Raw genomic sequence first — 288358 nt, forward strand, 5'->3', positions numbered from 1 at the left:
GTGGCTTGAGATGCCTTCCAGAGTGTTGAAGAAATAGCTAAGAGGATGAAGAAACTCCGGCTCTAAGCACATCTCTTTGATTCCAGTGTTCTTCCTGCATTAACACACGCCTCAGAGACCTGGGCACCTCTCAATGTCACAATGATCACAATACATCAGAAAGCAAAAAGACACTTAAAGTTTTTTGCTTGACCCACACCCAGATTTTATACGATAAATTATTCCAATTTTTTTAAGATAATATTTCTATACCTGTGTCGGAGCAACCACTTTCTCTTGGTTCTTTCTATCATCATTAGTTTTTGGTTCCCCTTCACCTTGACTTGTTTTCCCAGAGGGTGATTCTTGACATGTCTGATTTTTACACACTTTATATCTCATCCAATAAAAAATTGAAATCCCTAGGTTGATGGCTTTGAATCACATATATGCAATCTCCACTTCTTTCCTGTAGGTAAGCTCAAGATATTTATATCTGATCACCACTTGGTGAGTCCCCAAAACCAAACCAACCAAACAAACAAACAACAAAAAAACAAAGCCTAGTCTTGCATTCTTCATCTCAGTGGTTATTTTTCTTATCGTTGCATATGTCAAAAGTTGATGAAACTCAACCAGCTCCAGTATGATGTAAGCTCAGCTCCAAGTCTCTGACCTTCCTCCAGAGCCTCATAAATAATTCTCTCTCAAAAGAGATTTACTTGCTGCAAAAAATTTTCTCTGAAACCCACTCAGGCTACGACTGAGGGGGTGGGTTTGCCCATTGAGGGCCCAAACAGAGCCCCAGCAGAAGCTTGCTCGCACACTGCAAAATGCTGCCATGCTACCAGCAGACTCCACTGTCCGAAGAATGAGTCTCACCCAGAAATTAACCTGCTGAGAATTTGGGTATGCAGACCTTTGTGACTTAAATATCTTAATTTTTGGGGGGTTGGGATGAGCTATGTTCTGCCACCTCCCTCACTTTCAGAAGCCCAGATAGTTCTATCCATACCACAAAGCCACCACCCAGTTAAAAATTTTACTCCAGCTGTATCACTAGTTACAAATTATGAACCATTTAGAGAAAGTGTTTGAGTGATATCTCCAAACTCTGCACCACCGATAATCCAGTAGTTCCACACCAGATAGGATGGGATGTCATGTAAAAAGCAACCAATCTCAACTAACACAACATAAACATAGAAGGCTTAACCTGTAACAACATTTTAGCTATCCTTCATTTAAGGACTTAATTCCTCCAGTGGTGAGGTACAACAATTTACACTAATTTTCTTCTAAGAAAATATTTTTTGATCATTCCACTAGCAATTTATTGATAATAAGCAATATAAAATAAATTATTGTGGGCTTGTTATGGTGGCAGGCTTCATGGTGGTTGGAAATATCAGAGACAATGGTAGAAGGAAGGTGACAATGGTGGTGGCACTGGTGTTGGAATATTGAATGCCTGTAACAAATTATTATGGATTAGTTTGCAAATCACTTTATAAAAATGTAGCACTGCAGCACTGTCCTCCTGTTGTTCATCAGTTTGCTTGAGCGGCACTAGTAACATCTCCATTGTGAGAAATGTAGGGGGGAAATTTATGTAAGTAGATCTTACCTATTTCATTTAAACTACAAAATACACTAGCACAGAATTTCTTTAAAGGTTTTATTAATCACAGGTGAGCCATTATTACCATAATTAGATCCAAATGTAAAATAAAATTTAATGCAGTTGTCTTTGACTACAGAGTTTAAAACTTACTTATGTAAATAAGAAGCATTTTATTATATTGTATTAAAGGGTTTTATTTTTATTTTGTTTACATAGGTTAAAGTAAAATATCACAAATTGGCTCTTGCTGATTTATTTTCTGATCATTATATTTGTCATTTCTTAGACTTTTGTTAGAACAAGTAATGTAAGGTAAATTCGGTATGTGCCTGAGGGGGCAAGTGGGGATGGGTGAGAAAATGGGGACTTGGGGAGAAAAGGTCACACTGGTGGTAGGATTAATATTGGACATTGGAAATGCCTAAAACAACTTTGTTTATAATGAACAACTTTGTAAATCATGGTGTTTTTAATAAAAATAAAAAATTTTAAAATGTCTATTTGTAAATAGAGGAATACTCTTTTTTCCTCATTAAATTTTTCCTCTCATTAAATACCCACTCCATTACTCCACTAACAGACTCTATCAACTTTACCTTTAACTGGTTTCAGAACTAGACCCCTAACCACCACTTCCTTCACTACAACTCTACTACACCCAACTCTACTGTAAACTATCATCTTGAAACTGCCTCATACTGGTCTCTAGTTCATTTATATCAAATTATACCTTACTTTTCAAACCGTTAATAGAGGGATACTAAAATTCAAATTTAATCATTTCACTGCCCTGCTCAGTTTCTCTAATATGTGTCCATCTGCACTGAGTAGAAGATGCTTCTTTGATATTATTTACCTCTCCACCACATCATCCCTTTGATTTCCAAGACATACTTACCTCCAAGTTGGCTCTTGAATGCTATAGAAATGCTGCTCCTAGGGTGTTTGACTTACTAAACCATCCATGTATAAGTCTCTTTCTCAGACATTCACATTGTACTCTCCCCTATTTACCTTATCTTCATTCAAGTGTTACTTTATCAGAGGATTTTTATTAGACTTTTCCCATTAGCACATCCCAATTCATTTTTATATCATTTTGCTATATTGAATTTTCTCCAAAACACTTTTCATCACCTGAAATTACATATTTCCTTGTTGATTGTCTGTGCCAATTACATGGAAAGCTTCAGAAAAGTAGGAACTTGGTCAATTTTGTTGACAATATGTCTCCAACCTCCAGGTAACTGCCTGGTACATAGCAGGCATATTGTCAACTTTTAAAAATGAGTTGATGCAGAAATGTTAACCTTTAATCATGTAATTGTTCTTGATCATTCAGTTAACTACCTGATTGAATGTGGCATATATGAACATTTTAAGGAAATATTTTTTAAAAATGTTTTAAAGAAAAATCATGGAATTTTTAAAGGCTCTGGTAATGGTTTATTTTCATTGATCAAGAGAATGTCATTTCTATAAAGAAGTGGCACAGTAGAAGCTATGCTGTGACTATAATATTTTTTCATGAATTTCACAGTAGATGAAGAGAGACTAAATGAGACAAATCCATACTTTGTTTTAACATGTTTTCCATTTTATTCAAGGTGTTAATTAAGAAACTGACAAGCTTCTAGTCTACTGTCTCAATTATTTAGTTAAAATGCTAACCAAGCCCTGTTCAAGTTTAAAAATGTATTGGTACAATTCAATAAAGAGGAGATGACAAGAGAAGGAAAATCAACTATACTAAATGAGTGCTAAAATTGCCTTTTATATCATGAAACTCAAATAATTGCAAACATCAATGTCGAGCACATTCTATGTAGAAATTAAAAGAAAAAGGCAATAAAAATGTAATACACCAATACATAAACACACAAATAAGTAGCTATCACCAGAGACTGAAGTAATTCAGTAAAAAATTACAATATATTCTTTGACCAATCAAGATAATAAGACACCACATACCTGAAAGCAAAAATAAGGAATAAAGGCAAATAGGATATGTTTGTTTCATAGTCTTCAAATTTTAAGTAGATAACAAATTCAGGTAGTATGAAAAGTTCACTGACTATGCTAAATCTAATACTTGGATAGTCTAATTATTTGCCTTCCAAAGGAGAGATCTAATTTGACTCATAATTTTACCCAGTTGAACTCTACAACTAGAACTTGGAATTCTGCTTACTTTTGAGCCAAAAATACTCTCCTTGAAATCTAAAACCAGGATCAAAGACAGAACTGCAATCATCCATACACAGGAGAAATTTACAGTGCATTGGAAGGCCCCTAATTCCCAGATTCTCTGCCAAACATAAAGGACTTAACCAGCCATTGCACTTACATTTCAATGCTTGAGAAAGGTAATATTTTATAATCTAGCATTTCTTTCTGGTTATTGTCTATAAGTAGAGAGCAAGGCAAGAAACAGGCCATTAAAGCCAAGACAGGTACTATAGTTAAAAATATTTAAATATACATAGAGACACTTGCTTCTAATGAATGACACACTAGTATAGTGAATTAAATCGACTGCATTTATTGGTGTCTGACTTTTATCCATATCTCTAATTTAAATAAGTAGAATAGAAAATAGTTCATTTTGACTTTTGAGACTACTTTTCCAGCATAAATAATCTATCAAACATAAAAATCTCATATAGTCTCTTTAAAAAAATAGCTTTACCATGTTGGTGTTATTAAAATGTGTGCCACAGATGCCACAGAATTATATTCTTATCTCTAATTTAAATAATTAGGATAAAAATAGTTCATTTTGATTTTTTAGAATATTTAGCCAGCAAAATCTATCAACATAAAGATATCATATAGTCTCTTTAAAAAATAGTGTTAGCATGTGATAACCTTATAATGTGTGTCAGATGCCACAGCATTTTCCAAGACTGGCTCAATGGCCCCCTGAAAGAGTAGACAGATTTCGCTGGCAAAATATCAGTGATGATTCCATCTAAATAAATTTTCAACCATAGGTTGATATATTTTACCTACACACCTGGAGGGTTCACACAGGACACTGGTCCCCCACCCAACACCCCACCCCACTGCTGATTCAGTTGGCCTGTGGGGGAACTGAGAGTCACCCCTGGTGGGCTTGGGGAACCATGTGGGGTACCAGGGACTGAACGTGGACCAGCAGTTTGCAAGGCAAACACCCTACCACTGGACTATCACTCTGGTCCCAAAATAATCCAAATTTTTAACAAATCCTCAGTGATGCTGAAGCTACCAGTCTAGGAATGACACTTTTAGGACTGCTCTTTATAATAATTAATTTATATGTTACTTAACATGTAATGAGAGCTTAGACTCCAGGTCAGACATGATACTTACTAAAATTCTTTTCAAGGCTCTCTCACAGAAACAATTCTTGAAATCAATTTTCTATTTTTTCCTTATAGAGTCAACAGTACTCTGGTAACTACAAATCATTAACACTATTTGCATTGCATTTTGGTTTCACTGGGCCTGAAATAGCATGTTTCCTATTTCTTACGAGAAGGACTATAAATTCCTATGTATCCCCAATGCCCATGATCCTATGATAACACTCCCTAGATCAGGATCCATGACTCTGGGTGACAAAAGCCATAGCTACATGTCTCTACCAAGCAGGTCAATCTCATCCAAGAGGAAATCCATGTCCTCTCTGCTAACTTGAGGGCTGATCACCACCTGGCGGAAGAAGTTGACTTTCCCCCGGTGGGGTTGGTAGCCAAGCATCAAACTTCCCTTCTTCATCATCCTCTCCTTTATAACTGGTGCAACCTGCAATGGTGAAGTGAGGAGAGAAGATGAAAGACCAGAACATGAAGGATTACAATATCACTGTACCCAGTCATTTGATATTCATTGACATCCACTGGCGTTGGTACCACTCTCATGTGCACAGTAGGCCAATGTGAATAATAATACTCTATTGGGAAATTACAGCAAGTGAAGATGGATTCCAGTGAGTTAAGTGTTTTTAATTCTCTTAATTGTCACAACAAATCCCCCACCCCAAGGGAGATACTACTAATGTCTGTGAGTAATACATAAAAATGAGGGAATTGAGGTGCAGGGCTTTGAAGATTAAATAGATTAAATAACCAAAAACATATAAATATTTAAACTCCTACAACAAATATTAACTCAAGAAAAATGAATGAAAGAAAAATACACCTACACATTTCTTTACATGAGTATTTTTCAGACATTGATGTAAGTACAGATGTAAATATAGGTACAGAGCTAGGGAGAAATCTTATTAACTGTTAAATCCAAATAATGGGTATATGACTTTTTCTTTTACCAAGTAACCTGGCTCACCCTTAAGTGTGCTTGAATGTTTTAAAATGGAATAGTTAGGAAAAAAGTTTTTAAAATTAATGTGCCTTTCCTTTTGGAAAACCATATGGATGATTCTCAAAAAATTAGAAATTCAGCTCCCATTTGACCCAGCAATGCCACTCCTGGGGTATCCCAGAGAGGCAAAAAAGTATAGTTGAAGTGACATCTGCACTTGTTTTTTCATTGCAGCCCTGTTTACAGTAGCCAGAATCTGGAAAAAAACCTTAGTGCCCGAGAACAGATGACTGGTTAAAGAAACTTTGGTACATCTACACAATGAAGTACTATGTAGGTGTTAGAAAAGATGAAGTCATGAAATTTACATACAAGTGGTACTCCATGTAAAGTATCATGCTAAGTGAAGTTAGAGAGGGACAGACCTACAAAGATTGCATTCATCTGGGGAACATAAAGTAACAAATTAGGAGACTAACACCCAAGAATAGCAGAGATAAGTACCAGGAGGTTTACTCCATGGCTTGGAGGCCAACGACACATGTTAGGGGAAATGGCAGCTCAGATAGAGAAGGGAACACCAAATAAAAGTGTTGGGAGGATCCTCCCAGGATGGGAGATGCATGCTGAAAATAGGCTATAGACCGAACATGATTGTTTCTCAGTGCCTCTTTTGCAAACCACAGAACCCAAAAGTGGAGAGAGAACAAAAGGGAATGCCCTGCCACAGAGGTGGGGTGAGATGGAGAGGAGGAGGGGGAGGAGGGATACTGGGATCATTGGTGGTGGAGAATGGGCACTGGTGGAGGGATGGGTACTCGATCGTTGTATAATGAAACCCAAGTACAAAAATTTGTAAGTCTGCAACTGTACCTCATGGTGTTTCACTAATACAAATTTTAAAAAAATAATTAATGTGCCTTTGGGAATCACAGTCTCAAAATTGTCAAATGATGTATTCCCAAATTTACCTAAACTAAAGAGTTTTCCAGTTCATGCACATTGAGTAAAGCTGTCATAAATGGAAAGAAACCACAAATAAGTATTCATGAATTTATGATACCAAAGAAAATATTAATCCAGGTATTAGGTGTAATTTTAATCTGATTATTAACACTTATTAGTTTAGTAATGGAACATATGTGAAATATAAATATATTGTCTTTTATTCAGGGGTGTAAATTTAGAAATAACATAAAGAAGCCTATGGTTTTAGAGATAATGAGAACAATGAGCCCTGATAATCCAAATGTGTTAATATTTCTAAAGGTTTAATGTTCGCAGAAATGCAGAAAGTAGTACAATTTAAGAATCACAAGGGAAAACAGCTCATTTTCAAATCAGTGTGACCACCAAGAAGGTTAAAAACTTTTAAAAATAGTAAAGTTAATTTTTGAAAACTAATGTATTCTTCCTCTTTTGGAAACACAAGCAAAAGTGTCCCACTGTATTTTAACTCTTTAAAACTGTCCTAGTGTGTCCTAGGTGAATGTGTGAAAAGAGAATATAATGAGTTTCTATCCCCAGGAAGATGAAATTTTGTTCCTCCTGAGGAAGGCATGCATACATAAATGACACTCAACTTGGTGTGCTTTAAAAGGTATTATGTAGACAAGTGTCATAAATCTCAGTTCCCTTGTGCCTCTCTCATATTGTATCATTCCCACCCCACTCTAATTTTTAAGTTTCCTATATTTTGTTAGACACTTCCCTCAAGACAAGCCAAACTGCTTCACCTGACACTCAACATAATCTTGATCTGTTTCAAAGCTTATGAAAAGAATTGGGTGTTTCAAACCTCTGATGATAAACTATGCTGGAGTCAACCACAATGTCTCCCCAAGGCATGAGCAAGAGTAATTTTACCTAAATCCTGTTTTTCCCTCTCCTCATTAATTTTATAACTGAAACCCTTATAAAACATGAATTATGCTGTGCCAACAACAGCAAATGAAATGCCAGGTAACAGCAATCACTTTGTCATTTTAGCAAAAGATTGGTAGTATAAGGAAATATTAAAAGAAAATGTCAGTATTTTTTTAAATTTTTTCCCTTTATTTATTTATTTTTTTTACAGTTGTAGATTTACAATTTTTTGTGCTTGGGTTTCGATTATACAATGATCAGATACCCATCCCTCCACCAGTGCCCATTTTCCACCACCATGGATAATATCCCCCCACCCCCATCCCCCCATCCCCCCATCCCCCCTGTCTCTGTGGCAGGGCAATCCCCTGTGTTCTCTCTCTCCTTTTGGGTGTTGTGGTCTGCAAAAGAGGCATTGAGTGGCAAACATGTTCAGTCCATAGAAAATGTCAGTATTTTAAAGAGAAAAGGATGCAGATAAAGTAGATAAGGGGCTCCAGCGCTAGTATAGTGGGTGGAGAGTTTGCCTTGCATGTGGCCAATCCAGGTTTGATCCCCAGCATCCCTGAGCTCCACCAGGCTAAATCCTTGGTGCAAAGCCAGGAGTGATCCTGGAGCATTGCCAGGTGTGGCCCCCAAAACAAAAAACAAAACGAAAAAGTAGATAAATAGGAAATGAGTTAGTGTAGTGAAAAATTGTGAATTCTCAGTTTCAATACATTTCTGAAAACATGTCAGATACTTTATTCTGATCTTTTTAGGGACACAAATCAGGATTAAACAAACATCATCTCTAATTCCTCTGCAAATCTTAATAACAAATGTCCAGTGGATGCTGAAAGCCAAAAGTTAGTAGACACCTCTCCACTGTACCTATGCTGCACTCTACTTGTATATGCACTGGTGCAATACAGTATACCTGTTCATATCTCACTGGAACCCTTGAATTTGTATGTGCCAAACATCAGTTTATTTTTTTTAATGTAGGAGTACTGCTATTTATTCAGCCACTGATTAGCTGATTGAATTGGGCATAAACTCCACCTTGCTTTTTTTTCATAATTTTTTTCTTATATTTATTTATTGAATCACTGCAGGAAAAGTTACTAAGCTTTCAGGTTTAAATCTCAACCATACAATGATCAAACACCTTTCCCTTCACCAGTAATCATTTTTCACCACCAAGAACCCCAATATACCCGCCTCCCACTCCTCCCAATGCCTGTGAGACAGATGATTTCTACTTACATTCATTATTTCGACAAAAGATGCACCATTATTGTTTAGAATTTCTCCCCCCAACAATCAGAATTGCTGAAAAGGCATTGTGAAATACTTTGTTTTCTATAGCAGGTTATGAGAATCATATAATGCCATGCAGCCATGATGGATTTCTGCAAAGAGCCAGATAATTACGAGATTGGTTTCTGTGTGTCTGGTGTTATGGCTGTGCCAGAAAGCCACTCGGGGCAGGGGGCGGGGGGCAACTTATGACCTCAATAGGGTGTGAAGGACAAGCCGGTACCGTCCCCATTCACATGAGACTGCAGTTGCCCCTTCACCCCTGGCTCATACCTGGCTTTCCAATAAGCTCTGAGGTGGCGGCCACCTTGCTTCCAGGGGAGAAAAAGGCGAAGGGAGCAAAACCCTTTCCCTCCCGGGGAGGCATGGCGCCGTAGTTTAACGCATGGTCAATTCACTTTTCTGCCACAAGATGCCAGGCTCTGGATTAGGTTCTTTTGCCTCTGGAGCCATGGCCATGCTGGAGAGCTGCTTGTGGGGGGCAACTCATGACCTCAGTAGGGCATGAAGGATGAGCCAGTACCGCCCACCTTCCCATGAGACTGCAGTTTCCCCGTCAACACTGGCTCATACCTGGTTTTCCAATAAGCTCTGAGGTGGCGGCCACCTTGCTGCCGGGGGGGGGGGGGGGAGGTGGAAGGGAGCAACACCCTTTCCCTCCCAGGGAGGCATGGCACTGTAGTTTAATGCATGATCCATTCACTTTTATGCCACAAACTGCCAGGCTCTGAGTTAAGTCCTTTTGCCTCTGGAGTCATAGCTGTGCTAGAGAGCCACTTATGGGGGGACAACTCATGACCTCGGTAGGGCGTGAATGATGAGCCAGTACTACACCCCTTCCCATGAGACTGCAGTTGCCCCATCACCGCTGACTCATACCTGGCTTTCCAATAAGCTCTGAGGCAGTGGCCACCTTTTATGTGGTCCAGATGTATTTCTGCCAAAAGATGCTGGGTTTTGAGATTTGTTTCTGAGTCTCTGGGATCATGGTCAGTAATCAGCTTGATCAGGAGCCAGAGAGACCATTTGTAGGTGGCGACTCGGGGTATCATTGGGATGGGGAGGAAAGGGCCAGTTTCACCCCCATCTGGTGAGGCCCCGTGTATCTTGTCACTGCAGGCCCAAACCTGCCTGTCCAGTGCACTCTGGAGGACGGCAGTCACTGGGCCGCCAGGGGGAACAGTCAAGTCATGAAACCTATTCCCACCTGGAATGGTCCAGTGCCAGTAACCTACTGCAGGAACAGGACGTATTTCTGCCAAAAGCCTTTGGGTTCCGAGATTCATCTCTAAGTCTCTGAAATCATGGCCATTACGCAGTTTGATCAGGAATCAGAGAGGCCATGCCTCCAATTATATAGCTGAGCCAGAGGTGGTTTGTGGGTGTGTCTCCCACATACCTCACTTTTGGCTGTTTACTTTCTTGGTAAACTTTGCCCCAAGTATTTGGGGTCTGGCCAAAGGCACAGCAGCAATTTTGGGGTATCTGAAAGTCTGACGGTGCCATCAGGCTGCTGATGCACTCGCCTCACAGATACAGCTTGATCTGCTGGTGGCACCATACTCCCAAAACATTAGTTTTCTTTCATAGCTGTTTAGGTTAGTGTTATTTGTTATTAGAATAACAAAATCTGGTGAAATAATACATAAACAAGTAGAAGGTGAGTATTGAAAGATTGCTTTATAGATAGCACTGTAGTACTGTAGCACTGCCCTCCCGTTGTTCATCTATTTTGCTCAAGCGGGCACCAGTAACGTCTCCATTGTGAGATTTGTTGTTACTGTTTTTGGGATACAAATACTCCATGGGGAGCTTGCCAGGCTCTGCCGTGTGGACGGGATACTCTTGGTAGCTTTCCAGGCTCTCCCAGAGGGATGAAGGAATCAGACCCGGATTGACCATGTGTAAGGCAAACTCCCTACCCGTTATGCTGTTGCCCCAAGCTTTATAGATAAACTAAATTAAAGTTTTTTGAAATATTAGTTAAAGGGAGATTGCTATACGGTTTTCTTATCAAACTAGAACATGCTAAGAGAAATGGGTAGGCTTTTAATGAAATCTTGGACATTCAGGTTGAGTCTGCACAAACATTCTCTCAAGAGCCCAAGCTCACTATGAAACTTAAGAAACCTGCACTGGGGGCTGGAGAGATAGCACAGCGGGTAGGGCATTTGCCTTGCACGTGACCGACCCAGTTTCCATTCCCAGCATCCCACATGGTCCCCTGAGCACCGCCAGGAGTAACTTCTGAGTGCAGAGCCAGGAGTAACCCCTGTGCATCGCTGGGTGTGATCCAAAAAGCAAAAAAGAAAAAAAGAAAGATAGAAAGAAAGAAAGAAAAGAAAACTGCACTGAATGTGACAGAATCTAATTTCCAAGAAGTCCTTCGTGCAATAACCCCCAATTCAAAAACCCTTACTTGATTAGGAGAAGCAGGAGCTTCACATGAAAAGATGGAGACACAAAGATGTGTTTAAGTGGAGCTATCTTAATTATGTGTACATGGCATTCTTTCCATGAGATGATGTGTACCATTGCTACATGTATGTGTGTGCACGTGTGTTCACAATCATGTGTAATTTAAACTTCTATCCACCAGATTTCATTTCCAACTCCAAAATTCTATCTTTTTTGGTCACTGAGATGCAGAACTATGGTCCAATGTAAGTGGTATTTTTTTTTCAGAATAATTTTTTTTATTAGTGAAACACCATGAGGTATAGTTGTACACTTACAAAGTTTGGTGCTTAGATTTCAGTTATACAATGATCGAGTACCCAATTCTCTACCAGTGCCCATTCTCCACCACCAATGATCCCAGTAGCCCTTCCCCCCACACCCACCCTATCCCGCCGTTTTGCAGGGCACTCCCTTTTTCTCTCTCTTTTTTCGGGTGTTGTGGTTTGTAATAGAGGTATTGAGTGGCCTTGTGTTTGGTCTATGGTTTACTTTCAGCACGCATCTCGTATCTTGAGTGAGTCCTCCAAACACCCTTTACTTGGTTTTCCCTTCTCTATCTGAGCTGCCTTTTCCCCCAGCATGTTCTGTCAGCTTCCAAGTCATGGAGCAGACCTCCTGGTACTTATCTCAACTATTCTTGGGTGTCCATCTCCCATTCTGTTACTTTATATTCCCCAGATGAGTGCAGTCTTTCTTTGTCTGTCCTCTTTCTGGCTCTTTTCACTTAGCATGATACTTTCCATGTAGAACCACTTGTTTGTAAATTTCATGACTTCATCTTTTCTAACAGCTGCATAGTATTCTATTGTGTAGATGTACCAAAGTTTCTTTAACCAGTCATATGTTCTTGGGCACTTGGGTTTTTTCCAAATTTTGGCTATTGTGAACAGTGCAGCAATGAAGGCAACTTTTTTTTTTTTTTTAGCTTTTTGGGTCACACCCAGTGATTATCAGGAGTTGCTCCTGGCTCTGCACTCAGGAACCAGCCCTGGTGGTGCCCAGGGGACCATATGGGATGCTGGGAATTGAACCCGGGTCAGCCGTATGCAAGGCAAATGCCCTATCTGCTATGCTATAGCTCCAGCTGCTATTTGTTTTCAATTCAAAAATACATTGGGGTGCAGGCTGAAGTGATATCACAGTGTCCCTCCATATTCATTTTCATTCTTCATATTCATTTCCATTCTCTTCTAGATACCCAGGGTTTATCTGCCTCTTTTATCATTAATTTAAATTTTAAAACAGGCATATTCTTGGCTCAAGTGTAATTTACACTGTCTATTCCTGTTTACTTTTCAAAACATCTATTTTCCTTCCCACAATATTTTGTGTCTTATAATTGGAGATAACTGGAATTTTGATTCTAACTCATCACGTGCCAGAGCCTCACTAAGGGTAATTATCAAAACAAATGTCACATTTACACTTAACTTAAGCAAACCAAAAACAATTTATAATGTGAGAAAGGTAAGAGTAAGAGGTTCATTGGGATATTCTGATGTTTCTGATCTCTAAGTTTTGTTTGTAAAACATTAAGAATGTACCTCCCATGAGCAAAGCACATGGCATAAGAATCAAACTCCTAAGTCAAACTCCTAATCAAAAATTACCTCCGAATTTTTAAAAATTATAAATGATCATTTATATGGCACATAGATAAATAAGGTCTTGACAGTGACACATGTTTTTATTTATGTATTGATGAATATAAGCTTAACTTCCAGAAGTAATTACAAAGAGGTAAGAGGGGCTGACCACCTTTTTCTATAAATAAATGGAGAAAGCAAGCTATAAGAGAACTACCATTCAGAGTCAGCAAACCTGTTACAAATTATTGTAGCTGCTGCTATACCTTACAGTGTGTCAAATTAAATTTTTATTTTTACAATTTGGGGACAAAGAATGTTCTCATTCCCAACAAGTTTATCACCTTTCCACTTAAAAAATTAATCATTAAAAAAATTCCATAACTCAAAACTGAGTAACTTGAATATTCTCTTTTGCTGATCACAGCAGAGAAACAGTCCTAATCTGACAGGATGGAATATTCACAGGGGAAAGAAAATATGCACAAACTAAATGTAAGTATTCGAATATCACCCCTAAATGGAGCATGCATGGGAGAAAGCAATTTGGCAGGAGTGAGATTGCTTTCCAGCTCTCAATTATTTTACTGCTGGTTTTTCTTCAAATTGTAAATCAAATTCTTTTCTCGTGCCTCAGTGCACTGGCCCCTGCATCTTAAGTGGAGGAAGATCCTGACATTTCTATTTGGTTGCACAGAAACTTAATCGACACATTTCTATAGGACTGCTGTTTTTCCCCTTAAATTATGTTGCAGCAATGATTTAGTCATTTAAACAGAAAGTTGTCGTCACACCCCTACAGCATATAATAGTACTTGATACTTAAAAGTTGCTTAAACTCAAGGAAAAAGAGAGAAAACCTCTCTCTTTCTCTGCCAAGGAGTCAGGTACATTTACAGACTTCTATTAAAATAAATTATAATGACTGTAAAATAAATTGTAAAAATCTATCACCTATTTGATGATACCATTTTTTTCTCTATGAAAGTATACTTCTCAAACAGTCTATGAGGAAGGATTTTATTTTCCAATTCATTACAGACATACTTTGGTGGAAAAAAATTAAGCTCCTTTCTAATTACTAAGGGAAATTCACACTAAATCAAAAAACTATGAGCCCAATTTTGTTTTTATTTAAAAATTCAACAGCATAGTTACTGTTAGGTTGCCGTAAATTTTCTGAACATTAGCTAGCAATTTCCATACGGAGCCTAGGCAGGCTGCTAATCCCCAGTTCATGAATCTGTATAGAGGTTAGGACCACATTTGAAAGAATAGTGCTGTTTTAACTTCTTTAGTTCCATGGAGGTGTTCATTATTTTAATCATTAACCTTGAGCTTATTTTTATACTGATTTCTTCATATGGACATGGTCTTCAGAACATTTTAAGTGGAGTTTTGTATTCTGCTAAACTACTGTGCTACCATCTACCTAAATGTTCCTGATAGTCAAATCTTAGAAATGCTGATATTATAATGGCTTTTTAGTGAAAGCATAAACCCAAGCAGGAAGTCCCTTTCTCAGTTTTCAAAATTTAGTCCAGAAATTACAAAAGTCAATGGCTCAAAATAGTATAGGCTTTAGGATCTTCTTACATAACCCATCATTGGGTATATGGGGGAAAGAGTCCATTTTGACCTGTGAACTATTTAGGCAGCTGCCTAAAGAGAGTCAGAAGAAAAATCCAGTGAAGAGGAGGAGCCAAGACTTGTAACCATTAACTTGTACTATTACTGCAGAAGGCCAGTTTCTGACAAATTCAGAGAAATTTGCATTGGGCTAAATTCTTCCCTAAACCATGAACAAACTGATATGCATCCAATTCCAGATTTTATAGCTGTCTTCTTAATTTTAGTTTAATTAAACTGCATTGCATTTTCTTTAAAGTTGCCAAAATGTTTATTGAAACTAGGAGACTAAATTTATAATAATTTGAAATCTACAAAGAGCATGGGTAGGCAAGAAGACTAATAACTTAAAGAAATAAATGACAGGGGCTTTATTATAAGCAGATTTTTAAATATATTGCCTAAAGGGGGGAATATATCAAATACAGGAAATTATACATATATTTTCTCTATACAAAGTTACCCATATAATTTTTAAATCTATACTAAACTTAATGTATCTATAATTCTTCTGTATCCCCCAAAACATAGCTTATAGTCATGCCAGAGTTAGTCATTGCTATCTGTAGTTAAGCAAATAAATATCAAGGAAGCAATATAGAAGAGGATAATTCAGTAGTTATACTTTGATGTTAGTTATTCTAGATCTGGGGTGGCAAATTTGTTTTTCTATAAAGTTCCAACAGTAAATATCTTAGGCTTCATAAAGCATATAATCTCTAATGGAAATATTCCTCTTGGCCATTATTGCTTGAAAGTAACCCTAGAAAACAATATAAACAAATGAGCCTCACTGTTATAAAAAATTTAGTAATGTATAATTTTCCTCGGTAATGAAATACTTTACTGCTTTACATTGTATTTCCACTACTTAAACATTTTAAGGCCAACTGCCACTTCTAGTCTGTAAATAAAAGGTGCTAAACTATATTTTGCCTTGGATATTATTTCTAAATTCCATGATCAAAATGGAAAAATATTTTATAATATGTTAAATCTACCCCTTCAAGAATAAAGTGCATAAAACATTGTGATTATCTGGCTCCTTTTAAAACATCCTGCTCTGAGCCAAGAAATGATAAAGAACTTGATTTTTGCAATGGTGAGTGAAATCAAAACTTCAAAGAGATGGGCAGGGCTGCTTCTATGACTTTCTTCCACCACATATATTTGTGAACAATCCCCAAACATGATTTGTTTTAGATTCTCTATTCAAACACTCTGGTTCCAAATAAAATGCATCCTATAAGTCAGCTTGACATGGGTTCTCCTAAGTTGGATTAAAAACTAATTCATGAAAAGAGCTGGTGTGAAATACACTTTAGACCTGGTATCTACCTCAAAACTTTTTCTGGAAACTATAACAAGCTACATTGTCTTTACCATTAAGTCAAATTTCTTGGTATAGTCTAGGGACATCTTGAATCATCTGAAGCAGGGTTGCAATGAGGATCAAAGTTGAAAGTAGAATTCAAGGCAAGAATAATATGAACATCCAGAATTTAAATGGATACATTCCAGTCTAAGAGATGGACTAGCCTCCCTGCACCATGAAAAAATTTCAATGAGTGTTTAATGTCCCTTCCTTCTAAGTAGGGCATAAGTCAGTGCAGCAACAGTCCAGGAAATAAGAGTTCCCCTTTTTGCCCTCAGGAGACAGTCCACAAAGCTGAAGGTGAAAATACCATAAAAAGCTACAAGGAAGAGAATACCCATTTTTGCAAGTCAATTCATTAATGTCTTGAACATATGTCACTGTGAGACAAGTTCTATCATGGCCCTTCCATGGGACAGTGAGTATAAGAGTACTGAAGTTTCAAATACAGATTAACAGCTTTGTTTTTCGTTCTTTTTCTTCCTCCTCCGCTTTCTCTTCCTCCTCTTCCCTCTTATTTTTTTTGTTTATAGATCATACCTGGAAGTGCTCAGGGTTCTGATTTTGTGCTCAGGGATCACTGAAAACCACAAGGTATTCAGGGGGACCATATGTTATATATGAGAGTGAACCAGGTCAGCCAAGTACAAAGCAAAGGAATGGGAGTGAAGATAGAGGTTTGGCAACTACATCACCTCCGCTTCGCTGATGACATCGTTCTAATAGCACCACACATTAACCATTTGCTCAAGTGGGCCCAGTAACACTGTGGGACTTGTTACTATGTTTGGCATATTGAATACATCACGGGTAGCTTGCCAGGCTTTTGCCATGTGGGCGAAACACTCTCAGTAGCTTGCCGGGCTCTCTGAGAGGGGCAGAGGAATCGAACTCAGGTCGGCCACGTTGGCTGCGTGCAAGGCAAATGCCCTACCCACTGTGCTATCGCTCCAGCCCAACACATTAGCCAAGGTACGAAAACAGGATGAGAACGCTATTTGGGTCTCCCAAAGAGGAATCGAAAGAGCTATGCTTGGAGTATCACGTCTCACTCAAATGAGAAAAAGAATCTGGAGTTCTGACCTCCGTTGACTATCAAGAATCAGAGACGCTGTCTCCTTTGCCAAGGTGTCAAAAATCAGATGGGCTGGACACGTAATGAGATTTGGAGACAACCACTGGACTACAGCCATTACCGACTGGATTCCATGGGATGTCAAAAGACCGCGTGGCTGCCCACCTACAAGATGGTCAGACTTCTTCGTCAAGACCCTGAATGATCTGTTTGAGGCCCTTCATGTTCCTAGAATGAACAGATGCCATTGGGCTACACTAGCACGCAGCAGCAGTGACGAATGGAGACTTTACTGGTGCCTGCTCGAGCCAATCAATGAGTAATGGGAAGTCAAGTGATCATGTGAAATATAGAGAAAGCAAACAAATTAGCTAAAATACAAAAACAAACTTTTATACTATAAAACCAATTGATAATTTCCAGAAAGGAAAAAAGAACAGGTAAAGGGAAACAATTGCTGAGCTTATAATAGAACTACACTTCTAGTTTTTAATGCAATTTACAGATGTAGAGTTACAGATATAGATTTTTAATCATGAACATCTGAAGCATATATTACTTCAATGAAATAGTTTCATAATAAAAAGTATAATAGTAAAATAGAAAATATATCATTCTGTTCAAGAAAGAACTCAACAATATATGTGACATATAAGATCTTCCTGAAGTCTAAATGAATGTTTTTGTCTTTAAATCGAATGTCTGAGTTTCTTTTGACTATAAATAAGGACTGGATTTTCCCTTTTACATGCAACTTAGAACCTGTAATTCATCTAAATATATGTCCTTCAGTTTGCAATCTCTATGTTACCAGGAATTCTGTTGCTAAATGAACAACTATAAAAGAAAACATTTCCTTATGCTCTAAACATATATGGTTCAAAGAAGAAAGTGTACATTTGTAGTCAGATTTTAAAAAGTTTCTTTTTTTAAAGGTTAGCTTTCATCTTGCAAAACAAAATTTCTCCCCAAATACAAGGAATCAGTCACTACTTCATATATAGAAACCTTCCCTTTTTATTTCTGAGTATGTCTGTGTGATTTGTCTCTGGTCACAAATGTGACAATCTATATAAAATAGGAATTTGCCCTTCTGATACAATTTGCTTTCATCTAAAATTGTTCTGAGACCGCATCCATGAACTACAGAATTTTGTTTATCCCTCATCATAAAAGCAGTTTTTATCCCTTCTCAAGGAAGATACCAGTTCCGGACAAAACATGAAAGCACTTTGACAGCTCTCAGAGTCAAAGAGGAAAACTATATAGCCTTCTTAGTTTGTGTCTAGTTAAATTGGTCGGTTTTCTCCAACCCAACTCTGATTTATTCTTAAGTTCAATGACAGCATTGACCTGTCAGGTCAAGTTACATGTCTTCCTTTTGGGACAGTAAAGAGTTAAATAATGCTACTTTTTTTTTTTTTGGCTAATTACTTGATAACTTTAGGAGAAACTGACTGTTTCCTGGAAGCTGAGATTCTGCACAGAAGGGTAACACAATACTCTCTAATGCAACTAAACTGCTGCAACCTTCTAGGACAATGACTCATTGATGCAGAGTTTAGAGTGCTTTCTGAAAAACAGATAAAATGAAATAATTGAATATATTGCTTGTCATGTTTTTTAAAGTATGTAATTTGGCCAAAAAGACTTAATAAGAAAAAGAGGTGTGAATGTTGGCAGTTATTCAAAACAACATAAATAGTCTTTAACTAATGGATGGGTAAACAATGAGTGGTTCTCCCTATAATGCCGTACTACTGGTACTACTGGATGCAATGTAATGCCAAGTGAAAGCAGCCAGACTCAGAGTCTACTTTCCCTGTGATTCTACTTTGGTGGCATTCTGGAAAATACAGTACCATGAGAATGGAAAGCAGATGAGTAATGGTCAATGACTTAAAATGATGAGCGATTACTCTAAATCGACAGTTTGGGGGAGCTTAGGGGAGGGTGAAATTCTGCATGGTGCCATAGTGGTTAATATATTACCATTGGATTATAAATTCTATTCAAAGATAGACCTTATTTTTCCTTATAGCCCTCAGAACCTAATATGAAGCTCTGCCAGTAGGGAATGCTAGATAGTTGTCATTGCTCATAGATGATACGTCTTAACAGATGAGTTTTTCTGGTATGTACATTTTTAAGTGAATAAAAGAATACATTCTTAAAACAAAAAAGGCTCTGTGAAAATATGCAGTCACATTAGATGAGGCAAGTAAACGTAAAGCCTATTTCCTAATCTCTACGTAGACAACAATAATGTACAGCAACTTCTTATGCAACTGAGAAGATATAAAATATGATATCATAGGTGATATGTGTAAAGATGTGAACAATAAACATTGCGGAGATTAGTAGTAATATTCAAAACTGCTCTGGTACACAAACTCTGGAAAGAAAATAGACTGCCAGGTATTTTATCCTGATTATACCAAAATTATACATCCTTATGTAAATCACTGAATCCGTATGGTCTATAAAAGAGAAGAATCATATCGAAGACTCTTAAATGCAAACCATTTTGGACATGGTGATCCTTGGAGCTTTCTTTATGATGGGCAGTAGGGAAGGATGGTTTCTAAATGATTCAAAGAATTTTTATATCCTATAGTACATCAGGCCCTACATCTAAATGGACCCACGACACTTAGTAAGTATGCAATTTTCATAGTTATAGAAAACCAGTTGAAATGTGATGATGTAGTTAACATAATTTTTCATTGTTTTTGCAGTGGGTTTTTTAGTATATTGAAGTTATCTTTAAAGTTAACATATTTTATGTGTCCCTTCATAATTTCTTTGCTCTTTATGCTTATTTCTGATTCTAACTAAACTGGCTCTGCTCACAGTAGAATGTACATGTGTGTATGTATGTATCTCAGGATAGACTAAATTTATACTTATAATTATAATACCCCTTTATACTGAGTTTAAATATTCTACTTTAATGCTAATTTACCTGGTTTAGACTTAACTATACAGGAGGCAATTCCTAAAATTCCAAGTGACTTTGGCAAATATTGAACTCCTCTGACACATTTTCTTCTTCTATTAATTGACAATTGTTATGTGGACTAAATAAAATTATATACATACGTGGTATAGAAGTATGAAGTACAAGAGTTTGACATTTGTTAGATACTCAAACCCAGAAACTAGTATTATTAAATATTTTAAATGAGTTTATTTTAAATCAGTTTTTTCTACACCTGGTCTTTTATTACACTAGTTAATTATTTTCTCTTGAGACAGGAAGATTTGAAAATGCTGTGAAAACATGTCTTTTAATTTACTTCTTTTCCCATAAGCATCCAAACTGTATTTAAATGATTCTGGGGTTAGCACCAAAAATGAGTTAGCAATTTCAAAATTTTTTAAACTCACTTATTTAAAAATGAGTTAGCACTTTTAAAAATTAAGTAGGCACCATATGTGCAAGATTTAACTTTTGTTCTTACATCACCACTTTTATTTAAGTTTACCACTTCTATTTAAGTTCCAAGTTTCCTTTCCAAGATTGACAAGGTAAATTTATTTTTCTCTTTAATGAGTAAGACTGTTGTGGATTATCTTGGTAGTTTTTTGGAAAGGGGCAGAAAAAGTTGTTTTCTGAAAGCTCTTTCAGTGTCTGGGGATATGATCAGTCATAAAACAAATGCCTTCCATATGCAAGACTCCTGGGTTCAATCCTAGACAGTATGGTCCTCTGAGTACTATAGATCCTGTGTAACACAGAGAATACCCCTTCCCAATTTTTCACATCAAAAAAGGTGTACTGAAATCAGGCACTTTCTATTGCATTCTAGACATTTCTATCTATTGTCTAAGTATTTCAGAGAACACAGAAATATTTCACTAAGCAAAAATATATTTCTCTTCGTACATATGAAGGAGTCATATGCTGAAAAAATCATCTGTATCTGTTATCCACCTTGTGTTGCAAATTGTGTATTTCCTGGTACTGTTCTCATACTCAGTTTTATTGAGGGAAAATTGAAGAACAGTACTATGTTTTCCAAAGATGCCTGAAGACACAAATCATCTATGCATAGTCCCCAATACAGATAAAATGAATCTGAGCCTACATGGGATAGGCCTGAAATTCTACTTCTTTACTAGCACCCTGATCTCTCCCACTAAGGAAATAAGTTTGGTAGCATGAAGAATGCCACCCCCCAAACACCACCAAGGGAAAGGCAATGGTGATGTGAGAAGTAAAGGGTGTTCTGGATGGGAAAAATGATTCTGAGAGAGGAGGGGAGATCAGACTGGTAAACTCTGGACTCCTTAGGTCAGTGTTATAATAAAATAAATCAGAAATTGCTATTCAACTTTTATAAATCACAAAACCTTAGAGTGTTCAAAACAACTTTCAACAATAGCTCAGGAAACAATAAACTCTTGGTCTTGATAACCTGAAGAATCAATTAACTTCTTTCAATGTGTTTTCTGACCCTCCCCCTATTTAATTCTTTTTCCTTTTATACCATTCTCTTCATTTTCTTCTCATATCTCTGCTCCCCACCCCCATATTTCAGAGTGAACTGCACTGCTTTAAATCTCTCAAGCTTAAATTGTGTAAAATTGATGGTCTATAGCCCATGAAATCATATGCATCTAAGAGATCATTTCAGCTTGGCTAAACATGGAGAAATGAACCACACTTTGACCGGGCATGCCTTTTTTCTAATATGGATTTTTACCTTTATTTTCCTCTCAAACCTATCTAAAAATCAGAAACACACAAAATAAAAAATTGCTTCAACTTAAAAGAACTGCCCTGGTTATGCCCTTTCCAATATAGATAAGCAAAGCCACAAAAATGAAGCATTTAGAATCCCAGAAAACCCTCAGACCACAGCTTCACATTTGGTGTTTACCACGTAGAAACGACGATGACAGCAATTCCTATAAACCTAATGTTAGTCATATATTCAAGGCAGCTGAAATGAACAGTCATAAAAATAAACTAAACTGAACCAAAAGCTTTAGTTGAAAAATGGACATAATAAATGCTTTACATACCCTATAAAGCAAAACTTTAATAGCCAATTGTGTCACAACAGTCATCTGAGCTAACTCTTCCGCAGAAACTGTGGTGGCCAATCCCCCAATTTGAGCCACTTTTGGAAGATCCCTATATCGTTTGTTTAAATGAAAAGTTAGTAGGTAATTCTCAGCAGAAGGTGGTACCAACTCTCAGGGAACATTGTAAAAGCGTTTTGGATGTTTGCCTTGTCTGCAAGGTGCAACTTCCCGTGTTATACCAAGGTCAATGCTATGCAACACTTAACAGTGCTTAGAAGAAACTTGCCCAAGGCAGAACCATGTTGCCCTAACTGTCACCAATGAAGATGCCCCTGTTGAGATATGAGAGACCCAAACTGGCTCTCCAGAAAGACCTACACTTTTCTTTGATATTCCTAAATTCTTTCCATTTCTATCAGGATGCATTCATCTTGATCTTCATTTTGTTCTGGAGTGATGCATGGTGATATTCAGGTTGATCTTACTCCTGGATATGCACTTAGAGTGAGACTGAATGTGCCTCCCTGACAAAAAAAATCAGTGAAATTAAAACAAAATAAAGTCAATGTATTTTATCGATAGGTGTTCTAAACTCTGTAATCTTACATACTAAACATTTTACTCTCCAATAGTTTAATATGGTATCTGCACAGTTCTTTATTATCTAATATCTAAAATATCTGCATTTTAGATATTAGATAATAAATAAATCTCATTCTACATAGTAAATCTACTGTGAAAGAAAAAAAATCCGTGTAGTTTCATGTACTACATGAGAGTGTTTAGTGTTTTGATATATACTGATATCTTGAAACAGTCACTCAAGGATTCCTTTTATCTTTTCTTTCTCCTTTTTGTGGTTAGGGGAGGTGAGACCAAACCTAGCACAGCTCAGATACTACTCCCAACTCTGTGCTATGGGTCATTTCCAGTGGTATTCGGAGGACCATGCTATGTCAGGAGCAGAACTTCACTTTTTGGAATGCAATGCACACCTTCAAGTCTCTAGAGCTGAAGGATAGCTTTGTTCAGGGATTCCTAACATGGTCAAAGTGGATTGCTCTATCTGGGAGAAGATGTGTATAGTCTCAGATTTCTCAATGGGTCTCTGAGCAGTGCTCCCATACTGTCTAACTACTATGTGAGAACTAACTGTAGAAGGGACTGTCAGGAAGCCCTTCTATTAGTTCAGCATAATTTCCATGACAAGTGGGCTCTATTTCACTCATTCTTAGCCACAAAGAAACTGCATTCACCTCTCACCCAACACTCAGGGAGATAAGAATCTCCTAAAAAGGGAGATACATATCAAAACAACAATGAGATATCATTTCACATCACAGAAACTGGCCCACATCCAAAATAACAAAAGCAACCATTGTTGGCACAGATGTGATGAGAAAGGGACCCTCCTTCACTGCTGGTGGGAATGCCGACTGGTTCCGTTCTTTTGGAAAACAGTTGGACGATTCTCACAAAATTAGAAATTCAGCTCCCATTTGACCCAACAATACCACTCCTGGGAATATACCCTGGAGAGGCAAAAAAGTATGGTCGAGGTGACATCTGCACTTGTTTGTTCATTGTGGCAATGTTTACAATAGCTAGAATCTGGAAAAAACCTGAGTGCCCAAGAACAGATGACTGGTTAAAGAAACTTTGGTACATCTACACAATGGAGTACTATGTAGCTGTTAGAAAGGATGAAGTCATGAAATTTACATACAAGTGGTACTACATGGAAAGTACCATGCTAAGTGAAATGAATCAGAAAGAGAGGGACAGGTATAGAAAGATTGCATTCATCAGGGGAACATAAAGTAATAAAATAGGAGACTAACACCCAAAAATAGCCAAGATAAGTACCAGGAGGTTTACTCCATGGCTTGGAGGCCAGTCGCACACTCTAGGGGTAAAGGCAGCTCCGATAGAAAAAGGAACACCAAATAAAGGGTACTGGGAAGATTTGCCCAGGATAGGAGATGCATGCTGAAAGGAGACTATAGACCGAACATGTTTGCCACTCAATGCCTCTTTTGCAAACCACAGCACCCAAAAGGAGAGAGAACAAAAGGGAATGACCTGCCACAGAGGTGGGATGGGGGGTGGAGGGTTGGAGGCATATTGGGATTAGTGTTGGGGGAGAATGGGCACTAGTGGAGGGATAGGTAGTTGATCATTGTATAACTGAAACCCAAGCACAAAAATTTGTAAGTCTACAACTGTACCTCATGGTGTTTCACTAATAAAAATTTTTTTGAAAAAGTGTTCTGAAAGAGGATGAAAGTGGATAAAAATCCTAGTTCTTTTCCTCTTGGATTTTTCTCAGGATGACTTTCCCTGATAATTCTATTCCTTTCCTCTGATCAGAAAAGCAGTAAGCAGATAAAATGATGTTTCTTTTGCATCACGCCCTACTGACAAGTTTCTAGAAATTGTTCTGGAGCACCTGGGCAAACCCACACTAAACAACACAAGCGCAGATATGGAAAGTGGTGCCTGTGTTAGCACAACGACAGTTGTGAATGCAGAACCTGCAGAGGCTTAAGAAAGAGTTTCTTGAGAAGTAGAAATTCTGCTTTTCACAGTAGATTTTGGGGACCTAGCAAAAAGAGAAAAATAACTGATCTAAGGTTGTAGATGTGCTTCAGTGATAGACACATGTTCTTTATATATAAGGCCCAGGGTCTGATTCCCAGCAGAACATGCCCCCCAACCCCACCCCACAATAATTCTGTGTATTGCCCTCACAACAGTAGGAAAAATATGAAAGCAATCCCTGGCATTATACTGCTCTGTCCTGAGAGACACTTTGCTCTCTGCAACCTGCTGGGCATTCAATTTATGCCTCAGTGGGGTGAGCACCAGTCCATACACACACTCCTGCATTCTTATCTTACTTAAATTTGGAGGGCTCTGATGTTAGCTCATAGAGTAAACAAAAGTCTAATTTGTCTTTTTTATGGGATTAAATACAGATGTTCACTGTCAAGTCAAAGTTGGTTGCACACACAGCATGCACTCCCAGTAGCACTTCACTGCATCTCTGTTTATAAGCAGCTTTCACATCATTTCACAGCATTTCTTTATTCAACTCTGGCTCATCCTAAAATGTCTGGTGCTTCAACCCTAGAGACAAAACCTGAACTTTAAAGTCATGTATTTTTTGTATCTTACTTTTCTTCACATTACTGAATCAAAGAGAACTAGCTGAGACAATTATAAATTAATGATTATTTCTGTATTACTCATAAAACTATGAAGTAAATCATAATAGTTTGGAATTCTTCATTGAAATCTATATAACTTTTTACAATTAATATTCATGTATTCAACAATAGCTTTTAATAGCAGCCCAGTTTACTGAAGTGACAAAATACTTTTGGTCTGCATTCAGTCACAGTCACGGTCCTCCCGTTGTTCATCGATTTGCTCGAGCAGGCCCAGTAACATCGTGAGACTTGTTACTGTATTTGGCATATCGAATACGTCAAAAGTCGTGTGGGCAAGATACTCTTGGTAGCTTGCCAGGCTGTCTGAGAGGGGCAGAGGAATTGAACTTGGGTCGGCCATGTTGGCTACGTGTAAGGCAAACACCCTACCCGCTGTGCTATCGCTCCAGCCCTTTGGTCTGCATGTTCTTAGTAAATTAACCAAAGTGAATTATACATTCTTTCATATGTAGCTGGCTCACTCTTTAAGCTAGTGGCTTAAATTTGGAAGCTCCCCACTGTTCACAATAGCCAAAATCTGGAAACAACCCAAGTGCCCTAGAACAGATGACTGGTTAAAGAAAACTTTGGTACATCTACACAATGGAATGTTATGCAGTCATGAAGTCATGATATTTGCTTATAAATGGATAGCCATGGAGAGTATCATGCTATGTGAAATCACTCAGAAAGAGAGGGACAGACATAGAAGGATTGCACTCATTTGGGGAGTATAAAACAACAAAACATGAAGCTGACACCTAAGGATAGTAGATACATGGGACAGGACGATTGCTCCATAGGTGGAAGCCTGCCTCATGAGCAAAGGGGAGAAGGAAGCTGGAATAGAGAAGGGATCACTAAGAAAATGTTTGCTGGAGGAATTGATTGGGATGGGAAATGTGTGCAGAAAGCAGATAAAGGACCAAATATGATAACCTCTCAGAGTCTGTATTGCAAACCATAATGCCCCAAAGTAGAGCATATGAGGAATATTGTCTGCCATTGAGGCAGGGGGAGGGTGGGAAAGAGATGGGGGTATACTTGGGATATTGTTGGTGGGGAATGTGCATTGGTGGAGGGATGGGTGTTTGATCATTGTGTGATGGTAACCCAAACATGAAAGCTTGTAACTATTTCATGGTGATTCAATAAAATTTTAAAAAATAAATTAAAAAAATTTAAAAATGCAAAAAAAAATTGGAAGCTTCTGTTTCCTCAAATTTACATGTTTCAACAGTGTACAAGGGACTGAAGACTACAAAGTACTGCAGAATGGACGAGGGGATCCTGACTCAGGAGAAAAAAGAACAATGAGCTCTCTCAGTTCAAACCAAGCTCTGCCTCATCCATACATCTTATTGGAATTCTGGGCTCTCCCAATTAAAAGTACTAAATTTGAAATATACTGTCAAAGTTATTCTTCTTCTTTGTCACTATCTCTCTTTATAATATTTGAAAAACAACTTCAAGATCTTATATAAGTTTCCCTATATAAGTTCCTTCATGCTTAGTCTGACATTCTCAACCTTGTATGAGAAATAGAGAAATCATACAGAAAATTCTTGCTTTATTAAAACCAAGCTACTTTTGTTTAAGAGTTAGGGATAAGTTATACATTGCCAAAAATATTCATGAATAAAAATAACACTAGGTAAACAAATCTTTTACACAGTTCTACTCAATTTTGTCCAAAGTACAGCTCCATAAGAAAGTTGGATAACCTTCAAATCAGAGGAATCTCTTGCTTATATGGGTAATCGTTATTACATTTCCTTTTTCTCCTAGTACTGTATATTTCTTCCAGAGTTTCAATGCATCTACGGGTATTGAAATGGTTTTCATTTGTGAACCAATTTGCTTATTCATACTTTTCACCCTTTTGGGTAACTATCTTTTTTCTAATGAATATAGAAGAGCCCATTATTATAATATAGCACACAAATATGTTGACTTGTAATGATTCAGACTTAAAATGTATAGTATATTTCAATGTTACTTCAATTTTTTTAAGTATTAACTATCTGAAGTTTGTACATATCCCAAGTTATCTGCTTCCACTTTCGCATTTCAGTTGTTTTGTGGATATTTTTAATATTTTATCTTTAGAACTATCACTATACATATTTACCATCAATGATAGTGATCTTATTCTTAGTAAAACATAGCTTCCTGATAAAAATTTTAATTATCTTCTAGTGTCTTATTCTTTATGTGAGGAAATGTTGTTTTTAGCTATTCAGCTTTCTACTTTCATAGGATATTTCTAAAAGCTTTTCATTTGATGCCCTTGGGTTTTACTGGTCATAACTCACAATAGAAAATGAGTGCATGTGGGCACCTTTCGTTGAAATATTTCAAAGTTCCTATACTTTTCTGGTTATTAGAGTGGCTACCTATGCGAAGAAAGAAAGACATTCACACAGTCTGGAAGAAAGACATTCCTAATTTGTTCATAACTTAATAAGAATTTTTATACTTAAACACATATTACTCTAAAATATCACATAAACCAGAGAATTAAAACCAGGACATAACCTATAAGCCTTTATATTAATTTTGAAGGTCATTCAACCTGTGTGTTTTAGTACATTTCGAAGGTTTTTTTCTTTCCTGCTTCATTTTTAAGCGGGAGAAGTAATTTTGCATTCCTTTCTTGATTTACTTATTCTTAGATAGTTAGAAAATGATGAAATTGCTTTTAAAGTCTGCTTTTGCTTAGCTTTGGAAATAATGAAGTTCTGCTGAATGGAGCACTGAGACCAAACTTAGGCAGCATGACTGGCTGACTAATCCATCTCCTCAGACAGTTTATTGAAGTCCAAAAAATGCTACATAAATTAAGCTTTTCAACCTGTAAGAGTAGATGATGGTATGAGTCCCCGAAATATCCTCATTTTAAACACAATTCTGACCCAGTTTTGGGGTATAGAACTTTTCCAACTTGTTCTACTTTGCTGATCTTCAAGCAGACTAGCTTGAAAGATCTGCATGTAACAGATAATTCCATTTTTAAGCTCAACAAAGGGTCAGATTCCTTTAACAAAAAAATTGAGGGACTATAGAGTATAACCGTCTCAACGACAGAGCCTGGTGTAAGCCCTGAGCATAGTGTAATATGCCCCCTCCCAACCAAAATAATAAAGTAAAATAAAATGGAAATTAAAAATTATGCCATAAACAGCTCTTTAGGTGAGTTTATTTTCCATTTTATAACCTCAACAAGTAGAAGGCAGAGGTCTGGCAAAACTGGGGCATCTTAAAACCACATGTTCAGACAAATGCAAGGAAATCAACAGCTGCTTACTGAATTTGCTTCTACCATCACAGATATTTTTTGTCAAGCAACAGACTCTCATGTCAGGAAGAAAATCAGAAACATATGTGTGCAGGATGAAGTAAGACTGGCTGCTAGAACAAAACACAGGACAGTAACTCTGCCAGAAGAGGAATGGAATAGGGCTGGAGCGATACTACAGCAGGTAGGTAGTTTGCCTTGCACGCAGCCAACCAGGGTTCAATTCCCAGCATCCCATATGGCCCCCTGAGCACAGTCAAGAGTGATTCCTGAGGGCAGAGCCAGGAGGAACCCCTGTGCATCGCCAGGTGTGACCCAAAAAGCAAAAAAAAAAAAAAGAGGAATGGAATAGAGAAGTAAGTGTTAAAGAAAACAGTAACTCCAAGATCTACCTAAGATGATAGTTGGGAGGGCAGTTTACTAGCTGGCAGATGGAGAGGTGCCTAAGATTGTTGCCAATGATTCAATCATCCTTCTGGCTGAGAGAATTCATCTTTGTCTTTGACTAGTAACCTGTCACACCTGCCTATAGCAGGAGCGTGTATCTCCATTCCACTGTCATATAAGCAATTCTGAAGCTTTCAAAGCCATTGTGTTATTTCTACCTCTTTCCTTTTTTCTCTTTGCTCGACACTACTTCCACTGCCCAGCCATCGCCACACTCCAGGACGCTTTCCGGACCCGCGTGGCAGTTCCGGCCGAGACCCACGCACGACTGAAGACCCACAGAACAAGATAAGCGGAACTCTCTGAAACCTTGGACTCCAGGCTCGGTGGACCCAGGGACAGAGCTTCTCTGCTTGCTCCCACCAACCACAGGTGACAAAGGGATTCTAATCAGGAGCCCCACCCTACCCTGCCCTGTCTGCTTCCATCAACCACGCAGGGATCGAATTGCGCACAGGAGACCCACCCTACCCAGATAAATACCCCACTGGCAGACTTCCACTATGACACTACTTCCACTACCCAGCCATCGCCACACTCCAGGACGCTTTCCGGACCCGCACAGCCACTAAGCGGTCGCGCAACACATCATAAGACACTAAATACCCATCTTCCGGAATTTTCATACCGTATTTGATAGGGTTCAAATATGGTAACACCTACAAGGGTGATTAGAGGTCGCCCCAAAAGCCTCTATCCCTCTCGGAAAGACTGGCAAGCTACCAAGAGTGTTCCACCTGCACAGAAGAGCCTGGCAAGCTCTCCGTTGTGTATTCGATATGCCAAAACCAGTAACTACAACTGGTCTCATTCACCTGACCCTGAAGGCTTCACTGACATGGCAGCACTGAGAAGGATGAGAAAGGAGAGGCCGACAAAATCTCAAGGCCGACGTAGGCTGCCACAATGAAGGAAGACAAAAATGATCGTCTGTACTTTCAATGCACGTACGCTAGCATCAGATGCATCCATCGAGGACCTGATGGTTACAAGCAAGAATGATCAAGTACGACATCATTAGTCTGACCGAGACAAGAAGGCATGAATCTCACCATGCCGTTTTCGACACTGGAGAAGAATTGTTCCTTGGAACATGTGATAAAAGAGGTGTTGGAGGCGTCGGTGTTCTTGTCAACACAAACTTGATTCATTCGAATACCTAACAACCCGAATCGGACGTTTACATTTGAATAGATGTGGCTCACTGCCTGCAGTTTCTATCTTCGTTGTCTACGCACCAACATCTCATTATGATGAAAGAGAAATCGAGAAGTTCTACATGGAGCTAGAGAAGTTCTATAAAGAAGACCACACCTTCTACAAGATCATTGTGGGTGATTTTAATGCCAAGATAGGACTGAGAAGATCAGCTGAAGAACTTCACATCGGGACCCATGGCCTAGAATGGAACGAACAGGGTGAGAGACTGTCTGAGTTCATCATGTCGACCAAGACCATTCATGGTAACTCACAGTTCCAGAAGGCAGAATCTAAACGATGGACATGGGAGTCTCCCGGTGGACGATTCCACAACGAAATAGACCACATCATATTCAATCGACGGTTTTGCCTGACCGATGTCGCTGTTGTCACAAAATTTCGAATGGGATCGGACCACTGACTCCTTCGTGCAAAATTCTACTTCACAGAGCGGGGAGAAAGGGCTGCAAAGTTCAAAAAGAGAACTCCCAGAATTACCACCAACTGGGAACTCCTTGGTACTATTGCAGCAACATGGGAAGATGCCATTGTTGACAACATTGACGAGGAATACAATCGACTGGTTCAGCACCTCCATGAATGTGCGAGGAATGCCAAGAGAGAGATAGCCACAAAAAATCACCTATCTTCGAAAACTCTTGAGCTAATTCACCAGCGTGGTTTGGTGCATGCCTCAGGCAACTGCAAGCTAACATCCGAGCTCGCAAAGGAGTGCAGAGATGCGATCAAGGAAGACCTCAAAGAGAGAAGAGCAGAAGTACTGGTAGATGCGGCAGAATCCGGGAAAAGTATTCGTTACGCACGCCTGTCCTTCGCCAACTACAAGACCAAGATGACTGCCATCCGACATCCTGATGACGTCGGATCCTCCAGAACGTCACATCCTCCAGAACGGCAATGGAGAAGATTATCCAGGACTTCTACTCAAATCTCTTCGATAGCCATGTTCACTTGCCGACATACCAAATTCCACAGGATGGATATGTCGTTCCCAAAGTTCTCCCTTCCGAAATCCGACACGCCATTTCGTCGGTAAAGAAACAAACAGCACCCGGCCCAGACAAGGTCAGACCTGAACACCTGAAGAACCTGCCGTCAGTACTCATCAATACACTGGCTCGGCTCTTCACTCGCTACCTGTGTGAATGCAAGGTTCCGTCCCATTGGCAAACCAGCAGGACCGTACTACGGTTCAAGAAGGGAGACATCCATGACATTGGCAACTATCGCCCGATCTGCCTATTGTCTGTCATCTACAAGTTGTTCACTAGAGTCATCCTAAATAGGATTGGCAGAACACTAGATGAAGGACAACCATGCGAGCAAGCCGGGTTCCCCAAAGGATTCAGCACCATCGACCATATCCACATGATAACCAAACTCATTGAGGTTTCTCGGGAGTTCAAGATGCTGCTCTGTTTAACGTTCATTGATTTAAAGAAGGCCTTTGATTCTGTTGAGACGGAAGCAGTCATTGAAGCCCTAGCCAATCAGGGCATTCAAGCCCAATACATCAGGATCCTCCGTGAGCTGTATTGCGGATTCACTACCAGAATCTCACCATTCTACAAAGAAGTGATCGTTGATGTCAAGAGAGGGGTTCAGCAGGGTGATACCATTTCACCGAAACTCTTCAGTGCCACCCTCAAGAACATCATGCGATGATTGGAATGGGAAGGAATGGGAGTGAAGATAGATGGTCCACAACTACACCACCTCCGCTTTGCTGATGACATTGTTTTAATAACACCAAACATCAGCCAAGCGGCACAAATGCTGGCCGACTTTGACCATGAGTGTGGAAAGGTAGGACTACAGCTGAATCTTACGAAGACAATGTTTATGAGAAACAGCCTCGTTCCTGATGCCCCATTTGCTCTCAATGGAACGACCATCTCCGAATGCAACAGCTATGTGTACCTAGGTCGAGAGGTCAACATGACAAATGACCTGGCACCCGAGGTGCGCAGGAGGAAGAGAGCGGTTTGGAACGCCTTCAAGAACGTCGAAGAAATAGCTAAGAGGACGAAGAACCTCTGGCTCCAGGCACATCTCTTTGATTCCACTGTTCTTCCTGCATTAACATATGCCTCAGAGACCTGGGCCCTGCGCAAACAAGATGAGAACGCTATTCAGGTCTCCCAAAGAAGAATAGAAAGAGCCATGCTTGGAATATCACGTTTCATTCAAATGAGAAAAAGAATCCGGAGTTCTAACATCCGTTAACGATCAAGAATCAGGGATGCTGTCTCATTTGCCAAGGTGTCGAAAATCAGATGGGCTGGTCACGTAATGAGATTTAAAGATGACCGCTGGACTAGAGCTGTTACTGACTGGATTCCACGGGATGTCAAAAGACCGCGTGGCCGCCCACCTACCAGATGGTCAGACTTCTTCGTCAAGATCATGAACGATTGGTTTGAGACTCTTCATGTTCCCAGAGTGAACAGATGCCATTGGGCTACACTAGCACGCGACAGGGACAAATGGAGACGTTACTGTCGCCCGCTCGAGCAAATCGACGACTAACGGGAAGTTAAGTGATTAAGTGATTCCTTTTTCCTCTTTGCTACTTAGACTAGCATGCTAATAATAGCCAGTCAGGAGGGTCAGACTCCTCCTTAAGCTGGACATTGGGATGAGCACACTTGGGGCATAACTCTCATTGATACATAACAGACATGAAATGTGATAAAAAAAAAATTTAAAAAGTCCTTTTATTAGAAACCAAGAAGGGAGGGACAGGATGGCCATTTTATTGTTTTCCATATAGAAATAAAGCATCAATCAAGAATTGACACACTTTTTTTCATTGGTCATGTAGTTTCTGTTACAGATACACATCCTGTAAGTGAAAGCAGCCTTAAATAATACTAAACAATGACTACGATGAATGTGATGAATATGATGAATTCAAAGAGCTGGTTGACTCCTATTATAACCCAAGAATGCTTAAAACATACATACACACAAAGAGATAAACAAAAGCTTGAAATAATTTTTTTAAGAACTTTTACATTTTTTAGCATTAGAAAGTTACTCAGTGACCATTTAAGGATATGGTAAATTTATCAGGTTTTTTTTTCCATCTGTGAAAAAAAGATGTAATAAAAGCAACTTGATGACATTTTTTGTGAGAGCTGATTAAAATGAAATCTAGAGTGTTAGCAAATAAGTATGCGATTTCTTTCATCTTTCTTTGTCCTACAATACAAGGCTCAGTCTGGATTCTCAATGAAAGCCTATTTAATTCAAGACAAGTTAATGATTGAGGTCAGACTGTAATGATGTGAAGCAGAGAATCCTTTAAGTCAACATTTGCTGAGCAATTGGTTTGATAAGACAAACTTATGATAACTAAGAATAAATATTAATATGACATGATTTACATGTCCATTAATTAGATTCCTAATTATATTGACCTGACAAGGAAATTCTTTGTTTTCCATTCAGGAGAATATTTTGTGTGATAGAAAATGACTCTTCATTCTACACCAAAGTTATGAAATTCACATTGTTGCACTAAAGCTCTATCTTAGACTTGAGAAATAGCTTGAGTGGTAGAGCGGAAATCTTTTGTGTGTGAGGCCTCCAAGTCCAGTTCATACCACCACACAAATTCCCAAGCATTGCTGGGTATAGTGCTGGTGGCCCTCAAGCCTCACTGAAAATATATACTATAGCCCCAGGCAGGGAATTTTGGGAAGTAGGAAGAAAAGAAAAAAGAAAGGAAGGAGGAAGGAAGGAAGGAAGGAAGGAAGGAAGGAGGGAGGGAGGGAGGGAGGGAGGGAGGGAGGGAGGGAGGGGGAAGGAAGGACGAAGAGAGAGAAAAAAAGGAAGAAAGAACAGAAGGAAGGAAGGAAGGAAGGTAGGAAGAAAGAAAGAAAGAAAGAAAGAAAGAAAGAAAGAAAGAAAGAAAGAGAGAGAAGTAGGAGGAAGAGGAGGAGGAAGAGGAGGGAGGAAGGAAGGAAGGAGGGAAGGAAGGAAGGAGGAAGGAAGGAAGGAAGGAAGGAAGGAAGGAAGGAAGGAAGGGAGAAAGAGAGAAAAAGGAAGAGAGAAAGAGATAAAAGAAAAGAAAAGGTGATCTGTTTAGTCCTACAAGGAACTAGAGAGATACAGAAAATGTAGTGAAATAGAAAATAAAGTCTTAGTATGACCAACTCTAACGAAAGTCAATTTGTGATTTTCTGAATTTAGAGTGGGAAGTCAAATTTTCTTTAAGAAAGCAATGAATCTCAAGATGTCACTCTATTTTGTTAAGTCTCATCTACCATAAATAATTATAGTCAAATGGTCTCAGAAGTCCATGACCAATATCCATTATATTTGGTAAATGGGCCACAGTGACAATTGGCTGAAACTGAAACACCTTTACTCCCTGTAATTGTAAGTGCTACCAGAGAAAAGTAGATTTATTTTCTCAATACATTTTCTGCCTGGTTTAACTTTTTTTTCTTTTGTATCACTCCCAGTGATGTTCAGGGGTTACTCCTGGCTCTGCACTCAGAAATTACTCCTGGCAGAACTTGGGGGACCGTATGGGATGCCAGGGATTGAACCTGGGTCAGCCCCGTGGAAGGCTAAGGCCCTATGCACTGTACTATCGCTCTGACCCTGCTTTAACATTTTAAACATATTTTCTAGTTATCCTCTTAGAGTTCACTCTGTTCTCAAATACTAAAATTTATTCTTCCGATTTTTTTCATACTGACAAAATATTGACTAATATAATTACCAACAATAGACACTATTCTGCCCAAATGATGGATATTCTTTCTAGTAAGATATACTCTTTCCTGTATTGGTGTAATACTCGTTACTACTTTGTAAAACAAAAAAGTTTAGGTAATTTTTTGGAGGGGGTTGATTTCGGGACACACATGGTAGTTCTCAGGACTTACTCTTAGCTCTGCATTTAGGGATCTCTCCTGGTAGACTCAAGGGACCATACAAGGTGCCAGATATCCAAGTTGGGTCAGCAGTTTGCAAAGAAAATCTCCTGCCTGCTGTACTCACTCTCCAGCCCCGAAACTTGGGTATGCTCTCAAAGAAACTTCTGTCTCTTTAATACTACAAGGGAGACTTTCGATTAAATTGCTCCATGGTGATAGTACAGTTGTGTAATTAACAAAAAACATGAAAGAAAATAGGGTACAGGCAACATTTTTTAATCCTGTTGTCTAACATAATTTGGTGACTGGAGACAGCAGCATTTGCTCCAAGCAATCAATCTGTCTAGTGTTTTTAGTTACGTGGCAAAATTGCCTTGATATCATCTGGAGATGATATCTAAATGATATTTTAGAGTGTCTAAATGATATTTTAGAGACTACACATAGCCATACAGATTTTAGAGTAACACTAACTGAAGTCATACAGAATTTCCATTTGGGAATGACTACGTAGTCATCGTAATCATTTTTCTTCCTACTTCCCAAATGGAAATTCTGTATTTCCATTCTGTGAGACATTTGACATGAAAATAAAATGTTTGGCAAACTTTCTCTGTGTTTCTGAGATGAATCCATTACTTAAACCTGCTTATTAGAGAAAAATAAAGACCATAAGAGATGCAGAAAGATATCAGCACCATCAGTATTTTTATGGAAACATTAACTAGAGTTTTGGGGCATGTTTTATTTGAGCAGCAAGGTGATAGCTAGTCTTGGTTCTTGGGAAAGGTTTCTTTGGCAGTACTTTTCCTTAATCTAAGAATACTACATAACCCCAAGTCATCAGACATCTCACCACAGGAACACCACAAATAAAAACAGATGAAATAAACAAACTTGCAATTAAAGTAATAGTCAATAAAAATTGCCAGTGAAATAATTGGGAAGAAACAAATTCCATCTGTCACAGGTAAAAAACAATTTTCTACAAATCTAGTATGCTTTGTTGTTGTTCTTGAGGGCTAGTAACATAGAGTAAAAAATGAGACAATGTGAGTTTGAGAACTAAGAGTCAGAAGAAGAAGGATAATTGAAACTCCCTCACAGAAAAAAATGCAATTTATATCAGGAATTTTCAATTATTTACCTTCACAGATCTTTTCTGTTTTTGGTGCCCTGTCCTACAATTTGAGCAGCAATTTAGGGGTAAGGAATCTCTATAACATGGTACTTTCTAGGTTCTAACGTTTTCCTCTTGCCCCTTAGACTATTTTCATTTTCATTATCACAGACCAGAAATCTTACACATAAAGTATATTAAGAGATCAATATACTTGATCTTTCATACTTAGAATCAGAGTCTGCACTGTATATGTGGACAGTGAAATAATCTTAAGAGGAATCAGGTCATATTCTCTACCAGGAATTTTAGCAACTAATCCATTAGGTTGTCTAAAAGTTATTTATGCCATAGATCTGTCTCCAAACCCCAAACACATCATAAAATATAATTCAGTCTCCTTGGCTACCAACAATAACGAATCAACCACAGATATAAGCTGTCAAAATGATGGTGTGTTTAGTAACCTGAATAATTCAGCTATCTGAATAAGGGAAAGGAAGAGAGAAAAAATAATTGTGAACTGAAGAAATTCTGGGATAAATAAGATAAATTCACATCCCTTCAGGTATTCCTTTGGATAGGTTTTCATAACAGCCTATATTTAGTGATTTCTGGAAATACAGACAAAAATGTATTTTCTGAATCAATGTTTTCAGAATTTTAAAAGATTAATTTATCCTTTCCTTTAAAATGAAGACTACACATAGCCATACAGAAGAGAACATGGATTGAAGACTCAGATCCTCCACTGATCTATCATATTTTCATCTTCCACTGGTCTACCGTATTCTGCAAGTATTCACTATGCCTTTCCAGTCTGTCTATCCCTCCCCAATGAATCAGGATTCCATGTCTGGTGAGGACAGTGGTCCTAAGTTTCAATTTTATCTTCACAAGGAGATAAAAATAATTTGTTCTTGATTCACAACACCAATTAGCTCATTACTCTAGTAAAGCTTCCTGCTCAAACCAAGTTCTTCATGACTAAACCTTACCTCTCATCCCCAGATATTTACAAGAATGGTCTGTGAAAAAGTTAGGATCATGCAGTCGTAATAACTCACTGGATGGTGGTGAGAATTCAAGTTTTTCTTGAACTCAATGGAAAGGAGTTATTTCTGTCACAGAGAAATAAGAGAGATTATTCTATGTTTTACAGACTTTTTCCTGGACCAAAACAATGGTATAGAACTTATGGGTTGATTTGGAACACCATCTAGTGAAGAAATGGAGGAAGTGCATGAAGGTAGAAAGAAAACGTATCCAAGCCAAATCCTGCTTCAATTGAATAAATGTTTTCATTCAGAAAGTAGACCCCACAGGAAGGATAGTATGAATTATTTTAAAGGAAATATAGTATGAATTATTTTTCATGTTAAGGCAAAAGCAAAACAAAACAATCAGTGTGTACTCCAGATTGACTAGGTTTAATCAATCACACTACCCCACCTGCCTTCATTTGGGATAGAACAGTCCTTTGACTTTCTTAGCATTGTTCCATGGACTATAGTAAGTATATAAGCAATGTCCCATGGACCCAAGCAATCAATAGTTCATCCTGGCCACGAACCCAATGTATGGAAATAACACCAAAAGTTTCAGATGAATGATACTGAAGCATCAGAATTTCAGATAAGCATCCATTGGTCAGTGTATTTTGGTCAGTGTTTTCTAAACATCTTATGTTCCAGGGCAATAAAAAACTTAAACAAAAATTTATAAAAATCACTAGCTTTTATTGCTGGAAAATCAGTACCAATGGCACCTATTTCACAGTTTGCTGCACACAAAAAACACTCAATAAATATAACATTGTTTGGTAACGAGAGGTTGCAGCTAGAATTTTTAACTGGGGTAGAAAGTTAAATATAATCAAACTACTTTACTTTAACATCTTCTATAAAAAACTGTGACCCCTATATGTAGATACTTAGCTTCTTGACTCCACATTTGAAAGCTACACTCCTCTGGACACTACTCTTTGTGCTCTTGGAACTGAATAAAGGTTACTTGGCTGCCTCTGAACTATCCAAAGGGAAAAACATAAATAAACATGAGAACAACAACCTCCAGTTCAACTATAGTATTTTAATTAATAATTATTAAAAGCATCTAACAAATTATTCATGTTATTCTCATTTTCAGAAGACCTCACATCACCATCCTTGATTAAAATTACTTGGTCATTTTGGGAAACTACCTGTGATACTAAAGTTATACGGCCACTTTATCATTTGGAGGAAACACAGGATTTGTTTTGTTGTTGCTGTCTTGTTTTTGTTTTTGTTTTTTTTGAGGAGGGGTACACCAGGTGTTACTCAGGAATTACTCCTGGTGGTGCTCATGGCACCATATGGGATGTCAAGAATCAAACATATGTTGGCTGAATATAAGAGAAATGTCCTACCCACTGTACTATCTCTTCAGATCCAGAATCACATGGTTTTTTTTTTTTTTTTTTTTGCTTTTTGGGTCACACCTGGTGATGCACAGGGGTTACTCCTGGCTCTGCACTCAGGAGTTACTCCTGGCAGTGCTCAGGGGACCATATGGGATGCTGGGAATCGAACCCAGGTCAGCCGCGTGCAAGGCAAATGCCCTACCAGCCTACCAGCTGTGCTATCTCTCCAGCCCCGAGAATAACATATTTTATAAGTAACAGAGTCTATTATCTTTTAAGGGAAACAAATCCTCTTTTGTGTGTTTCACTGGTGTTGTTTCTCTCTTACTTTTAAAGAAAAGAAAGAAAGGCTCCATCAGTTCTCAAAGTTTTTGAATAGATCACTGGGAAAAGAGTGATGTCTCATATATTCTTGATGTCCTCTGTCAGATCAGAAGGAAATAAGATGAACAGAAAGGAGGGTGACTCTTAGTTTCTCCTTCTAACTACCCCGCTGCTTAAGTAATTAGCATTCTCAATCTTAATCTTGCCAAGCACTACAAGCAACATGTGTGTGTTTCAGCAAAATGCATAATTTGGACACAGCTTCAAGAAGCTAGCACTTTGAAACCAATGGACATTAACTGTGGAACTTGGAGAATAGAGGAGTTTTCAAGCATTTCAATTATATGTTCCCTTATATTTTTACTTGAAGTTCTTTAACAGAGAGAGAAGGTTTTACTTTCACAATAAATACTCAGTCTGCTTGGAATTACCTGAAAAGCACCTGAGGATGGGCAGAATGGTGAGATGTCTCTACTCAGAGGCTCAGAAGATCACACAGTCAGTGGCACTTGCTCTCAGCACCACAGCTGACAAGTTCTCTACAAGAGGTGGTTAAAAATACCAACCTGGGGGTATGGTGCTGCCAACAGTTCAACCTTGCCTGTTGATAAGCCTGATTGCCTTCAGGCTTCCTGACACCCCAAATTGCCGCTGTGCCTTTGGCCAGACCCCAACTTCTTGGGACCACGTTTGCCAAGAAATTAAACTTGGTTAGTTATGTGGGAGCCATGCCCACAAATCACCTCCGGTTCAGCTATATTAGTTCATTTATTGGCCTTATTTCAGAGACCCACATATAAATCTCAAAAGAGATTAAAGGCCACAGTTAATCTTGAACCAGCACATGGCTGAACAGACTGGGGTAAATTGGGTGGGGAGGGGGGCGGGGGAGAGGGTTGGCCTGTTCCTGCCCACGCAGAACCCCAGCAGCCATTTGCTTCGACAATTCAAAATCGCTACCATATCCCTAGCCTGACTCCACCATCTCAGGACAGACCTCACCGAAATATAATCTGCTGAAAATCTGGGTATGTGGGTATGTGACTGAAATCTCCAGGCTTTCATGGACTTGGGGTGGGTTACTTCCCCCCACTTCCCAAAACACATGGAAGAACTAGCAGTCACCCCCACAAACCAACTCTAGCACCACCCTGTAAACTAAATTACTGGCACTGCTTCAGAGATCCATAAATAAATCTCGAAAGAGATCAAAAGCCAAAGACACAGCAGAGAGCACTGGAAGACACCACAGAGCCAGAGATCTTTATGGGCCCCATACTGAGCCACTTTCACCAGGGCATCCCAAATGGAGCAAGTGCACTCTCCCTGTCTACTCCAGATGGAATCCCAGTGACCAAGAGCTTCCACAAGCTAGGCCCAGGTATGCAGGTTCCAGGACTAAATCTCCATGCCGCATGGTGGCAGAAGCGCCAGGCTGTCCCTCCCCAGCTCCCTACCCATTCAGTGGCCTAGCTATCACACCCACAATGTGTCTCTGGGCGCCATCTAGTGCACCAACAGCTCTGGTCCAGAGATGCCCAATTGAATTCCAAAATGTATTAGTGCTCCACAGAAGTGTCTCTGGAATCCTTCTCTGGATTCAAGAAGCATGCAATTGCAGCACGCATGATATTCAAAATAATCAGTCGACAATATATAATCTATCATCTGTCCCTGACAGGCAGACTTGAATGGTGATGGGAAAATTTGAGCAAAACATAATTCCCAAAAGTAGAGAGAGTATTGGGGAAATTGCCTGCCAAGGAGGCAGGATGGGGACTGGGCTGGTTGGGGGATGATATACTGGGGTCACTGGTAATGGAAAATGTACACTGGTAGAGGGATTGGTATTTGGTTATTGTATGGCTGACTTTCTTAATAACTGTATCTCATGGTGATTCAATAAAAAAGTAAAAAATAAAGGTGCCAAACATCTCTCATAAAGGACTGACAAAACATAAATATGACTCTCATAAGAAACAAACAGGCTATTAAAACCAAAAAACAAGTGATGGAAATTTAATACATGGAATTCTACAACCAGTGAACAAGGATGAAGAAAAACAAAGATTTAGTAAGGAGATTTTGTAATTTTTAAAAGGGTTGGGAGATATTTCTGGCACTCAGTTGTGTGGCAGATTGGAAAGTCATTTTTAATCAAGTTAAAGAAATTTGTAATGACTCTCTTCTTTCTCCTCTTTTCTCTTTCTTCCAAATAGACATAAACATTTCAGATTATCCACAAATTAACATCCTTCTCATTTCTGTACAACAGGTTTTCATTAATGGGAAACTTGTTTAAGTTACATTCCCAAAAACACATTGCCGGGAATACTGGTTGGCTAAGAGGAACACTGATTTACATCTGTTTTTCTGGTACCATGGTTAGTAGCATCCATTTTACTTTCTATAGTGTCCTGAGCTGGATAATAAATTCTGATTACTGGACAGAGCCACAGTAAATCTTATAATTATTGCATATGTAGAAACCCAAGCACAGTTGATTGGACATTTATCACCAACAATTGGTACCTCCAGCAATATTAGCTCACTTTGCTAAAGTTTCCTAAATGTCATATCTATCAGGATCATCAAACATTGCAAAGAGGATGCTCTTTAAGATGCCATAGTGGCCATTGAGAGAGTACCTACACATTTATGTCTCCAAAAGATGGAGGGAAAGTCTACTGGGAAATTCATATTTAGATTGATAGTATAGCCGGTAAAACACTTGCTCTGCTTGTGCCTGATGAGGGTTTGATTCCCAGTACCATATATCGTGCCCTCAGCACCACCAGGAGTGATTTCTCAGCACAAAGCTAGGAGTAAGCACTAGACATAGCCAGATGTGGCTGCCAAACAAACCATACCATCCATTATACGTATCTGCCTCAGTTGATACAAACAACTCCCAATTAGAAACACTCGCAAACTGGGGGAGAAGGCAGGTGGAATAGAGAAGGAATTACTAAGTCAATGATGATTGGAGGGATCGTTCGGGATGGGAGGTATGTGCTGAAAGTAGATAAAGGACCAAAAGTGATAGCCTCTTGGTGTCTATATTGCAAACCAAAATACCTAAAAGGAGAGAGAGAGAGTATGGCGGAATTGTCTGCCATAGAGGCAGGGGGAGGATTTGGATGGGGGGGAGGGTATACTGGGGACATTGGTAGTGAAAAATGTACACTGGTAGAGGGGTGGGTATTCGATCATTGTATGACTAAAATTCAAACATGAAAGCTTCCTAACTCATTTCATGATAACTCAATTAAAAAAAAGAAACGCTCACAAAATATACACATTCATATACTTGATTTTATATTAGTTGATTTACAAAGATAACTGAAACAGGTAACTTGTATTTTCAGCTTGAATAAAAATAAGTGCTAACTTATTTGCTTCACTTAGTTTATTATTATTATTATTATTATTATTATTATTATTATTATTTACAGAGGAGAGAGCCAATAAGCAAACAGTCATTACATATTTTACATATTTTTGAAAGACAGAGCATTATCTCCAACCACAAAGTATACTTTTGCAGAAAACGTAAAAGGAAATGTGTTTGAGCAGACAAAGCAGCAGCTATTTTAGGCAAAAAGAATGCACCAAGCGGACAGAAATAAAGCACTCTAGATTTTGAATGGAGCTATCTGTGGAAAATAGGCTACTATGAAAATTTAAAGAGAAATGATTTGAGGGATTATCTTCTTCCCCTCCCCAGTCTATTTTTACTACAGTTGTGTCCCACAGACATTAAGGGATGTGTGCAGAGAAACTTAATTAGATTTCTATTGCACGGGCGCCTCCCTATGGTCTTACCATTCATTGCCCTTGGAAAATTTTTCCCTGGGCTTTGTCACCAAGTAGAGCAGCATTCAAAAAATGACAAGGCTAAATCCAGCTTCTCTCTTCACCCCCAACCGATTCCTTTCCTTCGAAAAATGAATGGCAAAGGGTAATGAGGCCAAGGATGAAAAGAACAACACAAAAGTCTTGCCCATGGCTGTTGCAATAAAAGAGGCTGAGATTCTGAAATTAAACCCAGCAGGCAGCAAGCATCCTAGGGTCGCCCAGTCAGCGCCAACACACCTAGCTCCTGAAGGCACATTTGTGCTTTTTGCCTCTACGTACACAAAGGGAATGGCTGAGAACTTCAGCTAGAAACTTGAGCAAAAACTGCCATGCTGCTGTGCGCTCCTCGGGCTTTCTCAGATCCTTTCAGGGTCGTTGCCAATATCTTTCTCTCCTTTTAAATTGAAGGAAACCAGATTTACAATGCTTAACTTTTAGGCCAGACACTGCTGGACTACCTCTGCCAATTTGACAGTTACAAAGGGAAGCTTAAACATGAAATCTGTTTGAGTGGTGTGCCTTCCTTGGAGATGTGGAAATCTATGGTAAAAGATGATGGGAATAGTGGAGTGCATCTGTACCACAGCCAACCTCTCAGTCTAGATCATGCCTTGTCTCTGTGGTTGCTAAAGTAACTAATAAATTAACAACGGGCTAGAAGATAGGTGACACGGGACATGATGATCATCTTTAAATCACTAGGACTATTAAGAAATCCAAGCAGCTCTGTGAGACACCTTCCCTGACTTTTTTCTTTTAGCCTCTTTTCTTTAAACATCTGGTAGTCACAAGAAAATAATTGTTGGAGCACGAGTCACAGCAGCAGGACTGGCTCAAAAAAAAAATTCTCCCTACCCCTTGGTTTCAGAGTATATGGAGAAGGATAGAGAAGAAAAGAAATTAGGGGTGAGTTTAGGGGTAGAAGAAGACATAGATGGGAAGTAATAAGGGACAGGGGACATAGATATTTGGGTACATCAGTGCTATAAAGGAATGATATAGCTAAATATCCAGACTACTAAATCAATAGTACTGAAAAATGAGATCCAAACAATAACAACCAAACTTAAAAAGATGTGGCTTGGATGAGCCCCTCACCCACGAGAATGAATCTGCTAAAACAACTCAGATATGCAGGTGACTGAAATCTCTAGTCTCACCCAGAGTCAGGAATGGGCAACCTTCCACCATCTCCTCTCTTCCAGGACCCTAGCAGTTACTCTCATGGACTGCCTCTGTTATCATATAAGTTCATTAACAGCTATGATTCAGAGACTCACAAATAAATCTCAGGAGCAAGAAACATGCTTCAGAGATGCCTCCTGGCTCCAAAGTCACTGTAGGATAACAATTGATTTGTCCTTTCTCCCTTGCCACCAGGAGCTTAGGTTCATTGAGTCACACCCATCACAGTGCCCCCGAGTCACTCCCATTCATTTATCTGTGACCACTTCTTTGTGCTCTCTTCCCCAACCATATAAATAAATAAATAAAAGGTACCTGTTCAAGATGGTGGATTGGGGTGGAGGTTACCTGGGAACACTTGTGGAAGGAATTTGACACTGGTGATGGGACCAGAGCTGGAACACTGTATGTCTAAAATTCAACTATGAATAACTTTAAATCATAGTGCTTTAATGAAATTTTAAAAAAAACTCTCCCTATCTCTAGTTAACTTATAGATTTCCACAAAGCTTTGGAATTTGAACCTTTGTTAATGCAAGAGACACATTTCCAACAATTCAGCTGTTGGGAGTTTAATGTTTGTTCTGTTTAATACCACGAGATAACAAATTTCTACAGTTTGAAATATAGCTGGAAGTCAAGCCAGTGCACAAAAGTCAAACCAATATAAATGAATAATGAATAATAATGAGCAACAGGTAAGACTGTGAACTCAGCTTGGAATTTGGAATCTTCATTCTTACTATATTCAATTGGTTTAGAACATTCTATCATCAATACATTCTAAACTATTACACTTGAAGTATCTACAGATTCCTAAAGGAGAGTCATAATAGACATCTTAAACCAACTTCTCTTTAGAAACAGCTGTCATAGTCAATAGGCAAATACAATGTTTTCTCTTATTGGTGAGACAGTGATGTACTGTTTCTATGATATCAATCTACTGAGCTACCTTGTAAAATATTAGCTTCACTCCAAAGACCCCACCCATTATTGCACACAAGAAGGAAATTGCCTTCAGATTGTGAACAGAGACAGTTCCAATTTATACAACAAGTTTTATATATCACAGTAATTTTCCCTGTGACATTTATCCTTTCAATTGAAAATTCTTTAAAAGCAATTTTTTATTTCCCAATATGTATTCCAAAACATGCCTAAGCATCTTTAAAAGCAGATATGCATACCATATGCGCTTTGCTTATTTATCTTGACAAACTGGGTGTTTTGTTTTATTTTTTGTTTACTTTTAATTTAAATTGGGGAGAGGGCAAAATTTAATACTCTCTTCGGTAGTTAGAAGAAACAAAATCCTAATCTAATTCTGTGAAAGATAGGTGGCTCTTGTGGAAGGCTGGTGTGTGGAAAACACTTTCCTAAAACACTCCTGTGGAGTTAAACAATATAAATGCAAAAGACCAACCAACCATAAAGGAACACTCAGTATCTCTCCTTCTGAACAATACCTAAGCCCACCCCTTTAACCCATATACTTGCACTGTGGCTTAGAAAAATTTTCAATGTGTCATCCACTAGTCATAATATGAGAACAATAGGAATCTAGTAGCACAGTTGTTAACTATCATTCTTTTGCTTCTTAATTGAACAAATAAGGGCGTGTGCTCCTTTCTAATATTTAGCTAGTAAAGTGCAAAAATAAAAAAAAAAGATTAGATTCCTCTTGCACTGTAATTGATTTAAAAGATTACCCACTCAGCACTTGAGTCTTCTTGGGGCCCATAAAAAAGGCAACAAGAAACTTCCCTAATCAAAGAAGAATGATTTGTTTTAGAACAGCTCACTCTTCAGTTAGTACCACATTAAAAGTCATAGCCACCCATAGAAGTTCTCCAATAGACTGCAGAACATTTGCTCACCAATATTATTCATCAAATTCTTATAAAAACATGATTGATAAGTGCTGTTCAACGAGTAAAGTCTGTTGCTAATGAAAAGAGAAAAGGGTATAGTTTGGTTTGTCTTGGTATGACTTCATCATTTTTGCTGTCTCTATAGCAGGGTTAGGGAATGTCTGACTTGTGGAACATATAAAGCCCAGGAAATCATGGTCTTGGCACATGATACAGCAGGCAGATATATTTCTCATTGGCATATATGTAGATATAGATGTAGATATAGATAGATAGATAGATAGATAGATAGATAGATAGATAGATAGGTCCTGAGCAGAAAAGAGGTTCCCCATACATTCCCCCTAGACTTTTAGTCCAGTTTACTATAAAGAACCGAAAAGAAGGAAGTCTCACCATTTATGTTTTTCAGAATATGTAAAAAGGGAACTAGGAACGTAGCTCAGCAGGAGAGCACTTCCTTTGCATGTATGACTTCCTGGGTTTAATCCTTGACACTACAAAATAATCATTATATATTCATTACATATAAATAGGGACCTATATGCGACCATTTCAGGGAATAAACTGTAACTGTATCCAACTTATAAAATAAAATATACTAAGTAATATCTTAGAGATTCACTTAGATAGAAAAAATTGAGTCTCATATGGCCTCTTTTTGAAAATGCATGTAATCACGGTGCTATGTATTGTGTGTTCAGCTCCTAAAGAGATCTGGGAAAGAACAGCTCCACAGAGATACTGATGACAAACATTTGAATTTACAGGGTTCTCAACATATCAGGAACATGGAGTCTAGATTCTACAGAAAAGCTGACATGATAAAGAGGGTTTCACCTCAGTGGCTAAATATTTAAACTTCATGGAGTGGAAGATATTTGACTACAAATGACTCAAGAATTCAAGATTACAAGAAAAAACTGCCTATAAAATGATACTATAGACATAAAATTTCAACTGCCTGAGAGCTCCAGGTTTTTTTTCTTTTTAATGTGTAGTTGGCAGGGCAAATTAAGTGGTGAGATGTTTACAATGTTTAACAGAGATAAATTGCAAAAGTAGAAGGTATAATTTCCCATTAGGCTTTTCTAAAAAAATGAGCCTTAACCCTAGAAAGGACAACGATTGCATGACACTATTTATTCCTTTCTAAAAAAAATAGTCTCTTGGGACCAGTGTAGTGGGTAGGGCACTTGCATTGTATGTGGCTGACCTAAGTTTGATTTCTGGCACTACCTATGGTCTCCAGAGCACTGCCAAGAATGAGCAGCCAGGAGTAAGCCCTGAGAAACTTTGGATGTAGTCCTCCAAACCAAACAAAAGTCTCTCATATGTTTGGAATAAAACTTTAAAAAATAGTAACTAATAAGACTATCAAATACAAAAATTAATTAAGTAAAAGAGTATTTTTATTGAGAAAGCAAAAAGCTAATCATTTCCGTATTACAGAATTTCTGAAGAGGATTTTTAGAATGAATAATATGGTTTGATTTAGCTAGATATCTAGCTCAAATATGTTACTTTAACTCAAGGACTGACTACAGTCTCACTGTGAATTACATTCTAACCAGATTTGCTTTGTACGTCATAGAAAACAATAATTATTGGCTCAATGGTGAATACTGAGTTTATGTGATGATTACATGATTTATTAAAGAACCTTGTGAAATAGCAACAATAAAAGAGGGTGTTTCTAATTGAGCTCTTGAAAGCAAATGCCAATGAAAATAATTTCTACATAGCAAATTTTTAATGTAGAAGTCAAATATTTCTCTAACCCAGCACTAAAATAAATATATGCAAAATTATAATATGATTACTTGCATAAAATATATTAAGCTAAAGGATAGGTAAAGATCTTTAACTTAAGGCATTTCTTGAGTCCATCCTAAGAGCACCATCTCCTTTGTAGGATTATTAAGAATGAAAGTACTGAGGATATTCTGCGGCTGTTATCAATGTACAGCTATTGCAGAGACTATATACATTCACTGGGTAGTTTCAGTGTTATAGTTATTAATATGCCTATAGGCTTGTGGATAGTCTCCAGATATAAATTTATCAGGGATAGAGTTCTCCCAGAGCAGCACACATTCTACTGGAAATGTTTCACAGCATTTGTTAAATGAAAGAGTGAATAACATCCCTGATAGAAAGTGATTATAGCAGGTACCAAATGCTTATCTTTTCCTACTAAGAATAAAAGGTAATCATCTGTGTACCCAGTTTTATATATGTACATAAATATATCTGTATGTGTGCATATGCATTCCGTAATGTGAGCCACTGCTACATCACTGGTAGACTCCCATAAACCTTTTCATATATATAATATGTATATATACACACATTATATGTATACATACACACACACAAACACATACACAAACATATTTATACCACACACACACGTGAAGATCTCAGTTTCTTGGTCATCCATAGTCACTTTAAGTAGGTCTGATCACAGAGACCAAGAACTATGAAGGAGACACTCCTTTTGATTCAGAAAGGATTAGAAGAGAACAATACACATGTATTGGCATCATACATCATTAGATTTGGGTGTGATTTGTTATGAAGCAACAGCTAACTGATGCAGCATTCTAACCTTCTACCAAAATTGGGCTGGAGCGATAGCACAGCGGTAGGACGTTTGCCTTGCCAACATGGCCGACCCGAGTTCGATTCCTCCGCCCTTCTCGGAGAGCCCGGCAAGCTACCGAGAGTATCTCGCCCGCACAGCAGAGCCTGGCAAGCTCCCCGTGATGCATTCAATATGCCAGACACAGTAACAACAAAAGTCTCCAATGGAGACGTTACTGGGCCTGCTCCAGCAAATCGATGATCAACGGGAGGGCCGTTACCTTTACCTTACCTGGCTGACCTTAGGACTAACACTAAGAGCTTCTGATCTAAGCAAGCTGACTGCTCCTGAGTCACTCAGCACCTTGTGAATGGGTTCACTTCTGCTTCCAAGATCTAAAAGAGAAAAATAAAAGAGGCTTCCTGGATTCCCTCAAATTCCTTTACCTATGCTGTTTTAATAGAGTTGGAAACATCCGCACATTTCCTTTTAAATAGAGTCTGAAATTAACCCAGCCCCTTCTGACATTTAAAAATAAGCTGATGTAGGGAAGTAGGGAAGCAAGTATAGCAATTATAAGCAAATGTAGCATTGATAGCAAATGTAGGAAAGAGAAAAGATCTGAGACTAGTTCTAAGAATCCTATAAGAGCCATAAATGTTTTGGTGCTCAATGGTGTTCAGTGGTTACTCCTGGTTCTATGTTCAGGGATCATTCCTGGTAGACTGTAGTGACCATATGCAGTGCTGTGGGTCAAATATGTTCCTGTACTATCTCTCATATTCTTCCTTATGATGATGTATATTCTTGCTCGCAGACTTCTAGCCATGCACAGCCAAGGCTAATGCAATTCCATTAGTCAATTTTTGGAGAATGAATATTGGGCCATGAAAGAATGCTTTCCTTCATTTTTTTCTTTTTATCTGTATTTTGCTTATTTCCCAGGGTTTAACCTTCCCCATAGAGAAATATATAAGCACAGGAAATCCTATGTATAAGCACAGGACAAGGACCTAAAACTCCAAAGAACTCAAGTTTGTCTCACGATTAGTAAACAAGATTCACAAAAAGAATTGTGAAATGGAAGAGAATTCTACAAGTCCTACAACTATAACCTAGTTTTTTAAATAAATTATCTTTTTTGATACCGTATTTTTGGATACCTAAGCCTCACTCTTTGTTCATTAACAGAATACACTATCAACAGAGCTGTTTAAACTATCCATAGATGAATAAAAACATAGAATTTAATATCAAACATCAGTGACCACTATCTACTATCAATGACCATGGATAGCATTTAGGTATTTTATTATATCTTGAGTTCTTGGAAAATATTTACTAACTCAAAGTTATCTTCTCAACAATGTCATTAATCAAGTATAATTAAACCCATTTTATAAACAAGTTTGGCAAGATAAAATGTTATAATCAAAACTTTAATAACCTTGAAAGCAAAACCAAGAGCAAGACTAAGTATGGCAGTAAAAATCCTTTATCGCCACATCTATTTAGTTTCTTTTGTTTGTTTGCTTCAAGCCACAGTCAGTGCTTAGGGATAACTCTGTACTAAGGGATAATCCTGGAAGCGATCAGTGAACCATATAAGGTCCGTGCAAAACAAGAACCTTAACACCCATCACTTCAGCCCCTCCCTACAATTCTGGTTGGGGGCCACACCTAGCACTGCTCAGAGATTACTCCTAGCTCTGTGCTCAAGTATCATTATTGATGGTACTAAGGTGACCTTGCAGGGCTGGCAATTGAATCTGGGTTAGCAAAGAAAAAACAAAACAAAACCCTATGTACTGTCCTGTCTCTCTAGCCTTCCACAACTTCCACAACTATTTGAGCTTCAAGTTTTGGGTTCCCCCTCCAACATACTTTACAATTGAAAATGGTACCTGTGTGGAAAGTAAGACCAATTTTATAAAGCAATGTTTATCTTTCTGAGTGAACCTCTGTTCTTGGCAGTTCCTGTCAAGCTCCATACTTGAATTCCCTCTTAGACTGATTATATTTTTTCTTTATGACTCTGGGCAGCATCTGTGCTTTGTCTTCTGTCATATCTCCATTGCTTATACCTTGCCTTTTGTAATTTTTTCTCCTTTCTCTTCACCAATAACAAGAGTGACCAGGCTTAAGAACTTTAGGAGAATACTGACTATACCAGTACCTATTAAACTTTGAGATGTTTGACATTAAGTTCTTAACTATTTTCAAAGAGGGTAACAATAAATCTACTTCACAGAGAGATCTTAGTAAGAATAAATGATAGTAGGTGTGCAATATTCTTGTCTGAGTGTAATAGAATGTGAATGTTCAGAGAGAGTTGCAGAAAAATAAATTCAGCACTTATGAACATATTATTTCAGTGAAAAAAGTGAAAAGCATTTCTGTATACTCATTACTGAAAAAAGTCTCTACTGGAGAGCCCACTGAAGATGACTTGTGCTTCCTTTTTGTTTATTCTGGGGTTACACCCAGTGATGTTCTGGAGTTATTCCTGGATCTGCACTCAGGAATTAGTCTTATAAATGTTCAGGGGACTATAACAGATGCCAAGGATTCAACCTGGACTGGTAATGTGCAAGGCAAGTACCCTACCCATGTTACTATTGTTCTGGCTCCGAAATTTGTGTTTTCATAAATCAAGTGTTTTTATACATTTGTTGCCTTAAAAATTACAAAGTGCTTTCATAGAGTTCTATGCCATGCTCATAATAAGGCAGCATTTCCTAAAATCTAGTGGAAATAAAATCCTGCTAACAGCTTTCCTTTTGATGAATTCTCTGAGGGTCCTGTATTAAACATTAGGGATGAGGCTGCATCAGCCCAACCATCTTCTTAGTGGGATATATACTCAGAGGGCAACTTTAAAAGTAATAAAATTCTACTATTGCACAATATGAACAGACATAAAAATATTAGTGAAGTCAGAAAGAAAAGAAATATCATATGATTTCAATCATACATTGTAGACAAAGAACACATAAAAACAAGAAAACATAAAAAACAAAAGAACATAAAAACATAAAAACAAAACACCCCACATTTATATTTTAAGACCAATTAGTTGTTACCAGAAAATAAGGGGCTAAGGCCTTAGATAATACAGGACATAGTTATGCAATGAACATTAGAATACGATTTTTCTTTGGGCAGGGGAGGCATTCCTGGCAGTGCTCAGAGGAATATGTGATTCCAGGGAATGAACCCACTGCTCCAGTCTTTTTAATCATCTTCCTTGCCCTCTAGAATCAAATTTAAAAAAAATTAATATAGAATATATAATAAGTTTAATGATATACACCTGAAATTTTGTGTCATAATGCAATGAGACTTTACTAAAATATTTGAACTTTAAGGTTTTTGGGTCATACCTAGTGTTGCTTGGGCTGGAGTGATAGCACAGCAGGTAGGGTGTTTGCCTTGCATGCCACTGACCCGGATTCTATTCCTCCATTCCTCTTGGGGAGCCTAGCAAGCTACTGAGAGTATCCCGCCCACACGGCCGAGCCTGGCAAGCTACCTGTGACATATTAAATATGCCAAAAACAGTAACAACAAGTCTCACTTCATGTTCCTGGAGCGAGCAGATGCCATGGGACTATACTAGCACACAACAGGGATGAACGGAGAAGTTACTGGTGCCCACTTAAGTAAATCCATGAACAATGGGAGGACAATGATACAGTGCTACCTAGTGTTGCTCAGAGGTTACTTCTGGGTCTGCACTCAGGAATCACTCCAGATGATGCTTACATTTAACCTCCTTATCAATAGATTTCCTTTCTATACATCAGAGTTTTGTAGATTTCCAAAGTTTCCATGAATTTAAATTTAGATTTCCAAAACAAAATATCTCTGCTAGACTGAGCGTTAGCAAATAAGATGCACTAAAAGAAGTAATTTCAGAACTACATTTAATGGGAAAAGGAACACATCAGCACACAGAATTCCTTGGTTCTCAGCAGGTCATAAATGTAGCTGATTCTAGTGATCCTATCCCTTGTGGCAGAGTCTCACTTTAACAGATCACTTTCAACTGGGTCAAGGTCCGTAGTTCCCTGGACAGCCCTGTTCTGGGGAGGGATTTGATTTATATTATTTTAGCCCTCTCTGTGATATCTTTAATTCTTCTATAAATCATTTTTTTTCTCAAATTCTGGCTAGAATAAATCCTACCATCTGCCTCCAATTCCCTTTAATAACTACTTCTCCCCATCTCCCTCTGTATCTAAAATATTTTATTTCTACCGATAATTCATGTTACACTTAACTTTTCATTATAGCAATATTTAGATATGCGTGTATCTTCTTCAAGTTGAAAACTGCTTGATGGAAAATGTTATGTCATTTTCATCTTTGATTTTCCCTATGGTGCTTGGCACTGCTTTTGTCACAAAGCATTTCCTGAATCCAACTGAGTTTCCCATGGGTTTCCAGTGGCAGACAAAGAGCTTAGTTTGAATTGTCACTAGGTTTTACCATTTTATATAATATATCTTATTAAATTATTCCTGAATTACTAGCTTCCAAAATGACCATTCTTGTGTGTAGTGTATTATATTAATTACCTCTTGAAATTATTTTTAACTCTTCATTTCCAAGGAAGTATGCTCCACTGATATTGATTTTTATCATATGGCTTGTTCTGATTTAATACTGGGTGGGGTCAAGTATCAGCCACCTTTTATTGTTGGGTGTGGCTATGTGACTTGTTTTAGCCAAGCATATGCTAGCAGATATGTGATATCTGCTAGATATGTGCCTTTGTATCACTGCTATGAGAACATGACCTAGCCTATTGGTTCAAGGAAAAGATTAAGAGGCTTGCAAAGCAGAGCCATCCCTGAGTGAATTTAGTCAGAATTAGCTACCCAATTCCCTCTTATCCCACTATCTACAGATGCACAGGCAATAGATGCTTGCTGTTTCATTTCACTAAGGTTTTATGATTTTTATATTTATTATGGGTTGGCGTGATAGCATAGAGGGTAGGGTGTTTGCCTTGCACGCGACCAACCTGTGTGACCCAGGATTTCTCCGCCCCTCTCAGAGAGCCCAGCAAGCTTTCGAGAGTATCTTGCCTGCATGGCAAAGCCTGGCAAGCTCCCCATGGTGTATTTGATATGCCAAACATAGTAACAAGTGTCACAATGGAGATGTTACTGGACCCGCTTGAGCAAATCTATGAATAATGGGAGGACAGTGACAGTGACAGTGATTATGGGATGGAGCAATAGCACAGCAGGTAGGGTGTTTGTCTTGCACATGGTCAATCAGGGTTCAATTCCTCTGTCCCTCTCGGAGAGCCCGGCAAGCTACTGAGAGTATCCTGCCCGTACAGCAGAGCCTGGAAGCTCCCCATGACATATTTAATATGCCAAAAGCAGTAACAACAAGTTTCACAATGGAGACCTTACTGGTGCCCATTCAAGCAAATCAATGAACAACGGGAGGACAGTGCTACAGTGCTACTATATTTATTACTGGATCAATAAACTGTGTTCCTAAACAGACAAAATCTATACTAAATTCTATTTTAAAAAACCAAGCTACCGAGAGTATTGGATATGCCAGACACAGTAACAACAAAGTCTCCAATGGAGACGTTACTGGGCCCGCTCGAGCAAATCGACGATCAACGGGAGGGCCTTTACCTTACCTTTACCTTTATCATTAGAGAGAGGAAGCATCTCCTCTAAAAAATGTGTTGCTTCCTTTATCTTTTTCCTTTCCCTCACATGTTATCTTTGTCCTGGATATGACTCTCTTCTTTATTTCCAGAACAATACGAATAGCTAGTTAAGTACCTGCCTCTTGACTATTCCCCTCCCATTACCTTCCTTGTGCTTTACTGAGATCTTACTAAGAAAAAAAGAATTTTGCTCTCCTTTGTTGAATCTTCTTTTTAAAGGTTTTTTTTCAGGGTCCAGTATCACTCTTTGTGGATAACTACTCGGATGTAGCCCCCTTTAGTTATTTGTCCTGGAATCATAGTGACTGGGATTCAGCTGTCAGCAGACAGTGTTTAGATGCCATTTTTTTCTTTGTATCTGTTATGGCTAAAATCTATGTCAGCCAACTTTTCAAAATTACACATATCTCCCCCCGCCCATCTCTTCTATGCCACTCTCAACAGGCTCTCTCTTTTTTTTTCTTGGCCAGGTCATCCAAACACAAAATCTCAGCATTAAAGAATAATCTTCCTCTCATCAAATCATACTGCAAATGTAATAATTTCCAAATGGAACACACCAGAGGAAACATAGGTAGCTTTGATGAGTATTCAAAGGCACTTACTTGGGTTAGTGGAGCTTGAAAGTTAAAGGAATACTATTTGGAATAATTTTGTGAAGCAAAGGATGACTTTAATGATGTGACTTTGCCCTGAATATATTATCTAAATTCAGCATATTCATTATACACATTTTTTGCTGAATTGGGCAGAGTAGGCATGGACAGAAAGTAGAGATTCACATATTCTGTCTTTTTTTAAAAAAAAAATAAAGCTGCAGAAATCCTTGAGTGTTTTTCTAAGGGGCTACAGGAAAGAGGAACACAATAGTCAGATACATTTTATCAAAATTAAGGGTTGCTCTTCTAAGCTGTCCTACCCAAACGTCAATAGCTAATAAAAAAATAAGGATTGCTAACCCAGACTGGCACAATGGGAATTAAAATTTACCATGCAAAACAGAGCCCATAAAAAATGCTGTAACCAGATTTCTTTCCCCATTCAGAAAGGATATCGTACTCCATGTTTATATAGGTTTTTAACTAAGGACCTCTGAAGGGATCTCATATCACATGCTTTATTTACTCATTTTATAAAAGCCCAGCATTCTGCCTAATCTGACCAAATTGCCATCACAGTGCATGATACTGAGATGTTCTGGCATGAATACAGTGCAAATTCTGAGCACGGCCCTGGGAAGAAGCTGCTAGAGCTTACTATAGCCCTTTCCCAAGGTGCTAGGTCAACCTGGACTCAAACGATCATTTGAGAAGTCCTGGAATAAGTGATGACTTTGTTTACTAAGTAGATGTGGCACTTATTGACAAAGCAAGTGACTAAGGCTCATCTGAACACTTTGTATCAGCATCACATACATTTTTACAGTTTGCTAACTGCAGATCCTGGGGTTTTCAATGTTTACTTTTACTGTGTGTTTTATTTTATTTCTTGCACTAGCCCCATATTTTGTGCAAATAGAAACTAGGTCAGTTCAGATCTTTTCCTGATTCTGTATCTGGTCCTTTTATTTATGTTGAAATGTCTGTATCTATTCCAAACTTTTATTCCACTTGAAAATATCAATACAGAACAGATCAGAGTGATCAAGAATGGGACTTGTTTCAGAAAAGCATGTGAGTCTATATGAGGGAGAGGGTTTCGGAAAGTGAAAATTACTGTATCAGACTTGCACTAACTTTTTAAAAGAAATCACATTGCAATTCTTACTCTGCACTATGCATAACAGAGCACCCCAACATCAAGGTTAAACCAAAGGCTAGTACTTTAATTTTTCATTTTGAGATCACACTCTGTGGTGCCACAGCTTACTACTAGCTCTATATTTAGGTATCACTCCTGTCCGGGTTTAGGGGACCATATGGGATACCAGAGACTAAATCCCAATTCCACAATGAAACTGAACACATCATATTCAATTGCCGGTTTTGACTGACTGATGTCGCTGTTGTCCCAAAATTCCAAATGGGATTGGGCCACCGTCTCCTTCATGCAAAATTCTATTTCACAGAGTGGGAGAATAGTATGCAAAGTTTAAGAAGAGAACTCCCAGAACGACCACCAACTGGGAGCTCTTTGGCACTATTGTGGCAACATGGGAAGATGCCATTGTTGATAACATTGACGAGGAATACAGTCGACTGGTTCAGCACCTCCAGGATTGTGCAAAGAACGCTGAGAGAGATAGCCACAAAAAGACGCCTGTCTTGAAAACTCTTGAGCTCATTCAACAATGTGGCTTGGTGCAAGCCTCAGGCAACTGCAAACAAATGTCTGAGCTCGCAAAGAAATGCAGAGAAGTGATAAAGGAAGACCTCAAAGAGAGAAGAGCAGTAGTGCTGGCAGATGTGGCAGAAGCTGGGAAAAGCATTTGCAATGCCTGCCTGTCCTTCGCCAAATACAAGACCAAGATGACTGCCCTCCAACGTCCTGATGGATCTGTCACATCTTCCAGAAGGGCAATGGAGAAGATTATCCATAACTTCTACTTGGATCTCTTCAATAGCCACATCCACCTGCCCACATACCAAATTCCACAGGATAGATATGTCGTTCCCAAAGTTCTCCCTTCCAAAATCCAACACACCATTCTGTTTGTAAAGAAGTGAACAGCACCTGGCCCAGACAAGGTCAGACTGGAACACCTGAAGAACCTGTCATCAGTACTCATCAATACACTGGTTTGGCTCTTTACACACCAACTGTCTGAATGCAAGGTTCCATCCCAGTGAAAAACCAGCAGGACTGTACTACTGTACAAGAAGGGAGATATCCATGATATTGGCAACTATAGCCCAATCTGCCTGTTGTCTGTCATCTACAAGCTGTTCATTCAAGTCATCCTGAATAGGATTGGCAGAACACTATGTAAAGGACAACCATGCGAGCAAGCCAGGTTCCAAAAAGGATTTAGCACAATCGACCATATCCACATGAAAACCAAGCTCATTGAGGTTTCTCGAGAGTTCAAGATGCTGCTCTGTCTAACGTTCATTGATTTAAAGAAGGCCTTTGATTCTGTTGAGACGGAAGCGGTCACTGAAGCCCTAGCATTCAATCCCAATACATCAGGATCCAATACTTCATGCGCTATATTGAGGATTCACTACCAGGATCTTACCATTCTACAAAGAAGTAATCATTGATGTCAAGAGAGGGGTTCGGCAGGGTGATACTATTTCACCAAAACTCTTCAGTGCCACCCTCAAGAACATCATGCGACAACTACACTACCCCCACTTTGCTGATGACATTGTTCTTATAACACCAAACACCAGCCAAGCAGCACAAATGCTGGCCGACTTCGATCATGAGTGTGGAAAGGTTGGACTACAGCTGAATCTCACAAAGACAATGTTTATGAGAAATGGTATCATTCCTGACGTTCCATTCACTCTCAGCGGTACAAACATTTTCAAATGCAATAGTTATGTGTACCTGGGTCAAGAAGTCAACATGACGAATGACCTGGCACCTGAGTTGCACAGAAAGAAGAGAGCAGCTTGGAATGCCTTCAAGAACGTCCAAGAAATAGCTAAGAGGACAAAGAACCTCCGGCTTTGAGCACATCTTTTCGATTCCACTGTTCTTCCTGCATTAACATATGCCTCAGAGATCTGGCCCTACAAAAACAGGATGAGAACACTAATCGGGTCTCCCAAAGAGAAATCAAAAGAGGTATGCTTGGAGTATCATGCTTCACTCAAATGACAGAAAAAAATCCAGAGTTCTGACCTCCATCGATGGTCAAGAATCAGGGACACTGTCTTGTTTGCCAAGGTGTCCAGATGGGCTGGACACGTAATGAGATTTGGAGATGAATGCTGAACTAGAGCCATTACTGACTGGATTCCACAGGACGTCAAAAGATTGAGTGGCCACCCCCTTATGAAATGGTCAGACTTCTTCATCAAGACCCTGAATGGTCGGTTTGAGGCTCTTCATGTTCCTAGAACGAGCAAATGCCATTGGGCTACATTAGCACCCAACAGGGACAAATGGAGATGTTACTGGTGCCTGCTCGTGCAAATTGATGAGTAATGAGATGTCAAGTGACCAAGTGATCAAGTGCACATTTATATATGTGTGTCTATATATATATATGCTTTCAAATAAATCTTGTCAGATTTTAACAAGCATTTATAAAAATTAAATACCCAATTAATATAGTGTTGAAATAAAGACATATACTTGTATGATTAAATCCTTGATTTGGAATTTTATATAATGTGAATATCTGTATTTGGAAAAGATAGTTTTATAAGTATAACAATATTAAAAGCATCTACCTTTTCATTGATTTTATTTGTTTTTTCAAGATAAGGGACCAAAATTCCCTGTCCTACTAGACAACTCTAAATGAGGTCATCAAGCAACATATATTTTCACTCATTGTTAATTTTTGTAATAGTAAATTTGAAATATAATATTTTACAAAGATGTGAATTTATATTTAATAGATACATTTACTAAAAGATTACTGGAACTATTTTCTTTTTATATTTCACACAAAATGAAAAATAAGCTCTTATCAGGAATGTTTTAAATTGAGCCCTCTTATATAATAACTGTGAATATGAAGGAAATAGTTTTTCATAATAGAATTATGGCATGAGATTTTTAAATCCAAGACATTTTTCTCCTCACACTGTAAGAAGATATAGAGAAGAAAATAATTTTCAAAGCATGGTCTGATAGATTTCAGTACTTAGAGTATAACAGAAATCATAAATCAGCTTTATAATATTTCTATTGTATGACACAGTGAATGACATTATGAAAAAATGGAACTGTAAAACCTCTGTGGGGCTTTAGATCTATAGTTCAGAGATCTATACCTAAACATAAAACTGAACTTTTTTGTAATAACTGGGAGGCAATTCAGTTTTAATTCTATTTTCTTAAGAATTTATTTTATTTTTGGGGTAGGGGGTTTCCCATATAGTACTTGGGAGGCTTCAGGGACCCACCAGAGATTCTTGGCCAATAAGTGACTGATACAAGTTTGATGCACCAATAGTTCAGTGCACTTAGTGGTTCAGTCAAGGGCCTGGGGGTGTGATGCTCTTCAGGCCCAACAATGTCAGGGATGCTGGGGCCGCCCAGGCACCTGCAGGGTCACACCTGAAGATGATTAAAGAACCATGTAGTGCTGGGAAGCAAACTTGGATAAGGTGCATGCTATACACATGGCCCCAACTGCTTATCTTTCATAAAATTCTAGCCATTTATTATAATGTTTCTCTTGACCTTGGAAAACATTTTATTAGGGAAATGAATCAACAAAAGGAATGTATTTCAAGGCCCTAGGAGAGAAGTTGGCACAGCATAGGTATTATAGAAAGCTTTTAATTTTAATAGTATATATGATCGTTTGGAGAGAGACAGACAAAAACACTTGAAGAAAACATTCGCCTTTTCTTTTGATTTTTGTATTTTTTGGGCCAACCCGGTGGTACTTTGGGTTTTTTTCTAGCCCTGTGCTCAGAGATCATGCCTGGCCAGGTCAGGGAACCATATGAGGTGCACATCAAATCCAGGTTGGTCACATGCAAAGTGGATTCCCTATCCACAGTATTATCACTTAAGCCCCCAAAGAAGACATTTGAAACTCATACCATTCAAACATGAACTAACAGAATTAGGAGCAATAGAAGAAAAACTTACTGTGTGCCAGATACTAACATATATTATGGCCTTTCAATCTCTCTCAAATACATAAGATATAGGAAGTTTTCATTATTTCCACATTATTGATGAAAGTGAGGGTCAAGAAAGTTTAAATTTTCCATGCTCACATATTTAATGACTGGCAGAATGTTAATTATTTAGATATTCAATCAATACTTTAGACTCCAACAAATATTCTAACAAGTTTCATATTATCAACTAACAAAAAATTCTGAAATACAACTGCATACATTTTGAATGTAATATAAAATAAGGCTTCATAAAAGAAAAAAGCATGATAATAGAGTCTTAGTTGTTTGAGAACCCATTTTAAAGTAACACCATTTAAATCTTTTTGTTCCTGGCACAAAAACAGAAACATAGATCAATGGAACAGATTGGAAAAATACAGAAGTAGAATAAATTATTTATAAAAATGTAACACATGATAGAAAAGCTTTCTATAATAAAGGGTATTATAAAGAATTATTTAATTAAAGAAAATTGGAATAACAGGATAATAGTTTTGGGAAACCATCAGGTTCGACACAAATGTTATACTGTATACAAAAATAACCTTCATACAGATTAAGGAGCTAAATACAAAAAAAAAAAAAGAATGAACGACAGAAAGACCAGCAGGAGATGGAATAGAATATTTATCAGATTTGTGAAAGAACAGTAACTTCAGCTTTGAAGCAGTGGAATAAATCATGAAGGAAAAGAGTGACAGATTTGAATACATAAAAAATTTAAAACTTCTGTACAACGGGAAAAACAGTAAGTCTAAAATAAAAAGGATATTATATCAAGGGAGATATCTATATTCCATGTGACAACGAATGCTTTAAAGCTCAAATATATACCCTCATTTAAATTTATAAGAAAACATCAGAACTCAAAATATAAATATGCAATGTAGAACAAAATCAACAAAGGCACCACAAAACAGTAAAGAAAATTGTTTAGACTACAATTAATGCAATAAAAATAAAGTAAACTAAAATAGGAGTTTTCACCTCTCAAAGTAATAACTCTCTCCAGTTCCTAAAGTTGCCACAGTTAGACTAAAATCTATGTACTCCGATGGTATTGTAAACAGCCTCAGTTCTCTTAAAAATTCAGTTTAACAATATCCATCACCAAAGTCAGACTCAAATGACATGGATTTTCATAATCAGCAATTACACACTGAGCACTTATCCTCTGAAGCTAAGCCCACAAAAGTGAAAGTGAGCATGAAGACATCCACTGCTGTTGACCATGGTGGATTACTAGAAACAACCTGAGCAGCCACAAATTATAAAAATGATTTTATAAATGATGACACAGATTCTTCAGAAATTTTATCTGAGGGATAGAAGATAAAGAGAGTTAAACAACATGTGAAGAAAAATCATGCAACTATTTCATTGAAGGTCCTCAAGGACTGGGTACATTTATCAACTGCGGAGAGTGGTGAATGACAGGGGAAAAAGAATAAAAATGTGAGAGGAGAAGACAGGAGAGAGAAGGGAGTGGAAGGTAGGCACTGGAAAGAGAGGAGAGAGAGCACAGGGGCTGCAAGGAGAGTGGGGTCCAAGTGGGGCAGTTTGTATTCCAAAAGGGCAAGAAAAAACTGGAGGCAAGTCTGAAGAAAAGAAAAGGCATAGTCTGAGTCTTTGCAAAGTGGCTCCTCCTGTGAAGTGTTCTTGATTGCTTCATAGAATTCAATAGCTGGGACACCAGAACTGCTGCAATTTGAAATGTTTTACCACAGAGTAATTCATCAGCATTTGGTGTCAATTTTCTGACTAGGAAAGGGAAAATAAGCAAAAGTGCCACCAGGGGGCAGATTTGGCACTAGCAAAGGGACTTCAAAGATTAAAAAAAAAAAAAAATCCGTTCTTTCTACACAGGGTCCATTCTGTTTTGCAGTAATGCTACATCGAGTTCTAAACAATTTCCTTAATGGCCCTGTTGTGAGTGTTAATTTTGGTTGATTAACGGGTGTTCAGGTAAAGTCCTAGCCCTTTATTTTCCTTAATGAAATTAAACCCAACCTGAAGCCACTGACCTTCTAAGTCAAGTTAAAACTCATGAATCTCAGGCATTATTATGGAACATTCCCTGAGGGGAACATTCCTTGTGACTCTCATAGCCCCAGGGGCCCCACAGAGACTCTGGGGTAATGGCTAATGTTAATGCTTAGGTCACTGGTCCAAGACACAGTGTGAGCCAACCTGATCCCTTGATATGCATTGCCTGTAAGAAAGACAGAAACACACACACACACACACACACACACACACACACACACACACACACGCCCCTTGGGGAACTCAGTTCTAGAAGGGGAGACATGAGTCATTCCTATCTGTGAAACTCTTGTCTCCATCACGTTCTTTGGCTGCCCTTTCCTCAGTGCTTGCATTTGTCTCCAGTGTCCTCACTTTTCACTGTGGGGACCATCAACAGGCAGCCAAGATGATCGGGGGGGGGGAAAAAAAAAGAAAAAGAAAGACAGATATCTTTAAGGCTATCCAAGACTCACAAGAGGGAAGAAGCCAGAGGCCCTATCTGGTTCTTGGGATGGGATTGGAGGAAACCCAAGAACAGAATATAGATGCACGCATTAGCTGTACTGCTGCATTGGCAGTGAAAATGGTGCTTTACTTGTAATCTAGTTATTAAAGTTCTCTCATACAAATCTGGCAGCCTGGAATGGAGACTTTATCCAGTAGATGACACAGAACTCAAGCATCCCTCAGAACAGGTGGCCAGGGGTGTGGAGGAACAAAGAGAAAGGGAATGACAGGGACTCATATCAGAAATGCACGTACAAAACTGTCCATCAAGGACAGATGACTGTAGGCCTGACTGCACACTGAGAATGTGAAGACCCATTGCTTGGACAAGAGTACTTCACATACCTTGAAAGCAGTGACCCACACTAGAAGAAGGTTGGGAGGTAACTGAAAGGGTTGGAGCTCAGGCTTGCATGCTCACGACCTGAAATCTGATGCCTGATACCATATGGCCCTTTAGCACTGTGGATGGGGTTTTCTTGAAAGCCACTACTATTCCCGGGCCCTTAGCATTGCTTGGGGGTTTGACCCTAAAATACCAAACAAACAAACACTAAAGCACATAACGATAATTTAAGTGCCTGTATATGCAGTATCTTTAAAACAGGAAGATCTGGCAACCACACAAGGCACTCCATCATTCAATCCTTGCTTATTATTGTCTCCAATATATCTATAAAACCAGAATTATTTCATTTTGACCTTAACATTTGAACAGAGGGGCTAGAGAGATAGTACTAAGGTTACAGTGCTTGCCTTGCAAGTAATTGACCTCAGATCAAACCCTAGCTCCACATATGACTCCTATAGTACCACTAGGAGGGATCCCAAAGCACACAACCTGGAGTCAACTGAGACAGGTGGGTGTGACTCAAAACAAACAAAAACTAGAGTCTGGAGAAACAGACATATTTAAATGTGCAACTACATTCACATGCAAATGTTGCAGATGAGATCATCCCTGCTTCCAAGATAGAGCAGAAAACTGGAGAGTGCTTGTATGCGGAATTACTAAAGCCAGGGCAAAAAGATGTTAGTGAAATGCAACTTCCAGCTCTGTTTTTTGGCTTCATTTTCTGTACTGATTATTTAGCATACTCAGTGGAAATACCAGAACAAGCAAATAGATGCTTGGTAGCAGGAGGCCATAGGCACAAAAAGTCTTTAAAACAAGTACAGTCCTGATGTTGTACCAGGTTTAGCCTTAGCCTGCTAGGAGACATTTAGCTTCACTCTACTAAACTGTAATTTTATTTTATTTTTTAAATTTTAATATTGCTTGTTTTGGGGCCACACCTGGGTTTACTCCTGACTCTGTACTTAGGAATTACTCCAGGTGGTGCTTGGGGACCATATGGAATGCTGGGGATTGAACCTGGGTCAGCCCTGTGCAAGGCAAGTGCCTACCAGCTGTAACATTTTTCGAGCCCCTCATAATTTTAACAGCTAGGGCTCTGCTCATTTTTTTCTCCAGAGTAACTCAGAAACATTCCATAGAAACAAGAGAGCCTGTTAGAAGAAAACAAATAAAGGAAAGAAAAAGAAATTAAAAAGAGAGCATCTGTACTTGCCCAACTTTGCTGGCTAGTTCCAATTCCTTTCCCTGACAAGTCTTCTCTATGTCCATGAAAATAACATTTAAAGGCCACAAAGAATAAAGGTAAATAAGTAAATAAATAAACTACTGTCAATCTTAAGCATTGATTCAGAGATAGTACAACAGAGAAGGCGCTTGTCTTGCCCATAACCATTTCGGCCTCAAAGATTTTTTTAGGATGTCATCCCGGGAATATCCCGGGAAGACAGATGAACATATAAGTCAGAAAAATGCTCACAGTATCCCATGTCCTCCAGCAGAACAGACACCCCTAGCTTCCTAGATGATTTTTGATGAAGGTCATCCACCCAGGAAATAGAAAGAACACACAAAGTGACCCTTGGCCCTCATGTGCAGAAAAACTGAAGAGAAAAGCTGATTACAAGTTAAATGCCTGTCAAACTACACAGGGAAGCCTCTCTACCGGAGAGAGTACTTAAAGAATAGCATTTTACTTCAAGCCCTAATGATTTGAGGAAAGAGAGCATAGTATTTACCAAACACTGGAAATTCTCATTTAAAAGCATTTCCCAAATCTACACTGCTGCCACTGTCAATACGAGTGAAGGTTCTGAAGTTACATTTAGAAACATTTTATTTCAAAGGGTCTCCCATATTAGATTTCCCTGAAATATAAATTTTAAAGAGGAACTTTAAAATGAGGGATGATGAAGAAATGGGATTTTTGAAGAAACTACTCTACGTCTGACACATATCACCAGGTTTATGAAGAACCTCACCTTTAAAAATATAAATGGTCTTATAATCATTGCACCTTTTAAAAATGGACATTTTTAGTTCATGAAAAATGAGTGATTGGGCATAGGAATGTCACAGAAATAGATGGAAAGAAACTTCCAGAGACCTGAAGATAGAATAAAAATACTATAGAAATAGAAATCCTAGGGTACATGACAAGCATGCACCCAATTTGGGTTTAATTCCAGCACCACATGGTCCCCTGAGCATTCCTGGTGATAGCCCTGGAGGCCCTTCGTACTAGTGGGGTGCCCTGGATACCTGCATCACTCAAAGATCTGAGCAGCATCACATTCTTAGGCCCTTGCACTAAACTGTTGGTGCAGTGGGCTGAGAGTCACTTAATCGTGTTCCCAAGCACACTTGAGCACTGATGTTCCCAATCCCCTTTGTCCCCAAGAAAGAAAATTTGAATCAGAATTCTCAGAAATATACAGAAGTTATCAAAATATGTGTGGGCCCTTTATTTATACATTATGCATATAAACACACACACACACACACACACACACACACACACACACGTTCTCACAGAGGAAATAATGGAGCACAGCAAAGGGTACACAGCCACAATTCCAGGAAGTGCCTCTTGAATGTCTTTGCTGTGAGCCTTGCCCAGAAGCACAGGCCCCCAACTGCAACAGGCTTTATGCACTTTCATCTTCAAGTGGGCTGTGAATCAGAAAGCTGCCATGGAGAATACTAAATTCTCTGGAAAGGTATCTGGAATATCAGATCAAGTTATATTTCCAAATAAGCAATAAAACAGCAAGCCCATCAAGTGGGTCAAGAAGATTTATTCCTAATCTGCTATTGAGGAGAAAGGAACCTATTATAAATGACCAACATTAGTCACAAATATGCAGGTCAGCAAATAAAAAATAAAGTTGAAATGCCCACACAAGGGGACAAAAAGACAACTGGTTAATTACTTTTAAGAATGTAAATTTTGCTGGTGTCGTGTAGACTTATTTATGAAATGACAGCAAAGGAGGAAATCTCTGGCACTAGTACAGAGTTATGACGAGACAAAAGAAACCAATGGAATTTTCCTTTATATTCTCCATGTTTAATGCTTCCCTCTTTTCAGCCTCACCCCCATGTTTTTCTTTCAATATGTGAACACTAGAATGAGACTCTGGAAGAAACAAACACATGTAAACTTATTTTAGTCATTGATTTTAGAGAACAAATTATAACTCTACCACAGTGCTGGAAGATTTTAGGGAGCCCTAGGAGATTGAGATCTAGAGTGAATATCTTACTATTGAAAGAATCCATATTAGGGCATCAAATTTTTGTGTACTTCAGCTAACTTGCAACATTGCTTTCTGTAAAACTGCTTGGCTGCTTTGCACCTGGGGAAGAGGGGACTTGGAAAGTGAACAGGGCATAACTTCTTTCTAAACCAAGTGTGACAGGATTCAGGTGTATTTACTGTTCCTGAAACGTATTGTCTCAGTAAAGCACCCTGCAGACTTGGGTAACTCAAAACGAGGATGGTCAAGGGAGATTACCTAAGGCTTAATGATTCCGGCTATAACCTTGCTTGTGCTGACAATCGATGTACGTAAATGCTGATCTTTGAATCTATAGGCTAAGGAGTAAGGTACTTTTAAATGGATGGTTAAGAAAGTATATGTTGTTACAAATCTATTGGCTCTGAAATGCGCGGGCTTTGCTGTAATGGCCAGTGAAGGCCTATATAAGATCCCCTTTGAAGAAGTTCGGGGCTCTCAGCCACTGCCCATTTTGGGGTACGCTGCAGAGCCCCAGCATGCTGGTCTAAATAAACCCCGTTTTTACTCCTGCAGGAATTGTGTCTATCTGGTCTCTCCGCGCCTCCCAGGGCTAGGGAACTACCGATCCCAACACTATAAACCACCAGGGCAATCCCACTGACATTGGACTCAGTGGGATTTCAGTGTAAAAATGTCTGTATTTTTGTAAAAAGAGTAGGAGTGGGGAAAGAGATGACAAACTATAGATGTCATTTGTGAGAGGAAATAATTTGCAAAGTATAACCTTAGTCTCTGAACAAGACAATTCTCTACGTATAGTGCAGGAAAAAAATTAGAATGATCTTTTACTGATTAAAAGGTAAAGGTAAATGCCCTCCCGTTGATCATCGATTTGCTCAAGCGGGCCCAGTAATGTCTCCATTGGAGACTTTGTTGTTACTGTGTTTGGCATATCGAATACTCTCGGTAGCTTGCCGGGCTCTCCGAGAGGGGCGGAGGAATTGAACTCGGGTCGGCCATGTTGGCCGCTTGTAAGGCAAACGCCCTACCGCTGTGCTATCACTCCAGCCCCTTTTACTGACTAATTTTTAAAAATGCATCCATAAAAAAATTCACCTTGTGTGAAGTTTCAAATGTATGTGCTATATTTATAAAAGTAATACATGTAAAACATTTAAAAAGAAATAAACACCTAGTAAATGGAATGCTCTATTACTTTTTTCACATTTTTAAGGTGATAATAGATGCCAAAAAACTGGGGAGTCTTTAGGTAAGAAGCAAGGAATTCTATTGCTTCATTAAGTCAATTATTCTATATTTGGCTTATTAATTGTTGCTTTTGTCATTTTTTTTTCGCAAAAGAAATAGCTGTTAATTATAGAAAATTTAAAACTTGCAGAGGAATACAAAAGCAAAAAACCTCTTATAGCTCTACTTCTAAAATACTCTCATGGACCAGAGAGATAGTACAGCAAATAAGGCACTTGGCTTGTGTGAGGCTGACCCATGATCTATCCCCAGTACTATATATGGTCCCTCAAGTACCACCAGGAGTCAGCCCTGAGTGCTACTGGGTGTGACTCCAGAACCAAAAATAATAATAAAATAGAATAATAAATTTATTATTTATTTTATTTAAATAATAAAATACTTTGGTGTATATCATTTGTCCATTAACATACGTTCTTTTACATGTACATAAATATATGTATTTATATATAAAACTTCAAATTAAGATCAATGTAGTAATTGTATAACTTTTTCAACTATAATAAATCATGAGCATCTTAATTTGGAAAATATTTTTAGTTGCCTACATATCAGAAATTAGTTTATAAATTGTGTACCATATTTTAAACAGCTTCCTATAGTTGACTATTCAAGCTCCTTCCAATTTCTTATTGTATTAAATCATGGCTATGAATCATGGTTTGTTTTTTGGGTAACATTCAGTGATACTCAGGGATTACTCTTGGCTCTGCATTCAGGAATCACACCTGGCGGTGCTTGGGGAAACATATGGGATGCCAAGGATGCCAGGGATTCTGAGTAGGCCATATGCAAGGCAAGTGGGACTATTTCTGTGGGACTATTTCTCTAGTCCCTAGAGCAATTTTTGCAAGTGTCCACAATTTCAAAAGTACACTATCAGTAGTTTTGCAGGGAAATAAAAAAACCTGTCAAGTATTTGCTATGTTTTAAAAGGTGAATTTTCAGAAAACGTGGGCAAACTTTTGAATCCATTAGCACTCTCTATGAATACCCTGAATTTATGGAAACACTAAAGCCATAATAAAAGCCATAATAATTTGCAATGTGAATCACAAATGTATCTATTATCTTGTTTCTGACCTATTTCTTAATTAGTAGAAAAACTGATAAAACTGGAGTGATAGCACAGCGGTAGGGCATTTGCCCTGCACGCAGCCAACATGGCCGACCCGAGTTCGATTCCTCTGCCCCTCTCGGAGAGCACGGCAAGCTACCGAGAGTATCTCACCCGCACGGCAGAGCCTGGCAAGCTCCTTGTGACGTATTAGATATGCCAAACACAGTAACAACAAAGTCTCCAATGGAGATGTTACTTGGCCCGCTCAAGCAAATCGATGATCTGATTCCTGAATGCAGAGCCAAGAGTAATCCCTGAGTATCACTGAATGTTACCCAAAAAACAAACCATGATTCATAGCCATGATTTAATACAATAAGAAATTGGAAGGAGCTTGAATAGTCAACTATAGGAAGCTGTTTAAAATATGGTAGGTAAAGGTCCTCCCGTTGATCGTCGATTTGCTTGAGCGGGCCCAGTAACGTCTCCATTGGAGACTTTGTTGTTACTGTGTCTGGCATATCGAATACTCTCGGTAGCTTGCCGGGCTCTCCGAGAGGGGCGGAGGAATCGAACTCGGGTCGGCCATGTTGGCCGCTTGTAAGGCGAACGCCCTACCCGCTGTGCTATCGCTCCAGCCCACAATTTATAAACTAATTTCTGATATGTAGGCAACTTAAAATATTTTCCAAATTAAGATGCTCATGATTTATTATAGTTGAAAAAGTTATACAATTACTACATTGATCTTAATTCGAAGTTTTACTTTACTTTTTACTTTACTTTTTACTTTACTTTACTTTTACTATTTTATTCAGGCAATAAACTTTATAAACAATAATATATATTATATTATACAATATATAATGGGCTGGAGCAATAGCACAGCGGGTAGGGCATTTACCTTGCATGTGGCCGACCCAGGTTCAATTCTTCCATCCCTCTTGGAGAGCCTGGCAAGCTACCAAAGAATCTCACCTGCATGGCATAGCCTGGCAAGCTACCTGTGACATATTCAATTGTCATAAACAGTAACAACAAGTCTCACAATTTGTTGTGAGATGTTATGTTACTGTTGCCTGCTTGAGCAAATGGATGAACAACAGAGGACAGTGCTACAGTGCTACAATATATAATAAAATATATTCATAAAATATAAATATATAATAAATAAATAAAACAAAGTTTATTTCATCAATCCTAAAAGCCAAAGTAGACTGAATCAGATAATTATTATAGGATCAAACATGGGGGCCTTAGTATGCTAAGCACACAAAGCTAGATTTTTACCCAGTGGACCAATTGTTTTCAAGGGAAGCATACAATGAATCTTAAAAATAGTGTGGAAATTTGGACAGGTGTATTTGATTTTCCTTATATGTGAGTGTATTTAATGGGTAGAGACCAGGCACTCTTGCTACAATGTGTAGGGCAGGGCTGAGCAAAGAAAAGCTACTCCATACTGCACAATATTTCCAGCTGTCTGGCTGGAAATGCATGCAATGCCAGGCTCTGCTGCAATGATCCAAAACCAGAGCCCAGTGCTACTTTACATACAAATGCAAAACATTCTGTATCTGCTTTTAATCCACACTACATTTTCTTCTACCATGTAAATTAGAGGAAAGTGTTTTCTTCAATGCTTTACCAAGAGTTGTGCACCCTTTCAAAAAATTGTATCCCTGATATTACACTCTTCCTGTATCTGTACCAGCCATATCCTGTCCAAAGCTGCACTTGTATGTGGCTTACATTCACTGTGATTTTAATAGTATATAAGAATCTTACCATCTCCTGGGGATTGCTAATGGTGTCCTGTAGATAATGTAGGAAGTAGGAGATATGCTTTACTATATACTAACACTTCTTTCCTGATATGCTTCTGTTTTGATTTATTTGTGCGGGGGCACACACAGTGGTGTTCAGGGCTGGTTCTGTACTCAGGGATCACTCCTGACAGGGTTTGGGAGGCCATATGGGGTTCTGAGAATCGAACCTAGGTGGGCCATGGGCAGGGCAAGTGCTCTACCCACTGTGATATCTCTCCAGCCTCTCTTCTATTGTCTTTTACAAAGTAGGTCGTGTTTTTTTCTCAGTTTCATATTAGGAGAGTAAAGGGAACATTAACAATTTTTATTCTAAATAGCAGTCTGCAGGGTTGTGAACTGCTACTGTAGAGAACAGAAAGTCATTCGCAGACTTCCTGCAGAAGAGGGATATTGATAAAGCAGAGTTGAAGCACGAACATGCAGAGAGTAATGAAAATAAATGAAGGGAAAGAAATGGCAGGAGAAAAAGATCAGGAAACAGGCAAATATGTTCTGGGTAGAGAGGTAATAAGGGGTTAGAATATCACAAATATTAGAAAGAATCAGCGAGAAAAGCATTTTATGGGGGACATCTTAAAAAGAGAAGCTGTTGGAACCTAATGATTGAACATAATGTAACACAGCAACTCTCAGAGTTTTATTAGATTGCACAATAATTGTGTTCTCAAAAAATTATCTTACATGAGCATGCATGCTTTACAAGTACAGATTCACAGAAGTCACATTCTGGAACTCCAGATTCATGACCAACGTATCCCTCTCCTTTTGCTGTCAAAAGGAAAGCTTATTAAATGGCTGACAGTTCAACCTGACACTTCTCAGAATCAGGGGAAACAAAGTCTTATTTGTTTTTTTTTTATTTGAATCTCCAAACAAGATAAATCTCAGGCTAAATCTCAAATGTACTTGAAGAACACCGCAGGCTATAATCCAGACCCTTGCATCTCACACAACAGCAAGCAGAAAGCCACATAGATCAACAATAGAACTATTTTCCTCTGTTCCTTCCGAACTCACAAACATATATCCACATAGAAAATAAAAGGAAGCCCAGAATATGTCTGAAACATACATGTTTAATTATCAGAAGCAAACACAACAATTAAATATAACAACATTCAAAAACATTAGGTGGGACAAGGAAGCACCATGGTTCTAAATGACTCATGAAGAGTATTTCTTTATGAGTATAGGGATGGAGAATCATGAATAACAGAATCAATTCTGACAAATACTAGGAAAACAGGAGACCATCTTGATTAAATTCAATTTCTGGTTGAACATTGAAAGTACATTATCTGTCAAAGTATCTGACTCCTAAGAATTGTGTGTGTGTGTATATATATATATATATATATATATATGACTTTATAAAAAGAAAGAGTGAGCCAAATATATCTCCAAACATAATGTGACTATTTGGTTATTCTTATCTGTGTCTGTGCAACAATCCTGAGTCAGTAGAATACAAATATCACAGTCTTTTCTTAACAATCAAAAAGTGAGAAAAATATTAAACATATCTTCCTCAGCTCTAAACAATTACTCCCCCATGCCATCAAAAAAGTGTCAGTTGCATTCCATCAAAATAGAAAAAATATTATTCCCAGAAACCTCACCTTAAAACCTCACATTGTTCAATTCTCCCCCCCCCCCCCGCCCTTTTTGGATTACTTAACATATGAAATGTATTCCTAAGCACTTTCCCATTTGCATTGTGTGATTAAAATGCAGACACATCCCAAGGACTATGCTAACTGCCTGAAATGGGTATTGAAGGGTTTGTTGAGGCAAAGGCACAGAAAACGTCATCCATCTTTCCCCCTCTTTGCTGCCTGATCTCAGGTTTGACAAGAGATTGAACTACTACAAATTGAGAATCTATTATCCTACTTTGCAAGCACTTTAATAATCCAGGAATAAACAGAAAATAATCTGATGCCTAAAGAAGATGCTGTGGCTCAGATTTCAGATGACCTGATGGTAATGCTCCCTATCTTTCCTCTTCCTCCTATTTAGGCAATGAAACAAATGTTGGGCTCCCTGTTATGGAAGATGAGAATCCTATGACCCAATTTGCTGCCCTCATCTGACTTCCCTCCTCTTCCCTTTGTTCCCCTGTGGACTTCTAACCACATCCCACACCCTCCTCTCACAAATTCGTTGGTCCGCCTTCTCCAGATGGAATCCCGGCAACCATGAGCTTCTACAAGCATGGCTCAGGTATGTGGGCACCAGGACCATTCCTCCAAACCACATGAGGTGCTGGAACTGGGAAGTTCCATCCCGGCTCCCAGTCTGTCCCTGATCCTTGAAATCACACCCTCAACCAACCCCCGGTGCCATCTTGCCACACTCAGCAGTGAAGAAACCCAGCGGGCAACACAACACCTGAGAATTCTCCGAGCCAACCGAGCCAATATTACCGGGGTGCCCTAGATGAAATAGCTGCAGTCTCCCTGCCTTCTTCAGATGGAATCCCGGTGACCATGAGCTTCTACAAGCTTGGCTCTATTTTGTGGGCACCAGGACTATTCCTCTGAATCACGCAGCCACTTGTGCAGCTGCACGACCTTTCCTGATATACAAAGTGAGCAATGGAAAATAGATGATCTGGCTTCTGTCCCTAGATGACAGGCTTGAATGGTGGTGGGAATATGCAAGCAAAATATAATGCACAAAACTATAGAGACAGTATCTGAGCAATTGTCTGCTGTAGAGACAGAGTATTAACTGAGGTGGAAATGGAGGGGATAATGGGGATATTGGTGGTGGAAATGTTGCACTGGTGGAAGGACGGGTGATCAATCATTGTATAGCTGATATCAAACATGAAAGCTTTGTAACTGTATCTCACGGTGGCTCATGCTTCTGGACTGTGAATCAAGCTATGGCCCCATTCCACCCCAGGGGGGAAAAGGACATTGCCCTTCTGCCTTCTTCCCCTCGACGGCATGGTGACCACCATCTGTCAGAGCCTATTGGACTGAGAGGTATTCGCCTGCAGTGACAAGACTCATGGGGCCTCACAGGATGGGGGCTGAAATTGACACTTATCCCCACCCTGACGAGACCCTGAGTTGCTGCCCACAAATGGCTCCTCCCACTTCTGAATGGCCATGATCCCAGATACACACAAACCAATCCTGGAACCCAGCGGCTTCTGGCAGAAATCCCTCCAAACTTGATTACTACAATATCAGAAATCCAAAATTGCATGGCTGTTATTGTAGCCACATGACATCATATGCTCTTCATTATCAGCAATAGAAAACAAATTATCTAATGATGTCTTCTCAGCAGGTCTGATAGTTGGGGGGAAATTCCAAATAATAATTTTTCTTTTGTTGAAAAATTGAATGTAATCAAAGTAGAGTAGAGTAATGTGGAAATCATGTGCCACATTGGCAGGGGTAGGGGTGGTGGGGGGTATACTGGGGTTCTTGGTGTTGGAATATGTGCACTGGTGAAGGGATGGGTGTTTGGTCATTGTATGACCGAGACTTAAACCTGAAAGCTTCGTAACTGTTCTCACAGTGATTCGATTAAAAAAAAAAAGTTCCTGGGTCACTGTGGTGTGATTTGTCCTAGAATCTACTTCTTTACAATTGTCTCCAGACTGGCATTTACCTACTGCTCACCTCTCAGCAATGTGTCACACACTGGGAGAGAAGGCCTTTCTGTTTCCATAGCAAACAGGTCTCACCTGGAAATATCTTGTCATCATCTATCTTACTTTTGTGTTTATTTGGCTTTGTTTGTAGGGGTGGAGGGGGAGAGCGTACGCTGTGGAGCTCAGAGTTTACTTCTGGCTCTGTGCCTAGAAGTCACTCCTGGTACTGCTTTGGGGGACCAAATATAGTGCCAGGGATAAAATCAGACTTGGTCCCATGGAAGACAAGTACCTATCCCCTATCTCTCTGACTCAGTAGCTCTTTATTCTTATATTTATGTCTTTTTACTCATTTGCCCCCTGCCATTAGGTTTCTCCCTAATTGTAGGTCTAATGCAGAGCCAGGGTGAATACAGAAATTTCTGTTGCTTGCCTGACTCTGTTATTTTCCTTTTTCCACTGTAGGGCAAGTAGAAGGGCTATCGCTTATAAAATCTGTGAAAATTCTCATTGATTTTCCCATTGAGGGTAGGGAGTAGTTTACAGGTCAAAGCTTTTTCTAACTGGGATCATAGAGAAAGTGTGCTTGAGTGGAAAGGTGCAGGGCCCAGCAAAGTGCCCAAATTTGATAATACCAGCACACTGTGAAGTCTCATTGCTCAGAGATCCCCAGGAGAGGCCCCTCTGGTCTCTTCAGTGCACTATGTCTATATGGCACAGGTGTGGACCAAGTCATGTAAATTCATGAGACTGCTTATTTCTTCAAAATATTTAGTTTGAGGCCAGATTTTTAGAGGCATCTCCTGAAAATGTTCATGGATCCAAGAACAACAGTGACAGTCAACTGGGCTGAAGGTTCAGAGATCAGGCCCAAAGAGATAGTCCTACTTGGGCCATGTGGTGACAAGGATGGTCACATTGCTCAAGGGCTTCCAGAGCTACACCCAGTGATGCACAAGGGTCTCTAAGGCTATCACTGGAGAGGCTTTATGAACATATAAATTTGATAGAGGCCTCTGGTATGCAACATAAAAGCCCCATTCCTTGTATTCTCTCTCTGGCCTCTGAGGCAGGATTTTAAGATTCATGGTCTAGTGAGGAGATATATGGAGAGAGACACAAATGCCTAGATCCCAGGGCTTCTCCTCACTCTGGAGAGTTGGCTCATGCTAAATGTCTGTGGAGAAAGGTTCAAAGATATTTTGTCTGACGATAAGTTAAATTCCATGCTGTACACTGTTTCTGTCTCATTTCTATCTTTCTCTGTCTCTCACACACACAAATATACACATTCTTGTCTCTCTGTCTCTCTCTCACTTGGAGATAAGATACAAGATCGGTGGAGAGCGAACAGTCTCGTACAAAGGAGACCAGATTTAGACTACTGACATGATCTCTGAGGTGTGTGACATGGAGACATGGGGGCAGAGTTGAAAGAAGCCATTGTCCACCATACAACTTTTACTTTGTGTCCCATCACCAGGTTATACTTCCTGATGTGCACTGTGCATTAGAACTTCTAATATACTCCATGATTACCTTGCACACTTACTTAATCACTTAATTTCCCGTTAGTCGGTGATTTGCTCGAGCGGGCACCAGTAACGTCTCCATTTGTCCCTGTCGCGTGCTAGTGTAGCCCAATGGCATCTGTTCGCTCTGGGAACATGAAGAGCCTCAAACCAATCGTTCATGATCTTCACGAAGAAGTCTGACCATCTGGTAGGTGGGCGGCCACGCGGTCTTTTGACATTCTGTGGAATCCAGTCAGTAACAGCTCTAGTCCAGCGGTCATCTTTAAATCTCATTACATGAACAGCCCATCTGATTTTTGACACCTTGGCAAATGAGACAGCGTCCCTGATTCTTGATCGTCAACAGATGTCAGAACTCCCGATTTTTTCTCTCATTTGAGTGAAACGTGATATTCCAAGCATAGCTCTTTCAATTCCTCTTTGGGAGACCTGAATAGCGTTCTCATCCTGTTTGTGTAGGGCCCAGGTCTCTGAGGCATATGTTAATGCAGGAAGAACAGTGGAATCAAAGAGATGTGCCCGGAGCCGGAGGTTCTTCATCCTCTTAGCTATTTCTTCGACATTCTTGAAGGCGTTCCAAGCCGCTCTCTTCTTCCTGCGCAGCTCGGGTGCCAGGTCATTTGTCATGTTGACCTCTCGACCTAAGTACACATAGCTTTTGCATTCGGAGATGGTGGTTCCGTTGAGAGCGAATGGGGCATCAGGAACGAGGCTGTTTCTCATAAACATTGTCTTCGTAAGATTCAGCTGTAGTCCTACCTTTCCACACTCACGGTCAAAGTCGGCCAGCATTTGTGCTGCTTGGCTGATGTTTGGTGTTATTAAAACAATGTCATCAGCAAAGCGGAGGTGGTGTAGTTGTCGACCATCTATCTTCACTCCCATTCCTTCCCATTCCAGTCTTCGCATGATGTTCTCGAGGGTGGCACTGAAGAGTTTCGGTAAAATGATATCACCCTGCCGAACCCCTCTCTTGACATCAACGATCACTTTGCACACAGCACATTATTTTGAATGTGTGTGAAAGTCAAGAATACGAATTTGTTAAATGTGAACACTGTTTGTAACATTCTGGAATTTCATTACATTGCAATAAGTTAGGAACCAGGATTTTAAGAGGCTTTTACTAGCAGAGTATCAATTATAGGATCAATAGACAGTGAGCATTCAATCTGTCCCATCACAAAGAGAAATACAATTCATGGATGACTCACCAAATGAAGTTTTTCCCAGAACTCAGGGCCCTCTTCCATCTTTCTAAGGCTTGGTGGAATGTACCAAAAGCAAATATTGGCATATTCAGGCTGTGGATTAAGAAAAGTTACAAGGTTTTAAAATTTATTTATTTTTATTAACCTCCTAATTAACCTATTATAAACCTAATAGTAATTTCAGAACGCGATTATACTCCTTAGCTAGTTTCTTTAGAAACTATCATGCCTGTATTACTGTGATAAGAAATCAAAATCTAATAAAAATAGACATCTATTCTACTTTATTTCTGATAATAGCATACTGGAAATTTTTTTACTTAGTACACCCATGGGGGAGTTCTTTCCTCTGTGCAAAGGATAAGCACAGGTTCATGATAAAAAAAATCTCATAAAATACGAAGGTGATTCAACCTAGCTCTGTTTTTATTTTTGTTTTGGGGCTATACATGGTGATACTCAGACCTTACTCCCAGTTCTGCAGTCAAGGATCACTCCTGGTGGGGCTTGGGTGGGTGGGGGGGGGGGGGAGCTGATATATACATGAGGGAGATACCATGGTTCTTCCCTTCAGTGCTCTAAGTCATTTCTTATACCATGATATCCTTCCAAGAATTCTTTCTCTAAATTCTTTCTCTAGCCAATGTTGTCATCTATTCCTGCTTTCCTTGACAAGTTCCTTATTGCCTGCTCTGATAAAACTGCTCATGTTGGGGGAAGGAGTGCCTGTGCAGCAAGTAGGGTGCTTGTCTTACTGACAGGGTTTGGTCCTTGGCATTACATACAGTTCCCTGAGCAGAAAGCCAGGTGTGCCCCCCCCCCCAAACAAGCAATATTGTTAATGCTGCTTTGAAATAAAAAAAAAAAAGAAAATAAGATCACCTTGACTCCTTGCTCTCAAACATCAATAGGGGGGGGGGGGGTGAATCAGAAGAAATTATCCAAAATGTAATTCTCAGTTCTGTGCTCAGAATGCCTAGAAACTGATTAAGTCTGTGAAAGAAACAGCTAAAAAACTGACATTTTGAGAGGCAACTCGGGTAATTCTGAAATAGGTAGTGCGTAACCTTTGGTCAACAAACAGATAGCCCAGTATCTGTCCCAGTAATCTTATTTTCTATAAGACATTATTTGGTTAATGATATGGGATATCATTCTTGAACAGGTTTTGTTCAGACATTATCATATAAAGAAGATCTCTACCATACCATTCATATTCTCTGAACAAAAACATATGAAGTCCCATGCTAATGACAATCACAAATAATCCTGTTTTGGAATTACAAACTAGATACAAGTACTTAGATCCAGAAAAAGACAATGAATCACATCCACCCCTTCAGAGCCTCCCTCATTTGAGTCTTAGCACTGACAGTATTTAAAATGACTTCCATTTCCCCACCACAAACACAGAGCAGAGGCAATAACCAATATTTTAACAGCTCTCAATAACCATCAGAGTTATGCTTCAGTGCCATTATAAAGTTTCAAGGTACTTCAGAAGGAGGAAACGGCTATCACTTTATATCTTAAAATCAAGATTGGTACCATGTAGAGTTCTTATTTTAGTGGATTTTAAATCATATTTTAATGCCCAGAAACACTGCTAGCTCAACAGAAAAGGTTTTGATCTTATCTTTCCTCTTCCTAAATTTGTAACATGCTGTATTTGACAAAAAAGAAAAAATTTACTAATACTCAAAATGTACAGTGGGTTCAAAGTGTACTTCTATACAATTCAGCTCATTTTCAGCAAACTTACATCATCAGACTTTGTCAGTCTGTTTTGCTGTTTTGTTTTTATTTCTGGGCCACACCCAGTGGTGCTCAGGGCTTATTCCAGACTCTGCACTCAGGAAGCACACCTAGGAGGGTTTTGAGCACCAAATGAGGTGTAGGGGATCAAATCTGAGTCAACTGTATGCAAGGCAAGCACCCTATTATTATCTCTTTAGTCCAAGATTCTGATCATCTCTGAAAGTTATGCAATTTAGAGGCAGATCTAGAATAGAATGTAGGAAGCATGCTTTCCAAGTGGCCTAGCTCAGTTCAAATTTCTAGTACCACATATAGTCCCCCAAACACAGCCAAAGGTCACCTCTGAGTACAGAGGCAGGAATCATCTATGATGCTTTCCAGGTTTGATTTCATACCAAATTTTACACAATTAGTATGTGAATTTCTGATTAAAATTTAGGATACAAGGTACTGATCTTCCAAATTATTTAGTCATGTTGTGTGAATACATCTTTCCAAGTTAAGTGATTATGATTGATTGGAAAGTAGAAAAAGTATTGTCTCAACAGATCCTAGGAACCCATATATTTTTTATCAAAGATTTTTCCCCCACACAATATGTAAGTCATTTATCAATTTACTACCTCTCAGTTCTAAATCCACCCATTTTTGGTGAATTTGGGAGGTTAACCCTAACAATTTCTCTTTACCACCTGGTCTGATTTTAGACTTGTCAGTAGAGGGAGCTGGAGGGACACTGATAAAGCAGAGGTACCTCTCCTGGCATCTCCTGTGTTCATGTCATGGGTCTCCTGAGCCAAGTGACCAGAAATCAAGTGACTCCATGAGCTTTTTCCCAAGACCAACTCTGGCACACTAAATCAGGTAGGTGAGTACTTTCAGTGAGACCTTCTGATCATTTTTCTGGCAGCGCTGTGTGTGTAGACTGAATGAGTACCAAGACATGATTCCTCTCTATGGATGGGATCCCACGGCACCCCAGAAAGTAAATTCTGGGGCTGGAGTCAAAGTACAGCCTTGAACGTGGCAGATCAGGGTTCGATCCTCAGCATCCCATATGGTCCCCCTAGCACCACAAGGGCAATTCCTGAATACAGAGCCAGAGAAAATCCTGAGCATCGCTGGGTGAGGCCCCAAACAAAACAGAAAGTGAATTCCTACAGAATCTTTTCTGACCCTGTGGTAGTTTGTTGAACTCTACCTCCAGTGAGCCACACAGTACCTTTTCCCCTACTCAGCTCTTGGAGGGAGCAAACTTTTGCCTGGAAAGTCAATTACTCTTAGGAGTGGTGGTTTTTCTCCATATCTGCTAGTCCTAAACTTTTGGGGTCCTCTTTCTCCCTGAAAGGCAATCCCCATAACTCCAAATCTTCTGTTAATGTCTTTGCATTGCACATTGCCACTTTAAATTACAGTACAGGTTTTTTTCTTGTTGTTGAATCCTGACTAATACATCATTAAATTAGTAATTCCGTTTTAGTTCCAGGACCCATGATAAAGTTATAAATCACTTTATAGTAGGTTTTATCTTCTGCCAGATCTGCATTATATTTTAAGTTAATATCAAGACCTTTTGAATCACTTCTTAAATTTACTTGTTTTAGTGACATTCCTTTAGTGTTGTATACTTTAGGAGCGATGTATCTATGATTCTTTTTGCCCAGTCTCTTTTAGAAAGTATGGCTTCAGGGCAATGGCAAGTGAAAACTTGTGAAACTTTTATGATATTTTATCTCATTGAACAAAATTTGGTGCTCCATTGGGTAGAAAGCTTTAGGCGTAATCTGTCATTGTCCTCCCATTGTTCATCGATTTGCTCAAGCGGGCCCAGTAACGTCTCCATTGGAGACTTTGTTGTTACTGTGTTTGGCATATCGAATACGTCAAGGGTAGCTTGCCAGGCTCTGCCATGCAGGCAAGATACTCTCGGTAGCTTGCCGGGCTCTCCGAGTGGGGCGGAGGAATTGAACTTGGGTCAGCCATGTTGGCTGCAACCAAGGTAAACGCCCTACCACTGTGCTATCATTTTCAAAATTGTTGTAATTGATTAAACATGATAAAATTTTCCTTTGAATATTCACACGGAACATATTTGAGGTTTTCATTTCTTTATTTTGTAGTTTTTAATATATACAATGATTTTGTTCAAGAGTTTTCAAAGATTAATGAGTATTTTCATAGTAAAAGTATTCACATGTACTCAGTTCCCTACATAGATGATGACTGCAGGTGTTTTAGACTCATATCCCATCAATCTTATCAACCATCATAAAATTGAAACAGCATTAAAAGGAACCTATCCATACATGAATAGGATAGTGAAGAATACAAAAGACTTGTACAATAAAAATTTTGTCATAATCTTTAAAAATTCATGGAGAAGTACAAAAGTATTTCTAAAGAGAAATAGGTACATATTATTCTGATCTTTGAACAAAACAGTAAAGATGCATTTTAAGAAATAAAGCATATATTCTAATGTCAGGAAAGATTATTAAGAGATGATAATGACAATATTAAGAGATGATAATCTCATTTCTATATGAGACCAATTGGAAACAGACTTGTGGGTGGGATGCAAATGGGGTTGAAGATGTAACTGGTGGAGTGAAGAGGACACTGGTGAAGGAACTGGTGTTGAAACATTGTATGCCTAAAACACAATCATGAATAACTGTAACTTCACAGTAAAGGTAAAGGCCCTCCCGTTGATCGTCGATTTGCTTGAGTGGGCCCAGTAACGTCTCCATTGGAGATTTTGTTGTTACTGTGTTTGGCATATCGAATACTCTCGGTAGCTTGCCGGGCTCTCCGAGAGGGGCGGAGGAATCGAACCTGGGTCGGCCATGTTGGCCGCTTGTAAGGCGAACGCCCTACCGCTGTGCTATCACTCCTAAAAGTTTTTTTCAATAACATTTTGTTTTATTTAATTTTGTTGCTGTTGTTTGGGGACTATACCCAGCAATGCTCAGGGGTTATTCCTGGCTTTGCACTCAGGAATCACTCCTGGCAATGCTCAGGGGACTATCTAGGGTGCTGGGAATTGAATTGCATGCAAGGCAACCACTTACCAATGTACTATCACTCTGCCTACCCTCAAATTTTGATTAAAAATAAATTTTTAGTATGACAAATCACAATATTAATATCTACGTAACATGTTTGAAGAAAAAATTTAGTTATAAAGGACAATATTATAAGCAGAATCTTCTATATCCTAGATATTAGGTTAGGCATTGAAATGAGGAAAAAGTTATAAACTATGCTTCTCTCTAGTAACTGAAAGACTAATAATGGAGCTAGATCAAGGGACTTAAGGTACAATGGAAAGAGCTTTACAAAAAGAAATTTCTCATAATGCAAGAAATGTTCCTGGCAAAAGACATGTTGAAATAGAAGTGCAGAAAGGGAAACCAAGCTCTTGGAAGGATTAGAGAACAGAATATACTGATGAGAGGTGAATCTGGAAATGGAAACTGGAGTCACTTCACGAAGAGTTTCCTCATATTTGATGCTTTGGAGTTTGTGTTTGATCCCAGAGGCAATGTGAAAACGGAAGAATATTAATATGGGGAACATATTGTGTTCATAAAGGCCATAGTGTGCCTGTCATTTGGAATATAGGTTAGTGAAGTCTAAGACTGAATATAGGATATGAGTTAGGAGAACAAGGTAACATGAGGAGTAATGAGAGTCTGAAGTAAGAACATGGATTTGGAAGTAGAAAAGATTAAATACCCAATATACATTTGAAAAAAAAAAGAGAAAGAGAGACAATAAAGACATCAATATTTTTGTTAGAGGTTTAATTTTTTTTAAAAGTTAAATTACAATAAAGAAAATAGCTGCACTTCAGCTTTGAAAATGTTGCATTTGAAGTGTCTGTGCGAGTCTGCTGAAAACTGCAGTACTCTTATTTTTTTTAACTTTATTAGTGAAACACCATGGGGTACAGTTGTAGACTTACAAATTTTTGTGCTTAGGTTTCAGTTATACGATGACCGAATACCCATCCCTCCACCAGTGCCCATTCTCCAACACCAATCATCCCAGTATCCCTCCCACCCCCCCCAACCCCCAATCCCATTCGCCTCTGTGGCAGGGCGTTCCCTTTTGTTCTTTCTCTCCTTTTGGGTGTTGTGGTTTGTAAAAGAGGCATAGAGTGTCAATCATGTTTGGTCCATAGTCTACTTTCAGCATGCATTTCCCATCCTGGGAGGTTTCTCCGAACACCCTTTATTTGGTGCTTCCTTCTCCATCTGAGCTGCCTTTTTCCCTAGCATGTGTGGCTGGCCTCCAAGCCATGGAGTAAACCTCCTGGTACTTATCTCGGGTATTCTTGGGTTTCAGTCTCCTATTTTGTTACTTTATGTTCACCAGATGAATGCAATCTTTCTATGTCTGTCCCGCTCTTTCTGACTCATTTCGCTTAGCATGGTACTTTCCATGTAGTACCACTTGTATGTAAATTTCATGACTTCATCTTTTCTAACAGCTACATAGTATTCCATTGTGTAGATGTACCAAAATTTCTTTAACCAGTCATCTGTTCTCGAGCACTTGCTTTTTTTCGATATTCTGGCTATTGTAAACAGTGCTGCAATGAACAAACAAGTGCATATGTCACTTCGACTACTTTTTTGCCTCTCTGGGATATATTCCCAGGAGTGGTATTGCTGGATCAAATGGGAGCTCAATTTCTAATTTTTTGAGAAGCGTCCATACTGTTTTCCAAAAGTTGGCATTCCCACCAGCAGTGAAGGAGGGCGCCTTTCTCACCACATCCACGCCAACACCAGTTGCTTTTGTTCTTTGGGATGTGGGCATGTCTCTGTGATGTGAGATGATATCTCATTGTTGTTTTGATCTGCATCTTCTTGCTGATTAGTGATTTAGAGCAATTTCTCAATTGCCTTTTTGCCATTCGGATTTCTTCTTTGAGAAAGTTTCTGTTCATTTTGTTGCCCCATTTTTGATGAGGTTGGATGTTTTCTTCTTGTGGAGTTCAACCAGTACTTTTTATATTCTTGATATCAACCCCTTGTCGAATGGGTATTGGGTGAATATCCTTTCCCATTCTGTGGACTGTCTATTTTGGTCACTGTTCCTTTTTCTTTTTTAATATTTTTATTAGTGAGACACCATGAGGTGCAGTTGTAAACTTACAAATTTTGTGCTTGCGTTTCAATAACACAAGGATCAAATACCCATCCTTCCACCAGTGCCCATTTCCCACCACCATGGTTCCCAGTATACCTCCCACTCCCCATCCCCCCATCCCACCCTCACTCTGTGACAAGGCATTCCCTTTTGTTCTCTCACTCCTTTTGGGTGCTATGGTTTGCAAAAGAGGCATTGAGTGGCAGTCATGTTTGGTCTATAGTCTACTTTCAGCATGCTTCTCCCATCCTGGGAGGATCCTCCCAACACCCTTCATTTGGTGCTCCCTTCTCTATCTGAGCTGCCTTTTGAGGTGCAGAAGATTCTTCGTTTAGGAAGTCCCATTTGTCTATCTCTGTTTTCACTTGCTTGGCCAGTGATGTGACACCTTTGAAGACACCATTAGCTTCAATGTCATGGAGGGTTTTGCCAACCTTTTGTTCAATGTACCTTATGGATTCCAGTCTGATATTGAGGTATTTAATCCATTATGATCTTACTTTTGTACATAGTGTTAGGTAGAGACCTGAGCACATTTTTTTTTGTAGCTGTCCAGTTTGGCCAGCACAATTTGTAAAAGAGGCTTTTCTTCCTCCACTTCACATTTCTTGCTCCCTTATCAAAGATTAGATGATCATATGTTTGAGGGGAGAAGTCAGTATCTTCAACCCTGTTCCATTGGTCTGAAACTCTGCCTTTGTTCTAGTACCATGCTGATTTAATTATTACTGCTTTGTAGTAGAGTTTGAGGTTAGGAAGATTGATTCCTCCCATTTTCTTTTTCCCAAGAATTGCTTTAGCTATTCATGGGTGCTTATTGTTCCATATGAATTTTAGGAGTCTTTGCTCGATTTCTTTGAAGAATGTCATGGTTATTGTCATAGGGATCACATTGAATTTCTACAATGCTTTGGGGAGTATTGCCATTTTGACAATGTTAATACTTCAGATTCATGAACAGAGGATATCTTTCCATTTCCTCATGTCCTCTTTTATTTCCTAAAGTAGTGTTTTATAGTTTCCTTTGTACAGATCTTTTACATCCTTAGTTAAGCTGATTCCTAGGTACTTGATTTTCTGGGACAATTGTAAACGGGATTGTTTTTATCAGGTCACTTTCTTCTCTCTCACTATTTGCACATAGGAAAGCCATGGTTTTTTGTGTTTTGATTTTATAGCCTGCAACATTACTGTACAAGTCTATTGTTTCTAGGACTTTCTTGGTAGAGGTTTTAGAGTTCTCTAAGTATAATATCATATCATCTACGAACAGTGAGAGCTTGATTTCTTCCTTTCCTACCTGAATGCCCTGATATGATATGATGGATTATGTTGATTGATTTCCGAATGTTAAACCATCCTTGTATCCCCTGGGTGAATCCCACTTGGTTATGGTTTATGATCTTTTTGATAAGTTGTTGAATTCTATTTGCTAGCATTTTGTTGAGAATCTTTGCGTAGGTGTTCATCAGGGATATCAGCCTGTAATTTTCTTTTTTTGTGGTGTCTTTGTTTCTTTTTGGTAATAGATATGGACTTCATAGTAACTGTTTGGGAGAGTTTTTGTTTCTTCAATTCTTTCTTTCTGTAGTGTAAATCCTTCATGTGTTTATAAGCCTTCTCTCTTCTATTTCTTCCTTTAAAGTCAAGCTGAGTTTTGTTCTTGTTGATCTAATCAGAGGTGATAAGGTGATGTTGAAGTCTCCAGCTACTATTGTTGCTAGCACTGTCCTCCTTAAAATCTGTTAGCAGTTGTTTTAAATATTTAGCTATTCCCTCATTAGGTGCATATACATTAAGAGTGTGATTTCTTCCTATTGTACGTATCCCTTGATGAATAGAAAATGGCCTTCACTGTCCCTTCTAATCTTTTTCAACCCGAAATTGATGTTGTCAGATACTAGTATGGCCACCCCATTTTTTTGAGGGAGCTGTTTGCTTGCAGGATTGTTTTCCATCCTTTAGCTTGGAGTCTGTGTTTGCTCTGACTCTTCTTGATTAGTTTCTTGTAGGCAGCAGAATGTTGGGTTCTGTCTCTGAATCCATTTTGCCACTCTGTGTCTCTTAATTAGTGAATTTAGACCGTTGACATTGAGAGAGATTATTGTTATGGGGTTTTGTGTCATCTTTCTGTAAGGGTCTATTATGCTTGTAGGGTTTGTCCGGTCTTATAGTAGCTTCTTTAGTCCTTCTTTTAGGTTTGGTTTTGCGTCTATGAAGTTCCTGAGCTGCTATTTATCTATAAAATGGCGTACTATTCCTTCAAGTTTGAGTGAGAATGTAGCTGGTTATAGTATTCTTAGTGAAGTGTTCATTTCAGTGAGTTTTTTCACTATATCCCACCATTGTCTTCGAGCTTGGGGGTTTTCCTCTGATAGGTCTGCTGTGAATCTAAGGGGTGCTCCTTTGTATATGATTTCCTTCTTGGACCATGCTGCTTGCAGTACTGTGTCTCTATCCGCGGCATCCATGATTGTAATTATGATATGTCTTGGAGGATTTTTATTAGGGTCTCTTTTAGCTGGGACCCTTTGAGCTCCTTTAATATGAATGGCTGCATTGTCCAGCTCTGGGAATTTTTCAATGATGATTTGTTTAACCGTGGCTTTTTCACTGGAATTGTTTCCCTGACCTTCTGGTACTCCAGTGATTGAAATGTTGTTCCTCTTGGAATCATCTCCTAGGACTCTGATTCTCTCTAGAGCTCTTCTGAGTTCTCTTGCCATTGTTTGTTGTTGCCTGTTGGCTTGGTGCAGCTGATCTTCCAGCTCACTGATTCTGTCTTTAGCTGTGGCGTTCTACTGTTGAGGGCACAGAGTGAGTTTCTTATTTCATCTACAGAATCTTTGATTCGTGACATTTCTGTGTGTAGCTTTCCAATTTTTGCTCTCATTTCTTCCTGGATTTTCTCGATTGTCTGACTCACTGTTTCTTTCATGTCCTCCTTCAATTTACTGGATATCTGTCTCACTATTTCACTGAGTTCATTGAACATCTTCATTACTTGATATCTGAATTCTCTCTAAGAAAGGTCCAAAATTAGGCCACTTCTACAGAAGCCATGCCCACTTCTGAAGAGGCCATGCCCCCTACAGATACCTGGTGTGTGGATGGGGTACAACCTGGGGGAGGAAGAAGACTGGCACAGTGTTGGGGATGAACAGGAAGAGGCTCAGGGATGTTGAACCTCCCAAGGTCCTAGAGGACGCCTGGGGCATGTACGCAGAGAAAGCCAAGTCTCATGTTCAAATGCTGATGGACTAACTGACCTGGGGGTTAAAGAAGTCCGGCACAACCTTGGGGACAAACAGGAAGAGGCTCCGAAAACTGCAGTACTCTTGCCAGAGAGATAGCGCAATGCAAACGTTGCAGGAGTTGTCCCTGGGTATTGCCAGGTGTGGCCACAAAAAATAAATAAGAGAAAGAAGAAGGGAAGAGAAAGGAAAATAGAAGAAAAGAAGAAAAAATAGAGAAGAAAAGAGAAAAGAAAAATGGGAAGAGAAGGAAAGAAATGGGAAATAAGAAAAAAGAAGAGGTGAGGGGAGGAGCGGGGGAGGGAAACATACCACCAGACCCCATGCCAGGATATTTTATTGGAGACAACCCAGAGCAGGGCATTTAAGGCCCCGCCCTACCCCAAGACACCCAGCCCCAGCAGCCTAAAACATCCAGAACTCAACCTCCTTGGTGTTCACGGATGCTCTCCTCACCCTTGGATGAGCCTCACCCAGCATTGAACCTACTCCTGGACCATGTGGCCACAACATCTCATATCTCACACCACTCATATTCCAAGAGTAGCACACCACATTCGATGGGGTTTAAAGTAGAAAGCAACCAATCTTAGGGAAATATATTTTTATGTATACATGTATATGTGTGTGTATGTGTGTGTGTGTGTGTGTGTGTGTATATATATATATATATATATAAGCACACAAGATTCAACCCTTAATAGCATGTTACATGCTAGTGATCTCTTATCGAAGGGCTTAATGGCCCCTGGGTGAAATACAAAAATCTTCACACACTTTCCTCTAAGAAAACTTATTTGGAGCATTTTCAGTTATTTATTCATAAGAAACAATACAAAATAAATTATTTCAGTTCTGCTTTGGGTCATGGGTTGGTGTTCAGGATGGAAACATCCAAAATATGACGGTGAGAAGGTGTAATGGTGGTAGGACTGGTGTTCAAATATTAAATGTAATCATATATTGTGAAGTACTTTATAAAAATAAAATAAAATTTAAAAACGCTACATACAAAGAATTCAAGTTTAGGAGGCAAGTCATACAAAGGTTTATGATGGTAAAGCTCTAGATATGAATAAGAATTTTCAATAATATGTGAACCCAATAACGGCCCAAATAGTGAATATGAGGAGTATACTCAAAAGAAAAGATCTTCATAGACAGAATGGAAAGAAATAAAATTGGCAAAGGCAAAGACACCAAGACAGGAAAAAATTTCAAGACTGATGAATAGTTAAAGTGGTGCAAAGGTCAAACTGGAAAAATTAAAGATATGCTTGTATTTTAAAAAAAATGATTCTTGTGATCTAATTCAATTATTATCAAAAGATCACTCTACATTGCTGCTTTCTTGAAGAGAAATAAACCATGAATTCTCTAACACAGAAGGTGTTCAGGCAAAGGTCAATCTGTTATAGAAACTATCAAGAGATATCCTGCTATGAGAAGGAGTTCACTAGACAGGCTTGAAATTCTTTATAAATTGAAAAATTTATGAATCCAAAATAATTCTTCCTAATATAGAAATGAAGAAAAGAAAATTTTAAAAGTTAAATACTTAAATTTCCCATGATATCAAAATAAAATATGTAAGTGATAGTATAAGAATGAATGTATTTAGTGAAACACTATGCAAAGATCTCCATGCCATTGAAGCTAAAGGCATCTTCAAGAATAAACCACCATTGATCAAGCAAGTGGAAGCAAAAATAAACAATGATTTACACAAAATTCAGTTTCTGCACCTAGAAGGAAATGGTAACGAGGATACAAAGCTCATGGAATGGGAGATATTATTTATCCATCTGATTATTTAATCATCTGTAAAATGGTGAATATCAAAGACATATGAGGCACTGATAGAACTTTACAAAAAAAAATCCAACCCCAAAGGGAAAAAAATGGGGAGAAGAGATGAACAAAAATGTCCTCAAAAAAGAAACACAAAAGTCCAAAAGGAATATGAGGTAATATTAGTGATGCTTTGCATCAGGTAGATGCAAATCAAAACAACAATGAGATATCATCTCACACCACAGAGACTGGCTGGCACACATCAATCAGAAGAACAACCAGTGTTCATTTGGATATGGGGAGAAAGGGACTCTCATTCACTGCTGGTAGAATATCACTGGTCCAGGCTTTCTAGAAAACAATATGGACATTTCTAAAAAATCTAGGAATTGAGTTTCCATTTGACTCAGCATCTCTACTTCTTGGAATATACTGCAAGGGTCAAAAAACAAAATGGAGAAAAGACACTGGCTCCCCTGTTAGTTGAAGCGCTATCCATAATTGTCCAAATCTGGAAAAAACCTTAATGTTCAAGAATGACTGGATAAAGAAAGTATGGTATAGAAACACAGTGGAATATTAATCTGTCATAAGAAAAGATAAAGTGACAGAATTTGCTGCTACATGGAGGGACCTGGAGAAGTACATGCTGAGTGAAGTTAGTCAAAGGGAGAGAGATTAACACAGAATAACTGTCTCATATGTGGGATGTAAGGAAACACAATGGTGGAATAACTACTACCCAAAGACAATGGAAGCAAACAAAATGAGAACTAGTGAGAACTGGTATTCAGTAGGAAACTGGAGTTATCTTTTTGAGGAGACTGGAGAATAGTACAGGGAAGGGGTAATATCTATGGTAGAGTAAAGTATTCAACCAGGAGGAAGAGGTGGTAATTAAAGGTGGCAAATTATTATTCATGAAGCCATATCAGCAACAGTACTGTAAGTCACAGTGCAAAAAATATATTTAAAAAATGACTTCTCTCATAGAAGCCGACTGGTTGGTGCTAGGCATATGGAGTTTGGGATGTAACTTGTGGACTGAAATAGATACTGGCGAGGGGACTGATGTTTAAACATTGTACGCTTGAAACCCAATCACAAATAACTTTATGATTTCACAGTAACTAAATAAAACAAGTGAAAAAAAAAGAATGATTTTACTCTGGGAAAGTATTTATTAGATTTTAGATACAACACAGAAGAATCTTAGATTAATGTAGACTTCATTTGCATTAATGATGATGATAACCTTTCATCATCTTTAAGAATATAGATAGATAGATGTATATAATTTTTCTCTTTTCAGGACAGGATATTAAAAAATGTATACATTGGTTTGTTATGCTGATTTCATGTTCTTAATATAGCATTCTCATTGCCATCTGCTAAACAATGGGGAAAATAATTATGTATGTATATGTGTATAGATATATATGTGTGGGTGTATATATACAAACCAATTTTTTTTCTAAACTCAGAAACCTAGAGCTGGCAGTTTAACAGACTTAATGTCCAATTAAATCTATGTATGTCTTTAGTATGCATTAGGGTTATTATTAAGTCAATTAAAGGCAGTATTTAACAAAAAAGAGGGTAGTCTACTTGACACTGATCTGTGAAGTTCAAGATCAACATCTACTAGACTTTTTACAAATAAAATACAAATAGATAAGCAAATACAAAGCACATACAAAAATTCTTTAAGTAGGATTTCTGAAACACCATTTAGGAAGTCACAATCACTAATTGTTTTGTTTTGTTTCGTTTTGGGGTTATAGTGACAGTGTTCAGGTATTACTCCTGGCTTTGTGCTAAGAGATCACTCGTGGCGGTGCTAAAGGGTCCATAGGTGGCTAAAGAATGCTAATGAATGAACCAAGATCGGCCACATACAAGGAAAGTCCCCTAACAGCTATACTATGTCTGGTCTGCTTTCACTAAATTGAGTGAGTGGATCCCAATGATAAAGCATTTTGGGAAGAAAGCTAAAAACTTATTAAAAATTACTTTTTTATAATAAGGTGAGTATTTGCAATTCCTTAGAGATAAAGATTAATAAATCTCTTCACTCACTTTTTTAAAGACTTTAGGAGGGATATATAAATGATTATTAATAATTTCAACTATTTACTTTGTTTTTTGGAGGGCACACCCAGAGATGCTCAGGGATTACTCCTGGCTCTGTGCTGAATGATCACTCATGGAGGGCCTGGGAAATCATATATGGTGCCTGGAACTGAACCCAGTTCAGCTCATCACAAAGCAAACACCCTATCCACTGTACTATTGATCTGTCATGTCATCTTTTTAAGAAATCACTTTTTCTTCTAACGTTTTAAGTGAAAATATAGTTTTGAGATATATATATATATGTAACTTTTCAAAGGAACTAGCACTCCATCACTAGAAAAGTAAAGCAAGCAAAGCTTGATAAAATAAAGACATCAACCTTAGTAAAATAAAGATGGTGACTTAAATTCAAACTTAAGGCAATTATATTGCTTTTGTTCACCCCTACACACCTAAGTGTACATCTACAGAAAGAACAGACATTTTTAGGTAATCTTCATGTCATTACCATGCCTAAAATTTATCCATAATTTACTGTTTTTCCATTACCCGTTCATATTACAAGTTGTATAACTGTTTTGAAATTTACTTTTTTGACAATTAACTTTTTTACCATTACAATAGCTCCATGTGTTACATTTAGTTGATGTTTCTCTTAGTTCTCTTTGACCCTAAAGTAATCATCTTTATGCCTTCCTTTACTTTCCTTTATACTGATTACCTGTCGAATAAACTAGGTCAGCTGTCCTGCAGAATATTTGACATTCTAAATCTGTCTTCTTAATTCTTTGTCGTACTCTTAGAAAGGTGTTTAAATATTAATTCTTCTGCTATCTTTGCAAGTTCTTTTTGATCCGTAGTTTTCTAGAACTTTTGATTCTGAGAACTTTCTAATCAAATGATTTCTTTTTAGAAAGCAGTGGAAGCCCTGGGGTAAAGAGTCTGGAGAAATATTTCCCAAACACACTTGAGGAACAATGTCCTATCTCACCTGAACTGATATGACTTGTCTTCCTGAGAATCCTTTGTCTCATTTATTCAATTCTTGTCTTTCTTTCAGACTATTCCTTCTTTCTCATAACATCCAAGATGATCTTTTAAAATAGAACCCATAGTATTCTCTACTTAAAACTTCCCTGATAACTCTACTTATAAATCCAAAGGTCTAATCATGACCTACCTGATGCCACCTGATCTGATCTCTGAACACATCTCCAACTCAAACATCTTCAATTTTTTGGGTATTTTTTTTGGCCATAACTAGAGTTACTCAGGGGTTACCTCAAGCTCTGTATTCAGGGATCACTCCTGATGAGCTGTGGGGAGCATATTGAGTGTCAGGGATCAAACTCAGACCAACATGTATAAGAAAAATTCTCACCCACTGTACTATTTCTCCAGCCCCTCCATCATCTTAATCTTTGCTTTTTATACCTATTTTGACTCCATAAGTACATGAAATATTTCAATTTTTTTCAGATACATATTGATTGTATTCAGAGTGCCTTTTTCTCAGACACATGAATGAGCATTTATCATAATTCAGATATCAGGTTAAAGACAACCTTGAGGAAAAGGAGAGAGGAGGGAATTGGAGAGGAGAGGAAAAGAGGGGAAAGAAAGAAAAAGAAAGAAAGAAAGAAAGAAAGAAAGAAAGAAAGAAAGAAAGAAAGAAAGAAAAAGAGGGAGGGAAGGAGGGAGGGAGGGAGGAAGGAAGGAAGGAAGGAAGGAAGGAAGGAAGGAAGGAAGGAAGGAAGGAAGGAAGGAAGGAAGGAGAGAAAGAAAGGAAGGAAGAAGAGAAAGAAAGGAAGGAGAGAAAGAAAGAAAGAAAGAAGAAAGAAAGAAAGAAAGAAAGAAAGAAAGAAAGAAAGAAAGAAAGAAAGAAAGTAGGGAAGGGAGGGAGGAAGGGAAAGCTAATCCTTGGCACTACATCTAAACTATCAAAAACAAACCAGTAGTCCTCTATCCACATGTGAATATTTTAACCTATTAATTTCCATAATACTTGCCAATTTGTAGCTCTCCGCTTTTTTTTGAAAAAGCCATATCTCACAAATCTGTTTTTTTTAAATATAGATGTCATTATTTGATACTTTCTATATATATTTTTTGCTTATTCCTTACACACTCTATTTGAATGTAAACATTATTCTATAAAGAAATTTCTCTGTATAAACTACTCTGTATAGAACTGTACTTGATAAATAGAAGTTGATCAATGAATCTTGCTAAGTATATAAGTTCTATAAATCAGGTTGCATTTGTACTGTATAGGTTGCTGACCTACAATTGCCAGGTAATTTTTACATTTCGTTTAAAATCTCTATGAACTATATGAGATGCAAGATAACCTCAAATTACATATTTCTCAAAAATTAGAATTCAACATTTTCCATATTTTATGGCACATTGTATTTTTGAAAAGTATGTATTTATGAAAAATATATTTTCAACTTTTAACTACTCATTTCTCATACATGCATATAATGCAACAACACATGTCTTATTTTGCCATTGCTCCAAAGCTACTATGCTCTCATTATTTTATAAAAAGAGAAAGCTGTATGCATTGCTCTATATTCACTTAATTGATTTTTACATGCAGGCACCACTAAAGCACAGTTCAAAATTTGCAGCACAATCATTAAGCAATTTATATATCAAGATAGAGGTCATAATTTATTCAAAATTATCCTTGGTAATTATTATTGAACACTTTAATTTTCAATACTTAAGGCAATCGTGCTCTCTGTGAATCCAACAAAGGAAAAATACACACTAATAGACTAAATTAACATAATGGACTTTATGAATTAAGCTAATGACTTGTTTCTAGGTCTACAACATAAAAGCCAACGAAATAGATTAAAAATTATCACCTTCATCATTGTTGACTGGTAAAATCATCAGCACTACTCCAAAATCCCTTACCTCCATAAGTAACTTGAATCCTTCTCTTTTCTTGATTTCTTCTACTAGGTACCTAAAAATAAATGTCACAAAAATGTTCGTAATTTGCAATAAGAATTTTCATAAATATGAAGAATGTATAATAAAGCAGTTATTTCTGACATATAAACAAAACAAAAATGCGAATCTCTTGAGACCAAATATATACAGGCAAAGAAACAACACATAGACAAATGTAGGGATTTAGACAAAGACTACTGAACTTACTGAAACTTCCTAAAATCTGAGTAAAAAACATATATTTTTATATTTCTTTTTAATGAGAGATTTATATCACTTATCAGCATCAAACTTTAAGTCCAGTAGGAAAGCCGCATGGTAGATTAGATATCCATTCAATCTTTAACAAAGTAGGTTTCACATTTACTTATAAACTGGATGGGAATTTAGCATAAGTACTTCAATGATCAAACAGACTTAGAGGAGAGTTTTAGTATGTAGTTCTGATTGTAAGTTTATTTAAATACAAAACCTTCAAATTATGACCTAGGTAAATTGAAGGAGGATTAAAAATTGGCATTGTTCAGGAAAAAGAGAATTATCACAACATAAGCAAAGACATCTTATTATCTCATTTCTACTTTGGACAAACTGGCAGGCTACCGAATGTAACCTGCCCACATGGCAGAATCTGGCAAACTCCCCGTGGCGTACCCGATATGCCAAATACCAGTAACAATGATGGGTCTCATTCTCCTACACCTGAAAGAGCCTTGAATATGGCACTTTTCTAAAAATCTCAGGGCTAGGACGAAGGAGACGTTATTGGGGCTTGCTCGAAGCAATTGACGAATAAGCAAAGGTAGAAATAGATGGGGTATGGAATATTACTTATAAGAGACAAATAGCATTGAAAATATAGAATAAATTAATATTGATGCCTCCTTTTGGGGCTTTGTCTTGTCTATATGAGAAAGAAGCTTTTTGAACCAACACAAAGAATACATGTTATTCCTAGAATGTTTGAGGTCCTTGATTCTATTTTTACCATGCACACAAAAAGAATCTTTCTGAAATCCTGTTACTGAAAATTATAATTTGATTATGATCCTTAAAGTTTCATAGCAATTTATGTAGGATTTCAAATTTGAAGTTAAAATATCTAAGAGGTGCTAACTAAAACAAAATTTACTTGCCAGGATACTGACTGTGAAATTATATGATCAAGTGAAATACCAAGGATGAAAGAATGGTTCAATAGAAACAAATTAAAGGAAATAATAGATTACATTAATAAAAGACAAAACTCATATGATGTAATCAACAGATGTAGAAAAATTTTTGATAGGATTCAACACCCTTTTATGGTAAAAACTATAAATAAATTACAGAAAGAAACTTCAATATAATAAAGGTTATATTCAACAAAACTACAACTAATATACCTGGTAAAAAATAGAAAAATTTTTTCTATGGTCATGCACAAGACAAGTATATTCACTCTTACCACCACCATTATTCAACATAGTACTGCAAGTTCTAGCCCTAAGCAATTAGATGAGAAAACGAAATTAAAGGGATTCAAATTGGAGAAGTCAAATTACGACTACATGTGGTTGATAATATTCTAAAAAGAAAACCCTAACAACCTCAGAGGGAAAAAATGGAATGCATAAACCTATACAGTAAAAATGGCAGACTAAAAAATACACAAAAATCTGATTGAACTCTATATGAAAAATATGATGTAGAAGGGAAATGATTTTTTTAAAATCTCATTTGCAATTGTGTCTAAAGTCACCTATCAACAAAGGAGGTAAAGATACAGATTGGAAACTCTAAGTGAGAATTAGAATAATAGAAGACATAAGGAAATGAAGAAGTATTTATGTTCATAGACTAGAATAATTTACACTGTTAAAATGACGATCCTACCCAAAGCATTATGCAGATTCCAATGGCATTCTCAAATAAATACTAATAAATTTGTATAAAGTCACAAATCTCCTCAAACAGTCAAAGTAATTCTGGGAAGAAAAATAAAAAGGTAGGAATTTTGCATTCCTTTACTTTGAACTATACTACACAGCTATAGTAATCACAGTTTGGCACCGGAATAAAATACCAATGTAATATAATTGACAGAGAGGTAAGCCCTCAGATCTATGGAGCTAATTTATGACAAAGGAACCAAGAGCATAAAGTTGAAGATGAAGAGCCTCTTCACCAAGTGGTGTTGAGAAAACTGATTTTCTCTAGAAAACTAGAAAACCAGCACATGCAAATAATAAAACTGGATCATATCTAATACCATATACAACAGTTAACTGAAAATTGACTAAAGAACCTCAAGTGAGGCTGGAATCTGTGAAATGTGTCAAGATAAATATAGGCTGAACTCTCCATGATAGTGGTTTCAAAGGTGAATTCAATGATTCAACTCCAACAACAAAGGAAGCAAAAGCAAAACTAAACAAAGAGGCTTACTTCAATCTAAATCTAAACAAAGAGTCTTACTTCTGCACTGTGCAAGAAACTATGGTTAAAACACACATTGTAACTAAATGGGAGAAAATATTTGTACATTATCCATCTGAGAAATGGCAAATATTGAACAAATAAAAATCATTCACAAAACTCAACAACATCAAAAAACAACCCCCATTAAAAATAGAGAGAAGAGGGGTCAGAGAGAGTACCACAGGAAGGGTGCTTGCCTTGTCACCAAGGTTTGATCCTCAGTACTCCACAGAGTCCCCTAGCACTGCCAGGAGTGCAATGTAAATCCAGGGACAGGTCCTTAGCACAGCTGGGTATAGGCCAAAAACAAAGAGATACAAAGACAGAGAGTGTAGGGGAAAGGGGAGAAAGGGAGAGAGGAGAGGAGGGAGGGGGAAGGGGAGGAAGTGAGAGAGGGGGAAGGGGAGGAAGAGAGAGAGAAAGAGAGAGAGAGAGAGATCCAGGAGGGAGAGAAGGGGAAGAGAGAACTGAACAAAAAGTTCTCCAAAGAGTACATAGGCATGAGTGACAAGCATATGAAAAAGTAAATGCAACTCAAAACAATAAAATATCACCACAATACTGAGAACAGTTCATATAAAAAAGACTAGAAGCAATCAGCTTCTGGTTGTGAAGATGTGGTTAAAAAAGAAAAAGGGAGAAATTCTCATTGTTTACTGTTAGTATTGTAAATTGGTTCAACCTCTGTAGAAAACAGTCTGATGACTTTAAATACTTGAAAACAGAACTACCATATCATCCAGTAATTCTAGTGCTTTGCATCTACTCGATGAATTTGTCAACACAAATTTTAGAAGATATGTATACTGATACTCACTGCAGTGTTATTCACAACAGCTAAGTTCTGTAAACAACCAAGGTTCCCAACAACAGAAAAGTGGATAAAGAAGACGTAGTATAAAAACACAATGGAATTCTATTCTGCTATAAGAAAAGATGAAAGATTGCATTTTGCTACCTCATGGTCAGAGTGTTTTTTAAGAGCAGTAAGTCAAAAGGAGGAAGACAAAACACTGGATGATTTTACTCTTAAGTGGATAATAAAGAAACAAAGCAGCGGAATGGACAATGTCAACTAAAAACAAACCTTAGCCTCTTATAACAGAGCTGAGTTTACCAAGCAGAAAAGGAGAATGAAGAAGTAGGGAGGAAAGGGCATAGTAAACATGACCTTGGAATTGGGTTGAGGGATGCCAGCACTTTGATTGGTGGTGGATGGGGTGTTGCAGCATCACATGCCACACATAAATATTAGCACTAAGAATTACAAAACATGTTACCCGAATTAAAATAAATATATATGTATATATATATGGGCATTAAAGTGTCACCTATGGGATATGATCATGATCTGAAATTACACATATACTTAATATTTAAGAAAATCAACAAAAATTACTACTCTTGAATTTTATCTCCTTTGTTTATAAAAGTGGAATAATACCATTTTCTTTTTCAATATTAAAATATTGTTATAGAACATTAAATAAAATCATGCCCTTGATATGTTTACATTGTTTGTGTGTTTGTATTTGAGGAGTGAGAGTGAGAGAGAGTAAGAGAGAGAGAGAGAGAGAGACACCACTGAAATATTTAATGCTTACACTATCCTTTCACTGAATGTTTTTGCATTTTGTTTTGTTTTTCCAGGATGTGTTATGTAGCTGTTAATTTGGGGCCCTTTATCACACTGCCCACTTTCAGACAAAAGCAGTTCTAATGGTCAACAGAAATGATGCTTAAGATTACTGGTACACAAATAAGAATAAATTAAAGCAATGCTATTAAACCATGCTGCTCACGTGGTATTAACATAATTTAAAAAATGTTAAGGCAATATTTAGCTAGTGAGAATGTGAAAGAAAGCTACTACCAACCATTTGAAGTGAAAATACACAGAGGCGACTCAAATGGTTAGTGTTGTATGCTTTGAATCCTGGGGTCTCAAGTTAGATCCCTTGCACCACCTCGTCCTCTGAGACAGTGCCAAGAGCAGTGCCTTAAAATGGCTGGGTGTACATCCCTCAGAGTAATAACATTCATATCTAATGATGCAGCAAATTACATTTAAGATGCTAGTCTACCAGGAAAAAGGTATCAATGCTATCATAAGATGGATGGAAGGAACTATCATTGTAGGTAGGGCAATAGATAGGTATATGGATACAGATATATAATCTGTGTTATTCTATACACACAAGTTATTGTTTCTAATCTATGTGTGCATATCTGTATATTCCATACAAAATAACTGGAAGCAAAATTAATACCCAGAAATTGAAAAAACGAACTGCAGTGAAATGTGTTTTAACGACACAGTGCAATGTGGTACATCTATTACAAAGACTAAATTATATGTACTCTTATTAAACCCATAGGGAAGCTTGTGAAGAACGCTGCAGGACACTCTGGCAAGAAAGAGGCATTGAGGCTTTCTGAGGAAGCAACTTTATTAAACACGTCAACAAGGGCTGGAAGGAGTCATATCTAAAGTCTGAGCCAGAGAACAAAAGGAGACCAGCTTAAATAATCACCCTCAGCAAGCAAGCATGGTTACAAAGGCAGCAACCAAGATCAGGATATTCCTTCCCCACTAGCTGAGGGACTGTTAGTTGTCACAGAAGAATAACTTACCACTCCCGTCTGACCACAGTGCCTCAAGCTCCCACATTTTAAGGTTTCCTATCATAAGAGATAAAAGCAAACTACCAAGAAATATAAATAATACCATTCTACATTTTGAAAAGCATATTAAAAATCCTTATATATATGCATGTATGTATGTGAGCAAGAAGCAAAGCAAGAAAAGATATATAGTGAATTGTTAATGTTTATCTGAGAAAGGGATACGTAGAAATCATTAATTCTCTTTTCACATCTCAGCAAATCTTCATAGATGTGGTTACTTGAATATATGTTTTACATGTAACTTAATAAAAGCAAAAAACATTAATAAAAGCATAGGGGAAAAAGTAAGTAGAGGCGTAGTCTCTACTTATACAATGAAAGCCTTTTTGTACCTTCTCAGGTATATTGTTAACTCGAAAGCTTTGCCAGGATTTTATCTGGAAGAGACATATACTCATCCTGACACTCCAAGGCTATGAAAGAGTTTTGCATCTCTAGAAATCCTCGGAATTATTCTGGAAGATTCTTGTGAATCAGCTCCTGAGTCACCTGAGTCTGTCTTGGTTTTCTCATGTAAGGAACAGAGAAATAAAACCTGACTGGTATGATTCTTCCACAACAAGTAATAACCATATTCTATGGAGATGCACTAGCTATTGTCTCAAGTAAATTTATTGTAATCAAATTAGCTAAAATTTGCTTCTGGTTGGGGGATGGGGAGATAGCTCAAAGGACTGAGCTCATATTTTGTATATAGGAGGCCAGAATACAATCCCTTGCACCACAAGGTCCCCAAAGCACAACTAAGAGTGACCCCACACTTTGTACTGGAAGCAGCTCTGAGCACCACCAGGTTTGGCCCCAAAATAAAACCAGGAGGACCTTCTCCTGAGAGAAAGGCATACCCAAAGAAAGCAGAATCATTTCTGTGAAAATTCTGATTTCTTGCTAATTATGTGACCTGAATCAATGTTTCAACTTCAGTCTCTTCCAAAGCCTGTAAAATCCAACATAACACTCCAAATGTGAGTGTAGAGATGATGTGGAAGAAAATTTGCAACAACAATAATAAAAAGGCTCACACCATTAGTTACCAAATTATGCCCTATTTTATACCATACTAACAACTTTCTTGCATTAAGGGCTCCGTTTCCACATAAATTTCCGCAAGTTTGGGCATGTCTATTAGATTGTCTTTGTCTACAATCTAAAAGTACACTTTGCTTATTTCACAAGGACATTTATTGATCTGATTGTACAGTTCAGTAATGTCATCAAGAACCAGGCACTTCCTATCATTTCAACCAGGTATACTTAGTGTTAGTGGGTTTTCTCACATCCACAAGAAAGCTGCCACAACTCAATCCATCAGACCCCTATTCAAACAGCATTCCAAGAAAAAAGAAGAGGTTAGTGAAAATCATTGTCTCTTCATTTGTGTCTACTTAAGTTCAGTATATTTTCCCCCAAAGTCTTCATATAATTCTTCTTATATCTTTGATGAATAAAGCTGATTAAATATCTATCCCTAAACTAACTGTTGTCAAAGGAGATTGGCTTAGACCAGTGCTCCCAGCTGGAATATCGCAACAAAAAATAAAACCAAAGTTCTATTGGCAAGGGAAAAAAAGAGAATAAGTTGTTGGATGAACAGTCAGCATTGTCTGCATACTAGTTAATTTCAAGTTAAAATGTTACAGTCCCCTTAGAGCTTTTAATGTGATAGAGAATATGCTGAATATCCCAGAGAGGAATAATATAGTAGTTAATATAGCAGTTACTAATTCCTAAACATAGTTGACAATGGAAATAGTTTGGGAAAGAGCATCTATTAAGATCTTCTGGAAATCTGTTATCTCACAAAGTGAACTTTCAGAAATGCTAGCTTAGCAGAGACTCTTGTATAAGGTACTTCTATTCCTTTTAGTAAATGCTTAAAGAAATTGAATTTGGAGAAGGAAATCCAAATAAGCTGTGAATCACTACTGCCTACATTCATAGGAATGATTTATCTTCCCCTTTTTTTTCCTTTTCAATAAATGGAAAGAGCCTAAAGATAAAATACATTTTAAAAAAAATCTATTCTTATCTGATGTAAACTAGAGCAGCAAAAAAAGAAACGCATTGAGTTTTTGTACACAATGCAGGAATAAGTCACTCTTACCAAAAGACATCCAGGTAAATGGGTTCGAGAGGTAACAATAGCTTTAAAATCTCATCATTGTCCTTCCACTGCACTTAGCCAAAAAAAAAAGAAAAAAAGAAAAAAAGAAAAGGCAAAAAGAAAATACATTAGCATGAATTTTTCCTACTGTGTAAAATTCTGGCTTGATTTTGAAGCATACATCAAAGATAATCTTGGATTTCTTTTCAAGCCCATGTTCTCTCTTGAACATATATTCTTCTCTTTCTCTATCCTCATATCTAAGTAAATTTATCTCAATAAAAACCTATTGCGTAAAAATAAAAATTAATCTTGCTCCAAAACATTCCTCTCTCCTTTGCTAATGAATGTACTTCCAATATTAGAGACCCTCAATCATTCTGTGAATCTATCTGATATTTTGGCACTTTGCTTATCATTTTGAAGAGTCTACTTTGTGTGTGTGTGTGTGTGTGTGTGTGTGTGTGTGTGTGTGTGTTTAGAGATAGTCTTTCCAGGCTCTCTCTCTCAATTCATCAGCCACTGACAATATCCCTAAAGTAGTCCAAGAATTTCGTCCAGACTCATGTCCTCACTTGAAATTTCTCTTGAAGCAGGTGCCCTATCATACCTCCTGAGATTTTTTTCCCCATCTGCTTTCTGTAGTAGGCTGAGCATACATTAAAACATAATGCATGGCTTGTGTGATTCATCACGAATACCTAGATACTACATCCTCCAGCAACTGTGATTTTTTATAAAATGACCAATATAAAGAATAAATGAAGACGCTGGCTTTTTCATAGTCTTTTGACTCTTTTGCTTCCATCTTCTAGAGAAATATACTAGTCCGAAAGTGCCATGGTGTAACTGCTCACCTTTTCATATTGAAAACAATAAATCCTTTAGTATTTATGCAAGCCAGTGAAACACATACCTTTAGAGAGATTACAGAGATTGTGTGTCAAGGGGATAGATAAATGGTACACTGGAGACCTAACAAAGTAGCAGAATGGGAGTTCCTGAGCTGGTTGTTGTTGTTGAAAAAGACTTGTGCCCAGGATTTTTCCAGACTAGCTTTAAAAATTACCCCATTGTGAATATCCATTTAACCTGCTGTTATGTGTTGTGACTTAGCAAAGGCCTAGAAGGTATCCTCAGCAACAGGCAGCCAGAGTACTATAAAACATTTTCAATTCTCCCAGGCAGATAGCAGACAAGCTCAGTCATCTAATTGGTGCAGAAGATGTTGGCTTTAAACCTTCAATTCTGCTTTAGAACCCCTTGCTTTAGAATCCCAGTGCTACTGATTTTCGAACAATCAAAGGAAAAAGCAAGTTTTTTGCATCAATTTTCCTTGAGAGAAGTGTTCTCTTATTCCCTTATCACTTGGAATGACAGCTTTCAAACAAAAACTAGAAAAAGTCTTAGCTATCTTCTAGGCTCTCTTTTCTTCCTTCTGAATGGGTTGCAGACAACTCATATATGGGAATTATCCTTTTCAAAATGTCAATTCTTGCTTTCCATGGGGAAAAACAAAAAAGCTAATTGACAGAGGTGATGATAATCTGTTGGATCATCAAAATCTGGTCATTAAATTTTAAAGTCAATATACAAATTTTCAGAACTAATTAATTGTTAATTGTTGAGCATAGAAAATTGTTTCCATGGAATTCTTACTGTAATATGTCAGAGAAGAGAAAAAAATGCCCAGATTTTCTAGTAAAGATCTAACTCAGGGTCTAGGAAAATAATGCTCTTGGCCACAGCGGGTGACTGATAATGGATGTGTGCTCCAAATACTAACAAATTTTTACTTTTCTATAGTTATCTACTGAAGAAAATTACTATACCTCCTGAAGACAACACAACAGTGTTACTGTGACTAAGAAATAATGCCAGAATCTTCTGGCCATAGATAGGAATGTTTTTTATTACATGTTAAAGAAACAACTCTGGGACAGTAGCTTGATGAGAAATATTTTCTTAATCCTCACCAGTCAGTGCTTTGAACTGATGATACCAACTCACACTATCAGGCATGTTCTAGAGCTAATTGCACTGGCCTGTGGGAGTCGATTGTTAAATATTCAGGACTTTTGTAAGTCTACAACTGTTGTCAGCTTGTAATTATTTGCATCGCAACAACATGGACCAAGAAGTCTGGCAGGCATTACAAACTGGAGTTCTTCCCACCCAGTCAGTTTCCCCGAATACCTCTTCATCAAGGATCCAGGAAACAGGATCTACCACTGAATTAAGCAAGTATTGTATCTTCTCTGAGGAGCAGAACCAGAAACCTATCAGCCAATTTGTAAAGCCAAATAATCAAGCCCTATGCACATATCAAAAAGCCTAGAAATAGCCAGTGTTGATTGGGGGGAGGGGGAAAGTGTGGTCGAATCATCCACTTAGGTGGGAATTTCATCAGGTTAAACCCCTATGGAAAGCAATATAATGTTCCATCCAAAATATAAGAACTGAACTACCATATGACCCAATGACACCACTTCTTGGCATCTATCCCAAAAATACAAAAAAATTAATTCAAAAGGATATATGCACACATGTTCATCACCACACTTACCTCAATAGCTAAGATATGGATATAACCCAAATGCTCAAATACAGATGAATGGATCAAGAAGTTGTGAATGGAATCTAAACAGCTCTAAAAAAGTACAAAATCATGCAATTTACATGAATGGAACTAGAGGATACTGAGTGAAATCAACAAACAATGATGCTGTATAATCTCCCTCTTATGTGGGACTTAAAGATGCATAGCAATGTATTTAGTCACAAAGAAGCACAGGCAGTATAACAGGAGAACTAATCCATATATTTGAGTTGGTGAGGGCTGAAAGGGAGGAGCATTTAGATCCTTGGGGCAGGGAGAGGAGTACACTGGTGATGGGTGTGATGTTAGAATTAAATGCATGAAAAAAACATTATTATCAGTACTATAAACAAGGACTCTCAATCAGTCAAAAATGTTAATAAAAAGGAAAATAAAAAATAGATTAAAAAGGTTTCATAGTAAAATACATATATATATATATATTTATGAAATTTGGGCCAATGTTTCCAAAATCTTCTCATAAGACTGGTTTTACAACTGGATTTTTTTAAAAGGTGTAACATTTTGTAATTCAGTATTAAAGGGAACACTAATAGAAAAAATAAAGCCCTATGTTTCTAATTTATTATCATTTTTTCCGCCTTTCCCTCCCATTGTTGTTGCTGGTATTTTGATGACTGGAGAGTAGATGCTGGGTTGCTGGACTCATCAATTTGGCTGAGTTGCTCTCACTCTAGATGGTGGTGCTCAGCTGGGCAGGACATTCCATTTCTATGCTTACTGAGGGTCTTATACATAGTTGTGGTGCTCACTAGCACCTGGTCAATGGGTACTAGAAAATGCACCTAGGTGGGTGTGGAGAATTACACTCATCATAGGACATTACCCGGGATCTAACTCACAACCTCAGGAATGCAAGGCAGGTGTTATCTCAGAGTCACCGTTGAACCCTTGTGATTGTCAATCCTAGAGAAACTTTCTCCAAATTTATAATTCCTTTTTTTTGTTGGTTATTTTTGGGGGGGGGGGTGGCACACCCAGTGAAGTTCATGGCTTACTCCTGGCTCTGAGCTCAATGATCACTTTTAGAAGAACACTGGGGACTACATAGGGTGCCCAGGATTAAACCTGAATCATTTACCTGCAAAGCAAATACCTTATCTCCTCTACTATCTCTCAAGTCCCAAATTTATAATTTTACATGTTTCCGATTGACATGGCTAAAAATACTCTGCCCTTTTATTTGGCTTAGGGAGTGAAAGAACAGGGAGACTTTTACTCACCCAGGACTAGAGTGTAGGATATCAAGAACGTGAAAAACTATTATGAGTAATGGCATGAAAGAGGAGGGATTGTTTCTCTCATATATAAATATAGGTCAGAGTCTTCAGTAATGATCACTGAAATGTTAATTCAATTCAATTCAACTTGACAAACATTTACAAACAATAAGTGTTTTGTTGAATTGAATTGAAATGTTAACATTTATCCTCCTGTGATATTTCTCTGCAAAAATTAGAACATATCGTTAGACTATAAATTAAATTCTACCCTGAGAGGAATGTTAATTTTATAATAAATACAATCATTAAACATTCACATCTAACCTTATTTCAAGACACCTGTCACTAAGTTACTTAGCATCTTAGATAAAATAATGCAGAAATTCTCTCATGCTTGAAGAGTATGAAAAAAATGTAAAAATGGGAATAGAACTTTTTGAACTTGTAATTTAATTAAGCAGGCAGCTATAAATATTTGTGGAAGATAGTTGTATTTCTTCACCTGGGTAGTCATTTTCCTACTTTGGATGTAGGCACTTTACCCAGATTTCTAATCAAGGCACATTCCTTGCCGAGTTTTACTAGATTAGAGAAGGAATCAGTCTCCTGGTCTGCGTACTTTGGCCAGTACATGACTCAGCATGCCAATGAGTGTCATATTTCCCTGGCAACAGTGACTGAGAGATGAACATTTGCCTCACTCAGAAATCATTAAAACTTCCTGGGATTGTTGAGAGAAGAGCATGTTCTCTTTTTGATCCTAAAATTGAATCTGAAATGATAGAAATTAGCCACTTTTAGAAGCTGCCTTCGTACATGAGAATAAGCCCCATATTAAGGAGACTATATCTAAAGATGGAGAGAAATTAAACCGGTAATATTCAGTCCCTAGATTTGGTTATTCCATAAGTCATCAGGATACTAGCTTATAACTAACCTGAGTATCACCTTTCCTTGTTTAATTAAGGTTTCAATCACCATCAAAACAACCCTAATAGATTCTAATATTTACATGATTTTCAAACTATTTTCACCCAAAGCTGAATTTTTAACCATCTTTCAAGAGCAATCTACATATAACTATTATTATAGTCAAGTCCTCTGTCATTTAATTGTGCCAAACACACTTTCTTGCTTTCAAGCAGGGGACTTTACCAAGTGGTTTGCTTTGTCCATCAGGATGCTAGTCAAAATGATATAATCAGGGGAGTGATATGGGATTGTCTCTAAGGGACTCTATTATTGATTCACAAGAAAACGGTATGGGTACGTCTCAAAAAATTAGAAATTGAGCTTCCATTTTATCTAGCAATACCACTTCAGGGAATATATCCCATAGAGGCAAAAAAGTGTAGTCGAAGTGACATCTGCACTTGTTTGTTCATTGCAGCACTGTTTACAATAGTAGAATCTGGAAAAAACCTGAGTGCCTGAGAACAGATGACTGGTTAAAGAAACTTTGGTACATCTACACAATGGAGTACTATGTAGCTGTTAGGAAAGATGAAGTCATGAAATTTACATACAAGTGGTATTACATGAAAAATATCATGCTAAGCGAAATGAGTCAGAAAGAGTGGGACAGACATAGAAAGATTGCATTCATCTGGGGAACATAAAGTAACAAAATAGGAGACTGAAACCCAAGAATACCCGAGATAAGTACCAGGAGGTTTACACCATGGCTTGTAGGCGAGCCTCACATGCTAGGGAAAAAGGCAGCTCAGATAGAGAATGGAGCACCTAATAAAGGGTATTGGGAGGATCCTCCAAGTATGGGAGATGCATGCTGAAAGTAGACTATAGACCGAACATGATTGCCACTCAATGTCTCTTTTGCAAACCACAGTACCTGAAAGGAGAGAAAGAACAAAAGGTAATGCCCTGCTACAGAGGCAAAGTGGGATGAGTTAAATTGGGGGTGGTAGGGATATTGGTATCAGTGGTGGGCACCAGTGAATGGGCACTGGTGGAGGGATTGGTACACGATCATCATATGAAACCCAAGCACAAATATTTGTAAGTCTACAACTGTACCTCATGTGATTCACTAATAAATTTTTTTTTAAAAAAGGAAAAAGTTTAATAGCAAGAAAATTAACCCTATAATTTAAGTTCAACATGTCATATTTGGAATTAAATGGCTGTGGCTTGCTCATTGGCATCCGTGGATCCTGACATTGGGTCAGGATCTAGTAGTAAGTGTTTTGCACTAGAGCTCAACTGAAATCAGTTTCCAAAACTTTTTCTCTCATGATATGACAAGGAGAAGAATAATGACCTCTTCAAGATACTTTGATCTTCATTCCCTTATGCTAGTTTCACAGTCTCTCTGGCAAGTTTTGTCATGTTCTTGAGTTCTCCAAGATTTACTGTTTAGTTATTTGGGCTTGGTGTTCCTTCCAAATGGTTCATCTTTCCCCACCTCTCATCAATCAGTCTTAGTTAAATTATACTTCCTCCAGGAAGACTTTGTCAAGACCACCTGAATAACATCCTAAGGAAACCTCCTTTGTGATCCTGGAGCATCATGTACCTACAATTATCAAAAGGTAAGTTTCGCTATGTTTTTTTTTGTTTTGTTTTCATCCTCAAGTATACCTCCAGGATCCTAGAAGGTAGGTGTTAGGACTGCTTGGTTCACAATTTCCAACCCATCATTGGTGCTGAAAGAGTAACTACTACATGATGGGGGCTGGAGTGATAGTACAGAGGGTAGGGGTTTTGTCTTGCATGCAGACAACTGGAGTTCAATCCCTGGTATCCCGTATGGTTCTTTGAGCACCAACAGTAGTAAATCCTGAGTGCAGCCAGGAGTAACCCCTGAACATCACCAGATGTGACTCAAAGTAAAAAACACACACACACACACACACACACAAAAAGAATAACTACTAAATGAAGAAGAAAGACATAAGTGGAAGAACATGCATGCATAGGCATGAAAATTTTACTTTCATTGAGTACTTTGGATACAAGGGGATGGACACAGACACTCACACACACATTTACCTAGCTAAAGCAAGTGCACGATTCATTCTTTCTTCAAGGCCTAATGTTCCCAGGGCCTTCCAAGTCATCCAGAACTTGAATGCATCTGGTCTTCGGCTACACTGGATAGACTTGTCTCCTGTGTCATAGCTGACGTCATAGAATTTATCCTGCTGGAACAGGTAGGATGCATTGGCAGAGTAGCACTTCTTAAGAAGATCCTTAAAAAGAAATAAAGAAGTTTCCATTTTCAGGTTACTCTAGACTTCAAAAACACATACCCACAAACAGAAGTTAAGATATTCTAATTTGTGACATGGTTATTTGCTCTCAATTTGTGACTTTCCTAAATAAGAAGGAATGGGTATATATAAAGACACATATTACCAGCTAAGAGACAGATTACCTAATGGTTCTTTACTAAAACCCTTATAGCTAAGAATAATAAATCCATCATCACGGTTTCAACGATGAGAATTGAAGAACTGTGAGGCTACCATGCTACCATTAGTATGACACCATGGCAGACCACATACTCAAGAGAGAAAAGCATCTTAATAAACTCAAGACTCCATATTGGGAAGGGAGGGGTAATATTGTAATACTTTAAATAATTTCATAGACAGAAAACTAGGCTTTAAATCCTCTTCTAATTTTTATTATACTTTAATTTGAGGGGGCTGGGGAGTCACATCCAGGAGTGCATACGGCTCACTCCTGGTTTTATAGTTAGGGATCACTCGTGGTGGAACTCAGGGGCCATATGAGGTACTGGGCATGCAACACAGATTGACTGTGTTCAAGGTAAATGTCCTATCTGCTGTACAATTGCTCTGGCCCCCTAATCTCTTTTCCTTTCAACTCGAATCCATATTAAAATTAAAAAAGTCATCAAATTTTCTTAAATAACTTTCTTTATTGCTGTAACATTGGTTTTTAAAGTTGTACATGTTTTAGAAAGACTGTTTTATGCCACCTTTCTCAATAAAGAGACAATATCCTCCACCACCTAATTATTTCACCAAAACTCTTCAGTGCCACCCTCAAAAATGTCATGCAATGGGAAGGAATGGGAGTGAAGATAGATGGTCAGCAACTACACCACCTCTGCTTTGCTGATGACATCGTTCTAATAACACCAAATATCAGCCAAGCAGCACAAATGCTGACTGATTTCGACCATGAGTGTGGAAAGGTCAGATTATAGCTGAATCTCACAAAGACAATGTTCATGAGAAACAGTCTTGTTCCTGACGTTCCATTCACTCTCAATAGAATGAACATCTTTGAATGCAACAGGTATATGTACCTAGGTCGAGAAGTCAATATGATGAATGACCTGGCACCTGAGTTGTGTAGGAGGAAGAGAGCAGCTTGAAACACCTTCAAGAGCATTGAAGAAATAGCTAAGAGAATGAAGAACCTCCAGCTCCAAGCACATCTCTTTGATTCCACTGTTCTTCCTGCATTAGCATACGCCTCAGAGACTTAGGCCCTACAAAAACAGGATGAGAACGCTATTTGGGTCTCTCAAAGAGGAATTGAAAGAGCTTTGCTTGGAGTATCACGCTTCACTCAAATGAGAGAAAGAATCCGGAGTTCTGATCTCTGTCAACTTTCAAGAATCAGGGATGCTGTCTTGTTTGCGAAGGCATCGAAAATCAGATGGGTTGGACACATAATGAGATTTAGAGATGACCGCTGGACTAGAGCCATTACTGACTGGATTTCACAGGACGTCAAAAGATCATGTGGACGCCCATCTATGAGATGGTCAGACTTCTTCATCAAGACCCTGAACGATCGGTTTGAGGCTCTTCATGTTTCTAGAATGAGCAGATGCCATTGGGCTACACTAGCACGCAACAGGGATGAATGGAGACGGTACTGGCTCCGGCTTGAGCAAATCTATGAGTAACATGATATCAAGTGATCAAGTGATCCTCCACCACAGTCAACTAGTTCCTTTCATCCCACTCCCCACTGGTAATGTCCATTTTGTTGTCATTCTAAGGATTTTAAAAATCCTTTTTTTCTGGGAGAGTATGGGGAGAGATTCACATCCCGCAGTGATCAGAGGATACTCTAGGCATATTATTCAAGGATATAGCACACGGATGCTTCATGTGGTACTGGGAATCAAACTCAGGCCACCACTATGCAAAGAATATGCTCTAGTCCTTTAAATGTCTCTCCTGCCCTGTACTGTTTCTCTATATATTGCATACAAATGAGATCACCTAGTACTTATCCTATTCCTGACTTATTTTTCTGAACACAATCCCCTCCAGTCCCACTCAAGCTATAGTAAAAGCTATCCTTTTGCTGTTATCCTTTTTGCTCATGGCTGAATTTTCTATTGTGTGTAGATACATTTTCTTGTCCGCTCATATGTTGTTTGGCACTTATTTTGTTTCCAGAACTTGGTTACTTTAAATAGTGCTACTTGCATGTGGGCTGGAGCAATAGCACAGCAGGTAAGGCGTTTGCCTTGCACGCAGCAGACCTGGGTTCGATTCCTCCACCCCTCTCGGAGAGCCCAGCAAGCTACCAATTATCTCGCCTGCAAGGCAGCTTCCTCTGATGTAATCGGTATGCCAAAAACAGTAACAACAAGTCTCACAATTTGTTGTGAGATGTAATTGGTGCCCACTCGAGCAAATTGATGAACAATGGGAGGACAGTGCTACAATGCTACTTGAATATATCTTTTTGAATTAGTATTTTTGTATTTCTGGGATAGACACTAAGGAGTGAAATTACTAGGTCAAATGGTAGTCCTACTATAACATATATAGCATTCTCCATATTGTTTTCCACAGAGACTGAACCACTCCACAATGTCAGCTGTAAATAAGCCCCCCCGCTCCCCCCCCCCCCGACACACACACCAAACCCCATCCAGCACTGGTCCTTTCTGGCCTCTTTGACATAAAACATCCACAAAAATGTGAAGTGACATCTTGCTGTTGTTTACATTGATATTTCTCTGATAATCAGTGAAAATGAACACTTTTTCACATCTATGTGTCTTCTTAGGAGTGGCTTCTATTCAGCCTTTCTTATTAGTGGATTGCTTGTATTATTAAAGTTTTCTGAGTGCTCTCTGTGCCTTGAACTTTAGCCCTTTGACAGATACAGGATGTGAAAAGACATTTTCTCCCATTCAGAGCAATGTCCATGTTTTTGTTAATAGTTCTTTTCATGATGCTGGAGTTCTTTAATTTGATTTACTCCCATTTGTTTTTGTTTCCCCTGCTGTTAAATTCTAAACATTGAAGGCACCACTGAAGTCAATACCATGGACTATTTGGATTAATCCTTTTGAATTAACTTTCGCACATGGTATAAGACAGTGTTCTAATTTCATCCTTTCATGTTTTCCCAGTACCATTTTTTGAAGCCTTTCCTTTATCCACTTTATGCTCTTTGCACCTTTGTTGTAAATTAACAGCCCACATATCTGAGGGTTTATTACTGGGCTCTCAAGAATCAACAAGTTTTAAGCACCATAAAACATCAGTTGAAATTACAAAGGGAATTTTGGAGTTAGACTCACATATTTGCAGCCAAAGCAGGTTTTGTACTTACTGGCAGTTACTTCTAAGAAGTAGGTGACAATAACACTGTTACCTTTCTAGAATCTTCACTTAGACCTCAAAGGATTAGAGTTTAAGTCCTATCATACTGAAAGCTACCTGGTTTCTACAAAATCTCAGTATCCTTACCTGTCCTTCACAGCTTCTGCTAATCCCTGAGCATAGATGGGTATCAGAGAATACCCATTACATTTCTCAGCTGCACAACATAACCAAACTACTCAACCACTAGATCATATTCCATATACGTCTTTGCTCACATGATTTTCTTAGCCTTGTCTCCATTTTAATATCACATTTGATATATTTAAAATGATGAAAGCAGTATATTTATAAATCATGATTTACCAATAATGAACATTATTTGCTCCTCTTTGGGTCCCTCTAGAGTTTTGCCTTCCCTGTAGCTGATCTTCTCATTCCCTTGGACTCATTTCTTATGTTTTATTTGGCTACATTTTGTTGATCTGCCATATGTTAACCCTACTCATTAATTAGCCTGCATACAATCTTGACCAAGTAAGTTCTTGAAGCAAGAATAATTTTCCATTTGTGTCTGGATCAATATAGCTTCAAACTGTATGGACTAGTCTCAGCAAACCCTCACTAAGCAATGTAGACAGTGATACTAGTCCCCTTACTCTCACATTTTCCTGCCATACAACATAAACAGAATAAATCATTGGTACATCTTCTAACCCATAATAATGTAAAACTATCAGTGTTAAATAGGAAGCCAGAGACTCTCCCTTATAATCACAGAGGTCTTAGAAAATCATTACTTCTAATCAGAGAATGTATTAAATATAGCCTTTTGTCTTTCTACTGGGCTGGAGTGATAGCACAGTGGTAGGGCATTTGCCTTGCGCACAGCCAGCCTGGCCGAGCCGGGTTCGATTCCTCCGCCCCTCTCGGAGAGCCTGGCAAGCTACCAATAGTATTCAATATGCCAAACACAGTAACAAGAAGTCTTACAATGGAGACGTTACTGGGCCTGCTCGAGCAAATTGATGAACAATTGGAGGACAGTGTTTGTTTGTCTTTCTACTAGTACCTAAAGTATAAAACAATTTCAAGGTATTAAATTTTTTTTTCTTTTTGGGTCACACCCGGCGATGCTCAGGGGTTACTCCTGGCTCATGCACTCAGGAATCACTCCTGGCGGTGCTCGGGGGACCCTATGGGATGCTGGGAATTGAACCTGTGTCGGCCATGTTGGCTGCATGCAAGGCAAACGCCCTACCCGCTGTGCTATCGCTCCAGCCCCATCAAGGTATTAAATTTTGAATAAAAGCTTGAATTTGCTTCCTTTATAGCAATATCACATAATAGGAATGTTTATCTGCTATAATTCACACTTTTAACAGAAAACATATCTTTCAAAAATATATATACCAATCATAAGCAAAAATTCAGAATTCCACTCATACAGAATCCAAATAAACTGAATATAAAATAATAAAGAAATACTAGTATTACTAGTAATTTGTCTGCATGAATCTGTTGGATATTATTGGTAAATTTAGGGAACAAATTGATAGAACTAAATTGGACATGAAAAAAAAACCTTGCCCTTTAATCTTTAATTCTATCAGCAATCACTTAACTCTGATCATAGCTACTACCACAGCATCTTTCCATCATCAAAGGTCAAGATATTTGGTTGTTGTTTCCATAGCAACTACAGTCTGACCATATATAATAACATTAATAGGACACTGCATATACTTTAAGGACAAAGGATGCACACACACACACACACACACACACACACACACACACATACACACACACACACACACACACACATACATACTTGTACTTGCATCATGATTACAAATTTACTTTCATCAACCATGAAAGAAAGAAGCTGAACCTTGGACATGTCGAGCAAGTTTCAGTGACTTATGCTAGTGATTGAAAGAGAGAGGTCTCTCATCCATTATTAGAAGACAAATTACATCATCTTAGGCAAATGGAGAAGAGGAGAGCCAAGAAAGTGTACCTCAGAAAGAGTGATTGTCCTGTGGTAGTGACACTGTTAATTCCATTGAACTTAAAAATTCTCCTGCCTTGCGAAGGTATCAAAAAGAATAACCTGAGGCTTGGGATTTACTTTATTGAAAATAAATAAAAACTCTGCTCCAAAGGTTCCTGCTTTGCATTTTAGTTGATATTCTTGCATCAAAATTAATGAGATGGTTTTAAAATACAAATAACAACAACAAAAAATGCTCAGGTCTTCAGAGAGAACACTGGGAATTAGTAAATGTTAACATTTGGTGGAGGAAGTCATAATTGTGTTCTTAAAGAAGTTGTTCACCTTACTCATAACTCTCAGTCCAAACATGATAGTAAATAATAAATAGTGTTATATGAATTTCAGAGACAAGTATTCAATTACAATACCAGTTGTTTTTCATTGTGGTATCATTTCAAACAGTTCCCAAGAAATAGCAGACTTTGTATTAGGACTTTTGCTATTGCCAAGGAAAAAACCACAATGCAACCGGAGAAAGAGGTATCTTTATAGACTCACATATTTGAAAATTCATGCAAATATAATATCTAAATACAGTTGAATGAATAAGGAATCCATCTTTATATTCATGATCCATTTTCTTAATGGATCAATAGATCAATAATGACCTCAACCGTCAAGCAGAAGACTGGTGGGAAGATGGGAGTGAAAATCCCCTTGGGTTCTGTGAGCAGCCAGAGAAGCTCAATTTGGAGAAAGATGGGAAATGAAGAAGCAGCCTAACACTAACCATACACAGGAAGGTGACTGGTCCCTCTGTCTCAATCATTTATCCAAACCTTCTGCTACCTCAACCTAGGAGGAAGCCTGGGAAAATGTGGCTCATAGGAGTTGGGGTCTAAATGTTGGACATGGGAGTCTCCCGGTGGACGATTCCACAACGAAATAGACCACATCATATTCAATCGACGGTTTTGCCTGACTGATGTCGCTGTTGTCCCAAAATTTCGAATGGGATCGGACCACCGTCTCCTTCGTGCAAAATTCTACTTCACAGAGTGGGGAGAAAGGGCTGCAAAGTTCAAAAAAAGAACTCCCAGAATGACCACCAACTGGGAACTCTTTGGCACTATTGCGACTACATGGGAAGATGCCATTGTTGACAACATTGACGAGGAATACGATCGACTAGTTCAGCACCTCCATGAATGTGCTAGGAACGCCAAGAGAGAGATAGCCACAAAAAAATGCCTGTCTTTGAAAACTCTTGAGCTAATTCGCCAGCGTGGTTTGGTGCATGCCTCAGGCAATCGCAAACTAACATCCGAGCTCGCAAAGCAGTGCAGAGATGCAATCAAGGAAGACCTCAAAGAGAGAAGAGCAGAAGTACTGGTAGATGCAGCAGAAGCTGGAAAAAGTATTAGTTACGCCCGCCTGTCCTTCGCCAACTACAAGACCAAGATGACTGACCCCCGACGTCCTGATGGATCCAGAACGTTCCTCCAGAACGGCAATGGAGAAGATTATCCATGACTTCTACTCAAATCTCTTCGATAGCCATGTCCACTTGCCGACATACCAAATTCCACAGGATGGATATGTCGTTCCCAATGTTCTCCCTTCCGAAATCTGACATGCCATTTCGTAGGTAAAGAAACAAACAGCACCCGGCCCAGACAAGGTCAGACCTGAACACCTGAAGAACCTGCCGTCAGTACTCATCAATACACTGGCTTGGCTCTTCACTCGCTACCTGTCTGAATGCAAGGTTCTGTCCCAATGGAAAACCAGCAGGACCGTACTACTGTTCAAGAAGGGAGACATCCATGACATTGGCAACTATCACCCGATCTGCCTATTGTCTGTCATCTACAAGTTGTTCACTCGAGTCATCCTAAATAGGATTGGCAGAACACTAGATGAAGGACAACCATGCGAGCAAGCCGGGTTCCGCAAAGGATTCAGCACTATCGACCATATCCACACGATAACCAAGCTCATTGAGGTTTCTCGGGAGTTCAAGATGCCGCTCTGTTTAATGTTCATTGATTTAAAGAAGGCCTTTGATTCTGTTGAGACAGAAGCGGTCATGGAAGCCCTAGCCAATCAGGGCATTCAAGCCCAATACATCAAGATCCTCCGTGAGCTGTATTGCGGATTCACTACCAGGATCTCACCATTCTACAAAGAAGTGATCGTTGATGTCAGGAGAGGGGTGCGGCAGGGTGATACCATTTCACCGAAACTCTTCAGTGCCACCCTCGAGAACATCATGCGACGACTGGAATGGGAAGGAATGGGAGTGAAGACAGATGGTCGGCAACTACACCACCTCCGCTTTGCTGATGACATTGTTTTAATAACACCAAACATCAGCCAAGCGGCACAAATGCTGGCCGACTTTGACCGTGAGTGTGAAAAGGTAGGACTACAGCTGAATCTTACGAAGACAATGTTTATGAGAAACAGCCTCGTTCCTGATGCCCCATTCGCTTTCAACAGAACGACCATCTCCGAATGCAACAGCTATGTATACCTAGGTCAAGAAGTCAACATGACAAATGACCTGGCACCCAAGCTGCGCAGGAGGAAGAGAGCGGCTTAGAACGCCTTCAAGAACCTCGAAGAAATAGCTAAGAGGACGAAGAACCTCCAGCTCTGGGCACATCTCTTTGATTCCACTGTTCTTCCTGCATTAACATATGCCTCAGAGACCTGGGCCCTACGCAAACAGGATGAGAACGCTATTCAGGTCTCCCAAAGAATAATAGAAAGAGCTATGCTTGGAATATCACGTTTCACTCAAATGAGAGAAAAAATCGGGAGTTCCGACATCTGTCGACGATCAAGAATCAGGGACGCTGTCTCATTTGCCAAGGTGTCAAAAATCAGATGGGCTGGTCACGTAATGAGATTTAAAGAGATTTAAAGATTTAAAGACGATTTAAAGATTTAGAGCTGTTACTGACTGGATTCCATGGGATGTCAAAAGACCACGTGGCTGCCCACCTACCAGATGGTCAGACTTCTTTGTGAAGATCATGAACGATTGGTTTGAGGCTCTTCATGATCCCAGAGCGAACAGATGCCATTGGGCTACACTAGCACGCAACAGGGACAAATGGAGACGTTACTGGTGCCCGCTCTAGGAAATCAACGACTAACGGGAAGTTAAGTGATTAAGTGATTAAGGAGTTGGGGTAAAGAATAAATTTTACAGTAAAGAAAAATTGGCAAACCAAAAGTATACATTATGTGTATAAAAGCCACAACTCCCCTGTGTACTCTGTATGTTCACATCACCTATTTCAATACAAAATAATCATGTCCAGAACCAACATTTACAGAGTTCTTACCATATATATGTTAGGGACTGTATATTAATGAATGCATTTAAAACTCACAAAAATCCAGTGAGGTAAGTTCTGTAATTTTTGTCAATTCTGAGGGAGGAAACTAATATATGAGATTCTGTGAATTATCTAAATTATTTAAGAAAGAGAGAATTGGATTTCAAACCAAAGCACCTTGGAATCAAGATCTTGTTTCCCATCAAAATCTTTCTCTGCAGTGAACACTCAAATACATTGGAAGAGAAAACTCTGTAAACACTTATTTTGAGTTATAGGAGATGTGGGAGAAAAAGGAAAAGGGTTGCAGAGACCACACTGAATTAGAGTTAAAAACAACTAGCATACTATTTCAGATCTCTATCCTCCTCCCATAAATAAAGTAATGGTTTTAGGAGTGGATAACATTTTGTCTATGAAGCATTTTGAGATTTTTTTAAGTACTTGTGAATATCCTGTCCCCTCGCCTGGCTGTCTTCACTGAGGCCCCTCGGAGAGGGGCAGGTTGAGTTTCCTTCCTCATCCCAAGCAGAACATTGGCAGCTGAAAACTTCCAGAACCAGGCCACAACGATGCCCAAGGCCACTCTCCACATGCTCAGATGAGCCTCACGCATGAAGGTACTGGCAGAGGAAGCCAGGTATGTGGGACCCAGGGCTGAGATCTCCAAGCATGTTCAGATCAGGACTGGGCCTCCTCCACCCAGATCCCCCATTTTCCAGTAGCTTGGCATTCACATCCACAAACTGCCCCCAGCACCATGTAATCGCATCAATGGCCAAGATCCAGAGACTATAAAACAAACCTCCAGGAAGCAACCTCTTATAGTCTAGCCCATTTTGTACCTAAAACAGCTCACATGTGTTGGGTTTTAACATGCTTTCTTGTATTCTCTTATATACATTCTCCATCCCCCTCGGAGAGTACAGCAAGCTACCAAGAGTATCCTGTCTGCACAGCAGAAACTGGCAAGTGCTCTGTGGTATATTTGATATGCCATAAACAGTAGCAATAACGGGTCTCATTTCCCTGACCCTGAAAGAGCCTTCAATATGGCACCATTGGAAAAATGAGTAAGGAGAGGCTGCTAAAATCTCAGGGGTGGGACAAATGGAGGCGTTACTGGTGCCCGCTGGAGCAAATTGATGAACAATGGGAAGACAGTGATACAGTGATACTTGTGACTCTGGTGATATTTAAGAATATCATCAGAATCTCTGTCTTAGGCCTCTTTCCCAAGTGTCAGTGACTACAAAGGTTTAATTGAAGTCTTCATTCCTTGTGATCACATTTTTCAGTTTACCAAAAGCTACCAAAAACTCTTCCCAGATGGCTCTGCCCATATACTATCCCACATCCACATTATGAGTGTATCTTCATACCAATTAAATAGTTCAAAAATTATGTATTGAAGAACTCAAATAATTTTGAATGATGGAAAGGTATTAAACATTTAAGCTAACTGTGGACTGTAGCACTGTAGCACTGTTCCCCCATTCTTCATCGATTTGCTCGAGCGGGCACCAGTAACATCTCACAGCAAATTGTGAGACTTGTTGTTACTGTTTTTGGCATATCAAATATGTCACAGGGAGCCTGCCAGGCTTTGCTGTGCAGGCAAGATACTCTCTGTAGCTTGCCAGGTGTTCCGAGAGGGTTGGAGGAATCGAACCCGGGTCTAAATGCATTAAATTAAATTTAGGCTAAAATTGGGTTTATCTGCTGAAAAATATTTAATATATTGATATATAAAAATATCCATATGTTCCCAAACTTAGGTAAGGTAGACGTTATATAATATTACTTGATAAGGTAACTATCCTTAAAACATTTTAAGATGATAGCTCATAGGAAAATACGTCATTTTATTGCAGTGTTACAACAGTTGGGGGAAACTGGACCTTTTTCGGAGGAAAGTCATCTTTTGCTAACTTGAAGACATAGATAGGAAAGAAGAAATATGTCACCTAAGAACTTAAAAGTCAGAAGGAGATAGACAGGAAAAGATAATATAAAATTAACTCAATATATCCAGAGGTAATTAACAAGGGCAGACCTAGGAAGACTGAAAGCATAAAGAGTAGCCAAGTCATTGTGGCCTTAAATGTCAAAGTAATAATGACTGCCCATGGAATTTTTCACATAGTCATGCAGATATTATTACTAAAACCTCATTAAAGATCTAGCAGAATAAAATAAGGATCAGCAGATGTGAATTCCACTTTTAATTTAGTCTCTGGGTGTCAAAGCTTAAAGCAAGTCACTTAACATCTTGGGATTCATTTTTCTGATTGAACTAATGAAGATAATGAAGATAACTACTTCATCTACCCAGCATCCAGGAATACTATACAAATCTAATAAAAATTTTTTAACTGGGAACATTTATCCATCTTTGGCCAGAATACTGCTTACTACTTGTTTTCTTCAGAATATGTTTGTACCATTCAATCACCTTTCAGATTACAGTACCGGTACAATTTTCCTATGGTTTACTTCTCTTCCCAAGAAAGTTCCAGAGCAGGATGCCAGATCTAGATGTCCTTATATTTTGATGCTACAGCATGCCACCAGTGGCTCACACTTAACTGTGGCTTAATTAACACAAGTTGAAGTCTCGGTGTCAATGTGTTTATTTAGTAATTCAATGCTTATTAAAATGGCATCTTTACTTTTAACCTATCATTTTTTAAATGAAATATATCTCTCAGTGAGTCTATAAAAGTAAAACAAGTTGATTGAATATCTTGACATCATTACAAGATCTCTTATAGCAATAGCAAAATTATACATGGTTGTCATTCTCCTGATGGAGGTAAGCCTGGCCTTACTTATGCTATCATATAGTATAGACTTTCAAAATGCGTCAGCATAATTTAAAAGGATGACATAAACAGGAGAGTTTGAAATGAGCGTCAGCAAGTGCCCACCCAAATACCCAAAACCAACATAAGTAGGTGGGTATGAGGACTTAGGGAGCATAAAATAACCAGGTGTAACTTTCCTAGCTGACCTCACTTTTCCTCCCAGGCAGACCTGGGAAATGTATACATTGACTATTTGCTGAGTTTGTGGTAAGCTCATCCTTCTCTTTGGTACTATTGCGGCAACATGGAAAGATGCCATTGTTGACAACATTGACGAGGAATATGATAGACTGGTTCAGCACCTCCATGAATGTGCGAGGAACGCCAAGAGAGAGATAGCCACAAAAAATCGCCTATCTTCGAAAACTCTTGAGCTAATTCTGCAGCGTGGTTTGGCGCATGCCTCAGGCAACCGCAAGCTAACATCCGAGCTCGCAAAGCAGTGCAGAGATGCGATCAAGACCTCAAAGAGAGAAGAGCAGAAGTACTGGTAGATGCGGCAGAAGCCGGGAAAAGTATTCATAATGCCCGCCTGTCCTTCGTCAACTATAAGACCAAGATGACTGCCCTCCAACATCCTGATGAATCCATCACATCCTCCAGAATGGCAATGGAGAAGATTATCCATGACTTCTACTCAAATCTCTTCGATAGCCATGTCCACTTGCCGACATACCAAATTCCACAGGATGGATATGTCATTCCCAACGTTCTCCCTTCCGAAATCCGACACGCCATTTCGTAGGTAAAGAAACAAACAGCACCCGGCCCAGACAAGGTCAGACCTGAACACCTGAAGAACCTGCCGTCAGTACTCATCAATACACTGGCTTGGCTCTTCACTCGCTACCTGTCTGAATGCAAGGTTCCGTCCCAATGGAAAACCAGCAGGACCGTACTACTGTTCAAGAAGGGAGACATCCATGACATTGGCAACTATCGCCCGATCTGCCTATTGTCTGTCATCTACAAGTTGTTCACTCGAGTCATCCTAAATAGAATTGGCAGAACACTCGATGAAGGACAACCATGCGAGCAAGCAGGGTTCCGCAAAGGATTCAGCACTATCGACCATATCCACACGATAACCAAGCTCATTGAGGTTTTTCGGGAGTTCAAGATGCCGCTCTGTCTAACGTTCTTTGATTTAAAGAAGGCCTTTGATTCTGTTGAGACGGAAGCGGTCATGGAAGCCCTAGCCAATCAGGGCATTCAAGCCCAATACATCAGGATCCTCCGTGAGCTGTATTGCGGATTCACTACCAGGATCTCACCATTCTACAAAGAAGTGATCATTGATGTCAAGAGAGGGGTGCGGCAGGGTGATACCATTTCACCGAAACTCTTCAGTGCCACCCTCGAGAACATCATGCGACGACTGGAATGGGAAGGAATGGGAGTGAAGACAGATGGTCGGCAACTACACCACCTCCGCTTTGCTGATGACATTGTTTTTATAACACCAAACATCAGCCAAGCGGCACAAATGCTGGCCAACTTTGACCATGAGTGTGGAAAGTTAGGACTACAGCTGAATCTTACGAAGACAATGTTTATGAGAAACAGCCTTGTTCCTGACACCCCATTTGCTCTCAATGGAACGACCATCTCCGAATGCAACAGCTATGTGTACCTAGTTCGAGAGGTCAACATGACAAATGACCTGGCACCCGAGCTGCGCAGGAGGAAGAGAGCGGCTTGGAACGCCTTCAAGAACCTCGAAGAAATACCTAAGAGGACGAAGAACCTCCGGCTCCAGGCACATCTCTTTGATTCCACTGTTCTTCCTGCATTAACATATGCCTCAGAGACCTGGGCCCTACGCAAACAAGATGAGAACGCTATTCAGGTCTCCCAAAGAATAATAGAAAGAGCTATGCTTGGAATATCACGTTTCACTCAAATGAGAGAGAGAATCCGGAGTTCTGACATCCGTCAACGATCAAGAATCAGGGACGCTGTCTCATATGCCAAGGTGTCGAAAATCAGATGGGCTGGTCATGTAATGAGATTTAAAGATGACCGCTGGACTAGAGCTGTTACCGACTGGATTCCACGGAATGTCAAAAGACTGCGTGGCCGCCCACCTTCCAGATGGTCAGACTTCTTCGTCAAGATCATGAACGATCAGTTTGAGGCCCTTCATGTTCCTGGAGTGAACAGATGCCATTGGGCTACACTAGCACGCGACAGGGACAAATGGAGACGTTACTGGCGCCTGCTTGAGCAAATCGACGACTAATGGGAAGTTAAGTGATTAAGTGATTAAATTGTAAGCTAGAGAAAGTATATGAAAAGATAAGAATAATCTCACTTATTTTTTCCTAAAAGAGAAAATTGGACTGGTCCATGGAAAAGGTGAGTGTACTAAACTGAGGTATTAGTAGTTTGTCAAGAAAGGAAGGAAGGATAAAAAGAAAAATCAGACTAGGAGGACGAGATAGAAAATAGAAGGTAGGGGGCTAGAGCGATAGCACAGTGGGTAGGGTGTTTTCCCTGCATGCAAATGACCTGGGTTTGATTTGCAGCATCCCATATGGTCCCACAAGCACTTCTATGAGAAATTCCTGAGTGCAAAAGCCAGGAGTAACCCCTGTGCATCACTGGGTGTAACCCAAAAGGCAAAAAAAATGAAAGATGAAAGAAAGAAAGAAAGAAAGAAAGAAAGAAAGAAAGAAAGAAAGAAAGAAGAAAAATAGGAGGCAGCCAGCAAGACAGAATGAGGATACTATTTGAAAGTGAGATGGCAAGTCCCAAAGGAACTGTCTATAAGGGCATGTTAAAGCCTCTTGGAATGAGAAGACCATTTGGTTATTACACTCAGCATATGACATTCTTGATGTCACACACCACCTCCAGGAATTGTTTCTAAACAGATGACTTTTGTCTAAACAGAGTTTAATATATGAAGTAGGAAAGTAGGAATATAATCTTCTCTCTACTTCTCTCAATGCATGTCCACCCAGACCCCCTTTTCTGTTTTTTCTCTTAGTTATTAGGATTTCTAGTTGAGGGTTTCAAGTCTATGGGAGAAGGAAGATAAGGCTAGTTCCCAGCAATTCAGTCATCCCTTCCCAAGCCATTGATCTCAGAAAATAAATAGTAGGTTGTCAGGTATTTTAGGGTTTGTTCTGTTTTGTTTTGTTTTGTTGTTTTGTGAAATGTCAGGACTTAATACTGTCTCTGCACCCAGAGATCACTCTTGGCAAGGTTCTGGGACCATATGGGATCCTGGGAGGAAACCTGGACCAGTTTTGTGGAAAGCAAGTGCCCAATCCACTGGACTATCTTGCCCCTCAACTGGATTTCTAAATATAAAAGTTGTTGTGGGTTCTCAGGGGGGATACAAGAGTGACCTGTGAGAGATTGGGAAGAGAACCTGGGAATATCAGAAACCCCCAGTTAAGAAGAGAATAATTTGCAAGTACCTCTGCACGTCCTTTGTGTTGACTGGAATGTTCTTGAATGAGACCAATTTTAAGCCTGAAGTGACTGACTCACTAAATTTGTCTTTTAAAAGCTAAGTCATCCAAATTCAGTTTAGCATTCTGGAATAGGAGTAAAATACAGGAAGGAGGTCAGAAAGTCAAAGCCAGCACAGTACCATGCATGAAAGGACTGGGAGAGAAGCATGCAAGCAACTAGATTAGAGTGAATCCTAAGTGTGTGTACAAGGACAGATGGAATGAAAAAGAACTCTGTGAAGAAACAAAAGCTGCTTCTAGGATTTTTTCTTTCAGGAAGATAATACAGATTAACTTCTTTAACACAGAAGATGTTAAAATACACTCTTCACTGGCCTGGGTAGATCACTTAATCACTTAATCCCCGTTATTCATCGATTTACTCGAGCGGGTGCCAGTAACGTCTCCATTCATCCCGGTTGCGTGCTAGCGTAGCCCAATGGTATCTGTTCGTTCTAGGAACATGCAGAGCCTCAAACCGATCATTCAGGGTCTTGACGAAGAAGTCTGACCATCTTGTAGGTGGGCGTCCACGTGATCTTTTGATGTCCCGTGGAATCCAATCAGTAATGGCTCTAGTCCAGTGGTTATCTGTAAACCTCATTACGTGTCCAGCCCATCTAATTTTGATGTCTTGGCAAATGAGACAGCCTCCCTGATTCTTGAGCGTTGACGAAGATCAGAACTCCGGATTCTATCTCTCATTTGAGTGAATCATGATATTCCAAGCATAGCTTTTGCGATTCCTCTTTGAGAGACCCAAATAGCATTCTCACCCTGTTTTCGTAGGGTCCAGGTTTCTGAGGCATATGTTAATGCAGGAAGAACAGTGGAATCAAAGAGACGTGCTCGTAGCTGTAGGTTCTTTGTCCTTTTAGTTATTTCTTCAATGTTCTTGAAGGCATTCCAAGCCGCTCTCTTCCTCCTGCGCAACTCAGGTGCCAGGTCATTCATCATGTTGATTTCTCAACCTAGGTATATATAACTGTTGCATTCGGAGATGGTGGTTCTGTTGAGAGCGAATGGAGCGTCAGGAAGAAGGCTGTTTCTCAAAAACATTGTCTTCGTAAGATTTAGCTGTAGTCCGATCTTTCCACATTCACGGTCAAAGTCGTTCAGCATTTGTGATGCTTGGCTGATGTTTGGTATTATTAGAACGATGTCATCAGCAAAGCAGAGGTGGTGTAGTTGCCGACCATCTATCTTCACTCCCATGCTTTCCCATTCCAGTCGTCGCATGATGTTCTCGAGGGTGGCACTGAAGAGTTTTGGTGAAATGGTATCACCCTGCCGAACCCCTCTCATGATATGGATGATTACTTCTTTGTAGAATGGTGAGATCTTCGTAGTGAATCCGCAATAGAGCTCACGAAGGATCCTGATGTATTGAGTTTGTACGCCCTGATTGGCAAGGGCTTCCATGACCGCTTCCGTCTCAACAGAATCAAAGGCCTTCTTTAAATCAAAGAACGTTAGACAGAGCGGCATCTTGAACTCCCGAGAAACCTCAATGAGCTTAGTAATCATGTGGATATGGTTGATGGTACTGAATCCTTTTCGGAATCCGCTTGTTCACATGGTTGTCCTTCATCTAGTGTTCTGCTAATCCTATTCAGGATGACTCGAGTGAACAGTTTGTAGACAAGAGACAATAGGCAGATTGGGTGATAGTTGCCAATGTCGTGGATATCTCCCTTCTTGTATAGTAGTACAGTCCTGCTGGTTTCCATTGGGATGGAACCTTGCATTCAGACAGGTAGCGTGTGAAAAACCGAGCCAATGTATTGATGAGTACTGATGGTAAGTTCTTCAGGTGTTCAGGTCTGATCTTGTCTGGGCCAGGTGCTCTTTGTTTCTTTACCGACGAGATGGCATGTTGGATTTCGGAAGGGAGAACATTGGGAACGACATATCCATCATGTGGTATGTGGTATGTGGGCAAGTGGACGTGGCTATTAAAGATATCTGAGTAGAAGTCATGAATAATCTTCTCCATTGCCCTTCTGGAAGATGCGATAGATCCATCATGATGTCAGAGGGCAGTAATCTTGGTTTTGTAGTTGGTGAAGGACAGGCGGGCATTACAATTGCTTTTCCCAGCTTCTGCCGCATCTACCAGTACTGCTGCTCTCCTGTTTTTGAGGTCATCCTTGATGGCTTCTCTGCACTGTTTTGCCAGTTCGGATGTTCGCTTATGGTTGCCTGAGGCATGTGCCAAGCCACGTTGGCGAATAAGTTCAAGAGTGTTCGAAGAAAGGCAGTTTTTTGTGGTTATCTCTCTCTTGGCATTCCTCGCACAATCATGGAGGTGCTGAATCATTCGATTGTATTCCTCATCAATGTTGTCAATGACGGTATCTTCCCATGTTGCCGCAACAAAGCCAAAGAGCTCCCAGTTGGTGGTCGTACTGGGAGTCCTCTTCTTAAACCTTGCATTCTTTTCTCCTCGTTCTGTGAGGTAGAATTTTGCACGAAGAAGATGGTGGTCTGATCCCGTTTGGAATGGGACAACAGCAACATCGGTTAGGCAAAACCTCCGATTGAATATGATGTGGTCTATTTCATTGTGGAGCCGTCCATTGGGAGACTCCCATGTCCAACGTTTAGATTCAGCCTTTTGGAACTGTGAGTTACCATGGAAGGTTTTGGTTGACATGATGAACTCAGACAGTCTGTCACCCTGTTCGTTCCATTCTAGGCCATGGGTCCCGATATGGAGTTCATCGACTGATCTTCTTGGTCCTATCTTGGCATTAAAATCACCGACAATGATCTTGTAGAAGGTGTGATCTTCTTTATAGAACTTCTCCAGCTCCATGTAGAACTTCTCAGTTTCTCTTTCACCATAACTGGATGTTGGTGCATAGACAACAAAGATAGAAACTGCCGGCAGTGAGCCACATCTATTCAAGTGTAATCGTACGATTCGGGTTGTTAGGCATTCGAATGAATCAATGCTCGTGGCTAAGATTGTGTTGACAAGGATACCGACACCACCGACGCCTCTTTTATCACATGTTCCAAGGAACAGTTCTTCTCCAGTGTCGAAAACGGCATGATGTGATTGATGTCTTCTCGTTTCAGTCAGACCAATGATGTCATACTTGATCTTTTACACTTGTACCATAAGGTCTTCAATGGATGCAGCAGATGCCAGCGTACGAGCATTAAAAGTACAGACAATCATTTTTGTTTTTCTTCATTTTGGCAGCCTATTTCTGCCTTGGTATTTTATCAGCCTTTCCTTCCATATCCTTCTCGACTCTGCCATATTCAGGGTTAGGGGAATGAGATCCATTTATTACTGGATTTGGCATATCAATTTGGTCTATTTGGCATAGACCACGGATAGCTTGCCAGGCTCTGCCGTGCGGGTGGGATATTTAAAGGTACCCTGAAAACTTAGAGAAAAGTAAATAAATAGTCGGGAGCTTTTTGTGATAATCTCTGGATCCTGGCCGTTGTTGGGGTTACACGCCAGTTGGAGGGTGTAACTGTCTAGCTACTGACAGTTCCAGTCCCAAACCGTGCAGGCTTGGAGATCTCAGCCCCGGGTCCCACACACCTGGGTTCCTCTGCCAGTTCAGTTATGCCTGAGGCTTATCCAAGTGTGTGGAGAGTGGCTTCAGTATGGCCTTGGCTGGGGCCTGGAGGTCTTCAGCTGTTGGGCCCTGGCAAGGATAGTCAGGCACAGGGTAGGAGACTCTGCCTTGTGCTCTCCTGGGAGCTTGTTGTGATAATCTCTGAATCCTGGCCGTTGTTGGGGTTACACAGACTAAAAAGCTGATGGTTAATTTAAATAAAAATTAACTAGTAAGGTCTAATCTTTTTTATTGTATTGATAGATTGATATTTTTCTTTTGTCATTCAAAGATCTTGTTGTTCCAAAGACTTTCAAGTTCTTTCTTCCCTGTGTCTTATCTTCTTGTCCAAGTCTCCTCCTCTTCTAAATGTCTGTCTCTGAATTTCATTGAGAGTATTAAACACAATCATTTACTGCAATGCTTAAATTATTCCAACACTTTTATTCCTTATCCTCTTTTCTTTCTCCATCCCCTCCCACTGTTTATGGGAATGTCTTTGGACTCAGTTGCATAAAACCTTTCTGTTAGAAATGAGATTTATGATTGTGTGTGTGTGAGAGAGAGAGAGAGAGAGAGAGAGAGAGAGAGACAGACAGACAGACAGACAGACAGAGACAGAGATAGAGACAGAGATAGAACTGGACCCAGGCTGAGAATCTAACACCTGTTCATCAAAAATGTAAATCTTCCTTAAATACCCTCTAATTAAGGTTAGAATAAGCTGATCTCAAAATGATAAAACTAAGCTAAAAGATATTTTTTGAAGAAATGAAACTTCATTTTAAGCAGTGACAGTGCATACAGGAGAGAGGAAAATGGGACTCGATGTCTTAGAGAATGTGTAAATGCTTCTAAAAATAGGTAAGAAACATTTGATAGTGCAGAGATCACTTGGCAATAAATCTGCATGTCCTACATGCATTCAAAAGTAAAGTAATTGGGCTTCTCAGGACAGATGGAGAGTTTTCTCTAGGCAACTATCAACATACCTTTTCTGTTAAGGAAAATCAGAAATAATTTTTTGCACACTCTGACTATAAATCACTGAAAGAAGTTATTTTTAAATAGTGTGAGTACCCACCCTAATTTACATGAGATCAGCACAACAATTTAATGGAATAGTATCCTTTATTACAAGAAATGCATACTGATATTTTGTATTCTTTTCCATTCTGATTAACTTTTTAAAAGAAATATTAAAACCAGCATTCTTTATAATGGGTAGTATAACCTAAAATAAACTGGTACCATGGTTCTTAACCTATTTCTATAGTAAAATTTAAAACACTTTGGAGTGATATCTGTGCAAGGTATGTTGGATGATGGATGAAAAGAGAGATATTATATGTTCATTTCTTGGCATATATGGGGAAACCTTTACACAGTAAAGGGGCCCATAGTGATTTGCTACTTCAGAGCATATGAACATATGTATTATGTAACTGTTAACTACATCACTTTCTCTCATCACTTCACATATTCTTTTATCTATAAAATAAAGCAAATGATGTTAGACCACCTCCTAGGGTATAGCCTTTGTAGAATGATATTAAAGTGACTGTCTAAGAAAAATGATGTATTTAACCATGACATATTTCCTCAGACTATATGTCTTGGCTATATATCTGTAAAAGGAGTGGACAGAAATATATTAAAGTCATATTTTTCAAATGGACACAGCGAAAGTGTTAACCTTTGGATTGGGGCTAAGTGAGTGATTCTACATCAGGAACACAATATTTAATGAGATCAATGTATGTCTTCAGCTTATTGTGATGTTGTTAACAAGGACCTGGTTCTTTCTCAAATGGAATTTTATACATTCAGTAGCAAAGCCTACATTTTGTTTTTGTAGTTTGTGTATCCTCAAGAGGTCTGGCCTCTGTGGTCTAGAATAAAGGATTGATTTTAGACAGGAAAAAACACTATGCAAGGAGGCAATTTCTGAAATATAGGTTTCCTTCTCTTCTTTATATAAATCCCATTAAAGAGCTGTTGGGAACTGTTGATTTTTTCAAGGCCATGGAAGATTCTACTTAAGACTAGTCTTAAATAATTTTAAATAATTCAGGAAAGAATAGATAATACCATTGTATACCCAAGATATAATAAACAAGGGAATTGTTTTTTCAAAGACTCATGACAGAAATGTGCTAAACTGACAAAATTTTAAATGGCCATTTGTTTAGATAGAAGAATTTGTACATTTATGTGTGCATAAGTTTGAACTAAACAGGAAAAAAAATTACACTGAGTATTTACATGACTAGGAAGCACCGAAAGTCTCTGAATATTATCTCATTTAATATCCTAACAGTTTTTCAAAATAGGAGGTATCCTTATTTTAGAGATGAAATCACTGTGGTTTAGAAATATTAAACAACTCAATACCTGAGACATGGCACAGCAGGTAGGGCACTTGTTTTATATGCAGCCAACCTATGTTTGTCCTCTGGCATCCCATATGGTCCCCTAAGCACTGGAAAAAGTAATTCCTGAGTGCAGAGGCAGAAGTGATCTCTGGCCTCAACAGGTATGACCCCCAAACAAACAAACAAACAAACAAACAGAAACATTAATCAACTTAACATAGTCCCCCAGTTCAGTTTAAAGCAGAGTTTGAACACAAATCTTAATGGGTTTCAAAATCTATAGGACAGCCTTACAAAGAAATCACATTTAATTCCAGAATTTTCTAGTTCAAATTGTCTTCTCAGAACCTGAGGAAGAAGAAATCCTCTCCTTTCATTATTCTAAAACTGGGATAGATGAATGTTTCCTGAAAAAGTTCAGAGAGTAAATATTTTTAACAGTGTAAATCATATAATCTCTGTCACAACTATGCAGCTAAGCAGCTATGGCTTGCAAGCTGCATAAAGAATGATAGATGAATGTACATGACTGTGTTCCAAAAAAACTCCACTTACAAAACAAGTATCTAGTTGGATTTAACCCATAGGGCATAATTTATAACTCCCTAACCAAAACCCTAACCAAAGAGGCTATAATCAATGAAGATATACCTCCAATAAGACATCTGTCTCTAATTTTGTAGAGATAGAAAAACACAAGAAGCCTGCAACTCTGTCTTTTATTTCATCAAGGCAAGTTTTTAATCCCTTTTATACAATAAATACAAAGCTTCCAAAGAAGAATACTTAGGAAAATAAAGTTGTCATGGTTTGTTTTCCATTTTGGTTTTGAGAAATATTTTATGCAATTTCCATAGGAAATGGAATTTGATGATCCAGTCTTATACTGCTTTAGAATTTGTAAATTTTTGGTACTTTCATATGTTAAAAATTATTCTGTGATAAAAGTGATTAATGCTTGGTTTATTTTCTGCTATATTTCAAGGTATTTTTGTCACTGGTAATGGATCTTTGCTAAAATAATGTGGCAGGAAGGGCAATGAATCTCAACCAAAAGCTCATTATATGCAAACTGCAAGTAGAAGCTACTACTGGTCAAAAAGCAACAATAAAGCAGGGAGGAGAGCCTCTCTGGAGAGAGAGAAGCAAGGGATGACTTCCAGAATTCTCATGCTAAATTGGTCTCTAGGTATGAAATTTGCATTTTCCAAACCAATCCCTTGTCAGATGAACTGTAAGTGTCCCAAAGGAGACAATTGGACTGAGCGTATTTAGAAAAACTTTGATTGCAAAGCCACAGGGATAGTGTCTATAGCTACATAATCTCCATATACCCTGAGCAAGATGAGAAAAATTATTATTGTAAAATCTATAGAAAAAATTATGGCATCCAAAGTTAGCTAAGAGAATATGTATATATAATATATATATACATATATATATATCAATCTACCTAGGTATAAGGAAAAGAAAATTATTGGCAAGGGCATCTCGCATTCTTTTGGCTCCAAAGGGAGGCAAGACCAAAATTAATCCTTCTAAATTAACATCTTCCATTTTTTACACATATTTTGGCTCTACAGTACAAAGTTTACATTATGTTGGTCATAAAAGTTTTTTATTATTTTTCATTTTGATGTTTTTTTCAAATTTCAACCTATTCATATTTACTTTATTCTTTAACTTCCACTCTTCAAAAGATGCATAATACAATTCTAAGGATTTGGAAGCTGAGAATAGTTTAAAAACTTCAAAGATCTTTTTCCTACAGGGGAACAGTACCTCAGTAATTCGGTTACTAGTCACAGAAATAGTCTCTTCTTATGCCCCAATTCTCTTAGCTTAATCAGTTTATTGTTACAAAAGTAAATGAAATTATTCATCCTAACTATAAAAACCAATAAAGATGGGTGCAGCACTCTCATAGTTTTAAAGCAATCCCATTTGAATTATCTAGTATGAATCAATTAGATATATGAAACAGAAAAGAGGTCAAAGACTTAAAAAGCTTCAGCTTGTAAACGGATATACCTGATAACTTTTAGTATCTGTATTGTAAACTATAATTTCAAAGAGCAAGGAGTGGGGGTAGGGGAAGGAGAGAAAAGAAAAGTGCCTGCCATAGAGGGGACGGGGAGGGAAACTGGGTATATCTGTACCGAAGACCTTCAGCTTGCTCTATGGCCAGTAGATACCCCCTGGGTCTTTTTGGAAGTGGAAGCTCACCCTGAACCCTGCATCAGCACAACACAGCTCTACTCATCACACTTCACAGTACACAAGGCCATAGTTTCTGGGATGAACTCACAGATACAGGAATAGTTCTGGTTGTCAAAAGAACTTCATGCTGCTAGTACTTCATTCCTAGATCTATCCACATATCCCACAGAAAAGTTTTCACAAGGTATTTAGTGGTGGTGGTAAGAAATCATACAACATAAATTGCAACCATTGGAAAGGTAGAATTGAGATGATATTGAAAGTAATCCACATAATCCACACCAAGTCTCAAAAATCACAAACCAGAAACAGCAAATGGTTGCTGAGGGAGAAGCAGCATGAAGGGGAAAAGCAACACTTACTCTAATGCCTTAGAGAGCTCTCACAGAAGCAAACTGTGAAGATTCACCCTCAGTGCAGAGCAGATACAATGGGGAAGCTGTATAGAGGACCAACAAATTCAATGAGTGAAGAAAACAGTATGAAAGACTCTATCAGCACTAAATAGTATCATAATGTCTCAGAAAATGACTTTAGGAGACATTTAGATAAGCATGTTTAATGAAATTAAGGAAACAATGGTACAAGTAGTCAATAAAGCACAAGAAAGTATAAGAACAGAAATGGGAAAATTATAATCAGAAATGATAGAACTGAGGTGAAATAAAAAATTTAGTGGAAGCCTCAGCAGGAGAGTAACAGCAACTGAAAAGAATCAGTGAGTTCCAAGATGAAATTCAGGAAACCTCAAAAAACAAAAAAATGGGGGCTGGAGCAATAGCACAGGTAGAGCATTTGCCTAGCACGCAGCTGACCTGGGTTCGATACCCAGCATCCCATATGGTCCCCTGAGCACCACCAGGGGTAACTCCTGAGTGTAGAGCCAGGAGTAACCCCTGTGCATTTGTGCATTGCCAGGTGTGACTCAAAAAACAAAACAAAAAAATGGAAAAGGTTCTGAAAAGAATGAACTTCATACCAGAGAACTATAGTATGAGTTCAAGTGGAACAACATAAGAATCATCAGAATCCCTGAGGAATAGGAAGGAGAATTTGATGAAGAACTATGAGTTAAAGAAATCATAGATAAGAAATTTCCATAGTTGAGGAGAATGGGCCTCAATTCAGGAGGCCCAATAGCTCAGACAAAACAGAAATAAAAGAAAATCGCCAAAGTACATTGCAATCTTGATGACAAGAAAATAAAGACAGAGATAGAATATTGAAAGAAATAAGATCAAAGAAGGAATACAAGGAACTCCCATAAGATTGATAGCAGATATAGCAAGTGGGACTTAACATGTCAGAAGAGAATGGTGCAATATAGTAAAATTAAAAAGAGAGGAATTAATATATCAAGAACAACTCACACTAAACATATTTACACCTAATTAAGGACTATAAAATATTTAAAACAACTGCTAATAGACATGAAAGAAGATAATGATGGCAACACAATAGAAGCAGGTAACACTCCTCTATCACTGCTGGATAGATGAGCTGCACAAGGAAACATTGGTTTTGATGGAATAACTAAAAAAGATGGGTCTAATGGACAAATAATGTTTCATCCATTCCCAATAGTTGAATACCTGTTCTTCTCCAGTGCACACACAGAACATTCTCCAAGGTAGACCACACGAGCCAGTCTTTGAAAATTGCCTAATTCCTACATTTCCATTTCAGGATCTTGTTAAAAATAGGAAATAATTATGGTTTTTTTGGGGGAGGGCATCACACCTGGAGATGGTCAGTGATTAATCCTGGCTCTGCACTCAGGGGACTATATGGGACACACGGCATCAAATCCAGGTCAGTCGCATGCAGGTCAAACGCCTACCCACTGTGCTATTCTCCTGCTCCAGTAATCAATAACTATGTTGTACAGTCTCATGGGTTAACAATGTTAACTAATCCTGCCCCATAATAGCCTAACACAAAATGGTCTTCAACCTGGCACCATATAATCTCATCAACAAGCATGATTCAGAAACCCAGAAATAAAGCTTCCAGAAGAGAGCAACATAAACATCCAGACCCCATGCAAGGCTGTCTTCACCGGGACAACTCAGAGGGGGACAGGATGAGTTTCCCTCCCTGCCTGAACAAAGCACAGGCAGCTGAAAACCTCCACAACCCAATGACCACCATGCCCTTGGCTTCTCTTCACAGACTTGGACAAGCTTCACCCATGAGGGAATCTGCAAAAAATCCTAGGTACGTGGGACCCATGATTGAAATCTCAAGCTCGCCTGAGCTGGAATTGGCCACCCACCCCCATCTCCCAAATTTACCAGTAGCTTGGCAGTCACACCCACAAACTGCCACTGGTGCCATATAATCTCATCATCACTGATTCATCACTGTCCTCCCATTGTTCATCGATTTGCTCGAGCGAGCCCAGTAACATCTCCATTGAGAGATGTTACTGTGTTTGGCATATCGAATACGTCACAGGTAGCTTGCCAGGCTTTGCCGTGTGAGAGAGATACTCTCAGTAGCTTGCCGGGCTCTCCGAGAGGGGCGGAGGAACTGAACCCGGGTAGGTCGGGTCGGCTGCGTGCAAAGCAAACACCCTACTGCTGTGCTATCACTCTCGGCCTTTTGGCTAAGATTAAGTGTAGTATCTGTTCTTATCAGTTTAATAATCTCATCAATGGCCATAATCCAGAGACTCAGAAATAAAGCTCCCATAAGGGAGAAACATAGGCCTTCACCCATGGGTGAACCTGCTGTGTTTTAAATTGCATTTTAAATTTTAGAATTCCTGGAGCCTCTCATACTCTAAACCAATGATGTACCAAGAGTAGCACATATCATTTTATTGTATTTAACAAACATGTCTGTAATCTCTTATACAAGGGATTAATGGCTCCAGTATGAAATGCAAGAACCTTCACACACTTTCCTCTAAGGAAACTTGAACCATTTTTAGCAGATTATTCAGAACAAGCAATAGAAATTAATTATTTTGTTCTGCTTTGGGAGTCACAGTTTGAGATTTAGTGTGTAAATATTCAAAATATGGTGGTGGGAAAGTGGTGGTGGGATTTGAGTTTGAATATTAAGTGTAATGAATTATTGTTAACAACTTTATAAAAATAAAATTTAGAATAAAAAAAACAGTCTTCACGTCTAAAATTTTCCCCTTGTCTTCTGTAGGCTATTATTAAAAATGCTCCAAGACCACCTAAATTAACCATAGACATCTTCCTTCTTTTCTGTTCAAAAAAAATTCATGAACTGGTGCAGCAATGTGAGAATATATTGTCTCACCAAGATCTTATCTGGTCTGACACTGATAAATGACATTTTGGTTCAAAATAAATATGGTGTATTGAATACAAGTGACGATCATATATCCCCAAATGTCAAAAGCAATATGGACACTGGGAGGAAATTTTTTATTTAGAAAAAGTTAAGCTCAGTATGTTCACAGTGACTAATTGCTAAATTGTAGAGAGCACACTTAGTAATCCTAGCTCCATGAAATTTCTCTCACGACCAATCATGGAATGGTCATTTACCCAATCATTATATTTTTTAAATTAAAAAGACATTTAAAGAGTTCCACTCCCCTGGAGATTTTCCTCTTGGGTTTTAATTAAAAATTCTAAGTAAAGGGAACCCTATAACATTCATAATTGAGAAATAAAACCTTTAAAATAATTAACCTTGAAACTCTTGCTGTTTCTACCTCACAGGCAGAAAACAATCGCTTTTTTTATTATATGTAAATTTTTAGTTCTTACTAGTCCTGACAAAAACTGTTCATTCCATTGTGTTTTACTACATCTCTGGCAAGTTGGATATTGAAATGGTCAAAGACTCTGACAGTACTCTAAATGAATGCATTGGTATTTTGTAACAGGATGTCAAGGGTTTAATCTGCAGTATGGTGCTGTCTAAAACTGGTAATAAAACAGAGGAATAATATGTCAAGATAAGATCCAAAGGACATATAATTGTGACATGTGCTACACCATTGACAAGGGCATAATGAAATGTACTAGGAAGAGAGTAGCCTTATTAAAAAAAAAAAGAAAAAAATGTGAATTTTTATTTTGACAATTGTTACATGCTAGAAGTAGGGAAAATACAATCCATCTTCCTTTTCCTTTTCAGTTTCTGGACCAGATTTAAAAGTCAACAATTCATTAGTACGTTGTCACAGTAAGAGATGGAAGACACTCATGGAAAATACAATTTAAACTCTGCCCACTTTACAATAACTTTTACTTCCTTTTTCATCCATAGAAATGGCCACACTGTACCACTTTCCACCCCAATCCTATGATCCTATTGATTGAAACAATGGTGAAAAATATAGGTACTGGTGTCAACTTTGAGAGATCCTAATAAAACCTAGGCTTATCTCTCAAATAATCATATGAACCTCTTGGATAATAATATGGATATCATAATATAAAATACTACATTTTTCTACAAAAAGTTTGTCACACAAAATTTTATGAAGTTAAAATCATCTCACTTTGGATATGCAAAAATGAAACCACTTAACTGTAAACACCAAATTAGAGATGTATTTATTTCGAATGTATAAATTTAATTTGATAACTTCCAGAAAAACCGCAAATTGAGGAATCAGAAATATAGTACAGGGGTTGAGATATTTGCTTTGAACACAGCTGACTCTGGTTCAGTAACCAACAATGCGTATGGTCCCCCAAGCACTTCTAGGAGTGATCTCTGAGCACAAAGCCAAGAATAAACCTCAATAACCTCAAGATGTGGCCCACTACCCTCCCCACAAGACATAGCTCAAATTAACTTGTCAGATAACTCCAACATGAAACATAGCCCAGGGAGATATAAAGAAGGTACAGGGTGTTAGATACTTTTTCTGCATGTGGCTGACCATATTTTGATCCCCTACATAGGGTCTCCCAGGAGTGATCCACAAGCAAAGAGCCAGGAGTAAGCCCTGAGCATCGCCAGATGTGCCCCCAAAGCCAAAATCATAGAAACATAAACCAAAAAATCTGGTCAACTAGAATCATTCCTCTGGGTGTTTGTCTTTCCCTTTGCTCTTTATTTAACATTACTGGGATGGTCACAAATGCTACCAAGGATTATTACTAGATAAAGTACAAAACAGAGCTCAGTTCATCCCTGCTCCAGGTCCTGAGAATTCACTACTGCATTGGAACCTTGCTAGAATACTTCATTCCAGAGCTGCCATTTCTACACTAGGTCAGGGCCCCTGCAAAGCTCTGCTACTTCACTTCTTCATATCTCACAGAGAGCGTACATTAATATCCTAACCTAGTCACCCATCTACACAATAGCACAAAAAATTAATTGTAGTAGTAAGAATTAAACTATAGCTGAAATGGTGGCAGGGGCTAAGTCACTGAAAGCCTTCCTGGGACCAGCACATGAAAACAGTTTATTAACCTTGAATTACATATAAATTCACAAAACAAACTATTTTAATGTAAGTCAATCCCACTCAACGCATGGAACACACTTGCACTAAAACACTCTATGATACATTTCTTAAATTCAGATGGAATTGAACAGCGTTCAATTCCATTTGATAAATCTGACAACCCTGTGTTGAAGCTGGGAAATCAACATCTGCTTCAGCTGTCTTTGCTGATCACCCGCTCCATCCCTAGAGGGTCCTCTCTTCCTCCTGAAAACTGCCATGGTCTCTGCGATAAGATCACACAACTCATGATCCTTGATTCTTTCCCCTATTTCCAGGTTAAGCTGTATTTTTTCAGGCACTTTGTTCATTTTCAGTCACTTTTGGATCTTCTCCTTGACCGCTACTATACAGCATATGCAAAGCCTGACGCCTTTTCACGTACTTGTGTCTACATAACCATTGATTTTATTTTTGTTTTACATATTGATATGTACAAAGATAGAGACAATAGACAACTTGCTTTAGTCTCACCTAGAACTTGAGCCAAGGGAGGAAAAAGTCTATATTCTACACTCACAAAGAAGTTCTACTCTTTCTTGAATCTCCTTAGTTTTCACGTTCATCTTTCACACTTGGTGTTCCCAAATCCCAAGATTAGTATCTAGCTAGGAGAAAAGGCATGAACTAAAAATGTATTCTGGAAAACAGACCATGCTTTCAAAACTAACTTTTGGGTTTAAAAAGAACGTGTTACTTGATCTTTGATTTCATTCTGATTGTTAACTTACTGAAATAATACAACCCCAAATTTTCAGACATGTCATTAGCACTTGGGAACCTAAAACTCATTTTCAGAAATCACTTCTATCTGAAAGAGTAAATCAACATGTCATTATAGATTAATTGTGAAATAATTTAATGAGAAATCTCCAAAACTAAATTTAAGGAGCTAAGCCCACATTGCTCTCAAATATAAAATAACATTTTTACAGAGAAAAAACATAAAGAACCTTGGGGAAAGGGAATAATAATTGAATACATTTACTAAACAGGTAACTTAAAAAATAAATGCAAAAATTTACTTCCAAGCAGACAAAATCAGAAAAAATAAAATGACATATCTTAAAAATAAAATGACATACTCTTGAGAACAGCCACCAAAAATTATAAAAATGTTAAAGCAATGGTGTATATATATAAAAGTAAAAGTAAAGTAAAGTAAAGGCCCTCCTGTTGATCATTGATTTGCTCGAGTGGTCCCAGTAATGTCTCCATTGGAGACTTTGTTGTTACTGTGTTTGGCATATCGAATACGTCACGGGGAGCTTGCCAGGCTCTGCCGTGCAGGCAAGATACTCTCGGTAGCTTGCCAGGCTCTCCGAGAGGGACGGAGGAATCGAACTCGGGTCGGCCATGTTGGCTGCGTGCAAAGGCAAACGCCCTACCGCTGTGCTATCGCTCCTGTTAATGTATTAAAAACTCAATTATATATATTAACCACTTAATCACTTAATCCCCGTTATTCATCAATTTATTCGAGCGGGTGCCAGTAACGTCTCCATTCATCCCGGTTGCATGCTAGCTTAGCCCAATGGTATCTGTTCGTTTCAGGAACATGTAGAGCTTCAAACCGATCATTTAGGGTCTTGACGAAGAAGTCTGACCATCTTATAGGTGGGCGTCCACGTGATCTTTTGATGTCTCGTGGAATCCAATCAGTAATGGCTCTAGTCCAGCGGTTATCTGTAAACCTCATTACGTGTCCAGCCCATCTGATTTTTGATGTCTTGGCAAATGAGACAGCGTCCCTGATTCTTGAGCGTTGATGAAGATCAGAACTCCGGGTTCTATCTCTCATTTGAGTGAATCGTGATATTCCAAGCATAGTTCTTTCGATTCCTCTTTAAGAGACCCGAATAGTGTTCTCATCCTGTTTTCGTAGGGTCCAGGTCTCTGAGGCATATGTTAATGCAGGAAGAATAGTGGAATCAAAGAGATGTGCTCTTAGCTGGAGGTTCTTTGTCCTTTTAGTTATTTCTTCAATGCTCTTAAAGGCATTCCAAGCCGCTCTCTTCCTCCTGCGCAACTCAGGTGCCAGGTCATTCATCATGTTGATTTCTCGACCTAGGTATATATAACTGTTGCATTCGGAGATGGTGGTTCCGTTGAGAGCGAATGGAGCGTCAGGAACAAGGCTGTTTCTCACAAACATTGTCTTCGTAAGATACAGCTGTAGTCCGACCTTTCCACATTCACGGTCAAAGTTGTTCAGCATTTGTGCCGCTTGGTTGATGTTTGGTGTTATTAGAACGATGTCATCAGCAAAGCGGAGGTGGTGTAGTTGCCGACCATCTATCTTCACTCCCAGGTTTTCCCATTCCAGTCGTCGCATGATGTTCTCGAGGGTGGCACTCAAGAGTTTTGGTGAAATGGTATCACCCTTCCGAACCCCTCTCTTGATATGGATGATTACTTCTTTGTAGAATGGTGAGATCTTGGTAGTGAATCTGCAATAGAGCTCACGAAGGATCCTGATGTATTGAGTTTGTACGCCCTGCTTGGCTAGGGCTTCCATGACCGCTTCCGTCTCAACAGAATCAAAGGCCTTCTTTAAATCGATGAATGTTAGACAGAGTGGCATCTTGAACTCCCGAGATACCTCAATGAGCTTGGTTATTGTGTGGATATGGTCGATGGTACTGAATCCTTTTCGGAATCCAGCTTGTTCACATGGTTGTCCTTCATCTAGTGTTCTGCTAATCCTATTCAGGATGACTCGAGTGAATAGTTTGTAGATGACAGACAATAGGCAGATTGGGCGATAGTTGCCAATGTCGTGGATGTCTCCTTTCTTGTATAGTAGTACAGTCCTGCTGGTTTTCCATTGGGATGGAACCTTGCATTCAGACAGGTAGCGTGTGAAGAGTTGAGCCAATGTATTGATGAGTACTGATGGTAAGTTCTTCAGGTGTTCAGGTCTGATCTTGTCTGGGCCAGGTGCTCTTTGTTTCTTTACCGATGAGATGGCATGTTGGATTTCGGAAGGGAGAACATTGGGAACGACATATCCATCATGTGGTATGTTGTATGTGGGCAAGTGGATGTGGCTATTAAAGAGATCTGAGTAGAAGTCATGAATAATCTTCTCCATTGCCCTTCTGGAAGATGTGATAGATCCATCATGATGTCGGAGGGCAGTCATCTTGGTTTTGTAGTTGGTGAAGGACAGGCGGGCATTACGAATGTTTTTCCCAGCTTCTGCTGCATCTACCAGTACTGCTGCTCTCCTGTTTTTGAGGTCATCCTTGATGGCTTCTCTGCATTGTTTTGCCAGTTCGGACATTTGCTTGTGGTTGCCTGAGGCACGTGCCAAGCCACGTTGGCGAATAAGTTCAAGAGTGCTCAAAGAAAGACGGTTTTTTATGGTTATCTCTCTCTTGGCATTCCTTGCACAATCATGGAGGTGCTGAATCATTCGATCATATTCCTCATCAATGTTGTCAATGACGGCATCTTCCCATGTTGCCGCAACAGAGCCAAAGAGTTCCCAGTTGGTAGTTGTTCTGGGAGTCCTCTTCTTAAACCTTGCATTCTTTTCTTCTCGTTCTGTGATGTAGAATTTTGCACGAAGAAGACGGTGGTCTGATCCCGTTTGGAATTTTGGGACAACAGCAACATCGGTTAGGCAAAACCGCCGATTGAATATGATGTGATCTATTTCATTGTGGAACCGTCCATCGGGAGACTCCCATGTCCAATGTTTAGATTCAGCCTTTTGGAATTGTGAGTTACCATGGAGGGTCTTGGTTGACATTATGAACTCAAATAGTCTGTCACCCTGTTCGTTCCATTCCAGGCCATGGGTTCTGATGTGGAGTTCATCGACTGATCTTCTTGGTCCTATCTTGGCATTAAAATCACCGACAATGATCTTGTAGAAGGTGTGATCTTCTTTATAGAATTTCTCCAGCTCCATGTAGAATTTCTCAGTTTCTCTTTCACCATAAGTGGATGTTGGTGCATAGACAACAAAGATAGAAACTGCCGGTAGTGAGCCACATTTATTCAAGTGTAATCGTCCGATTCGGGTTGTTAGGCATTCAAATGAATCAATGCTCGTGACTAAGTTTGTGTTGACAAGGATACCGACACCACCGACGCCTCTTTTATCACATGTTCCAAGGAACAGTTCTTCTCCAGTATCGAAAACAGCATGATGGGATTTGATGTCTTCTAGTTTCGGTCAGACCAATGATGTCGTACTTGATCTTTTGTGCTTGTACCATAAGGTCTTCAATGGATGCAGCAGATGCCAGCGTACGAGCATTAAAAGTACAGACAATCATTTTTGTTTTTCTGCGTTTTGGCAGCCTATGTCTGCCTTGGTGTTTTATCAGCCTCTCCTTCCATATCCTTCTCGTCTCTGCATATTCAGGGTTAGGGAAATGAGATCCATTTATTACTGGATTTGGCATATCAATTTGGTCTATTTGGCATAGACCACGGATAGCTTGCCAGGCTCTGCTGTGCAGGTTGGATATTTAAGGATATTTAAGGTACCCTGAAAATTTAGAGAAAAGTAAATAAATAGTCACGTGGCCGCATTTGCGGCCGCGCGCTCCCGCGAGCTTGTTGTGATAATCTCTGGATCCTGGCCTTTGTTGGGGTTACACGGCAGTTGGAGGGCATAACTGTCTAGCTACTGACAGGTCCAGTCCCAAACCGTGCAGGCTTGGAGATCTCAGCCCCGGGTCCCACACACCTGGGTTCCTCTGCCAGTTCTGTTATGTCTGAGGCTTATCCAAGTATGTGGAGAGTGGCCCCAGTAAGGCCTTGGTTGGTGCCTGGAGGTCTTCAGCTGTTGGGCCCTGGCGAGGATAGTCCAGAGATTATTACAACAAGCTCCCGGGAGAGCACAAGGCAGAGTCTCCTACCCTGTGTCTGACTATCCTCGCCAGGGCCCAACAGCTGAAGACCTCCAGGCCCCAACCAAGGCCTTACTGGGGCCACTCTCCACACACTTGGATAAGCCTCAGACATAACATATTATGTTAATATATATATTAAGCATTTAAAAAATTACACTCTCAATATTTACACAGATGGAGCAGTAAATCCTGAAAAGTTTAATAAAATAACATAAAACTGATTCTAATAATTATCTTCCCTAAAATTTTTGAGCAAGAGATTAATGATTGATATTTTTCTGAGAACTTCTAAATACTGATAAACTTCTATGCTATAATAATAATATAAATAAATTCTTCACACTGATAGGAAGATAGGAATAAATAAATAATTTAAAACTGGGGGTCAAATATATCCAATAATATGAAGCCAACAGAGTGACTTAATCTTATGTATAAACTTGCAAATATCTACATATACACATCTATTAATACATTGAAGCATTGCTGCAATAAGATGAGATTAATCAACAATGCAGAAAATCAATTAACACATATTTAGCCTTTTGCAAGAAATAAAATGATAGAGCTAATTTAGTAGGTAATAAAAGGAATGTGGTAAAATTAAATATTCATTCCTAGATAATGTATTTTTCCCACCTAATTTCTCAAGCAGTTTATAAGAAATGCTTACAGTGGGTCAGGCCATAGCTTAGAGGGTTAGTTCACATGCTTTGCATGAAGGAGGCCAAAGTTTTATCTCCAGTACCTGTTCCTCGTGGTACATCAAGCACCACTGGGAGAAAACCCCAAGAATCTCTCCACAAGTAGCCTCTGATGACCACTGATTGTGCCACCCCCAATTAAGAATATATATTGAGGAAATTTTAATAACATCACCAAAACAGGTCCAAGGAGATAGCTCAAAAGGTTAGTTTGCAGACTTTGCATGCTGAAGAGCCTGGTTTAATTCCCAGCTCTTCTAAACACAAGCACTACCAGATGCAACCATAGAACACTGAGCTGGGAATTACCCTAGAGCAGCATTAATTCCTACTCAAAAAAAAAATCACAAAAAAAGACAAAATTTCCTTCTATTTACTATTATTACCAAATATAAAATTCTATTAGTGTATTGTAATTGTAACTGACAGGACAGTCAGATATTAAAAGAAAACAAAATTAGTTACATATCAAAATGATTATATCTTTATAAAAATATTCCTAAATATCTTTTAACTAATAAATCAAATGTTAAACAAAATTCAAATATATTCTTAAGGGGCTGGGGCAATAGCACAGCAGGGAGGGCATTTGCCTTGCACGTGGCTGACCTGGGTTTGATTTCCAGCATCTCATATAGTCCCCCGAGCACCGCCAGGTGTAATGACTGAGTGCATGAGCCAGGAGTAACCCCTGTGTATCACCAGGTGTGACCAAAACAGAAAAAAAAAGTACTTCCTCTAAAGCAGCACTTGCATTTAGACATTTTTATTTATTTTATTTATTTTTAAAGTTTATTTTTATTAGTGAAACACCATGAGATACAGTTGTTGACCTTACAGGTTTTTCTGCTTGGGTTTCAATTATACAATGATCGAATACCCATCCCTCCACCAGTGACCATTCTCCACCCCCAATGATCCCAGTAACCATCCCACCCCTCCCATTCCTCCATCCCATCCCACCTCTGTGGTAGGGCATTCCCTTTTTGTTCTCTCTCTCATTTTGGTTGCTGAGGTTTGCAAAAGAGGCATTGAGTGGCAATCATGTTCGGTCTATAATCTACTTTCAGCATGCATCTCCCATCCTGGGAGGATCCTCCCAACACCTTTATTTGGTGTTCCCTTTTCTGTCTGAGCTGCCCTTTCTCCTAGCATGTGTGGCTGGCCTTCAAGCGATGGAGTGAATCTCCTGGTCCTTATCTCGGCTATTGTTGGATGTTAGTCTCCTATTTTGTTACTTTCTATTCCCCAGATGGATGCACTCTTTCTATGTCTGTCCCTCTCTTTCTGACTCATTTCACTTAGCATGATACTTTCCATGTAGTACCACTTGTATGTAAATTTCATGACTTCATCTTTCCTAACAGCTACATAGTACTCCATTGTGTAGATGTACCAAAATTTCTTTAACCAGTCATCTGTTCTCGGGCACTCAGTTTTTTTCCATATTCTACTATTGTAAACAGTGCTGAAATAGACAAACAAGTGCAGATGTCACTTCGACTATACTTTTTTGCCTCTCTGGGATATATTCCCAGGAGTGGTATAGCTGGGTCAAATGGGAGCTCAATTGCTAATTTTTTTGAGAATCATCCATCCTGTTTTCCAAAAGGGCTGAACCAGTCGGAATTCCCACCAGCAGTGAAGGAGGGTCCCTTTCTCACCCACTCTGCACCAACACTTGTTGCTTTTGTTCTTTTGGATGTGGGCAGTCTCTGTGATGTGAGAAGATATCTTATTGTTGTTTTGATCTGCATCTCCCTGATGATTAGTGATGTAGAGTATTTTCTCATATGCCTTTTTTTCCATTCAGATTTCTTCTTTGAGAAAGTTTCTTTTCATTTCATTACCCCATTTTTTGATGGGGTTGGATGTTTTCTTCTTGTGTAGTTCAACCTTTGCTCTGTATATCTTTGATATCAACCCTTTATCAGATGGGTATTAGGTGAATATCCTTTCCCATTCTGTAGGTTGTCTTTGTATACTGGTCACTATATCTTTTGAGGTGCAGAAGCTTCTTAATTTAAGATAGTCTCAATTGTTTATCTCTGTTTCCACTTGGCTGGTCAATGGAGTGTCATCATTTAAGATACTGTTAGCCTCAGTATTGTGGAGGGTTTTGCCGACTTTGTCTTCAATGTATCTTATGGATTTTGGCCTGATGTTGAGATCTTTAATCCATTTTGATCTGACTTTTGTGCATGGTGTTAAGTCGATGTCTAAGCCCATTTATTTTTTTGCATGTGGTCATCCATTTATGCCAGCACCATTTGTTGAAGAGGCTTTCCTTGCTCCACTTCACATTTCTTGCTCCTTTATCAAAGAGTAGATGTTCACACATTTGGGGTTGTATGTAGGTATATTCATCCTGTTCCATTGGTCTGTGAACTTGCCTTTGTTCCAGTACCATTCTGTTTAATTATTACTGCTTTATAGTAGAGTTTGAGGTTGGGAAGGATAATGCAACCCCACGTCTTTTCCCCAAGAATTGCTTTAGCTATTTGTGGGCGTTTGTTATTCCATATGAATTTCAGGAATGCTTGATATATTTCTTTGAAGAATTTCATGGGTATCCTTATAGGGATCGCATTGAATCTATATAATGCTTTGGGGAGTACTGCCATTTTGACCATGTTAATTCTTCCTATCCGTGAGCAGGGGATATGTTTCCATTTCTTCGTGTCCTCTTTTATTTCATGGAGTAGTGTTTTGTAGTTTTCATTGTAGAGGTCCTTTACCTCTTTAGTTAGGCTGATTCTGAGGTATTTGATTTTCTGGGGCATGATTGTGAACGGGATTTTTTTTTTCCGTCACTTTCTTCTGTCTCATTATTTGCATATAGGAAGGTCATGAATTTTGGGGCATTAATTCTATAGCCTGCAACTTTACTGTACAAGTTTATTGTTTCTAGGAGTTTCTTGGTAGAGGATTTAGGGTTCTGAAGATATAGTATCATATCATCTGCAAAAAGTGAGAGCTTGATTTCTTCCTTTCCTATCTGGATGCCTTTAATGTCTTTTTCTTGCCTAATCGCTATTGAAAGTACTTCCATTACAATATTGAACAGAAGTGGTGATAGTGGGCATCCTTGGCATTCAGACATTTTTAAAGTCTCTCTTCATATTGGTATCTCCCTCTTTAAATATATATACATATATATATATACCCCCACACATATATATACATACATATACACATGTACACACAAATGTATTAATAATCCTAGTAAAGAAGATAGCTTGCCTATTAGAAAAAACACCAAAATTCTTTGGAACCTAAATATCTGTGGTTAAAATAATAACATCTGTCATTTAAAAATTATTTTCCAGAGAAGAGCAGGAAGAAGAACTGGAAACATGGCTCAAGTAGTAGGTCACATGCCTTGTATGTGTGAAGATCTAGATTTGCTCTTAGGTTAGCACCAAAACCCACCAAAACCAAATACAACAGAAAGGGTGGATATGAAAGAAGAATAACTATGAACTGCTACTCCTTGAAGTATGTGAAACAAATTCATAAGTCTAATATAGCCTCAAGAACCCAGTGAAGGATTTTTCTATCATCATTCTTTAAAAAAAAAAAAAAACCAAGTTTACTTTAAAAAATGTTTAAGTAAAATGCATACTTAAAAGAGAAAACATAGGAGAATAAATTATTTGGCTAAGAATAGTACGTACCAACTTGCTCTACTAGATGTTACATATTTTGAAGCTATAACAATTGTAACAATGTAGGCTTAGCAAAACAATCAAAGGCAGCCTGACTTAATAAATAGGTCACTACAAAATTATAGTATTATGTTCTTGCCTTTCTCTCTTCTTCTGAACCTTAGTAATCATCCATATACCCCTTCCCCACCAGTTTATGTTGTGCTGAGAACTTTGTAATCCCTTAAAATAAAATTTAAAAATTGCTTATACCTTAGACAATTTCCCAGTTTTCCCAATTGATACATGGATCTTGTGAAATTCTGGGAATCTCACAATTAATGCAATAACTTATTGTTATGAAAGTTTTGTTTCACAAGGAAACTTTCTGTTCATGAATAAGTACCGCATTTCACAGTATCTTGTCAATAGAGGAAAGGGATGCTTGAATATGTCTAATATAATGCTGCTCAATAAAAGATAAAAGCATTAGGTTTAGCTATAGTACTAGTTACATGACTTGAGTGAAGTAACTGAAAATAGCAGTTAGGATTAAAAGAGATTATCTGGGTGGGATATAAACGGTGCAATTGAATAAAAACATCTTTTTCTGTACGGGAATGGGGGCATTTCCACAGTGGTGCCAGCATGCACTTTCCCTCACCCCCAATAGAGGCCATCCGGTGCTGGGAATCAAACCTGGGGCCCTTCCAGGCATACATTCTAGCATTGTGAGTCATCTTTCTGGCCTAGAATAAAGTTATCTTGCTTTTAAAAATACACTCCTTATTTTTTTTAATATGAGGCACTGAGACATGGGGTCAGAGGTAGAAGCAGAACAGGAAATGGAACACTGCAACAATGATGTAAAGTGTTATGCATTGAAACCCTATCAGCAATAGTACTGTAAACCACAGTGCCAAAAGGTATTAGAAAGCACCTCTCACTGAGACAGACTGATGGGTGGCAAAGAATTTTTGGCAAATATTTTTGCTAATATTAAGCAGCTATTAAAAAATGGATACACTTCCTTGATAGGATTTTTTAAATAAGATGTCAGCTATTTCCCCACCCCCCCACCCCCAGAAAAAAATTTTAAAAGCTCAACTGAGCTTCAGAGGGATTCAAGGTGTATCTTTGTTAAGGAGAGTACAAAATTTGGCTCAAAGTCAGTCCTCTCAAGCAGGTGAAATTCTTGCCTTGCATGCAACTGACCCAGGGTTGATCCCTAGCAATACATATGGTCCCTGCCAGGATCCCTGTCAGGTGAGATTCCTGAACTAGAGCCAGTTGTAAGTCCTGAGCATCACTGAGTGTGGCCCCCAAAACCAAACCAAAAAAAAATCCAAAATCAGTTCATTCATTTAGAAATTATGTTGCAGACTGCAGATGAACAGGCAGGTGTATTTTCTGGATGAATATATATGTATATATATGTATATATATATACATATACACACATGTATGTGTATATATATAAAGAGAGATAGATGTATTATATACCTATACATGTACATGTATATAGTATATATACATATATCCTTGCATACATGAGTTATAATTCACCTTCAAAACAAAACATATGTGACTATTTTATATAATTTTTATTTTCTTACTTAGTCCATGAGAGCAAAGCGGGTAGGGTGGTTGTTTGCCTTGCATGAGATCAACATGGGTTCAATTCCTCCATCCCTTTCAGAGAGCCCAACATCCCTTTCAGAGAGTATCCCGCCCGCACGGCAGAGCCTGGCAAGTTCCCTGTGGCATATTTGATATGCCAAAAACAATAACAACAAGTCTTACAATGGAGATGTTACTGGTGCCCGCTCAAGCAAATCAATGAAAATGGGAGGATAGTGCAGTGTTACAGTGTACTTAGTCCACAATACAATTTTGTATACTTTAAGATGCAATTTTAATATTTAGATGCAATGACTAATAGTTTACGTATAAAAAATTCATATTTATCACTTGAGTTATCTCAGAATTGTATCCACCAATACATGAACTAGTACTTTGAATTTCCCTATAAGGACATCCCAGGAAAAAAACTGGACAACCTGAGAAAGTTTTGCCTTGAAACAAAAACTGACACTAAACTATGAGTTTCAGATAGGCTTTTAATATCTTCCTTAGAAAAACAACAATTGTGACAACTAGAAGTGTACAAAAGAATTCAAATGGAGCAATGTATTACAAGAAGTCAAAAGGGCCTCCAGCATCATATCAGAATGTAGAAATAGAACAGAAAAACTTGTTGCAGTGAGATAACAGCAATATATGAAGAGTTTTTTTTTAAATGATTTTAAAAAGATGGAAATTTATCTGATCCATCTTTTGGATGGATCAGGTGTGGCATAATTATGGCATGAACTTTTCCATGAGCTTTATCCCAGGTTTCCTTTCTTTACATCCTTAGACTGTTTTTCATTTTCTTATATTTTAACTTATATATTTACAAAAATTGAATCACTGTGAGATACATAATTTCAAAGCTGTTCACAGTCAGGTTTCAGTCATACAGTGTTCTAACACTAACCCTCCACCAGTGTACATTTCCCACCAACAATGTCCCCTATTTTCCTCCTGACTTCTTCCCCTCAGCCTGTCTCTATGGCAGTCTCTCTCTCTGTCTCTTCTCCCTTCCTCCCCCCGCCCCACCTCCCTCCTCCTGGGCATTATACTTTACAATACAGATACCGAGAGGTTATCACATTTGTTCCTTTACCTATTTTTAGGACACAGTTCTTATCCAGAGTGATCATTTCCAACTATCTTTGTTCATAGCGGTCCCTTCTCTATCCCAACTGTCTTCTCCCCAGCACTTGAGGCAGACTTCCAACCATGGATCAAGCATCTTGCTCCTCGTTTCTACTGTCCTTGGATTCTGGTCTCATATTATCTTTCTCTTATATTCCACAAATGAATTCAATGATTCTCTGTCTATTCCCCTCTCCTTCTGACTCATTTCACTTAGCATGCTTCTAGAATTTTAACTTCTATAAGCCTGTATTCAGGGATCCTTATAACTTGTGCATCCAAAAGTCAGGTCAAAGTGGATTAAAGACCTCAATATCAGACATGAATCCATAAGGTACATAGAGGAAAATGTAGGCAGAACTCTCCATGATATTGAAGCTAAAGGCATCTTTAAGGATGAAACAGCACTGACCATGCAAGTGGAAGCAAACATAAACAAATGGGACTACATCAAGCTAAGAAGCTTCTGCATTTCAAAAGAAACAGTGACCAAAATACAGAAAGAGACCACAGAATGGGAAAGAATATTTACCCAATACTAATCTGATAAGGGATTAATATCCAGAATATACAAAACACTAGTAGAATTGTACAAGGAAAAAACCTTCAACCCCATCAAAAATGGAGAGAAGAAATGAACAGAAGTTTTCTCAAAAAAGAAATAAAAATGGCCAAAAGGCACATGAAAAAATGCTCCATGTCGCTAGCCACAGGGAGATGCAAATCAAAACAATGAGATATCATCTCATACCACAGAGACTGGCACACATTCAAAAGAACAAAAGCAACCAGTGCTGGTGTGGATATGGGGGAAAAGGGATACTCTTTCACTGTTGGTGGGAATGTCCACTAGACCATCCTTTATGGAAAACAATATGGAAAGTCCTTCAAAAACTAGAAATTGAGCTTCCATATGACCCCGCAATACCATTTCTCGGAACATATCCCAAGGATGCAAAAAAGCACAGTAGAAATGACATCTGTACCTATATGTCCATTGCAGCACTGTTCACAATAGCCAAAAATCTGGAAACAATCAAGTGCCCTAGAACAGATGACTAGTTAAAGAAACTTTTGTACATCTACACAATGGAATACTATGCAGCTGACAGGAGAGATGAAGTCATGAACTTTGCTTATAAATGGATAGACATGGAGAGTATTATGCTAACTGAAATGAGTTAGAAAGAGGGACAGACATAGAAGGACTGCATTCATTTGTGGAGTATAAAACAACATAACATGAGGCTGACATCTAAGGATAGTAGATACAGGGGACAGGAAGATTGGTCCATAGCTGGAAGCCTGCCTTGTGAGCAAAGGGGAGAAGGCAGATGGAATAGGAAAGGAATCACTAAGAAAATGATGACTGGAGAAATTGGTTAGGATGGGAGATGTGTGCAGAAAGTAAATAAAGGACCAAACATGATGACCTCTTGGTGTCTGTATTGCAAACCATAATGCCCAAAAGTAGAGAGAGAGATTATGGGGAATAATATCTGCCATGGAGGCAGGGGGAGGATGGAAAGGGGGGGGTATACCGGGGATATTGGTGGTAGGGAATGTGCACTGCTGGAGGAATGGGTGTTTGATCATTGTGTGATTGTAACCCAAACATGAAAACTTGTAACTATCTCATGGTGATTCAATAAAAAAAAGGCCCTCCCGTTGTTCATCGATTTGTTCAAGCGGGCCCAGTAACGTCTCCATTGGAGACTTTGTTGTTACTGTGTCTGGCGTATCAAATAAGTCACGGGTAGCTTGCCAGGCTCTGCCGTGCGGGCAAGATACTCTCGGTAGCTTGCCGGGCTCTCCGAGAGGGGCAGAGGAATCGAACTCTGGTCAGCCATGTTGGCTGCGTGCAGGGCAAACGCCTACTGCTTGAGATTCAATAAAATTAAAAATAAATAATAATAAAAATTTAAAAAATAACTTGTGCATCAAGGAATGGTAGAAAAGATCGATATGTATAGAAAGTCTTCCTGAAATATGTTTCATCTGCTAGTTTTTTTGTTGAGTTAGACATGATACAAAAAGACTCAAAGTTGGAAGTTTACATTGTTTTTACTTTTTAATCATTTCTTAGTACATTTGGTATGTACATTTTGTGATGACTAGCAAAGAAGCAGAAGCGGGAGACCCACTCTAAAATGAGATGCTGATACAAAGGATAATTTATTTTCCTGGGAGAATATCAGAAAGAGTCACAAATTCTTAGTTATCCAGAAATAGATTGGTAGAGGATATTAAATGTAATAATGGGAACCACCCCACATCATCTAAGACAAACTGAGAATATAAATATAGCTTCATCAGTAGGACCAAGTGGCAGTCCCCAAGAGTTCTAAAGGAACTGAAGGATAAAATTTTGAAATTGTTGCCTAAGATATTATTGGATCCAACTTTACAAACAGCCACAACCAGCAAACTAGCAGACTGTGAATGTCATCCTGTTTATTAGAGGGGGTCAAGAGAGGACCAAGGAACCTTAGAGAAACAAGTGTCTCTCCCATTTGTCCAATATACAATGAAGAACAGTGTCATTAGTCATTACACACTAAAATAAAAATAACTTGCTAGGAGAAAGACAATATGATTTCTGAAAGAGAAAAGCATGAGGCCAATTGTCAGAGGCCAATATTGGCCTCTGAGACATGTAGAGAAAAGGCCCAAGATTGATGTAACTTAAAGACATTTTTAAAGTGCCAACATGAACACATATAGGTAATGGATACATAAAAGGTAAAGATAAAGGCCCTCCCATTGATCGTCGATTTGCTTGAGCAGGCCCAGTAACGTCTCCATTGGAGACTTCATTGTTACTATGTTTGGCATATCGAATACATCACGGATAGCTTGCCAGGCTCTGCTGTGCGGGTGAGATACTCTCGGTAGCTTGCCGGGCTCTCCGAGAGGGGCAGAGGAATCGAACTTGGATCAGCCATGTTGGCTGCATGCAAGGCAAAAGCCCTACCGCTGTGCTATCACTCTAGCCCTATCTAATGCTAACTAATTATATCAAGTGGTATATATATGGTTTTCAATGGCATGTCTCTTGAGCTAAAGTGTACATATTTCATACTTCAAAAAGTATGAAATATGGATCTGAAATTAAGTATATTCCCTTAAAAGAAATTAGCGATATTTATAATGACAATAAATATATGCTAAAACTCAATTTATTTTGTTTTGTTTGGGGGTCATATCCAACTCTGCTTTGGGCCTACTACTAGCTCTGTAATAGAGATTGTTGGAGTACACAGAGCTTAGGTTTATCAGGTTACACCCATCACAGTGCTCCCGAGTCATTCCCATTACTTTGTCTGTCTGTAACTACGTCTATGCTCTCTTGCCCAACCAATTCGTAAGGTCTCATCCTTCTTAGACACTGAAGCTGTACTGTAAGTTAATATTGCCTTTCTCCTCTCCTTATGTCTTTTGAGCAGTTTACTTTAATGCAATGTCCTTTTGTATAGATACAGGAAGACAATTAATTAATATGCTCCGTAACTTAGGAATTGATTGGCTTTGAATATTATTCACTCCTGGGCATCTGCCTTCTCAACTTAAGCCTCAGTTGCCCTCACTTCCTAGCACCCCAAGGGCAGGGTCCCAACATGGGACTGGATGGAACCAGGGCAAGCCAGTAAGTTATGTGCTACCCTGGCATCGCGATGGGCCAGGCCAAAGTGCCACGATTCTTAACTATAAGTTAAGAGGTTGATCATAAGAGATCATTCCTGTCAGTATTCAGGGGACCATATGCAGTACCAGAGATCCCTGTACCTGACCCTGTCCTCCCTTTGTTCATTGATTTGCTCGAGGTGGCCCAGTAACATCTCTGTTGTCAGACTTTTTGTTACTGTGTTTGGCATATCAAATAATTCACGGGGAGCTTGTCAGGCTTTGCTGTGAGGGTGAGATACTCTCGATAGCTTGCCGGGCTCTCCGAGATGTACTAGAGATCAAGCCCCTAAATACTTGTACTACATCTCTAGCTCCTAAAACCCAATTTTACTGACTAGTTCATTTAGCAAGGAAATAATGGATTTTGTACTCTAAAATTAATTGCTGTATTCCTTTACCTAATGAAGAGGAGCAGACAGGACAGAGGCGATTTTTATGATTCATAATACCCTGCAGAGTTTTAAAAATGTATTACATATACATGCCTATTGCCAAAGATTCCTTTTCATTAAATAAAGTGAAAAGGAAATTGTTTATAATTTTCATTAAATGAAAAGGAATTATGCCTTTTAAATAACAGAAAACTTCTAAAAGAGCTATTTGCCACACATGAATGTGATGAGTTCTGCCAGTTTTATGCAATCCTCAACCCTCCTCAAAAGTCTATGAAAAATTTTCTCAGCTCAAGCAAAACCATCCAAGATATGAAGAATAATTTTGGCAGCAGCAAGCAAAAGAGATTGATGTCTCCCCTATAAGTCAAATGCTTCTTTTCTCAAATCAGTTTCAAACACCTATCTTCCCCTATTTTCTCTGCTATAGTAGCTCAGAGCTTGTTATTCCTAAGAAATGTATAATTTAAGTGTGTAGGGCAGCGAATATTCTCTGGCATGAGAGGAAAAAGTCTTTTATGATAAGATTATTTAATATTTTCAAAGTACCTAAAGGCACATCCATAGAAACTTTATTAAGAAAAACAGGAGCCATCAAAGAAACCCTCACCAAACAAAAAATGTTTTCCTGTACTAGTTTCTCTGATGCACCTATTTTTTGCCCCTTCTTTATTTTTAGTGCATAATTATTAACAATTGTATATGATAGGTATTATTTGAAATATCAATTATCATTCAGAATAGAAAGAAAGATAGTGCTAAAAGAATACATTTCTCAGCTGTGTGATTCCAGTCATCTTCTCTTGAGAAACCACATTGGAAAGGATATTAAGAGATTATCTTGGCATCACAGAGCCAAACCTATGGTCTGTCTTCAGTGAATATGTACATAATGAATTTATTCTTCCTCTTCTTCCTCCTACTCCTCCTAAAGAAAAGCTGTGATGACATTTTGAGCCTTCTCTCAAGTGAATATTAAAGAGAAAGAACCTAGAATACCCAGCTGGCCTCTAAGTTATGGAGTAATTCTCCTGGTGTTGCTCTCAGCTATTCTTGGGTATTAATCTCATATTTTATTATTTTATATCCCCCAGATGAATGCTATCTTTCTATGTCTATCCCTCTCTTTCTGACTCATTTCGCTTAGCATGATACTTTCCATATTGTACCACTTGTATGTAAAGTTCATGACTTCATCTTTTCTAAGAGCCACATAGTACTCCATTGTGTAGATGTACCAAAGTTTCTTTAACCAGTCATCTGTTCTTGGGCACTCAGGTCTCTTCCAGTTTCTGGCTACTGTAAAGAGTGCTGCAATGAACAAAGAAAAAAAAAAAAAAAAAAAAAAAAAAGAGAAAGAACCGCAAACATACCTACAAGGCCCCATGACTGGAACCTAACTCACCTAGAACTGCACATGAATATTCCTATCCAAAGATTCCTGAGAAGGAATAATGAATACACCAATAAAATTAGAATAAAATTGGTTACATGTATGTCTTTAAGTGGGAAGAATAAACATACTGTCTATCAAAATTGGCAGTACTAGAAACCTCATTATGACAAAAGTGATCAAACACACATACACAGTCTACTGAGAAGGTAGGCAACTTTTTGGAGACAGATCAGGAAACCTGTATTAAAAATCACTGTGAAAACCCAAAAGGAGAGAGAGAACAAGGGGGAATTCCCTGCAACAGAGGCAGGGTAGGATTGGGGGGGACGGGGGGTGGGAGGGATACTGGGATCAGTGGTGGTGGAGAATGGGCACTGGTGGAGGGATGGGTATTCAAACATTGTATAACTGAAACCCAAGCACAAAAATTTGTAAATCTACAACTGTACCTCATGGTGTTTCACTAATAAAAATCTAAATAAAAATAATCACTCTAAAAGATAATCATGACTCTTCTGTTACAAGGAATTTATTTTGATGGAGGAATAAGGGATTACACAAAGATTTCAAATCAAATCAGTAACAGAGAAGCATGTAAACAATCTAATAGGTCAGGTCAAGTTAATGGTTGTATATCAAAATGATATAATGTATCTTTTAAATGTATTAAATTATATAGACCTAGAACAATGCTTATAATTTTGTTAAAGAAAATAAGAACGGGCAGTGAAAAGCCAAATATATTTAAATACTTCTATATCTGCATATTTGTATATTCAAATATTTAAATATTTGTATATAAGCTGAATGTCATATATTTAGACGAGCTATGTATATATACTATACATGTAAATGAATATGTGTACAGGAAAATATATTAAGGGACATCATTACATTATATGTACTAAAATTTATCATATATATATTTCATGTTCATCTGTCAAGCTTTTTGAAGAAATGTCCTAATAAACACTAAAAAGCAAAAAGCCAATATTGAGATTTTTCTTCATCTATGCAACTGATTCTTAAGACTTTTATTTTAGATCAAAGCATCAAAACTGCCTTTGATACCAAAGCATCCATGTATTTTCAGCATTTACATCTGAAATCAACCTATCTATAATCACAGATATTTTCAAGCCCTGATTTTCTTTTTATCTATATCCTGCAAAAAGAGTTAGTAATGGTCTCACTTTGAGAGCAACAACCCTGTCTTATTTCTGAAACAGTCCTCTTTCCTAATACAGGGAATTAAACATGCAAACACCACAAGCCAAGTCAATCAGAAAAACAGCGCTGTGAATATCAGGGCTTTGAGGGTATAAATTAGGGAATTAGTTTTTCCCTTAACAGAAGTATTTTCACTAAGCAATTTGCTTTCTTTTAACTAGAGTTATCCCCCTTACATTAATTGCAGAAGTAAGTCCAAATTAAAATCACTATTCATCAATTACTGCTGGAGGCATACTTGAGCCTTTTGTTAGGACCTAGGCAATAAGGCTCACCACTATAATTGTAATCACTGTTATCTCAGACCTCTCAAAAGAAATAATCAGGGAGGTGGAAGAAAATGGAAGACTCCTAATAAAGGCAGATACAGTTGAGGATTTTTCATGTATTTAATCACTAATTTATAGTGAGAGTTATTTTTTTTATTTGTATTTCAGTGAACACTTGCTAAATAGTGGGGATATGGCGGTGAATTTAATGACGTAGCCACAATTCTCATACAGTTTACATTGTATTGGGAACAGAAAGCTATCACATGAGAAGTAATCACAAATATTAAAGAGTATTTCAGAGGAGTGGTGAGAGACAAGTAATGCAGAGACATCATTTTACCTGGCTAAGTTTGGAAGCTCTTTCCTTTTTTTTTTTTTAATTTATATTAGTGAAACACCATGAGGTACAGTTGTAGTCTTACAAATTTTTGTGCTTAGGTTTCAATTATACAATGATCAAGTATCCATCCCTCCACCAGTGCGCATTCTCCACCACCACTGATCCCAGAATCCCTCCCCCCCACACACCCCCACATCCCACCCTGACTCTGTGGCAGGGCATTCCCTTTTGTTCTCTCTCTCCTTTTGGGTGCTGTAGTTTTCATTGAGTGGTAATCATGTTCAGTCTGTAGTCCACTTTCAGCATGCATCTCCCGTCCTGGGAGGATCCTCCCAACACCTTTATTTGGAGCTACCTTTCTATCTGAATTGCCTTTTCCCCTAGCATGTGCGGATGGCCTCCAAGCCATGAAGGACTCCTGGTATGATCTCGGCTATTCTTGGGTTTCAGTCTCCTATTTTGTTACTTTATGTTCCCCAGACGAATGCAATCTTTCTATGTCTGTCCCTTTCTTTCTGACTCATTTCGCTTAGCATGATACTTTCCATGTAGTACCACTTGTATGTAAATTCCATGACTTCATCTTTTCTAACAGCTATATAGTGCTCCATTGTGTAGTTGTACCAAAGTTTCTTAAACCAGTCTTCTGTTCTCAGGCATTCAGGTTTATTCCAGATTCTGGCTATTGTAAAGAGTGCTTCAATGAGCAAACAAGTGCAGATGTCACTTCGATTATACCTTTTTGCCACTCTGGGATATATTCCCAGGAGTGCTATAGCTGGGTCAAATGGGAGATCATATTCTAATTTTTTGAGAATTGTCCATACTGTTTTCCAAAAGGGCTGAACCAGTCAGAATTCCCACAAGCAGTGAAGGAGGGTCCCTTTCTTGCGACATCCGTGCCAACAGCAGTTGCTTTTGTTCTTTTGTATGTGGGCCAGTCTCTGTGATGTGAGATGATATCTCATTGTTGTTTTGATCTGCATCTTCCTGATGATTATTGATGTAGAGCATTTTCTCATGTGCCTTTTTGCCATTCAGATTTCTTCTTTGAGAAAGTTTCCATTCATTTCGTTGCCCCATTTTTTTTATGAGGTTGTATGTTTTCTTCTTGTGGAGTTCAACCAGTACTTTGTATATCCTTGATATCAACCTCTTGTTAGATGTGTATTGGGCGAATATCCTTTCCCATTCTGTAGACTGTCTTTGTATTTTGGTCACTGTTTCTTTTGAGGTGCAGAAGCTTCTTCCTTTAAGATAGTCCCATTTTTCTATCTCTGTTTTCACTTCTTGGCCAGTGGTGTGACATCTTTGAAGATACCATTAGCTTCAATGTCATAGAGGGTTTTGCGAACTTTGTCTTCAATGTACCTTATGAATTCCGGTCTGATGTTGAGGTCTTTATTCCATTTTGATCTTACTTTTGTACATGGTGTTAGGCAGAGATCTGAGCCCATTTTTTGCATGTAGCTGTCCAGTTTTGAAATTCATATAAAATAATAAGCCCCCACGAATACCTAAAGCAATTCTTGGGAAAAAGGAAATAGGAGGAATCAACCTCCCTAACTTCAAACTCTACTACAAAGCAGTAATAATTAAATCAGCATGGTACTGGTACAAAGGCAGAGCTGCAGACCAATGGAACAAGGTTGAATATACTGACATCTCCCCCCAAACATATGATCATCTAATCTTTGACGTGGGAGCAAGAAATGTGAAGTGGAGCAAGGAAAGCCTTTTTAACAAATTGTTCTGGCAAAATTGGATGCTCTTTCTTAAAGAAATAACTTTATAGGTCCCACAGGAATGATGAAAGCAATTAACACTCATAATTCTCCCCATGATTCTGCTAGCACACCTCTTTTCCAGTCATTCTGCAGCCTTCCTGGAACACTGGCTTAATTTTCACTGCTATTTCATATAATTTTTTACACTCGGCTTTTTCTGGGTTAAGTTGCACACCTTTTTCTCTTACACTCCAAAGTTTCTCCCAAGGCAATCAATTCACTTCCACGACCTCAAATATCATCAACATGTCAGTAATTGTCTATCATATTCTTCAGTAAAGTCCCTTTTTCTAGCATTGGATGCCTAGATGAGATCCTCACTTGATTATCTCAGATGAATCTCAAATCTGTGGTGTTCAAATGTAAAACTCAAGATCTGAAACTCTCAATCTTTTCCTGTAGCATCTGCATCTCCTAGATCAGAACAATATACTTGTTTTATCAGTAATAAGAAAGTCAGCCATGGCTCCAGCCTCTCTTTCAACTCCCATTGTTAAGTGAAACTATTTTCAGATTCCTGTGTAGTCTTAAAGTTTCCTGTTGTTCTTTCTGAGCATCAAACCTAAAGTCTTTAAAATGATTTCTAGGACCCTGCATGCTCTGTCCACTACCTAATCTTTTGTCTTACTTCATTCTTTTCTTAACATTCTTCTCTGTACCTATGTAACAATGGGATTCTTTCGGTTTCTAAAATAAAAAAACACCTACGCTGTTTCTTCCATCTGTAAGGTCTCAATTATTCCTGCGTCAAGTTCTCAGAATACCATGTTGTTTGTTCTCTGTATCAGATAGTTGTGTTATGGGCTATACAAGGAGCAGTTTACTCAATGGTAACTAAATTTCAGTTGTAAGAACATTTAATCAACCCATGCCCTCATGAGTTGGAAGCAGGAAGTTCAAGGATTGGTAGAAAATTTCAGAATCATTATCTGAGACCAAAACTTTTCTCTTTGATTGTCAAATTGTTCATGTCCACTTTTCAATTTAGTATTATTTTCTTAGAGTTTTTTTTAAAAAGTAGCTGCCAGAAGCCCACATGTGCTGTTCTGACTCAACCGTATTCATGCTAGGAATGGGAGACAGAATGTTCTCTTGTGTATATTACCTTTAGCAGAAAGTTTAAAAATTCCTCAAGAACTCTATCGCATTTATGTTATATCATATTGTAAATATTTGAACATCTAAGATAGAAGGGAGAGAGGGTTAAAATGACTGAATGAATACATAATTAATAGTATCTGATAGTCTTCATGGAATTTATCAAAATGCCAGTAAAATTAAACATGTGTTTTTCCCCTATTGTCTCCTCTATATTACAAACTTTCTACCTATACTAAACGTGTCCACTTTATAAACCCAGAATCAGCATAGTGCCTAGCATACATAGAAAATTTGTATTGGTTGATTAAATAGACCAATGAAAAAATATGAAAGAGAGTAACAGAGGCAGCAAATAGGTATGAAAAAGAGAGAAAACTGCCAGTACCAATGTCCTTAAGCTAATGCCAAATCTCATCTTGTGGTTTAGTGATCCATACTAGTTAAATTGAAAACAGTTTTTCTTCAAAAAATAGGCAATTTTGAAGGTGTTCAAATCTTTGTTCAATAAATGTGATTTTCTTAACTTCTTAATTCCTGCCATGTGAGTAGATAAGGGTATTATTGAGATAGAGGAATAAAGTCTTCTAAAAACATGTAACGTTAACCTTTGTTATTGAATTATATCATGCAGAAAATTTTAAATTGCTGCAAGTACATACATTTAAACCAATTCTTGGATAAAACATTATCATTCAAACAGAAAAATGTATAAAATCTAGTAAATCATATAAGAGTACTCATAAAATTTTTGGTTTAAATTTTCCACTCCTGAGAGCATCACATCAATAGATAAGGATGTCATACAGATTGGATGAACAGGGAAAAAGAGCATATAAAATAAATATTGGGACGCACACAAAAATATCAGGCGCATAATCAGGTTTGACTGATTTCTGTTCTTCTATCAAGAAGGAAAACCTACCTTACTCCAAATCCTGTCATATCCTAATTTATAACAATTGGGTTCATTAGTTCACAAATAATATAGCACTGTAGCACTGTCCTCCCATTTTTCATCGATTTGCTCCAGCGGGCACCAGTAATGTCTCCAATGTGAGACTTGTTGTTACTGTTTTTGGCATATCAAATATGCCACAGGGAGCTTGCCAGGCTCTGCCATGCAGGTGGGATACTCTCGGTAGCTTGCCGGGCTCTCCGAGAGGGGCAGAGGAATTGAACCCTGGTTGGCCACATGCAAGGCAAATGCCCTACCTGCTATGCTATTGCTCCAGCCCCACAAATAATATAACAATTTTTAAATAACTTTTAATATAAGAACCATCACACCTTGATTAAAAAACTTAAAATAATTCTCAGGTGCTAGAGAAAGAGTACAGCAGGAAAGACACTTCCCATTGTCATGACTGATGGAGATTCAATACCTAGGGACCACACACGGTACCCAAACCCTGCCAGGTGTGAACCACTGAGCAAAGAAACAGTAATAAGCCCTAAGCAACACCTAGTGTAACCCTGACCCCAGATCCCAAAAGCTAAATGTTTTTAAAAACAATTGACTATAGTTAACTTATCAATACAATAATAAATACATTAATGTTCTGAGAGTAGCATACCCAAGAAGAATCTGTTCATAGCTTCTAATGAAATGTTCATTCCACAAGACTCAAGGCCCTGACATAAAAATATCACAATTTTTGAAAATGTTGTAACTATCTGTACATAAGAGACTAGGATTTAAATTTTAAATATATTTTCCATTCGAAATAAAATTCTTTTTTTTTGAAATAAAATTCTTTAAAAAGAGAAAATGACTTTAGCTTTGGCAAAGGGAGTCCCCTGAGGGGGGGAAAATGTAAACAGATGGCTGAGAAAGATCACCCACACGCTGTACACAGATCTTGAGGAGGCATTTCTAAGAATGAAGTAGCACTTCCCAGCCTGGGCCACTTCCCACGAGGATCCTTATTTAACTCATGGAAAACACCAGGTTTATACCTTCAGCTAAGATGACCCTCAACAACTCTTCTCCCACTTGCTTCACAGTGATACAGACAAGTTTCCAACTCTTTCAATGTTTAAAAAAAAAAAGCAGCTAAGTTCCAACCACTTGAAACAGGCCTAATAAATCAATGTTCAAGGCTCAACCCAGAACTAACATCTTCCTGTATAAATGGGCTGTTAAGCCCTAGCTAAGCATATTAAGCATTCAATTTAATGTATGACACACATCTGTTCCACTTTCTCAACAAACAGAAGTTTCAAGATAACTTAAATCCCAGACTTAATCAAGAAGAAAAAAAACCTTGGCAACGTTGAAAGCTGAGTTTTGAAATATAATCCAAATGAAGGTGAGGGGGATCATCTTGCTATAACTAAGGAGATTATGCTCTACCAAAATTAAATCCACAAAATTACCTGTGCATAAACACTAGATCTTTTATCTGGATTAATTTATCTTTTCTTTTGATGCCATCAGCAATTTACCAAAGAATTTTACATCTGGCCCAGGATACCAAAATGTAAGCAAAAATTGGGTTCTCTGAAAACTTGGTTAATGAACACCTCTCAATACCCAACAGACAAAAGAGGAAAACTCACAGATCTGTCTTTAACAAGGAGAGCACAGCACTGAATTCCAGCCATCAGCATCTTGTGTGGGTTCCAGGCAACAGAGTCTGCTCTATTAAGTTAAACACAGAACAAGATGGGTGCAGGACTCAATTAGTTTCAGCTGGCAGAAAGAAGACCATCGTTACATCTACAATTCAACACTCATCCAACAGTCCATGCTCTACAAGGATTTTCTATTTAAGCAATTGGAAAATTTCTATATTTTTAAAAACAAATCAATTATTTAGACTTTTTGCTTATTTTCAACCTATCATCTCGGTCGGTTGGTCGGTCGGTCCTCCCGTTGTTCATTGATTTGCTCGAGCGGGCCCGGTAACGTCTCCATCATGAGACTTGTTGTTACTGTGTTTGGCATATCGAATACATCACGGGTAGCTTGCCAGGCTCTGCCCTGCGGGCGAGATACTCTCGGTAGCTTGCCAGGCTCTCCGAGAGGGGCAGAGGAATCGAACTCGGGTTGGCCATGTTGGCTGTGTGCAAGGCAAATGCCCTACCGCTGTGCTATCACGCCAGCCCAACCTATCATCTAAGGGGGAAAATCTTGAGGAGATACTTTTGCTTAAATAAAAAAGGTTATGAATTTACAAACTATACTTACCTGTGGATGCCATGCAGAAGCTTGCGATATTTTCTTGACATCAAAGCTGAGCCACCCCAAGAAGCCTGTTGAGATAGTAACATAAGACAAAATAATGCAATTTCAATGTCATTTGTTTACCAGCCCACTGTTATAAACCTAAGTGAAAATGTCAATCTCTCTTATTTGGTACATTGTGCTAGCTTTGATCAATTTGTACTATAGGAAAATCTGATCATAGGCAACCACTTAGATAATTAGAAACTCATTTCAATATATGGGCTTTCATTGGCTTGTAGGATTTAACTTTACATACCATTTAGAAATTGGTGCAGTAACCTCTTGAATTGCAGGCAGACAAAAACAGAGGTCCAAATTACACAGTCCATCTCCTTTTGAATATTATATAAACTACATAATATTTTTTAAATGTTCACCTTTAAATATACAAAATGTGTGAATGCTAGAATAAGACACAGGTAACGATGGCATTCTATATAATAAGTGAGGCCTATATAATAAATGGGATGAAGAGGCCAGAATACAATCATCCTCATATCACTAAGATAGGCTAGATTTTAATGGATCCAATTAATGTGAGTAAAAACTAAACAGTTTTCAGAAATATTTGAAAATAAAAATTATGACAGTGAGAAAAAAATATTTGAGACTTCCAGTTTTCTTTGGAGAGGTAAATATGAGGAAAGGGAAGAGAAGATGAGAAAAGAGATGGAAGTCAATAGATATGGTGGAGATGGAGGAAGAACAAATAAAGAAATCTGAAAGTCAATTTTGTTCCTTACATTGAGCAGGCTTCTAAGTTTTAATGTGTAGGCAAATAAAAGATGGTTGAGAGAGGGAAAATGAGGAGATTAGCTTGGGTTATAATGAAGACTATGTGGTTATTTAAATTACACAAAAGCTTGGGCACGAGTCATAATGTAGCAGTAAGAAGGTGTTGTCTTGCATGTGGCTGACCCAGGTTCAATCTCCAGCATCATCAGGAGTGATCTCTGAGTGTAGAACCAGGGGTAAGCCCTGAGAACCACTAGGTGTGACCCAGAAACTGAATACATAAATTGCACAAAACTTGCATCGAGAATGGCATTATTGCTTTGATATTTTTATTAAAAAACAAATTCAGAGGTTGTAGAAAATGGTCCAAGTTCTCAAAGGTAATAAAAGCAAATCCTGGGAGCCAAAATGCATTTCTTTTTCACAGTATCATTGCAATTTAGGGAAATGTCTATTTGGTGAAAAGAGCATAGAGCTCTGAGAAGTAGGAAAGTAGAGAAAGTACATTAAGGAGCTGCCAAGGAGGCAAATAAAGGTTACTCCACTTCTGACTACAGATTTTAAAAGAAAAATAGGAGTTCCTCAATATTATGTCGAAGGAATTGGCAAGATTATGCACACAATGAATGTGGAAGAGAGGAAGTAAATGGGATATTTTATGATCCTTAGAGTTTCCCAAAATCTGAGTTCATAAAAGTAAAGGTAAGGTAAAGGTAAAGGCCCTCCCGTTGATCGTCGATTTGCTCGAGCGGGCCCAGTAACGTCTCCATTGGAGACTTTGTTGTTACTGTGTCTGGCATATCGAATACTCTCGGTAGCTTGCCAGGCTCTCCAAGAGGGGCGGAGGAATCGAACTCGGGTCGGCCATGTTGGCCGCGTGTAAGGCGAACGCCCTACCCGCTGTGCTATCGCTCCAGCTTCATAAAAGTAGCAAACAGAAAGTACACCTCAAGTTACTGTGTGGTCATAAGACCAACTTACCAAGAACTATTTCTGATGAAGGAGATAGTGTAGGAATTGAAAAGCATAAATTTCAAACACCCTACCCTGTTCAGTCCTCTGTACCTCTAGGCCTCCCAGGACATCTCAAGGTTGACCTTTGAGATCTCCAAACAATAAGGTGAGGTCCTGAAGTCTCCTAAACAGGCCTGGGATGGCCTGAGGGTCTACAGCACTACAGTGCCAGAGCAGCACTGGATCTTTAGGCAGACTGGGGGAGGTGGGAGGGAACCTGGGGGCATTGGTGGATGGAGAGGGAGCACTGGTGGTGGGATTGGTGTTGGAACATTTATGCCTGAAATAACTTTATTTGTAAATCATAGTGCCTTAATAAAGAAGAAAATATGAACACAAAAGTCTTACTTGCTAACCCTTAGCTCCATGCCTTTTTTCCATAAACTTATCTCCAACAACTTCCTGGAGTTCCCAAAGGTGATACACATGCGAATCCAAGAGATTCCCAGATGTAGAAGAAATGACTTGTGCTAAATGATTATGGATTAAGTCCCCATACTGCTGCATTCTCTCCCCAAGAAGAAGTCACCATAGAGCATGTGCAAACTAGGCTAATCTACCAGAGGTAACAACTCTGGCATGTAGACAGGCAATGTCATTATCACCAATGAAAAGAAAATCCCCTGAACAGAATTTTGAGATCGTGAATCTCACAAACACTAAGAAGATTTATATATTAGATTCTTTTACTTTCATTATATACTCCAAACTTTTAGTTACATTTTTTTCTCACTTTTTTTATTCCTCAACCTCAATAAGAATGACCAATGATAATGAGGAGAAGAATTATAAGACCCAGCCATACTTTTTACTTCCTGTCCCACACTCTATTTGACACTCCTTCCTGTTTCCTTTGTATCTACTTCCTCCCTTAATTCAATAGCAAATATTTTCCCAATCCTAGTGGGCTGGATCAAAGCTTTTAAAATCACACAAATTCTTTCAAGACATTTATTTACAGAGTAGTGTGGTACAGTTGGGAATAGCTCATTCAAAAATATGCTCCTCAAGAGAGCTGAAAAAGACAGGAAAACCCCTGGTAATGTTCTATTATTTTCATTCTCTGAATCTTGAGCTTTAAAATTAGAAAATAAATAAATTAATTAAATAAATAAAACCAACCATTTCAAAGAGTAATTTAGAAATATATTAAATGCAAATATTATGGGAATACTCAGAGTTGTAAGCTTAATTAGGTGGGGTTTTTTTTTGGTTGTTTTTTTTTTTCTTTTTTGGTCACACCCAGTGATGCAGGGCTGGAGCGATAGCACAGACTTAGGGTGTTTGCCTTGCACACAGTCAATATGGCCGACCCTAGTTCAATTCCTCCGCCCCTCTTGGAGAGCCTGTCAAGCTACCGAGAGTATCTCACCCGCACGGCAGAGCCTGGCAAGCTCCCCGTGATGTATTCGATATGCCAAACACAGTAACAACAAGTCTCACGATGGAGACGTTACTGGACCCACTTGAGCAAATCGATGAACAATGGGAGGACCGTGAAAAGAGGGAGAGACTTTCATTTTATTGATGTCATTTATTGAACTATTGCTACTTGTTTGGTATTATGGTTGTCATTTTTCTTTCTCTTATCTCTTTAACTAGTAAATTAATTGTAGGACCAGTGAGGGAGTAGTAGCAGGGAAACAATCAAGACCTGGCAGTGTGTAAACAGTTCAAATAGCCATTGGTATATGACTGAATAATAAAGAGGTGGTAAACTCACACAATGGAATGCTACTCAGCAATACCCACCCCAAAGAGGAATATTTTGCCATTTACAGTAAAATGAAAGGAAACTAGAAATATAAAAAGTAAAATAAATCATAAGGAGAAAGACAACTCTTGGATGATTTTCAGCCATGAGTGTCATAAAAGGGAATAGGAGATAGGAATGACAAAGTATAAATATATTAGTGGTCATTGACAACAAAATTGAAGTTTCCAAAAAGGAAAAGAGTATTATTTTTTGTTTGTTTAAAAACCATATCTGACAGAGTCTAACCCTTAGAATTTTCAATAAAATGTTTATTATCTGGGAGTTGAAACAAGAATGGGTGAGAAACTTTAAGGAGGTTGGCCAAGAGTATGAGGCTTTCAGTAACCCCAACCTTTGACTCATAAAATGCTAAGCACCCTGACATGTTCTCTGAGGCTGTCTGGAAAAATAGTGTAGAAGACAAAATTCTTAACAAAACCCAAGTTGTTTTTATTCAGTTGTTTAAAAATGCATTTTAATTAAACAAATTAAAGATATAATCAAATGTAAAAGTGATCATTTTATTGCACACAGTAACAAAAAAAACTACATTAAGATTTCAGAAATATTAAATATTTTTAAAATGCACATGATTTGGCATTATGCAAGCAAGTTGGGATTTGGGAGAATCCCAGAAGAACAAGCAATTATAATTACATTTTAAAATAAATAATAGTTTTTAATATCTACAAAAGATCATTAAAATACCTTTTAGAAAAAATTCTAACAGATCAAATTTCCAACTTTGTTAATTTTTTATGTTAAAAATTAAATAAACTACACAAGTTACGTGAACTTTCTTCTCAATAAATTATTTACCATGCTCCTGCATACATTTTAATCAATAGATTCGATGCCTGCAATCTTAAGGATAGTGAACATAAAGGATTTTATTGTCAGAACTAATCAATCAAGTTACTGTCAAATCAAACCTAAAATAACAAGGAATCACTAGATGCCTACTGTGTGCAAACAAAATAATTCATGTGACTTAAGTATTTTCCCATGAAAGCAGTTCCTTCAAAATTCAGACTTTAATTTTTAGAAGATCTAAAAATCTATTATACGTAATATACATATATATTACAATTCCAAGCCCCATAAATCTCTTAATATCATTCCCAGTATCATTCCCAATTTAGAAACTGCTGTAGTTACTCTGTTTTACATAACGATGTAATCCATATTTGATGTTTCTTTTATGAGAGTAGAATTTTAAGTATAACTGCTGATGTATTTTATTTTTTCCGCATTGCTAGAGTCACAAAGGTACTCAATTTATTTTATCTTTTAGGACATAATGTATTATTATGCTTCTAAGTCTATGAAAATCGATAAAATCTAAATTGAAATGTGAACAGATCCAAATACTACAATCCCACTTAAAGTCACAAATAATCTACCTGAAGCCTTGCCATTGGCATACTAAGAGAACCTGTAACACTAGTGAGTTTTATATTATTGCTGTTCTTATGAAATGTTAGCCTATATTTAACGAAAAACATGAGCTTCCGAAAACTCCCCTTCATGTCATAAATGTTGCATTCTAAAAACATAAAATTACCCAAACTATAAAATTAAATGTAGGTATATATTCCACATATTCACGTGTTAGACTCAAATAAAAAGTAATTCCCTTTTCTTCAGATAAGTTTAGGAAAAACTCGCTTGCAGAGAAAAGTACCTAAATTCCCATCAGCATGTTCAAGTTCATGCTATTGTGTTGAATTTAACTAATTCTTGATATAACAAAAAAAATGGAAGAAAGAAAGAAAGGATGGAAGGAAGGAAGGAAGGAAGGAAGGAAGGAAGGAAGGAAGGAAGGGAGGGAGGGAGGCAAGGAAGTAAAAGAAAAGGAAGGGAGGGAGGTAAAGAAAGAGGGAGGAAGGGAGGGAGGGAGGCAGGTCAGTTAACTGGGCCAGAGCAACATACTAAGTGCTTGCCTTTGTACAGCTAGCCCAGGTTCAATCCCAGGCAGTCTATAATGGGCCCCTGACCACCGCCAGGAGACATCCCTGTGTGCAGAGCCAGAAATAAGTGCTGAGCAGAGCCGGCTGTGACCCCCCCCCCCAAAAAAAAACTTATCAAGTCTTAAAAATTGGCTGAATTTAACTTTTTAACCCTATTTAAGAAGACTTTTAAAAGTTATATTTAATTAAGAAAAAAAATTCTATGAACAATGCCTGGACTTACGAAATTAATTAGAAAAAGGGCAAATTATTTAATTAGAAAATTGTGAAGAATACATTATCCAAATTCCTCTCCAATAATTATCTACGATAGATCCAGATAAGGCTTTTTTTAATTATAGCCAGTAATAATGTAATGCAGATATTTCACATTTTTCTGGCTGACTAAAATCATGTTATTTTAGAACTAGAAGACACATTCCAGAACCATTTTTTCTTTTCAAATGAAAAAACCAGAGCTCAAAAGACTACAATTACAATGAAGAAGTCAAATTAGAACCCCAAATTTTGACCCCATATTTCAAAATTCAGGCTATACCATGCTATCTCAACAAAGGGGTGTTTCAAAGGATCAAAAATCATTCATGAGAACACAGGAAACAAATGAAATTCAGAAAGCGAAACAAAAATCAACATTCTTGGAACTTTAAAACAATTATTTATGATTTATAAAAATTTATTTTTAAATAAACATGCTTCAAAATGGCAGGCTTTTGTTTCCTAATCAGAAAGACCCACTTAAGTAAAAGCCGAGGAACTCACAGCTAGTTTTAAGAATATGAAGAACCACTCACCAAAGCTGACAACAGACTACAAAGTTTCACAAGTATATAATACAGATGTGCACATAGAGATGAACTTACATCCACATGAAGCCAGAGACCATGCTGTTCACAGATGTCAGCTATTTCATCCAGAGGATCAAAGGCTCCCAGCACGGTGGTTCCAGACGTGGCACAGACAAGAAATGGTGCTGCTCCCTGAGAGAAGGGTTCACACACAGAATTGTCACTGCCACTACTAAACTCAGTCTCTGGTAGGTGAGTAAACAGAAGTGTTATACGTGCTGACGTGAATTTATTTCTTTGAAGACACTCATTAATTGAATATTTTTAAACTGATATATATATATATATATATATATATATATATATATATATATATCCCTGGTCTTTATCAACAGATGAAAGAAACTAAGAAGGAGCTATGTCCATCAGAGTCATTTGTCTCATCTCAATATGCAAATCTTTGATTTTTACTCCCTGATTCCCTCTGATGCCTTTTCTATTCTATAAATCCCCCAGTAAAAATTTAACCTCAACTGCAAAGGCAAACTTGCATTTTAATTCCTGATTTTATTATGGGCAAGAGTCAGTAGGATTTTCACAGTTGCCAACAATCTTTTTACAAAAAAAAAAAAAAAAAAAAAAAAAAAAGGAGGCTGGGAGAGGATACAGCAAGTAGGCCAATTGCCTTGCCCACAACCCAGGTTCAATCCTTTGCACCTCAAAAAGGACCCCTAAGCCCCACCAAGAGTGATCCCTGAGTGCTAGAACCAGGAGTAAGGCCTGAGTACTGCAGGATATGGCCCCAAATCCAATAAAAAATAAATAAAAATAAAACGCAACATGAGTAGAAAATGGGCAGTTCCAGGAACCAGCCATTCAAACCTGTCTGCTTGCCTTTTTCTGAAGTCAAAGACTGTACTCAGGTACAAAAATGCTATCACAGGGGATAAGACCATCTCCAGAACAGTGTGATCAGAGTAAGCTGAAGAAGAGAACCTGCCTCCCTCCTACCATGATCATTCCTTCTCACTCAGTGGACAGCTGCATCTTGTAGAGTGAACAGGTGCCAGTGGGAAATGAGGAGAAATGGGAGAGCAGGTAGCACATGCAGAGATGAATTCGAGCCCAAAAGGCCAAGCACCATGACCCATAGGGGACTTTACGGAAAACAGGTAGAGAAGAATACATGAGGTTGTTTCCAAATGGATCCATCCTAGCATGCTGACACAGGTATAATGTTACCTATGAAAGTTCCTTGGAGGCAAAAATTTATAGATAGAGTTGAGAGTAGGAGAATCAACTAAAATCCTAAATTTCTAAAGCACTGCATTGTAGCACTGTCCTCCCGTTGTTCATCGATTTGCTCGAGAGGGTCCAGTAACGTCTCCATTGTGATACTTGTTGTTACTGTGTTTGGCATATCGAATATGTCATGGGTAGCTTGCTAGGCTTTGTCGTGCGGGTGAAATATTCTTGGTAACTTGCTGGCCTCTCCGAGAGGGGCAGAGGAATCAAACCCGGCTCAGTTAGGCCAGCAGCTTGCAAGGCAAACACACTACCGCTCTGCTATCGCTCCAGCCCAAACCTGAGGAATAAGTAGAAGAATGTTTACTGCCTACAGAAGTCATTTTACCTCTATTTAGAGTGAAATCATTTTTTCCTCTGTTGGATCTTGAAGTGCAATTCTCATAGTAATATGTTTCACGTATGTCAGAGGATGGTCAGGTAGAAGCATATTCATTCCAGTTCAACTGACCTTGGAAAGAAGCTACTTCTCTGGGTAAAGTAAGGCAGAGGAAAGATGCCTGACCCACATAAAAAGTTGAAATGTCTGGGAATCAACATTACAGTAGCTAAAGAATCTATGTGCCACTGGGGAGACAATAGTAACACATGGAATCCACTCCAAACCAGAATGTTAGCACAAGGTCAGTAAGTGACAAAGTCCCTGGGGAACCCCATTTGGGAAACTCTATTCTCTATTCAAAAACCAAACAATTATGTCTTTGTCATATGAGTGAGCTAAATGAAACAAGATTTACACAGACCTTTGAAAGCAAGAAAGCAATGTTTTACAACCATTGAAGGTGTCATTAGTGGCTGAAATTTTCCTCATAAACTATATGACTTACTGACAGTTTTGAGAAAATACCCATATAAGCTATAATAACCTATTGAGTTTTCTGTGCATTTTAATAATCTATCTATATATATATCACTGAGAAATTAAATGTTAGTGATCTTAACTTTAGGTATTTTTCCCTTCTCATATCTCATGATGTTTTTGAGAGAATTAACAGACACAGTGTTGATGTTTGTTGTTGATAAAATGTATTCCTAAGAAACTCTTTCATTTTAAAGACACACTAAAATATTTTCAAATACACACTGATTACACCAGTTAGATCTTTTAATAAACACTTCAGAAGCTCTGGTGCTGCTGTGTTCTTCACCATCTCTGTAGTAGCATCAGGAAATAGCATCATTGCCCAACAGATTTCTAACGGACTGTGACTGGCCAGGAAATTAAATCCCAGCAGAAAAAGAAATTGACATACTATTTCCTACATCTGCACAATTTGAGTTAAAAGTTTGAAACAGAAACTGGTCTGAAACTACTGAGAAAAATAAACTAGTCATCAGGTATAAAAATCTCAGAACAGATGTGAGGTTTGTCCTTGGTGAATCCAGACTCAAGTTTTTAACTGACTTGAAAGAAAACTTGAGAAGACAAACCAACTCTCACCCCATTGCCCTACTTTTAAATGTGCCTAAAGCAATTTTTACTTTTAAAAAACTCCTCTTTTCAAGTTCTCAACTTTAGGAGATGTCTGTTTCACACTTTCAGTATTAAAAACAAATAATAAAAACTATAATGACCAGTGAAATAAAAGCCATCAAATATGCAAGAATATGAATTCTTAATGATAATCAAAATTGGTACCAAGTTTTGGCTATCTTTAAGGAATGGTAGATAATTAAATTAGTCCTCTGAATATTGACAAAAAAGGGAGAAAATCCATTATCCTCCCTCGCCTGTGTCAAGTCTCTCTCCTTGGGGAAACTAAGTAGAGATGAGAGACTATTTTTCTTTAAGTAGTATGCCAACAAATGAAGAAGGAATAGAAGCATTAATTAGAATATTGACTAATAAAACAATGGGACTATACAATGACCATCATTGGCAGTGAGGGACTGAAGTAGAGCTCTATAATAGATTCACTGCCAGAAGTTAAACTCACCAATCAATGAGAACAAAAAAGTAACACATGGTATTTCCGATGGATAGTTTTCCGATGGAAGGCTTCCACCCTAGAAGCCTTCCCTGTAAAAATTTCAATCTGAATCTAAAAGAGTCTCAATATCTGACTGCCAAATAAGAGAAACTGGAGAAATCTTACAAGTGGCACAGGAAAGGAGAATATTTAGGACCTCGAGTTCTATGAGTAATCTGCACTATCTGTAATGTGGAAACTCAGTCAAGAGTACAAAGGATTGGGGCTGGAATGATAGTCTAGCAGGTAGGGTCTGTACCATGCACACAGTCAATCTGGGTTTGATTCCCTTACACCTTATGTGATCTCCCAAGCACAGCCAGAAGTGACCCCTGAGTGCAGGGGCAAAAATAAACCCTGAGCCCAACTGGATAAGGTCCAAAAACAAAAACAAAAAAAGTTCAAAGGATCTGATTTCTTCACCAGGCCAGAAGGAACAGAGTGAAGCTACTTTCTAGACATTTGAAAATATTTATGTCATGAGTCAGCCAGAGAGAACATGTGAACCTTAACTGAATGCATATTCACATGTAAAATATTTATACTAAAAAAGCTTTTGAAGAATTTTAATTTAGAATAAACATCTAATGATATTATGACACTACTGTTTCTTCTAAAAGTAGTATGTTTTTGGAAAATGTGTACATATATTTTAAACATATGCAAAGCTTTTTATGGATAGAATGCCAAGATATGTATAATTTACTTTAAACTATTCTAGTAGTGGTCAGAGAGAATGCAATATACATATGAGAGAGCGGAGTTTATACTAATAATTGTTGATGCTGCATGATGTATATGCAGTGGCTCATTATATTAGTTTTATATGTTTAAAAAGTTCTGTGAAAAGATTAAAATTTAAGAAGTAAAAAAATGTAGAGATAAAGTGAGAGGGAGGAATAAAGGAGGAACCTTATGAAAATCACCATCAAGATTTCTCTTTTACAAGTGTTAACCACAGAACAAAGACCTTTTTGGTAGCAACTTCTAGGAGGGGAAATTAAAATCTTTTTAAAGCTACCTAAAAGTAATATTAAAGTAGAATACATTATCTGAGGTTCACAGCAGTACAAGTAGGTTATAATGCAAAATTTTACTCAAATCAAAGGCATAAGATAATCTGTAGTTCCAGACAACTATCAGATTCACTTGTCATGGGAATACTTCTTTAAAGGATAAATGTATATCTAAGGAAATACATTTGAAGCCAGTACACCTACAATAAAAGCAGAATTTTAAAGTCTAGACTATCAAACCAAGGAAAATTATGTGGCATGCGGTAGAATAAAGTGACTTTTATGAAAAAAATAAGTACAAAGAGTAAATAACACAATTCAATATTAAAAGTTAAAACAATAAAGAACCAATCTCTCATAGAATATTAAATCCTATGTAAAGAGATAAAATAATATCCCAGTAGGAAGCTAGACTTTTTCATTAATTCAAAATCATGCCTATGTTCATCACACAAGCATTATTTGTAATCATCAAGGTACAGCGACAACCTAAATGCCAAAGAATGAATGAGTGGATAAAGTAATTACCTCAATATAATGTAAAAAAAATAAGTCTTTAAAAACAGGTTTCAGGGCCAGCTTTAGCCCTTAAGGTAATCGGGGCCATGCCTGGCCTGCCCTAGTAATGGGCATGCCAGCTTTAACAGTTCTGGCAACTAAGAAAAGGAAGGCATTCTGCCACACTGAGGCCCAGAGCCATGATACAGGGATGATTTTAGAATGGGCTTTGGTGGAAGCAACCTGGCAGATTATGTTGATGAAGAAATCGGGGATCATTCTCTATGCAACTTAGAGACAATTGATTTGGCCTGCAGAATTCTCAGAGTCAGGAGATATGGAGGAGTGTGGAACGTGGGACCCTGCTGGAGAGGCTGGATTCATCTGTTAAGCTTAATTTAAGCAAGAATCCTGAATACGGTGATGTCAGTGTTTTAATGGGCTCCGGCCACCTGGGAATGAGAACATCCGAGAAACTCCACAGAATATGGAGAGCCAAGCACCTGGAAATAGAACATCTGTAAATGAGTTTTCCTATTTTAACTGCAACACACTCTCTTCTCTCGCCCACACACAGAAATGGATCTGACAGCTTACATTTCCTCACAGGCATTATCCCTCCCATACCCACACATATGCATTCGTTTTCTTTCTTTCTTTTTTTTTCTTTCAACCCTCTTACCTCTTTTTTGGCTTGCCAGATTTGTTTGTCCAGTTCCTCAGGTATCATTTTACCCCTAAAAAATACCAAATTGCAAAGGTGTATTTAGTAGTGTATAGAAGTCTGGCTTTTAACAAGTATAAATCCCTCCGTCCACCAACCAGGCATCTAGATCCTGTCCCCATTACCTTCCATCTGTTTCCACAAAACAAACATTCTCTGTACCAATCCCAAGAAAGGAGGCTGCCTTCTTCATGGAATAATGGCACTAAAATTAAAAAGAACAAGAAGGAAGAGAGACACGTGAAAATATGACATGGAAAAAATAATGCTTATAATCTTAGTGGATTGAATCATATGGTTAAGCCCAATTTCACTCTCACATAAAATAAAAAGAAAATAGTGATTTAATTAAATCTCATAATCTAGAGGATAAACATTAACTCTGGGTCAGGGAAATCAGAATTTAATGCCAAGTATTCCCGTAATAGTTACAAGACCTTGAGAAAACAATCTAAGCTCCACAAACATCAGTTTGCTAACATATAAAATAGCCATTCTATGTCTACTCCATCTGCTTGTCATAGAATTAAATGCATGAGTATATAGGAAGGGTTGAACACAGAGTCTGGCATAAGGAATAAACTTGGTCACTGGAGATTATTGTTTCCATAACACTGACTTAAGTTTCTCTTAATGTTACTAAGACAACTCTAGTATTTATGGAAACTGAATCTGGTCCACTGCTGACCTGGATCCCCCTAAGGAGATAGCAAGATTTTCTTCAAAGATTTCTATCACAGACCACAGAATAACTTATTTTCAAAAGCAAAAAATATGTAATAGACACTAATCAGATACTTAGCCAATCTTGTTTAATATTGAATGAAAGACTGAATTTAGATATACAGGGAAGTGACTAAAATTAAACAAAATGGATGATAATCTATAGGAACAACTTTATGAATGAGGCTAATAGAGGGTTCTGGAATTAGGGCTAATTTGTTTCTTATGGGCAAATAGTGGCATATGCTTTAGATTGCTGGCTATTTTTTCTCCTGTACCAAATAAAGCGGGTAGAATAATTAGCATTCAACATTAGAGAGAGTGCTCTTTATACATTAATGTGGACAGGTGGTCAATTAATTCTTTTCCATGCCAGAAAAATGAAGGTGCTAAAGGACATTATTGTACCAAAAACCTTAGTAATTTAATTTGTAGGTATAAATACATTAAAAGAGTAGTCATGACTTCACACTTAACTTGATATATTCCCCCCAAATGTGGCAATTTTTTTCTTCTTTTGTCAAGAGAATTTTACTGAGAGCTCTTTCTTTTTAACTCCCTGGAAATAGATGCGAAAATAACAGCATCAAGAAAAATGAAAGCATCCTAAATAATTAATTTCCAAATATCAAATAGGATAAGTCCAAAATGCCTTTAGGATGCATTCATTTCAGGTTGTTACAAGAACATATACATATTAAAAAGTAATAATGTACAATTAATTCTCTACATGCTTCATCAACCCATCATAGCTCAGATAAATATAAGGTATATTATTTCTTGCCTGAGATTTGGGCTCTGGCAACCAAATGCCTATTTGATTTCATAATAATAAATACTGGTATTTGTCTCAAATCAGAGTCAACAATTGGTGCTCTGAGAAATAAAATCCCCCACCCCATTCACCACACACACACACACACACACACACACACACACACACACACCTAATGAATCAATTTAAACCTGAATAAAACCTGGTCATCAGAATAACTATAACTTCAATAGAATACCTCAGAACAGAGTAGAGTCCAATGTCAATCTCAAATGAATAGGGACAGATTAGTAAAAATCTGCAAAACTGGAGCCTATAAACAACTGAAAACATCAGAGAAAGAAAAGAACCTTAGAAGGGGAATAAAAGAATGAGGGTGACACTTCCAACATGCTGGCAGTTTGAGGAGAAAGAAAAACCTAGAAGGCTAGAGTTCAGAAGTAACGGATGCAGTCAGAAATAAGCAGTGACTGCTGCCATCACTGGCAAAAGATAAGTCAGTCCTTCTAAGTAAGATCCAGCCTCCTCTAGGTTTCATTTGTCTCTGGAAAGATGTAAAAATTTCAGTGGGGGTTCATTCCTATAAAGATAAAACAGCGAATGCCTACATGAAAGGCAGGACTGTGCTAAAGTTTTTTTCTTCTGCTGCTGGCAAGGACTTTTCCTTTGACCTTGGGTTTCTTCAACAAATTACTGTTTTTCCCTCCACTTAGGCAATGTTTCGAACACTTGGACTCCTTTCTGGACTGACTAGTTTGATGTACCAATTAGTTCCCAGTCATGGGGGAGAGCAAGGTTTGCAAAAGTTTCATATTAGGGAAGGCAGAAAAAGGCATAGGGAAATTCTTCAAAAGCAGAGAGCTGATTCAGTTCCTGAAAGAATATGAACTGAAATCCAGGTCTCATGTTCAGTATGTCACCTTAGGAAGCACCCACTTGGTTATGAACAATAGCTATAGTGATACCCAGCATAGGTTGGTCTCACCTAGAATGCATGGTCAAGGTTAAGATTAAGTGAATGTGACCCAATAGGTTATGTTTTACAAAGATCCTAACACATGCCTCTCACATTTTCCCTGAGCTCTAATTCTTTTTGAGATGAATGAGGATTGCTGAGCAGTGGCTTAAGCAGCAAAAGTTCCTTATCTCCTTTCAAGTTTCAGTGGCAGGATGATAATTTTTTTGATTACTAAAATGATTTGTCCAGGATTTTTATGAATCCAGCACTCCTACATGCCCAGGAAATTCAAATAAGCACTCGACAAGACACAGATTTTTTTCTTTGATTACTAAGTCTCCTTTTCATTAGTTTCTACTTAGCAGTGAAAAGGTATATCGATATGTTGATAGCATTGGTGTCTGTCATGATCTCTTAAGTGTCCATGAACAGCTAAATTACCATCAAAATATGCAAGCTGCAAAAATGCTATAAATGGTTGGTGTATATATTCTATATTTGAGACATAGAGTAACAGTACTCCAAGATAGCATAAATATTGAAAAAGACAATCTAGTAAAACAATACTAGGAAAATAATAGGGTGGCCATAGGCTAACCAGGGGATGAGGGGAAGTGTGTGTGTGTGTGTGTGTGTGTGTGTGTGTGTGTGTGTGGTGGTGGTGGTAAACTTAGTAAAATTATCCCATTCTTAATTCTTTGTTTTTTGACTAAAGAATGGACTAGTTTGTTCCAATAAACAGAATGTTGATCACTAACATATGAATGAAAATAATGCAAATGCTATGATCTTAGTGTCTTTGGCACAGCAGAGACAGGAATAAGTTACAACTTGGTCTCTGGACATATGACAGGGGGAAATACACATTCCAGGTTAGAGTGTATCCAAAGCTGTGGATACAATCCACAGATTCCATGGAATCTATACTCATTTTTTAAAATTGAACCGTGTTACAAAGCTTTCATGTTTGAGTTTCAATCATACAATGATCAAATACCCTTCCCTCCACCAGTGCACATTTTTCACCACCAATGTCCCCAGTATCCCTTTGGTTACATTCCCCTGCTTCTATGGCTCACAATTTCCCCCATACTCTCTTTCACTTTGGGGCATTATGGACTGAAACATAGATACTGATAGGTACATGTTTGGCCCTTTATCTACTTTTGGCATACATCTCCCATCCCAAAAGATTCCTCCAACCATCACTGACTTAGTGATCCCTTCTCTATTCCAACTGCCTTCTCCCCCAGCTCATGAGGCAGGCTTCCAACTATGGGGAAATATTCCTGGCCCTTGTGTTTATTGTCCTTGGGTGTCAGTCTCATATTATGTTATTTTATATTCCACAAACGAGTGCAGTCCTTCTCTCTCTGTCCCTCTCTTTCTGACTCATTTCACTTAGCATGATACTCTCCATGACCATCCACTCATAAACAAATTTCATGACTTCATCTTTCCTAAAAGCTGCATAGTATTCCATTGTCTACATGTAACCAAAGTTTCTTTAACCAATTGTCTGTTCTCAGGCATTCTGGTTATTTCCAGATTCTGGCTATTGTGAACAGTGCTGCAATGAACATACAAGTGCAGATGTTATTTCTACTGTGCTTTTTTGCACCCTTGAGATATATTCCCAGAAGTGGTATTGTAGGGTCATATGGAAGCTCAATTTCTAGTTTCTTAAGGAATGCCCATGTTGTTTTCCAAAAAGATTGGACCAGTAGGCATTCCCACCAACAATAAAAGAGATTCCCTTTCTCCCCATATCCGTGGCAGCACTGGTTGTTCTTGTTCTTTTTGATGTGTGCCAGTCTCTGATGTGAGATGATATCTCATTGTTGTTTTGGAAAACCATACTCTTATGGGCTTGAACTAGTGTGTTCTTTCAAAATAAAGAGATTCAATCCCTACGTTAAATTGTGCTAGTATTAAGATTTAGTCATGGGAACAGGGTACTCATGGGATTGGTGCACTTAGAAAAGGAAGACAGAGGGATGACATACTCTGTCATCATGCTCTGCAAGCATGAGCAAAGAGAAGACCATGAGAGCACAGTATTATTTAAACGCAAGTGGTAGGCCCCTATCAGACCTATTGGGTCTGTCAGCACCTTGACTATCATGAATTTTCAACCTGCAGAACCATGAGGAAATAAATAATTATTGCTGAAATTACTCAGTCTAAGGTACTTATTATAGATGAACTAACTCAGACATATATAATCCTTTTCTGGCAACATATTTTTTGTCATGTTAACAAAGACTAATACCTTGCCATTTTTTTCACATATATCTCCAGTAGAGATATGTGTGAGTGTGTGTGCGTGCATATTTTTTTGTTTGTTTTACAGGTGCATGAAACTTCCTTTTTCTTTCAGTTTTTCAACTACAACTGTGATTTTTCCTGGGAATTATCTTCAATCTAGACTTCCATGGAATTTCTTCCTCCTCCCAGGGAAATTATTTTGGAAAATGACTTCAGCAGGTTTTAAACCAAATGAAGGGGGGGAAAAAGCAATGGAGGAAATTATGAGTGGAGAGCAAAGGCCTTATCTAACCAGTCTTCCAGGCACAGAAATTCAACTGAGAGAACTATGAATTTTTGCTCTGCAAGGGTTCTTCATAGTGAAATAACAAGGGTTGGAATCTAGAGAAGGAAACCCTATACTACAAACCCTATTCCAAATCACAAAACATTCTCCCAAAAAAAGTCCATATTCCAAATCCTTCTTTTCTTACTACAGAATGATTTATTCAGCTTGGGTGGCTGAGCTAAAAATCTTGGGCTAGACAGATGATTGTTCCCCGCTGCCTCCAATACTGGACACCACTTTGCACTGAGTGCTGAACTAGCCAGAGCAAAGGTCAGGGCAGGAGGAAAACAAGGGTGTGGACAGGTTCCCTTCTATTGCCCACCTCTTAGTGTACAAGTTATTCTTTATTGCAAAAGGACAAAATGATAAAGTCACTGTTGCTTTTGAAAGAAAATAACAGATACAGGAGACCCCAGCTGGAAATAACAGAAATTTCCGTTTTTGTCCACCCCCTGTGTGGATTGAGATTCCTAAACTGATTGAAGAGAGTATAGAAATTAAACCTTGTCTGCAAGGGATGTGGGGAAGAAACATTGTTGGCAGAGACAGAGGTATCCAGTGGAATCACAAAACAACCCAGAAACAAACAAACCAAACCCACAAAGGAATCTCTATCAGATCCGACTGCCCACAAATAGTGCCATTTCTTCAACCCAAATTATTATATCTGGATTATTCTCCTCCTACCACATAATTATGTGTTGTTGGCTTTGGACTACACCCAACAGTGTTTGGAGCTACCCCTCGCAAGATTTGTGTGATTTATTCCCTGCAGTAACTGGGGGACCACGTGATGTCAGATAGAACCTAGCATTCCTTCCTGCCAATCAAGTGCTCCTTGGTGATAGCATCCCTTTGAGCAATCTCCTAGCCTCTTTTGCTAAGAAGAGATAATGTGTTTTAACCTATATGTTATGTCCCAGAAGCTACTTCATATGCTTTATCTTCATATTCTTAATCTTTGCAAGACCTCATTAACTTGTGACTTCTAAGTTTATGCAACTATTGAGTTGCTTGAATAGCTTCCAACTGTATCACATTCGAGTATTGTCACTGTTCCCTGTATCCATACCATTTGACATAACATGAAGAACATTTCAGTGAATTTGTCTAAGAGGTAAAGGCTATTTTCCCACTTCTTGGATTTGGGTCCCAAAGTGGACTTACGTTGATTAGAAAATGAGATAAAACTGACAATGTGCCAATTCTGAGCCTAGAACTCAGGAGCCCTAGAGTATGATCATGTTCTTCACCTGCAACAATGTCCAGAGAAGACACCTGGGTTATCCTGCTGGAGGTTAAGAGTCACATGGAACAGAAACAATTCATTGTCCCAGCTAGCATTGTCCCAACTGAGCCACTATAAGAATATCATCAGCCAACCCAGTCTTGCAAGCACAAGAAAGCCCTTCCAAAAAAAGTAGAACTGTCAAGAAAAGACTTACAAAGCCCTATATGTACATGTAGCTTTAGGCTTTATACTTGATTTTTTGATAAATTATTAATAAAAAGGTCAAGCATTTTGTCCTTTTTCACAAATTAGGAAACTGAGGCAGAGAGAACTTGATTAACTTACCCAAGGTCACTCAGACTGTAACAACTAGAAATAGAAATTGAATCCAGGTGACCTAGTTCAAAAGCAATGTACAGATCCACCTTCAGACTTTCTACTTTGGTCAAGAGTAAAATGAGAGCAAGCACACTGTTTCTATTACTCAACTGTTTGTGTGTGATGTCCACTGTTACTAAATAGCTATCTTTCTTCTTGAAATATTCTTGTGCTTACCATTCTAGGCAACCAACTTTATGAGGAAAGGTGAGCAGAAGACAAGGTTGAGATCAGTAATCATCTAATAAATCATCTAATTTAGTTCTAATAAATAGCATAGTCAGAGAGTCACAAAGACAGCCCTTTCAAACTCAATGTTCTCTTTTCTCAAAGAAAACTCTACAGATTATAAATTTTAAATAAAGGTGAGACACGACATTGGGTGACTAGGGACACCTGAATTTCCTTTGGAATGAAAGATGCTGTTATATTTAGTCATGTTAATCACATGCCCTAAGATATAAGCACACTAGGAATCCCCAAATAAGCTAGTCCTCTTAAATAACGCATTTTGAGAAAAATCTATAACTGGTATCAAAAATAATTTTTTTACCTCTGCAGATGTGAAAAGGATTAATCTTGGCAACCCAGTCAGACCCTTTTCCTTAATGTCAGGATAATGCTTGTATCTAGCTAAATTCATTGCATACATATTGGACACTGAACCACCTGCAAAAACAAAATTAAGTGGCATATTTATAGCATGAAGTTACTGCTCCTTAAATACCAACTACAGTAGAAAACGTGGATGCTTCAGTGTAATGATGAATCCCTGTGTAAGTCATCTGCACACACCCCCACCCCCGCCTGTCACTACTCTGAGTGTTCTTTCGCAACACTTCCTCCTCTCCTTTCTAATAATTCCCTATCTCAGCAAAGAGGAAAGTTTTAGTTTATTCTCTGAGTTTAGTTTATTCCCTAGTTTTTTTCCCCAGATACAAATATGTCAAGGTATAAGCTTTGCAGTTAGGGCCAGTAACTCAAATTTCTGTAGTTACTAATCATCATTCTGTCATCTGATCAATACTATATCAATATAGCCTCATATCAGACTCTAGAGAAGGATAATGGGACAAAATAACAAACAAACAAATTTTTATTTAGCCCTCTCAAGTAAAATTGATTCAAACACTTGAAAAATTTATTGCAACCTTTCTAATCTCCTAGTATCAGATAATTTCTTTGATATTAATATAAATTCTAAGTATTAGACATCTCATTTTTTTCAGTAGTTAATTTACTAAGAATTTATACAAAATATTATCAGTTGACAGAATGGCACAGCAAGATTCTCACCAAGAAGTATTTTAGTATCTATTATTTTATAAAGCAAAAAATTTGTGAAAAGTCCTTATCATAAGATATGAATAAACTGTTAGAAGTTTATAATGAAAGAGAGATGATTATAAACAATTGTACTTACCTGGATTGAATATTCCATCCCCTTCTTTCCAACCAATGAATTCGATCATTTTTTTCAGAATCACTTCTTCCACTAACAGAAACACTGGGGACACCTCATACGTGTAACTAGACAGACATAAGACAACACTTCACAAAATGCACATAGACTTTTATTAAACCAGATGCTACTACAGTATATGTGGAGTCATTTGGAATATATCCATTTGGAAACAGAAAATGCATTAGCAGTAATAGTGTTAGTCTTAGTTAGAAAAATGTTCATTACTGGAGACCTTAAAAATAGCAAGCTACTCTGTGATTGTGTGTGTGTGTGTGTGTGTGGTAGGGGGGGTTCAAGGATCAAAGTCAGCTCTCATATATGCAATGTGTATGTGCTTTGCGGCTGAACCATAATCCTGAGCCCTACCTTTGATCTTAATTTGGAAGAAAACTTCAATTCCATCATATGAAATAAAGGTAAACCATCTGGGCTCTTTTTATTAGCCAGGAGAAATGGTATTTTACTCTCTGGATCTTTTGTATCCTAGCTAAAGAAAAGCTTTTGTCATGGTAACCAAGTTTTATTAGGTGACTGCTAGAGTTCTACAAGAAGACTATCATTTTGAACTAGAGCTCTCAACACCGCACTCTTCTGTCTGCGTAAAAGGGGATTGTGCTGTGAAATCTCAAGTGATAACATTACTCTGGAGCACCACCCAGACCTGCTATCAGTGAAGATTCTGTTACCCTGAACTAGAACAATACTATCAGGGAGCACAGCCAATTTGACCTATCTAAGAATTGCCTCAACTGCAGAGAACCCCCTTTTTGAGGGTAATACCCTTTCCTGTTTTATACCCTACTTAGTAATGGTCTAGCTGAGGTGTAAAGACCTGGCCTTCTTGGCATCACTTGATATCACTGAGGATTCATCACAGCTCCAGAGAGGTCTATGATGTCAGTCAAGATAATCACTAAGACAGCATGATAGTAAGACCCCAAACACTTCTTATTCCTGCTTCCTTCTCTCCCATTGCCCATTTTGATATTACATACAGGGCATTGCTTAAAAAATATTCATTTTCCATAAAACTCACTAAACTCCAACTAGAATAGCATCCTATTGAGTCCCACCTACAACAGTCATCACGACTTATTCTGTAATATGCTTGAATTTCTCTTCTCACCAAGTAATTTAAGGGTGACATAATATCTCCTCTAAAAATTAGGTATTTATATTAATTTGTATTTGAATAAATTTGATTTTTAAATATGTAAACAAATTAATTATATTTAGAGTATAGCTACCCAATTTAATACAATGATTTTATCTATAGGAACACTTGGGAAGGAAAAATTTTTAAAACTTTTTTAAAAAGAACTTCAATGTGTCTTTCCCTATTTGCCAAGAATCCTGTACATATTTTAACACTTAGAAGCAAGGTAGATGTTTTCAATCACGCTAAGATACCAATTTACAAACACTGAAAGCATGAACTTATATGTCTATTTATAAATAGATATTATATGACTATTTATACCTACAAATAAAATTAAAACTATCATTTACTGTTTATTTTAAATATATATATATATATATATATATATATTAGACCTGTGTTTGAATAGCTCAACTATAAACCTGGAAATAAGCCCAAGGTGAAAAGGCCAATATAGAATGCATTAATGATTTGGTTCTATTTAAGTAAATTATTCAGTTTAGGATAAATTTACTACTTCAAATTCTGCTTAAAATTTCAGCTAAAATAACACAGACATGTTAGAAAGCCCAAGGTGTCCAAAAAATTTTCATTGTAATCATTCTATGTCTTTCTCTCCCCCTCTTACTCATTTCCCTCAGCATGATATTCTCCATGTCCATCTATTTGTGAGATATATATACATATATATACATATATATACATATATATGTGTGTATATGTATATATATATAGCATGAGACTAATATCTAAGGACAGTAGAAATGACTGCTAGGAGGCTTGGTCCATGGTTGAAAGACTACCACAGTTTGTGTGTGGTAGGGGGAAGGTGGGAGTTTGACCAGAAAAAGGACCTTTATAACAATTATAGTTGGAAATGATCATTCTGGCCAAGAAATGAGGGCTGAAAGGAGTAAAGGAACATACATGGTTACCTTTCAGTACCTGTATTGCAAACCATCCTACCAAAAGGAGACAGAGAGAGAGAGAGAGAGAGAGAGAGAGAGAGAGAGAGAGAAGAGAGTCTGCATAGAAGTATGCTGGGGGGGTGGCAGGGAAAATTTGGGGACACTGGTGGTGTGAAATGTGCACTGATGAAGGGATAGATGTTGGACCACTGCAATGACAGATTGTGTATCTTATGGTGATTCAATTTAAAAAATGATAAAAAGAATGAGATCATTGTATAATTTCACTTTCTCTGCAGACTTATATATCTGCCACTTAACTCCTCTACCCATTATTAACTGCTATTGTCTTACATAAATTCACCCAAACTTCCTTTTTCTGAAGTGCCATCCAATGAACTGCCAGTTTGGGAAACTGTAATCTTTATCAAATTTTCAACAACATGTGACGGTAGATGCCATCTTGTCTGTGGCTTCTATTCCTTCTCTTCTTTTTCCATCATAGTCTGATTTTCTTCTTCTGAACTATTAAATATATTAGCTATTCAAAAGTGCAGTTCTATATTCCCATCACTCCTCATTTTATACTCTGCTTCCTAGTTTGTTTTTATTCAAAGTAGTTTTCCCTGTTGTCTGAAAACAGAACATTCCCATGAACTCTTTTCTTAGCTGAAATGGCGTGAGCCAAGAAGTAATCATTATTATTCTTTATATGGAAGAAATTAGTGTTCCCAGATCCTCAAATAACTCACCAAATCATGCAAAATAATACATAAAACCTAAAATAACATTCACATAGAGTAAAGGCAGAAATGCCATGATAATTATAGAGTCTGTAGAAAATTAGGGCTGGGAAAGAAGCTTGACAATGTCACTCTTACTTCTGGGGGTAGGTGCTGTCTTTTGCATGGTTTGCTGCAAGGCAAATGCTGAATGCCATTTTCATATTTTTAGCCTTTTTGTCATAAAAGCAAAAACCCTCCACTGATTACTTCTGATACAGAAATGAGTATTAAATGTAGTTCTTTTGTAAAAGTGATGAGGCAAAATATGATTTTTTAAAGTGAGAAATATATGCATCTCCTTCCTTATCAAAGTCACTTTTCCAGATTTGAAAGTATATCAATATCTGGGACAGGACACAGAAATTCATATTTAATTGGTCTGGAATGGGACCTAGTTCCTTGTATTTTTTTTAAGTTCCTAAGTTGACTATAATGAACAGTTAGCATTGAGAATCTCCTCCCTGTGAATTATTTCAATTAGCATCAATTCACCAATGAGTCCTAAATTTATACCATTTAGTAGATACCATCATTTGATATTTATATATTTCTATGTTCGGTTGATGCAAACTCTCTTTTATCAGAAAGCTTAAATAGTCACATTCAAACCTGAATTTTTAATCTTGCCTTTTTAAACACATACTTAAAAACTTGTCTCTTCACTTTATGTTCCTATCTTAATGAATGGCAGAATCATCAAGGCTACTATGACAATTAGAAGCATGGGTATTATAACATAAGTCTATCTCTTATCTTCATTTCTAAGATGCAATATCTTATCTAATATTTGTTTCATATTCAAAACATATTTATTCTACCACTCCTGAGTACAAGTTACTATCACATCTCAGCTAAAGTAATGCCTTTTGAACTGGTTCTCCTCAAAACACTTTCCATATTTCCACTGACCTTCTCAATAAGTAGTGTCACAAAATTATTTATTTATTTAACCTTCAGTGGTTTTCCATTATACTTACACCAACTCAAAAAAATAAAATGGCCCACTGAGTTCCACACATCTAATTGGCTCTAATCTCCCCAGCTGTCTCCATTCCACACCCTACAGCTCTCTCAGGTATACTCATTCTGACTGACCTTGAAGTTCAAAGTGTATCTCACACTCTTTTGCCACAGACCTTTGTACATAACGTTTCCTTGAGTTTGAATTATCCCCTTTTTTAAACCTAGTTAACTTTTACTTAGCCTTCAGCCCTTAGCTGCCACTTCCCCAAAGAAGATTTTTTTAAATAGAAAAAAATGGCCCATTTATATTTATTGGCATCAATTCTCTCTCCTTCATATAAGAATCTGAGTTTTACAGAAATTTATATGGCTTGTTTTGACTAACATCTCTGACTAGATTTTTGTTCCATGAAAAGAGTGAGTTGAGTTTTGTTTGTTTTCAGTGTATCTCTCCAGCATTTAGACATGAATTTTCCCAGAACGATGAATGAAAAGCTTTTGCTTAATAAATTTTCTCACATTTAAGTGGAGATAACAATGCTTGTCATACCCACCTCATAGCACCATTATCAAATCAAACAGGTCTTTAAATAATACTACGTGCCATGAGACTATTCCATCATTTATGATGACATTGCAAAATAAAACCATTAAATAAAAATTCACAAAATAAAATTTTATCTTCTTAACAATATCTCTACCCATGCTAGGTATAAAATTCCAATAAAATGGTACTTACACACTTGGGTTTAATGCTTCTGTAATAAATCGAGCCACTAAAGAATAATAATCAAGTCCAGCATATAACTGGTTGAAGAACCGGGGATGGTCTGTAAATATAAACAGTTTCATGTATATAAGAACAAACAAGAAGAAAAGTGTGATTACCAAAAATCTAAAAGATTCTTGTCAATGATAGTATATAGAAATGATAGTATATAGACCGCATGCTTCTAAATATATGATATTAAGTGTTAGACAAATTTGTCCTACAGATATAGAGATGAAAATTCTGGTAACTTTGCGAAGGAAATTCTGTTTGGGAAGGGGTATCGGGGAGTCACCAGAGTGTTGGAAATGGTCTACATCTTAATCTGGGAGAAACTTACATGCAGCTGTACAATGTAATTAAATAGAAAATTTAAGGTTTCCACTTTACAGACTATGAGGTAATCTCAATTTTTAAAAAAATGAGCACTGGAGCAATAGTATAGTGGGTAGGGCATTTGTCTTGGACATGGCAGACCCAAGTTCAATCCTCAGCATCTGATATGATCCCCCATGCATGCCCCAAGCACACCCAGGAGTAATTCCTGAGTGCAGAGCCAGGTGTAACCCCTGAGCATTACTAGGTATGACCCAAAAACAAAACAAAAAAAAATAAGAGAAATCATTAAAAATCTAATTATGTACAAGTTAAACAAATGTAAGTAACCATCTCATAACTCTTTCTAAGTAAAACTAGGGTGCTCTTCTAAGATGTTGGCTTGCTTTCTTCATTTATTTCTATAGCCCAGACCCAAATAGAATGCCTAAAAAATCAAATATTTGTGCCATTGTTTGCCAAACAATCAAAACATGCTACCTTTATCTTCTAAAATTATCCACACTCATTTTCCTAACTTTAAACATGCTTCACTTATCAATAGGATTCATTTCAGATTACTGGCAGTAAGTAGCATTTTCATTTTCAGGGTGGACCATTTTCGAAAATGTGAGTGGCATTATGTAGATGGAGTAAGATGTGACTCATTGTGCCACTTATATAAACTTTCTGATTCAATTTACTTCAAAGACAGCTGCATTGAAGACTTAAGCAAGTTGAGTTCCAACTTTCAATTTTTTTACTGTCCTATAAAAGGTCTCATAAAGGTTCTTGGCTTTATACAGTGTGAATATTCACACCAAACACAAAACGAACTGCCTTGACATTCTCAGTCACAGGAAGTCCAGGATGAAAAGGAATAAAGAAGCAGGATATCTATGTCTAAATTTGAGCACCAGGGAACCACTATAACCAGTGACCTCTCATTATAACTTAGAATATTTTGTTTTAAATTAGTTTTTTACTTTCTCTTTTTTACTAGGGGTTAAATAAAGAACAAATGTCTCAAAAGAAAATTTCTTCAATAAAAAATGAAAAACTTTCCCTAATCTGGCAAAGAAAACCAGACCTTGCTACGAGTAATTTTTAATGGGATTTTTTTTAGTACTGTGTTAATTTATGATTGATTTCCATGGTAACATTATGGAAAATAACCAGTTAACTGAAAAATCTACTGCATTAAATGTCATTCTACATTTCTGACATGCACTATAATAATAAGATATGTATCTCTGCTTTTGATATGCTAACTGGGTTTTTGATACATACCCCAACTTTCCCAAGGGAATATAAACCAATTATTTTTACCCAGATTGTATTATGTTCTTTCCACTAAATTTAGTTCAGTGCCAGAATTCACAAAGCATTATGCCTGTATGGTCTTAAGCACTGGATTACCTTTACATCAAATTGAGAAATGCATATTTGGAGAAATGATTCTCTTACTTGTGAAACTCACTTCACTATATAAGATATTAATAGTTGGAATAGTACATAAGCACATGACTGAAATCATATTACTGAATTCATAAAGGATCACAGTGGCTAAACAGCATTATGGAACAATCACAACAAAAACCACCTCCTCATTTTTACCTTCTTAAAGACTTTTTTGATCCTACTAGATATGATAAAACAATTTGATAATAACCAACTACTAAGAGTTAATGATAAGTCTCTTTCAAATATTTTCTTTTTATTTAAGAAAAGTAATTGGAGGCTGGAGTGATAGTACAGCAGGTTTTGCCTTGCATGAGGCTGACCCCAGTTCGATCCCTGGCATATGGTCCCGTGAGCACTTCCAGGAGTGATTCCTGAGTGCAGAGTCAGGAGTAACCCCTGTGCATTGCCAAGTGTGACCCCCTCAAAGAAAAGCAAAAAAAAAAAAAGAAAGAAAAATAAGTGGACATCTTGGCATATTATGTGCCATCAATATTCAAAACTTCTTAAGTATAGAATAAAAATATCTATAATAATATATAGGCATAAAAATATCTAAAACAAAATGTAAGGAGTTTTATCAGTGCTGTTCAGAGTCCATGAGGGCCACTGCCAATGATACTTATTTTTTCCCTCAGGCCTGTCATTGGTGGATTGTTGGGGGCCACACCAGGAAGTGCTTAGAGGTAACGAGCCATGAGACACCAGGATTCTAACTCAAGGCCTCTTGTCATTATCTCTCTGATACCGTAACCAAATTTTATCATCAAAATAACAACAGTTTGAACAAACAAAAGAAATGATAAATAACAATCACAAATAAATGATTTTTATTAGAAAGGAAAGCTAAAGACTTCAAGGAGCAGATTTAATATACAGTCACTAACACTAATAGTTTTGCTATCAATTTATCTTAGTTCTTAATGATAAATCTGTTCAAGAACAAGAATTTAATGAAGCATTGATAAATAATCAGCACTACTTTTTAAAAATCCAGATTTCTCCTCCCACGAACAAAAAACAAAAACACCCATCATATTTAGTCTTGCTATAAGGTAAAAACAAGCTTAAGAAAATGTAAGAGCTTGTTAGAAATAAATTTCATGGAAATAAATTGAAGTTCTTACTAGTTTTGACACTGTAGCGTATGACATCCTGGCAGAGTTCCAACAGCTTGTGGTGTGACTCTCCTGTGTCTCTCATCTCCAAATCAAGAAGGTGTTTTAATTGTTCAGGAGACCTCCACTCACAAACCTACAAATCCCACAATGGCATGGTTAATGGAGTGATGACTGGAGCCAGGTGTAGGAAAGAGGTTAGAAGCAGAGACCTTCTTCTTATGAAGTTTAAGACAAGTGTGGAGGCAGAGAGAGAGACTGAAACTAACAAGCCTGGTACAGCATGAAAAGATCTAGGACAGAAATACAGATTGGGAAAAAAATGAGGGGTCTCATTGTAGATATGGATGGGTAAAGGTTTTCTGGAGGAACTGCTATTTAGGTTGTTACATAAAATAAAATTATAGAGGAATCAAGCAAAAGTAATGAGTAGAGTAATGGAAAGAGCATTCTAGGTGTGGGTCACAAGAAACAAAAAATATATTTATATGTAAAAGCACATCTGATGTATGAAGTAAGCTTGCTGTAGCTACCAATAGAGTTGGAAAAGGAAGGAAGAAATACTGTAAGTACACAGAGAGAACTTCCTAGACTCAGCTTGTATCCTTGCATCGTCCTGTTTACTATCAAAACAGGAGATAAAATTCAGAACAATCCCCTTAAATCTAAATAATCTTTCATCTTCTCTAATACCTCCCAAGTGTCCATATCTCCTTCAAAGTCAAAATTCTTACACTTTCCTAAAACAACTCTATATAATTTATCTGGATATATTTAAAATGCAGAGTTTTAAATAACAGTTTTCCCATTAATAAGAGCTTGAACTTCAATTACATAGTCAGGATAAGGAGAAGAATGGGGCAAAGATTATCCTGAGATTTCTGACACCATACATGGGTGGATGGTAGGTGGTGTTGGGGAAAAGAATCTAACTGAGAGTGGGGTGGGGATGATAAGTGTTGAGCTTAGTCTAAGGCATCTCGAGACATATAGGAGGTGGATGGAAATTCTTATGAAAGATAAGGATACAGTTCTTACATACTTGGAAAACAAAACATAATGTCAGGGCACGGAGAATCTACAAACATCTGAGGACTGCAAAGTAAAGGAACTCTCACTTGGGCAACATCAGGAACATTAAGAAGGGAACAAAAGAAAAAGGAGCTCACTTGTAAAGTGAAGGACAAGCCAAATAGACAGAGGAAATTCTAGAAGAAATCCATGCTGTTCAAAGAAAGAAGAAAGGCTGTTTTAAGAAGATGCCCATCACTACCAAACCTTCCTGAGAAATCAAATCAGATAAAGACTGAGATGTGCTCATAGGACTTATCAGCAAGGAGGTGTTCTTGGCAAGAGCAGTTTAGCTTAGAGAGGTGGGAGTAGAGGCCAGATTGCTATGAAGTAAGGATGTAGGAGGTGAGGAAATAGAGGGAGGGGGTGTGTAGCCAATTTTTCAAAAGTTTGGCCTTAGAGGGAAGGAGAGAGACAGGTTTATAAATGAGCTTCCTTAGAGGGAAGGAATGATACTAAGAGGTAGTAGGTTGCAGGAAGCTAGCAGAAATACTAAGTTGTATGGGTGGGATTAAATGAAACTTTGATATTAGAGTCATAATCACTGTCACTGTTACTGTCCTCCCATTGTTCATTGAATTGCTCAAGCGGGCCCAGTAACGTCTCCATTGTGACATTTGTTACTGTGTTTGGCATATCAAATACATCACAGGTAGCTTGCCAGGCTTTGCCATGAGGGTGAGATACTCTTGGTAGCTTGCTGGGCTCTCCGAGAGGGGTGGAGGAATTGAATCTGGGTCGGCCAAGTCAGCCGTATGCAAGGCAAACGCCCTACTGCTGTGCTATTGCTCCAGCCCAGAGACATAATAGGGAGAGGTAAATCAGAAGCAGCTGAGGTTATCATAAAGGGCTGCTAATATACACAATTAACATGGCTGTATCTCAAATGTATTTTTCTGAAGGAAAATGATAAGAATAAACTAAAAACTATTTGTGATATAAGGCCACCTATCCAACTTTCTGGGAAATCCAAAGACTACAGAAATGGAAAACAGGTCAGTGGTGCCAAGAGTTAGAGGGAAGAGGAAAAAGCTGACTATAGAAAGAAACACACAACAGTATTTGGGAGGTGATGGGGTTGTTCTGTATCTTGATTGTTGTAACAGTAATGAATTCTCAAAAGTCATAGTACCACACGATAAAAAAAAACAGAAACTTTGCTGAATGTAAATTATAAATACTTTTAAGTGACTGAACTTAAATCTGCCTTTTCACTGTCTACCACAGGAAACACTAGAAGTAAGGATATAAGTAACAGGTGCTGTACTGGTAGATTACCTTTTAACAGTGCCCTATTGAATCTCTTACAAAGTAGGCTAAGTCAGTGGCATAAAATATTCTTCCCGCCCCCTACCCCACCCAACAATGTTCTCAATCCAATTTTTCATGGAGTATCTACACATCTATTTACCTGCAATCAATTGGTAGTTCCTTAAGTCTCCCCTGACTATGTCATCACCCTCTGATTTCATCTATCCAGACAAAAAGGTTCTCTTTGTTAATTTAAATATATCTAGTTCTTTGCAACAGTTTTCCCATTATTTACTTCCTGGTTTTTTCTCAACTCACATGGAATGTGAGTTGAAAAAAAAACATTTTTTACACATATTCTGCATGTGAAAAATCTTATTAACTCATTAAACATTACTTAACCTTCATGATTCCACACCAAAACTCAAAGTGTTCATTCCTCTTTGAAGTCCCCAAAGTCTGTCCAAGCACATTTGTCACATTCTCACTGAGATTCCCAGTTCTCTTTTCCAATGAGAATTTAGCCATCCAATTAGATTATAAATTCAGTTCAAAGCCGAGCCTTTATCTTATTTTTCTTTATATCCCCCAGAGCTAAATATAATGCTTCCTGAAGCTAGCACCCAGTTAATATTTAATGATGGAATAAAGGACAATTAAAAAAATCTTACCAGAAGAACAAAGTAAAATAAAGCACATCCAAAATATTTCACAAGTACAGATAAGATCAGAAAGGATGTGGTTATAAATATTTAATCAGTAAATACATCACTGATTTTTCTATGAACATAACTGCTCCAAGATCCTAGGTCATTTCAATTCATTTTCCTATTACTTTTCCCAAATACATATGATCAAAAATTCAAAAAAAAAATACCATTACACTTACAATCATTTTTAAAGTGACATTTCTTTCAAATAGAATTGGAGTTTTAAAGTACTCCTATACAAAGATTTGGCAATCCATTTCCAATTGGAAAGGTAATTAAATGATAAGGAGCTAATTTAGCTATATCAAGGAACTTATACAGGAAGAGTTCAAAGTACAGACTGAAGCTAGACTGAATGCATTCCAGTGCCAGGGTACCAACTCTAATTCTTACTCAGGATCTTAGGTCAAGTTCTTGACCTCATTATGCTGTGTGCCATTCTTTTCCTGCTCATCTCAAAAAACAGAGTCAATATACAATATCTACTTCTTAGGTTTGGGAGGAGAAAATAGATAAAAGTGGAAGAGTCCTTTGAACACCATAGTAATAACTTTTTAATGTCATTACTAATATCATAATTATTTGAATTTGAGCCTGAATATAAAACATAGAACCAGCTGGAAGTCAGATTTATCAGCCCATGATATGTAGTTTAAGTTCATACAAGTTCCTACTAAGGACCTTCGGATAACATTTGTACTTATCAACCCCTTTCTACCTTCAATTTGATGTTTGTGAGCAATATAAAGAATATTCTGGGGGGGAGAGAAATATTGGGATCACTGGTGGTGGAGAATGGGCACTGGTGAAGGGATAGCTACTCAATCACTGTATGATTGAAATGTAAACTCGAAAGTTTGTAAGTCTGTAACTTTACCTCACGGTGATTCATTAAAAAAAAAAGAATATGCAGAAGTAAATGAAGAGCAAAGTGTTCTCAAAGACTAAATAAATTAGATAATCAGGTTATTATCAATATCAGTGGGCTCCAACAATTGGTTTATAAACTGGTGCCATTTCACAGACATAAAAAGATTAAAAACCAATGATTTCTATTATTTATAGCCTAATTTATTTATGATTATATGATTATTATAGTGATTTTATTATAATAATGATTCATTATATCACTATTCTCTATAGCAGAAAGCTTCAACATTGCGTTTTACAGACATGTCTGCTGAAATTCTGGAATTAAAGTTCTAACAAGTAATGACTGGCAAAGTAAGGAATGAACCCTTCAGGTGAGTAGAGACTGGATGTAAGTCAGAGGAAGTAAAAAACAGTTGTCTGGGCATAAAATAGAAATAAGGGTATAGAAGAAATGAAAATGTATGCTTTTAATCTCCTTGTATCTAGGAACCCGGAGGTAGAGAAGTACAACTTTTTTCCGTTCCTGGGATTTCTTAATTTTTACCTTCTCATTGACATCTGTAGCCTTCAAAACCACCTCTTTCATTATTAGCCTACAGGCCTCTTCAACAAATTTTTCCCCTGCTTTTGCATCTGTCGTCGGCCCATTCAGTATGATCCCATCCACAACAACTGCACTCTTCTTACTTGGAACCATCTCTTCTTGGTCAGTATCTCCTGGAAGCACACAAAAAATGCTGTCTAAGAAGTGACCCAATTAAATTTATCAACAAAATACAGGGAGAGAAATGGATCACTACCCAGATTGAAACAGAATGCCTTCATTTAATGTATTTAGTGCTTTCAAGAGGACAGTCTCTTATGCTGCCCAATAGCATGATGGAGTTGTATTTTCAATTCCTACAGGAGCAGGGAAGAACTCAAAAATAGTCAATTAAACCCATTTTATTCACTGCTTGAAACCCCTTTCAAGCACAGGTACAAAATCATCATTGAGAACATTAGCCCATGTTTCAGTTGATGCACACTCACTCTTGTAATTTGCTAAAGATAAATTTACATTTAAGTCTGCTCAAATGAGCCTCTATATTATAGACTTTGCTTATGTTTCAGATCCTCTCTTTAAACCTGCTCAGCCATTTCCTGCTTAAGAGGAGAAAAGAAACTGATCAGCACAGCAGAGTGGGTTTTATGAACCCATTTTAATGCCTTAAAACATTTTCACCCAGAACTCCAATGATGAATTTAGCTCCATCCTTCACTTTATCTTACCTTGCACTTTAGGCATAGAAGAAAGTAGAACATTTTAGGACTATACACTACTAGGCACTGATTAAAGGTTAAAAGTCAACATGGAAATCTATATCTAACAATAAAGGTTACTGCCTACCCAGAATAACCCTCTATAAAAAAAATTTTGCAACGTACTCCCAAATATTCAACCAGTATCTCTGAGAAACTTTTTTCTTTCTTATGAGCATTTTCCTCCTGTTTAAAACATAGATGCTCATTTAGTTATGCGATTTTATAGAACTGGTATAGCTATTTTTCTTTTCCTTTCTTTCTTATTTTTTTTGAGAGAGAGTTAGGAACCAAACACAAGGCTTCACTTGCAGAAGGTATGTGTTCTATCACTAACTGTAGCAATGTAGCACTGTCCTCCTGTTGTTCATAGATTTACTCGAGTGGGCCCAGTAATGTCTCCATTGTGAGACTTGTTGCTGTGTTTGGCATATTGAATATGTCACAGGTAGCTTGCCAGGATTTACTGTGTGGGCGAGATACTCTCAGTAGCTTGCCAGGCTCTCTGAGGGGGGCGAAGGAATCAAACTTGGGTAGGCCAGGTCGGCTTCGTGCAAGGCAAACACCCTACCCGCCGTGCTATTGCTCCTACAGAAACAATTTTGAAAAATGTTTTTTAGCATCACACCTAACCCAGTGTTTCACTGACATTTTGGTAACTTGCCATAAATGTTCATGGAGTCTTTATGTCCTTAGAATATTTTATATTGCTGAGGGTTTTAGCAATATTAACATGAATTATACCTGTCTTCTCAAATTAAACTGGTTCAGTAAAACTCCATAGTTTTCTTAACTCATTAGTTCTATCACTTGCAAATTCAAGTAATATTTATAGAATAATACAGGAATGTTATAAAACTATTATAGGAAAATACTCCAAATAGGGAAAGATGGAATATTTTGTAGAACATAGATCTTGGGTCATCACACTGCAGGGTAAAATACCAGATTTTAGCTCCATCCATCACTTTCAAATATCTTTCACTTGAAAGGATATATTCAGCATAGTTTGGAGCTAAATGACAAAGCCCTGAAATTGAGCTTTCAGATAGAACTGTTCTACACATAAAGTATTTTCCTATCCAAAATTTTTTATCCTAAAAATAAAGTTTTTTAAAAAAGGACAATTATTCAGGGATCCCTAGTTATGTCAATCAGAAGTGCTATTATTAACACATAAAAGGTTAGGTTTTTTTTAAGTCACCATGAGATACACAATTACAAATTTGTTCATGATTGAATTTCAGTCATACAATATTCCAACACCTGTCCCCTCACCAGTGCACATTTCCCACCACCAATGTCCCTGTTTTTTTCCGGCCACTCCTCCCCCAGCCTGCCTCTAAGGCAAACACTTTTCTTCTCTCCCTTTTGGGCATTATGGTTTGCAATACAGATAGTGAAAGGTTATCATGTATGTCCCTTTACTTCCTTTCAGCACCCAGTTCTTGTCCAGAGTGATCATTTCCAGCTATCATTGTCATAGTGATCTCTTTTCTGTCTTAAGAGACCACTAAGAGACCACTTCTAACTCTAACAAGGTGTTATAACAGAGTAAAACTTAATTTTTAAAAAACTCATGAGTAAGAATTTAGATTTTTTATTGCCCAGAGAAAAGAAGCCACTTTGTAATACTCTCAAAATCTCTCTTCCCCCCTCTTTTTCTCTCTCTCTCTCTCCTCTCTCCCTCTCTACTTTTATCACTCTCTCTTTTGCCCCCCCTCCCTTTGTCTCTTTAGCCAACAAATATTTAGTCAATGAATAAAAGTTTCCCTACCTGGTTCCTTCAAACAAATGATACCCCGAAACCCTCCCTTCTTTTAGGCACCAGAATAGGTTGCTAGACCTGACTAACTGAGATAGGACAGGAATAAAACATAATACATGGGTTACAGAGGGTCAGTGAGGTCAGAAAGTTCCCTAGAATGAGAACTACTTGGCCAAGTTTGTATGTGAAGGTTAAAAAGGACCTTAATATCTCGCTCCTTGTGGAGTTTAACCAGTATTTTGTATATCCTGGATATCAACCCCTTGTCAGATGTGTATTCGGTGAATATCCTTTACTCCACAAGAAGAAAACATCCAACCCCATCCAAAAATGGGGCAATGAAATGAACAGAAACTTTCTCAAAGAAGAAATCCGAATGGCAAAAAAGCACATGAGAAAATGCTCTACATCATTAATCATCAGGGAGATGCAGATCAAAACCACAATGAGATACCATCTCACACCTCAGAGACTGGCCCACATTCAAAAGAACAAAAGCAACCGATGCTGGCGTGGATGTGGCGAGAAAGGGACACTCCTTCACTGTTGGTGGGAATGTCCACTGGTTCAGCCCTTCTGGAAAACAGTATGGACGATTCTCAAAAAATTAGAAATTGAGCTCCCATTTGACCCAGCAATACCACTCCTGGGAATATATCCCAGAGAGGCAAAAATGTATAGTCGAAGTGACATCTGCACTTGTTTGTTCATTGCAGCACTCTTTACAATAGCCAGAAACTGGAAGAAACCTGAATGCCCAAGAACAGATGACTGGTTAAAGAAACTTTGGTACATCTACACAATGGAGTACTATGTAGCTGTTAGAAAAGATGAAGTCATGAAATTTACATACAAGTGGTACAACATGGAAAGTATCATGCTAAGCGAAATGAGTCAGAAAGAGAGGGATAGACATAGAAAGATTGCATTCATCTGGGGGATATAAAGTAACAAAGTATGAGATTAATACCCAAGAATAGCTGAGATCAGCACCAGGAGGATTACTCCATAACTTAGAGGCCAGCCGGGTATCCTAGAGGAAAGGGCAGTTCAGATAGAGAAGGGAGCACCAAATAAAGGATGTTTGGAGGATCCTCCCAGGAGGGGAGATGCATGTGGAAAGTAGACTATGGACTGAACATGTTTGCCACTCAATGCCTCTTTTGCAGACCACAACACCCAAAAGGAGAGAGAGAACACAGGGGATTGCCCTGCCACAGAGACAGGGGGGATGGGGGGATGGGGGTGGGAGGGATATTACCCATGGTGGTGGAAAATGGGCACTGGTGGAGGGATGGGTATCTGATCATTGTATAATTGAAACCAAAGCACAAAAAATTGTAAATCTACAACTTTAAAAAAATAAAATAAAATAAAGGAAAAAAAAAGGGAAAAAAAAATATCTCGCTCTAGGGGCCACTCTTCCAAATAGGGAAGCATAAGAACAACACTTGAATTTCCACTATTTCCTCAATACCACACCTCGTCAAATTCCACATAAGTCCAACTTTTTTCTATGTATAGTTTTCCCTTGCTTAACAAATTCAAATACAAACTTTGAATACTGGTTAAAATATGAAGGAGTGGCTTTTTCCAATGACAAGAGAATTAAAGGAATACAAAGACCTAAAACACTGGCTAATATGTAGAAGGAAATCAAGAAATGTTTTTAGTATTGCTAACTCAATAATAAATGTTAGTTCATAGTAGTAGGCATTTTGCTTACTTATTTTTTAGAACACATCTGGCTGTGCTCAGGACTTACTCCTGGCATGGTGATCAGAGATCATTCCTGGTTGGACTTAGGGAAATTGTGTGGTACTGGGTCACTAACCCAGATCTGCTACATGCAAGGCAATACCTACCTGCTATACTATCTCTGTGATCCAATAGCATATATATAATAGTATTTACTACTTGTGAATAAATTATCATTTAATATGTTTATTAAACACTAATGGGCTGAGGCTGAAGCCATAGCACAGCAAGTAAGGCGTTTGCCTTGCACAAGTCCGATCCACGTTCGATTCTTCTGCCCCTCTCGAAGAGCCCAGCAAGCTACCGAGAGTATCTCACCCAAACAGCAAAGCCTGGCAAGCTCCCTGTGACGTATTCGATATGCCCAAAACAGTAACAACAAGTCTCACAATTTGTTGTGAGACATTACTGGTGCCCGCTCGAGCAAATCAACGAACAACGAGAGGACAGTGCTACAGTGCTATTAAACACAGAGTTGATGTTCAATATAAATACTAATAGATAATATTGCATCATAATATAATTAAATACATTATATATAATATATAATATAATAAATACATTATATATTACATAATATAATATATAATATAATATAATGAGTAGGCAAGAGATGACAGTAGAAGGAAATATGCTCTGTAAGGGAGTACAACTTCCTGTGACAGTATTCAGGATACTAATGGCATATGAGCTCACATGTCAATGCTAGTTCAGCTCTCACTAGGTAAGAAGCTGTCCCCACTTCCTAGCTTGTCATATTCTACCTGGCAATGTGGTTATCTGGGTAGAAATTTTATTCCTCACACCACATTGTAAACTTCTTCAAGGATAAGATCCATGCCTCATATTTTTCTGGATATTGTGCAAACAAGTTTAGCAGTTGGTACTGAAAAACACTCAGCAGTTCTCTGAGGACTGACTAGATGAGTACAGAGTTGATTTGGAAATCTTCTTATGCAACCCTTTTATACAATAAAAATCCCCTTCCAATATCAAGTTACCTACTCTGTAATTCCTAAACTCTCTGACCCTAGAAATTCTACTTCTATGTGCCTCAATTTCCTTGTCTAAAAAACAGAAGACAATCTGAAAAGAGTTCCAGGCTGGCTTCTGGGAAAATCCCTGATAAGATGAAGATGTAGGTCTCTGAGTTGTACCCAAAATATTTTGTTTCAAGCTAAAGCCTAGAGTCACCTTTTAGCCAGTACTCTGTAATTTTTTCTAAAAGTACTGTAATGTTCTAATAGGCAGGAATGTTTACAAATTAGTTCTGGGTGAACTCTAATGTCCTTCTGAAATTTAAAATTCTCAGTTGTCTGGACTCTCATTCTTTTATAATTATATATTAATTTCAACAATATTTATAATCAGCCAGTATTTGCCACATGGCCAGGCTAGGGACTAGAAACATGAGTTGTATTACTTTATTTGCTAGGGGCTTTAAAAGATTCCCTGAACATTTAGATGCTTAAAATTTACAACAACACAATTATATAAATATGTACATATTATATTGCTTATTATGTTTCAAGCTCCATTCTAAAATTTTATAGATTTAACAAATTGCCACCAAAAATATTTCTAATTATTCAGTTATACAGATCAGAAAACTGAACACAGTGGGTTTAATGGACTTGATGCACATATAGAAATTAGTCATAGTAAAAGTGGGGTAAATAACATATTGAAGTCATGAATGAGCAACAAGAAGATTCTTCTTTATGGACAGCCACAAATTTGCAAGGCAATGTTAGGGAGTGAATAATGATGCTAAAATGAATTAGAATCAGTTCCTGTCTTCAGTAATTAAAAGTCTCAGAGAACTAAATAACTGTAATAGAAGATAAATAGGAGTCCAATTCTGAGAAAGGAAAAATCTAACACTTAAAGTGGAAGTATAAAGACATTTGGATAAAAGTTAGGCATAAGGGCCAGAGTAAAAAAATACAGTGGATAGGGTGTTTACCTTGCATGCTGCCAACTGGGATTCAATCCCTGGCATGCCCATATGATCACCTGAGCTCTGTTAGGAGTAATATCTGAATGCAGAGCCAGAAGTAACCCATGAGCATTGCTGGGTGTAGCATTGTAGCATTCCTCCTGTTGTTCATTGATCTGCTCGAGCAGGCACCAGTAACGTCTCCGTTGTGAGCCTTGTTGTTACTGTTTGGGGCATATAGAATACGTCACAGGTAGCTTGCCAGGCTTTGCTGTGTGGGCAGAATACTCTCGGTAGCTTGCTGGACTCTCTGAGAAGGGTGGAGGAATCAAACCTGGGTAGAACACATGCAAGGCAAACATCATACCCGCTATGCTATCGCTCCAGTCCAGTGCTGGGTACAGCCTCCAAAAATATTTTTAAAACTCCTAAGAAATATAAGTTTGAGCTATCAGGAAAGAATTCTGAATTCAAAGACTCATCTTCTCCTCAAATTTCTATTTTAATAAGTAATGGTGACCATTTTAAAATATCATAACTTCTTAGAGTAGAAATTCCATGGTCAGAGATCTGGACTGGTCACAAAGCTTCTCCTTTCACAACTCAAATATCCTTTCGTGTAATTTTTACAGACTTTTTCAGTAAATGGATATTCAAAGTAAGTTTAATTTCTCTCCCATAGGGTGCTAATAAAAATAAGGGAATGTTTCTATCAATTTTCACATAAATTTCTTTAGCCAGCTGAAGTTATTCCAGCATCTTTAATGGTTTCTGTTTTCCTATGGTGATTAGTTTGGGTCAGTTTATTTCCATTCCATAAAATGAGGCATGACACAAAACTCTAGGTGTAGTCTTGTCAGCTCTATGATAAATTCACTTTCCAGTGTTCTGGTTACCATAGTTCTATTCATTATGGTCCTATTAACATCCTAGTTGATTCTAAAGTGACTTTACCTATGTTATCTATTATCTAACTTTCATGTGATTCAGATTTTCTATCTGGCCAAGTGGGAAAACAGCCTTTTGCTTTGTCACTGGGAGAACCAAAAGTATGCAAGACACTGGACAAAGGACTAGAAACAAAGTAAAAATACACTAAGTAGCACCTGTTAGTATAATTGAGTTTGATGTACCCAGTTTTGTTACTCACACTCAACTGTTTGGAGAGGTAGAGTTGATAATTACGTCAGGTCTTTATCACTAAAAGCCAAGATTCCCATCCAATATGCTTTACTTGTTGAGGGAAAATTCATATTAAGAATGTTTGCTCTCATTCAACCAGGTACAGCCCGGCGCCCAGGGCTTGGGAGTCTTTCTGGGCATGCGCAGCTAGCTCAATCCCCTAGAACAGCCGGTTTTCTCTCCCTTGATCTGCACGGGACGGGAACCGAAGCCCATCCCATCTCTCGGCAACAAAGCTGAACGTCTCCGGGTCTCTCTCCTCATTCAACCAGGTACAGCCCGGCGCCCAGGTCTTGGGAGTCTCTCTGGGCATGCACAGCTAGCTCGATCCCCTAAAACAGCCGGTTTTCTCTCCCTTAATCTGTGCTCTTTCTGGAGCCGTGGCTACTAACACGGCACAAAATACTATCCCACTACATATGCCATAGAAACCATAAGCTATCCTCTTAGATGGAACCTTCTCTAGGTTAGCTAAGCTACTAGAAACACAGTAGCCAATAACTCATAAGCCTATCTCAAATCACACTGCATATCAAACAGAATAGTAAGAGTGAATGTGAAGAACTAAACCACACTGGTCACAATGGTAAAGCAACAAAAAAGCCCACCAAACTTTCTTATTGAAGAGTCTAGCCCAGAAGACACCAATAGTACTGTAGTGTTAGACAACCTTTCTGACAAGGAATTCAGAAGGAAGCTACTTAGGATGCTTAGGGAACTAAAAGAAACAATGGAAAGCAATGCCAATAAAAGACAAGAGGATTTGAAGGCAGAAATGAGGAAAATGCAATCGGAAATGTCAGACCTGAAAAACCTGGTAGGTGAATTGAAAAACTCAGTGGAAGGCCTCAGTAGCAGAGTAAGAGCTGTTGAGAACAAAATCAGTGAGCTCGAAGATGAAGTTCAGAAACTCTACAGAAAAGAGCAGAAAATGGAAAAGAGACTCACAATTCGGGAACAGATGGCAAGAGAAGACCATGATGAAGCCAAGAGGGGTAACATAAGAATTATTGGAGTTCCAGAGGGACAGGAAGAAAACCTTGATGAAGAAGAAACGGTTAAATACATCATTGCTACAACGTTTCCAGAGCTGAAGAAAACTTGTGACCACATTCAGGAGGCCCGAAGGGTACCAGCTAGAAGAAATCCGAATAAAAATACCCCGACACATTTTGATCAAAATGACCAAAACCTTAGACAGAGACAAAATTCTGAAAGCAGCAAGATCGAAGAAAGAAATCTCTTACAAAGGAGCATCCTTAAAATTCACAGCTGATTTTTCTGATGAAACCCTCATGGCCCAAAAACAGCGGTGGTACATAGTGAAAAAACTCAATGATATAAACGCCTCTCCAAAAATACTTTACCCAGCGAGACTCTCATTCATAATAGAAGGAACAACACACAGTTTCAGACAAACAACAGCTCAGGAACTTCATAGACTCAAAACCATGGTTACAAGAACAACTAAATGAGCTACTTTAAGGCAAGACAGGCCCCTCAAATACACCAAATTTCAACAGAACAATGGGACAAAAGCCCATAGCAATAATCTCTCTCAATGTCAATGGGCTAAACGCACCAATTAAAAGACATAGAGTGGCAGGATGGATTAGAAAATTGAACCCAACATTCCGCTGCGTGCAAGAAACGCATCTCAATAATCAAAGCAAACACAGACTCAGAGTCAAAGACTGGAAAACAATCCTATAGGCAAACAGCTCCCATAAAAAGCTGGGGTAGCCATCCTAATATCAGACCACATCGATTTCAGAGTGAGGAAGGTCATAAGAGACAGTGAAGGCCATTTCTTATTGATCAAAGGATCTGTACAACAGGAAGAACTTACAATAATAAATGTATATGCACCCAATGAGAGACCAGCAAAGTACTTAAAACAACTACTCATAGATTTGGAAAAAGACATCAATAGCAACAAAATAATAGTGGGAGACTTCAACACCGCTTTGTCACCTCTTGATAGATCAACCAGACTCAAGCTTAGCAAGGACATACTCCATCTGAGGGAAACAATGGAAGAAAGGGACTTAGTAGATATATACAGGACACTTCATCCTCAAAAAGCTGAATACACATTCTTCTCAAGCGTACATGGGACATTCTCCAAGATAGACCACATGCTGAGCCACAAAGCATACCTCCATAAAATTAAAAAGATAGAGATTGTACCAACAATCTTCTCAGACCACAATGCGCTGAAATTAGAAGTAAATCACACACAAAAACAGAAAACTAAATCAAACACCTGGAAATTAAACAGTGCGCTATTGAACAACAAGTGGCTTAGAAAGGAAATCAAAGAGGAAATCAAAAGATTCCTAGAAACAAATGAAAATGAGGACACAAGTTACCAAAACTTATGGGACACAGCAAAAGCTGTGCTAAGAGGAAAGTTTATAGCTCTACAAGCATTCCTCAGGAAGGAGGAGTGAGCCCACATAAATAACCTAATCTCACAGCTTAAGAGCTTGGAGAAGGACCAACAAAAGGAGCACAACCCGAACAGGAGAAAGGAAACTATAAAACTCAGAGCAGAGATTAATGAGATGGAAACCCAAAATACAATTCGAAAGATCAATGAAACCAAGAGCTGGTTCTTCGAGAAAATTAACAAGATCGAAGAGCCTCTAGCAAAACTCACAAAGAAAGGGAGAGAGAAAATCCTAATAAACCGAATCAGAAATAAAAAGGGGGTCATTACAACAGACACTACAGAAATTCAAAGGATCCTCAGGGAGTACTTTGAGAAGCTTTATGCCATGGAACATCAAAAGCTCGAGGAAATGGATAAATTCCTAGACTCCTACAGACTCCCAAGGCTGAACCAAGAAAACCTGGAATACCTGAACAGACCTATCACCATCAAGGAAATTGAAATGGTAATAAAAAGTCTCCCCAAGCACAAAAGTCCTGGCCCAGATGGATTCACTAGTGAATTCTTCCAAATCTTTAAAGAGGACTTACTCCCAATCGTCTTTAAGCTTTTCCACGAAATTGAAATATCAAAAACACTTCCGAACAGTTTCTACAAGGCAAATATTACACTGATACCAAAAGCAGACAGAGATACCACAAAGAAAGAGAATTACAGGCCGATATCCCTGATGAACACAGATGCAAAGATCCTCAACAAACTACTAGCAAATAGAATCCAACTACTCATCAAAAAGATCATACACCATGACCAAGTAGGATTCACTCCAGGGATGCAAGGATGGTTTAACGTTCAGAAATCAATCAACATAATCCATCATATCAACAAATGGAAAGATAAAAAGCATATGATCATATCAATAGATGCAGAGAAAGCATTCAACAGGAACCAGCACCCCTTTATGATGAAAACCCTAGCCAAAATGGGTATAGAGGGGACTTTCCTCAACATAGTTAAAGCCATCTACCCCAAGCCTACAGCAAGCATCATCCTCAATAGGGAAAAACTGAGAGCCTTCCCTCTAAGATCAGGGACGAGACAAGGATGCCCACTCTCTCCACTCCTGTTCAATATAGTACTGGAATTGCTTGCAATAGTGATTAGGCAAGAAAAAGATATTAAGGGCATTCAGGTAGGAAAGGAAGAAATCAAGCTCTCACTATTCGCAGATGATATGATACTATACTTAGAGAACCCAATAACCTCCACCAAAAAACTCCTAGAATCAATAGACTTGTATAGTAAAGTTGCAGGCTATAAAATCAATACCCAAAAGTCCATGGCTTTCCTATACGCAAACAGTGAGAGAGAAGAAAGCTATATGAAAAAAACAATCCCGTTCACAATTGTGTTCCAGAAAATCAAATACCTAGGAATCAGCTTAACTAAGGAAGTAAAGGACCTGTACAAAGAAAACTACAAAATGCTACTTCAGGAAATAAAAGAGGACATGAGTAAATGGAAAGGTATCCCCTGCTCATGGGTTGGGAGACATAACATTGTCAAGATGGCAATACTACTGAAAGCATTGTATAAATTCAATGCAATCCCTATAAGGATACCCATGACATTCTTCAAAAAAATGGAGCAAACACTCCTGAAATTTCTATGGAACAATAAGCCCCGCGAATAGCTAAAGCAATTCTTGGGGAAAAGAAAATGGGAGGAATCAACCTCCCTAACTTCAAACTCTACTGCCAAGCAGTAATAATTAAAACAGCATGGTACTGGAACAAAGGCAGAACTGCAGACCAATGGAACAGGGTTGAATACACTGACATCTCCCCTCAATCATATGATCATCTAATCTTTGATAAAGGTGCAAGAAATGTAAGTGGAGTAATGAAAGCCTCTTTAACAAATTGTGCTGGCATCATTGGATGGCTACATGCAAAAAAATGGGCTCAGAATTCTGCCTAACACCATGTACAAAAGTAAGATCAAAATGGATTAAAGACCTCAACATCAGACCAGAAACCATAAGGCATATTGAAGACAAAGTTGGCAAAACCCTCCATGACATTGAAGCTAATGGTGTCTTCAAAGATGCCACATCACTGGTCGAGCAAGTGAAAACAGAGATAGAAAAATGGGACTATCTTAAACTAAGAAGCTTCTGCACCTCCAAAGAAACAGTGACCAAAATACAAAGACAGCCTACAGAATGGGAAAGGATACTCGCCGAATACACATCTGAGAAGGGGTTGATATCCAGGATATACAAAATACTGGTTAAACTCCACAAGAAGAAAACATCCAACCCCATCAAAAATGGGGCAATGAAATGAACAGAAACTTTCTCAAAGAAGAAATCCGAATGGCAAAAAAGCACATGAGAAAATGCTCTACATCATTAATCATCAGGGAGATGCAGATCAAAACCACAATGAGATACCATCTCACACCTCAGAGACTGGCCCACATTCAAAAGAACAAAAGCAACCAATGGTGGCAGGGATGTGGCGAGAAAGGGACACTCCTTCACTGTTGGTGGGAATGTCGACTGGTTCAGCCCTTCTGGAAAACAGTATGGATGATTCTCAAAAAATTAGAAATTGAGCTCCCATTTGACTCAGCAATAGCACTCCTGGGAATATATCCCAGGGAAGCAAAAATGTATAGTCGAAGTGACATCTGCACTTGTTTGTTCATTGCAGCACTCTTTACAATAGCCAGAAACTGGAAGAAACCTGAATGCCCAAGGACAGATGACTGGTTAAAGAAACTTTGGTACATCTACACAATGGAGTACTATGTAGCTGTTAGAAAAGATGAAGTCATGAAATTTACATACAAGTGGTACAATATGGAAAGTATCATGCTAAGCGAAATGAGTCAGAAAGAGAGGGATAGACATAGAAAAATTGCGTTCATCTGGGGGATAAAAGTAACAAAATATGAGATTAATACCCAAGAATATCTGAGATCAGCACCAAGAGGATTACTCCATAGCTTAGAGGCCAGCCAGGCATTCTAGGGGAAAGGGCAGCACAGATAGAGAAGGGAGCACCAAATAAAGTGTGTTTGGAGGATCCTCCCAGGAGGGGAGATGCATGTTGAAAGTAGACTATGGACTGAACATGTTTGCCACTCAATACCTCTTTTGCAGACCACAACACCCAAAAGGAGAGAGAGAACAGGCACAAAGAGAGAGAGAGAGAACAAAAGGGGCACAGAGAGAACAAAAGGGGCACAGAGAGAACAAAAGAACCACAGAGGCAGGGTGGGATGGGGGGGGAGGGATATTATCCATGGTGGTGGAAAATGGGCACTGATGGAGGGATGGGTATTTGATCATTGTATAATCAAAACCCAAGCACAAAAAATTGTAAATCTACAACTGTACTTCATGGTGTTTCACTATTAAAAAAATTGTAAAAAAAAAAAAAGAATGTTTGCTTCCAAAGGATAGAATAAAGAAATAAAGGGTTAAAAAAGAATGCATGCCTCTAGATTGGTTCGGAAATCCAGGAACCCTTTTAAAATACTGTGCAAAACAAATTGGGGATCAATGAAAGTTTAAGGGTTTTTTACCTGGAGAGTCCAGTAGTATGGTAAAGTCAGAAAAGACAGAAGGAAAGGAAATTATTCATAAATAAATTTAAACAACCTATATGTACCTGGGAACATAGAAATAAACAGCACAGAGTTTCTGTTCTCAAGTTGTTGAATTCAGAAAGTTAATATATATGGAGGTAGAATAGTGGAAAATATATTGGGCGAAAGAAGTTGCAAAGGCATTCTTCTGCTCTGAACTCTTCTAAATCAGGAGTCTCTTCTAAACTCAAAAGGGGGAATGCCTAATTTAGTTAATGTTCCCAGCACTGCCAGATTCAAATATCACGTACATCCCTTTTGAATTTCACACCTGTTTTAATCCACTTTTGTTATCTTAGAAGCAATGTCAATGAGTTGGTAATTATAGGTAATCTATGAATAAAGAAACTAAAGGAAATAAATATTAATAAATCATTCAAGGAAGTGGCCTCAGAAGTTCTGGATAATGACACAAATGCAGATATTTTGTTTCTAAATTGAGCTCCCTGATTTGACAGAGCCCACTGAGAGACTACACAATTTTCACGCTGTAACATAAAATATGAAAGCAAAGGAGTATATGGCAAATATTTATTTACAGTGTCAATTGGCTAGGATAGATACAGCCAAAACAAAAAAAGAAAAAAGAAAAAAGAATAAATGAGAAAGAATATTTAAATCAATTATTTAGTCTCCTTTGGGGGTTAAGATTTCCCTCCTTGATTGAAATCACTTTTTTGTTAATTTAGGCTTTATGAAATAATGAATATTTACTATGCATAAGACATTGGGTATGGGCTGGAGCCATAGCACAGCAGTAGGGTGTTTGCTTTGCACGCAGCCAACATGGCCAACCCAAGTTCGATTCCTCCGCCCCTCTTGGAGAGCCCGACAAGCTACAAGAGTATCTCGCCCACATGGAAGAGCCTGGCAAGCTACCTGTGATGTATCTGATATGCCAAACACAGTAACAACAAAAGTCTCCAATGGAGACGTTACTGGGCCCGCTTGAGCAAATCGATGAACAAAGGGAGGACAATTAAAAAAAATTAAAACAATTAAAAGGCATTGGGTAAGCAGTGAGGGAGACTGAAGATAAGACAGACACACAAATGGTGACCCAAAATCCAATAGGTTAAACTGGCCCTCAATAAAATTCTAATATCACATCTGGAAGTCAATGACTACTTGAGATTAAACAGAGTTTGTACTGAAATTCCAGAGAAGAACCTTAGAATATAAGAAGCTGAAAGTCCTGAATAAGTGGCATTTGGGAGAGCGCCTTGTATCGGTCATCCAGCAAATGTGTATTCAGTCCCTGTCTTGTTCAGAGTATGCTGTGTGGCATGGGAAATACACACATACAGTGATTTGGGCTAGACAGAAGATACACTTGATAAAAAGAAAACTAGTAAGTGATGAAATATATGCAGACTTTAATATTATATGCTCTAAAGCAAATTACCTGAATGTCTTACTAGGGAAAAAAAGGAACAATTGAGAGGATGTGACACTGAAAACCTCAGAGCACTGCTCAGGTGAACTTGGAGGTCCCTTATACTGTGAGACCCAAGAGATACTGCATCCTGGGGCCCTAGCACTGAATAGCTGACTAAGACCCCTGAGTATGGTTAGCAGTAGAACCCAGACCCCATTGAGCAATGGCTTGGGAGGCAACCCCAAGTCCCCCCCACCCCCCAAAGACAAGATATTTTAGTTGAGGCTTGAAAGAGGAAAGGGAGCATGATGTTAAAATATAAGGAAAAATGTGAGTTCAAAGAAACAGAAAAAGCAAATGATAAACTTGCTTTTAAAGAAGGGGAAGACACAGCAGCATGAGCAATGTATAAGGACAAGAGAAAAAGAAAGGAAAAGGAAAGGAAAAGAAGACACACTTGAATGTTTCAAAGATACACAAATAGCACATTAAGTAAGAACTTCTATTTCAAAAACAACAGGAATCCTTGGGTCTGGAGAGATAGTACAGAGGACAGAGTGCTTTCTTTGCACACAGCTGACCCAGGTTCAATCCTCAGCATCTTGAATGGTTCTCAGAAATGGTACTGCTAGGGAAATTCCTGAGTACAGAGTCAGAATTAACCCCTGGTCAAGCTAGATGTGACCCAAAAAACAAAGCAATCAAAAATTCCAACAGGAATCCACTTAAAGATTTTTAATTTTACTTGGGTTTAGATTCTTTGGGAGGTTTTAGCCTCTACATTTCATTCACCGGAAAATCCTTTTGACTCTGTCTTCAAACTGTCTTCCAAATTGGTACACCTTACTATAGCACTGACTTCCAGATCAAAACCACACTGTTGCCTGAACTTCTACAGCCTCCTCCCAATCAACTCCATTTCTGCATCTGCCCTCTGACAGGTTATCTACTTTGTACCAGATCAATTTTTTTATAAAAGCATATCAAATTATTCATCTGTTTAAACAATTTGAAGATAGCTGCTACTGACCCAAAGAATTCCATGGTGTTTTAGGTTTGGGGCCTGAGAAGTGGAAAATAGTGGATCACCCGTCAGCCACTGGAGAACAGCTGGAAAATGCATGTTAGGTAAGAGCATGGTGGGACAAAAGTGAAAAAATAAAATAAAATAAAGATTTTTTACTGATTCAGTGGGAATTAACCATAATGATGTAGAGGAAAATGGTAAAACAAGGACATTCTTTTTTTTTAAAAGCAACTTGTACTAGAGAGAAAAATAAATATGTGAGTCCAGGATATTTCAAAAATTGTAATTTATACAAGGGGTAGAGTCCATAAATGGAACAAATGACAGGACAGAGAATGCTTTTACAAGACTTGAACAGAGATGAAAGAGTTTAGATGCCACATTTTAGGTGACAGGAAGATGCAAGAAACTTCAGTGAGATAGAAAGGAAGCTTTACAAAGATAAAGCAGGCATTTGAGTAGAATACAGATGGGAAAGAAAGAGTAGAAGGTAGAAAAATGTGATGGGTATCATGGAAGCGTGGAAGAGAGTGGAATAAACTAGAATCTGTTCGGTCATAGGCAGAATGGTGTATTTGTGTTTCTTAAGCCTCTTCGTTAAAATAGTGTCACCACAAACTTGATTTCTAATGAGTCAACTGTCTGTAATAGTTTTTCTAACCTCTACTGAATTTATATTCTAAAATAAATTTTTAATGAGAAAGGTTATAGAGTAAGATTTAAAAACCATCTGTGCATCCATGCATCAACTCCTCTTTTGCAAAGTATGCATGAACACATATTATGAGAGGGAACATACTCCTATCACCCATGGTTTTATGTCATGAGATCCCATTGTGTTACCATCTGGGATATAGTCAAATGACAGATTCTCCTGAAACTCCCAGACATTCCCTTCCATAATAGAGTCAGATCCAAAATACTATCCAGTCTCTCAAAAGATTAAAAAATCTTCAGAAGATGCACGACTCTTGGAAGGAACAGGAAGATTGCTCCATAGCTGGAAGCCTGCCTCATGAGCAAAAGTGAGAAGGCAGCTGGAATAAGAGAAGAGATCACTAAGAAAATGATGGCTTGAGGAACTGATCGGGATGGGAGATGTGTGCAGAAAGTAGATAAAGGACCAAACATGATAACTTCTCAGAGTCTGTATTGCAAACCATAATGCCCAAAATTAGAGACAGTATGGGAAATATTGTCTGCCATGGAGGCAGGTGGAGGGTAGAAAAGGGTGGGGGGTATACCGAGGATATTGGTGGTGGGGAATGTGCACTGGTGGAGGGTATGGGTGTTTGATCATTGTGTGATTGATCATTGTGTGATTGTAACCCAAACATGAAAGTTTGTAACTGTCTCGAGGTGATTCAATAAAATTAAAAAACAAAATCTTCAGGAAGGATTTTTCAAAATGGGGTAAGAAAAATTTCAGCTGACAACTCCCTTCCAATAGCCAAGAAATACACCGTGTATCACCAGCTTTATTTATTTTTAACTTTCAAAACATTTTCCAGTTAACATTGGCAGGTCATATTGATAACTGTTTCTCGAAATCACCGTAGTACATCATCCCACCTTTCTAAAGTTTACGGAGGTCTCTGATAGGGACAAGTTAAACTTGAAAAGTCTTGACATAATCAGGCCCAGGGGAAAACTGAGCTTGGCTCACTCCTGTAAAAATGTTCATTCCTGGGCCAGAAGACTTGGCTACAAAAGATATGCTTCGTCTTGCCCAGTGGGAGCTACTGCACCAAGGTGCATTACTGTTCCCTTGGAGCTATGCACTCAATATGCCTTCTCTCTGCTTCATTAGCCACTGCCACGCTGGTAGTCACAATTCCTGCCAACATATTCCCCCTTTGTCATCTTGGCTCCTCATCATGGTCTCTTTTACTCCTCATCTCACTTTCATTTGAACACGTTTGAAAAACATCAGATTTAATTCATTGCTTTCCCAGTGTTTTTGGAGATTTTCAGCTTAAGCAAGAAGTATGTCCATTTTAGTTTGTTTCCCTGGTCATATTTCACCCAACCAGCATCCTACTTATAGCCAAATTTTCACTCAAGATTAGTCTTGCCCAATCCATCAGCTGTTGTCCCCTCCTTTTTTGTGAATATCTCTAGGTCCCAAGTATTCCAGCTCTTCAGAGTTGTCTTGACAACTATGCTTACCAAAAATTAATTAGCTCTATCTCCAATTCTGTAATTTCTCCAAGATTCTTCTAATAAACTCCCCCTTTTGAGTAAGTAAGTCATTCTGTATTCTATGAAACTAAATATAGCTCCATAATTAATACTCTGAATGGCTTGGTTTCTGTAGCTATTTCTAAGAAAAATTAAAGTCAAATAGATACAGCTCAGTAACTATATTCTCTTTGCCTTCAGAGTTTTCCCAGTTTAGCACTTTGTTTTTTGTTCTTTTTGTTTTTTTATTGTTCTCAAAGACTGAAGTTATTCAGAAATACTGTCAGAAAAATAAATATGGTAATTTTTCTCTTTAAAATATATTCCAGGGCCTGGAGCAATGGTACAGTGGGTAGGGTATTTGCCTTGTACATTGCCAACCCGGGTTTGATTCTCAGCATCCTATGTGGTCCCCTGAACACAACCAGGAGTAATTCCTGAGTGCAGAACCAGAAGTAACTCCTAAGCATTGCCAGGATGACCCAAAAAGTCAAAGACAGAGAGAGACAGAGAGATAAATATAATGCAAGTGACATTATAAGTCTCTTATGTGATTTTATGTCCTCTAGTAACTTTACTAGTAGTAGTCCTGAATAAAAATAAAACAAAAAATTTAGCTTCACTTAAATAAAAACAACAGTTACTGGATGCTTACCATGAATTAGGTACTGAGATAGACATACACATTAATTCATTTAATCCTTAAAATAATTTTGATGAATATCTTTAGTAGTTCCATTTTATAGATAGAAAAAATGAGGCAGGAGGGAGGAAGGGATTTATTCAAATCACACAGCTACTACATAGTAGATTCAATGCTCAAAGTCAGACAATTTGGGTTCAGACATCATCTACATAATTACAACATTCTACCTTTCACCCTCAAAAATGGCAAATAGAAGATATTGCTCTTTGCATATCATCATCCACACTAAACTATTTGGACACATATTTTGTACTCCTAAAGCAATAAGCAATTATCTTGGAACTATGTATTAAGTTGCAATGTGCTGCAATTTAATATATAGTTTTAAAACCAATTTGCTAAAGTGTTGACTTCAGGATTTTAAATGTATTCCATTTAACCAGCAATTTAAATGAAAATTTAAATAAATGCTATAAATGGGTGCCTCATTTGCATGATCTGTTGATTAACTCTGATAGGAGGCTCATCTGTACCCAGGGTTCTGCCTCCTAGCCTAAGCTTTGGCAGCTCATTCTGTAGGTGAATAGAGGGCAATTGCTCTCCCACTCCTTAACACCTCTGCACATATGCACACATGCCATGGCATTTACATGTGACCACCCTCAAAGGCAGCAAATCGTCCTTTATGAATTTATCAAATGCAATTGGGAATAAATATTATACATATATATGCTCAACAACTTCTTAGAATGGGAGTAAGACCTCTCCTAAAAGGCATCTTTTAGCGAAAAGATATGGTTTATATCATTTAAGTAAAAAATTCTGTGAGTTACAGAGTAAGAAACACACTGCTGAGTGAGGCATAAAAATCTGGGGCAGGGATAAAATTCTCAATGTAGACAAGAGGGTGAAACACAGGCATCTTCTCAACCTTTATGCTACACAAAATATAGTTTTAAATATAGTTTAAGTATAAAATAAATAAATATTTATTTATTTAAGCTCCAACCCCATGGAAAATCAGTGCAACTATTCCAAAAGTGGTAAACTATCTGATAACCCACAGAGTCACATAAATTGCACTATGAGCAGTACCCCGAAGGGGCAAATATAGGAACTCAGGGGAATGCCCACACATCTTACTGATGCTGTGAGACTGATAACTGAAGTACTCACACATCCCACAGAACAGATGAAAGACACTGGCACGTGTTATTCCACAGATGAAGCCCACTAAGGCATGGGTTTACATCCAGTTAGAATATGTGCCACGGTGGCCAATTTTTTGTAGGATCATGGGGTCTCAAAGCTTGAAAATCACTTGCAAATAATTCAGCAAATATCCCCATTGAGTCTGAGAGAGCTCAGATTTAGTAGAACATGAGTGGTTGATACTTCCTGTGCAAGTCTATCTTCTCAGAGGTCTCTCATATTATCCTGGGCTAGCCACACATCATTTTTCATAAGCATCTAGAACTCATTTCATATAAAACTAGCTAGCATTTCTTTAGCAGCAGTTCTTTGTCTCTCATTTGAGTAACTAATTTATGAAAAATAGTACATTTATCCAGCATAGCTCTGTTAAGATACAATGAAATTCCCTCTTGTTAAGAGGAAGACCTTATTTACTGAAAGGGTTAAAATATCTATAACTATATATTAGACACTGTCCCCAAACTTAGTAGCTGAAAAGCAACAAAACTATATTAATTCTGAGATTTAGCTGCATAATTCTGCTTGCCATGCCTTGTTTTTCCCACCCAATTGCATCAAATTTCTACTAGGAGTTAAGTTCAGTCAGAAAAGATGAGAGAGTGGACCTCTTCACCTATGAGGCCTTCATTATCAAAGAAGTTAGATGGTCTTTCTGACAAAGTGAATGTAAGTTTGAAGATTATGAAGGCAAAAGCTAGAAATATTCTTGGGTTGCAGATTGAATAACATGCAAAATCAATTAAGCCATATTCTATTGGACAGAACAAATAGCAGAATGACTGGATTTAAAGCTAAAAGGGCAGCTCACCTCTTGATGAGAGAAGGCAATATCACACTGAAAAGTGGCATGCACACTAAAAGAGAAAGAAATCTGAAGCCTAATCAACCATAAGCTTCCCATCCATGAAATATGCCAGTCACACCCCAATTTTCTTCTATCTAAAGACAATCTTGCAGTTCAGGATGTGTTTATGATCTAGTCATACAAAGGATTCCACCTAAGTTGCTCTTGGTTTAAGGACTATAAACAGAGTGTATCAGATACCACAAAGGATGTATAAAACACAATTATGAGACTAGGATAACTGCTACAGATTCTCTAGGTGAGAACAGGGTGGACAGAGCAGCCCCTGATACATAGCAGTTATGAAATCAATTCAAGCACATTTTTCACATAATGAACTGGTGTCATCCTGCCCTCTGGGGTGTTTTCCTATCACACAACTCTCTATGGTTCTCTGATGAACATTCTGGCAGTGACACACACTGGTCAAAATTCTCTAGCATTTTCTGAGATCAGACCTGGTGATATTTGCAGATATGTCAATTCAGTGCGACTTGTCTTCACCCTCTTATTTGGATGCCTGATTCCTGAGTCCCACTGGTCAAAGTTCCAGAGAGAAACAGCTTTCCATAACAGTTTCTGTAGGCACACTGTGACAACAATACACTGCATTTCCAGAGACTTTGTCACATTCTTGTTAGTTCTTCATGTGAGCGTCTTACAGACTTTTCTCTGATTTCTGATTTCCCTTTGTGGAATTTTCCTTCTTCAGATTCTCTCAATTGTATGAGGTTTAATTTCTATTAAACACTATCTCTTCCAGGGCTGGAATAGTAGTAAAGCAGGTAGGGAGCTTATCTTGCATGTGGTCGATTTGAGTTAGAACCCCATCACTACATATGATTTTCCTGAGCAGGAGTAATCCCTGAGCGCAGAGCCAGTAGTAAGTCCTGATTACTACATGGCAGAACACCAAAACAAAAAATAGATAAATATTTCTAGGTCAGAAATGTGTCTCAGAGTTAGAGCATCTACGTTGTAGGCATGAGGCAATAAGTTCAGTTCCTATTCCTGCCCCTATATCCAAGAGTGACCTCCAATGACACTAACATTGTAATTGCTGATGCTGCATCAAATGTGCTATCTTCAGCACACTGCAGCCTTCATAGACACTGGGAGAGCAATACAATCAGGAACATGACCTCTGACATCCAAGGGCAACAACAAAGGGAAAGAAAAGAAGAAAATGTAAAACTACATACCTTATTCCAAAATGTTCCTTACGCATATTTAATCCCATAGCTGTCCAAGTTAAATACATTCCTATTTTATAGATTATGATGTGGAAGTACCAAGAAATTAAGCAATTTAATCAGGGCAACTCAGTTAAAAGGTGACAGAGCTCAAATTTAAATTCAAGACTGATTCCTGAAGATATGCATAAAACTCCCATTCTCTAGATATCATAAAAGGTACATGGTATGCTAATGGGAGAAACACTAGTATCATTCATTTATTTCTGACTCATAGCATTTGTCAATTTCAGTAACATATAAACTTACCACCTCCACCCCCTTCCATGGTCAAAATCTTTAAAACAGGCTTATGACACTTTTTGAATATTTAACATACTCATGAATTAAAATGAGATGGTTTTAGCCTGCTGTTGTATTGGAAGCCAGAAAAACAAAAGTCCTTCAGTAAGGAAATGTAATCATAATTATCAAAAATGGAGTAAACTGTTCTTCGTTCTCTGCCCATGTGCAAACTAATTTCCAAATGCTAGCATTTTCATTACTACCTGCAGCAACACGTCCATGCCCACCTACCATGACACATCAGAGCTCTGAAAAATGAATATCCATATCGCAGTATCCCTTAAACTAGAATATAAATTAATGTATGAATATTCAGTCTCTTAATATGGCACAACTCTAACATGAGTATTCTTCACAAATACCCCAAGCTACTTAGCAGAATTATGCTTTATAAACCACAGTGGTACCTTGCTTTATGAAGCATTCAGCTTGAACATCTTCCTAAGACCAACTTCTCAGAAGTGGTTATCATACTCACTCAAGTCCTTGATTTGGGGCCTGCTTCCAAAACATTCGAATGGAAAACAAATTGCTATTTTTTAAATGACTCTGAATGAAACAGACCTTGTCCTAGGCACTAATCCTTTTTTGTGCAATCTTTTAGAACACCCTATTTAATATCATACCCAAGTCTAAATATGGAAATGAGAACCAGAGAGGTTAATTAACTTTGAAGAGGTCACAAAGATGATACAGTAAGCTGTAGAGTTGATAGTCAAACTATGATTGATGGCAACATCTTTTCTTTCTAATAATCTATATAGCCTCTCTCACTGGGGAGATTGGACTAACACACATGAAACAATAAAAGAACAATTAGCTGCTAAGCTGACATATTGCATAGAACATTTCTGGGCAAAACTGTCATCATACTTATGTTCTACAATTAGTTTCTAAAATCTTCTTTTGTTGTGCCATCAACTTGAAAAATAAGGCCACCAATGAATATAAAAAATTCAATTTTTCATAGATTTTCTTTCTTTTCTATCACTGCTTCATACAAATTAGGCATGAAATAAAACTGAGTTGATGCCATAACAGAATATACTGTGATAAAGATTCATATGGAAGAAATATGTTCCTAAGGTATATTCTTTTGGCCTGTGAAGCATCTGATATAATAGGCATGTCATAAAGTACCAGCTAACTCCCTATTGATTTTGTAAGTCGATACAAACTATTAGGAGATCAAACAACACTGCATTCAGAATGCTAAAATGGGAATAGTCTCATCAGAAAAAAATCAGACAAAGGGAGGATATAGCAATATATTTAATAGGTAAAAACTGCACTGTGGAAATTTAAGATCTGTCAATGCTGGGATTAAATCTCCAAAACAGATTTTAATATTTAACTATGGCTTGCTGACATCAAGTAATTCAAATAGTTGCTCTGTAATATTTCCCATTAAGAAGCTCCAGAATGCTGAAATTCTTAGCACAGCACCAAGAAATCTCAGATGCGTTACTGTAACCTCTCTGGTGAAATGATGCTTTGAAAAAAATGCTACACCACAAGAGAAGGTGTCTCTCTAACAGTCGGTAATTCTATGTCTAAAGCCCATTTTAAAATTAAATACTTCATCACATAATTAGCATCAGTCACATTCCAGCATTTCCAAAAGTGCTCCGCATTAGTTTTCTGCAAAACTGTTTAAGGATATTCATGGTGGTGGCTCACCAAAAAAATGACAGAGAAAACAAGTGCATGGCCTTTCAGCCTATTCTAAGGCACAGCAAAGTTACTGGCTGAAAAACCTCTATATGTGATTTTCAAAAGACTTTACATGCATAAATAAATGAAGGAAAGTTCTAACTTCAAAATAAAATATAATCAATTACCACTTGATAGTGTTGCTTTTTCCTCTTCAAAAAACAGGGGCCAGAGATATAGTACATATGGAGATCATTTACCTTGCCCATGTTTGACAAGTGTCTGAACCCCAGCAGCCCAATGGTCCACTGAGCACTGCCAGGAGTGATTCCTGAGCACAGAAACAGGAATAAGTCCTGAGAACCACTGTGTTTGGCTTAATAACCAAAAAGACAAGATGGAGAATTTACCTACCAAGCCTCACTTACCCAGTGACATTTCAGCAGATTGAAGACACACCTAAATTATGCATTTACTTTAACAAAATCACTTCTCAACATTACCAATGCCAGTGGCAAAATCAGCCAAAGTCCTCTGTATCAAGGCTATATGTGATACTATTGCCTTTCTGAAACTCAGGTGTGCCCCAAAACATACATCTTTATCTTGATCTCTAATCTTATCTTTCCAATAGTTCCAACTGCTGGAAAGAGGTAATCAAATTTACTTTATTTAGCCTAATCAAATCGAAATTTCATCTAAAACAATAAATTAAAAGTTTCCTTTAAGAAACGTTTTATTAATAAGTAAGATGTTTGCTCTCTCAAATTTCTACCTGCTCTTTTACTAACATTCCTTTTAATGATTTATAGCTGTCTGGGGAGAAAAGATGTGCTACTCAGGTTCAAGATGAAGAAGAGTTGGATGGGGCGGGGGGCGTGAGGGGGGTTTGCTAGTGATCAGTGGAGTATCCTCTCAGATCTTTGTCTGCGGACATTCTCTCTTGTCTAACTAGGTCTTTGTTCCTTTATTTCCTGGAGAAGTCATGGCTGAAGCATATTCCTGTGTGCTCTCTTCTCACTGGATCTTGGCCAAATGCTAAGGATCCTTGCTGGCCTCACCTTGACTTTCAGTGATTGTAAAGAGACTTCCTGGCCCTGTCACAATTCTTCTTCTCTGCTTTCTATTAGAACAAATCTACCTTATCATTTCCATTTTTATCCTCATAAGTGAGAGAGAAAGAGAAAGAGAGAGAGAGAGTGAGAGAACTTTGGAGGAAAAATATCTCATCCAGCTGGACCAAGAGGGTATCACCCCTTGAAAACTCAGACCATGCCTTTCCTTTAAACATTCCATTCCTTCAAATCAGCTATCACTTGCTTCAACGAGGTTCCATAGTGCCCTCCCCTAGAGAAGTTGGTAAAAATTTCCTTGGTGTCTTCAGTGCTTACATAAAATGATCACGTAAACAATTTGTGGTCCTTACCTACTACTCTTTGGCCTTGATCCTAAGCAATGATAGAACAAGATGCTGTCTTCATCTCTTGCCTCTCTCATTTCAAGCTTTGCTTCTCTTGACATTATTGAATCATATCTAATCCTATCTTACTGAATAACCTTTAAAATTACTCAAGAGGGGTCAGGAAGAAAGCTTGATGGACTAGAGCTCATACTTTGCATGCAGGAACATCTGGTTTGATCCCTAGCACTACACGAATCCCTAAACATGGCTGTGGAATGATCCCAGAGCACAGAGCAGGAATAACCCCACTGGGTGTGGCACAGAAAGAATCCATGAATAAACAAAAACCAAGTAAAAGTTTCCAAGAATATCCTTCATAATTCTACGCACGAAACTCCATGGTTGGGCAACAGAAGTAGTGCAGTAGGTAAGGCACTTGCATCCCACATGGTTTTCCAAGGACTGACAGGAGTAATTCTTGAGCTCAGGGCCAGAACACTGCTGGATGTGGATCCCGCTCCACCACAAAAAACAAACTTCATAATTTTTAGGAGTTATCTTACCTTATATTTGCCTTAATAAAGGCAAAATAAAGGAATCTAGAAATACCTACCCAAATCCTGGTTTACAAAACTAATGTTTTTCTTTGTGATTTCTATTTTAACCACTGAAATCTCAACAGAAATTGTCTTTATCTTTAAATTCTACCTGAAATGATCATAATCCCCCCCTCTCTTCCCCCTCTCTTATCACTGCTTGCAAAGCAAAATGTGAATACAAGAATAGGCCAAAGCCAGGGTGGAGTGTGGGAAGGATAGTGACAGTTTTCGAGGGAGGGGATTCTGGCAGTAAACACAGAGCTCTTTTAGCCTATTGAGAAGAATGTAAGCTTAGCAATGTAAGGGTTACATTGAAACAGTAATTCATGCTGCAACACCTGTTTCTCAACACAGCTATGTTGCATAAGAAGGACCCCAGGATCCTAATGCTATCCTGCTGAATGGATCCTGTGGGTCTCAAAAGAATCTTCCCAAAAACCTCGAGTTCTTGGCAGGTGGCATCAGGTGGTCAGCAGACAACAGAGATAATAGAGCAGAGAAGGTACCAAAGGACTTGCATTCCCTAAAGTAGCCTGCCACTTCCCTCACATACCTAGCAGTGATCATCATATTAGCAGTTGATGTGTGCAAAGAACATATAATGAATAAGGCATGCACAGTGCTAAGTACAAATATCATTTCATTTCATTCTTATCAGGGCTCTACAAATCGGGTCAAATAATAATTAAAGATCAACAAACTAGCCCAGACAATATGAGCACCCTGGGGCAATGGGCCTGAGATTATGGTTTAGCAGCCACAGAGCTCACTATGTCACCTCACTGCTCACCTTCATTAATAAACACCTGCTCTATACATGCACAGTAGAGGGAGGAGAAGGCTGGGTGGGAAAGAAGAAGGGAAGGAAGGAAGGAAGGAAGGGAGGGAGGGAGGGAGGGAGGGAGGGAGGGAGGGAGGGAGGAAAGGAGGAAAGGAGGAAAGGAGGAAAGGAGGGAAGAAAGGAGGGAGGAAAGGAGGGAGGGAGGTAAGGCGGCGGGAGGGAGGGAAAGAAGATGGGAGAGAGGAAGGGCGGGAGGGAGGGAAGGAGGGAGGAAGGAAATCTAATGAACACAATAAGAGATCCAACCTTCACAGAATTAGTCTCTTAGGAGTCATTAGACATTAAAGGTGAAAGGAAGGAGGAAGGGAAGGAAAGAGACCTGGGTAGACACCATGAATGTCAGGGATAAATTTAATATGCAATGTTTTACTTTGGACATATCACTTTATTTCAGGTACTGTTTTTTTTCTATATCTTTTTTTTTTTATCACAGTGGGATGGAATAACCCAAAACTTGGGGGCTGCTTGACCAGGTGAACTATAGAAATGGGGACGGGATGGGGGTCTCAGGGATACTCAGTGAAGTGAGGGAAACATCTCAAAGAAGAAGCAGGTAAGTCCTTCAAACTTATAAGGAGTTTTCTGCATGGAGAAGATGATAAGTCTGGTGTGCCCTGAAAAAGGAAACTGGAATTTGATTCCTCAGGCTGAAAGTTAAGTTTCAAGCTAACTCACTAACAAAGTAAGGATATTCAACAGTGACCATCTTGGAAAAGCCTCAAGTGAGAAACACAAATAATTTCAAATTAGGAATTCATTAAAGGTTACTGTATGTTTATACAACAAAGAGCCAAAGGCAGAGGAGAGGTCAATAAGTAGTTTAGCTATGATGTGTGGCAAAGCAATATATTTTACATGATTATGAGTTTGAAAATTAAGGGTTTTTTTCCATCTGGAGAAGACCATATTCTTTCTTGAACACTTGTGTCTCTTTCTCCACTCCCCTCCACACAACTTCTTTAATATTTCTCTAAATAAATGTTTAAATAAAACTATTTTGCTTTCTCCCCCCCCAAAAAAAATTTGTTTCTACTACTTTGGATTTCTTTCTGAATAGCTCATTTCTTTAAAATCAATTATGCTACTTTATAAACACAAGAAAATGAAAATTATGGAAGATTTCCAAAAATTGTTAAGAAAGCAAATGTGGAAAATTAGTTGAGAATATAAACCAAGTGTGCAGTGATAATGCATGAGACAGTGTGGTACCAATGATAATGACCCATGAAAATGTTTAATATCACAGATGCCCTGTACGGTGTTTCTTTTTTATAAAAGAAATCCAATTCATTACACAAGTATCAGAAATATAAAAAAAATAGCAAAGGCATTTCCATAGCCTCACAATTTAGACATAGTAATAATATTAATTCTTTATCTAGTCACCTAGATCATTTTGTAATGACTATATTTCCCATATAGTCCATCAATTATTAAAAAATACAGATATGAAATAACTAGTTTTTTCCATTTGGTAGTTTCAAAACTACTCTATTGTTTGACATAAAACTACTTATTTCACTATTACAACAATCCTACAAAAGGGAAAATTGAATATGAATTCAAAAACTCCAGGCAAAGGTAAAGAAGACTAAAATACTTATGTTAATATTACCTTCCATCACTCTTCTATTTGTTGATGCTTTCATTTATGGAATAAACATGTGCTGATTATTTGTACCTACTGTGTGCTGGGCACTTTGCTAGGTACTGGGAAATCAGTAAATAAAAGATGTGGTCCATGTCCCCTTGGCCCTCATGCAACAAACAGAGATATAATAACAAACATGGGCAATACAGGATCTACCAAATTACATTCAGTAAAAGTCACGGGTAACTCATAAAGCCTATGGTCAACTGAGCGAGTGACTCCACTATGCCACTCACCATCACTTTCTAAAATCATTTCCCATGAGCCACCAGTACTTTTCTGTTTTAAGACATGAATAAATGTCTCTTCAGCCTTTCTGGAAAATGAAAGCCCCAATTACAAAGATACAACAGCAGCAGTCAAAAATCCTCAGTGTCTGTGGCTGATCACATGTGTAAATTAGGCTCAGCAGCTAGCATTGTGTACTTGAATGAATGTCTGCCCAGGCTCTCCCTCTGTGAAGTTGCCTGGTGCTAACATTTTTCAATTACCTCATTAACCTCTAGATCCCATTTTCTGAATATAAGAAATTAATTTATGGGGATCCTATTACCTTCCAGACGCTCTGTACATTATTCCTAATCCTAACAATAATTCTAAACAGGGGATGGTTTTATCCTTGCTTTACAGACGAAGAAAATGTAACTCACAGTGAAACTACATAACAGGATGTAGACTAGTGTATTTGTAAACCTTCCTGTGGTTCTTTACCTATCTCTACCCAGTGAGAAAACTCTGATCTCATCTGTTGGTGACCCTGCCTCGAGTCCCATCTTTGCCTAGGAGGAATATGATCAATAAACCTGCTGTGAGAGCAGGGATGTCAGGTAGGGCAGTTCCCTTCTCCCTCTGCCATCTCTAAGACTTCCAACATCCACAGTCCTTCTTCTCATCATTCCCACCCGAAAGGAAGAGAAGAGAATACTGTTTCCGTGAGCTCCATTTCAGGGTCCTTTCTAGCTTTCTTCCCTGTCCCTGTAGAGGTGCAGGAACGCTAAGGAGGCTCCAAGCCACCAGGTGACATTCAACTGATGACCCAGCAGGGGGCAGAATGGACCAGAGTTAGATGTCGCGGGGCGTTGGGGGGTAGGGGGGGCTGCTGACTCAAAAATCAGTGGATGTTGGGTAGCAGTCACACACCATGAGTCACAGTTTTCTGGGGAAACATAAAAAAGCATTATCTTTCCACTGGTTTGGCCCTAAGGATCAGATAAGAAGGTATTCATAGCTCAGCATGCAGATAGTAAAGGGTCCAGTATATGTTTGCACTTCTGATTCTGAAAGAGGAAATCTTCCACGGGCTGATATTTTGCCCTGGTGGGATTTCTTGGATGTAAGGAGATGATGAAAGGAGAAATAAAAAAAGATAAAAGAGAGGCATGCAGCATGATAGTACAGTGGATAAGGCACTCCTTGTACATGTCTGATCTGGGTTTGAGGCCCTGCCTCACCCCTAACCTCACCAGAGTGTTCTTTTTTTTTTTGCTTTTTGGGTCACACCCAGCAATGCACAGGGGTTACTCTTGTACTCCTGGCTCTGCACTCAGGAATTACTTCTGGCGATGCTCAGGGGACCATATGGGATGCTGGGAATCGAACCCGGGTTGGCCGCGTGCAAGGCTAACGCCCTACCCACTGTGCTATCGCTCCAGCCCCAGAGTGTTCCTTGAACCCAGAGCAAGGAGTAAGTCCAGAGCACTACTAAGTGTGCCCCCTCCCCCCAAAAAATCCAGAAAATTTAAGAGAGGACAATAAAGGGGTGCTGAAATGGATAGCACTGTCCACACTGTCCTCCCGTTGTTCATCAATTTGCTCAAGTGGGCACCAGTAATGTCTCCATTGTGAGACTTGTTACTGTTTTTGGCATATCGAATACATCACAGTTAGCTTGCCAGGTTTTGCTGTGCCAGTGAGCTACTCTCAGTAGCTTGCCAGGCTCTCTGAGAGGGGCAAGGAATCTCGCATACAAGGCAAACTCCCTACCCACTGTGCTTTCACCACAGCCACACTGAAATGGGTAAAGAAAAAAATGAAGAAATAAATTTTATTCCTGAATGTTAGTTTCATTTGTACTACAGCATATATATGTGTGTGTGTGTGTGTGTGTGTGTATTTGTATTGCTGCATTTAAATTATTATGCATTTTTCTGCAGCAATATACATTAGCTTTTCTGGAGAAAAAAATTCAACACCTCTTCCATTAAAATTTTAGATTTGCTTCCATTTAAAAGTATTTCAACAATAAGTAAAGCGTAATGTTAAGATGTCATCAAAACAATGACTTTGTTTGGGGAAGTAGCTGCCAAGCAGTGCTCAAGGGATCCAGGCCAGCAATTCAGTGCTTGGGTCTGAGGCTGAGTGGAGTCCAGGTTCACGGTATATAGGGATCATAGAACCACCCAGCTGGTGCTCAGGGACTTCTGGAGCTATATCTAGTGACGTCTGGGAGGCCATGTAGTGAAGAACATTAGACAGGCACCCTAAACCATATGCCATCTCCCCAACCCCAATGATGGGCCCAGAATTACAGGACAGCAGATAAGGTGTTTGCCTTACACACAGCTAGACCAGGCTTCAGTCCCTGGCACTCCATATGGTCCCCTGAGCCCTGTCCAGGGTGATCCCTGAGCATAGAATCTGGATTAATTCCTAAGCAGAGCCAGGAGTGCCCCCTCAAAAAATACAAAAAAAAAATAAGTCAGTGACTTTGCATTCTAAGTTGCACAAAAGATTCATGTTACTACGTTAAATCTTAAGGGGGCAATATTACCTGGGCCCAAAGGATTCCTCATTTTTAATGGAATTTAAATTTGAGCCTAGTAAAATTAATTGCTTAAGCTTCCCTTGGATATACTATGTTAAGATCATAAATTACATCCAAGCATGACTAGACTAAGAATTCTTTATCTGCAGCATGTTTCCCTATGACATTCTTCATAACGTGTGTCTGTAACAGTCAACAAGAGAGTTCAACACAGGCACATCACTCAGCATACCCACCAAATGTCATCCCACACCATCTTGTCACATACTTGGAAATTTATGCAGTCTGACAAATCTACATCCTGTTCATTTCTATGCTGTCATAGCAAACATTTGGCATAATCAGGTTCTATTAGACATGCTATCACCTGACTATCTGCTTCAGGAAAACTAACCAGACACAGCAACCTAAGCACCCCCTGCCTTCTGGAATTCAGACTTAAGGCTAAACTTTGCATTTCACTAATCATGGCTAGCAGCTACAAAAATCATCACAAGCCTCACACACACTCGCAGCTTACAAGGACATAAGTTCAATTCAGAAAGAACAGATACTTGTATTGCTTTTTAATTTTCTGTCAGAGTTCTACAAGCTATTCGCTTTAAAACAGGAGGTTCAAAACCACATAGAAGGAAGTGCATGGTGTAGGGCTAAGGGGAGTCAACACAATTATCCTCCCCATCCTTGCTTCACAGAACATCTGCCCTATTCATGTTGTTTCTAAAAAGCAACAATCTAGTTTATGCTTTTCAATCAGATCTCAATCAAATGTCTTAAAGTACATGTGGGCTGGCTCTCCAAACACAAAAGTACTCTTTTCATAAACAATAGTTTCCAGCAATTTAAAATGCCAGGTTTTTATGCCTTAAAATGAAAACACTAGTTGAGTAACAGGATATTATGTATATATGTTACATGTTCTATAATTATTTATTACATATTCTACAACTTATATATTTATGTATAAATTGTAATGTATTTGTAATATAATGTATATTATATATTACATATTCTAAGGGCTGGAGTGATAGCACAGAGGTAGGGCATTTGCCTTGCAATCGGCCAGCCGGCTGAGCCGGGTTCAATTCCTCCACCCCTCTCGGAGAGGTCGGCAAGCTACTGAGAGTATCTCGCCCCCACGGCAAAGCCTGGCAAGCTACCCGTGACATATTGGATATGCCAAAACACAGTAAGGACAAATCTCACAATGGAGAGTTACTGGGCCTGCTGGAGCAAATCGATGAACAATGGGAGGACAGTGCTATAGTGCAGTGCTACATATTCTAAAGAGAATCCTGAGGCAGTTGTGCTGGGAACTTCCGTTGGGACCAGTAAAGAGGGGAATGAAACGTTTCTCGCAGCACAGTGGCTCTTGCTTAGCCATCGGGAAGCAAGATCTCCCGCCCTGGCAAGTGATGAGCAAGAAAAGGGAGCCAGTCCGGGTACCTGAAGCACTCTCGGCGCCCCAACCCCCAGAGAGTTCCGACTTAACGAAGCTTCATTAAGCCTGGATCAGCCCCACCCAAAGGGGCCCTGCTGCTACAGAGAGGAGCTATTCCTGCCAGAATGCTCCTCCTAAAAGGTCAACAACTAACTAGTTAGTGCCAACACGATAGCAACAACAAGGACCACACAAAGCCAAGCCAGGGACTACCAAGGGGTCTCAACTGAAACAATTTCAGCTAAACATCTTCAGGTGTAGGTGAATTTCGCTGCGGGAAAAGCACCTGGGTAACGCATCACAATCAAAGCCTGCGAAAGCCGGCTTTACAGAGGCTTTACAGGGGAACTCTAAGACTACTCCCCCCCCCCCCCCCGCCCCTCAATTACCAATCGAGCACCGGTTTGGGACGTTCTTTTGCTCGAAGCTGCTTCACACAACTAAGGCGTGGGTCTGACCCGCAGTCCCAGCGCAGCGCACGCTCGGGTTCAGGACACCGGTCTCCCACCAGGGAGCGCGGCCGCCTTTCAACCAAGCCTGCTGTGGGGGGTTCGCGGGAGGGGACGGGAGGGTAGACTCTACCGAACTAACAAATGAGCAAATTTCCTCTTTCTTGGAGGCCAGAACACGTGCAGGCTGCCCGGGGATTCCCCGCAGCAACGCGCACCCAAAGCTGCCTCCTGCCCCGAGTGCCCCATCGGGCTCCAGCGCGATCCAGAAGCTTGGTGAAAACTTCATTCTTTAAAAAAAAAAAAAAAAAAAAAAAACCCTACCGGCTTGCGAAAAGGATGCAACCATCCAGCAAAATGAGAACTTCCACTTCCAATCTACCCTTCGTAGAGGAGCCTAGAACCTCCTCCCAGGCACCTGCCGCCACCCCCTCCTCCCCGCCCCGACGCCCACCAGCTCCCCGGAGGGGCAAAGCCGTGTGCAGGGAGGGGGCGCGGCCCAGGATCACCGGCTGCAGCCGCGCCCAGGCCACTCGTTACCGTCCTCCGGGCACTCGCGGTCCGGCTCTCGGCTCATCGCTGCGCCCCCTTGTCCAAACTGGCCCCCGCGCGCGGTTTCCGCAGTCCGGGCCCGGCTGTGGTTACTGAGGCAGCGCCCCCACCCTGGGGACCCGCAGGTTCAGCCGCTGGGCGCACGCACGCCCGCTGCCAGGGAGGCGGGGTGGGGAGGGGCAGGGCGTGCTCTGCCGCCTCCGTACCAGTCGCCTGCGGCCCTATAGGGCCCTATAGGGGCTCTCCTATTAATACCCTGCTCGCCCAGGGCTGGGTGGCGGCCACGCACTTGACCCAGGGCCACCGCCTTCGCAGGGGAAGGGTGGAGTACTGTGCACAGCGTGGGTGAGTTGTTGGCCTGTGTAGGCTCAGATGTTCTGTACCCTGGGGGCAGAGAAAGGGCAAGACCGCTGATCCTAGATCTATTCTGTGCCAGGGCTCGATATAGCATAGCGGGTAGAGAGTTTGCCTTGCACGCAAACTCTGGGCTGGATTCTTCTGCCCCTCTCGGAGAGCTCAGCAAGCTACCAAGAGTATCTCGCCAGCATGGCAAAGCCTGGCAAGCTCTCCGTGATGTATTCAATATGCCAAAAACAGTAACAACAAGTCTCACAATTTGTTGTGAGCCATTACTGGTGCCTGCTGGAGCAAATCGATGAACAACCGGAGAACAGTGCTACAGTGCTACTCTGTGCCCAGCTTTTTAGAAGAAACTACCCGGCAAGGTCTGATCTAGCTTGAGGGGCCCCAAGTCACCAGCTCAAGGGACCTGTTTTTAGGCCCATCTACTCTACTGAGCAGGGGTTGACCATTCAATGACATTCTCTTGACATTTAAGAGTTCTACTGGTGAATCCTTTTCATGGATCCCACATATGCCTCTGAAAACACTAAGGATGATCATGATCATTGAAAATTTTGAAGTTCTCTGCAAAATTTCATGTCTGGGAAAGCGAAAGAGGTGGATGGATACCTGGTGTCTGGTTGTCACGAGCCAAAAGGAGATGGTGATTTAGAAAGTCCCAATATTTGTCTGGTCTTTAGAGGAACATTTTCTCAATGCTTTATTTCTTCCAGCAAGCCCAGGGAGGTTGAATTTCAGGCCTATTCCTATTGTAAATTTAAATTTAATCAGCAAGGGCTGCTTTTTTGTCATCCCTCCAACAAGCTTTATGTTTAAAGTGAAACTCCCTTAGGGACTTTTAACTTAGGTTGTTGATGTGATAGGAGCAATCAGTTAATGCCATTTCATAGCACATTTATGACAACTATATTACCAACTGCATTTGTAATCCAGATCCTTCAAGCACTGGGGGGGAAGGGAATCCTCGTTTACTTTTACACAGAGCCTAGTATCATATCTTAACAGATGATTTGTTTCCTTTGGCTAGCATAACTAGTCTGTATCAATAAAATGAGATATTTTCTCATAAATAGGATGAATCATTCCTAATGTGACTACAGAAATAGGACAGCAGGTAAGGCTGACCAAGTTCAAATCCTGACACCCATATGGTCCCCAGAGCCCACCAGTAGTCATCCTTGTACCCAGAGCTAGGAGTAAGCCTTATTAAGCATATTTAGGTGTGTGGCTCTACACTAATGTTAAAACACTAAAGACAATTTTTATGAAGTTTCTCAGGCTGCCATCTACTACTTTATCTCCAGTGTTATGAGTTAAAGAACTGAAATCTGGTGATAAAAGTATAAATAAGAATTCTGTAGGCCAGAGCGATAGTACAGTGGATAAGTAACTTGCCTTGCATGTGACTGACCTAGGTCAATCTCCAGACCTCATGAGATCCCCTGAATCATATCAGGAATGATCCCTGAACACAAAGCCAGGGGAATATCCTGAGCACCCAAGGGTGCAGTACAAAACCTAAAACAGAATCTGATTAGCCATTGACAACTTTTATTAAAAAATATAAAACAGGGGCTGGAGCAATAGCACAGCAGGTAGGGCATCTGCCTTGCACACAGCAGACCCAGGTTCGATTCCCAGCATCCCATATGGTCCCCTGAGCACCACCAGGAGTAATTCCTGAGTGCATGAGCCAGGAGTAATCCCTGTGCATTGCCGTGTGTGACCCAAAAAGCCAAAAGAGAAAGAAAGAAAGAAAGAAAGAAAGAAAGAAAGAAAGAAGAAAAAAACATCATGCAGTAGATCCAGGTTCAGTCCCTGGTACTGCATAGCCCACCAAGCACCAAACCTGGAGTAACCACAGAACACCCAGAGTATGGTACAGATAGTAACACTAAATATATGTGAAAATGTTAACTGGATAGTTCTGTTTTTTAGCTTTGTAATAAGTAATACTTCTCCAGCTCATAACAATTACAAGTTCCTATGATTATACTAATCATATATGTCACACTCAACTCTAGGATGTGTGATCACAGAGAAATCACATACATAGATATATAGATATAGATAGTGTGTGTGTGTGTGTGTGTGTGTGTGTGTGTGTGTGTGTGTGTGTGGCTAACTGAGCCAACTGAGCCCTGGTGGAGTCCAAAATAAATATAGTCAATTTACAGACAGAACAAAGAACCCTCCTACTCTTTCCCCTCCACAGCCCCAACCGTTAAATTCTCTTAGTTTGGAGACCAGAAACTTCTCTATAATCTCACCTCTTTCTGATTTACCCTTTAATCACTGGGCATTTCCCCTGACCCATACTCCAGAGATTTAGAGAAAAATCTTCCGTCAAGTAATTTACTGTAGTTGGGAAAGAAACACTTAGATTGAACTATCCTTGCTTTGCATGCTATTTTCTGTGAAATATATGGGGCATTGAAAATCCTAGAACCCAGTGATACTTACTGGTGGGATCAATGTAGTACTGGGGAGCATAACAGGGCAAGTACCCTCAAGGCAAGCGCTTTAATCCCTGTCTGATCTCCACCACCATGTTTTTAAATTTATACTGTAAACAACAAGACTCTGTCAAATGCTTTCATATATTCCCTCCTATAATTTTTACTATAATTCTTGTAAGAAGGGGAGTTATTATTGACCCAATTTTACAGAGGGACAAATTGAAGATCACCTTGAGTAACTTGGCCATAAACAAAGAGGGTGAAGAGTATCTGAACATTGGTTGAAATGTAGTTCTCTAACTTAAAGTCTGTGCTGAGTCTCTATGTTTGACTGTTAGGGTAAGCTCTTTCACAATCTGTAGTAACAGCTTTACAATAAAGCATTTCCAAAGAATGGATCCTTAGAGAATGCAAAGATAGAACAATAACTGTTACAGGAAACTGGACTGCATTGACAAAGTATGATTCCTTCATAGAGGAACTTCTACTTGTCATAAAAGGTGAACAAAAATATAGCTTTTAAGAAAATAATGTGAAATAAACTATTGCCCTAGGTGAAACAGCTATGAGAATAGCATTCATCAGTACATCAACTCTTTGGATATTAGTTGAGGTAATTCTACTAGGAATTACCCCGAAGAGTGCTTGAGGGAACCATAGAGGATGCTGGGGATAGAACCCAGTTTGGCCACATGCAAGGCCAATGCCCTACCCACTGTATTATTGCTCTGGCCCACGTATACTTTTTTAAGTGAGGGGGGAGTGGGGGAGGAACATCTAGTGGTACCCAGGGCTTACTTCTGACTCTAGGATCACTCCTGGCTCTCTTTGGGAGTCTTGGCCAACAACTTCCATGGAAATTCAATAGAAATTCCCACTGCAAGAGAAGCTGAGAAATGTGTGTGTGTTTGTGTGTCTGTGTGTGTGTTTATTAACCTGGATATTTCAGGTTTTGATATTGAAGAAAAGAGAGAGAATAAATATTAGGTAGGCAGCCAACAATCTCTCCCATAGAAAAATGTTTGACACAGCACTTGGGACCATTCTTGGAGAGAAGAAAAAGGGAGTGGGAGAAGGAAAGGGAGAAAAGGATTAGAGGAATGGGATGGGGTGTGTGTGTGTGTGTGTGTGTGTGTGTGTGTGAGAGAGAGAGAGAGAGAGACAGAAACAGAGACAGAGAGAGACAGAGAGACAGAAAGACAAAGAGAGAGAGAATGTGCTTGAATGGAGTGGGCATTAAGATAATGGATGTTTCTTATGAAAAATATTTATTCATTTAATAAATTTCCAGCAGAGCCCCAAACTATCAGGAAGTATCCTTTAGGTAACAATCAGCATCATTCACCACTGAGAACCTTAAAAGAACACTTTTGAGAGACAGCCCAGAACTCTAGAGAGAAAGCACAATATCATTCTTCATACATAAAACAAAAGTGCAGAGGTGGGAGAAAAGAACCAAGAAATGGGCATACAGCCGGAAGAGAAGGGCCACATGGAGGGCGGGACCCACAGCTCCCGGAGAAAAAGAAAAAAAACAGGTTCCAAAAAGAGCCAAGATCATCGGGAAGTCCCAGATGGGGTAGGTACCGCATCCCGCCTCCCCCAGATGGAACCCCGGTGACCAGAAGCCTCTACAAGCACAGCTCGAGTATGCAGGAACTAGGACTTTTTCTCAAAACCGCGCGGCCGCTTATGCGGCTGTGCCACATCTCTCTATGTACAAAGTGACAAATGGGAAGTAAACCACCCAACGTTTCTCCCTGAAAATCAGAGTTAAGTTTGGAGCACGGCCACAGACCCAGAAACACAAGGACTTAATGCAGAACCCAGCAGCTTGGAGCAGAAAAGTGAATGGACTATGCGTTAATCCAGGCCATCATGTCTGCCCGGAGGGGAAAGGGTGTTGCCCCATTCGCCCTCTCTTCTCTGGAAAGAAGGATGGCGGCCACATGGGAGCCTTGTGGATAGCAGGTATGAGCTGGGGGTGTGGGGCGACTAAAACCTCATGGGAAGAGGGGCGGAAGGTCCGTCCTTCACGCCCTACCGAGGTCACCAGTTGCCCCCCGCAAGCGGCTCTCCAGCACAGCCACGGCCCCAGAAGCACAAGGACTTAATGCAGAACCCAGCAGCTAGGAGCAGAAAAGTGAATGGACTATGCATTAATCCAGGCCATCATGTCTGCCCGGAGGGGAAAGGTTTTGCCCCATTCGCTCTCTCTTCTCAGGAAAGAAGGATGGTGGCCACATGGGAGCCTTGTGGACAGCAGGTATGAGCCGGGGGTGTGGGGGCGACTAAAACCTCATGGGAAGGGGGGCGTTCCAGTCCGTCCTTCATGCCCAACCAAGGTCACCAGTTGCCCCCCACGAGCGGCTCTCCAGCATGGCCACGGCCCCAGAAGCACAAGGACTTAATGCAGAACCCGGCAGCTTGGAGCAGAAAAGTGAAAGGACTATGCGTTAATCCAGGCCATCATGTCTGCCCGGAGGGGAAAGGGTGTTGCTCCCTTCCGCCCTCCTCCCTCTGGAAAGAAAGATGGCGGCCGCATGGGAGCCTTGTGGACAGCAGGTATGAGCCGGGGGTGTGGGGGCAACTAAAACCTCATGGGAAGGGGGGCATTTCTGTCCACCCTTCACGCCCTACCAAGGCCACCAAGGCCACCAGTTGCCCCCTACGAGCGGCTCTCCAGCACGGCCACGACTCCAGAGCACAGAAACCAATTTCTTAACTATCTGACTTTCAGTAGAAATACTTCCAGGGTCAATAAGTAAAATAGCAGAAATCCAAAACCAACATTTAATTCTTGAACCCAGCTGTAGAAAGCAAATCACTTCACAATGCTTTTTCAGCATGTCTGATTTGGGGGGGGGGTAAACTCTAAATAATAGTGGTGAATCTTTTAATGAAACAATGAATCTAATCAAAGCAGATAGTGTTAACTAGAATTCATCTGCCTCACAGGGACTGGGAGGGGTGGGGGGTGGGGTCTTATTGGGGTTCTTCATGGTAAAAAATAAGTATTGGTAAAGGGAAATGTGTTTGATATTTGCATGACTGAGACCTAAACCTGAAAGCTTTGTAACCTTTCCCAGAGTGATTCAATAAATAAATAAATTTTAAAAAAAAAGAACCAAGAAATGGATCTAGCATGTACTGTTTTCAAGCAGCCTATGTCATATTTGCCTGTTTTAATAGGTGGCGTTGGGGGCGGGAAGCGAGCAGGAGGAAAACTGGGAACATAGGTGGTGAAATGGGTGTTGGAACATTGTATGGTTGAAATTCAATCATCAACAACTTTGTAACTGTGTATTTCACAGCAATTCAATTAAAAAATGGGTGTTTTGTTTTTTCACAAACCACTTATTAGGATGATCTTAAGGTCATACAAATTATAAAACCAGACTTGGAAGTCAAGCAAGAGCCAAGCCAGTTCTGGAGTTCATGTGTGGGAAACACAGGCATCTTTTCACAGCCTGGCCAAGTAAGTTTCTTTTCCCTGAAATTCCCAGAGTCACACTGCTCTAAGAGAATGCAGTTTCATCTCTGCATTGTTAGATCTCTAGGTCAGATAGCTACCTTTGATTGCCCTTGTCTTTTTCAATGTTAAATATCTCAGTCTCCCTTTGACTTCCCCTAGTGCAGAAATGTTCCCACTATTATCATATTCAGAAAGTTTACATTAACATATAAAAAGGAGGGTAGATGTATGAAGGATGGAAGGAAGAAAAGAAGGAAGAAAAGAAGGGGAAAAGATAACTGTTTTGACACTGTTCACTGCTTTCTGGTTGTCTGGTGGTGCCTGGGGTTATGTGGGTTAGCAGTTCCTAGGTGAGGTCTACAAAGCAATTAATCTGACTAGAGAAAAGACAGAATTTGGCCTTTTAGAATAGAGGAAAGCAGGTCAGAAATTCAAATGGTTGCAGTAACCAGGTCCTGGGTCTCTGAGGGCAGGCTTCAAAAGGGACTGTAGGCACCTCATAGAGCATGCAGATTGCATGCACCTGACCTTATTGACTGCCCTGTTGGAACACAAGCTTGAAGAATAATTTGTCCCAGCAGTGATGACCCTCCCAAACTGAGGTATAGGACCTCACTTTATCAACAATTACTGGTCTTGGAAGATTCAAGAGTCTCCTGTAAGAGAAAAATCAGTGAATTCTAGAGTCCAACCCAAAGGACCTTAAGGAAAATAAGGAATTATAAAAATGACTGTGCTCTGAATGCCCAGAACAGGGCCATCTGTTAGAGAAACAGTGACTATCTACTATGTACAGACTCAGGGGATACAAAGACAGATCAGACAAATCAATGGTCTTTGCCCTGTGATACTCATAGCTGAGGGATAGAGGCAGATGCATAAAAAGATAATTAGGACACATTGGTGCATTATTAGAGAGACAAATCAAATGCTGGATCAGTTAAAGCATTAATAGCTTAGTATCCGTTCAGAGATATTAGGGTTTTAGAAGAAACAATAGAATCTAACTAGACTTTTAAAATGAGGCAGCATCAGCTAAATGAAGAAGAAAGAAGGTATTAGTCTAAAGAATCTGCAATGTAAATTGAAAATACCAGCAGCTTGAAAGAATGAGTGTTAGTTGATGATGACAGCGGTAGATGGTTAGTGCATCGAATGATGAAAACATGAGGAGGACTTGGATGAAGTCATGTCTTTAAGTCAAGTTGACCAGACTGTCCATTCAACAAAAGTGTGTTACTGTCACTGTTGTTTCTTGGAAATCAAATCTGGCGACACATTAAAGACAAAATATGCAAGAAGAAATGGAGCCTGTCAGACCAGTTCTGAGACTATGTGCAAATGAAATTAATCAAGACAGTAAGGTATTCAGGAGGCATCTTCTAGAAAATACAAGGCTGATATTTAATATGGAGATAAAAGATCATACGGAGTTGAGGACTCAACTTTTGGATGTAGGGCACTGGATAGATGATGAAGCTGCTAGCAGAATAAAATAATAATTAAAAAAAAACTTGGGAGCTGAAGCGATAGCACAGTGGGTAGGATGTTTGCTTTGCACGTGGCTGACCAGGGTTCAATTCCCAGCATCCCATATGGTCCCTTTGCGCACCTTCAGGAGTAATTCCTGAGTGCAGAGCCAGGAGTAACTCCTGTGCATTGCCGAGTGTGACCTAAAAAGAAAAAACAAAAAATCTTAAAGCATGTTTGGGAAGGACGGACCAAGAGTACAAAAAATATTTCTATGGGACTCTGCAGTTATAAGATCATCATTGGATGATCTTATAGGCAGTGGGATTGTGATGGACTGGGCCAGAATCTAGAACTGAGGAGTAAACTGGGGGTTTACTCGAAACATTTGCAGTTCCATACGGGTTGTAGATGGCAATGGTGAAAGTTCATTTATAAAAATTGATATGAAAGATAAGGAAAGAGATGAAAGGCGTGAAGTAGCATCAGGTTGTGATGTGCCTCCTTAGTCCTTATCTTGCTTTGTAATCTGGGTTGCCTTGAGCATATTCATAAGGAAAGGAGGAAAGAAGAGAAGAGCTGGCAACATAAGAGAGAGGTGTTCTGAGTAAATCTGTTGTCTGGGAGTGAGGGAAAAACTGTATGGTGGAAGAAAAATGGATTTGAGTGCATGTCTTATGATAAATCCTAATGTTCAGCCCAAGACATACTGTAGTGGACAAGGCACTTGCTTTGCTTGTAGCTGAATCATGTTAAATCCTCAGCACCACACACAGTCACCTAAGCACCACCAGGAATGACCAGGAATGAGGACTACGAGGTATGGCCCCAAAATAAAACAAACAAAAAACTGTGGGAGCCAGGGAATATTCCACCAGGATTCTTGTTAAGCCCAGCAGGTGATGTAGCTCCCCTCTCCAAAATCCACTGAATCAGAAACTCTGGGATCTAGTCCCTGGAATTTGCACTTTTGCTGTCATTTTATTTTTGGACCACACCCAGCAGTGTTCAGAGGCTACTCCCACCTCTGCACTTGAAAGTTGTTTCTGACAGTGCTCAGGGAATCCCCTGTTGTATAAATTCTTTGGAGTGGGGAGGCCTGACTGCTCTCACCTTGCGTTTGGTGGGGAAAGGGGGAGCTTCCACCAGGGCAGCCCAGGCCATGGGGCAGATGGCGGACAAAACAAGGGCCAAGCCATTTGATTGATCAGACGCCTTTTATTCCGTTCTCCCCACACATCTGCCCCAGTCTCCCTGAGCCTCCCATTCTAGTCTCACATTGCTTCTCATTCCAGTCTCCTTCTGTCTTTCCCGTTCATCTCTCTGCACTCCATCTTGCAGCCTGGGCTCTCTCTCTCCACGTGCTTGCTCCTGTATTCTTCGACATTCTTCTCTCTCTGTCCCCCTTGCTAACCTCTCCTCTCTCCAGCTCTCTTGTCTCTCCAACTCCCCAGCACTCTGGGCTGACACTCCAGTCTGGTAGCAAAATCAACATAAGAAAGCCCTTCCTGAGGGCCCAACAGGTTCAAAGGAAACACCACCCAAGAGGTATTCCAAAGTCCTTACTGACTGCCCAAGGGCAAAATACTTCTTAAGGTGTTTTTCTCCTTTCCTCAGTCCAATAACTATCAACCTCTTAATAATAGTTATTTTTGTATGGACACAGTAAAAGATAACTTTGAGGCTTGTAGGGCAGCTATCCTGGGAACATCTTGCCACAGACTCAGACTATAGCGCTCAGGCCAGATTAATCATCCCTAACCCTAGCAGGGTCCAAATCTAGTTATTACTTTTTGGATCATGACAGCATTTGTCCATGACCAAGCTCTTAACTTATAGTTAAGCATTATGGCACTTTAGCCAGGCCCATCTCGATGCCAAGGTAACACATAGCTTACCGATTGCCCTGGTTCCATCAAGTCCCTGGTCGGGACCCTGCTTTGGGGGGCACTAGGAAGTAAGGCAGCTGAGGCTTAGATTGAGAGAACAGATGCCCAGGAGGAAAATATCACTGAGAGTCATTACAAAAGAATAGCATATACTGTCTTCTTGTGTCCATACAAAAGGGACATAGCTCTGAATAAACTATGCAAAGGACTTAGGGAAAAGAGAAAAACAATATTTACAAGTCAACAGAGCACAAAGAAAGAAGTTACAAATAAACACAGAGGAATGGGAGCACTGTGATGAGAGCAACCCAATAAATCTAAACTACCTGAGGCTATGCAGGAAAGACAAAACAGTGTTATCCTACACCCTGCAGTGAGGAGTGAAGTAGAGGCAAGAAGGGTCTCTGAAATCAAATGACCTGAATTCTACTCTGATCTCTGTTACTTAGCAGTAAATGATCTTGGAAAGCTGATTAAATTCTCTACCTCAGTTTCCTTCTCTGATAAAAAGGGTTGGCTGAACCATCTTTGAAGAAGTTTCAGTGAGAAATAACTGAGTTGGCATATGGAAAGTGCTTAACATAGCACCTGGCACCTTTAATATGCATAAGCAATGAGAACACTTATTTTCATGACATGCCTTCTGGAATAATAGTTTCAATGAATCACCTGAGGTGGCTTGTTAAAGTTCTAAATTCTACTGCTCAAATTCCAAAGATTCCAATGGAGTTCTTTTAGGGGGATTGGGGTGAGGGTAGCATGAAGTGTGTTTAGAACAGCACTTCCTCTCTCAGGTAACTGGGATGCAAGTGGGCACTAAGTCAAGGGCCCGGAATCAATGGCCAGTGAGATGAGCCCACCAGGCTGTCTATACCTGTTAGCTCTACTGATTCCTGCGAAGTGCTAACTGGCCACACGTTTCTTGGACCCTTCACAAGAAAGAAAGGACTTTCTTTCACAAAAAAAAATTGTGTTCAATTGTTGCTTTTAAAACTCCTTAATTCTCCACCTCTCACCCAATCACATCATTTATCTGTCTATATGGCTCCTGGTGTCATATGTAGGAGGAAAACAACCTGAAAAGAAACCCATGGGTATCAGTGGAACTAAATTTCAGATATATGAAACAATTACAGCAGTACATCTAGCACAGCCATTGATGTAGATGTTGGATTCAAAGTTGACATTAAACAAAAACAAAAACAAAAAAATCCAAGGACTCCAAGAAATATAAATGAGCTTGAAAACCCAAATATTTTCTTTTCCCATCGGGTAGTAGTTCTATAATTTCAACTTGAGTACACTGCACAAGGGATGGTTATTTATTTTCCTAAATAAAAGTAATGGGAAAAATGATTGAGGGTGAAATTAGATTCCTCCTGGCAACTCTATGTAAAGGAGGGTAATTGAAAAGGAGAAGCCAGGTGTCTGGCCTCCTGTGAATAATGCAAATGAAGCTCACTTGCTGGGCTTTTTATTCTGGACAACTTTTACTTAACTTACTGTGACAGCTGATTTTTTCATGGGTGACTCTGGTGGAGGGCTTGGGATCTCCTGCAAAGGGAAAAACAGTGGCTTAACGGGGGTCCCTCTGCTCTCCCCAACCCAGAGCATATCCATATTAATTTATCAGGGTTCCCCTATGATATTGATTCTGAAAATCACTGACCCGAGGGTACAAATGGACTGTCCATAGTTCCGACTGATGCATAAGGAGACCTCTCTACCTTGTATAATGTTTGCAACATTTCTAAATAGCTGCCAGCTTTATCTTAATTGAGAAAGTTCACATTTAATTTGAATTTCAAAGTCTTATCAAAAAAAGTACAAAACCGTGACCCATATACCTCCATTAGTATAACAAGGAAGGGGAGCCCAAGGCCTGCCAGGCCCTTTCTGTTAGAAATGCGCTGGACATGTCCTCCTCAATGGTTTCAGCTCACGTATCTGGAAGAGGAAATCATGTTCTGCCAGCCATGTGCAACTGTGAGGAGAGAGGGAGGAGGCACTCAGTGTCTGGTACCTGAGAAGTGCCACTTCTCTCCTCATCCCCCTCCCTGGTCCATAGGGGCCAGTTGCTACATATGCATTTTCTTTCATATGCCCTTCATATGCATTTTCATTCTGATATTCACTCTAAGAGGATGAAAAAGAATAAATACACACAGATATTTCTGGAAAACAAAGAAAATTGGAGGAATCGAGTACCTTTCTGCCTGAAAGAGCTGACCTGGAATCTAAGGACCTGAGTAAAGCCAATACTAACCTAATCTACACTGAGGAAAAGAAGTGAAGAGGATAAGCCTGTAATGCATTAGAGGCCCAGAGCACTTTCCTGGTGAAAGGTAGTAGTGTAAGTTTGGAGTCTGAGAAGCTCCCCATTTGGTTCCCTATCTTTTCTGCTGCATTTTCAAGGAGTAAAAAACAATCCTTACTTAAAAAAATATTGACAGCAATTTTGTATCTTTGTAGGAGGAGGCAAGTTAGAGGTTAAAGATTGAAAAATAAAAGATGAGATTAAAGATAGAAATTTTCTAGAAAGAAATAGTCTTTGAAGGTACTAGAGCCACCCAGGTTTGAAAGCAGGTGCAAAAGACAGCACCTTTCAGGGGTGATAGTACTTGGCCACCAAGCATTAATACTGTTGAATGAGTATTTTTCTGATTGTGGCCCCATTCCCTCTCCACACTGTCCCATCCTGTGTCCCCAGGCCAACCCTTTGTCTGACAGGCTCTTTGCCAGGAGCATTTGGGCTGCAAACAGTCTCACTGTACCACTTACAACCACAAGACAATTTTGTCATAAAAGAGAAAGGCATAAACTGGCTACAGTTTGGGCTCATGTCTTCATTGGTGAATCAATCAATCAGAGCTTTGAGCCAGTCATTTGACACGTTCAGTTATTGTCTTGTTTCATCTCTTCATGGAAAAAACAAAAAACCCACTCTGCAATGTGATTCAGATGCAACCTGCCTCTTCACATACATTATGACATATTCAAATAATCTGTACTTAACAGAGATTTCATTTTCAAATATTTTAAAATTTTGTTCTTACTTTTTCATCTTTCAGGGTATCTGCTTGAATACCCATCTTTTCTTTTTCATTCTTTTCTTTTTTATAGCAAAATTTCTTTACCAGACAATTCTATATAGAAAATGTCTGAGGCAAAATGTTTTGGGTATCTGCAAGGCAATCTTCAGTGAGTTCTAATGGGTACAGTAAGTAATATGCTAATCAAAATATTTAAGGCAATGAATGGTAAAAACATTTTAAATGAATATAGTTAATCTAGATGAGCTTTCCTCCACTGTTGCATTGACGTAATAAGAGGGAAATGCCACATATGTGCTCCTGTACTTCATGGGCTCCCAGATCCTCAACTGTCCTTCCCCACAGCTCCCAGTGCTCACATGAAGAGCTCACTGTCCTCCCATTGTTCATCAATTTGCTCGAGCAGGCCCACTAATGTCTCCATTGTGAGAGAGAAGTCTCCATTGTGAGACTTCTTGTTACTGTGTTTGGCATATTTAATACTCTCGGTAGCTTGCCAGGCTCTCCGAGAGGGGATGAAGCTCACATATATACAATTTCACCTATAAGTGAGAGTTTTGACATGACTAAAGGGGAAGATAAGCCTAAGAAAAGGGACAATATATCTTCTAGTGAGAGAACAAAATTGCTTTGTCCATTACACCACAGTCAGGATGAAGGGAAACTCCCCTACTCTAGCAATATTCTTGGATAGACAAGTAATTAAAATGGAAAAAAGTGACCAACTTTCTAACAAACATGTGGGGAATTTATATGGCAGAAAATTCTAAAAGAAAAAAGGAAAAGAAAAACCCAGTGCACCTTGAATATTTATGGTAAGAGATCCGGAGTGTCAAGGAAAGAAAGGGTGAAGGTTGACAAAAAGATAGTTTTCTCAAAGATAATAAATAAACTTTATTCTTTGTTGGATTACAGTGTTATAGTCTCTGAGTCTTCGCCGTTGATGGGATTACACGGCTATAAAACCCAGCTTCCGGAAGATCTTATTATGACATCTTATTATGACATCTTATTATCTCATTCCTACTTTGGACAAACTGGCAGGCTACCGAATGTAACCTGCCCACACGGCAGAGTCTGGTAAACTCCCCATGGTGTACCCAATATGCCAAATACCAGTAACAATGATGGGTCTCATTCTCCTAAAGAGCCTTGAATATAGCACTTTCTTAAAAATCTCAGGGCTAGGATGAAGGAGACATTACTGGGCCTGCTCGAGGCAATCGATGAATAACAGGATGGTTGTGTGATTCGTCGTGGATTACAGTGTTAAGCATTTTAAGAAGTAACAGTGGTTTGTCCTTGCTCCTCCCTCTGGGAGCTCAGTTTTATTGAGTTACACCCATGAAGGTGCTCTCAGGCAAACTCAATTTCATCAGGCACTCTTAATCCTCTATGTTTATCTTTAACCTCTCCTTTATGCTTATCCCCTATCTGTTAATCACAAATATTCCCAAATTAGACCTTGTAACCTATAGGTAAAATCTTCTGAGGGCTCTGGATTTTGTATATGTAAGTGAAATATTACTTTTCTCTTTCCTTTATGTCTTTTGCATAGTTTACTTTATTGCAATATCCTTTTTGTATAGACACAGAAAGACAATTAATGCTATGCTTTTATAACTTGGCACTTAACTGACTCCAAATTATATTTACTTCTGGGCGTCCTTCATTTTTATTTGACTTAAGCCTCAGTTTCCCTTAGTTCCTAAAACCCCAAAAGAGGGGTCTCAGCGAGGCACTTGAATGGACCCAGGGCAAGTGGTAACTACCCTGACATCAAAAAGGGACAGACTAAGAGTCATAAGAAGTATAAAAAGTTAAGAGCAAGGTCATGGAACAAACACTGTCATGATCCAAAATAGATGTAACTGATTAAGGACCCTGCTGGGGTTAAGAAAGACCAACCTGGCCTGAGGACTGTGGTCTGGGATATATAGTAAGATGTCCTTAGGAAGAGTCACCCTTAAAGCTTAATATATCCCTTACCATATTCATGGGGCTGGGGCGATAGCACAGCGGTAGGGTGTTTGCCTTGCATGCAGTCAATATGGCCAACCCGAGTTCGATTCCTCCTCCCCTCTCGGAGAGCCTGGCAAGCTACCGAGAGTATCTCGCCTGCACGGCAGAGCCTGGCAAGCTACCCGTGATGTATTCAATATGCCAAACACAGTAACAACAAGTCTCAAGATGGAGACGTTACTGGGCCCGCTCGAGCAAATCAATGAACAACAGGAGGACCGTGACCATGACCATGACCATATTCATACAAAATGACTAGAAACATTAGGAAGAAGTAAACTTAACATGATTGTTTAAGTGGATTACTAGCTAAGGAAATGAGAAAGCAATATGCCCTTACATGGAATCCCACCCTTGGGTAAATCTTGTAGTAATCTAGAGTGCTGAGATCTTAGATAAAATTTTGCCTTTAAGTAAATTCCCTAGGAGAAGGAATGGTTTTATATCTCTTCACTTTTATGATAATGTACAACCACACCTTTGTATAATTTCTACCCCCGACTCTTCTGTATTTCTATATAACTAACGCTATGAGACTTGAAAAAATGCCCACTGATTACCAACCAACCTGGTTGCCCCCATTCCTTCATTTATCTGTTACCTTTGGCTGCCATGAGGGATAGGGATCAGCCCCAAAGACACCAAGAGGTCCCTGGGCCCACTTCAAGATGGTGACCCCCTAGAACAGCAACAATTGTCTTATAAAATAGGAGATAAGTGATTATTTCTTCAATTACAAAAAGGGAAAGGATAAATTCAAGCTTCTTCTCAGCTGCTAGAACCTTTATGGCTCTTAAAACACTCCTCATTTCTAAATAAAACTAACAGTTTTTCCTGAGATCCACTGGGACTTGATTGACACTCAGTTCCCTACACTGAGGTAACACCTATGGGAAAATATTTAGTTTGGACATCATGAGAAAATTCTATGTGACCCTTTTGGGGAGGAGGATCCTACATTTACCACAGACTTTGTGGGATAATGAACACTATGGTACTGTTCTGGAAAGAGATGTGCCAAAAGCATAAGACTCATGCTATATGTCAAAGATGTATTATGTTGCTTTAAAAGCAATTGCTGTTAACACTAATTCCCACTATTCTCAGGGATTAACAGGCCTGCACATACAGGGTGCCAGGAAACATGTGGCACAAAGATTTGACCCAAGTCCTCACACATACCAGGCCTGTGCTTCCGACCTCTTACATCAATTCCCTTGTCCTCAAAAGTGTACTATGAAAATCAAAAGTAAAATATATCTCTTCTTGAAGGACTTGGGGGACCATATACCACACGTGGTGCTGGGAATCAAACCTAGAGCAACTACATGCAAAGCAAGTAAGTGCCTTCCCAGTCCCTTTAGTGTGGCATACCTTACCACCCACATGGTGGATTTGGACAGCATATTTTTTCATTTGAAGTCAGAAAAGAGTGTGTACAAATAAGTTTTTCTGATATTCTTCATGCAGTCTTAGAGAATAAGAGTATGCTCCACTAATATCTGCTTTGCAACAAACCATTCCAAGTGGAAAATTTTTAATTCTACTAATCCATCCATGCATTCATTGATCCATCCATTCATCATCCAGCCATTTCATCTTTCATCTTCCATTCATCTACTCATATATTGTTGCTCCATCAACTCAGTTTTATCAATATCTTCCATATGACAGGCACTGTATGAGGAACTGAGTACAATATATGCTCTGTCCTCAAGGGCATTATAATTCTTGGTGATGTTGGGTGATGCGAGAAAGTCCATATAAACAGACCCTTTCCTTAATGACTTGAGCAGTGTTTACATGCTTACAATATTTGAAAGTACATTGTATTCTCCTGGGATTGGGAAGAATCTTAAAATGCAGATGCATTGATTCTATTCCAGACATTTTAATTTTTATTGGTCTGTGCCATGGCCTGGGCAAAGATTTTTATAAATATCTCCAGTTGATCTCAAATTAAGCCATGTTTTGGAAACTTCACTCAACTCAGAGTGAAGCAAACACAGTAACAAGTGTTAAGATATGTGTTAGATGAGGTTCATATATATGAGCTCTCCTAAGGAGGAATCAATGAGAGTAATTTTTTTTCTAGTGGTGACTTCCAACATCTTTTTTTCTTTTTTACTCACATGACAGGCAATTGCATCTACCTGCAATGTATTTCTCGACTTCTCATACACTTTGAAGAAAAGCACTGGAAATGATTGAATTTCCTGTTTATCTTGACACTATACATTGGAGAAATTGGGGAAGGGCCTCACCAAGGACATCACTAACTAAATGACATTCAGTAAATTATTCCATAAGCTACTTCATCATTTGCAAGATGAGGATAAATATATGGTAACATAAAGGTTATTTGTGAGAAACAAAGCCCTGAGGTTAATGTCTGGTGCTTTGTTAAATCTTCAGGAAAGCCTGGATTTGTTATCATCCTCTGAACTTGCTGCTTTAGGCAAATCTGGGGAAGTAAAAGAATACAATAACAAAAGAGCCACTGTACCGCCTTCCTCCAAAGATGGCTGTTCCATGAACCAAGCCTTAGAATTGCTCCTCAGCGTGGTTTTCTCTTTGAATCTGGGTGGACAATTTTTGCAATTAATAGCACTTAGAATTGAGAGACTCTGGTGGTACAAAAAACAAAAAAGTCTTCATGGGGACCTTGAGATATACTCCTTCTCCTTTATTGCCTATCTCTGAGAACGAACAGTTTGATTTCCCTTCCTTATGACCACATGTGTGTTATGAATAGCTATGTTCTATTTCTACCTGGAGAAGTATGTGAGGCTTAGCTCAGGTAGCAGTCATTCAATCTGTCCGAAAGCTTCCTGCATCCATGTACCATGCTTTTCCCTACAAACAATGCTGGGATTTTGTGTTTGTGGTGGGTTTCCTCTTTTTTCCTGAAGGTGGACTTCCTCCCTCTTGATCCACCCAGAGGCGCTCCTCCCCAAATACTAGCCTTTTTGTATTGTGTAGACTTTGCTTCTTTCTCCTTATTGGTTTGCACAGTGTTTCCTGTAGGGTGTCCAGGCAAGATAATGGAGGATGGAGAAAAGTGTAGATCAGAAGTTATTATCCAGGTTCCCTTCTTGAGAGTTCCTCTTAAGAAGATTGTTCCTTGATGAGTGATTGCTTCTCTCATGGTGATTGATTCTACAAAAATATCTTGTCTTTGAGATTTTATAAATACGCCTTCTTCTTGTTCTGTTGACCTAGTTATTGTGATTAACTGTGCTTAAAAAACAAAAACTAAAACTAATCTTTCCCTTATGATTCCTAGAACCTGTCTTCATCTTTATAATTAGTCCCTTTGTAAATTCACCTGCCAAGATCCTCACATTTATGTGTTACCAATCCTATGGGTTCTTAACCAATAGAAATTGTGATGGAGATTACCATCCAGGGGCAGTAGATCTTAGTACCAAGGGATGAATCTTGTTTAGTCTATTTTCAAAAGCAGATAAAACTATCTTTATGGATGCTATTGGGACAAACCAGAGGTCTTTGGGTGATTTTTTTTCTTTGAAAAAGGGGGTAATATGCCAAATAAGTTTGGGAACCTCTTGTATAAACCATTCTTGGTAATTTTGGTCTTAGTTATTAATGGTTTGTCTAGTCCCTGTATTCTAAAAGTTTCAAATAAATGAAAGGGGAGCTGGCCGAGAGAGTTCCAGTATTGAACATTAAAATCAAATCTTCATGGATGAAAAGAACTGTCTCTGCTGATTCTCTCCTCCAGTGGATATTATCATAAGTATCTGAGGCCTGGAGTTGTAACAGTCTTTTTGTGGCCATGACAAAAATAAAGCTAAAAATAAACTAAGAGAAAAACCTTGCGTGTTCTGAGTGTCATCAGCCAAAAAGCATATGTGTATATATGTATGCTTACACACACAAATATATATATATATATATATGTATGTCACACCTACGTTTTACTCCTGGCTTTGCACTCAGAAATTGCTCCTGACAGTTCTCAGGGGAACCATATGGAATATGGGATCCCAGGAATTAAATCCAGGTTAGCCACATGCAAGGGAACACTCTACCTACTGTACTATCACTCCAGCCATAGAATGTCAGGGTATATTAAGAGAGAAAGAAAGATTGCCCCCCACGAGCAGCTCTTCGGCACGGCCATGGCTCCAGAGGCAAAAGAACTTAATCCAGAGCCTGGCAGCTTGTGGCAGAAAAGTGAATGGACCATGTGTTAAACTATGGCGCCATGGCTCCCCAGGAGGGAAAGGGTGTTGCTCCCTTCCACCTTCTCCGCTCCCCCCCCCCCCCGCTCCGCCTTGGGCAGCAAGGTGTTCACCACCTCAGAGCTTATTGGAAAGCCAGGTATGAGCCAGTGGTGACGGGGCAACTGCAATCTCATGGGAAGGGGACGGTACCAGCTCGTCCTTCACACCCTACCGAGGTCACGAGTTGCCCCTCACGAGCGGCTCTGCAGCACAGCCATAACACCAGACCCACAGAAACCAATCCCGTAATTATCTGGCTCTTTGCAGAAATTCAAAATCACGAGGCCGCAATTGTGGCCATGCGAGATTATATGATTCTCGTAACCAGCTATAGAAAACAAAATATTTCACAACGCCTTTTCAGCAATTCTGATGGTTGGGGGGGGGGGGGATTCTAAACAATAATGGTGCATCTTTTGTTGAAATAATGAATGTAATCAATGTAGAGAAGAGTTAAGTGGAAATCATCTGCCTCACAGGCATTGGGAGGAATGAGGGGGGGGGTATATTGGGGTTCTTGGTGGTGAAAATGAGTACTGGTGAAGGGAGAGATGTTTGATCATTGTATGACCGAGACTTAAACCTGAAAGCTTAGTAACTTTTCCCACAGTGATTCAATAAATAAATATAAGAAGAAAAATAAATAAATAAATAAATAAAATTAAGGGAAAAAAAGTAAGGTGGCGTTCATGCCGAATTCAATCAGCTAATCAGTGGCTGAATAAATAGCACAACTCCTACAGAAAGAAAGAAAGAAAGAAAGAAAGAAAGAAAGAAAGAAAGAAAGAAAGAAAGAAAAAGAAAAGAACAAACTTGAGTTCTTAATGACATTCCACAGCCTCCACATAAAATATAAAGCCACTTATTCTGGATTATTTGTGCTTAAACCATTACCTGATAAAACAGGTGTGGGGACTGATAACTTAGGCCATGCACATACATTTTCTAGTTCAGGTTGAGATGGGACAAGCAGTAGAGATTATTAAATCTAGGATAACGGGTGTGTGATGACATTTCCTTTCTAATATCTCCAGAATTTAGCAGGATGTGTTCCTCCTCTATTTACTGGATAGTGTGATTCAGGACCCAATCTTCAGAAGCTTTTCTGTGTTCAGAATTTGACTTTACTACCAAGTCAGTCTGAACCCATATTCTATTTCTCTAAGCACGCGGGTCTGAATTTTTTTCATGTTTCCTCCAGATCCTGGTAATCTAACCTGACCAAATTTAACCTGACCATTCAGTAACCACATTTGTATTTGCTAACACATGCATTTGGAGATTCTCATTTGCCAATTAGCACTGTAGCACTGTCCTTCCCTTGTTCATCGATTTTCTCAAGTGGGCACCAGTAATGTCTCCATTGTGAGACTTGTTGTTACTGTTTTTGGCATGTCAAATACACCATGGGGAGCTTGCCAGACTCTGCCGCGCAGGCAGGATACTCTCGGTATCTTGCCGGGCTCTCTGAGAGGAACGGAGGAATAGAACCTGAGTTGGCCACATACAAGACAAATGCCCTACCTGCTGTACTATGGTTCCATGCCAATTACCTCTGAAAAAATAGCATATCTTTTTTCAGAAACAGGAGAAGGCAACGAACTTTTCCAAGTTTTTACTCAAACAGGCATGCTTCTTGTTGAAAGTAGACTATGGACCAAGCATGATTGCCACTCAATGCCTCCTTTGCAGACCACACCACCCAAAAGGAGAGAGAGAACAAAAGGGAATGCCCTGCCACAGAGGCAGGGTGGGATGGGGGGATAGGGGTGGGTGGGATACTGGGGTCCATGGTGGTGGAAAATGGGCACTGGTGGAGGGATGGGTATTTGATCATTGTATAATCAAAACCCAAGCACAAAAGTTTGTAAGTCTACAACTGTACCTCATGGTGTTTCACTAATAAAAATTAATTTAAAAAAACAGGCATGCTTCTATTTCTAACATAATTTTAAAGGTAGGAGCCATAATAATCCACATGTTAGAGAGAAAGAAACTGAGGTGTTTGGATGTTAAAGCACCCAAATCTGCCTTAAGTCCTTTTATTTTTGAATGCCTATGATAAGAACACATTCTAAACAGACCTGTTTGATTTGTAATCTGTATACTCTCCCCACCAGGCTGTCTCCCTTCTGATTCCTGTGCTGGTCTTCCCCTCTGATAACACAGAACAGCAGGGTTCGGTTCGATTCTCCTTCCTGGATTCAATTTTGCTCTGACTTTCAGAACCCCAGCATGTAGCGCTGAAGCTGTCAACACCCACAAGGATGCCCTCAGGTTCTGTCACAAAATAACTTAAATTCACCCACTCAGGAGAACCTGACATTTTCTCTGGATAAAAAGCCAGCTTCTAATTTACCAGTTTGGATATTATGAGTTTGTTTTGAACTTTGGTTTTTGTCTTAATCTAAATTTAGAATCAAAAGTGGGAGGTATACCTGGGGACAGTGGTGGTGGAGAATATGCACTGGTGGGGGGATGGGTGTTCAGTCATTGCATGACTAAAACTCAAACATGAAAGTTTCGTAGCTATATCTCATGGTGATTCAATTTTAAAAAATAGTGCTGCAATGAAAAAAATTTAGAATCAAATTTTGATTCTTAGCCATTCGTCTGTAGTTGGGCTATATCTTGGGTGGTTTCTATATCTTGACTACTGTACTAAGTGTAGTAATTCACATGAATGTGCAAATATCCTCTTGAATTAATGCTTCTGTGTCTTGGTATACACAATGGAATACTATGTAGCTTTAAGAAAAAACAAAACCATACAATTTGTAGCAATATGAATGAAATGAGAAGATAAATGTTGACTGAAGTCAGACTAAAGGAAAGGGATACAGAATGATCTCTATCATATGTGAGACTCAAAGGTACACAATAAGGTAACAACAAAGGTCCAAAGGCAACATAATGGAAGAACAGATCCACATAAAAGAATTGGGGTGAGGGTTGGGAGGGAAGGGTTTGAGGATGCTAGGGAGAGGGATGGGGTACACTGGTGATGAGTGTGGTATTGAAATTATGTGCATAGGAAACCGTTATTTGTAGCATTGTAAACCATAGAATCTCAAAATAGTTTTTGTAAAAAACATTTAATTCTTAGTATAGCACTTCCTTGAGAAATCGTTTTAAAAGTTTTGATGTTTTGATACAACTAATTTACTCATATAGTCTTTTTTTCTACTCTATTTTCCAAGTATGATTATTATAGATTTTGTCAAAAGTGGTGAGTACATATGCTTAGCAAATCTCGAGTCTTGGTAAACTTCATAACACATGCACAGAGCAAAATGTTTTAAGTATAAAATAGGTAGCCAATATTCAATGAAAACTGCTTTGGTATATATTCAACATTTTTGAACACTTTGATATATAAATACTTTTTATCCCAAAACAACCCCAGAAGATAATATTGTTCTTTTCACTTTGCACAGCTGGAAGCGATAGCACAGCGGGTAGGGCGTTTGCCTTGCAAGCAGCTGACCAGGGCGACCCGTGTTCAATTCCCGTGTCCCTCTTGGAGAGCCCGGCAAGCTACCGAGAGTATCTTGCCCACATGGCAAAGCCTGGCAAGCTACCCATGACATATTCGATATGCCAAACACAGTAACAACAAGTCTCACAACGAAGACATTACTGGGCCTGCTCGAGCAAATCGATGAACAACGGGAGGACAGTGCTGATAGTGCTGACACTTTGCACACATTTAAACAGCAATAAAGCCCAGATTCCCACACAGCTTTGCTTGAAGTCAGAGTCCTCATGCTAATCACTTGTCTTTCAAAGACCTCAAAAGTTCTTTATGACTTGAGATCAGCTATTTACATGTGGCAATGTGCCAGATTATCTACAGAGAAGTATTTTTCAGATTTCAGGGCAGGCGTCAAGCCAAAGGAGGCCTTTGTGCTTTAGGGACCACAGACGGGTGAGGAACACTCATTTCACAATAAATCTTTTACTTTATTTTCCCTTTATTAAATTAGAGGTAATTCATGTCTGTGTCAAATTCTAGATGGTTCTTGACTTTCAGAAAGTCATGTCATTAATAAGTACTGCTAAAAAAGAGGGAAGCGGTATTTTTAAATTCCTTTTTATTTGTAACAACTGAACTTCATCTGAAAATCACATCTTTCTTCTTTGTTTCAGAAATTCTAACCTATGTGAAAAGTCCTCTCCAGAGAGGAACAGAAGAAAACAGTGATCAAACTAGTTTGCCTTTAATAAATAGAAGTACTTGGCAATACTGATCATTATTTCAATGTATCTGAGATTTGGTGACAGAATTTTTCCAAGGTTTTAAAAAAAATAGAGGACATTTCAGTCGTCTTTCATCTTGTAACAAGTACTGAAATCTTATAGTTTGCAACACCCAATGGGTGCCACACTCAATGGTATTTAGTTTGGGGCCACACCCAATGGTATTTAGTTCTACACCCCTACACCCAGTGGAACTATTCCCAACTTGCTACATTTGAATTGCTCCCAGTGTTGTTCAGGGGACCATGCAGTGCTGGAGACCAAACCCAGGGCTTTGGCCAGCAAAGCATGCTTTTTAGCCTTTTGAGACACTCCCTGACACTGGCTAAAAATAATAAATGACTATTTTGTCCTTTGAGTTGACAATTTAGACTGAACTCAGATCAGCATTTCTTTTGCTGGGCTCTGCTGGGGTTATTTTCATGGAGACTTCATGAATAAGACAAAGTCCAATGTGCAACCATTTTTTAAACAAGGAACTGAGTAATATTTGCTATTGTATTATTGGCCAAAACAAGTTTAATAGTGAAGGGTATGGCTATTTGGAAGTCTAGACAAATTGAAGATAATTGCAATAATATACCCCAAGATTTACATCCAAAGATACACACAAATTTTATTTATTTTTATTTTTTAATTTTATTGAATCACTGTGAGATAGCTATGAGCTGTCATGTTTGGGTTACAATCACACAGTGATCAAACACTCGTCCCTCCACCAGTGCACATTCCCCACTACCAATATCCCTGGTATACTCCCCCTTTCCAACCCTCCCCCTGCCTCCATGGCAGACATGATTCCCCATAATCTCTCTCTACTTTTGGGCACTATGGTTTGCAATACAGACACCAAGAGGTTATCATGTTTGGTCCTTTATCTACTTTCTGCACACATCTCCCATTCTGATCGATTCCTCCAGCCATCTTTTCCTTAGCGATCCCTTCTCTATTCCAGCTGCCTTCTCCCCTTTGCTCACAAGGTAAGCTTCCAGCTATGGAGTAATCTATTTGTCCTGGATACACACAAATTTTAGGGCTGGAACGATAGCACAGTGGGTAAGGCGTTTGCCTTGCATGGGGCCGACGGTTGGCCCAGGTTCGATTCCTGCACCCCTCTCGGAGAGCCTGGCAAGCTACCGACAGTATCTCACCCGCATGGCAAAGCCTGGCAAGCTACCCATGAAGTATTTGATATGCCAAACACAGTAATAAGTCTCACAATGTTACTGGGCCAGCTCGAGCAAATCGATGAACAATGGGAGGATAGTGCTACACACAAATTTTAAAAGAGATAAAAAATTCTAAGTTAAAAATGAATTTTGGTTATTTTAAAATATCATAAAGGACCATATCATGTAAGAAAATCAATACTGATCTATATAGAGCAATGTAATATATTTCAATTTTAAAAGGTAGGCACACATTATGGGATAGCATTTTCAGAGTAAATAAAAAGGGACTTGAGAGATAATACAGGAATAACACTTGGCTTATATGCAATATACCCAGTTCAATCCCTGATGCTACATTAGGTCTCCTGAAAGCTGCTAGGAGTGGGATTCCTGAACAAAGAGCCAGCAGTAAGCCCTGAGAACCACCAAGAACGACCCCCAAAACAAAACCAAAAAATGAATTAATAACATATTGGGATACATTTGTGGGAATATGTTTAGAAAGAACAAAGTGAACTTTTTTTTTAATGTATAAAAACAACAAATAGAGCACACTCCAGTTGTCTGTGCTCTACTTGTTGTCTTGGTGGAAAAAAACATAGGGAAGACTATTTTTGTGTTGTTTAGTTTTTTGTTTATGTTCTGAGAAACAAAGAAGTGAGGTGATAGATAAGGCTTGGAGGTAGATGGTGTTAACAGATGATTGTTAAAGACAGGCCCACTGCCTTCCCGATGTGCTTCTCTCTTATCCATTAAAAAGAAAAATCTTCAAGCTGAAAGATTGAAGCAAATTTGTTTAAGAAAAAATTGAACCCTTGTTGCTGAGGAGTTAAATTAATTCAGTGCTCAGGGAACCATAAAGAGTGGTGACAGCAGCTGCAGGTGCAGTTATGGAATTTCTATTTAAAAATATATGTGGAACAAGAAGTTTTGAGATCAATGGTGACCAGTCATAATGTAAATATTCAGGATTTTGCATGTGTTTCTAGAACAGGGATGGATAGCAGACACGGCTAAATTTCCGATATGTTATTCTGCAAGCTTGATCTGACTCTTTCCTTGATACAAGGAGGGATTATTCCACTCACTGATTCTTGTTCATTTATTTTAATCAACACACATTTATTGATTGTTCATTCCCAGCTAAGCAGCAAATATAATAATGAATGCCTGCCCAGGGATATCTCTGTTTAATTGGGGCGAAAGTAAGTAAACTACCATGTCCCCGGTGAAAGAACACTAACGGGTAGACAGAACATCATACAAGGTAGGAGCAGTGACCCAAGTGAGAGGAGGTGGTTTGGTGACTATAGGGCTGGTCACTGCAGTCATGTAAAGAGACAGAAAAGAACAAACAAAGGATTTTAAACTACAGAGAAAAGAATGTTGAAGTGGCAGGACAGTAGGAATGTTTGAGGAAATTGGGAGACAAAACAGGCATCTTTTATTTAAGAACTCTATAGTGCAAAGCATCAGTTGCTAGTCTTAAGGGATAAGGAAAATTATATGTTAATTTATGATACAGTTCTATTTTTGACTCTCAATATGTGCCCATGTATTCATATCTAAACACATGATTAAACAGATTCCAAGAAAGTGAGACTCTGAACTTCATCATAGTTTTAAAGACATTTTCCTGCTTTCTTGTGTGCTGAAATTACAGGAATAGATATTGGAAGTATGAGATACTGGAAGCACAGAGTAGTAGTATATTGCTTAGGGTGTTTGCCTAGCACACAGTCAATCCAGGGTCAATCTCTGGCACCATATATAATCCCCAAACCCCATAAGGAATGACCTCTGAGGACAGAGCCAAGAATAAGCTCTGAGCACTGCTGGATGTCGAAAAAAAAAAGAAGAAAGAAGGAAAGAGAGGAAGAAAGAGGAAAGAAAGGGAAGGAAGGAAAAGAAAGAAAGAAAGAAAGAAAGAAAGAAAGAAAGAAAGAAAGAAAGATAGCAAGCAGCAAGATTCCAACAAAAGTCATTTGCTTTTGATGATAAATTCAATAGAGTCTTATGTCAAAATAGTGTACAAAATGAAGGACAAGTAATAGTACAATTGGATGATTTATTTTGAAGTACTAATTCAAATATTGAGATCAGTGAGCACCAACTTAGAATTTTAGTATTGTCCATATCTTTTGCCCCTTTGTTTTCTTTTTTTTTCAATCTGTAAGTTGGATGAATATCAATAATTACACAATGTATGGTTAATACAAGCAATACTTAATATGTGAAAAGTGTAATCCAAGTTCAAATTGAACATTGGAATACACTAAATACCTGAAATAAAATCCTATATTTTTGGATAGAACTTTTGATATTACAAGCAAATGCAATGTGAGGGTCTTACTTGGATTCTGATCTGAGTAACCTAACAACAGGGGGAAAAATGAGATAATTTGATCAAAATTATAGTCTTGAAATTAGATAGTATTAAGAAAATAGTATTCTTTTTAGATTGGTGATGACTTGATTTTTAGTATGGTAATGGCCTTCTGGTTACTTTTTAAAATTATTTTAATCTTTTATGTATGCATCAATAGTTATGGGTAAAGTTACATGACTGAGAGATTTATTTTAAAATAGTTCAGAAATAAGCAGAAGATTGACTAAACATATAATAAGAAATGATAATGTTGAAGCTTTGTGGTGAGGCTATGAGGGACATTGACTTCTTGTTAATATAATAACTCTGATTACTACTAGTCTCCTTATTAAATTTTAATTTGGACTTCAATTTATCAAAAGTTTAAATCCTATTTCTTCTGTAGTCATAGAAATAACAAAACAAATGAACAACAACAACAACCAAAAAAAACAACCCTTTTTCAATGGAACAGCATTCGTTCATAAGAGGAGCTGTATAGTTAGGACAGCAGATAAATAAAAGTACTTCTCCAACTCCATCGCACTCTTTTCTAGAGGTGCAACACCCTGTCTAGTTACAAAACAAAGGATCTGGTTCTAAAGCATGGCTCTGTATGTTTGTATGGGTAGTGGGGGCATGGTGTGTACCAAGGGAGGGTAGGGTTATATTGTGATTAGATCGGGAGCTAGAGTGATAGCACAGCGGGTAGGGCATTTGCCTGGCACAGGGCCAACCCAGATTCCATTCCCAGCATCCCATATGGTCTCCTGAGCACTGCCAGGAGTAACAGGAGTAATTTCTGAGTCCCTGAGCCAGGAATTAACCCCTGTGCACTGCTGGGTGTGACCCAAAAAGAAAAAAAAAAAAGATTGTGATTAGATCACGAAGAGCCATGAACTTGTCAGCTTGTCCTTATTTGCTTCTCAATCAGTCATTAATTACTTGGGTTTGGTTTCCCTTCGGACTTCTTGACAGCAGGCCAGCCAGGCAAGATACCTCCTTTTTTGAGGATGGGCTGCTCTCCAATTGAGATCATCATGAAATCAGCTCCTCCAGACTAGTATTTTCATAACGTGGGTTACTCCCTTGAGGAAGCTGAACATTCTTCTTGGAAGGACTTAACCTCAAACCAGATGAGCTCCTGTCACAAAGTGTGTCCCTCTAATGGAACATTTCTTTGGACCCTTACAGTTCATGAGCTGTGAAACTAAGAAATGCAGGAGTCCTTGTGTAAAATGAACTGAGCGCTTATCTTAAAATAACTACGTGCTTATTTTCAAATAACAAGGTATCTAATTTTATAAATAGATGGCTTTGCTTCAGAAAGTCAGCTGGAACTTGCACTCTGTAAAATCATTAATCAAAGAATGAGAACTATCACAGTATTAAATGAAGAGACAAAAATGTGGGGGAGGCAAGTGCAAATAATGTGCTAGGTAAGAAAGTAGATATGTCAAGGGGAGAGACACCTAATAGCTGGGTGCAGGATTCTGAAAATTATGGTTGAGAAATAAGTTTAACAATTCAATAAACACTTTCACAACCTAATATTGTGACATGGAAGATGTTTAGTACTCAGAAATTTTTAAAAACTGAAGTTGTGCACTTCGCAAATTTCTCTTTAGTAGGTAGAATCGCATAAGTTAAAGGTTCATCTAACCCAACAAAGGGAAAACTTAACATTAAAGAGATTAGGTAAAAAAATTACCCAGTTAATTACAGCGGAAACATACATACGATCCAGATTATTAAAATTTTGATTGCTTTAAAAAAAAACTAAATTAAGACAAACAAAAACCCAAGAGCAGGCATCCACCAACAAAATCCTAAGGTTCTAGAAAACCAACAAGGTTTATTTCTTTGCTACAGACTTTGGAATTCCATTTAAATTTTGCTGTTATCTTTAAGTACCTTATGAACACAAATTAGATTACTACAATCAGATTCTCTATCAAGCAGGAGTTTGTCCCCAGAGTAATCACAGAGCCCTATGGAAAAGAGAGTAGTGGCAATGAAGGAATATGGGGAAGGCAGTAACCCAAACTATTTTGTGGCAGGTTTTTGTAAGAACAACTGACTTAAATTCAACTCCAACTGGGCGAATCTATACTCTAGGAGAAATTCCCTCTGGTTCTCGGAGCCAAAAAACTCCTGTTTTCCAAATCATAGGAGTATAAAAGGCTTTTCTCTGTGGTTTTCCATGATTGTTGAGTCTTCGATCACAAAATGAAGCATTGCAAGGTATCTGTCAATATCATCCTATCATTGTATTTTTGTAACTGGGAATTTGATCATTTGACTAATGCATTATTCCCTGTCTCTTTGGGAAAAAATCATGCTGGTTCTTGTTTAATACTGCTTACAAGATTCAGCAGAAAAGGTACAGAGTAGACTTTCTGTAAGCATTTAGAAAGAGAACAGTACAACTTACCTTCACAGAGAAAAATTAAATCACCATATTGATTTAATTTCCCTCAACTTCCCACTGTCAACCTGAATTCTTTCCAAAATATTCTCCTCCTTCAATCTTGTTATAGGAAAAGAGATGTTGGTACTAACTCTAGCTATTCCCTCCACCTGTTGTTATAACCTTTCCTATATTCTGATCAATTGTTAAAAATTTTCTCATCCTATTTATATTTTCAGGTTTTCCCACCCTATATTCTAATATTCAGAATGTAAAATCAAAGTCCTCCTAAAGTCCTATCAACTTATAGGACTTTAAAAGTGTTTCCCAAAGCGGGTGATATTGCCTTCCCCACATTGGGGCAATGGAATGATTCAGAAGGGCAATAGAAGCCTCAAATGCATTTGAGGGATACTTTCTATTCCTTTACCTAGAGAAAAAAAATCAATATGAGCGTATGTAGGGTGGGGGAGTGGGAAGTGATTAGCAACTTTTTTCCTCTGAAAAGGGAGAAATAAGCCAAATAAATTTAGGAACTTAAAAAAATATCCTTTTCCACTTTCACCCTTTATCACTCACATTTTTATTATTAAACTTGTTGAGACGTCCACAGTCTCTCCATTTCCTCACCTCTTATCATTCACTTATCCTAATCACTAACTATTGTTTTTGGCAAAGTCACCAGTAGTCTTCTAATCACCAATCCCAATGACTCCTCTTAATTTTTTTTTTTACATCATCTCTGCAATTTGACAGTGTGGAATTATCAAATTATAAAAGTTTCCTTTACCATACAAGACATCACAGCTTCATGGGTCTCACCTCTATCTCATAGTCATTAATTAGTCTCTTTTGTAGGTATAGCACTGTAGCATTGTCCTGTAGCACTGTCCTCCCGTTGTTCATTGGTTTGCTCGAATGGGCACCAGTAATGTCTCACAAAAAATTGTGAGACTTGTTGTTACTGTTTTTGGCATATCGAATACGTCACGGGTAGCTTGCCAGGATTTGCCGTGCGGACGAGATACTCTCGGTAGCTTGCCAGGCTCTCCAAGAGGGGCGGAGGAATCGAACCCGATCAGCCGCATGTAAGTCAAACACCCTACCCATTGTGCCAACCCTTTGTAGGTGTATTCACTTAAAAAAATATTTGTCAAGTTCTCAATTTAAGCCAGACAATGTCCAGAAACTAAGGACAAATCGTCGAGCAAAACACCCCAATTCCAGATTTCATGGAGCTGACAGTCTAGGGGTGTGTATGTGTGTGTGTGTATGTGTGTGTGTGTGTGTGTGTGTGTATCTGGTGGGGGTATAGTAATGTGGATGTGGGCATTAAATCACTGTAGCACTGTCCTCCCATTGTTCATTGAGTTGCTCAAGTGGGCACCAGTAACATCTCCATTGTGACACTTGTTGTTACTGTTTTTGGCATATCAAATATATCTCGGGCAGCTTGCCAGGCTTTGCCGTGCTGGCGGAATACATAATTAGATAAATAATGTAAGTAAAGGTTATCAGAAAGTACTCATTTTTCATCATTGTTGGTAAATAACTCCTTCATAGATTTAACTTTTGCTAATACATTGAACCTTTTTCTCTTCATTGTGCCTTCCTATTTCCTATTTGAGAAAAATAATTAGAACAAAAGTGTGTGTGTGTGTGTGTGTGTGTGTGTGTGTGTGTGTGTGTGTGTTGGAAGAGTGGAGATGGGGGAAGGTGTCTCACAGCCACAGCCATGTTTCAGCTATCGGCTTTTCAGAGTCATAAATTTAAATCTTCTAAGGCAATGTAAATCAAGCAGCTGAAGTTTATAGACACACTGGTTCAGGTTCCCCTGGGTTCTTTGCCCTTGAAATGGAGGTGGGGCAAATCCCCACCCTGCTGAAGTCTCTCAGCAGCTGCACCCACACCCCTTTGCTCCACCATGCCAAAGGCCCAGTTCCATGGCTTCACTAAGAATTCTCTGTAGAGAAACATCAAACTGCTAAAATCCCAGGTATGCCTATGTTGGTCAGAGAACTCTGGGGCCATCTTGCAATAGAGTCAGACACCTTCCCTCCACCTCCCTGTACTTTTGGAAGCCCCAGCAGCCACATTCACCTCCCATAGCCACTGCCCTACTCTCACCCATCGGCCCTAGTTGTCAGATTCATGAACTAAATCTCCCAGGAGATGCAAGCCAATCAGTTGAAATCATTGATGCACAAGTCTTCTTGTGCTCCCCATCCCAATGAAAACTCTGGGCCACCCTCAGCAGGGGGGCAGGCAGAGTGCTGCCTTTCAGAAACCTGCAGCGGCCACACCCACACCACTGCTGCCACTGTTCCAAGAGTCTAACCCCAAGGGTTCACTAAGAATTTTTGTAGACTTGTTCCAGTTCTGCAGATCCTGAAGTTTCTAGACCACGTGACACCTTCAAGTTCCACTGTACTAAAATTCCAGTAAGAACACACCAAATTAGATGGGAAACTAAAGTAGAAGCCAACTAAATTCGGCAAACTAAATCTGGAGTATTTTTAATAATTTTTAGCCGTTTGGTTTTCACAAGCAATGTAAAACAAATTATTGTGTCAAATTACTGTTTGCCTGCTAAGGGGGCAGGTCTGGAGGCGTTGGGAAAATGGGGAAAATGGTGGGAAGGTCACTGAGGTAGTGGGATTGGTGTTGAAATATCACAAACCTATATAATAACTGTATTAGGAAAAACTTTGTAATCTATGGTGTTTAAATAAAGTAAAAATGGTGGAAGGGGGGTTGTCTAGGATGACAGCAGAGGATATCTAGCGTCCTACACTTTTGCCATTTAAAATCACTTAATCACTTAAAATCACTTAACTTCCCGTTAGTCGTCGATTTGCTTGAGCGGGCGCCAGTAATGTCTCCATTTGTCCCTGTCGTGTGCTAGTGTAGCCCAATGGCATCTGTTCGCTCCGGGAACATGAAGGGCCTCAAACCGATCGTTCATGATCTTGAGGAAGAAGTCTGACCATCTGGTAGGTGGGCGGCCACGCGGTCTTTTGACATCCTGTGGAATCCAATCAGTAACAGCTCTAGTCCAACAGTTGTCTTTAAATCTCATTACGTGACCAGCCCATCTGATTTTCGACACCTTGGCATATGAGACAGCGTCCCTGATCCTTGATCGTCGACAGATGTCAGAACTCTGGATTCGTTCTCTCATTTGAGTGAAACGTGATATTCCAAGCATAGCTCTTTCTATTCTTCTTTGGGAGACCTGAATAGCGTTCTCATCTTGTTTGCGTAGGGCCCAGGTCTCTGAGGCATATGTTAATGCAGGAAGAACAGTGGAATCAAAGAGATGTGCCCGGAGCCGGAGGTTCTCCGTCCTCTTAGCTATTTCTTTGACGTTCTTGAAGGCGTTCCAAGCCGCTATCTTCCTCCTGCGCAGCTCGGGTGCCAGGTCATTTGTCATGTTGACCTCTCGACCTAGGTACACATAGCTGTTGCATTCGGAGATGGTCGTTCCATTGAGAGTGAATGGGGCATCAGGAACAAGGCTGTTTCTCATAAACATTGTCTTCGTAAGATTCATCTGTAGTCCGACGTTTCCACACTCACGGTCAAAGTCGGCCAGCATTTGTGCTGCTTGGCTGATGTTTGGTGTTATTAAAACAATGTCATCAGCAAAGCGGAGGTGGTGTAGTTGCCGGCCATCTATCTTCACTCCCATTCCTTCCAATTCCAGTCGTCGAATGATGTTCTCGAGGGTGGCACTGAAGAGTTTCGGTGAAATGGTATCACCCTGCCGCACCCCTCTCGTGACATCAACTATCACTTCTTTGTAGAACGGTGAGATCCTGGTAGTGAATCCGCAATACAGCTCACGGAGGATCCTGATGTATTGGGCTTGAATGCCCTGATTGGCTAGGGCTTCAATGACCGCTTCCGTCTCAACAGAATCAAAGGCCTTCTTTAAATCAATGAACGTTAAACAGAGCGGCATCTTGAACTCCCGAGAAACCTCAATGAGCTTGGTTATCGTGTGGATATGGTCGATGGTGCTGAATCCTTTGCGGAACCCTGCTTGCTCGCATGGTTGTACTTCATCGAGTGTTCTGCCATTCCTATTTAGGATGACTCGAGTGAACACCTTGTAGATGACAGACAATAGGCAGATCGGGCGATAGTTGCCAATGTCATGGATGTCTTCCTTCTTGAACAGTAGTACAGTCCTGCTGGTTTTCCATTGGGACGGAACCTTGCATTCAGACAGGTAGCGAGTGAAGAGCTGAGCCAGTGTATTGATGAGTACTGACGGCAGGTTCTTCAGGTGTTCAGGTCTGACCTTGTCTGGGCCGGGTGCTGTTTGTTTCTTTACCGACAAAATGGCATGTCGGATTTCGGAAGGGAGAACGTTGGGAACGACATATCCATCCTGTGGAATTTGGTATGTCGGCAAGTGGACATGGCTATCGAAGAGATTTGAGTAGAAGTCATGGATAATCTTCTCCATTGCCGTTCTGGAGGATGTGATGGATCCATCATGACGTCAGAGGGCAGTCATCTTGGTCTTATAGTTGGCGAAGGACAGGCGGGTATTACAAATACTTTTCCCGGCTTCTGCCGCATCTACCAGTACTTCTGCTCTTCTCTCTTTGAGGTCTTCCTTGATCGCATCTCTGCACTGCTTTGCGAGCTTGGAAGTTAGCTTGCGGTTGCCTGAGGCATGCACCAAACCACGCTGGTGAATTAGCTCAAGAGTTTTTGAAGATAGGCGATTTTTTGTGGCTATCTCTCTCTTGGCGTTCCTCGCACATTCATGGAGGTGCTGAACCAGTCAATCGTATTCCTCATCAATTTGTCAACAATGGCATCTTCCCATGTTGCCGCAATAGTACCAAAGAGTTCCCAGTTGGTGGTCATTCTGGGAGTTCTCTTTTTGAACTTTGCAGCCCTTTCTCCCCGCTCTGTGAAGTAGAATTTTGCATGAAGGAGACGGTGGTCCGATCCCGTTCGAAATTTTGGGACAACAGCGACATCAGTCAGGCAAAACCGTCGATTGAATATGATGTGGTCTATTTCGTTGTGGAGTCGTCCACCGGGAGACTCCCATGTCCATCGTTTAGATTCTGCCTTCTGGAACTGTGAGTTACCATGAATGGTCTTGGTCGACATGATGAACTCAGACAGTCTCTCACCCTTTTCGTTCCATTCTAGGCCATGGGTCCCGATGTGAAGTTCTTCAGCTGATCTTCTCGGTCCTTTCTTGGCATTAAAATCACCCACAATGATCTTGTAGAAGGTGTGGTCTTCTTTATAGAACTTCTCTAGCTCCATGTAGAACTTCTCGATTTCTCTTTCATCATAATGAGATGTTGGTGCGTAGACAACGAAGATAGAAACTGCAGGCAGTGAGCCACATCTATTCAAATGTAAACGTCCGATTCGGGTTGTTAGGCATTCGAATGAATCAATGCTCTTGGCCAAGTTTGTGTTGACAAGGACACCGACGCCTCCAACGCCTCTTTTATCGCATGTTCCGAGGAACAATTCTTCTCCAGTGTCGAAAACGGCATGGTGAGATTCGTGCCTTCTTGTCTCGGTCAGACCAATGATGTCGTACTTGATCATTCGCGCTTGTACCATCAGGTCCTCGATGGATGCATCTGATGCTAGCGTACGTGCATTGAAAGTACAGACGATCATTTTTGTCTTCCTTCGTTGTGGCAGCCTAGGTCGGCCTTGAGATTTTGTCGGCCTCTCCTTTCTCATCCTTCTCAGTGCTGCCATGTCGGTGAAGCCTTCAGGGTCAGGTGAATGAGACCAGTTGTAGTTACTGGTTTTGGCATATCGAATACACAGTGGATAGCTTGCCAGGCTCTTCTGTGCGGGTGGAATACTCTCGGTAGCTTGCCAGTCTTTCCGAGAGGGATAGAGGCTTTTGGGGTGACCTCTAATCACCCTTGTAGGTGTTACCATATTTGAACCCTATCAAATATGGTACGACAATTCCAGAAGATGGGTATTTAGTGTCTTATGATGTCTTATGATGTGTTGCGCGGCCACTTGCCATTTAAAATAGTGATTCAAATTAAGTTCCTCTTAAGGGAATGCCTATGAATATAGCCAAGCTTGGCCCATCTTATAGAACTCCACGAAGTTCTAAGTCACTGGGTTGCTCAAATTTGAAGCAAGAATTTGAGGATTTATTGCAGGGACTGGAGTTGAGTGTGGAGATTTACTTCAAGAGACATTGAACTGGGTTAGATCCCCTGCATCAGGAATTCTTCCCTGGAAAGTTGTTTTTTCTTCATCAGGAATCAAAAATAAAATAAAATAAACTTACATTCTTCAGTGCACTGGGTATCATAAAAGAATGACTCAATTTCTTCAAAACACACAACTCCCAAATATACATGATTCTCATAGGTGAATAAACCAATTCTTAAATCATTTGAGGGCACTCTTTAGAGTCAGTTCAAAACTGACTCTACTACTCAAACTGTACTCAATTACTCCAAGGCGGACAGGTTGAGACATGAGGTGTAAGTTTTTGAACCTACAAGCTATCCAGCATGTGTAAGTAAGACTTGATAACAATGTCCACCACGCCAATCATTTGTCTATTTTCTCTTTTATCTATAATTCCTCATTATCTTGTTCTTTTCTGAATTACAGGGAACTGACCTATAAACTTCAAGACCTAAACAACTTTAATTCTTGGATTTAAGTTAGTTTCAGGCAATAACAATCCCTTAAAGAAAATTACAGTAGACTAAAATGTGTTTGTGTGTGTGTGTGTGTGTGTGAGAGAGAGAGAGAGAGAGAGAGAGAGAGAGAGAGAAATATTTCTTGCCTTCTTTCTTCGATTTGTCTCTCCAGTAAAAGCATCATGATTCCAGTCCCTGTCTGACAAATTCTAACATAGGTTCAGCTCCTACTAGATGGATAGTCACATTTCCTGAACACTGGTATCATTGACACACTCTCTTTATTCCATTATACCAAAGATTGGAAGCAGTTTTCTGCACTCATTGGTCTTTGAGTTGTTTTGCCTTCTTCCTTCAAACATTTAAGTTACCAGGATTGTATAGTCATTTTATTCAATTAATATAACGGTAATAATGATTTTATTTACTGACTGTACTCTGGTACAGTCTGGTACAGCTTTGGTCAAGTCCTCTAAATATAAGAAAATTGATCGGCCTTATACCCAGTCTCAACAGAGTTACAAAAGAAAGACAAATTCAATTCCAAAAGCTCTGCCAGGGAGGGGAGGGTGGGAGAGGGCGGACAAAATCGTGATTAACGCTCTAAAGAGGCTACAAATAGATGAGACCATACCACCTGGCATATAAAAAATCTTTTCCCAGTCTTTTTACTTGTGAAATTCATCCCAGGTGCTGTGTTGATCTGTGTTGAACTCCTGCTTTCTTCTTTCATTAATTTACTTTAAAAATTTTATTTTGGGGTCACCTATAGCAGTACTAAAGGCTTCCTTCCAACTCTGCGCTCTGAAATCACTTCTGGTGGTGCCTATAGACTTTATGCAGTATTGGGAACAACCCAGACCAGTTGCATGCAAGGCAAGAGCCTTACCACTGTACTTTTCCACTGGCCCCACACTCCTGCCTTCTTAAAATTAGACTCAGTCTAGTCAAAAATTTCTCTCAAATACAAAGGAGAATGCAAACAGAATTCTTTACCTTGTTAATTAATGTGAGTTTTAAAATTATTTGAATTGAAAAATAATTAAAATTTGTAGTTAGTCTAACTGAAAACCACTACATCAAAATTATAGTCTCAGGACTGAAAAGATAGAACAGCAAGGAAGGCACTTGCTATGCAAGCAGTCAAATGGAATGCAACATCACCACATTTATTTCCCTTAGCACCGATGGGTTGTTATTCCTTGGTACAGACACATGAGAATCCCTGAACATAGCCAGGTGTGGCTCAAACAATTTTTCCAAAATAAACTACCAATCTCAAAATAAATTAAGGCACCATGTCACTGTCACTGTACTCCCATTGTTCATCGATTTGCTCAAGCGGGCCCAGTAACGTCTCCATTGGAGACTTTGTTGTTACTGTGTCTGGCATATCGAATACGTCACGGGGAGCTTGCCAGGCTCTGCCGTGCGGGTGAGATACTCTCGGTAGCTTGCCAGGCTCTCCGAGAGGGGCGGAAGAATCGAACTCTGGTCGGCCCTGTTGGCTGCGTGCAAGGCAAACGCCCTACCACTGTGCTACCGCTCCAGCCCAAGGCACCATAAAATAATTTAAATTTATATTACTCTAAAAATAGGCAAGAGAAGAAAGTGACATCAAGAAAACAATCCCATTCACAATTGTGCCCCAGAAAATCAAGTATCTAGGAATCAGCTTAACTAAGGAAGTAAAGGACCTGTACAAAGAAAACTACAAAACGCTACTTCAGGAAATAAAAGAGGACACGAGGAAATGGATAAATATCCCCTGTTCATGGATGGGGAGAATCAACATCATCAAAATGGCAATACTTCCCAAAGCACTGTACAAATTCAATGCAATCCCTATAAGGATACCCATGACATTCTTCAAAGAAATGGAGCAAACACTCCTGAAATTTATATGGAACAATAAGCCCCCACGAATAGCTAAAGCAATTCTTGGGAAAAAGAAAATGGGAGGAATCAACCTCCCTAACTTCAAACTCTACTACAAGGCAGTAATAATTAAAACAGCATGGTACTGGAACAAAAGCAGAGCTGCAGACCAATGGAACAGAGTTGAATATACTGACATTTCCTCCCAAACATATAATCATCTAATTTTTGATAAGGGGGCAAGAAAACTGAAATGGAGCAGGGAAAGCCTCTTCAATAAACTGTGCTGGCAAAATTGGACGGCTACATGCAAAAAATTAGGCTCAGATCTCTGCCTAACACCATGCACAAAAGTAAGATCAAAATGGATTTATGACCTCAACATCAGACCAGAATCCATAATGTTTATTGAAGACAAAGTCGGCAAAACTCTCCATGATATTGAAGCTAATGGTATCTTCAAAGATGTCACGCCACTGGCCGAGCAAGTGAAAACAGAGCTAGACAAATGGGACTATCTTAAACTAAGAAGCTTCTGCACCTCAAAAGAAACAGTGACCAAAATACAAAGACAGCCTACAGAATGGGAAAGGATATTCACCAAGTACACATCCGACAAGGGGTTGATATCAAGGATATACAAGGTACTGGTTAAACTCCACAAGAAGAAATCACCCAACCCCATCAAAAAATGGGGTGAGGAAATGAACAGAAACTTTCCCAAAGAAGAAATTCGAATGGCAAAAAGGCACATGAGAAAATGCTCTACATCACTAATCATCAGAGAGATGCAGATCAAAACCACAATGAGATACCATCTCACACCTCAGAGACTGGCCCACATTCAAAAGAACAAAAGCAACCAGTGCTGGCGTGGATGTGGCAAGAAAGGGACACTCCTTCACTGTTGGTGGGAATGTCCACTGGTTCAGCCCTTCTGGAAAACAGTATGGACGATTCTCAAAAAATTAGAAATTGAGCTCCCATTTGACCCAGCAATACCACTCCTGGGAATATATCCCAGAGAGGCAAAAATGTATAGTCGAAGTGACATCTGCACTTGTTTGTTCATTGCAGCACTCTTTACAATAGCCAGAAACTGGAAGAAACCTGAGTGCCCAAGAACAGATGACTGGTTAAAGAAACTTTGGTACATTTACACAATGGAGCACTATGTAGCTGTTAGAAAAGATGAAGTTATGAAATTTACATACAAGTGGTACTACATGGAAAGTATCATGTTAAGCGAAATGAGTCAGAAAGAGCGGGATAGACACAAAAAGATTGCATTCATCTGGGGAACATAAAGCAACAAAAAGTGAGATTAATACTCAGGAATGGCTGAGATTAGTACCAGGAATTTTGCTCCATGAATGGAAGGCCAGCCACACGTTCTAGGTGAAAAGAAGTTCAGATAGAGAAGAGAGCACCAAATGAAGGGTGTTGTGAGGACCCTCCCAGGGTGGGAGAAGCATGCTAAAAGTAGTCCTATATAGACCAAACATGATTGCCACTCAAAGCCTCTCTTGCAAAACACAGTACCCAAAAGAAGAGAGAGAGAACAAGGGGGAATACCCTGCCACAGAGGCAGGATGGGACGGGGGGGGGGGGGGGGGGATGAGGGTTGGGGGGAGGGGATGCTGGGACCTGTGGGGATGGATGACGGGCACTGGTGGAGGGATGGGCACTTGATCATTGTATAACTGAAACCCAAGCACAAAATTTGTAAGCCTATAACTGTACCTCATGGTGTTTCACTAATAAAAAAAGAAAAAAAAGAAAAAAATAGGCAAGAAAAAGCAGTGAGTTAAAATAATTCTCAAAGATGATAGATCTAATATACCTATATATTACATTAAATATAAATCAACTAAATACTACGAATCATGATTTTGATTATCAAACTGGGTAAATAAAATGAATTGTATTTTATTTTTTCACCAAATTTTATTTTATTAAAACACCAAATTTTATTTTATTTAAAATAAAGTTATTCATAGTTGTGTTTTTGACATTCAATATTCTAACACCAATTCTGATGCCAGTCCCATCAGAGTTTTCAAGTTCCATCTCCTAGCCTCCCACCTCCACCCCAGCCCCAGTCCTCAGCCTGTACCTTTTAAATTTGGGTCTCGTGACTTCAGTTTTGTTGACTCTGGTTTGGATATTAGCTCTAACTTTCCTTAATACCTACCAATGTATCTGAATCCCCTAGACCCTTGTCTTTCTTGCTTCTCATCTATCTCTTTTCCCCTTCCCCTTAACTTTATTTCTTTCTCTTCCTTATACTCTGGGGCCAAGGGTGAACTAGGCATCCTCCATACCCCCATTTAAACTGGGGTATTTCCTCATCTAGTTACTCTAAACATCACATATACGTGATGTAATTCTGAATTTGTCATTCATTTTCTGGCTAATTATGCTTCTGAAAATAACATAACCGCCCAAATAGAATTAAACAAAAGATGTGCAAGACCTGTATATTAACATATGTAAACCTTTGTTGAGATCAATTACTAAAAACTTACATAATCGGCAGATACATCATAAGCAACGATTGGAAAAAGTAAGATTTATGGAGCTATCAGTGCTCTCTAATCTGTAAAATGATGCAGGATCTTGAAGACGGCAGATATTAAACCCACTCATCTTTCAGTGATGTGTGACCTGGTGCAACAAAGGACCAGCTGTATCAGAATCCAAATGATAATGTCTAGAAATGTATGGATGTAGATTTAGAAGTCTTGACAAGCCATCCTTTCTAGGAAGATGATGGTAAACAACAGATTATCAAGTGTTCTAGAAAAAAATATGGTGGAAAATAAGAGACTTAAGAAACATATAAATACAAAAGAAAAAGTACATACAAAATTTCTCCATCTCCCCAAAAGATGCCACATTATTAAATAACTATATACACGTTACTAAATAAATAAAAGAAGAAACTACTCAGCCTAAGAAACTTACTAGGCCATACAATTCGCTCATCCATTTTTTTTTTGTTCAGACATTTAAGACAACAACATGTAAAAATAAAACACAGTAATTGCTATTTAAAGCTATGATAATTAAAACAAAAAAACTGGAATTTTAATTGTTTTCATCATAAGAGTAATTTTAAAAAGAAAAATAAAACTATAAACAATATTTCAATGTGAATTATAAGTCATATCATTTTTCTCTTTTAAAATTGGAGAGAACACCTAAAATATATACAAGGAATATGTGAAATAGAAACAAAACTCAAGAAATAATTTGAATAAAAGAACCACTATGTCAGATGAGACTAAATTACAAAGTTCTTAAGGGAAATTCAACTTGATTAAGCAATATTGAGACTAATGAAAATACTTAATAAGGTAAAACAAAGGCTCCTAGAGACAATATAAATATTCTTAGAATGAGTATAATACATAAAGAAGAATCACAAAACAATCATGATCGCGATCATCCTGTTGTTCATCAATTGCCTCGAGCAGGCACCAGTAAGTAACGTCTCCTTCGTCTTAGCCCTGAGATTTTAAAAAGTGCCATATTCAAGGCTCTTTCAGGGTTAGGAGAATGAGACTCATCATTGTTACTGGTATTAGGCATATTGGGTACACCACAGGGAGTTTGTCAGACTCTGCTGTGTGGGCAGGTTACATTCGGTAGCCTGCCAGGTTGTCCAAAGAGAAAATGAGATAATAAGAGTCTCCTTCCCCTGTGCCTGCCTATCCTCGCTGGGGCCCCTTGGAGGGGGGCGAGTTGAGTTTCCCTCCCTGCCTCAAGCAAAGCCCCGGCAGCTGAAGACCTCCAGAAGCAGCCACAAACATGCTGAGAACACTCTCCACACACATGAAGGTACCAGCAGAGGAACAATGGCATGCGGGTCCCGGGGCTGAGATCTCCAAGCCTGCTGGGATCGGGGCTGAGCATCCTCCACCTAGATCCTCCATCTTCCAGTAGGCAGGGGTCACACCCACTAACTGCCCCCAGCGCCAGGTAATCCCATCAAGGGCCAAGACCCAGAGACTATAAAACCCATCTCCCATTTGCGGCCGCGAGACATCTTATTATCTCATTCTTACTTTGGACAACCTGGCAGGCTTCCGAATGTAACCTGCACGCATGACAGAGTCTGGTCAACTCCCCGTGGTGTACCCAATATGCCAAATACCAGTAACAATGATGAGTCTCATTCTCCTAACCCTGAAAGAGCCTTGAATATGGCACTTTTTAAAATCTCAGGGCTAGAACGAAGGAGACGTTACTGGTGCCTACTTGAGGCAATTGATGAACAACAGGATGATCATGATCGTGATCGTGACATTTGAGACAAAAAAATGAAAGTTTTGGTAAGGACTGGAGAAGTTCATAAATGTTATACATTTAGATGAAGTTAAAACTATGCTAGTAAAAAATCAGATAAGAAGACAAAGAAAGTAAGAAAGAAAAAAAAGAAAAGAAAAGAAGGGGGAATAAAGGAAAAGAACTCATTGATTATCATGTCAGTAATGATGATATATAAAGGATATCATTAAAAGATGAAGACAAATCAAATAGATAAACCTATGTAAAGAAAAAATTAGATATTTAAAGGATTTTTTACTTACTATATAGGCATAAATGCTAAAGAAACCTTTGAAATATAAGAAAAATATTTTCAAATGAAAACAGGATACCTAAGAAAAAATATTTTAAAAATATGTAACAATATACCCAAACCATTAAGAAGACAAAGTATAAGTAAGAAAACAATAGTATCAGTCTAGAATTTTGAATATTTATTATGTTTTACACCCTACTCAGTGAAAATATGCCTTAGTAAGCGCATGTGGAAAAATAGATGTGTTAGCTTACAAGTAAACCATAGTAAAAAAAATAGAAAGACTATGTAGAGCATTCTTTGAGCACATTACAGTAAAACTACATATATATGTATGTATTTTAATAAAATAATTAAGCAAAACAGATATGCCAACTTGAAAATGGAAACAATAAACAATTCTAGCAATATAAAATCAAAATTAGGAATTTCTAAGTAAACTGATGATTAAAAAACACTAGATACTTAGAGGTATGTGATGAGGATAATAACTAATAATTACAGTGCTAATAGCTGGTCTCAATGAAGAACATGTCACTTCATATGTGAGGCAAAAATACATCTGTTCAAGTGAATATTTGTCTGTGAGTCTGCATACATATACATATATGTAAATGTATAGGTATTATGTGATTATGTATTTGGGGAGGGAGGCTAGACTGTCAAAACAAGGTGTCAAGACTAGGTGAATTAAATAACAGCACTTTTTTCCAGTGCTGCTGTAGAGTATCTGGATTGAGGTATTGGCAAGGTCCATTTATTCTCAGGCCTTTCTCTTTGTTTATAATACCTTTGCATGGTCTTTCTCTGTGTGCTTGTGTTGGATTATAGCCTTCCCCTAATTATCTCATTAACCATAACTCCATATTTCCCACCCACACATAACTCACATTCTTTTAGATACCTGGAATTTGAACTACATATAAAATTTTAGGGATTTTTTTTGGGGGGGGGCATGGAAATGTCTCACTCAGCAATGCTCAGGACTTATTCTTAGCTCTGCAGTCAAGGATCACTCTTGGCAGGGTTCAGGGGACCATATGAGGTGCCACTGATAGAACCCAGGTCCTCCATGTGCCAGGCAAGCACCCTAACTGCTAAACTATAACCCCAGCCCAAACATGAATTTTGGAGGGACACAAACCTATTATCATAAATATATTTAAGAGTGACATTTTCTTTCTCCTTCCCTTTATCTCCATTCCCTATTTCTTTTTTATGACCACATACTCACAGTGTTCTCCCCTCCTTCAAGGAGGACATATGCATGTCTATTTTGTTTTTCCCTTTATCCTCCCATATTCCTATCAATTATGAATGTACATATACATATATGCACATGCAAACGCATGAGGGGATATTCAGATTAATGAACATCACATACATCATTCATCTGTTTCTGCAATTTTTTCCCAAAAAGAGCTCATAACAATACTGCCATGAAAAAACTTTATGGCAAGGGTGGCACAATATTCCTGGGTGTAAATGTTCCAATTCATTCATCTATTATCTGACCATTTTGTGTGCGCTACAAATAACGCTGCAGGAACACCCCAAGACACATGGCTTTATGCCCCACTGCCTTTATTTATATGGGATGAATTCCAAAAGCAGGTTTTCTTCTGATGTGAAGGATACAAATATTTTGAAGTTCAATAGAACCCGTTGGACTGGTTTCTGAAAGGGCTGTGACACTTGATATTTTTCAGAAGGCAAGAGTTATCAAAGCTGCAGTGCAGAGGAGACTGGCCTAGAGCTCAGGCTCATCAGTGGCCAAGCTGGGCTGCCCATTCACCTCTCTAGCTGCCAACCCAGTGCTTTTCCACTTAAAAACTCAGTTTCCAAAAGTGATGGCACCTGACCTTCAGCACTCAGGTATGTGCACACCAGGGCAAAAAGATGGCTTTCCCTTGATCCTCTACTCATCTGGCAGTGCCCTTAAATGCCTGCTCCTCCACAGGTGCTGAGCTTGTACTATTTACAACATATAATACCCCTCTCATAAAAGTCTAATGATGTACAATTTGTGAGGATAATGATACTTGGAGCAGAAGTGAGCACTTAGGGCTTGCTACCATTAAATTTTATCCAAGAAGTCGCAAGCGATTGTTAATACAGTGAGATGTATAGGGACTCTTCTACTACATTAAATGCAGCTCTAGGACAGTACACTGGAGGTACAATGAGAAAGTAGTGTAGGTATGGGGGTATTTTGTTAATATACTACTACTCTTTCATTTTTCTTTTTTTTTTTCTTGGTAAAAAACTAACAAGCATGCCATTCATTATGTCCTGCTTACCTAGAAGAATTTTAACAGAGAGAATGAAAGGAGCATTAATTTTAAGAATAAACAAGCTGCAGCATCTTTCTGTAGCTGTTGTCAATGGAGTTCATTTTGGGAATCCAATTATGCCTCTGGACCTGTACGCTGGAAAAGGTTAGCTATAATAATTCAAACAGCATCGCTGTAACAACATTCTTTCCAAACATATTTGAGAAAAAAACAAACAACTTACAGTTTTTGACCACAGGGGGAGAAAAATCAGCATGATGTTTGAATCCTTTCACAAGAAGAGGGGGAAGGTTCTGCCTATTTGAGAGTTGAATAGTAACAAAACACAAAGCAGAGAATTAAGAAAAAAAAGGAGAAGGAAGTAAAGAGCCACACTGAAAGTGAGAAGCAGAATGAATAAGAATATTTTACTTTCTTCTTTAGAAACTATAGCAAACCCCAGTCAGGTCAATATGAGACTGGTCAAATAGAGGTAAACTATAGCTTAAAAATTAGCAGGCATAATTTTCACCTGACAATGAACACAAATGAGTACAAGGCAGGAGTTTCTAGATCTCTGTCACAGTTAGGAAATTTGTAGGAAAAATAAAAGGCAGAAAATGGAGAGATTGGGGCTGGAGCAATAGATACCTGTAATCTTTATCTTTCTTTCAAGGTTTGATCCCTGGCATCTAATATGGTAATCTGAACCCTACCAGTAGTGATCCCAGAGAACAGAGGGAATAGTAAACTGTGAGTACCACCAACTGTGTGTCGCCTCCAAAGCAAACAAACAAACAAACAAAAAGTGTTGTAGCTTTCCACATAACTAGTGATACAGATGACATGTATTTGTATAGCATCTTCAGATTTTTATAACTCTCTATTGTCGCTGCCAACTTAGAAGAGTACAGATGAGTGAGGTCACTTACACAGATCAGATCACCTAACTAGGAATAGACTCAGGAAGAACCTGAACTCTAGATGCCTGATCCAGGCACAATTTGTACAAGCCACATATCTTGAAGTTTTTTTTTTTAAATCAACTTCTGTGTAAATTGTCCAGGTTTTAGCATGAATAGACACAGATTAGTAATGGTGGTGAGAAAACTTATGAGGATAGCTGTGTCATGGTGGATAGCGTCATTCCCAGGTGGAGAAAGGGCATGTTAATACAATGCTGAGTGTTTTTCCCAAGCCTGTAAGCTCCAGGATCCTTATTCTCCATTTTTCACCACAATCAGCACTTATCCTCAGCTCCCACAACCCAGTTTCATGAGTACTTCCTGCGCCTTATTTCTCAGAATTGAACCATGTCTAAATTCTGAAATTTGCTCCCCCCCCATACACACCTCCTTTTCCTTCTCTCTGTTTTGATTCCTTTGTTCTTTCACTTCAGAACCCCAGTTCTTTGACCACCTTCTGACTTGTCTGCCAGGTTCACAATCCATTAATCTAATTAGTTTTCCAAGATGTTAAATTCTCTTATTTCTTTGTCTGTGTTTAATGAACTTTATCTGAAAATTTTACTACAATCAACTCAAAGCTGAAGTGCCACAGAACCCAGGTAATGTGGAACTTTGTGACCTTAGACTCTGGCTCAATGGGACATGGGAGCAGAGAACCTCTGGCCGTTTCCCCCAGTATCCAGTGACACAGGGGTCACTCCCATAAGCTACCTTCTGTTGGCACCTGATCACCTCGTCATCAGCCACCCTCCAGATCTCAAGGCTGCTTCTCCCGGAAGGGAGCATAAAATGAGGCCCCATATCCACACCAATAGAACTCTGCACCAGGCTGTTTTTACTTGGAATACCCAGGAGAGGGGCAGGTGAGAGTCCTCCCCACCCCAAGGGACTGAGCCCCAGCGGCCGACCTCCAAAACCCAACTGCCTCCATGCTCCAGGCCACGTTCCACACGCTCGGGCTGAGCCTCACATATGAGTGAACATATTCCTGGACCATAAATTACATCATAAGACACTCCCTACACATTCTCCATAATTACCACACCATATTTGATGGGGTTCAGACAGTAGACAACCAATAATCACTTGATCACTTGATCACTTGACATCCCATTACTCATTGATTTGCTTGAGCAGGTTCCAGTAACATCTCCATTCATCCCTGTTATGTACTAGTGTAGCCCAATGTCATCTACCCGTTCCAGGAACACAAAGAGCCTCAAACAAATCGTTCAGGGTCTTGACGAAGTAGTCTGACCATCTCGTAGGTGGGTGGCCACACGATCTTTTGACATCCCATAGAATCCAGTCAGTAATGGCTCTAGTCCAGTGGTCATCTCCAAATCGCATTACTTGTTCAGCCCATCTGATTTTCAATGCCTTGGCAAATGAGACAGCGTTCCTGATTCTCGATTGTCAATGGATCGGAACTCTGGATTCTTTATCTCACTTGAGTGAAACATGATACTCCAAGCATAGCTCTTTCAATTCCTCATTGAGAGACCCAAATAGCATTCTCATCCTGTATTCATAGGGCCCAGGTCACTGAGGCATATGTTAATGCAGGAAGAACAGTGGAATCGAAGAAATGTGCCCAGAGCCAGAGGTTCTTCATCCTTTTAGCTATTTCTTCAATGCTCTTGAAGGTGTTTCAAGCTGCTCTCTTCCTCCTGCACAACTCAGGTGCCAGGTCATTCGTCGTGTTGACTTCTCGACCTAGGTACGCATAATTATTGCATTCAGAGATGTTTGTTCCATTGAAAGCGAATGGAACGTCAGGAATGACCATTTCTCATAAACATTAACTTCATGAGATTCAGCTCTAGTCTGACTTTTCCACACTGATGGTCGAAGTCAGCAAGCATTTGTGCTGCTTGGCTAATGTTTGGTGTATTAGAACAATGTCATCAGCAAAGTGGAGGTGGTGTAGTTGCTGACCATCTATCTTCACTCCCATTCCTTCCCATTCCAGTTGTCGCAGAACATTCTTGAATGTGGCACTGAAGAGATATGGTATCACCCTGCCTAACCCCTCTCTTGACATGGATAATCACTTCCTTGTAGAATGGTGAGATCCTGGTAGTGAATTCGTAATACAGCTTGCAGAGGATTCTGATGTATTGAGTTTGAATGCCCTGTTTCACCAGGGCTTTGATGACCGCTTTCGTCTCAACAGAATCAAAGGCCTGCTTTAAATCAATGAGAGCGGCATCTTGAACTCCCGAGAAACCTCAATGAGCTTGGTTATTGTGTGGATATGGTCGATTGTGGTGCTGAATCCTTTTTGGAACCCAGCTTGCTCGCATGGATGTCTTTCATCTAGTGTTCTGCTAATCCTATTCAGGATGACTCGAGTGAACAGCTTGTAGATGACAGAAAATAGGCAAATTGGGCAATAGTTGCCAATGTCATGGATGTCTCCCTTCTTGTATAGTAGTACAGTCCTGCTGGTTTTCCATTGGGATGGAACCTTGCATTCAGACAGGTAGTGTGTGAAGAGCTGAGCCAATGTATTGATGAGTACTGATGGCAGGTTCTTCAGGTGTTCGAGTCTGACCTTGTCTGGGCCGGGTGCTGTTTGCTTCTTTACCGATAAAATGGTGTGTTGGATTTTGGAAGGGAGAACATTGGGAAGAACATATCCATCCTGCAGAACTTGGTATGTGGTCAAGTGGACATGGCTATTGAAGAGATCCGAGTAGAAGTCATGGATAATCTTCACCATTGCCCTTCTGGAAGATGTGATAGATCCATCAGGACATCAGAGGGCAGTCATCTTGGTCTTGTAGTTGGCAAAGGACAGGCAGGTGTTACAAATGCTTCTCCCAGCTTCTGCCGCATCTGCCAGTATTGCTGCTCTTCTCTTTTTGAGGTCTACTTTGATCACTTCTCTGCACTGCTTTGCGAGCTTGGACGTTCACTTGCAGTTGCCTGAGGCTTGCGCCAAACCACGTTGGCGAATGACCTCAAGAGTTTTCGAAGACAGGCATCTTTTTCTGGCTATCTCTCTCTCGGTGTTCTTCACACAACTATGGAGGTGCTGAACCAGTCAATCGCATTCTTCGTCAATGTTGTCAATGACAGCATCTTCCTATGTTGCCACAATAGTGCCAAAGAGCTCCCAGTTGGTGGTCATTCTGGGAGTTCTATTCTTAAACATTGCAGCCCTTTCTCCCTGCTCCATGAAGTAGAATTTTGCATGAAGGAAGATGGTGGTCTGATCCCGTTTGGAATTTTGGGACAACAGCAACATTGGTCAAGCAAAACCATCGATTGAATATGATGTTATCAATTTTGTCATGAAGACTCCCATGTCCAACATTTAGATTTGGGCTTCTGGAATTGTGAGTTATCATGGATGGTCTTGGTCGACATGATGAACTCAGATAGTTTCTAACCCTGTTCGTTCCATTCTAGGCCATGGGTCCCAATATGGAGTTCTTTGACTGATCTTCTCGGTCCTATTTTGGCATTAAAATCACCGACAATGATCTTGTAGAAAGTGTGGTCTTCTTTATAGAACTTCTCCGGCTCCATGTAGAACTTCTCAAGTTCTTCTTCATCATAATTGGAGGATAGATGTGACTCATTGCCAGCACTTTCTATCTTCGTTGTCAACACACCAACATCCCATTATATGAAGAAGAAATTGAGACAACCTATCATAGAGGGAAATATATACATATATGCACATATACATATTTTCAGATATATATACCAAAGCTCACATCACCCAAACTTTAACAACATGTCAGTGATATTTTATAGAATGTCTTAATGGCTCCTGCAAAAATAGAACAATCTTCACACTCTTTCCTATATGGACACTTTTTGGTAAGCATGTTCAGCAGTTTTTTATAACAGACAATACAAAATATATTCTTTTGTTTGTGTTTTGGGACAGCGATTGGGGCTTGGGATAGAAACATCCTGAATTTGGTGGTGGGAAGGCGTAATGGTGGTGGGATTGGTGTTTGAATGATAAATGTAATCAAATATTGTGAACTAATTTATAAAATAAAATTTTTTTAAAAAATCAACTCAAAGCAATGTATATTTAATTCTCAGCCCTGAAAAAGTTAGTTCCTCCACATTTAAATCTTTGTTTCAGTAAAAGGAGGGGAAAATTGACATACAGTTTTAACTTATTCATCTATGTTATTTTTCAAATCATTTCTTTTTAATTTGTCAATAGAATTTCCATGCTGTCTTTCAATTTGTGAATGGTGGTTTGGGGACCATATAAAGCTGCCATACTGTTGGTAAGCATCTTTTATATTTCCACTCACTGGTGATATCAAATATGTATAACTAGAAAATACTCAATTCTTTTACTCATTAAAATGATTTTATAGCATATAAATCACTGAACTCATGACATAAACTTCAATCTCTCAGCACTCAACTAAAAGGATGATGTCTTCCACATCTATCCTCCTCTCCCTCCTTATCACTCTTTAACATGAGCCATCTATTCTACAGCTGTCCCACCCACCCATCAGTGTTCGAGATATCACCCTCTCATCTGACACTCTACCACATGAATCAATTTCACTTCCTTAATCTATAAAGCTGTCGATTCCCTCCTTTTGATACAATAGTAAGTAAGTAAAGTAAAGTAAAGGCCCTCCCGTTGATCATCGATTTGCTCGAGCGGGCCCAGTAACATCTCCATTGGAGACTTTGTTGTTACTGTGTCTGGCATATCGAATACTCTCGGTAGCTTGCTGGGCTCTCCAAGAGGGACGGAGGAATCGAACTTGGGTCAGTCATGTTGGCCACTTGTAAGGCGAACGCCCTACTGCTGTGCTATCGCTCCAGCCCATTTGATACAATAACATGTTCAAGTTTCTCATGATCAAAACTAAGACAGAACACACCCTTGTATAGTAAATTTTTCAAATACACTACTTATATACCCTTAGCTACTTTCATTTCATGGGATACCAGCATGAAAAACTAACTTTTTCAGGGCAGAGAATTAAATATACATTGCTTTGAGTGATTTTTGAAAATTTTTATTAAAAATTAAAACTGCTGATAATGGAATCATTTTGTCAGATGTTTCATCACCATAACCCAGTATCCTTTCATTCAATTTCATTCAACAAGTCTTAGAGAATTAATGACCTGCCCCCTACTTTTAGCCTTAGACCAGCAATTAATGGTAGGTGATGTACAAATTCCTTGGCTCCTTCTTCAATCAAGTGGGATAAACACAAAGAGGCACATTGTATATGGTCAACAAGAGTTCCTCAGTAAAATTAAAATTCAGTTTACCAAGATAGCAATTTTCTTATTTGCTTTTTAAATACCCCCTTCTTTTCCTAACTCACTTTAATACTTCTCTAGAAGCATTTCTGGGTTTCCCTTGCAAAAAAACTATTGTCTTGTGAATCCATGCCTCAAGTTCAACTTCTAGGAAAACCCAAATCAAGACACGTTCCTTTGATCTACATTCTATGTCTAGTTACCACATTCTATGTCTTTTACTCATTTCTGTACGAGTTTTCTTGAAAATTAATCATGTCATTAAGAAACTACATTTTGCTAATTGTATAGATCAATCTGACTTAAAAAAAACTAATGATTTTCTTTTTCTAATGAAATAATAAACTTGGAGTCATGAATTTCTAGAATGATATAGCAACTCCATCAAATTTTCAGGAATCTAGGCATCTTTCACTGTCTCATGCTCTTACCCATGGTCTCCAGATAACTAAATTTTCTCCAGTTTCACTTCTAGGTATGAGTAAGTAAACTGGAGATGGATGGACCAGAGAGAAAATGTCCCAGCTAGCTGGTTCAACGATTTTATCAAATAACTTTACCAAAGTACTGTCCAACGACTATTTTTTAGTGAAACACCATGAGGTTCAGTTGTAGACTTAAAAACTTTCGTGCTTGGGTTTCAGTTCTACAATGATCGAGTACTCATCCCTCCACCAGTGCCCATTCTCCACCACCAATGATCCTAGTAGCCCTCCCACCCCCACACCCCATCTCCCCCCGCCCCACCCCATGCAGCCTCTGTGGCAAGGCATTCACTTTTGCTCACTCTTTCCTTCAGGATCTTGTAGTTTGCAATAGAGGTATTGAGTGGCCATCGTATTCGGTCTATAGTCTACTTTCTGCATGCATCTCCCATTCTGAGTGAGTCCTCCAAGCATTCTTTACTCGATGTTCCCTTCTCTATCTGAGCTGCCTTTTCCCCCAGCATGTGCTGCTGGCTTCCAATCTCTGGAGCAGACCTCCTGGTACTTATCTCAACTATTCTTGGAGGTTCAATTCACATTCTGTTACTTTATATTCCACAGAGAGTGCAGTCTTTCTGTGTCTGTACCTCTCTTTCTGGCTCATTTCACTTAGCATGATACTTTTCATGTAGAACCACTTGTATGTAAATTTCATAACTTCTTCTTTTCTAACAGCTGCATAGTATTCCATTGTGTAGATGTACCAAAGTTTCTTTAACCAGTCGTGTTCTTGGGAATTCAGGTTTTTTCCAGATTTTGGCTATTATGAACAGTGCAGCACTGAACATAAAAGTGCAGATGTAATTTCGACTGTACTTTTTTGCCTCTCCGGGATATATTCCCAGGACTGGTATGGCTGAGTCAAATGGGAGCTCAATTTCTAATTTTTTGAGAAGCGTCCATACTGTTTTCCAAAAGGGCTGAACAGTCAGCATTCCCACCCACGGTGAAGGAGGGTCCCTTTCTCCCCACATTCGTGCCAACACTGGTTGCTTTTGTTCTTTTGGATGTGGGCCAGTCTCTGAGGTGTGAGATGGTATCTCATTGTTGTTTTGATCTGCATCTCCCTGATGATTAGTGATATAGAGCATTTTCTCATGTGCCTTTTTGCAATTTGGATTTCTTCTTTGAGAAACTTTTTGTTCATTTTGTCGCCCCATTTTTTGATGGGATTGGATGTTTTCTTCTTGTGGAGTTCAACCAGTGCTTTGTATATCCTTGATATCAACCCCTTATCGGATGAGTATTGGGTGAATATCTTTTCCCATTCTGTAGACTGTCTTTGTATTTTGGTTACTGTTTCTTTTGAGGTGCAGAAGCTTCTTAGTTTAAGATAATCCTATTTATCTATATCTGTTTTCATTTCCTTGGCCAGTGGTGTGTCATCTTTGAAGATACCATTCTCTTCAAAGTCGTGGAGGGTTTTGCCAACCTTGTCTTCAATATACCTTATGGATTCTGGTCTGATGTTGAGGTCTTTAATCCATTTTGATCTTACTTTTGTATATGGCGTTAGGTACAGATCCGAGCCCATTTTTTGTAGCTGTCCAGTTTTGCCAGCACAATTTGTTAACAAGGCTTTCCTTGCTCCACTTCACATTTCTTGCTCATCATCAAAGATTAGATGATCATATGTTTGGAGGGAGATGACAGTATATTCAACCCTGTTCCATTGGTCTGTGGCTCTGCCTTTGTTCCAGTACCATGCTGTTTTAATTTTTACTGCTTTGTAGTAGAGTTTGAGGTTGGGGAGGTTGATTTCTCCCATTTCCTTTTTCGCAAGAATTGCTTTAGTTATTCGTGGTGCTTATTGTTCCATATGAATTTCAGGAGTGTTTGCTCCATTTCTTTGAAGAATGTCATGGGTATAGTTATAGGAATCGCATTGAATTTGTACAATGCTTTAGGGCGTATTGCCATTTTGACAATGTTAATTCTCCCGATCCATCAGCAGGGGATATTTTTCCATTTCCTCGTGTCCTCTTTTATTTCCTGAAATAGCGTTTTGTAGTTTTCTTTGTACAGGTCCTTTACTTCCTTAGTTAAAGTGATTCCTAGGTACTTGATTTTCTGGGGCACAATTGTGAACGGGATTGTTTTTTTAAATTTCATTTCTTCTCTCTCATTATTTGCATATAGGAGAGCCATGGACTTTTGGGTATTGATTTTATAGCCTACAATTTTACCAAACGAGTCTATTGTTTCTATGAGTTTCTTGGTAGAGGTTTTAGAGTCCTTTAAGTATAGTATCATAGTACAGTGGGTAGGGCATTCGCCTTACAAGCGGCCAACATGGCCAACCCGAGTTCGATTCCTCCGCCCCTCTCGGAGAGCCCGGCAAGCTACCGAGAGTATTCGATATGCCAAACACAGTAACAACAAAGTTGTTACTGGGCCCGCTCGAGCAAATCGACGATCAATGGGAGGGCCTTTACCTTTACCTTTACCATCTGCAAATAGTGAGAGCTTGATTTCTTCCTTTCCTACCCTTTCTCGCCACATCCACGCCAGCATCGGTTGCTTTTGTTCTTTTGAATGTGGGCCAGTCTCTGAGGTGTGAGATGGTATCTCATTGTGGTTTTGATCTGCATCTCCCTGATGATTAATGATGTAGAGCATTTTCTCATGTGCTTTTTTCAGCAATGATTTTTTAACCATGGCTTTTTCATTGGGACTGTTTCCCTGACCTTCTGGTACTCCAGTCATTCTAATGTTGCTCCTCTTGGAATCATCCCTAGAACTCTGATTTGCTCTAGAGCTATTTTGAGGTCTCTTGTCATTGTTTGTTGTTGCCTAAAGGCTTCCTGCAGCTCTTCTTCCAGTTTACTGATTCTGTCTTCAGCTGTAGCCATTCTACTGTTGAGGGCACATACTGAGTTTTTTATTTCATCTACCGAACCTTTTATTCATGACATTTATGTGTGTAACTTTCCAATTTCTGCTCTCATTTCTTCCTGTTTTCTCGATTGTTTCTTTCATATCCTCCTTTAATTTACTGCATATGTGTCTCACTGTTTCATTGAGTTCATTGAACATCTTCATTACTTCATAACTGAATTATTTTTCATAGAGCTCCCTTAAGTGAGTGACACCTAATGAGGCTTCTAGGCTCTTTTCATCGTCCTCTCCTCATGGTGGGGATTTGTTTCTTCATATTGGCGTGGTGTATGAAGACAGAATTTACATGAGGTTGCTGGTTATGGGTAATTTACCTGCGGCTGCATGTGCATCTGCCAGCCCAAAATTAGGCCAGGCCCACTTCTGCAGAGACCACGCCTACTTCTACAGGGGCCATGCACCCTGCGAGTACCTGGTGTGTGTGTGTGGGGGGGGGTACAACCTGGGAGGAGAAGAAGACCAGGCACGACATTTGGAATAAAAAGGAACAGAATCAGGTATGCTGGATGGCCCAGGGTCCTAGAGGATGCCTGGGACGTGTACACAGTGAAGCGAAGTCCTGGGTTCGCATAATGACTGACCTGGGAGGAGAAGCCAACAACAACTTCTACAGCATATTTCCAGATATTAGGTCACACTTATTATCAAAAAGATGCTAGTAAAAAGATACTAATAAAAATACTGCTTGTAATCTGCACTTGTTGAACTCACTAACAATAATTGAGTTCTATTTTTCAACAGGGTGGAGGGATAATGTGTAGATCAATAGCCATCCTTGATGTAGGAATCTGTATAGCACTGTAGCACTGTCCTCCCATTGTTCACCGATTTGCTCCAGCGGGCCCAGTAAAGTTTCCATTGTGAGACTTGTTGTTACTGTGTTTGGCATATCGAATCCGTCACGGGTAGCTTGCCAGACTTTGCTGTGCAGGAGAGATACTCCTGGTAGCTTACTGAGATCTCTAAGAGGGGTGGAGGAATCGAACCCGGGTCAGCCTGGTTGGCCACATGCAAGGCAAATGCCCTACCTGCTGTGCTATCGCTCCAGCTCAGAAATGTGTATAACCAGTTGCAATTTCTCAATTTTTTCATCTGATTTCTACCTGTTATTGAACATCTATCTTTAAGTTAACAATTACTGCCTACTCCCTATACAAGTAGACAATTTTCAGTTTGTTTATTATATAATTTATTGATTTCCATTTTTCTTCCCATTGCCTATTTGCCATCACTTATTTACCATACTTGTGTATGTGTGTTAGTATTGAATTGCAGTCAAAAGATGTTATCAAACTCAGTCTCCAGGGTCTATAATTTGACCCTGAAGCTATTTAAGGAAGAAGAGAGACCAGACATAAGATAAAATCTTCGGAAAAATTGTGGGTGGGAGGTGGGTACATCCAGCAGGCCTCAGAGCTTACTCCTGGCTTTGAACTAAGAGATGACTCCTTGTGCTGCTCAGGGAACCAGGGATTAAGACATGGTTGGCCACATGCAAGACAAATGCCCTGCTCAATGTACTAGTATTCTGATCCCATGAATCTTAGAAAAATTTGAGAAAATATGCTACTTTCAGATTCTCTCTGGTCCTCCTTAGCATTTATCTACTAATTTATATATCATGTATGTATATGTCAACATTGGACAGTTGACATGACATAGTTAAGTTAAACTAGAATAGTTCTTATTTATTTATACCTACAACAGAATGATTTCTCCTTTTAAGAGTGCCATTAATGAGCCAGTCTCCTTGAGTTAAAGGTAACTCATAGTAAACTTTAATGGGATCACTTTTTATTACCAACTAAAGACTATAAGGGAATAAATTCACACAAAAAAAATCAAAGTTTTGAGTGGACATAAAATGAAAGCATGGCTGTGGCTGGAACCAGAGGTCTTTAGCTGCCGGGGCTCTGCTCGGGGCAGGGAGCAAAATTCAACCCACCCTCCTCCAAGGGGCCCCAGTGAGAACAGCCAGGCACTGTTCTCTTCCAGGAGCCACAGCCATGCTTAAGACCACTCTCCACACGTTTGGACGAGCCTCACGCATGAAGGAACTGGTCAAGGAACCCAGGTGTGCGAGACCCGGGGTGTAGATCTCCAAGCCTGCTCGGATTGGGACTGGGCTTCCTCCACCCAGATCCCCCATCTTCCAGTATGTAGGTGTTACACTCACCAACTGCCCCCAGTGCCCTGTAATCCCATCAACGACAAAGACCCAGAGATTTAAATAAAACCCAGCTCTCGGACATCTTATTATCTAGTTCTTACTCTGGAGAACCTGACAGGCTACCAAAAGTATCCTGCCCACATGGCAGTCTGGCAAACTCCCCGTGGCTTATTCAATAAGCCAAAAACCAGCAACAATAATGGCTCTCATTCTCCTGACCCTGAAAGAGCTCCGAATGTGGCACTTTCTAAAACCTCAGGGTTAGGACGAAGGTTACTGGTGCCTGTTCAAGGAAATCGATGAACAATAGGATGACAGTGATACAGTATGTATGTGCACGTGACAACCTCCATCCTGGAATGCTGATGTACTTTTACCCACAATACATTTTTTATGAACACTTAAATTGTTGGAACCTATTTTCCCTGTATGAATGGAGGGAAAAACAAACTGGAAAACATTTAGGTATCAGATAGATACAATTCTAGCTCTTTTTTCTCAGAAAGGGACAATTCTGTTGTGTGACCTATAATTCCATGAGATCAGTTCTGTGGGACTTTGCCTGAATTCCTTCCTTTTTCTGTCCTGCCTAACCAATTTCTTATTGTTCTCCAGAGTAAACACTTACTTAATAAATCATTTGTATATTTATAAATGTCAATATTGACAAAATCGTGTGACAGATAATTCTTGAAGGAAGAACTGAAGTAAAAAACACTTTCCAGATAGGGTGCTACATTAAGATAGCGCTTTAGGCTACTATGTCACTTTTTAAAAATTAGAATATAATTTTGGGTAAGTATATTTTTCTATGACTCATTATGTCAAGAAATCCAACAACATGGCTGGAAAGATAGTACAGAGGGTAGGATGTTTGTCTTGCACATGGCCAAATCATGTCCAATGGACCACCCCAAATAGTTCTCTAAGCTCTGCCAAGAGTAATTTCTGTGCAAAGAGCGAGGAGTAAGTCCATAGTACATCAGGGTGTGGACCCAGACCTCCAAAATCCAATTTCAATCACTTCATAAATGCAGTTTGTCTAACATCTAATTATAAACCATAGATAAAATTATGTAAATAATTTTGTATACAAACTATTCTCTGTGCTAACATTCTTAATTTTATCATTTCATAATAATGATTCATCAAAGTCATAAAATTATATAAGTGATTTCTGAAAAATATCTTTGGAGTTACAGGAAGATATAAAATATATTATCTCAGTAACAAAAAGATATTACTTTCTGTAGACAGAAAAAAATGATGTTGAATTTTTTATATCTCTTCTCCATGCTACGTGTCTTTGCTAGTAAATCAACCTCTTGGGACTGAAGAGGACCACTGAACCACCAAGAGTGTCCCAAGAGAATATACACGCGCGCACACACACACACAAACACATACACACACACACGTGTGAAGTACTGTTACAAAGCTGATCATACTTGGGTTTCAGGCATACAGTGTTCCAATATCCAATCCTCTACCAGTACATTCCCAATACCAATATCCCCAGTTTCCCTCCCACCACCGTCTCCCCAGCTTGTTTCTATGGCAGGCACTTTCCTTTCTGTCTCTGTCTCTGTCTCTCTGTCTCTCTGTGTCTCTCTCTCTTTCTCCTTTGGGGCATTATGCTTTTCAATACAGGTACCAAGAGGTTATCATGTTCATTTCCCTGTTTTCAGCAGTCAGTTCTTATCCAGGGTGATTATTTCCAACTATCTTTGTCATGGTTGTCCCTTCTCTATCCCACTGCCGTCTCCCCCAGAATTTGAAATAGGCTTCCAAAGGTGGACCAAAATGATGATGTTAAGTCTTATCAGAAGAGGGCACTGAAATAAGAGTAAAGAATGAAGATATTGTTTCTTTATGGATGTGCTATCCCCCCTTGTTTCCCTAGTTGTGTTTGGGAAAAGTGAGTGGCCATGGTAGTGTCTGACAGCAAGAGTCACTTGTGCATGCTGGAATTTGTAAGCATTTCTAAGTGCAGCTGATGAGTTCTCCAGGTGCTATGTTCTTTTGGTGATTTCCCGAAAACAGAAGATTCTTCACAATGAGTAAACTGTATCCCAATTAGATTTTAAGAAGTATCCAATAACCTTTCAAACAAATTCATCAGGTGTCTTGACTATTTTTTTTTCAAAATTTCAATAGTAACTGCTTGCCAGTTAAGCCTCTTCTCCATGACTTTGAAAACCACAAAAGAGTGAATGTCTCCACCGCTAATGAGCTTCAACTACACTTTGACTATTCTTGGGAAGAATAGTCCTAGTTTAGTACTACAAAGCAATAGTAATTAAGACAGCATTGTACTGCGCTAGAAACTGACCTGCAGACCAATGGAACAGAGTTGAATATTTTGTCACAGACCCCCAAATATATGACGACTTAATCTTTGACAAAGGAGTGAGAAATGTGAAGTGGAACAAGGAAAGTCTCTTCAACAAGTGGTGCTGGTAAAAACGGATAGCTACCTGAAAAAAAATGAATTATGACCTCTGTCTAATGCCAGACATGGGGCTGGAGCGATAGCACAGCGGGTAGGGCGTTTGCCTTGCACGCAGCCAACATGGCCGACCCGAGTTCTATTCCTCCGCCCCTCTCGGAGAGCCCGGCAAGCTACCGAGAGTATTCAATATGCCAGACACAGTAACAACAAAGTCTCCAATGGAGACGTTACTGGGCCCGCTCGAGCAAATCGATGATCAACGGGAGGGCCTTTACTTTATAGCAAATCTAATGCCAGGCACAAAAGTTAGACCAAAGTGGATTGAAGACCTCAATATCAGACATGAATCCGTAAGGTACATAGAGAAAAATGTAGGCAGAACTCTCCACAACATTGAAGCTAAAAACATCTTTAAGGATGAAACAGCACTGACCATGCAAGTGGAAGCAAACATAAACAAATGGTACTACATCAAACTAAGAAGCTTCTGCACTTCAAAAGAAACAGTGACCAAAATACAGAAAGAGCCCACAGAATGGGAAAGAATATTTATCCAATAGCTGGAGTGATAGCACAGCGGGTAGGGCGTTTGCCTTACACGCGGCCAACATGGCCGACCCGAGTTCGATTCCTCCGCCCCTCTCGGAGAGCCCGGCAAGCTACCGAGAGTATTCGATATGCCAGACACAGTAACAACAAAGTCTCCAATGGAGACGTTACTGGGCCCACTCGAGCAAATCGACGATCAACGGGAGGGCCTTTACCTTTATCCATCTGATAAGGGATTAATATCCAGGATATACAAGACACTAGTAGAATTGTACAAGAAAAAACCTCTAGTCCATCAAAAAATGGGGAGAAAAAATGAACAGAAGTTTCCTCAAAAAAGAAATACAAATGGTCAAAAGGCACACAAAAAATGCTCCACGTGGCTAGCCATCAGGGAGATGCAAATCAAAACAACAATGAGATATCATCTCACACCACAGAGACTGGCACACATTCAAAAGAGCAAAAGTAACCAATGCTGGCGTGGATGTGGAGAAAAAGGGACACTTTCACTGTTGGTGGGAATGCCCACTAGTCCATCCTTTCTGGAAAACAATATGGACAGTCCTTCAAAAACTAGAAATTGAGCTTCCATGTGACCCCACAACACAATTTCTGGTAATATATCCCAAGGATGAAAAAAAGCACAGTAGAAATAACATCTGTACCTATATGTTCATTGCAGCACTGTTCACAATAGCCCAAATCTGGAAACAACCCAAGTGCCCTAGAACAGATGACTGGTTAAAGAAACTTTGGTACATCTACACAGTGGAATACTATGCAGCTGTCAGGAGAGATGAAGTCATGAATTTTGCTTATAAATGGATAGACATAGAGACTATCATGCTAAGTTAAATGAATCAGAAAGAGAGGGACAGACATAGAAGGACTGCACTCATTTGTGGAGTATAAAACAACATAACATGAGGTTGACACCTAAGGATAGTAGATACATGGGATAGATAGATTGCTCCATAGCTGGAAGCCTGTCTCATAAGCAAAGGGGAGAAGGAAGCTGGAATAGAGAAGGGATCCCTAAGATGGCTGGAGGAATCAGTTGGAATGGGAGATGTGTGCAGAAAGTGGATAAAGGACCAAACATGATAACCTCTCAGTGTCTGTATTACAAACGTAATGCCCAAAAGTAGAGAGAGAGAGAGATTATGGGGAGTCATGATTATGGGAAATCATGTCTGCCATGAAGGCAGGTGGAGGGTGGGAAAGGGGGATTATACCGGGGATATTGGTGGTGGGGAATGTGCACTAGTGGAGGGATGGGTGTTTGATCATTGTGTGATTGTAACCCAAATATGAAAGCT

General features: G+C 38.9%; 1 protein-coding gene and 1 non-coding gene across 3 annotated transcripts; one reads left to right on the forward strand and one right to left on the reverse strand.

Moving 5' to 3' along the window:
* Positions 1-5182: 5182 nt before the first annotated feature.
* Positions 5183-227691, reverse strand: GADL1 (glutamate decarboxylase like 1). 2 transcript variants are annotated; one of them, XM_056129602.1, is made up of 16 exons: positions 227631-227691; positions 194005-194177; positions 189565-189691; positions 186632-186722; positions 182036-182142; positions 181166-181281; positions 174077-174156; positions 173910-173964; positions 173680-173730; positions 168514-168630; positions 162137-162201; positions 161506-161587; positions 107892-108091; positions 93746-93797; positions 76776-76865; positions 5183-5392 (listed from the first exon to the last, which is right to left on the reverse strand). In XM_056129602.1, the coding sequence occupies exons 1-16, from the start codon at positions 227665-227667 to the stop codon at positions 5219-5221; spliced, it is 1617 nt and encodes a 538-aa protein (XP_055985577.1). In that variant the 5' UTR covers positions 227668-227691; the 3' UTR covers positions 5183-5218. The 2 variants fall into 2 exon arrangements, with proteins under 2 accessions (XP_055985577.1, XP_055985578.1); XM_056129603.1 differs by lacking the exon at positions 173680-173730.
* LOC130038004 (U2 spliceosomal RNA) lies at positions 133895-134077 on the forward strand. Its single transcript, XR_008794568.1, has one exon. It is a non-coding gene; the product is annotated as a U2 spliceosomal RNA (small nuclear RNA).
* Positions 227692-288358: the final 60667 nt, after the last annotated feature.

This window comes from Sorex fumeus, unplaced genomic scaffold (assembly GCF_029834395.1).
Source record: "Sorex fumeus unplaced genomic scaffold, SorFum_2.1 ptg000072l, whole genome shotgun sequence".
In the NCBI taxonomy this organism is placed as follows: domain Eukaryota; kingdom Metazoa; phylum Chordata; class Mammalia; order Eulipotyphla; family Soricidae; genus Sorex; species Sorex fumeus.

Bases quoted from the DNA above. Each gene is read 5' to 3' on its own strand.
- GADL1 (XM_056129602.1), bottom strand. From the start codon at position 227,667: ATGAGCCGAGAGCCGGACCGCGAGTGCCCGGAGGACG. The intron at 93,798-107,891 runs GTAAATGTGTGT...ATTTATTTTTAG, and splicing joins CGTGCACTTGCTTTAGCTAG to GTACCTAGTAGAAGAAATCA. The intron at 5,393-76,775 runs GTGAGTCATCCA...TCACCATTGCAG, and splicing joins TCTGGGAAAAACTTCATTTG to GTTGCACCAGTTATAAAGGA.